Source organism: Phoxinus phoxinus, assembly GCF_949152265.1.
Source record: "Phoxinus phoxinus genome assembly, chromosome: 17".
NCBI lineage: Eukaryota > Metazoa > Chordata > Actinopteri > Cypriniformes > Leuciscidae > Phoxinus > Phoxinus phoxinus.
This window is the reverse complement of record NC_136892.1, coordinates 14,326,813-14,548,555: the sequence shown is the minus strand read 5'-3', so window position 1 is coordinate 14,548,555 and position 221,743 is coordinate 14,326,813. Positions and strand designations below refer to the sequence as shown.

Sequence of the window (221,743 nt, the reverse complement as noted above, 5' to 3'; positions counted from 1 at the left end):
TTTTCAGGAATATGCTAAGGTCAATCTCAATCTCACTTTACATGATGGCGAGACAATAACATGAAGAAAACAAAGAAATTAACTGGATGCCTAACAATATATCAATAAGATCAGTGAGTCACTGCTCACTGAATTTGTTTAGCTGATGTTTTTTAAATTTTTTTTTTTTAATTATGTTACTGTAATTTTATCCAACAGGATGGAATGTTTTTAAAAACTAACTAATAAAACAAAACGTTACATAATTTATCGAATTCATTAGTAATGTCTCTTCTCTGCCTAATTAAGGAACTGGCTTTTGTTGGTTAAAAGGATCTTGCAAAAGACCGACAACAGGACTGTGAAATTGAGGACATTAGTAATTTATGATTTACTTGAAACTGGAAACATTTACAGTATTTATATGTAAATACAATAATAATGAGTCAGGGTTATTAGCATAGTACTTTTAAAGCCACAATATCTTGAGGCTGTGCTTCTGGAACAAACTAGTGTAATGTTTGTAGCTTCTGTGGTTATCCAAGTGTGTGTAGCCTTATCTATTCATAAATAACACTCCTGTATATGGGCAAAAAACTTTTAATCGTCAAGAAAGAAGGGATCATTTTTAGCTTCCTGATACTTAATTTATTAATTCTCTATACCTCAAATAAATGTCTGTTTATTATTATTATTATTTTTATATACCGGTATATATATATAAAAGAGGGAACAGCAGAAATTGAGCATATCATATGTTCCTTTTATCAAACATTCTTGTCTTCAACTTGTCATTTACATGAACTAATACAATTTAGCAAAGAAACACAAGGTACAGTTGAGGACTCATTATCATATAGTGCAATTCACACAAAAACACAAAGGTGAAATACCTGTTGGCTATAACAAAAGTATACTTCCACATCAAACAAAGCAGCTGGACTTGTGAAGAGCGAGGATCTGTTTTATTTCAGGATCATTGTTTCTGTGAAATATTTAAATGCTAAACATTTAAAGAATGTGGTCCAATTTCCTTCTGGAGTTTGGGATATAGTCGTTGCTTTAATGAAAGACGGTCTGCCTCCATCGTTTGTCATGCTGGAAGGGCCATAGGCTGTCCTTTATGGCGGTCTTGAAAGGAGTGGACTCCACACTCAGGCCGAGGAGCTCCAGGCGTGAGCACTCTAACTGGGCGTTTTGTGGCCTCTGAGCCCCTGCTCCAGCAGGCTGCTCTGTCAACTACACACACACGCACACAGGTTAATGATAAAAACAGATTATCACATTAAACAACTAAACAGATCATTCATACTGAACAAAAAGATTGGAGTCAAGGAGTGGAGTCATATTTTTCACTATATGTACATTCCCACATATAGCTATAATATGCATGTTGCATGCAAGACAAGAGTGTATACAGACAGTACCAGGGTCGGAAACTAACTTTTCTATTAAGGGGCAATATTTGCCTCCTGCCCTGGGAAATGCCATCTTTACATTATCAAATTAGTAGCACATCATAGGCTACACAGACAAACCAAGCTAAGAGGCGTTTATTAATCAGTTTATCGCTTTTTACACATTAATTAAAACTTCACATTGGTTATAGCATGAAAAACAAAACGGTTATTCAAATTGGGATTAAATTATGTACAGAACTTGAGCAAAGAACGTCTCCCATCACTGACACTTTTCCATCATTTTCACATCTTACTTTAATCGCGACAGCCGATCATTTTTTGTAAAATTATTATTATACAGGGGTATTTTGGTCCTCTTTATCATTAATTTTGGGGGGCATTTTATGAATTTTTGCCCTAAGCCTCTGTTCATTTCCGACCCTGGACTGTACACTGTAGGAAGGATAGAATATGTGATGATGGTATCTTTTCAGCACACAACTTTTTTCTTCTTTGTACTCACTGGTATTAGATGACTGCTAGGCAAGTTGAAAGCGTCTGCTATTGCACAGGCAATCTCATATTTGGTCATCTGCTCTTTGGCAGAGTAATGGAAGATTCCACGCAATGATGGATCCTGAGGGCAACAGGAAAATGTTGAAGATAAATCAATGGTTAAGTTGATTCTGGACTGGAACGTGCATTGTGCATGCATTCTCTCCATGTGGACACCAACGTGACTTTTAGTTCAATCCAGCCCTTGACCTAAACTGAGCTTGACACCCCTGGGGCTCACCTGAAGGGCTCGCTCGGCCATGTTCCGACAGACACGTGCCACATCTTTAGTGAAGGTGGGGAAGCGTTGCTGACAATGTTCTATGGTGCAGCTCTCGGCACCCTCCTGAACTCGGTCCCACAAAACGGTCACTGCGCTCTCTTCAACCTTCTCCACCTCTCCAAAGAGAATGGGCACTCGCAGTATAGCTGCCCCTGCTCAGAGCAAATACAGACAGAGAACTGTTTTTAAAGGGAACAAACATGTTATGCTCTCCTAATATTATTGTGGCAGGGCTCTCACGTCTCAATCTAGCTTAAATGTATTTTTATTTTGTAATGAAGAAAAAACTAGCAGATCCTTTCATATGTGTTTGAAAAACAGAACATACCTGGGCAATGTCTGAGAATCTCCCTCTCACCCTCTAGCTTGGACTTCCCATACAAATTCAAAGGATTGGGGGCATCGTTTTCTCCATAGGGAGGATTACGTCCATCAAAAACGTAATCTGTGCTGATGTATATGAGGAAGATGCTACCTGTGGGAAGGGATTATGGAGAACTTTAACAAGAAGTTTTGCATTTATAATAACCATATCTAACAGTTCTGTCAGGACCACTATCAATTGACAATTAGCATACAGAATCTCCTGAGAGCTCGACTAGCATGATCTGCCAGAACTGACGCTACGCTCGATGTGTGTCACTTTACTGACCTGCTTCTTTGGCCAGAGTAGTGCATGCATGCACATTCAGGTTCATGGCTGCTTCAGTATGACGCTCCACCACGTCTGGCCTCCTCTCAGCAGCACAGTGCACAATGACGTGAGGCTGACATTCACAAAATGGAGAAAAACACTTTTGACACATCACGCATGTACTGTATAATGTGTTGGTGGAAAGAGAGTAGCAGTGGGTGATCTTACTAGGGTTAGGGCAATAATGTGATAGAGCGTCAGTTACCTGAAAGCCCTGAATGACCCCTCGCACTGCGTCTTCATCTAAGAGATTACACTTCAGGAAACATGGCCGGGCACGGTTGTAGCCGCATCCCAAAGAATCCCAGTCATTGTTCCTAAACTCTTTATAAACAGCACGGCCCAGTAGCCCTGTTGCACCAGTCACAAGCACACGCCGGTACGGTGTGTAGACATCATCCTAAATTGAATAGCATACACACGCATAGCAGAGGTGTATGGTTGATGTAGGATGCAAGTATTTTTCAGAGCTTTTGCTCATCTGCAATACGCCTTTAAAATGTTTCCTGTCAGATGTTAAAATGACTTAAAGATTTAGAATGTAGGCTATGTAAAACTGTTGTAAAAGAAAACAGATGAACAGATGAAGCACATAGACCTATGTGAAACGTTTCCATAATTATTCATAATTTGAAGAATGTCAATACATGGGGAAACATTTTATAAAACAAAAGATCGTTGTGTCTATTAGATGTTTTTATAATAGTTATACACATACTGAGTAGAACGATATCATGTCCGAGATTTGATCGACACAACTGAAAACTAATGAGAGCCGCCCATCACCGAATCTGAACACGCCCCTACAACTTCATTGGCAGATGATATACATTCGTCGTGTAATGACAACTGATGGGAAAAGCCAGTGTCGATAAGTAATTGGTGTGTTTTTTTTGCTGTGCCACTAAGTCTGACCATTCTCAAAACAGCAAAACAAACGAAGACAGGTAAGATATTACACTATTCTTGAGAAGTTTATCTGAATTAGCTATCGTCGTCGTGTTGATGAACTAACGTGAACTGTTACTAAAGTTAGTTAAGTGGCGTACGATCAATACAATTTACCTCAAATGTTGTCCGTGAACGTCGCTTGTTTTATTATGAGGTAAATTGTTCTTTATATTTTGATTTTTTAAAGATGTCATGTTGTTAATTATTTTGTTAAATGACTATTTAGTCTAACGTTAGGCCTACTTTTTCAGTCCAATTAAGAGGATTTAAGATCCAATTTAGAACTGAAAGGAATGATGTCTTATATTAGGCTATGATTGTTGTAGTACACATATTCTGCACTGAGTTTATGGTAATACAGAGGATGGTGACACTTGGAAATTGCCTTTAAAAATACATCGCTGTGAAACTAGCATCGCTTTCAGCCTCGTGCGTGACGACACTTAAACATAACGTTAAGTTAAAGTAAAAGGCCACAACCTTTTTTAATAGGCTACCATTTTTGCATTTGTAAGTTAGCCTGTATGATGAGTAAACGTTTGTTTCAAACAGCCTCACAAGCTGAAACTAATGTTCTCGATGCTGTTGTGCAGTCGATGCTGAGGAGCTCAGGTGTCTATCAGTCGCTATTAGCGCCACCCTCAGGAGATTTAGTGTAACTAAATGGCGTTTTGGATGTTTTGGATGTTTTGGCGTTTTGGTTGGAGAAAGTTATCTCGTTCCAGTATGTTCACACAGTCCATTTCTGTTAACGTTATTGCCATACATATTTTTATTTATGGCATTAAAAGTTCTTTAAATTACATTGATTTTACAGACTTCAGGTTGTAACGTTACAGATTAAATGAGTTTTCCGTTGTTTTATGCTCTCAGGCACGTTGTAGTTCAACTTTAAATCTGACTTGCATCTAGAAGAGGAAACTGGTTAATGGGATTAACCAACCGAGGCTTTAAATGCAGACAACACATCATTGTCGCGCCGCGTTTTTAATATACCAATGAAAAACATCCCAATAAGCACTGTATGTCTAATTTCTTAGGAAGGCACTCGTATGCCTTCTAGTTTAAAGTGCTGCCACATTATAAAATAATTCAAACATCATATGCATTCTGTCACAACTGAAACTAAACTACGCGATAACAATTGGATGATTTGGATTTCTTTTTAAGTATTAAAATTACCACAGAACAGATCTCCCTGGATTATAAAGCAGTCATTTGATATAAAGTTACTTTGGCTTGTATACCATGAAGGCTTTCTTAAATGGTCAACAGTCTTACCTGAACAACCTCAACGTGCCCGGGTTTGAAATGTATATTAAGCTCTTTATTTCTGAAACTCATTTCAGTGTGGGTACAGTTATCATATCCTGGAGGAGAGACCTCTATTTGTAATGCGCCACTCAATCCTTAACCTCTTGGAACGGTTGGATCGTGCTGTCAAATTAGGCCCGCATTCGATATGATCTATAGAACATACGCACGTAACGCTGACGTGTGTTTGTGTTCTACAGATTAGTGAATCTAAACCTATCCGTGGAGTGTAAACAGCGGCTTTTGAACCATACAAAGACAAGTGTTCTAGCGCATCATAGCTGCGCAGTTTTTATGCGGCTGAGTTTCGCGTCAGCTGTTTTGTCTGCCAGTATCTATCTATATATAATATATCAGAATATTCACATGTGAATGTTTAATATGAATAACAAAATACTGAAACACTCTTTAGGCGTAAAACTTTAAAATAGACTAATGGCAAAATTGACTAAACCTAAGCCATCGATACTAAGCTAATGGCCATTAAACGTTTCCAAACAGCTTGAACTTGCTCAGATTTGGTTTTCTTTCTGGAACGTGGATTTCTATCAAATACAATTCAGTTAAATAAACATTTGAGCAAATAATTATTAATATGACTTGTTTTATTAGCTCCGTACAGAGATGCGGTTTACATCTCTAAAGAGCATATACGTTACTTACTAAGGCTACTTAAAATCACATACATGCCATTTAAATGCATCTGAAATTTACCTGATCATCCCCGTAGTTAAAACCAGGCATATTTGGAGTATATGCAGTAGTGTGAAGCCTTCAGCATCTATCTGAAAATGTCATTTCAAGTCGTTTTTCTGCAGCCACGGTGTCGATTTCAGAATAAAAGTCTGTCCATGTTTGTAAAAAAGTCCTATCTATGAATGTATTTTCTTGCGTGTTTTATTTGTCTATTGATTATAACGAGAAAACAACAGTTGGGTAATTAGAAATCCTGATTTGTTGTGTGTGTTTTTTGCTGTTGTTCGTGTATTTAACTGGACGTTTGAATGTGAGTGGTTTTATGAAAGAAAATAGTTGTTTCCGCCCGGTTTCGAACCGGGGACCTTTCGCGTGTTAGGCGAACGTGATAACCACTACACTACGGAAACCTTGTGCTATGACTTCTGGGTAATTTTTTTGTAACGCTGTGTCTGTCTTTACAGTATATTAAGTCTATAAAACGTATATTATCCAAAGCGTAGCACACAAGAAAATAACGATCATCAATTATAATTTTTCGGTCTAATACAATACTGTTTTGAATAATTATGTTTACATCTTGGTAAGTGGTGTTACATATCTGCTGTGATCTGCATTTTCTTGATTCTTGTTCCTTCTAGTCATGTGTAATTTTTTTTAATTATTCACTCAAAACTTGATTGTTGTTTGTCTTCCTTCCTTCTATATCCCTTAGTCCACCATCTGATTTCAATTGCTGACAATTGTGTGTTGGGTGCTCATTTTATAATAATAATATTTTACATGTTTAATTTGCCTCAATTGATATAGTACTTTTAAATATACTATTTTAAAGATGTTTGAATGTGAGTGGTTTTATGAAAGAAAATAGTTGTTTCCGCCCGGTTTCGAACCGGGGACCTTTCGCGTGTGAGGCGAACGTGATAACCACTACACTACGGAAACTACATGTGCACATAGGAATGCATATGGGGTCATGTTCATGATTGATAATAATCAATCAATTTATTAAACATAATGGAGTAAACCATTTATTTAACTGCATTGGTGTAAAGTCTAGTTTGATGTATGTTGGTTTTTCAAATGCACGTTATGCCAGGCAGACAATAACTATCATATTTGTACGATAATTTTGACCTCTGTACGATGTATGATCAATAACGAAAAAAAACACACAATTTACTATAATTTCAGAATTTTATGACACTTCAAATTATGGTAGTTGTAAACATAGGGCTTCTATACTCATTGATCTAGCTGTAAATCCTACGTCTACCGTCATGATTGTGAGAAATACGTGGTATTACTGTCACAGTCTTCGTCTGTCTTAGTCTGCACTACACTTCCCAGAATCCCTTGTGTCTCCACACCTGAACTCACTCCCTCAATTATCCACCCGTTCAGCGTCATCATCTGTGTCACCTGTCTTCACCTGTGTTTCCTTGTCTGTTTCCCGCCACCTATCTGTTACCATGGACACTGATCACTTCCTCACAGCTGCCTGTCATTTGTGTTCATCATCACTGTGTATTTGAGTTCCTGGCTGTTATCTGTTCAGTGTCCGGTATTGTTTGTGTTTGTGTATTATGTTGCACGCTGTTACACTCTGTTACACCTGCTATTGGAATAAACCTCGTTTACACTCCTATCCACGTTCGTCTGCTTGCTTCATCTGCCTAGTCGTGACAGAATACCGGACCAACAAATATGGATTTCCCCGCTGTCCGCCTCCTATGTATGGACCAGGAGGATCAATCGTTGGAGGACCACACCCAGAGTTTTCTGGAGACCGCGTATCTCACCCATTACCCAGACAGCTGCCTCAGCACATTCTACCGGGTGAGTCTGAATGGCTCGTGCAAAGAGCAGTTGTCTGGAGAAGGCCCGTTGGATGATTTCGCCGCCTTTGTGGAATGGGTGCTGGTGAGTTGCAATTCTTCCTTTACGGTATTCTCCGGAGAAGAGGATCTCACCAGTACCCTTCCAGGGGAACTTCCCGTCCAGCCTGCACCGCTGGTTCCGTCCAGCCCAGCGCTTCCTGCACCGCTGGTTCCGTCCAGCCCAGAGCTTCCTGCACCGCTGGTCCCGTCCAGCCCAGAGCTTCCTGCACCGCTGGTCCCGTCCAGCCCAGAGCTTCCTGCACCGCTGGTCCCGTCCAGCCCAGAGCTTCCTGCACCGCTGGTCCCGTCCAGCCCAGAGCTTCCTGCACCGCTGGTCCCGTCCAGCCCAGAGCTTCCTGCACCGCTGGTCCCGTCCAGCCCAGAGCTTCCTGCACCGCTGGTCCCGTCCAGCCCAGAGCTTCCTGCACCGCTGGTCCCGTCCAGCCCAGAGCTTCCTGCACCGCTGGTCCCGTCCAGCCCAGAGAAGCCTTCGCCGCTGGTCCCGTCCAGCCCAGAGCCTTCGCCGCTGGTCCCGTCCAGCCCAGAGAAGCCTTCGCCGCTGGTCCCGTCCAGCCCAGAGCCACCTTCGCCGCTGGTCCCGTCCAGCCCAGAGAAACCTTCGCCGCTGGTCCCGTCCAGCCCGCAGCCACCTTCGCCGCTGGTCCCGTCCAGCCCGCAGCCACCTTCGCCGCTGGTCCCGTCCAGCCCAGAGCCACCTTCGCCGCTGGTCCCGTCCAGCCCAGAGCCACCTTCGCCGCTGGTCCCATCCAGCCCACAGCCACCTTCGCCGCTGGTCCCATCCAGCCCAGGACCGCCTTCGCCGCTGGCCCCGGTCAGCTCAGAGCCTTCTTCGCCGCTGGTCCCGTCCAGTCCAGACCCATCTTTGCTGCTGGTCCTGTCCAGTGCTGACCTCCCCAAGAAAATTTTGGGGGGGGGCAATAAGTCCTCTGAGGGTATCGTGGAGGCCCTTCCGACAGGGTCCACACCGCCATGGCCGCCCGAAGGGTCCACACCGCCATGGCCGCCCGAAGGGTCCACACCGCCATGGCCGCCCGAAGGGTCCACACCGCCATGGCCGCCCGAAGGGTCCACACCGCCATGGCCGCCCGAAGGGTCCACACCGCCATGGCCGCCCGAAGGGTCCACACCGCCATGGCCGCCCGAAGGGTCCACACCGCCATGGCCGCCCGAAGGGTCCTGGCCGCCTGCACGTCCTGCTCCGCCCTGGCCGCCTGCTCGTCCTGCTCCGCCCTGGCCGCCTGCACGTCCTGCTCCGCCCTGGCCGCCTGCACGTCCTGCTCCGCCCTGGCCGCCTGCACGTCCTGCTCCGCCCTGGCCGCCTGCACGTCCTGCTCCGCCCTGGAGGCTTCCTGCTCCAGATCGGCCACCCCTTCATCAGCCTCCAGGGCGCCCACCCCCCCACCCCTTTGTTGTTCTACGGCGCGAGGTCGCGCCTTGTTGAAGGGGGGCGTTATGTCACAGTCTTCGTCTGTCTTAGTCTGCACTACACTTCCCAGAATCCCTTGTGTCTCCACACCTGAACTCACTCCCTCAATTATCCACCCGTTCAGCGTCATCATCTGTGTCACCTGTCTTCACCTGTGTTTCCTTGTCTGTTTCCCGCCACCTATCTGTTACCATGGACACTGATCACTTCCTCACAGCTGCCTGTCATTTGTGTTCATCATCACTGTGTATTTGAGTTCCTGGCTGTTATCTGTTCAGTGTCCGGTATTGTTTGTGTTTGTGTATTATGTTGCACGCTGTTACACTCTGTTACACCTGCTATTGGAATAAACCTTGTTTACACTCCTATCCACGTTCGTCTGCTTGCTTCATCTGCCTAGTCGTGACAATTACATAGAGGTCGACCGATTAATCGGTTTTGCAGAATATATCGGTACCGATAGTGGATTGGTGGAACTATCGTTATCGGCACAATTCCATACCGATAGTTTTTCCGGGTAGCGTCCGTTGCTGGAGCGGCTGAGAAGAGTGTGCTGTCATTACAAGAGACTACTGGAATTATACAGAGCGAGAGCAGCCTCTAGAGGCCAAGTAAAAACTATCACTGGCGACTCGAGTTGTTTATTGTAACCAGAGGTGGGAAGTAACGAAGTACAAATACTTTGTTACTGTACTCAAGTAGATTTATTTTTGTGCCGACTTTTTACTTCTAGGCTACTCCTTACATTTTTAACACAAATATCGGTACTTTCTACTCCTTACATTTTACAAAATTGGCTCGTTACTTAAAGGTGCATAGCGCAAGATTCTGAGTTTTTGCAGAACTATGCCACCTCTGGCGGCAAGCCAAAACTGCAGCCAGAGATGTGCACGCTCATGGACCACACGCACACGCACGCTTGCACGAGCAAGAGCTGTTCATAACCAAAGGAGCATCAGCCGCAAATCTTTTGTTTACAATCATAATGTCTTCAGAGGTAATAAAGTTATAAATCTGCAAGTCATTTTAAATATGTGAAAGGAAAGGCAATTGAGTAAATTACACACTTATGTGTGAGGGAAAAACGGGGGTAGTAGAAAACTTCGTTTTTTATTTCCATCTATCTCCATTTTGAACTGTGTTATGCGTTTACTGTATCCACTTATGATTTTATTATTATGGAAATACGTTCATTAACAATATAAGTTGTTACTTTGTAAAAGCTCAAAGCTACACAGTCGGTCAAAAAAGTACACTCAATTGTCTCAAGGTAATAAACAATTAAATGGCACTATGACGTTACCATAAAAACCAAACAGGCTAATCCGCCGAAGATATCCGGGGGTTTAGCCTGTGTTATTGATCTGCTAAGTAGCATATTCCAATAGCAATACATCCTAATTAAGCAGTAATTTGCTCAAAATTTGTGTCTAATTATCTAACTTATATATCAGCATTTTATATCACACTCAAGATATTTTAACTGTTTTAATCGAATAGCAAAAGCAGACCGGAGATCTCTCCATTTGTTGAAAGCCTTCCCTATGTTTACTCTTGTCTTATTCCGACGCCTGTCTGAGTCCAATTTGGCCCTTTTGGTTGCACTAGACAAAAGTTTTCTTTTTTTATCTTACGTGGAGTTTGCGTTGGTGTTTGAAATGAACTACAAGCAGGTCTCTTACAATCCGTCTTCTACGGAGAATGCCGGCGAATACACAAACCTGCCAGACATAGCTATGTGAGCGTGCCGTGAACGCGCATGACGTCTCGCCCAGTCTGAAATTCCGGCCCGAATCCCTCTTATTTATTTTACTTTACAGGATTATAGAGACAATCTCAGTGATCAGAGAAGGGCTCATTCAGCCCATCGGGCAATTGTTTAACCATGTATGGGTTAGAAAACGGGTATTTTTAACATGAAAAGTTGCTTAATGCACCTTTAAGTTTCAAATAATTTCAGTGTTACTGTTATTATTTTTCGCATCATCAATACCGAATTCAATCTAATTGGATTGGAATATACGTTGCACTTGACGCACCACTACAAGACGACTCGACAGATTCGGCGGCATTCATTCACGGCAAATCATTGCGGCTTGATGGCAGTAACGTTAGCACATAGTAGTATGGACGGCGACATTATTGAAAATGAAGAAAATGGAGATCCCAGAGATTCGGCAGACAAGCAGCAAGACATTCCCAATCATCCTTGGCCTTATCTGAGAGAGATGTTTGAGATAGGCATCAAGAATGATTCCTGGCGAATTTGCTGCAAATTGTGCCAACCGAAACACCACGAACTGCTGGCTTTCAAGAATTCAACATCGAATTTTAAAAAACATATAAAGATAAATGCATCTTTTTGTTATCAAAAGCTATTTGCTGTTTGTTTCAGTAACTTTATTAAGTTTACGTTAATGGTCAGTTACATTTGTAATTGTGCTAGCAATGACAATGCCTTGGTTTGCTAGCATTTAGTTAAAGTAACCCAAGTAACGTTTGGGTTAGCGTGCATTCAGTTTATTTGAAAATAATCAAATACTAGCTGATACAATATATGCATGTATAACTTTATATTAAAAAACAAATTCAGTAACTTGATTTAGTGTAACTGTGCTGTAGTAACGTTACTCAAGGCTATTCTTGTTTTCGAGACCATCTTTAAGCATAGCAGACTCTTTGGATTTATATGAAATGGTAAAACTTTACAATAAGATTACATTTTTAGCATTAGGTTAATAAATGTTGTAGTATAGTCTGTTGTTAGTTTGTTAATATCAACATTTACTAATACATTTTAAATTGACATTTAATTTGCATTTTATCTAATACTAGTATGAACTAACATGAATGATCAAGTTACAATTGTCTTGCTCAAATATTAATAAAAAAAATGTATATTGCATAATGCATATAGTTCATGAAAGCTAGCTAATACATCCTTGTTAAAAAATGGGACTTGAAAAGTGTTACCTATGATATTTACCTATGTTTCTAGGTTATAGAATGAATGAAACCTTTATTGCCCCGAGGGGAATTTGTTTTGCACTCAATGGGAGCCACATTAAACATTTAGCACAGATGAAAAAAACACCAAACATCCAACAACATTGTAGACATAGAGGATACAGAAAACAAAACAAAAACAACAAACGCAGCAATGGTGGTGACATGCAATCATCAGTCCAATAGCTAAGATGAATCAATACATAATTAAATAAATAATCAATAGTCCACATTATAGAATGCCTATGTGCCTGCCTGTGTCTGATCTGTTCAGTAACTGAATGCTCCTCGGCATAAATGATGTAATGGCACTTTTTGCATTTGTTGGGGGCATTCGAAATCTACGTCCAGACGGGAAGGGGGAAAACTTTGAGCAAAGTGGATGGATAATCCAGTATCCTCAGAGCCAGATTGAGGCTATACTGATCTGTGAGGTTGGAGATGCTTTTAACAACGGATCCAGTAATTCCCCCACACCAATATTTTTTTTTATCCAGTATCCATTTTACAAATATTGGTTGATTAATTGGTTATCGGCACGTACGGTCAAACCTAAACATTGGTATCAGTAAAATCTTTTTAAAATCCATCACTATCGGTCGACCTCTAGTGTTACACATATATCTTCCATCTCATCTCACGTTACGCCAATCATTGTGGAGAATGACGGTCTCTCACGAGCACAAGTTAAAGGAGTAGTTAGCTTATAAATGAAAATTTCGTCATCATTTACTCACCCTCAAGTTGTTTCAAACCTGTATGAATTTCTTTCTTCTGCTGAACACAAAAGGAGATATTTTGAAGAATGTCGGTAACCATACAGTTAATGGATCCCATTGACTTCTATAGTATTTTTTTTTTACTACATCAACTGTCTGGTTACCGGTTAAATTGTTTGGCATTTGTCTTGAAACCATGTACAGATTCTGCAAAAAGAGGAAGATGTTAGAAGAGAACTTCCGAATGTAGGCTACCACAGTGAAAATAAGGTCTTCGCTGATGAACAAGAGAATATCTGATGAGGGCAGCTGAGGCACTTTATGGATGGTGTCCATGTGATGTAAGTAGGATAAACAGTATTAAAGACAAGAGAGGATAAAGTTAGGAGAGAACTATCAATTTATAGTGGTGCCAGTGCAAAACATGAAGATGGGGAAAATATTGAAAACACACACACGCTTTTCTGTTTTATTATTATGATGCTAATGTAACACAAAAATATTGTTCAATTGTTAAAGCGGGTGCACATTTACTCATTTTATAATTTTATATCCTAGGGTGTTACAACTAACCCGGACTTTGGTGTGAATTGTAACATTTCACACCAAAGGTGTGATGTTTGTAACATCTCCTTGTGTTTAAAAACGAAAACCATGCATTTTCTGTTTGTGCTGCAAAGATAACCTCTGTTATTTAATAGCAGACACTTGTAACTAGTTTGAATCACATTTTGAACACAATGCTTAAAAAAGAACTTCAAGATACAGACAGAAATGTAAAAAAATTTTTACAACCATCCCTGGTTTCTACCTTATTTCCTTTTAAGAAAGATTCTCCCTTAAAAGAGTCACCTAAGCCTTAGGGGTTCCCCTAAAACAGAATGAGGGAAAAACAATTGATCACAAAACAATTCACAGTAAAACGTTATTCACACAATAAGTCATACTAGCCTTTAAATGTAAAAATTATCCATTTTATTTACACAAACTTTATATAATGCTCATTGAGGATGCAAACAACCCCTCACAAAAACAATGAATAAAAGACTAAAAGTAGTTTTATTCAGTGAGGCTTCTTATAAACAGACAAGACTTTTACTTGATATCAGTTATTATACTTTTTCCCCCACCCCCCACTGGTGTATTTTAGTGAGCAATGGAACAAAAGATAGTATGCGGTTTCCTATTGACCAAGTGAAAAGAGTTTCCTGAGTACAGATTTGTCCATATGTACACCAGTACAAATCCAGTGCAATATCCACATCACGTTCCTCCCTGTAGTACAGACGAGCCCTTTCATTTGAAACATCCAGTTGAACTTTGGCAAAGCATTCTCACTCCATTTAGCGTCCTTTAGGCCTTGGACGATTGCTTGTCCTTGCCAACATGCTCTGAAGCCTCTTCCTTTCAAGCAAATATTTAATGAAGAATGCATGGGGTTGGTTCAAATGGCACCCAGAAAAGTAAGACAGCCAGTGAAGAAGTCATCATTTGAAGTCATATATGTAGATGCATTGGTCAGTCTGTTAGAAAGTTCCGGGTTATATTGGTTTAAGACCCATTCTCTCCTTAAGGACATCAGCAGCATTCGCTTGGCATCCACAAGCATTGAGTTCACGTCTCTTCTCAATATCAGTACAGTCTCAGCACCTATAGTACTCTCTTCGTTGCTTTTCTACACTTGTTATTGTGGCAGTAGAGACCCCCTCTTTTGTTAATGCAGCGATACAGACATTATTTTTGCAGGGGCTCCTGTATGAAAACCCAATTTATTAAAAAAGAGATTACTAAAAAAAAATTTGGGAGAAAAAAAGCAAACGTTACTTGCAAAATATATATCAATATGTACAAATTCCATGCTCCAGGTTAGTCATTACTGCAAGAAAGCAATAGGAGAAAACTGTTAGGAGACACACACAAGAAGCAGTCATAATGCAATGTCCTCATTTTTATGTCAAGGATGTTGGGAAAACTAGCAGGACTCATAGTTTCCCCGGATGACATATATAATTATACCTTATGCCAGCATCCTGGTATGGGCAGGCCATCTCGCCCCTGTCAATAAAGAAGAAAAGAAAATCAATGATTTGTTTCAAAGTTCTTACTGATGGGGCATGAAGGAATGGCGAATGACATATGAAGACTGCCACCAATGATTATGTGAGACTAAAGGAAGCACACTACCCCACAGAGGAACAACTTTGGGAGTAAATCTGAAAGTGAAACGCAGCACACATCATGCTCGCATCATCACTACAGCTCAGATGGACAAAATCATAAACCCAGGTGGGTGCAGTTATTTCTCTCATGTGATCTATATTTGTACAGGGCAAGGCATAGGTTTGATATGAACACTTACAATGGAGTTAGAATTGGGGATCAGATAGGATGGTCAAATAGTTGTCCATGAACCAACTAGTCTGTAATTTGTGAGGTTGTTAAATCCAATTAAACTTAAAAATATATATATTTTAGCTTTATTTTTCATATTTAGGACAAAGTGTTAACATTGTTGAAAGTAAGGTAATTTGATTTTGTCAATTGGTTGAGAACATTCTTACACAATTAGTGTCTGGTTGAAAAGATTCTTCCTTGGCACTGACTAGATGTTTAAATGCTCCACATAGTTGTTGGTTCTGAAGATGTGCAGTTGTGCATGTCCCTAATCAGAATTTTATTCTGTATATGGGGGAACACTGCTTTGCAAATTGAGAGACTATAAGATAACTTGTGATAAAGTAGTTCAGAAGCTATGGTCTATGCCAAGCCACCTGAATTAGATCTCATGGTTGAGGACAGGGGAACCCACAGCACCAGGATGAAACATGTGAGCACAAACACAAGTTTAAAAATACTGTACCAAAGGCCAAGGGGCATCTGATGAAACCCTTGCCTCCCCACCATTCTCTCAAACCCCATTTGGTGTCCTGTCAGTAAAACCCATTCATGTCAAATCCTAGCTGTTGTAAACTCATTCACACAGATCTGAATTTGCTATTCACATGCATAAAAGGGACAGAAAAGAGCATTGCATTTATTTTTTCCAAACAACATGCACAGGGTTTCATTACATACCACAGGACAAGGCTGATCAAGCCCTGGAGGTCCATGCTCTCCCTTCTGTCCTTTCAGACCTTTCTTTCCTATTGAGCCTCTCTCACCCTGCATGGAGAAATTAAGAATAGTTTGCTTTGTCAGATTGTACTCGAACAGCATACACCAGGCTTGAGATTTGATTTTATAACAATATACCATATATACAGTATTACCCACATACAAACAGTAATTCTTGAAAATAAAGTATTTGTTTCTCTAACCTTCTCTCCCCTGTCTCCTCTCTCCCCCTTTTCTCCTTGAAGCCCTGGGAAACCCTGTCACATGAGAGCCATGTTCAGTAAGTAATTACTTAATATACTCGAGTGTGTAACCACTAGCACAATAATCACTTACATCTAATCCTGGTTCACCTTGTTTTCCCTTGAAAACAAACCATGAGAGAAGAATTAGCATTATATGCAGGCCTAGTTCTGTCATGACAACTCTCAAAGTGTTTGGCATGGTAATAGGTAAGACAATGTTGATGTGTTTGGTCTTGGCGGAATAGATCTGCTACGCTGCTGCTTTTGGTTTTATTCCTGCTGCTGTAGGTTATTGCTGCTACTGCAGAGCAAGTACAGGACTTGTTACTGCTAATACACGACACACTGCTATGAGAAGACATGCTGCTTCTGCTGTACAATATAGAGTTCATTAATTACCCGTAGCAGATCTATACAGGTGGAGCTGGGGAAGGTGGAGGGCTTCTGAAAGCACTCTGCACTACTAAGGCAAATGCTACCCAAATATTTGAAGGTTGAGCACGCAAGCTAATTGTCTACTGATACAGCAGGAACCAATCAGCTGTGCCCTATAGAGAATGATGTGATTACGAGCAGGTTGAGTTAAAGGACCTATTAGGCTACACCATCTAGAGTTTCATGACAGAACTTATTGTTATTTTCAGACTTATTGTCTTGTCTTTTTAAGGTGTATAAAACACTGACCTTTTCACCTTTTGCACCTGGCAGGCCTACTAAGCCATTAGACCCTGGAAAGCCTTGAGGACCCTGTGCACAACAAGCAGAATTGTATCTGTCCAGGCTTCTCACATCTATACAAGTCTTGGAATGGTTTCTGCATATTGGCTTTTTAACAAAACTTACTCGTTGCCCAGATGGACCTTTCTCTCCAGCATCTCCCTTTTCTCCGTTGACTGCCTCACCAGGCTCTCCCTGTGTTACATTTTAAATTCATTAAAAAATATATATTTGCCATGACCACAAAATGCACCAGAAAGGGTAATTCCTTTACAACAATACATCACAGTCTCACCTTGGGTCCAGGCAATCCATGATATCCCTGGAAAAAAAAATGGTTAGTCTTCTTAGCTTTCCTTAACAAAAAAACTTATGAACTATTAGTAAACTGTATTCCTCCTTACGGCATGCCCAGGGGGTCCAGGAGGCCCTGGTGGGCCAGGCAAAGAGATAATCTGGGCCTACAAGAGAGTTATCAAGATCAGTCCAATTAAGATACATCTGAATTAGGTTCTTCATATTTTAAATGTGTAGAGTGTGCGTTAAACTCACCAAATTGTCCTCAAGCCTAGAGTCTCCTTTATCTCCTTTTTGCCCTGCTGCTCCCTAAAACACGATGATACAATAACATAATCCTTGTAGTAAACAAACATCAGTAAACGTCACATGCTATATGTTGTAAATACTCACTGAAGGCCCTGTCAGTCCAATATCCCCTTTTTCTCCAGCTGCTCCAGGCTCTCCTGCATCACCTCTATCTCCCTTGTGGCCCTGGATGAGACATCACCTTATATAATGCAGTATACTTGCACGACTAAAACCAGGTTTGCACTGTACGATTTTGGCCAGGATTTGGCCGTCTGAGGCAAATTTTGTGAACCCCAAAAGATTACTTGGATCCTAGACCAAAATCTGAAGTCTTTGATTGTTAGTTTGACATGTTCGGCGATGGCTGGTTAATGACCATCGCGATCAAATTTGACCTCAGACAAAATTCTGGCAGTGTATGAAGATTTGACGCACAGTCCTGTAGTGTGACTTCTACCACAACCGTCAAATTAAAAACCAAATAAGAGTGCTAAACCTGATGATGCAATTGACCTATCGGTAAGCCCCTCCCCTTAAACGCAGATGAGCCAATGGCAGTTGAGTATCAGTTGCACGAGGACCGGAACTCGGACATCTTTAGGTTTCAGCGCCATAGAGAAACATTGGAAGATCTGAAGCTCTCATCGGTTTTCTGGTGTTTATGCTACAAAAATGCTAAAACTATGTGCCTGGGGTACTACCACGAATTCCAGGCATCCTGAAAGAATTGGCATGGGTATTTATGTATTGAATCACCGTACTGTGCGTGCATTCACCAGCGTTTTTTTCAAAAGTGTGATAAGATTTGCGCGAACGGACCAATTATCTGCACAAATGAACAACTGAAGCCCGGTTAATTTATTATATCAATGATGTGAGCGCAGTAACCTGGTTCCCTAAGGATTCAACCCCAATCTCAATGAAGGCGAAAACATAAATTTTCTGGTTGGCATACCCTCATTAAGTTTAATAAACAATTAAAGTTAGTGAGTCCATGCTAACGTACAAACCTAAATAGCTAACTGTTCTCACATCATGTACAGTAGGTAAAAAACAGCCATCTGCGATCGTGACGACCATAACATGAGGCTTCTCCCACTTGCATAGTGATCTGCATAAATCCGATAGTGATCGGAATAAAATATCCGATAGATTAATTAGTGAGGTAATTACCACCCCTTGCTCCATACACACTGTCTTCGTTTTTTCCCAGTTTTCTTTTCAAGATCAAATTTAACCCAAGAGATTGTTGTTTGCTAGCCACCATTCCTATCCAGGGCCGGCACCACGAGGCATTGCGCCCTCAGTTTTAATTTAGGGGAAAGAGTCTCTTTTGCGGCTTAATGGCCTTTTAATAACAATTTTGTTTAATATCAAAAATTGTCTAGCAGTTTAGCAAACAGATGACTTCATTTTACATCACTCACTTATTCGGCTGATTCGGATGTTAAGATTGGAGGAACGAAAGAGTTCTCTATTCATCTCCCAGTTCACTTTTATATTTCAGGAGAAATTGATGAATTTACTTGCTGTAAATCCAACACATCTGATTCTCTGAATTGTGGCCATCATGCGTTATAGATCAACTAACATGATCATTATAAAGGCGACAAAACACATTCACTTCCACATATTTGACAATCGTAGTATATCATATGGTTCATGATATAATTAACAAATTTGCGAATGTTTTGAATAAAATAAAATAAAAGCGATACATCTGTCATTTAGTGTAGCTGCATGGAATTAAAACGTTTTAAAATAACGTTCTAAAATAAAATTCACACTGGTAGCTCAGCTAGAATATAGAGACCCTAGAATATATAATATATATCCCCAAAAAATAACTTTGCCCCTTCAAGAATTATGAATGCCCGTCCAGTTCATGTGTCCTGGGTTGGCGCCAGCTCTGTTTCTATCCAGCATGTAAATACAGCACAGTCACCAAATGTCACGGATTGGTTGAGACAGCTTAAGTATAATCAGATTGTGTAGAAACCAACCTGCTTTCCTTCAGGTCCTTGCGCTCCATGTAATCCCATTTCTCCCTGTTACAAATACATATTTGAAATAAATGTAGTAATATTCCAGCAATGGAAACTGCTGAATGTCCATGCAATTCAGTGAAAATATATCACTCACTTTTGGCCCTTGCTCTCCAGGAGGGCCTGGAGGCCCCTATTGATACAAAGAAAATATGAATACAAAAAGGTAATAGAGGGATTTTCACACAGGATTTTACTTTTTTTTTCTGACTAAAATATACCTGCAGTGCTTTGAGTCTAGCAGCCAGATCAGCATTTTCTGTGAAGCCAGTAGCTCCTTTCTCTCCAGGCAAACCCTGAGGGAGAGACAGTTGGAAATGACTGTCAAGAATCTGAGATGTTAAAAGAGAACAGATTTATGTAATGGGGGGAAAGACTTCAATAAACACTCACCTGGGGTCCTGGATCCCCAACATCTCCCTTTTCACCCAAAGGAAGAGGATCATGATTACTGTATTATCTTAGTATCTGCATTTACCCAGTAAACTGACCTGAATACAACTATATCTCATAAACACAACTACATCTACTTTTACAATTACCATCTTCTCAACTGACAGCTCACCTTCAAGCCAGGGGATCCATCAATCCCCTTTTTCCCCTCAGTACCTGGAGCACCCTGATCCCCCTATATGCAAAAACAATTCCTGCATGAAATTATGGTTGTCTTTGTGTTTATGAGAAAAGAAAAAAAGTTGGAGGGGGTAAAAAAAATCTAACCTTTGGCCCTAAAGGGCCCTGTGGTCCAGAAATGCCATTGACACCATTTGTACCCTTAATGAGAAAACAATTGATATTGATTTTGTAACCAAATAATGTGTTAAATATTCTTATTTTCGAATAGTATATCTATCAATTTACATTTTGAAATATAAGAAACGTGCATGTTCTGCTTTAAGCGTGTAATTGTGCTGTATTTATTCAAAATAAATGCCATTTGGTGCATGCAACATTCATTTTTAATTGTGTCTGAAGTGTCCAAATACTTTAGGGACCACTGTATGTGATTCACATATGTTTGTAGACACACACAGGCATATTACCTGCATGCCAGGTGGTCCTCTTGGTCCCTGTAGGGGGAATATATATATATATATATTACAGTAGCTAGTATGTAAAGTCACCCTCATTTATGCATAATCTCTTTGAATTACATGAAGTTGTAGATTCAAGATTCAAAATATGAGTATATCTAAGTAAACAAAAATACATATATAAAGTTCTACCTCGTTTCCATCTTTTCCAGGAGGACCCTGTTTTTTTAGAAAGCAAACACAAGGAATGAGTCATATTTAAAGAAACAGGCATAGGCTTGCTCTGTTGACTGTCCACTAGATGTGAGGCCTCTTGTTTAACATATTGTAACTACTTCAAAAAAATGTTTTCAAACATATGTGAACAAAAAAGTTAAGATGATCCAAATGCCATCTGTATCAATACTGTCTGTATCAAAATTATTTGATACAGACAACAGCTCTGAAGTGTAGCAGGGCTATTCAGCCAATAGGCGTAATTTGGGAACACACCAAAACAACAGTCACAGCAGCAGACAACAGTCAATTTCTGGCAGACATCCTGTAAGCTTCCAAGGACATATTCAAGCCAGCTAGGGATTCAAAATTGAAGAAATGTTGCATAACACCTGCTTAAAATCAGATTAATTTGTAAGACATGTATCCCTACAGGCACTCGATAAGTTCTGCAGCGCAATGTCTGTCATGCTCCACGGCACTTCTGAGAAGGACAAAGGCATGGCATCAGGCCTAATGAGGTGGTTTCACTTAAGCATATATAAACACAATTTGAGACACAATAACAGGAAATGGCCTTTGAGCTTCTTGACCCAAAAACATCTGCTCCCAATATGAGGCAGAGTGCAGGGTGAGAATTGTTGCCCTTCAACACTGCACTATTCTTTGTTTGGTTTAGATGGTAGCCTGAAAAGGAAACAAAGTGCATAACATGTTGGGATAAACTGGCTGAGGAAAACAGGGAATTTACTACAAATGCAGAAAGCATCAGAGTTACATACTCTGGAGCTGAACATAATGCATTACTGAAAACAGCATGTTGAGGCTTCATTCAGGGGCGCAGGAAGTAGGGGTGCTGTGTTTTCACAGGATTCTAAATGCAATGCAAATTTTTGTTTACTTACATTTGGTCATTTTTAGCATTTAGTAATTTATTTGAAATATACACTTTCAGTGGGTTTTTAAAAAGTGTTATTTATATGTTAAATTAAAGGGGTGGTATAATGCCCCTTTTTACAATATGTAAAATAAGTCTCTGTTGTCCCCAGAGTGTGTATGTGAAGTTTTAGCTCAAAATACCCCCACAGAATTGTTTTTAAGTATTTTAAAATTGTCCCTTTTTGAGGGTCAGTAAAAACTTGTTGTTTCGTGTGTGTCCCTTTAAATGCAAATGAGCTGCAAAACAGAGGGCGGAGCTTCAAGAGCTTGTGTGTGCTAGCAGCTCCGATTACCTCATAGAGACATGCATTAAAATGTCAGAAACTGTTCTGCCTTTTATGTTTAAACTCAAGTCATATCATACTGATGTCATATTGTGACTGTAGCAGTGCGCGTAGAAAGTACTCGTCTGCTCTTCTCCTGAGCGCAAGTCCACCTTCGGTGTTTTGTAAGCAGGCAGGCTTTTTATTCGTTTGTTATTCCTTGTTGCTGTGCAGGCTGTTTTATTGTATATGGCAGTGTAAACAGTCAAATTACCCTTTTATTTAAAGGCTTATGTCCCTATGGAACGTAAAACAACTGCTGTTCTGTATTCTAAAAACAAGCATCACTATTAATATTGCTCAAATTTGTTGTAAAATATTTTAATAAACCCCTAACCCTAAGTTAAACTTGTCCCACATCTCAGAACTGCCATAAATGATACCGAAAGTTGTGCATAAAGATTTTTTTTGTGTGAAAATAACAATAATAATACTTTATATTTATACAGCACTTTTCTTGAAATGTACACCCAAATCCATAGTGTGTCAAAGATGAGGCCTATTCAGAGACGGTGCCAACGGTGTGAAACCCACTGCAAATACTGGGCCAATAACTGCTTAACGATGGCCCAACATTGGCTGACGGCCGACCATTGGCTTGGTGTGTCACATCATTTACACCATAGAAACCACATAGCGACTCAGAATGCATAGCAACCATTGCACTTGTAGAATTGTATTCTACAGCTACCTGTCCTACACAATTTGTGCATTTTTAAACCAAGTCACTTTGATTTGGGAGCATCTGCCAAGAACGCAAGTGTAGAAGGAAATGCAGTGTGTCTGAACCCAACACTGAGCACAGGGTTCAGCTCAGTGAGAAGCTGCACCTGGTCTTCTGAGCAGGGGTTGTCGGCACAGTGTGACTCATAAATGAGACGCAACAGCTGTTGAATGAGTGAGCTCAGTAAAGAAACAGGCACAAGAGTCCATGTGAGATAGAAAGCAAGTGTCTCACCGGCTCTCCTGGGTGGCCCTGTGGCCCATCTTTGCCTGTGTTTCCTGGAGGCCCTCTGGGACCAGGTGTTCCTGGAGGACCTGGGGGACCAGCCTGACCTTGATCACCCTGCAGAATGAGAGACAGAACAAGTATTTTTGAATATTGTCTTTGAAAAGAGTTTCATTGTTGCTTCTGATCTCCGTAGTCTTGAGGTTACTCAAATAGGTAATTTAGGCCTGTAGACTAATTATGTTTCATACCGAAAGATTGGTTTCAGTATTCAGATGCAGCATGTAAAATGCTTCTGGGGCCAAACCTTCAAAGAGATATCTATAAAGAAATGTATTTTGTTCCTCACAAAAATCTCGTTTAACGTACTAAGATAATGCAAGACACTAGTGCTAAAGAAATGCAAAAAGCTATTTTGGCTTGATTATTTGCTGTGGTCTAGCAAACATGTTTTCGTCACTATTGTCAATAAACACAACAATTACCCTCTGTTTGAAATTCAAAGCAGGAATGCAACACAACATTGTAAACTGCCAGATTTGCTAATTGGAGACAAGGACACAGAAGAAATGGAGAAAATTAGAAAAACAGCAAGGCATGCTCAAGTCTAGCTCTACCTTTAGAAGGCGCCTGTGAAAAGTGTGATGGTCAGCTGTAGCTGAGAAAGCCATGCTCATAGCGATGGAAGACCATCTGACAGCAGAGGACGGATAATGAGAAAGATGGACAGAGTGCATAAGAAACAAAGCCAGTAATCACAGCTGGAGAAACATACATTCAGCCTTTGCAGTCTTCTCTCAGCATAAGGGGTTGTGGGAACAAAGGAGAAGTGGAAAAACAATTGTGAAATAGAGTAAGGTATGAAGGCACAGATGTTTGTGAACATGGATGGCCACATGTGTCAGGAGATGCAGGGATGATAGGCTGAGAGGGACAAACCTTAACCGTGAGAATCTGATTACTGAGCAGGCCTGCAGAGGCAGCGTAGGCCGGTGGTCCCTGGGAGGTCAGAGGTCATATAGAAGAAAACGGAGGCAGGAAATGGCGTAAGGGGGAAAGAGGAGATGATTCGGAGAATGACACTGTTAGGATACATATAATGGAGGGTGATGACATCTCACATTGTAATTCTGAGCTTCAACTTGAAATTGAATCCTGTGAAAGTTATTCTGGCTATTCTTCTGTTTTAAGAAACCAAGCCCATACACCTTCTGGATATGATTAACTTTCAATGGGTGCACATGGTGATGAGGTTTATGTTTAGAGTTGTGGTTAGATAGGTCTGCAATGCATTCATGAAGAAAGGCTACTTTTTCCCTGGAGAAACTTTTTCATGATTTTCCTTTCTCACAGATTGTCAAGGTACGTACTCTGCAGGAACTGTACTGAAATGGTGTCGAGAACAACCACAGCATGCCTAGATTTCTGCACTGTAAGCAGAAAACAGGTACTTGCCCATGAACAACTTGCCGCCATGATGCTAAGTTGATTTTCATGGTTTCTGAGATATTACTATGCAGTTTCTAAGTAGTTTATAGTTCTGAACTTTTTCTATGTTGTTTTTAGAGATTTTCTGGGTGGCAAGTCTATGCTATGATCTCAATATATCAGTAAGGTCTTGACTATAAAACTTTTTTTTATAAAACTCAGACTTTTCCCCAGAACTTTCAAATACGTCTTTGTCAAGTCAACATTCAAAGTTTCTTAGACGAACTTGGCTTTTCCAATTAAAATGTGTTATGTGAATTTCTTTAAATTTAAATTCATTGCAATTTATCTGCATCCTGTTTGCAACCTCAATTCAAATTCAGGAACCGAACTGGAATGTAAACAGTATTCTCAGTTCAATTCTGAATGGTGCACAACACAACCCTAGACAGGACTTAGCAGGACATTCTTCTCAGCTACCTCAGATGACACAAAGACTACTTTGTGAGTCTGATCTGTTTCTTCTGTCTGGGCATAGGGCAAAAGTCACAAGTCAAGAGTAAGCATAAGGTCAACTATCCACCTGCACTACAAACCCTAGTCCTGCCATCTGGAAGGAAACACGGCTTTAATCGACTTCCAGGTCAAGGGGCCATCGTCCCATGAGAGCTTTAATGGATTCCAAGGGGTCATACTTCTCCTGCTTAACTGGAGTTGAAAAAGCGCTAATTTGACTCTTACATCCACACAAAAAGAGGAACACGGCCCATGGGAGATGCTGTTTTCCTTTTCCTGACTGCTCATGTCGCCACTTCAAGTGATTTGGTAATTTCTTTACTGTCAGACTTTGCTTTGCTTTTTTGTAAAGAAAAAAACAATGTAGTGCATACAACACATGTTCTTAACATAAAGAAAGAAAGCAGCCAAAGCACATGTTTCTAATTGTGCTGAATGGTCATGAGGTATGGTGGAAAAGAAGCACGGGGAGCCAAATGATTTAAATGATAGCTTGAGTAGATATAGATAGAGAAGTGGTACGATCTTCACTGACGGATTCCTGATTTGTCAAGGCTAACTTTTTTTCCCTGTGGATGAGGCGAAAACAGGCTTGGTGGAGGCATACAGGCAGTGACTGATACCATATTGAGGTTGTAATATGAATTAGTTTAACAGATTAAGATCTAACTTCTATTAACATCAGAATGTAAAACTGATAGCAACCAAGCCCTGCAATCTGAAAGGAAGAGGTTTAAATTGATTCCAGGTCAAGAGGCATCCTTAGATCAGTGTGACCTGTGTAAACTCAGACTTCTGAAGAAACTGAGCAAAAAAATGAGATGTGACACTCACCCTGGGTCCCACGTCTCCCTGGTCACCCTGTGGAGAGAGCAACCCTTAGCACTTATACGTTTTTTTTTTTTGTATCTCATTGGGTAACAAGCTCGAAATGCTTCAGTTAGAGCAATATTATCATTGTTTTGCTTTGATGGCTCCAATAAATTGTACATTTATCATGCTGGAATGTGTTGTAGGGTGAGTATACCTTATCTCCTTTTGGTCCTGGCATTCCCTGGCAAAAGAATAGAAAGATTCAAAGTGACAGATTAGAAATTGTTCTCAACAACGCAAGATATTTCCATTGCAAACCACAAGTCACACCACTTACACCTTCAAAAATGACTGGCAGATGTTTTAGAGGTTGAATCTGAGTGTTTGAATGAACTACTAGCTAAATGAAAAACAATCATTTATCACGAAATTTGAAGAGAGGGATTTAGAAGAGTGAAGATAAAACAATGAGATGACATTTCATTCTTGATGACAGCAAATATTTCTACATATCATTTTACATAAGAGCTTTTATTTTATGAGTGGGCGGCTGGTTTGAGGGAATGGATGATATTATTCTGGTTTTATTCTGCACAGTGGTCCATGCAGGACTTCCAGCGTCTTCTCAGAAGTCAGTGTAGTGTTGTCTTGGTATTGTTCAAAGTATGTTAAAAATGAGATTCTTGTCCTAAGTGCACTTAATGTTAACTTGAGCTCAAAGCATGAATTTGTGGACAGTTACAAAATGGTACAGCAGGAATCTTGGGAGAGTTTTTGTCACCTTTGATCTTTTTAAAGCGGACTGGAGTTTTATCAGGATATGCTGTAAAATATGGACGGGATTGGAGGTTGTTAATGTTGGACCCAACAATGATGACACTTAATAATTCACTTGATTTCATCCTCTGATGCTATGATTGTGATGGAGAAGCTACATTAGATGATTCTGACTTCACACATGGAGAACATTTACATAAGGTTGAGATGTTGTACATCTCTCATGTTATGTAAAGTGGTTTATGCAGACCCTCTTCTTCATGTGTGCCCAGTCAAAAACACACCCCTCTTTTCTTTAATCTTCAATGGTCCTTCAAGTAAACACTCGACTAAAGTGCCCTTCTGCTTTTAGCAAGAAAACATCCATCCTCTTGAGTGTGATTTTAAACCACTGACTCTAAACTTGGACGTAATAGGCGAAAGCTGTTGGTGTTTCACTGATGTGCTTCACCCAACTTGTGTGCAGTTCTGAGCAATTAATTGCTCCAATGTTTACCCGTTGAATGGGTTTTAAAAGAGGCCTTTGGCCACTTCATTTCTCCAACAACCGTGACACTGAGGCCCTGCCTGGCCTCCCCCATGTAAACATATGAGTATAAGAGGAGGACGAGAGAACTGGGTATGATTGCACTAGCCATTCGTAAAGTCAATTCAATTTGATAAGTAAAGACCACAAGTGGGTTCTTAGTACCTACTAGTTAGTTTGTAAACACTGACCTATATGTCAGCTAACTCTCATTAGAGTATCAGTTGATTAATAGACTTTTAGGGGTAGGGTTACGGTTAGTAGAATAAGGGGTGAGGGTCAATAAATTGACATGTACTTGCAAAGTTCCTTACAGTTAGGATGGGGGACCTTCACAATAAAGTGTTAGCAGATATTATGCAGACTGTTTACTAATATAATACATGAGAGTTAGTTGACATGTAGGTGCAACGTTACTTATAGTCAACAGAATGTCTAAAGGGGACCATCAAAATAAAGTGTTAATTTTAAGAACTGTTTCCAAAATTAATGAGTAATAAATACTAATACAACAAACCTGATAATGAACATTTAAATCTTTCATTGGGCTTTCATAAATTATTTTATAAGTGGGGTTACATTTCTAATATTCAGCATAAATCGTTAACTTAGTACACATTTGCGCCACAACTATAGGGTAAGTTTTACCTTACCAGTTGGAGTAACCAGAGGAATGCTTCTGTTGAATGCTCTTGATTGCTGATCGTTCACTCAGCACGTGTTATTTGAATTAAAACTAAATCGTATATTTGAGTAAAACATGAACTGTTGCCTGATTTATGTATAACGAGTGATTCTCTACATTATTACAGGACGTGTATCCTATTCTTCGTTGTTGTTTTTTACTGCGCCCTCTACTGTACATGTGTTAATTTGCATTTATTTCAGTCTGAGGCTCATTCATTTCACATTTGGTGTGAAAGGGTATTTATATTTGCCAACAAACAAGCAAGCCCAGCCCAGGTGAGAAAAAAATGTAACGCTAAAGTAAAGTAACGCATTACTTTCCATAAAAAGTAACTAAAAAACACAATTAGTTACCGTTTAGGGAGTAACGCAATATTGTAATGCATTACTTTTTAAAAGTAACTCTCCACAACACTGCTGGCAACACACAGACTGAAATGATAAAGAACCTAACCTGACTGCCTTTTTGTCCTGGAGGTCCCTATGAGGAGAGAGAAGTTAATTTTCTGCAGTATAATGAGCAGTGTATGCAATATAGCAATACATATACACCCCTACAAGCAGTATACGTGGAATTAAACCAATGATGTTAAAAACTGATCTGATGCAGTATGATCTGGTTTTAAAAAAACTGAGAGAAGATAGTACTTACAGGCTTGCCATCCATACCCAATGGACCCTTAAAGAGACAGAGAGAGAAAAGGACATTGAGTTATTACAGTTATTTCATGGCAATCATAAACTTGTGCATTAGATTAACATTTTCTCTTTCGTTTATTTCTTCCATATTGTGACGTATATCCGAGTGAAATGAATGATCAAAAGGGGGTGGGGGAGGTCTAGGGCAGGGACTTTGTTTGAACAAATCGGTTGTTGATTGGATGGAGGCAGATCTTAATGTGAGCCTGCAGTTGATTGTAAGAAAGGGGCGGAGTTTAAGCTGACTAAATGATTGGAGTAGTCCAGCATACATCACTGGAAGATTGAGTTTTGACATTTTGATGAAAAATTATGCATGTATGAATCGTTTAGAATACGTTCAGCGACATGCATTTAGAAAATAGATTGGCTGAATTTTGATTTCATGACGACTTTAACCTAATTAACATTTTAATGTGGAAAGGACAATGAAATAATTAGCAAAAATATGGCTTCTTAACTTTATCTCTGGTGGATTCTTAACTAAATATTATATAATAATTATTTGACCCCTGTTATAATTGATTAGAGCAAGGAAAAGTTGAGTCCATCATCACCACTGGCTTCAGTAAGCTCAGACTAGAGGACGGGAGGTCGCTGTCCACGGCCCTGAAGGTGCTGAAAGGGGTCTGTGCACGGAGCTCTTTGACCTGTGAAACATACTTAACTAAACGAAATATGAACACTTTCTGATTGAAGACCTTTAAAGCAAAAGGTCATGATAAATGTAAAACAAGCTTGGTAGCTCTAAACGCAATAGCTATTACAAGAATGTGTCAACATAACATTGTATGCACACTGTAAAATTAGACCAAACAAACAAAAATATATAATGATAAACAGATTTCTGATCATTCTTTCCCTGTGTGTCTTTATTCAGACCAACACAGCCAGAAACCACAGACAATAGAGCTGTCTGTCTTGGTCTAATAGTGTGTGCTTGTGCTTTCAGAACGGACAAGTGACAAGAGAGCATGCAGTCGGTCAATTCGGCGTGAGCAAAAAGAAACGGATGACTTGTGTGCTGATGGTTCTGAGTGCAGTTGGAAATCCGGTAAGGGCCACATGTGGTGCAGTCCTGCACACGGTTCAGTTTGGAGCAGCTCTCTTGTTATGCTTGGAGGGACTTCACACAGGGCTAAATTTCCCAGTTGATCTTTATGCGGAGTGGAGGCTGCCAACGCATGCAACTGATCGCATCTGGATTGCGATGGCCTGTCAGGGAGGCTTCATGCAACTAATGCCTCTTTTAAAAGCAAAACTATTGGAAAGAACAATAGTTCTCTGTTCTGTAAGATTTGTGTAGGCGTAGAGGTTAATAACTTCATTTGAGAATAACTAGTTATGTAATAATAACTTTATTCAAATAAGATTTGATGTGATTCAATTAGCTATTAATTATTTGATATTACTAAGTAAAATTCATTTGAATTAATCTTTCTGAAGTTTGAGGTACATGTTTATTATGTAAGTTATGCATATAGATGGTAGTAATACATTGTATATGCATACAATTATATAAGTCCCATTATATATACCATATGAAAACCTTATAAAATATCTTGATGTATTTTGCCCCATCTAACCCCAACAAAACCCGTTTTACTCAAAATGTAAGCCAAGGACAAGCTTCTTGGCATCAACAGGTTTATGCATGCGATAAATCAGATGTTTAATTTCATTTGATGAATATTATTGACCTTTAAACTAAAAAACCTTGTTTGGATATTTTTTATATGTCCAGCAGGTGGTGCACTACGACACTTAACACTGCCTATCAGCTGAGGTCTGAACGAGTCCTCAAGTACTGTGTGTGCCTGTGGTTAGAGCAGATGTGATCAGTGTATAACCAGAGTGACAATTACCGGGTAGCCATCTCGTCCTGGGGTGCCCTGTTAGGAATTATTGAAGAAAAAAAACATTACAATTAAAACATAAAAAAAAAATCGGAATGAATAATAATAATAATTATTTGTACAAAATTGAAAAAATTCACATCCCAAACCCCCAAATATGCTCCAGTACAAAGTACAAAGTGCTCCATACTGCATGGTTGTCTTTAACAGTGTGTTTGCAACACATAAACACTACTTATGTGACAAATAGCTAATAAAAAAATGGAACGTGTTTGGGGCAACCATGCATATTTACTCTCTCTTCTCCTTTATTACTGTGGCTTTCTGCTCATGTTGAGAAGTATGATGCAACCAAAGCAATAAAAGATTGTTGTGCTGCTACAGTGTTAGTATGATAGGGAGGATTGCACACATGCACACTTGAACATGTACTAGTGTTTACTATGCATTCTGTGCGAAGGCACGTAGAGATTTGTATCGGCTGTTGGATTTTTAAAGGCACGTCTGGTTATTAGGATACCGGCGGTCAGGATGGATGCCAGACAGTGAAAAATGGAGTGTGATCGCTTCAGAAACTGTCTCCTGGAGAATATATCCTCCCTTCCCTCTTATCTCACCTCATTTTGCAGTCTATATCAAGGTTGCAAAGCCAACACGGATCATGCCATGCTGTATCTGCCCAACTCCAACTCACATTTGTTCTGAATTAAAGCCTCAGTGATAACAGGGTACTTACTGGAGTTCCTGAAACAGAGAAAGACAAACAGTTGTATGTAAGTCACAACTATTTGTTGCGCTGAAGAGTAGGCGTCATGCAATACTGTGTGCAGGACATTAATCCTATAGTAATAAATGATACAATGATTAATATGTTGTCTCATTTCTGTCGACATGAAGAAGTAAAACTATGTCAATGTGCATATCTCTTTAGATGCCAGAGTCAGTGAGGTCAGTGCGCACAAACAAGCACAACACATTTATACGGTATATCTGCACACACAGAAACCTGGTTCTGGCTCATAGCATTGATCAATCAAAGGATGGCGGCACAGATATAAATAGACCCTTGTTTCCTTTCCACTTTAGAGCAACTCCAGATTTGGCAAAAGTCTGTGTGTGATTAAAAAAAAGTGAATGGGTGGACAGCTCTGAGCCTTGGTAGAGAACTTAACCTTGGTGGCACATTTAAAGGGATAGTTCACCCAAACATTTAAATTCTGTCATAATGCCTGTATACTCACCCTCAAGTTGTACCAAACCTATATAAGTTTATTTTTTCTGCTTCAAAAAATATATATTTTGTGTTCAGCAGAAGAATGAAAATCATACAGGTTTGGGCAAAATTTGAGGGTGAGAGCATTTTCATCTTTTGGGTGAACCCTTTAAATCAGTCAAATTCAAAACAATAGCGTTCAATACTTCATCTCAGACGAGTCTTTAGTTCCATAAGAGGTATAAACAATGTCTTAAATCATGCCCAGGTTTGCAAAATACCAAAGTCTGCGATATAAAGTCTTAGTTTTCAATATTAACTCAAGCTTTATTCAATAAATTCTTCTAAGATCCAATTTTCAGAGCAGCTCATTTTATAGCTCTTTACTCCTGCCGTATGTGAACGGTTGTCTCATTTGTGTCAAACTTTATTTTTGCAAAGGAATTTTATGAGAAACATCTAAGACAAAGTTGACACTAAAATGAAACATAGCCGAGAACTCCATTAAGTCTTCTGAGCTGTAAAAGAATAACTGCACATAGTGGGAGGCTCTGCGTTACCAGATAGTTGCACTTAGAAGGCCAAAATGCCTACAGAAATACATGTTTAATGGCACTCATTCGGAGCAAGATTTCAACAGTCTGTGAATCTGGAGAATCCTTAATGATTTCAGGCAAGAAAGAAATCCAAAACATTCCAGTAGTGTGGGAATGATCCTGGTGTCCAAAAAACATTCTTGTGTAATAAGTTCACATTTATTTGCACATCTATGGTTTTGATTTAATGGCGAATCATTTCAGCTATGCAAAATCATGCGGTATACCAGTGAAAGCTGAATCATGCTCTCAATGGAAAATGTGCAGGGGGTCGTGAATAGGTCAAGCTCCTGCAGTAACCCTTTATGAAGTGTCAAAACAAAGCATCATAAGGAGACATCTGGGTTGCTATTTGCTCTGCTGCACATCTTTCCTCGCTTTTGGTCAGCACAATGAACATAATGCACAAGACAGTCATTGGCACGTCTCTCTGCTCTGATGCCTGAGGGATGTGATAGGGAGTGGAATGTGACACCGAATAGATCCGGAGACACAAACGGTTCAGGGAGGATCCAGATCTGCCCCGGAGAGGATCAGAGAGCCAAGTAAACGAGCGAGAACTCCTACAAATGGCTGTGGTGATAAGAGTGCTTTCAGTCACATGGCCATGTGGGAGATTTGACCCGTCTGTCATGGTGAACAGAGGAAAGGAGATTCCCACTGTGTCAAGTTTAGGTCACCCAGAGTCCTGCGGCAAGAAAGGAGCTTTTTATGGACACCAGGCTGTGTGTTTTGGAGGTTGTCAGTCCTCCCATCAACCGCCAAAGTCATCACACTCAGAACAAAGACACAGTTAGCGCATGATCATATCTGCTTTGAGATCACTTCCAGGGTCCGCATGCTGAGCATGATGTGATGAATTTGGTCCATTAGCAGTCGTCTTGCACGATAATTTACATGGACACGACAATAAAACTGAAGACGAACATATTGAGCCTGCCACCGAATATACTGGACCACCAGAGCAGTAGCCCCACGGCAGAGAAAAAAACATCTCCCTTATTTACTGCCACCACCCACCCAAGAATTAATCCGAAATGGGTCGTTGCACTACGCATAAGATTTCCAGATACAGGACAATTCACTTTATATTGCATACGAGGGACTATAAAAGCTGTTTAATTGACCAGAGCTGTCGGTAAAGAGACCTGCACAATACATTTTGTCAGTGTAAAGGAGTGTTCAAGCCAGGTTTGCAAGACACTTATGTCCTGAATTCGATTATATGTTCGATATAACTCCAGGTAGGAGCAGAACAGGACCTCCCAGAAGGGAAGAACTTCAGGAAGCCTTTTTTTTCTTGGATGGCTATTTATACTTGGCTACTTCATAAAACAAGGCTGATTATTTATCTATCATAAATAAGCTCAACTTAAATTCACCAAGATAGTTGTTTAGCTTACCAAGCAGCATGATATAATAATAATGAAAATAATAGACCAAAAATAGATTTGATTAACATGATGCCATGTTATTTTAACCGGCCACTTTATTAGGTACACCTGTTCAACTGTTAAATATCTAATCAGCCAATCACATGGCAACTCAATGCATTTAGGCACGTAGACATGGTCAAAAAAGGAGACTGGCCAGACTGGTTCGAGCTGATAGAAATGCAACAGTAATTTAAATAACAACTTGTTACAACCAAGGTCTGCAGAAGAGCATCTCTGAACACACAACATGTCGAACCTTGAAGCAGATTGGCTACAGCAGCAGAAGACACACTGGGTGCCACTCCTGTCAGATAAGAAAACTGAGGCTACAATTCACACGGGCTCACCAAAATTGGACAATAGAAGATTGGAAAAAAAAGTTTCCTGGTCTGATGAGTCTTGACATCTTCTGTGACATTCAGATGGTAGGGTCAGAATTTGGCAAAAACAACATGAAAGCATGGATCTATCCTGTCTTGTATCAAGGCTGCTGCTGGTGCTGTAATGTGTGGGGTGTTTTGTTTTTTTGCCCCCCTTTGGGCCACCACAGCCAACTTGAGTATTGTTGCTGACCATGTCTATCCCTTTATAACCACAGTGTACCCATCTTCTGATGGCTCCTTCAGCAGGATAACGTGACATGTCACAAAGCTCAAATCATCTCAAACTGGTTTCTTGAACATGACAATGAGTTCAATTTACTCAAATGGCCTCCACAGTCACCAGATCTCAACCCAATTAAGTATATTTGGGATGTGGTGAAACATCCCAAATATACTTCATCATCATTGATTTGCAGCCGACAAATCTGCAGCAACTGTGTAATGCAATCATGTCAATATGGACCAAAATCTCTGAATGTTTCAAGCACTTTGTTGAATCTATGCCATGAAGAATTAGGGCAGTACTTAAGGCAAAAGGAGGTCCGACCCGGTAATAGCAAGGTGCACCTAATAAAGTGGCCAGTGAGTGTATATGTGTCACAAGATGTATATTGAGTGCAGGGCTGCTCCTAAATAGATTTACTTGATAAGTATCTATTTTATGGCTCTATTATCATGGGAATGATACTTCCACAGTACAGAAAGCTACACAAAGAGCTGCTATGAAAAATGTCAGGTCAAAAACTATATTTATCAACATCAGGGTCCATTGCCACTGCAAATGTGGGTAATCTTTGCACAAGTACTGGGATTATTTAAAACACTTAAAGGATTAGTTAACTTTTAAAGTGAAAATTCTGTCATCATATACTCACCCTTAAGTTGTTTCAAACCTGTATGAATTTCTTTCCTCTGCTGAACACAAAGGAAGATATTTAGAAGAATGTCAGTAACCAGACAGTTTTTGGTTCCCATTGACTTCCATAGTATATTTTTTTCCTACTATGGAAGTCAATGGGAACCAAAAACTGTCTGGTTACTGACATTCTTCTAAATATCTTCCTTTGTGTTCAGCAGAGGAAAGAAATTCAGACAGGTTTGAAACAACTTAAGGGTGAGTATATGATGACAGAATTTTCACTTTAAAAGTGAACTAATCCTTTAAGTGATTTTTCTTTCTTTTTTCTGGGGAGTCTTTTTCTGGGTACACAGCCTTGACTACTAATACCAAATTGGGCTGCAGGCTGACTGAAAGGCATTGATTTCTGTTGGGGTTAAGCACTACATATGCAGCTACATCATAATTGTAATAATTTTTGCCTGCTGTAACATGGTGTTATCAACTTCAAAGCACTTTTAGGTTTCTGAGGTTAAGAGATCAGCAGTAAAACAAACAGCATGCTGGGAAAATGACTGATGACAAGAAGAACGTCTCTCTTCAACCCCCACTGATCAATATGATAGAAACGTCACCTAGACTACCAAAGAAAAAATATATTTTTCAAACCGCATAATATGAACGGGCATTTCCATCTGTTCAATGGTTCCTCAAAGAAACACAAATCAAACATGACACGAAGAATGAAAGGTCTGGAACACATGAGAGGATCCTGATCCTTTCTCCTGGAGAACAGCTGAAAATCGCTTAACATTTGTTTTTCTGTAATGTTTTTAAACTATGAGATGTGTACAAATGTGTGTGTAATGTACAGGTACTCACCAGGGTTTCCTTTTCTTCCCCGTTTTCCTGGAGGACCTGTGAACAGAGGGTAACAAAGTGTGAAATGTGGCACTGGGCAACTCAGACTGACGGAAAGAAGAAAAATCCTGCATAATGACAATATTCACTCAAATACATGAACATAAGAACTAGGTTACTTGCATTTGTAAACATGTAAAAAAATAAGTAAGAAGTAATATGATCCTAGTGGATGAGCGCTGATCTTCCAGTTGTGCACTACTATTCTATGGCGAATGGTAAACACAAGGGGCCCTATCTTGCACCCAGCGCAGTTGACTTTGAACACCGCATGTATCATTCCTATTTTGCACCCGCGCACAGCGGACTTTTCCCTCCACAGACGCACGTCGGTAAATTAGGGAATGAACTTGCGCTCGCGGGGGCATCATTGTTGTGTCCGTGAAAATGTGAAAAAGATCTATCTAGATTAAAAAAAATAAAAATCTAGATTAGGCTACACATTTACCCAAAATATACGCCTGTTTAACCGAAGCTAATTTGGGTGGGTTTCTCCCATCATCCCCATTGTCACTTCTCTCTGTCTTTTAAATGACCGGGATCCGCCCACAAAGTTACTTGCGCTTTGCGCTTTGACACTTGCGTTTCAGATCGTTAAAATAGGGCCCAAGAACTGTCAATCTGAGTGATCAATCCATATCAAGCGCGCCACCGCTGTAACACAGTCCCCGATTCGTTGACCCTTTCCGACGGGGTCAAATGACGTTGCAAAACACTGCATCATCAGATCCCGGATGTCATTCAGCTTTAGCAAAACAGCATGTAATGCCACTTTAATGGATTATCTCAACAAATATTACTAGTACCAATGTATGGCGATGTATGAAGTACAGCTCACACAGAAGTCTGACTGGATTTTGCTCGCGAGATTTCGCAGAGCAACGGAAAATGTGACTGCACCTTAGGCTGTATATGTGATATAAACTCTTCTTCTTAACAACAGGCTGTGCAGATATCACGGATCCCCTCCCCAATGTGAGAGGAACACATCCTTTTCCACAAGCTGGGGTGATAATTTTGGTGGAAACTTCCCCAGGAGTGTCCACCCCCCAGATAAGAGAGGTGGGAAAAGTAGCTTTGCGACAGACAAGGAAAGACAATCTTTGCAGTCGCATTCTGCAGCACAATAGCTGCCAAAAATGACTTCACATGGGTCCAATCAAACAAACACAGTGACTTCTCACAAAGTAGACTTGCAGATACAAGAGAAGAGGAGGAAGGTTGAAGTTGGCAAAAGAAGCTTGAAGTTTCTAAAGTACAACTAGACAAGCTCTAGATAATTTAAATTCATAATTTAAGATGCCACCTCTAGAACACAATGATTAGCTAGATAATTTGCTTTGATTAATTTTGCTTTTAGAATTTGTTTTGCTTAATTCGAGATAATTTAATAATAATACAAATATTAATCAGAAGCTGAAGTCCTCATAATGCTCTTTTCAAGAAAGCAACAGCATTAAAGGTAGAGTCTATCATATTTGAAGTTGTTCTAATTAATATTGTGTAGCTTAGTTTCATTGTAAATTCTGAAGTGAATATTCTGTGAGGATCAATTGTGTCTAGGGGATACAGTTGAGATAATTAAATAAATGAAATCACTTGACAAGTAAAGTTTCCTGTCCTATGCTGCTGTATTTGCTATTGAAAAAGTAAGTTTGTGCAATACATTTTGTACCACAGCTGTGAATCATGATTTCCTAAATTCAAAAACCAGCATAGAGTCCATATTTTTGGTCATTTTAGTTCTATTCCACAATTTTAGTTAAATTACCTAGTTCTGGCATGACACTCTAGATGTTGCAGGCTGATATGTATTTAACTCATTTGGTAGCAATCGTTTCATCATCTACATAGCTGATTGGTTGCTGTTGCATCAGCGGCCAATAAGCTGCGGCTCAACATTCAAACAATTACCGGTAGTTCCTTCCCCAGCTCCACCTGTATAGAACTGCTAAGGGGGGTTCTTTCATGCATGTTACATGTGCAGAGGCAGCAACATGTCTTGCATGCTCACAACAATGTCAGAAGCAGCAGCAGCGTAGCAGATGTATTCTGCAAATACCAAATAGTTGAACATTTCCATAACCATTCCCATGCCAATCTGTCCGAGAGCTATCATGACAGAACTAATGTAAGTCAAAAAAACTTTAAACATGCTGAAAATTAAAGATTCAGTACGTGTGTGTGTGTGTGTGTGTGTGTGTGTGTGTGTGTGTGTGTGTGTGTGTTTGTGAGTGTGTGTTATTATTGGCCTTTTCATAGATGCGATGTGTCTCATTTACATGGCCAGGGCTCTTCTGGGACCTTCTGGTTTAATTTTCTCCACTGGCATCAAATTGATCAAGTTAGTGTTAAGTGAAGTTCGGCATTTCTCGACTTGCCAAACAACTGGGTGCAATAAACATGTTGTCCCCTAGATGATACTGTACACATTGTTTCTTGCACACATGCTTTTATTTGTAGGAAAAAGACATACTTCCACCCCAAACTTTTGCAACAGGCCCTGTGTTAAAAGTTGAGGCATATGAGCTTAATTTATCATTTATTACTTGCCTAACAATTGATTGTATTACTCTATTAAAGTCTGAAAGTTTGCAACCATGCAAACTCGTGCTAGTAATTATTTGAGGGGCTCACACAAAAATGGAAATGGAGGTTCGTGTGAAAATTTTCATGAGCTGAATGATTGACAGACATAATGTCTGGTTTAGAATATGTGGATATCATATGGAAGACATTTTGCACACCCTGCTCTACGATCTGTAGTAATCTATACCAACACCCTTATAATGTCTCGCATAAACATCGGCTCCCCTCCACAGGGCATGAGCTGGGCGTGGGAGATTTATCACAGGGAAAAGCTGGCTCAGGCACTTTTTAGCTTATGCATCTTTAACTGTTGACATTACCCTGGCCAAATGCTTGGAGGTAGAGTTTACTTCCTGTTTTCCTAATTGAAACCACCAAAATGCCTATCTACAAGTTTGCATTAAAACTCACAAACTGCAGTAACAAAACAAAGTAAAAATATAAACATCTCAAAAAAACAATAATAGCTTACATGGTCAATTATAGCTTACAAATTCCAATTCAATGCTGTTGAGGTAAATCATTCAGTATGCTCTTATCTAAAGAAGTGTGATAAAATACTTGAGAGTCCGTAAAAATTTGGAGAAAATGAAAGATTTTAATGTAAAATTTGAGGTTTGCCCCAAAAGCCCTTCTGATACTGTACTATGAATAGCTCTTCAGAGATGCATTACAAACGCTTATGTTCATCCTCAAGGCTTCAGCGTACTCCTGAAAAGCCTCCTCACGCTTCTGCCACAGAGGCAAGCTCGTGACAGGCCCATGTATTAGCAACCAAATGGTGCTTTATCTAAACCCAGACTACATCAAGATATATGTTAGGGTTTATCTAAGCAACATCACACTTCCAAGAATGGTTCTGTTCTGAATTGAAACCAAATGGTATATGCTGCATTTTATAAAACATTTCAATAAACAAACAAATAAATCAAGAAACTTGCATTTTATACGCATGCAATATTGCCAGGTTTGTACCAACCTGGAAGTGTAACACGCAGTAGTGGTGTTTCATTCCTATAATGAGTCAGCGTTGTTGAACAAATTGGTTGAGTGAATTAATCAAATGCTGTGTTTGAAATCGCCTCCTATACCCTTAGTGCATGTGAGAGGGCAGCCATTTGTATCGGTCTCCAAAACCATAGTAGACATTATCGAGTAAACTTGAGTGTTTCAGTTGAAATCGATTGAGTGAATGATTCAAAGATGGACCCATAAAGACGATGGCTGCATCAGAGTTTCCTTGCTGCCCTAACCGGCAATGACTTTGCAGGCAGCATTTGCACACAAACGTCCTAGATGAAACTGATTTCGGACAGACTTCTGAGGCAGCATAACGGTTTTAATGATCTACAACAAAATAGAGCTTTGGTGATAAGTAACTAAACAAATATGTATTTACTGCAATAGAAAAGTGGAAAAAGTTGTCCAAAAACATTCAAAAAAAAAAAAAACTGACCACAAACTGCACCTTTCAGACATCATATTTATTATTTAGATCAAATGTCACGAAATGAAGTGCACAGGATTTTGGAATATAGGCAGCAACGGATACATCTATGCTGCCTTATTAAAAATCGATGAGAGATCATCGATCATTGGATTCAGGCGGGCCTTGTTGCCTTCCTACCTCCGTATTTTTCAGGTTTCGGATGCAGCCAAATTTGTTTACTGTAATTTCTACATTTTCTATTTCATTAAGTGAAATAATAACAATGAACCTGAATTGGATCTTTAGCGTTAATATTTAACGGTGGATCTCATCACACACACAATAGGGTCATTCACATATCCTTCAGCGACAACTATTTTAAAAGCAGCAAGTTAATGAAATCCGGAACGTTCATGGAAGACATTTCCTTTAAAAAATGCTTTTAGACCAACATGAATGTACTTAAAAAGGAACGAGCCCTTGATAACATTTACACCTAGCTTTCAAAAAGACCTAACGTTAATTCATTCCTTAACACTTTGATTGCAAAGTATTGTCAGGTGCTTGGATAAGGGCTCCGGCCCTCCATCGGTGTTGTATTAGGAGCGGCCTGAGAGTGTGTAATTAATGGGGTCTTTTATTCTGAATTCCTTGGGCATTAATTGAACAGGTGTTATATGTTAAAACTTTAATTTTTAACACCAGAGAACAGGCTAATTTGGCAGAAAGGGTGTGAAAAGAGGGAGGAAAAGCTGTTAATTGCCCCCTCGTTACTCACCCACCCACCTGAGATCAAATTCAGACCAGACTGAGATGAAGACGGCTGATCCACATCTTAGGATATCAAGGCTCCGCTTCAGACCCTGCCGCCAACACCAACCGAGTCTCAATCGCTACAGCATAATATGTTTGTTCTTTCCTTGAACCATAGATGTGCTTTTAACACTTAAATATTAAACTATTTGTGTACACTAGTAAAACAAACAAACAGCTACAGAAAAGGTACATGCTTTGAACAGTATGCAAGTCCTACTATATATTGAAACATTTGTGAGAATAGTACAGTACACTTTTCCAAACATGCTATTCCTGGCCTACTAGGAACAAAGATCGCAGCAACTGATTCAAAAGCATATTTCTCAAAAAATAAAGTTAAACAAAGATCAAAGACTGGAATGAAAACCGTGACTAAATTAACCGCTAGGCCTATCTGCAAAGAATAGAAGACTTAAGATTTATACAACAGCAATGGCAGATGTTCAAAGCACCTACCTAGCAGAAATAATATACTGTATATCCCTTTCATAAGATCTGCCTATGGAATATGACTACGGAATTATGATGTCTTTAAAAGCTTTAGAACATATGAAATAGTGAGCATGATTTGGCTGTCAATTGGAAATATTCAAGATGCGATGTTTTCTTCGGATAACCAAATACTCAGGAATCTTAGTCATTTGTTTGCTATCTGTGTCCCCATGATTTATTACTGATATTGGATACCGAATTTGGACACATTATTTGACAAGCAAAAGTATTTAATTTTAAAATAAAAAATCTATTTTTATATTTCATTTTATATGAAAACGATATTTTTGTAATGTTTTTCAGTGGAATATCACTCAATGTGCATGCCTCGTTCATCACCACTATTTCAGTATTTTAGAGATACTGACTGTGGTGTGATGTATTGGTTTTTGTTAGGTTTTTATGATGAATTTCAGAACTGATCTTCAAGTCTTTCACCCCATGTTGAACCCCCATAACCCAGAGATCTGCTTTATCTCTGCTGTATGGAAGAACTTTAGTGCAGATATCTGTCTCCACGGCCCTCTCTTCCTGCTACTGTCTACAGGGCAGCCATCTCTCAAGATGAAAGACAATAAATCAAGTCTCTGCCTAGACTCTTACTTATGGAGGTAATAAATGGATATCAAATGCTCAGATGTTTTGCATGGAGCACGTCCTAGGGAAAAACCAGTATAACAAAACAGCCATGGTCCTGACTTTGATTTAATATGATCCATATAAGCTATTCAGCTGTAGTTACACATAGTTAAAGAGCTGAAACAATGAATCAGTCAAGTGATTATAGTGTGCAGTCTTTCCTGAGCTCCTCTAAGAAATGATTTAAAAAATGCTTTTTAACAACTCTGAGCAAATCTAATCAAGCACAATTAGGTTCAAACTAGATTTTTGCATGTTATGAAGAAAATGTCAGTTGCATTCACCATTGCTTCAGGACAGTGCTATGCGGTCTCCTGGGAGTTTTTAGCACAATTGTGGTAGTTTTTTTATACAAAAGAGCCCAAAAATACCATAGACCTTCAATCTAAGTCTGATATATTTTTTTGTCTTGGGTTTGCCTGCTGAAAATTGCATGTTGAATTCTGGAACACAGTCTACAGTCTTCACCAACTCATGTAAAACAATACTTCAAATCAATTTGCCTTCCAAAAATGCCTCTTGAAGCAGTGTATTATTGAAAAACTAGATGCAGGTAAACTGAAATGGCACCTTATCCTTAACAGCCGTCTCTTACAATTTAAACCCAGAAACAAGAGAGATTGATGGGCAGAATATCCAACTACAGAAAAACACACTGCTGTTCTCTCTCTGTCTCGATTGGCTTTGAATAACAGCACGCTGTATTTTCTGCTCGTTGTTTCAAATAACCGACGTGGTTGCAAGGAGTCCGGGCCGTTATAATCTTATCATAATCGTTAGCGTATGGCCCCGAGAGGTGAGCGGCAAACGGCTTTACAACCTGATCTTTTGAGTCACGCTTGGCTAGTAAATTCTAATGACAGACTGGAACACACAACCCAACTTATTCTGTATGAGAAGATGTTTGCATGGCTAAACTTGCACGCAGAATATGAAGTTTAATATAAAATAATGATCCGCAGACATGATCATACCACAAAATCTGCTTCGTTATTTACAAGTATGGTCTTACTTTACTGATAATAACGTAACCTGAGTGTCAAAATATGTAGTAATCTGTACGGCATGCAATGTGTTGGTTTCTGGCACTAAGTCTATTTATAATATGTTGCCAAAATACCACAATGGTATCTGTATTACAGAATACATTATGTTTGGCTTAAATAACTGATTTGGACCGAGGTTGGATTCAAATTAAGCTTTATGGCATTGGATTGGAATAAACCGCTCATTTGAGCTGATGAGCAACAGGATTTGATTTTGACACCCCGGTGTTTCACTTCAAAGAGCCCCTACAAAGGTTGAGCAGGAAGTTATGAGCGTCTCTGGGTTTACAGTAAATGCGCTTGATTTAGTGACCATAAAGCTCTGATGGGGTGAAAACTTCATTATGAAACTCACACATAATAATTCAGAAGAGAACTACAACATAAGGCTGAGATCAACAGGTGAACTGATGTACAAATGTAATCAAATACATTGCATTGGAAAGAGGTTTAATCGTGTTATTTAGATTCAAACCAAAGAAGGTAATAATAAGACTTCTGAGAAAAGCATGACCTAGTTCTTTCAGAAAATTATATTTAATATCCCTTTATTAAAACAATCCATGGCAGCATAGTTATCCTTGGAGATTGTTTAAATCAAAGGCATATTTATTGGGACATTTATTAGGCATGTGTGTGTTTGCAGACTTTAGGGTTTGTCTAGGTGTAAACAGCTGTAGGGTTTACAATAAGGGAATAAGCAAATTTTCTGTTTATTATGGTCACGTACTGGAAGTTCTAATAAGTCTGATAAGTCATTATGCATCAAATTATATTCCATAAGTTCATTAATGAAGCTCCAAATCTTTTTTGGCTGAAGCTGAAGGCAGCCGAAGGCATCAAAACAAGTTGTCAAATAAAATGAGAGAGATGGAGGTGGAGGAGGAATAGACTGATCTTTTTCTCCCCGATTTCTTTAGTGAGAGGATCATAGCCTCAAATAAATTACGAATGGCACCTCTTTGGCAAAGGAGAACACAAAGTTTTGTTGAGCTTGATATCATGAAAAGCACACCTATGATGGATGAGCTGTGCTTGGCCAAATGTTCTCATAAATTTATACAGACACACATACAGGAGGAAAATCCATTTATTTTATATATGGAGTGATAATATTTACCTCTGGCCTCTCCTGTCACTAATGAGTTCAATAATGAGGGAATCAATGAATGTTAACACACCTTAAAGGGTTAGTTCACCCAAAAAGGAAAAGTCTGTCATTAATTACTCACCGTCATGTCGTTCCAAACCCATAAGACCTTCGTTCATCTTCGGGAACACAAGATCTTTTTTTTAATGAAATTTATGACATTTGAAGGCCCAGAAGGGTAGGAAAAATAGTTAAAATACGCGCATGTGACTACAGTGGTTCAACCATAATTTTATGAACCGACGAGAATAGTTTTTGTGCGCCAAAAAAACTAAATATTGATTTTATTCAGTCATTTCTTCTCTTCTGTATCAGTTTCAGTATCAGAAGATAGCGTTCACGAGAACATCCTCGTGACCTCGCGTGCGTCTTCCTCATAGATTGCGTGTAGGTCATATGTCAGAACGCCAGCTCCTGCGTCATCAACGTGCATGCGTCGTGGTGATCTCGTGAACTTCATAAAATTAAGGTTGAACCACTATAGTCACATGGACTATTTTAACTATGTTTTTCCTACCCTTCTGGGCCTTCAAAGTGTTAATTAAATAGCTGTTAATGGAGCCCCTCCTGAGCCATCGGATTTCATCAAAAATATCTTAATTTGTGTTCCGAAGATTAACGAAGGACCTACGGGTTTGGAATGGCATGAGACGAGAGTAATTAATGACAGACTTTTCATTTTTCGGTGAACTAACCCTTTAACATGTTAACATGCAACTTAAATTTAGTCAAAATCAATTTAGTTTAAAATCAGTTCATATCATGCATTCACTGCGAATCAAACCCATGACTTTAACAGTACCATTCGTGACATGCAGCATTAAGCGGAAAGTATACTTCTTTTTTGTATGTGTACGTGAGCATACGCGCAGTCGAACGCACAGCCTTGCAAAGTATACTTCATTTGACCCGTATGCGTGCACAGGTGTTCGACACGAGTCTCGCCACGAGTTACAGTAGCCAAATATCTTTGTATTCTTCCGAGCTAGAGTTGTACAAATGAGGGTACTTTCTAACCTCTTCGCACAATCTCTAGCTTGTAGCTTGCATGCTTTCCGGTCTGTTCTGTTTTTCTTTGACTACCTTGTGAATCTATGCCCCAAGGGCAAGGTTGCCACCTTGTGGATAAACTAATTACTGCAAAAAAAATGAATGTGCATGTGCGACCTGCACGTACAAAGTACATGTGGTTACAAAAACTGACCGTGTAAAAAGTGAAGCATACTTTGGCTTTCTCACACAGTAGAGCATGAAGATAGCAACACCACGGTCATGGGTTTGATTCCCAGGGAATGTATACTGTATGTAACTGTCTGAGCTACAGGAATCAAACAAAAATACAGATATAACATACACTAAAGGCCCGATATACTCAAAACAAAGTTGTTTTTCATTCTTCACTTAGGGGTAAAAACGAAGTTCAAAAGCGATATACTGTTAGCGAACATCTGACGCTGCCCACACTGCTGAGAACAGTGTTTAGATGAATATATAAATATGTGCTGTGCGCTATCCTCTCAATAACAAAATAAACACAACAAAACTGAAAAAACAGCAAGCATTTTTTTAAATAAAGCTTCAGAAAAGCATCTGATCATAGCAAGTCACATCAGGTGTATTTATATTGCACTTTATACAATAGATTGCTTAAAATCAAGCAGCTTCTTCTATTACGTAATCACCACTGACCAATGGTAGTACAAAGGTGTTTATCAGCCAGAGAGAAATTTTATGGGAAGTAAAACCTTTTTTTTCCCCCTTTTTTTCAAGCTGTTTCGAACTCCTAAAATGAACACCAAATGAACTTAGTTCCGGCCTGATTTTGTTCGAAATGAAGGAAACCTTAAAGAAAAGAAGAATGAAACTTTAAAGTTGCATTATGAGAGCAGCTTCAAAACGTTCTACTTAGGAAAAATAGTAGCATATGGATTTGGAAAGAGGGTGAGTAAATGATGACATAATTTGTTTATCCCTTTAAGAATGAGATGCAATTCTTCAAGAGGCCAACAGCATTCAGCACATAATGATGCTTGATTGCTCTCTGATACCAGTGGCAACTGCATGCTGGTACCCCAGACTCCCACCTGATTTATCTATTCATTATCATAAGGACCCCCTTTTCTTTGACTGCCCTGTAAATCTCCCATAGCTCTCTGCTTTTCCTTAACAATTCAGACCCCTGCAGCATGACACAGTAAAGACATTGAACATGATATCATATAGCTCTTATCTTACCAATCTTTTCCGGGACTCTATAAAGCCTGCATTCTTTCTGAAAACCAACTTTAATGGCAGAGCCGAGGAAATGCAGGGACAGCGTTTGTATTTACTAATGTGGTTTGTGAGTTCCTTAGAGGCAGCTTGTTATTCTGAAAATAATGCTGTTGTATATAAGAAAGCCTCTAGTGAGGGTAAATGCACACCAGTTGTGAAAACATTCCCTCTGTTCATTATGCTGGCCACTGGCCGACAGACTTTCCTGCAAACCTGCGCTCGAGGCATGAAGAGAAAGAGAGAAGGAATGACAGCAGGCCTCACCAGAGTCCCAACCAGGGGTTTGTTCACCAATATAATGGTTATCAGCCTATTTACATGAAGCTAAATAATTATTATAAAACAAAAAAAATTAATTTGCCCTTTTCTAATGCTCACTTTTAGTTAATAAAGTTGATAAATAGAGTGGTGCAGCAATGACATCACTTTGTAGGCCAATACGCGGAAACGATTTAGCATTTTAGCACTTCCATCGTCCCGAAGTCAATGGGTTTTTTGAATGGTATTTTGGTTAAATGGCTGAAATAAGGTCTGTAGTTAACACACTTTCACGTTTTATTCTACGACATAAAAAATACCTCAGTATTACCCCACTCGTGATTTTTTTTTAAGCTGTTACGTGTCTTGAAAAAACAGGTAAACTCAGTTCGCTTTTACAGCCTTGTTATGCTTATAATTGTGCTCTTATAAATGATTCTAAGAAAAATGTCATTAGGTAAAAACTGAAAAGTTGTCAGAAGCTTAGTGATGGTGACTTTGAAGTAAGGGAACTGTGGTGTAGTTCATTTGTAGCATACCTTTAGCTTTTACTTCGGGTGACTGCATTTAGGCTTCAAAATTCATAAAAATTGTGATCAAAATCTTGATGGACAAAATGGGCAAGTATCATAAACTTTTGTTGATCACAGAGCTTGTTTTTTGCGATAATCCGAAAGCCTATGGGAAAATCCTATCGGGTTTTTTAGTCAATGGAACCAGTGTGATGCTAAAGCCATGTGTCCACCAAAGCGTTTTTTCACGCGGCTGGCATATTTTTTCAATTGTTTTCAATGGGAGCGGCACGTTTTTAAAACGCCATGAGCGTAACGAGGCACTGAGCGTTTTTTTTTTTTCACACTGAAGCACTGAGCGTTCTGCGTTTTTTACAGGTCGCCGAGAGTTGAAGAATGTTCAACTTTGGGTAAAACGCTCATCACTGTCACTTTTTACTAGGGGTGGTTAATCTGTCTGATTTCCCGATTCGATTCGATTACGATTATTGAAGTCCCGATTCGATTACAGTCGATTTTCGATTATTAACGATTCTCGATTATTGATTTTCCATTTCACAACAGTAAATTCACTACAGTAAAAATCACAACAATAACAAATTATAACAAACTTCAACATATTCTGAATCTCTATTAACATAAAATGCGGATGTCCACGCATCACATGTTACAGCTATCCTACCCGCTTTCTTCAGTGATTCCATGACTTCAGTTTTGGTCTTGTTGTAGAGTGTGGGGATCGCTGTGTCTGTAAAATATCTCCGAGATGGGACGTCCCTGGTTCTCAACGACTGGATGCAAATCCTTGGCAATAAAAGTTGCGATTGATTGTGTAATGCGCTTTGCCCTTTCCGAGCCGGGTGGAAGCTTTGACAATATTGTTTCCACGCTTCAGAGTTCCATCTTTTGCGTTCCGTCAATATTACGTTATTATCGATTCAATTTTTTTTTTTTTTGCCATTTGTGAATCGATTCAGAATCGTCCACGTCCGCATCGCGATGCATCTAAGAATAAAAAATTTTCCCCACCCCTACTTTTTACCCAACCGTCTAATACCTCACTGACCAACCGCCACATTCTGCTTGTACAACTTCAACAGACGACAACAACAAAGCATAATAGCGTAACAAAATAATTTAAAACAAGACCCGGAGAAAATATGTTACATTGTATCGACATTTTAATATAGAATCAACACAGAAACAAAATATGTGTGAAATGAGATACTAGTAACACTTTCGCGGATATTCCGTATCATAACAAACAAATAGTCTCAACTGAAAAAAATGCTGCGCTGCCAAAATGCTCCCAAGCGCCCATAGCTAGGCGTTTTCAGCAGAGTGCGGTGGACACACGGCTTAACTGCCAATTGGCCTACAAAGTGATGTCATACCTGCACCACTCCATTATAGGTGTAAATCATTTTCAAAAATAAAACATGTTGGTGTCATTTACTCACTCTACCCCCAACTGTTTTAGTTCGTACAATGAGTCACTGGGATCCAAAACTACATTGGACACTATTTGTTTTAACTGTATGGACAAAAAAACACTGAATATCTTCTTTTGTGGAACACATGAGGGTGAGAAAATTATGACAGAATTTAATTTGTGGATGAACTACTCCTTTAAGGCTAGCTGTGAGGGCTGTGTGGGGGAAGATTGTAGAACAACTGTAAGGTCTGCATGTATCCTCTTGACCTCTAGAGAAGACAGACACTGTGCATATGTAGACAGACTGGGGGAGATCTCCAGGTTGGGGGGTTCCAGATGGCTCCAGATGTGGCGACCTGGTGTTTTCACAATCTGTAAACAGCACTCCCATTGGATGGCCCCAGAGTCTGAGACATTTCTGTCACCCAGCTGAACAGACACAGCTAACGCTGATATGAAAGCTGCCCACAGGAGATCTCAGCAGGGAGGTTGTCATTGTTTAGAAGAGCAGAGACGGTGGAGAATGAGTCGGTGAAGACAGATCTCTGGCCCACAGAGGAAAATGAAAACTGGATATCCTGTTTCTGTGGTCTTCTGCTTTAGCACCCCTGGAGTTCTAGACAATATCGAGACTTCAGACAATACATGTAATGTAAATACTCCTTCTTTTGTGGACTGTTTAAAGTGGACACATGTAGATATTCAGCACAGAAGAAGGTTATATTATACGGCTTGATGTGTATTTGATGCATGCCGAGAAGTGAACGTGCACACATTAATATGGTATGTGATGTGTGCATGTGTTTTGTGTTCTCAAAGACTGTCCTTAAGAGGTCAAAAGACCCCAAGTGCTCATAACTTTGAGAATAATACCCGCTGACAGCTCAATAATTCTTCCCCTTCCATTAGGAATGAAAGATTGTTATTGTTATACCACTATAAAGAGGGTTAATATATGACAACATCATAAATCTTAAAATGATGATATTAAGCAACACAAGGACGAAAGGCTACAAAGAAGACATAAACAATAAAGGCTATAAAGAAGACATAAACAAAGCTTCTGGGTTGTACGTCAGAGCGTAGGCTCACTATTGGCCGACGCTGGTCATGTGTGTGATGAGTGTGATGCTGGCCAATAGTGAGTCTATGTTCTGACGTACAACCCAGAAGCGCTGCGCTGTAACATTACGTGAACTCACTCAGAGGCCCACACAGAAGAAAATGAATAAAGTTGTTATTTTTGTTTTGCGCACAAAAGGTATTCTCGACGCTTGATAAACTTAAGGTTGAGCCACTATAGTCACTTGGACTATTTTAACAATGTCTTTACCAACTTTTCTGGGATGGCAGATATCGATTACCTATAGCAGCCTATGAAGGAGTGAGACTTCATCAAAAATATCTTAATTTGTGTTCCGAAGATGAACGAAACGGGGCTGGAATAACATGAGTGTAAGTAATTAGGCTACTGACAGCATTTTCATTTTTGGGTGAACTAACCCTTTAAGCAAAACTCTAAAAAATATATATCCCTTTTAGAAACTACATTTTAATATTGTTATGTCTAAATTCACTTGAAGCATTTAAAATTACTGATTTTATTTTTAATGTATTCAGATGAAATTGTAATATATGCCATTTATTACGGCTTATTTTCAGCCTGAGTTATAATATTGTAGCACACCTAATTATGACTTAACTGTATTTCATTGTATTGTATAACATGTTTATTTAAGGATATTGGGATATTTTTACTTGAAAAAAGACTACCGGTAAATAAAATGTTGTCTTAAACCAAAAACCAAGGCACATAATTTATGCTTCTCTGTTTTTAATAAGACCCTGTTTATGATTAATCTCTGTGAGTGGCTGTTTTGAGAACATTTTGTTCAAGCACTTCAGCCATGCGAGAGCAGCTCAAACAGTAAGTGAGCGCAGCCTTCTATTAGTCAACAGCAAAATAGCCACTTTCAGTAGAAGTGCCCTGATTCTCTTCTCCTGTGCTTGGTCATATACCGCAACATGTTTGCTTTGGCACCATAGAGCACAGTTAAGTTTGGAAGTGCATCATTATAGTATTAGTGAAAAATTTGATCTGTATGAGTTACTCGGTTAAGAAAGGCATGGGGTGTTGGCATCTTTCCTGGCATTTCATAACTGTATACTTAAAAATATTTCTAAGATTGATCTCCAGATTCAATCTGGGCAGAAAAAGAGAATTATTTAAAGAGAAGTTCAGGCCAGAAAAAGTTTTGGGTCGGTAAGATTTTTTTTTTTTGAAAGATGTCTCTCACCAAGCTCACCAAATACATTTGTTCAAAAATACAGTAAAGACAGTGATATGGTGAAATAGTATTACAATATAAAATAATGCTGCCTGTCTAGAATGTGCAGAGATAAGCAGAGTGATACAAACGGTGAACAGTCCCAGTGCTGCTGATACTGGTGAGGCATCATCACTCCAGATTTTAGGACCTGAAGTAACTGGTGCATATATAATAAATAATATGTTCAGATGAAAAAAAAAAAAAAAAAGCTTTTTGGGCAGCAAACACAGGTCCAGGACATCTTGTTCAGATACATGGAATCATGGATTCGATCAAATACCAACAAATTAAAAATCAAAACCTGACAACCTCTACTAGAAATCGTATAATGGGCCATGTTTGGATCTTCCAACAGGACAGTGATCCAAAAACAAACATCAAAATCAAAACAAAAATGGGTCACTGAGCACAAAACCAAGAACCTGCAATGGCCATCCCAGTCCCTGACCTGAACCCTATAGAAAATGAGTGGGCTGAACTAAAGAGAAGAAGCGCCAACATGGATCTGGGAATCTGAAGGATCTGGAGAGATTCTGTATGGAGGAATGCTCTCTGATCTCTTGTCAGGTGTTGAAACTCATCGGGCATTATAGGAGAAGACTCAGAGCTGTTATTTAGGAAAAAGGAGGTTACAAAAAGTAACATAACATATTTAGTTGATCTTGGAACAGCATTCGAGTCTGAAAATGTAGTCCTAACCCTACCCCTACCCATAAGCTATCCCTAAAATCAGAGGGAAAAGACAAGTGAATAACACTGATGTTGAAGCACCCATCCCTGGTTGTAAGCTTAAACTTGACATAAACTGTAAACTTGTCCCTCAAATCGAATTGGTTAATTGGAATTTTGCTCCACGTGAAACATGTTTTACTTTGGTGAAATCAGGTTCGGCTGCCATTTATATGAAAGGGGGCAAATTAGTGTGGGCAGTTATCTTCATCTTTCTGATGTCAGATTAAATAAATGTTTACATTTTTCACTCAGGAGTTCTAAGGCTTTCATTGTACATTGAACTATTTTATCCAAAAGGAATCAAGGACAACTGTATGACCCCCTTTATCTGAAGTCATTAGGATGGATGTAAAATCTACAAATCTACTGACATAACGTATGTGAAGAGGCCTTTGTCGTTTTTGAGGCAGAGAGTTGAAATAAAAAGACTGAAGCATATCAGGATTCACACAAGCTGCCAAGACACATCAAAATGCACCATCACGTCTTGTGGAGAAAATGACGACATATAGTAAATAGTGTGATGTTTTCTGTAAAGCGGTAGTACTACACAGGAAATTTGCTCTATACCACAACAATGTTGTCTTTGGAATACTGTAGCCAGTATCTCTTTTCTTCTCCTGCTCAATCTCTTCCTTGTGTGTGCACACAAACACTAATACAGCAGTGGAAAAATATGCCTGACCATATGCAAACTAGATCTGGGATGAGTTGTCCACAGATTCCAAGACAGCCATCTGATCTTCCTGTCTCCTCCAGACACCCCGCTAAGAAATGACAGGCTTTATAATTCAACAACAAATACTGAACGCCCCATAAAAGGCTGGAGCGTTTTCTCCATCTTCTGATTTATTTGGATCTCCGACATCCAGCAAAGCATGAATGAAGCCACATAATGAAGTTTTAGAGGTATGTTTATCTTTCTGAACAATGCCATCCATTGTGTCCTCAAAGACATACTTGAGAATACTGTCTGTAATTGTGAAGTATGTTTTCGTCTGTGTGCACATAATTGATTTCATTCCTCCGTGGCTCCAGATGGGGGACAATGGGGTTTGCACCTATCATGTGATCGCATCAAACTGTTGGTCTCTGGAGAAATGATGGGCTGTAAAGTCGACTCCTTCATCTGACTTAAGGGGTGGGGGGTATTCACACGCATATCAAAAGAAGACGCTCCATGTGTATTGGCGATGAGTGAGGCGGACGAATCCAGACTGATTTTGTAACATTTTACCATATAACATGCTTTGAACTGACTGTCGATGGCTGTGGCATCAACATATTTTAGCAAACAGTGTTGCTATGAAGAGGCCCCTGTTAAAGGAAAGTTATTCTGGACTCCAGATGGACCAACAAAATGTGTAATTCACACACCGAAGCAGAAATTACACCCATTCGAGTTATGTTAACAGAATCTTAATGCTCCAGTTTGTGCTATCAATCTTACCATGTGGTTTATTTGTAATTGCATAATTGTAGAACCTAAAATATACACCCTGAGAGCTCAGTGTGGTAGTCATGTGTGTGTGAAATGATTCATCAACCTATGGTATACGAGTATCTGCGGTAGGTATGACAGAGCCGTGCAAAGAGAACAAACATCGGAGGACCACGGCGCTTGGTATTGTATATACAGTATGGGTCTCAAGCAGTGCTAGCAACAAATGTTATCATTTCACATTTTGTATTTGCATTGCATGAGAAAAAAAGAAAGATGTGGGGATGGCTGTAATATTTTGTCATTCAACCAATCTCATGTTACTCTATTCTTGCCACACAACAATAGTTCATAGTGACCAGAGACTATCGAGTTTCAAAACAGACGAAAAAGCATCATAAAAGTTTCATTAAAAAAGTTGTTTAAAGCAACACTTAAGAACTTTTCCTCTTCGGTCGCCCTACAGGTTGGAAGCAGAATTGTCCATTACCGCTGTCGTAAATAATTTAGCCTACCGCAGCCGTAGGTTGTTTATATGTTTATAAACATCCAGTTTACACGCTGTAAACATAAACATGCTGTTTATCCAGCACCGACTTTGGAATGAACGATATCCACAGACAAGATAGAGTATGTTGCATGATTTTATGAAAGTATGATGTATTGGGACATCAGAAACGAATAAAAACTAAATAATGACTATTGTAACGCTTGACGTAAAGCAAGCCAAATTTGTAGTTTTCTTATGTCTCATTCGAACTACAGAAACGCGACCCGATCTGGCAAACTTACATAGTGTGGTTATAGCAGATATAGGACCGCAAAGCGAAGGCAGAAGTGCCTTTCACCCTGTTACGACTTGATGAACCGCTGAAACGATTTTAGAAATACAAAATAAAAGTACAAACAAACAAAGAACATGTAACAGAGTCATGAATGTGCATGCAGAGTTTCAAATGTGTTATGGAAAGGATGCACAAATTTTGTGCCAACAATGATGTTAGAGGTCCAATTGACATCCATTGGTTTCCATGCAACCCGCCAAAAATCCGCACATTTAAAAACACCAAAGCATCAGGAAAAAATTATAATAATAGTAGTAGTGATGTTTATGTTCCGTTTTTGTTTTGACATATCATGGACATATATACATTTTGGGTCAATTTGACTCCAACACAAACGGAGGACCTATTTTATTAACACAGCAGGAGGGCTGAGCCAAAATTCTCATGAAGTGAAGATACATGGCTAATAGCGACTTGACAAAGGGAGTTTTTATTATTTTTAGTCTGTCTTATTTATGTCAGTGCTCTAAGTGTAGTTTTTACACCCAAGAATACATTATTTCAGAAATCCAGAGATATAAGGGCTGAGATAAGAGGAACTAAGATAGTGAGCATAAAAATAAATAGCCTGACTAATGATTTGATATATTACCCAACTGTACAATATCTGTGATTCAACTACAGATATTCTGACAATCAAAACATTTGAAGTTAGGTTTCAGGAAAAACAACATACTTCACCAGAATAAAGCACTCCTTTCTGGCAAAACTTAAGAGAATCGAGACCAAAACAACAGAGGCAGGGTGAGGACAAACAACATCCAGAATAAAAGTGAAACAAGCTTCTTCTTTTTCATAGAGTACAAACATTGATTAGTCACAGTTATGAAGTGAACTGTGTTTGTTGAAAGTGTAACGTGCTCATTGTTGAAAGGTGCCCCACATCGAGCCTGTCAGGCTGACATATAATCCTAACCACAAAACTACTCCTAACTTTAACCATATTGAGCCTGTAAGGCTGATCAGAGGGGCAACTTGCGTATATTGTGGCTCAATGAATTGCTTCCAACATTACTATATCAACATGATATATTCAGGAATATATTACAAATGAAACATATAGCCATTGTAAATAATTACTCCATAGAAAAATGAAACTCATTACTCCTGATTACTCTAAAATTGACCTGACAAAACCTTTTGACAAAACCCCCCCAAAAAACTGATTTTCCTGTGCATTAATTTAGGTACAAGTCAAAAAATCAGTTCAGAAGTTCTAACCTCATCAGGGCGCAAAGGAAAGTGGCCCCCAAAGAAAATGTGAAAACAGAATAACACAAGACTACCAAATTAGATTTCCCAGAAGTCAAATTATAATCAGACATGCTGTAGCACAAAAAAATAACTTAATACAGTCCAGACATACATTAAAATTTGGGTGCTGGTATAGAGACAGAGCGTAACGCGTCATAATCTGAAGACCACGCCCACCGGGGGGGAAAACAATCCAACCGTCTCCATTGACTTTGCATTGTGAGAGGCTGCCTCCTTGTCATTTCTTGCTTCTAACAAAAGTTAGATGAAAAATGCCTAAAAGCTGCTGTGTGACAACAAGGTGTACAGCAAACAAGCTAAGAACCCCAGAAATAAGTTTTTATAAGCTGTCGACCCCAAAAAACGGTCTTTTAAAGGTGCTCTAAGCTATGTCACGCATTTTTTAGGCCAAACATTTTTTTGTCACATACAGCAAATATCTCTATTTTAGCTAACTATCCGCTAGCTGTCTGTCTCCTGAACACACTCTAAAAAAACGCGATCTCTGTAGACACCCCAGGCTCCACAAACAGCAACAAAAACAAACTGGACTAACCCGCACCACGAAACATAACAAACTGTTCCAGCCAATAACCGACAAGAATGATGTGGGGTGGGGTTTGGGGGGTTATTGCGCGGATGAGGAGGAGGGAGGGTCTAGCTAGCCTCCGCTTTGTTTGACAATAGTTCGAACGTCAACAAGAAGTGACGTCACCCAGGATCGCTTAGAGAACCTTTAAGGACTTAAAAGTGGATACAGGCTGGAACGAATGGGTAAATTGTGGGATCCTGACACTCAGTATGCACTAAAAATACAGTTACGTGTGCAGTAAGTTAAACATTTGGTCACTGGGGAGTCAAATATCCAAATGTCAGTTTTATATATTATATTTCTGTAAGATAAACTATCCTGTGTTGCCGATTACGTTCTCCTCCAGCGGGCGTACGTTAGTTCTCAGAGTAATGAGACACGTTACGCTCTGTCTCAACTGCCTGTATCCACTTTTATGTCCTTAAACACTCGTTTTTTGGTAAGTATTGAAAAGTTGTGAACATTACTCGATCTAGGACCTTTACACAGCACATGCCATTGTAAAGGTTGTAAAGTCCATCCTTCACAGCCTCTTTTTTATCTAAGTTAAAATCAATATGGCATCTAACCTAACTAAGGTCTATCCTGGTTAATCGCAACCATCTTTGAATAGACGTCAAGTGGTGCTTCTCGCTGAGGTCTGGGGTGAATGTTTTCATCAAGTCAAACAAGTCAAATACTTTCTGTGGTAACCCAGAACATTCCTTTAAAACAACCCCTATTAACAGTATGTCACAATAGTGTAAGTCCATCTCTGATCTTCGAGTCGCCTGATTTTGACAATTCTCACGAGGGTGGCCCAGGTTGACTCCCTCAGTGAGAGAGGGCACAGGTTTATGATAAGTGCCTATCTTCTCCTGGCCAGCCGTCATCACCCTGATCCACTGGGCCCCAAAGCATGGAGGAACTCTGCAAGGGGTTTGAGCCACAGGTCATCGCTGGTGTAACGAGGAACAGCATTTTGTGCTTACAGGGTCGATAATGATGCGGTCAGTTAAGTAGTTTACCAACTCACATGGGGATTTGTGTGGATAAAGACAATTGAACTATTCAAATCCAGTTGAAATGACTGACTAAAAGATGAAAAACATGTGTTTGATCATTTGATGGGCTACATCTGAGCTCTTTAATATGGAAATATCACAATGAAAACAACATGCATCCATTCCTCCGCTCACAAAATAGCTGTGAAATGCTGAGCCAGTTCAACCACACAGGTCATGTGGGAATTTTCTCTCTGTGATAAAGCTCTCTAGAGCCATGGCTGTATCCCTATGAGCGAAGCTATGTGAATGCCGCTATGATCCATGTGAAACTGGTCAAATCTGTGGCTGATTATGGAAAGATACTCCAGGACCCTTTAAAGGCGTAATGCTAGGAGATACTTTCATACAGAACAAGAGGAAGGTCAAGAGGTGCAATACTTCAATAAAACATTAGGGAAACAAACGACAAAAATTTGAACAATTCATCCTATGGACATGAAAATGAATACTCAAATCATGTGGATTGTTGAGGAGATGTGCTATTACTTTCTAAATGATAAATAATAATGTTTGCCTGGAGAAAGCAAGACCATTGACTTACATTGGGATCCAAACCATATCTATACAGATTTCAGAGAAAAAGTTTGTAAAAATGCTACAGTAAAAATTGTAAATTTGTTAACTCTAAGTTACCTTACAATACACTTTACAGTGAAAAATTATAAATAGTTTAACATTGTATTATGCTGTGTAAAATATGTGTAAAATACCCTAACAATTGTTTTTCTTCAATTGTTCAAATTTGTAAGTATTAATTACTACATAATTTACAGTTTAAATCTATAAAATTCTCATAACTAAAATGGACATAGATAAGTCATGGCCGTCCACACTATGGTCTCTAGCCATCGTGGCCGCCACGCCACAGTCCCGAAACACCATGGCCGCTCAAGTTTCCCTAGGAGTCGCTCAAGTTTCCCCAGGATTTTGTTGGTCCCAAGTCCAGTGGTCTCAGTGCTTCTGAGTCCGGTTGTTCAGAGTCCGTTGGTCTCAGAGGCCCTTCCACCTTCAGCGGAGCTTCCTGTGATGGCTACCGCCATCTTGTGTGTTTGGGCTGCACACACTGCCCGCAGCACCACCTCCCGTCACAACCAGTGAGGTCGTTCCTAACACCCTCGTATTGAACAATGCCTCATATCAGTTCCATGCCCCGCCTACTCCACTTTGGGGGTCTCTTGCTCTGCCGTGAGTGTCTTCAGTCTCATCTGCTCTGCTGTGGTGGTCTTCTAATCCACCTGCTCCGCCATGGTGGTCTCCTGCTCCGCTGTGGATGTCTTCTGTCCCATCTGCTCTGCTGTGGTGGTCTTCTGCTCTGCCTTGGGGGTCTTCTGCTCCGCTCTGGACACTTGCTCTGCCGGCTCCGCCCTGGTTTCCTGCCCTGCCGGCTCCATCTTGGCTACCTGAACTGCTGGCACTGCCTTGGTCTCTAGGCTCACTTTCACCACATGGGTCAGGCCTCCATCCCCCTAGCCCTGTTCTGCCTCCACTCCACCACCTGAACTCTTGTGTCAGTTTGGGAACATCTGGGATCTGCTCTTTAAGGGGGGGGGGGGGGGGGGGTTCCTGTGTTTAGTTCCTGTTTCTATAGTTACCCTTGTTAGTGTCCATGGTTACTAATGTCCCACACCTGTTCCTCATTATCCCTCTTGTTACTCAGTGTATTTCTACCCTTGTGTTTCAGTCTGTAGTTTTCAGTCATTGTCTTAACATCTGTTGTAAAGCTGTTGCATCTCCTGTGTTCCCTTTGTCCTCATGTTTGGATTATTGCCATCGGCTCTTGGTTTGGATTATCTTTGTTTATGTGTTAATGGAATAAAGACTGTTTGCTAAAGATCATCACCTCTCCTCATCCCTGCTACACCTGTGGCATATACTTTCACAGTAAATGATTGTTAAAATTATGGTTTTTTAAGTAAAAGTAAAAATATGAGCCAGCTTAAATGTGAAAACCCATAAAATTGACACAATATGAAGAAACACTTTCACCATATTTTTTTACAGTGAATTTATGCCAACCACAGTTGCCATTATTTACTATAAATTTAACAGGACATTTTTCACTGTGTAGGAAACAGAATATCATAAGGATTTCAAACTGGGCTCGTTTCACCTGGACCAGTAAGCAACCCCATAGTAAGTAAGCATTTGCGCAAAAGCCTCTGTTTATCTTTCTTCTCTGCTCGCAGTGGTAAGGCCTTACATCTCCATGGGACCTCTGCACAGATGTGCCGTAGCACCAATGAACTGTATACATTCCAATCTACACTGATATAACACTGCTAACAGCATCGCAACTGAGTAACCAGCACCAGCTTGTGTAAATAAATCACCCGAAAACAGCTCTAATATCCCTTTTATCCAGCTTTAATCCAGGAAGACTTTACAAGTAGGTCAACCACATGAACGCTCCGCCTGCAGCCCTACCATCCGACTGTATGTCAACAGCATATGCATTCGGCCCACTGCTGTCTGACCAAGTAAGTCATGATAGCTGTCTGTCTGCATCACACTTTCTTTAGCGGACAGGTCAGGTTTAGAAACCTGAAAATGTTTAAAAACATGATACACATTCCATTGTCTGGACTTCATGGGTCTCTAAACGCATTCATCTTTGCACACCTGGAGTGCCAAGACATGCTTCACCTTGACCGAAGAGAGAGTGAGACATAAAACACGATAAACACATAGAGAAACAGAAATGTTTCACTGTATTTTAACCTCTCAAATAACATTATAAAAATGTATAAACTCATAACAGTAAGACTTCCAGAACTATAAAAAACAATAACATATGTATGTAAGACTTCCAGAATATATATATATATATATATATATATATATATATATATATATATATATATATATATATATATATATAGTACATGACTGTATCTTACCACACTTAAGTACACTTAAAAAAAGTGCATTTTGTCAAATTAAAAGTTTTAAATCAATATTATTACTACACCTTACATAATTTGTTACATAACTTATCTTTTGTCATGCTGATTTTTGATGTGTTGATTAAAATACCAACTAATTAAAATTGTAACCAAGCATGATGGAAGAAAAAACTTCTGTCTTCAGTGAATGCAAATGCTGTGCAGAAAAAGAAACCTTAAAAAAAAGGTAGTTCATTAAAGATGTTTTGGACAAAAATGTTTATTTGCATGGAAGAGATTTTAGCACATGTAGAATTGGACACAGTGTCAGACAGTAGATTGAAAAAAACTTGATTAAAGCAAAAAGAGATGCAATAAAATATGAATAATCTGACATTGCGTAATAAAAGTCAGAAAATGAACATCACATTTCTTTGTGAACCAAAGATGTTGTGGTAGATGTTAACAAGCTGAGAGGGGAGAGTTTTTGAAGCGTCTATTAAACTCTGGGCTGAGTAATTGAGAGCAGATTGTGTCAAAAACAGAACTCAGTGTAGCTGAAATCACCAGAGATTCCTCTGAGAATTCAAAACAATTATATACAAGTATCTAGTATAATTTTCACTGCGCGCCTTAGTGCTCAATTCTGATTTATTGCTCAGATCTGATTTTTTTGTATATCTGTTCACATTGTTGTTTTAAATGTGGCCAATATCAGATACCAGTGAGAACAGATCATGGTCATGTACTGACCTGCATGCATAATGTCAACATGGAGAACATTAAAGCAAGCGATTTAAAAAAAAAAAAAAAACGAAAACGCACTAGGGTAAAAAAAAATCAGATTTAGGCCACATATACCAGCAGTCTGAACACGAGCATACAATGATTGTGGCTGAATGACACAAAAATATTCAAAATGATTTGTAATGTACACTTTTTGAATCTGAGCAATTAAAGAATCAACAAAGCCTCTGAATAACAATAAAATGACAGCTCATCACAGTATGATATTGTGGACAGTGTGTCATAGGTTCATTACTGCATTTGGACTCTTGATGATATTTAGCTATCATCTATTGTGGCCTTTTTTACGTAGGTCATGTCTCGTGTGTTGAACTACTATCTGAAGTCCGCCTTTAATTTGTCAGAATTCATTTCAGTAAATAACCATCAAGCTCTTCCTGTTTGTGTTTGTATGTGTCAGAGCTTTAAGGCCCTGGATACGTCTGTCAGTCATCGGCCCTGATATCCTCTCACCTCTGCTGACACAAAGACCTTCTCCCAGCACCCATTCCAGGCAGGGTCATGACCTCTGTACCTCCTGACCTGAGATCTGAGAGGTTGGATGACAGAGATGCTCCTTGGGAGAGCAAAAAGATCACTGGTGCTCCACTAACTAGCCATAGCGAATCACTCAAAGTAGTACCCACATCTGTTGGGTCTTATAAATGTGCATATGTATTATAACTATTGTCTATTTTAAAGGGCACCTATTATGACATTTAAAATGTTCCTAATGTTGTTTAGGGAGTCCCCAACAACAGTTTTACATGCATGCAATGACAAAAAACACTTTTGTTGTCGTAAAATATGCATTTATTTTTACCTGATTTGCTCACCGACTCCCAAATGATTCGTTTAACGACTCGTTTTTCAAACCCCTCCTTTGCGCGACGCTAATCTGCGTTGATTGGTCAGATGACCCAGCAGTGTTTACAGAGATAATACTTATTTTTAACACGGAGTACAATGATGCTTTTATCAATTAAATTGTATTATAATAATGATTATAGTCCACTGCTTTATAGTTTGTAGTAAAAAACGAAAAATAAGATAAATAATTTAATGTTATGTTAGCGAGCATAGCCCAGAGTTCATATTGTAAAAGCACAATCAGTCTTTGTTTGCGTTAGCCCGATGCATATACATAACGTTTTTACAAAAAAAAAAATGCAGTTACGTTACAGTTATTACTCTATTCTTTAGACAACTCCGAAAACAACGACTAACACTTCACATATCTCATTACAATTGTCATTGAAGACCTAGAAGCTACGGTGCTTACACAACAAACAAAATAATTATTAAGCATGCTACATAAAATATAAAAGCAAAAATTATTAATAACACTTACAGGTTGTGATACGGAGGAGGAAGCTGATGCAAATACACTTGGAACTGAACCTTCCTTCAATATCAGCCAGCTCGCGAATCCAAGTTTGATTGCATTTAAAAAGCAATCGTCTTCAAAATGACGCGAACAAAGCACAAGGCTCGGACTAATACTTCTGTGGTATAGTGAATTGTAGCCACTTAGTCTTCAAATGCTCCTCCTTGGGCAGATGAAAAAAGTTTGCTTTTGAGCCGCACTTCAGAACACAGCGTCTCGTCGCCATGATATTTTCCCCTGGCCTTGGAGAGCAATTAGTGGGCGTATCGTATTCAAATAACTTGACAAGTTGACGTCATCTAGTCAGAGAAAAAGCTTCGGTCTTCTAACGATTCATAAAAATGACTCAGAGTCGACTCTCACTTTTGAAAGACAATAACTTTATATACGGTGCACTTTCATATTTCAAACTTTGCAGGATGTTTTTGTTCACTTAGATCTATGTTACACACTACATGAAAGGTAAATTTCAAAATTCCATAATAGGTGCCCTTTAATATATATGTAATTTTTCCTGTGATGTCAAAGCTGAATTTTCAGCATCATTACTCCAGTCTTGAGTATCACATGATCCTTCAGAAATCATTCTAATATGCTGCTTTGCTGCTTAACAAACTTCTCTTATTGTTATTATGTTGAAAACAGTTGCTCTGCAGTTGTGCAGAATAACAATTGTGACTATTTTTGTGGAAACTATTTTTGTATAAACATTTTTGCTTTGATGAATAGAAAGTTTAAAAGAACAGCATTTATTTGAAACAGATTTTTGTCATGTAAAAGTCTTTACTGACACTTTTGATGAATTGAATGCATCTTTGCTGAATGAAAGTATTTAAAAAAACAACTCACCCCAAACTTTTGATTGATGGTGTACATTATAATATTGTGATGCTTAAATTAACTTAGAATATTATATTCTGTATATTCTACAATTTTACTATCTACCATTTATCATTATTGTCCATAATAATTATCAGCATCAGCCAGAATTTTAATATCCCTGGTTTTGCTCATAATGCAGAAATTTGTGTCATAACAAGTCACAAATATCAACCTTCACTAAATCTCAGAATCAATCGGTAAATCTCCTTCCTCATAACTTTCTTAACCAGATTGTAAACCCTCAGGTCAGAGGTGAGACCCAGGTCTGCCATCTTCAGTGACGTTAAGTGTCCAGCAAGTGCAGGTGATTTATATGGCCAGAATTTAGTAGCAAAACGTTCAGCTGCACTGGTCTTCGTCAGGGTCATTCATGGCTGACCTCTGCTCTCTAGTTGTACCTCCACCCAAAAAAACCCACCGCTGGCTTCACTCACCACCCTGCCGGCCGGCCGGCCGGCCACACATGAGGCTCTGCAGGCTCAACAATGAGCATTAGCAGAAAGTGCAGCTTCACACACATTCCCCAGTCAGCCAGTCAGTACTGGGCTCCAGCGGGGTATCAAACACGGGGAGAAAAATCAGCACATTCTGAAGTGGGGAATTCAAGATTAAAAATAGATGTGTTTGGTTTCTCAGAGCCCATTGAATTGTAGATCACAACTAAAATGGTCTGTTCCCCAGATCGCTTATCATAACAGAAAGCAGGGCCCGTTTTTCTTTACAGCGTATCATTATTACATAAGCACATGGTCAGACTATTAGAAGAGATGAATCTTGTGGTGCCTGTGGTCCGTGATGAATCTTGACAAGGCGACTCACTGGTAGAAAAACTTTGAAAATAATAAGTCTTAGTGACTAACAGCATATATTTATCTTCGAGTGTTCATCAGGGTTGACTGCAGTGAGGGAGGGAAGCTATGAAGAGTTTGGCCAGGCAATAATAGATGCATTCTTCTCTACTATTTTTCATGTTGCATTCTGAAAAGGTCAATGTTTCTAAAAAGCCTGAAGGTTAGTACAAGTCACTCAAAGTAAGAGAAAGAGACCACAAAATGAGTCTGATATCAAACAGACAGTGTGGTGAATGGTTTAAACTCAGAGATGGTTATGGATACGAAGAAGTGAGTCATGAACAGACCCCACATGGAGTCCACAACTGCCGAAAGCACAGCAAATTTCTCTAGAACTGTAACTCCTGTTAGCTATTGATTGACTGATTGATGAATACTTCATTCATCCCTTTTGAGAAATTCAAGCATCCAGTAGCTCACACAACACATAACAATTGACCGTTCGCAAATAACGTGCCCCTTTAGTTACTGTTGCTGCTATCCGACAAGCCATGCCACTCTCAAGCCACACCATGTTCTAACGCAGTGAAAAATACATCACGGCGCAGAGGAAACTGACAACATGCTGACAAACAGGGCAGAGCAGGTTACTTTTGATATGAAACAAAGTCTCAACTTTCAAATTTGGTCCTTTTTTAGGAAATAAAAACAATAAATACCGTTTTGTGGCTATTTAATATGTTGTGACAGATCGCTGTTAGCGCCACAGTTAAAGCTGCTTGTGAACTGATCATCTCTTCTAGTTCATTTATAGCATCAAATATGAATCAACATCAGAAGGAATTTTGTATCAACCATGGAAAGACGTCAGTACACACCGTCTTTCAAGTTCAAACCCACCGACGTTAATCTATTAACTCTCCTGACTGCTTTGTCGGACAAAATGGCGGATTCGGTGGATAGCGGAATCTGAAGTTACAATCAAACTCCCTGCGAAGGGTGAATAACAAACAGGAAAATCACACAAACACCCGATTCTAATAATAAATAATAAGCCACAACAACCAAAAAAGCTGTTCAAGGAGCATATGTTTAAAAAGGCACATAGTCCAAAGAATAATTAACTCAAATTACTATACAGACAAAAATATTGTACATGATCCCTAAAAATCCAATAATTAATTAAATTAAATAATCCAGTCATTTCAATAAACATCTACACAATCTGGAATTTCACTTAAGGAAGAAAGAATTTGCAATGGATTCAAGTGGATGAATCGGATTTGTCACGTTGAGAAACAGATACCTACTCTGTTTAAATGTGCTTTCTGTGTGAGTTGTGCTAGACCTTATTTGATAATAACCCTTTTTTTACTTGCAATATTTATAAAGTGTCACCAAATGGGCATTATAACTGAATTGTACGTCAACAAATTGAATCGAATCAAATCAAAATGGAACACAATCAAATCTTTCTGTACTGAGAGTCGAATTGGAAAATCTGTATTGATTCCCAGATCTAGTGAGTTGCTAGGCCAATTCCAAACCATCACTGTTTTCTTTCTGTATTATTTCGCAGAGGATGAAAGAGTCTCCTAAATACTCCTCACTTATTCAAATGATCAAGGCTTATTTAAATAGGTGTGCCGTAATTCACGCTTGTGTTACGACCCATGTTTCGCAGTTCCAGTTCGGTTGAGAGACCACAGGAACTCTGTGTTTGCTCTCAACTGCACTGCACTGAGTCACAAAAGGGGAAGAGGAGTCAGAAGTCAGGAAAACAAAGTTCTCCCCCATTGATGGATGGCGGTGTACCAATAACTGTAAGCATCACCTCATTCAACGGCTGCACCTCAGGAGATCAATTCATCTAAAAAACAGCTTGTGTATTTTCCTACAGCAATAACACATGAGCTGTTTTAAGTAATAGCCGTGTAAATCCCATCTCCACTGGAATGAGATCTAATGGGAAAAAGTAACCCTTATCACTCATTCGGTCAGGAGGCATGCCAAATAACATCTTTCATCCTCGACGTGCCGGGAAGAAGGGAGAGCCTCGCTCACTGGGTTGGACATGTAATAAAGGATTGTCTTTTTTATTTTGGATTTCATGATTTCCCACTGGACCGAGTCAATGTTGACAGAGACAGCAGCCAGGACTGATGCCACAGGGTCCGTGGAGGAAATTGCAGAGAATCCCTGGGAGATTAACTCGTGCTCAGTCCCAGGGAGTCCTGGAGAGGAGCTGTGTCACAGCCTTCCAGACGGAAAAACACACTATATGAAAAATGGACACGACAGTGTATAAATGAAGCTTTCCACATCACTCAGCTCGGCTGACACAGGCTCCCCAGGTCACCTGTTTTCTCACGTAATGTGTCTTATCACGTAAACCGTGAGGATTGTCGGAGGTGACGTCTGATCATGTTTATGCTGCCTTCTTTCCCATTAAAACAGACTTTTACACCAAATACAACAGGACATAGCTATAAATCTAAAGGATTACAGAGTGCTTGGCTCTAGTTTGTGACCTCTGATGTGTTTTTGCACTGTTCTAATCTGTCTTTCTCTCTCTCCTTTCTCCGTTTACATCACAGCAGAGAACACTTCTGTGCATTGGGAAACTGTGAAGAGATGGAGTGCAGGAAATTCTCAGTTTCACAAGACCAAAGTTTAACGTCTTTATGTACAACATAAAGTCCAAAAGCACGCCATCAGCATTTCCTAAAGTAATGTGCAAAACAAGGCACAACATTATATTGTAGTCCAGGGGTGCAAAACACACAGCCTGCAGGCGTACATTACAGCCCGCCTGGTCATTCCATGTGGCCTACAGCCAAGTAGATGAAATCGAACGCAGTTGCAGAATGAAAAAAAGGAAATTATCCCATAATTTGATCACCCTCAAGCCATCCTAAGTGTATATGACTTTATTCTTTCAACCAAACACAATCGGAGTTACATAAAAAAACAATATCATGGCTCTTCCAAGCTTTATAATGGCAGTGAATAGAGCCTGAGATTTTGAAGTTCCAAAAAGCACATCCATCCATCATAAAAGTAATCCATACGCCTCCAGGGGGTTAATAAAGACCGTTAAAGGTGTTCTGTCACAATCACGTTAGTTTGGACTTGTTGTGTTTGGTCTTAGGCTGCGTTTACACTTGGCATTAACATGCGATCATAAGCCAATCAGGAAACGGTGCGTTTACACCTGTCCACATCAAGTGGCTTCTGTATCTGGATAACAGATCGGATCTCGCATTCCCACTGAAAAAAAAGAAAAGAAAAAAAAGGATGGCTCCGGTGCAAAGTCGACCTGAAGTGGTGGGTTTTCTTTAAAAAAACTGTTTTCACATTTTACAAATATCACAAAATGAGGAGGATGAAGAGGCTGCAAGTACTAATAATGTGGATAGATGCCGTAATGGGAACGGTACAGAGAAACGTATGGGTCCAAGAACGTTGCCAGCTGTGGGGGGGAAAATGCGCATTCTTTAGAGAAAAAAATGGTTCTGCAACTTTCGGGTGCGAAAGCAAACATTTCAGTGTATTTGTGATGAACTTAGCACTCGACTGTATCAAAACCCCACAGCTACGTGCAGAAATTCCTGGAGAGAGGAGGGGGAATAATGACAGTGGGCGGGGCTTTGTGTGACGTCCACTTGTGAATGCAGACCCGGTGCATTTACAATACATTACAATAAGATAACATTCCGATTGTAATCATTTTTTTCTTTTTTTTAATTGCAGTGTTTTATTTGGGATTTATTTAGACAAAAGAGTTGAATTTTAATATCAGACATAACATGAAAATAATTATCAGCTTACGGGTATTGGACAACATTTTAGTATTGTAATATCTCTAAAAATGTTTGTTCCTGATTCTGTTACTGGCTTTGCACACCACTTAATATCCAATGTAAAATCTGGCTAAAGCACAGCCAGGCTAATCTAAACCAAACTGTTTCCAAATTGTGGTGGAGCATTTGTAAACTTTAGGGTCAAACTACTAAGCTTCTTCAGAGCCATCAAACACACCACGGTCGATGTAGTACATGTATAATCATCTGGCCGTTCAGTGTGAGATTCCTTTCCAGTGTGTCTCAGCCACACACAACACACTCTTCTCCACTCTGTTTGGTGTATCATTTGTCATCTCTTATGAGCCGTTAGATAACCTAAGCACTGTTTAGACGTAGATGATCAACAATGGTCAAGTGTCAAATGCTGTGTTAATACAGGCTTAATGGAGATGTTCTCAAATAAATGTTTCTAACTAGGATGACCTTCGTGTGTATGTATTAGTCTAAATTTGTGCATGTGTTTGTGTGTAAGTGAAAAACTGTAGGCCTATGTACACTACTGTTCAAATGTTTTGAAAAAAGTCTCTTCTGCTAACCAAGGCTGCATTTATTTAAACAAGAATATAGTAAAAACAGTAATAATGGGAAATATTATTACAATTTAAAATAACTTTTTCCTATTTTAATATATGTTATGTTATGGACTTTCAGTATCAGCAGTCTTCAGTGTCACGTGATCCTTCAAAAAATCATTCTAATTTGCTGCTCAAGGAAGATTTCTTATTATTATCATGTTGAAAACAGTTGTGCTGCTTAATATTTTTGAGGAATTCTTTTTAGGATTCTCCGATGAAAACAAAATTCAGAACAGCATTTTTTCAAAATAGATTTGTTTTGTCTTTACCGTGACAATTTCATGCGTTTTTGCTGAATAAAACTATTAATTTCAAAAACTAATTACTAAAATCGTACTGACTCTGCAGTTGGATGAACACTATGTAGATTGTTGCTTTGTCCATGAAAATGTTATGTATATAGGCCTATGCTCATTTTGACACATTATTACCACATTTCCGATAGGAAAAAATCAGCTGTGGATCATTTAGCTAGACAGTGTCACTAGACAACTACAATCCACAGTGACTGATTTCTGATTCATAAAACAAAACGCTGAAAAGCAACAACATATGTTCATCCTTAAAAAAACATGACGTAGCAATTTACAGAAAAAAATATTATGCTAAAATGAGTTATGGAGGAAGTAACGACAAACTGTTTGCATGTTTGGGACACACACACACACACACACACACATTTAGGACATAGTATCGATTAATGTCTGATACAAACGATTTTATCATCTGATGTCAATCGGCAGCACTAGCTGACGCTAATGGAAGATAGTAAAAGCCTCTGGTGTGTCACGATGTTGGAATAGACCTCTTCTCAGCAGATACTTTCCCACAGTGTGCAGTGCCATCATTTCAAGAGGAACTTTCACAGCTGGAGCACTGCTCATTTTTAGGTATGCCCTTGTTTAGCAGCTCGAGCCAAGAAGCCATCTCCTAAATAAAAGTGTTGACTGACTCACTGACGCTGTGTGACAGGATGCGTGATTAATTGGAATGAGATCAAGGCCATGTTGTAACATCCCTGCCAAATTGTTTTCCCAACAGCAAATGAAATATGATCAGGACGACATGTTTGCGCTAACTATGACAACATTCTCCAAGGGACGTTTAGTGTGTTGTGAATGCGGAGACACAAACATGTACCGACTGATTTTCTGATTATTAACGTTCTGTTAAAGGTACATTTTCATCACAACTAGGGAAGCTGTCCATGTGTCTGCCTATAAAAACAATTAAAGGTTCTGTGACACAAATGCCACTGAACAATTTTCCTCCAGAAGTAACTTTCAATTTTGTTTCAGCCAAAGTCAATAGTTTTTTTAAAATATATTATTCCTTTTATTCTTTAAGGATGCATTACATCAATCAAAAGTGACAGGTTTCACAAAAAATATTAAGCAGCACAACTGTTTTCAACATTAATAAGAAATGTTTGTTGAGCAGTAAATCAGCATATTAGGCCTATAGTGATTTCTGAAGGATCATGTGACACTGAAGACTGGAGTAATGATGCTGAAAATTCAGCTTTGCTTTTACAGGAATAAATTATATTTTATATATATATATATGTATATTAAAATAGAAAATAGATTTTAAATTGTAGTTTTTTAACTGGATTTTTGATTAAATAAACTAGTAGACACCGATGCTGAATTTGTCGAAACAGGTTTGAATCTACTTTTTTGATCTGTGAAATGTTTAAATTGTTCAAAAATGTACCAGTATGAATTGTTTAGCATCTGAAAGATAAAATGAAGTCAAACCAAACTATAGGCTAAATTAAAAAAAAATATATATGGAATAGTGTGAATATGGAATATGGAATGAAGACCTGACTGGTTCAATCCTTATTTGAAAGCGTAACACAGGCAAATTTGAAAAACGTACCTGTGGCAAAATGTTTGCAATACGCAAAATACTTACCAATATGTACATATCACTGCCGTTTTCCAACAGAAATGAACACTAGTGGCAAAACAGGAAGCCCTTTTAATTGTTTTCATATTGAAAATATTTCATATTTCACCATTATGATTACAGGGGCAGATTATGGATTAATAAAGACTTGTTTAACAAAGACATAATGTTATGTCATGATCTCAAAACACTTTTTACCATAGTGCATGTAAACAAATTTGTAAACAAATACATTTTGGATTTTGTATCACTTAAACCGCTCCATATGTTCGGCTTTTCTGACGTACTAAGCTTGCTCGGTAGCTTGGCTGCTACAGCATTGTATACTTGTGATGCGGAGAGCTCGAGTATGAATCCCGTGAAAGACGAGTCACATTAAAAGAGCTAAAATGACATGGTTACAACTTGCTTTTGTTAACACTATCAGGTAGGTTTAGGGTTTAGAGTAGATGTATGTTATTTTAAAACGCATTAAGCTTTTAGCGTCACTCACCAGGACATTTCAATTCAGAACTGTGGTGGTACGTTCAAACACCAACGAAGGAAAACGTTGCATATTCACGTTCATCTGTTCCAGAAATAAGCTAAACATGCTTTTAGCGCCCCTCACTGGACGTATCACTTTGAAAATCTTGCGGAACGTGGACGACGCAACGAATTCATGCGTTTTGCAAAAATGTTGCCAAAGGTACGTTTTTCCATTGAGCCTGGGCTTAAACCTCTCTGATGACAAATCTCTGCTCATCTGGTGGTAAATATTTTCACAGTTAAAGTTGCGGTCAAAAATTACTTTTGTTTTTGAAGTGTATAGCAATCCTCTTTATGCTTTGATATTTACCCTCAAGTCTAAAACTAAAAACAATTTGCTTTGCTTCAAAGAAGATCCAAAGCCATGCTAATGGTCCCTCCTCCAGCTTTTCCCAAGCAATCAATGCCTTGCCCATGATCTTTTATAAAAGTTTTGAATTATTACAGACAAGGACCCCTGGTGCATCATACCGCTTTGTTTCCTCTCGCACTGATTCGTACCACATGTCTTCCAGGGAAAAGACAGAGATGGAGGATAAGAGTCAGCATCCACAGGACCTCCTGCCCTCCAACTTCTCGTCTCGGACATCTCTATTTGCCACGTCAAACGCAGATAAAAGTCTGGCCTCCTAGTGGGTTTAAAGCTGAAAAGATGAATTATGTAGCTTCGGACAATTGCCGCAAACGAAACCTCTTCAGTGTAGCTTTGAATGCAGAGCTAATTAAAAAAACATCAAGAGTGTAGAATTTAAAATTGGGCTGAAATGAAAAGCACACTACAAAAGGTGCAATCATTTTTCAAATTACTCCTCAGATGACAACACCTCATTTCACCCTTTCCCCCTTCTGTGACCCGTCAAGAAAAGCGAAAGGTCAGAAGTTTTACAGACGTCTAACCACATCCATCTGGACTGACGCTGCCATATCCAGTGATATATGAATGGACACCGTAGACTTCACCTGAAGAGTATGGACAATTCAGCATCGCAGACACAGCGAGGGGCATTCCTGCCTGTCTGTCTGCATTTCTCTCTCTTTAGATTGTCTTGTCATCCTTCACACTCTTTCTAACGGTTTCTTCATGTTTGTGAATGAGCGATGCACCACAATGATTCTGAGATGCAATGTGCAAAATGATCTTTAATCCAATCATACAGTAGAGCTAAGATCACACAACACTAAACACACTCAAATCATACCTGATTCACCCTGAGGACAGATACACAGCTGACCTGTAAGAGAATAAATTAAAAACACATGCTCCACTGAGCATCCATGCAGGAATAAGGAGGCAAGTCAAATCTAATTCATACTACGCTTGTTATAGGGTCAATTATGTGATGCTCATTTTAAAGCTACACTGTGTAGGATTTTCTCGCATCTAGCGGTGAATTTGTATATGACTACGGTGGCCGTATTATCTGCCGGCAGTCGTGAGTAATCTCCCCCTTGCATTCGTCACAGTGCCACTGAGTGTAAAATCGCGAAAGGCGAAGCTTGAATTTCCAGGTATGTCCCTCTATGGCTAATGTATTTTCAAGATGGAGGGGCAACATGGCTTCCGCTATTCGAGCGACTCACTCGTATGTATTATAAATGGCAGATTCTACGCTTATGAGAATACTTGATTAGTTGGTAGAAGTAATTATACATTAATGATGAGCACATATAATTTTGAAAGAACAAAGTGTTTTTTGCTAAGAATAATCAGTGTAGCTTTAATTTATTAAAAAATACATGAATACACATTTTTATGATGAGCATGTTTTTAATTTCTGTATTAAAATTACTTTTTGCATAAAGTGAAACATAGAGTGATGACTTTTAAGTAACTTCTGTTAAACAAAATAAGAAAATAAGAAAAATCTTCATCCGGTTTAAAAGTTTTCTACATATAGTTAACATAACCTAACAATGAAAAACAATTTGAAATATTTTAAATATCAAACTGAAGAAAAAGCCTAATTTACAGAATGAAAAAATGTATTTGTTTGGCATAATATTTGTTATTATTATTTATTTTCTTTTTTTTTAACAAAACTACTTCACCTTTATTACTTTTTATATTATATACTATATTACATTTGAGTTATTAAATTACAACTTTTCTTGAAAATGGTATAAAAGTTGATCAAAACCATATGAAAGCAACAACATTTCTTCTTTATCATGGACACTATCCAACCACTGCAGTTTAGTCAGAAAGAAATTTCCTGCTTTTTCATAAAGAATGTGTTTTGGTTGTTTATTTAAGGATTGTGCCTTGTTTACACTCACCATCAATATCTTAGGGGTATGTTGGCTTCCATTGCTCAGTTAAACGTTTAACCTTCTCAGTCAGGGTTTATGGTGGATATGTGCGGGAAGGGCGCATATGGCGATAGTTATTTGTTTTCTTTCTTTCTCTCAATCCTCTGATGGGCAGAAAGCCACTGTGTTAATGTTTATTCTGCCTGAGTTCTCTTAACTAAGAAAACATTTGGGCTGTGGCTGCTGTGGGTGTGGATGTCTATAATGAGGGACAGACGCATACAGGACAGCGAAGACTGAGGCTCTCCTGCAGGATCTGTTGTGTCTGTTGATTTCTAATGTCCTAAACACAGAGTGAAAATCCATTACAGTGAGGGTCAGTGCATATGCATGCACCATAAATCCTGAGCCACTGCTTTCCAAATCCTAAGCCCATCCCGCCCTCTCAAGAAAGACCAATCATCTGCAGTAGATCTTGAGGTAACCTCCCGACCGCCTCTTTGGTTTAGGCCGAGCCCTGAGTGCCCAGTCAGACGTCCCTTTGGGGGCTGTGTTCGAAAACCACTGCCGTTTTACCAGTTCCAAACCTACGGTAATCCACAGCTATTAGAGAGCCATTAGACACGGAGGAAATGCTTCCCATAATTGTGCTGTACTTCCCAGCCCGACTCCACCAGCCTCATTCCCCTCTGTAATCATAATGAATGAGCGCTAATTAATGAGCGCTAGCAAGAGCGTGCAGCTGCTGAAAAGCCCACTCAGTAATGAAATTGTGTTTATTCCCCACCACAACTGTCTTATTTAGATCTTTTGCAACCAAAGACGGAAACTGGACACGTGTTGTGTATAAACAAATGTACACTTAGTGGACATGGACCTTAAAGTCTTTGTGGAGTAATCAGCAGAGGTAATGATTCAAAGAGTGCTGCTAAATGCTTTGGGTTAACTGGGCATGCTGGACTTCTCTCTGTTCCCCAGGCTGTAGGAAGGCTGGGGTCAGAGGGTTCAGTGCCCTGATCTGAGGCAGGACAGGAGCCAAACCTTGACCCACAAAGCGCCCCTGATGCCACTAACAACAATTCAGCTAAACCTAACTTAGGCACTTTAAATGAATGCTGTAGAAAATAAATTATAGTTTACCTCAGATTTTTTCCCCCATAATAAATACTATTTAAAAAAGTTTATAACTTTACAAGTTTGGAAACATTACTATTTTTTATGTTTTTGAAAGAAGTCTCTTATGCATTTATGATATATTAAAAAAGTGTAATAGTGTCAAATATTATTACAATTTCAAATAATAGTTTTCTATTTTAATATACTTTAAAATATAATTTATTTCTGTAATGCAAAGCTAAATTTACAACATTATTACTCCAGTTTTCGGTGTCACATGATTCTTCAGAAATCATTCTAATATGCTGATTTATTATCAATGTTGGAAACAGTTGTGCTGGTTAATATTTTCTTATAACCTGTAAAACAAATGTCAGGATTCTTTGATGAATAAAAAGTAAAAACAAAAACAAACAAAAAACAGCATTTATTTAAAATAGAACTATTTTACCACATGCACTACAGTTAAAAAAAATTTGGGTCAGTTATTTTTATTTTTTTATTTTGTGAACATATTTTCACAAAATATGTGTGTATGTACAATACAGGATTTTCATAAAAAGAAAGAAAAAACACACCCTCCCTACCCCAACAAGAGAGCCATAAAGGTATATTCACACCCATTAAAAAAACAAAAAAAAACACCAATATCACATAGTAATTTGTTTTTTTAAAGAAATTTACTCAACAAGGATGTGTTAAATTGATACACAGTGATAGTAAAGATTTATATTGTTAAAAAAAAATACTTCTATTTTTAATAAATGTTGATCCTTTTAACCTTTTATTCTTCAATGAATCCTGAAAAAAGTATCATAGGTTCCAAAAAAAACAAAAACAGCACAAATGTTTCCAACATTGATAATTAACTGAGTGTCAAATCATTATATCGGAATGATTTCTGAAGGATCGTGTGACACTGAAGACTGGAGTAATGATGCTGAAAATTCAGCTTTGCATCAATTTAATAATATTTCATAATATCCGTTTACATTTTTTATCAAATAAATGCAGGCTTTATGAGCATAAAATACTTTTGTTTAAAAATATTAAAAAACAATATTAAAAAATTTTGACCGGTACTGTAACAACTTTTAATAATACATTATTAAAATCAAGAGTTAATATTGTTATTATTATTTCATGGAGCTGAGCTAACATTCATAATATTTTGATATGATAATAAATGTAATTAAATATATGACATAATTTAGTTTGGCTTAAAACCATGAAAATGAAAAGCACTGTTCTGTCTTTAGTAATTTTTCAACCAGAAAAAAGCATCAGTCTATGTCCCAGCTGTACAGCATCACTAAATGTGTCAGTATTATCCAGTATTATCCAGGAAGCACTGTGGTTAAAAGAAAAAAGATTCACAAAGACTCAAAAGCTTAAAGACCCAAGTGCCACAAGCCTCAAAGAGAGAATTACACAAGATGTGAATTAAACGTGGCCCTAAGAACGTTATGCAAACTGACATTCTCGTAAGGTTACATCTTCCAAGGCCAGTGCACAACAGATGGGCAATAGATCTGGTCAGATTCATAAAATGATGATCAGATTTTCACTCTTAAATAGAACAAGTAAAATTAGCTCTGAATTCATATTCAATGCTACCAAAATGCATTCAAAAAACAGGTCACTGATGCTGCCTAATGGATAACAGGTGTTTCTCATTTAAAACATGTGCTTTATTGGGGGGGGGTCATGAATTACTATCGGGAAATGAGAAACAAATAGCTTCTTAAAATGACTTAATGACATCATCATGTTTGAAGGTATTTTGGGACATTTAGAGTGATTAAAACTCTCCAATTATTTTTATTTGTGCAGTTAGGGTCATTTGTTTTGCTTGGAGATTTAGAGTAAGAAAGTGAGATACTTTAATGGGTCGCCCCTAGCAATGTAGTGATGGTGCAGCAGGTGCTGTGCTGCACTCCTGCAGTGAATAAACAGCACGCTGGGCAGGGCGTTGATCTATTGGCCATGCCAGGACTTTATACCAGAGCTGGCCAGTTGCAGCTGCTGTCCAAAGCAACAAATGGCCCACATTCCAGACATACTGCGGTTGGTAGGTTTGTCTTTCGTCATGCAGGTGGAGGGCCACATTCCTCCTCAGTCTTCACTTCTTCGGGAAAGGTCAGGGCCATTTACTCCCTTCCGACAATCCCTCTTCTGTGCCAACACACTCTCATGGCAATGCGTAACTATTTTACATTTTTGTGAATTGTTAGCCATTTCATATGATATCGTAATATCCCATGCATACGTTTTCATAGCATCGGCTTACATTTCCGTATTCCGAAACCATACGAAATAGACACATTATAAGATCAGGTTGATTTACACACATTAACTCCAACTAAGCAGCCTTAAAGTCAACATGAAATGGCAGATTCCGAGTCTTTTCATCCATATTGTGACATATATTTAAGTGAAATGGCTTCTTGAAAAAATGTAGGGCGGGACTTGATTTTGTCCTTGGGAATTGATTGGATGGTTGTGGTTTGCTATTGGTTGAGTTCATGTGAGTGACAGGTTGTCCCGCCCTCGTGCCAGTAAACAGGTCATCAGAGACGAGACCAGATGTAAATGCTCTCCGAAACGAATTTGAGGCTGATTTAAATCACTTAAACCACTTCAGGAGGTGGTTTGAGATGCATTCCAGATGAAATTAGCCAAGTGTGGTTGTTGAAGCCACATATGTAAATTTTACTCCTCCCAAAATGGTAAAATTAAATACATAAATAAACATGTGAGAGCGTGTTACCAGCTCCCGATAGCCACATATGACAGTCCCATAGATGCTAAGTGGAGCTCCAGGATATCGGACATGCATTCACCCAAAAAATATGCGCTAAATAACTGTTGATTGGCCTGAACCAGCATAGTCCTTACAAAAAATGGTGACCTATGGATTATGCATAATAACAGGACGATTTGAAGTCTGACAGTAATTGCCTTGAAATTGATTGTCAGTGGATTTGTTACAAAAGTGGTGCTTTGATGGTTGTAGCGGCGGTGCTTTAAAGCAGCACTAGGTTACTTTTCTTTTTTTTGCTCTCGGGGTCCCCCTACAGTTGGGAAACAGTATTGTCCTCTACTACTGTCGTAAACTCTGTCATACATGCACGTCCATTTGTTGACAACCATGATAGCCCAGAACACTGTAGGAGGAGTTCACATGCAGGTGTTCTGCTTGTGTCGCGTGTGAAATGTCTTCATCCAGGTACAGTGGCATATATTTCAGCATGTCATATGAATATATTTTCATGGGTTTTATTTTTTTTCAAACGACAAATGATCGTGATGCTTACGTTTACAAGCCAGCGTCATTATAGTAGCCTAGTCTATTGGTTACCGTTTTACTGAATCTATATGATACTTCAATGCAATGTTTGATATAATAACCATATATCGTCAATATTATAATATCAAGCTACCATAGATGAATCTGCAAATTTTACAAATCGATTTATTATAGCTTGAGGCAAGACAAATAAACAAATATCACAGACATGTTAGGTATCCTAAAATATTATTTTGTGCATCTTATATATTTACTTGAAAGAATGTAGCCCCTACCAAACTTGTACACGCCCTTTAGACATAGGCTTTCATTTGATATTTGAAAGTCCGCATCGGTCGAGCATAGGGTTGCCACCTTTGAAGTGTGAAAAACCGGGACACAGATTATTATTATTTTTTGTGGTCTGAGTCTGAGTTGTAGGTTGTAAATAGTATTTTCTTTGACACTGGTGGCTCATCCGACTTTGTTGTGTTATCCTCATAGACAGTTTATCCTCCTCGACCGTCTCTCTCCCCATTTCACACAATAGATGTAAATAGACATATTTTAAAAAGCTATCTAGCAACTAAACTCACACTGTATCATCTTGGATGTGTGTTGATGCGCGCGCGCGACCGACCGACAGCACAGGCAGTTGCTAGGCGATAAGTTGAGCTTCCAATCAAATAAAAGTAAACGCCTGGCATTTGCCAATCCACTGTTTTACCCGTTTTTACCATGTTTTTTACCCGTTTACGGACACAGGATTGGATGTACTGTACACAACTATGAAGAAAACACAGTAACAGTAGACGGAAACGGTTTAATTTGAAACCAGGAAATTCTACTTTAGAAGTACATTTTCACAAAAAAACGGGACAATTCGTGTCCCGGGAAAGAATATGAATTTTCTGGGACTGTCGCTCAAAAAAGAGAATAATCCCTGGAAAACCGGGACGGGTGGCATCGGGCACCCCTCCTCCTCCTTCAGCTCACGCCAGCGAGGAAACGCTGGCCCAATGTTGATCCTCGTTCTGCCTTTAATACGATCACTTTCTCGTTTCCTCTTTTTGCTTTCCTCCGACAAAACCTTTGCTTTCTTGCTTTTCTGTGCTGCTTCGGCCATGACTATAACATTTGGCAAACAAACGCTAGTTTGGCTCGCACGTCCGATTTTAAGGAAGTGGGGGTGGTGGTGGAAGTGACGTATATGCCGTAAAGCAGTCGAATTTTGTAGTTCTCTTTGTTCGCCGGTTACTACCCGAAACCCGAAGTTTAAAAGTACGATTAAAAACGCTACAGACCCCGTCAGGCTATGGCAGACGTGTCATTCAACCTAGTGTAAGTCGATGTACCATCACAAGAGACTTGGAAATATATTATTAAGGTTGAAAAGTTACCTGGTGCTGCTTTAAAGTGGATGAAATTAGAGACAACTTTCTGTAGAGGGTTTTTAGTGTGCTGACAGTCTCACTTAAGGATGTTCAAACTTTATTATGCCAAGGACCCTTAAATAAGTTGCAAAGGATTCCCTTCTTAAATATAAGGACATACATGTTCATGTACAAAAGAAAATAATACGCAATTGGACTGTCAGCAGAAATGTCAGACTGTCAGCATAGACTGTCCCTTTGTTTCTGCACTCATTCGCTTTAAAACACATTTATTAAAGATATTAATGTTTAAAAAATCAATAGTCAACCTAGCTGGACAGTCAACGGCCCACCCCAAATTCCTATCAAGCAAAAATAGTTCTAACCTTTGTAAAATATAGAAATAAAAAGAAAGTTATTCAAGCCCCTAACTCTACTGCTAAAATATGATTAGTTGATAAAATGTTGATCTAGGAAGTTAGGAATATGTTGTACTTGAGTAAATCATGCTAGGCATGTGAAGTGTATGAGGAGACCATCCCAAGATCACTAGCTTTTATAAAAATCACCAAACCTTCTCAAACCAATCTGATTATTTAAACAACTGGACGATGACATCACAGTTTCCTCCAGCGGCAATAAATGAACTAATAACTTTTATTACAACAAAACCGAACAATCACTGAACTTACTTAAGCTGGACTATGATGCAATTTTCTTCTAGAATCAAAATGTTTTCCTGTTTTCACTGTAAAGCTGCTTTGAAACAATCTGTATTGTAAAAAGCGCTATGTAAATAAAAGTGACTTGACTTGACTATGTGTATCCCATCTATCTGATCTAAATCTGATCTAAATAATATGTTGTGTATTGCAACTGTATGCGATTTGTGATTTGTGTGTCCCGTTGCAACTTTCGTTTTATGGAATGCATTGGTTTCTATGGTTTCTATGGTTCCATGGCAATGACGGTTATGTTGGTAGGCATAATGCCAAAAACAACAACAACAACAACAGCAGCAACGTGGAGTGGTTGCTATACAGATGTTGTCTTATTTACATCATGACAATATATTAGCCACAGCGTTGGACTAGCCTACTCTTCTGAGACATCAGCAGAAACGAAGGAAGGATGCATGCTCCGCCGTTTTTAAAACATTTCTCCATTGTATTGCAATTTTCAGCTTAACCGGCTCAACAACACAACTTTGTGTCAGCAGCAACTTTCAGCATGTGTACAACGGCTGACATTTACATTTTTTACATGGCGTGAGAAAAAGACATAAACCATGACATGACCAAAGACCATGACAAACCATGACCAAAACAGATTTGTAAAAATCACACACTTACTTGCGAAATATGATCAGATTCCAATCAGATATGCACAAATATCAGATTTGGACTGACAGTCTAAACCAGGCTATAGTGACCCTCCACTAACCCTTACAGTCTTGACCGAGGATCATCTGAAGAGAAGTCAATCAAACTCCAACCAAACCAGCTGTCACTGCCTCTAACTGGCAGCATAATGATGTGAAAGGTCTGCTAAACCTCAAAAGCTGAGACCGAAACATGTGAGTGCTTTCACACAGCTGTCACTGCTTTTGAATGTGATGCACAGGAGGAGTTAGTCACATTCACCCAAATGACAGATCGTGTGTTACCAGGCCGTGTTTGACTACTAAAGCTAATTTAAATGTCCTGTCTGCAGCCATGTTCTATGAGCCTGGACTGTCCCTGCATCTATCACAAATACTAGGTCCTTTTCCACATCAGTTTGACATACTCCTCACATCAGGGGTGCTGACACCGGACCGGCCTCTATCTGCGGGGTGGCGTAACCAGACCATTCATCTAAGCCATCACTCACAGGGTGACAATTCTTCTCTTCTACACTGAGTCTTTAACCCATCGTGTATTTCTGGGCTCAGCTTACAGCCGCTTTTGCTTTTCACCTGGAATCAAATTCTTTACCACGAAACCTAAAGTAGAAAAACTCCAGCAAAACACTTTCCATTGATGTTTTTTTTTTTTTTTATCTATGTTGCAATGACTTACAAAACACTGAGTTCCTGTTTAGATGTGTAATGCAGCAATGTTAGTCTTTCTTATATTGAATTGTCGTTGGCTGCATGCAATAACAAAATGCCACCAGTGTAGTCTGATTCATGAACTAATGACTGGTATGCGTCGGTCCTCCTCTTCATGAATCAGTACAAATTGTCAAACTTTCACTGAATGAACCTGCGTGACAGAATATTTTAATAAAACACTTAAATACATTTCACTTTCATTTACCGGTACACAGTATTTGAATACACTCCGATTCAAATACTGTGAAATTTTAAATAGTTTATTTCTTTCTATTTGAATATACAGCAGTGGCCAAAAGTAATGTCCGGCCTAGGAAAATTGACATGCTTACCTTTTTTTTTTTTCAAATACTATAAAAAACGTGTTACACATTTTGTTAGCATATTGTGTAGTTCTGCTTGGAGTAAATGTTTTATTTGTGATAACGCAATGGAACATGCCAAATGGAGTGGAGTGGAGTCATTTAAGAAATTCTGAAGACATGCAAAAACAAGAGATAACCAACAAAATATTAATAACTGATTATGTTGTAGTCAATTTATGCTTTTTCATGTGAGCTTGTTGTCTGTTTTTTTTTGGGGGGGGGGGGGGGGGGGGGGGGGGGGGTTTGCATAGTAAAATAAAACCTGTAGCTGAATTATAACCCCTTTTATTGCCAAATAATTTTGTCAGATAAAAACCTTAACTTAATGTTTTGATGGTTTAACCGAAACCGGAAAAAGAAAAATCCACTCTGGACATCACTTCTGCCTACAACTGTTTTTAAAATGTAATTTATTCCTGTGATGTCAAAGCTGAATTTACAGCATCATTACTCCAGTCTTCAGTGTCACATGATCCTTCAGAAATCATTCTAATATGCTGATTTAGTGCTCAAGAAACATTTCTTATAATTTTCAATTTTGAAAACAGTTGTTCTGCTTACGGTAATTGTTTTGTGGAAGACATTATATATTGGTTTCAGGATTCTATTCTTAATCGAAAGTTTAGAAAGAATTTTAAAATCGTTTGTAACATTATAAATGCCTTTCACTTTGATCAATTCAATGCTACCCTTGCTAAATAAAAGTATTTTGGTTAATGAAGATTTTATAGATGAACTCGTGGCTTGATTGAATTGTTGTATGAAAAGTGATACGATTTTTCAGTTTTAGGGACGTTGCCATCTTTGATATACTTTGCACTACTTATATGGTTACTGGTAAGAGAATACAGGATTGCCTCCCATTGCACGTTTATAAAGACAGAACTCGAGACGCTACTACAAGTTGCTGTTTGAACGGCACTTCAACGGCACTTTCGAGACTCACACCTGTAAGTAAATGCGGTTGTAAATCCCACAAACTGGCAGTCTGAACGTAGCCAAAATGAATAAAAAAAGTAACCAAATCAAATCAAGAGTTTGTGAGTAATTGAATCAAATTGGGAAATCTAACAATACCCAGTCCTTCTGTACTTTCTTAAAGTATAAATTGACCCTATTTCCTTTCTTAATACATGTTTCTGGTCATTTTGTGGATGAAACATCTGTACATTTGTCTTAAAAATTTTTTTAACAATCTTTCATAAACATAGCCTGATAACATGTTCTACCTGAAATCAATTTCCTTTTTAGCTGACGTCAACTATCTAATGTGGAGACCACAGACCGTTCTATAATCTGGTATGAACTGGTTCTGGTGTGCAATGCCCACTTTTTAGTGTACTTTTTACTGGTCAATGGCATTTACTCTAAAGCCTATAAATAATTATGTCAAATAACTTAAAGTGAAGCAGACTCAAAAATTTACACATCTCAGATAGTTTGAGCTGAATTACATCTTAAAGACAGAAGCCTCTAAAACATTCAAGTGGTGTCAGTCTATCTTGTATGGGGTTCAGAGCAGGTGTGTGTTGTAAAAAGAAACACATTGACAACGGATCAATGAGTGTCAATGCCCCTGACCTGATCTTCAAAGGTGGGCCAGATCTGCGAACAGAGTGTGTCCTGATGTTAACTGTCCAACAATAAATGCACAGGAAGGATTCGGTTCTACTGGGTTTACTTTTACTACCTGTACTCCCAGTCATTCCTCATTAACTGAACAGAGTAACGACAATAACATATGTAGGCCAGAAGCCCTGTCAGTCTCCTGAGTTTCCTCCTGTATCTCTGCTGTGCGCAGATCTCACACTCTTTCCATTAGAAGCGAAGGAGGGAAGACGCCACTCCAGAAAGCTTAAATCTCGATGCGTGGTAATGAGAAACACAGGTCTGAAGTCTGGACCATATTTCATCAGAAGTGCTGTGCTACTGGAGTACACCTGCACTGCCCGTGATCTTTGAGGCTCTGGGAAAGCCGGGTGCTAAGTATCTGTTTAGATTCATAGTTAATACGAGCCTTTCAAACATTTCACAGGTCGGTCATCTAAACAGGCTCTTAAAAACAAGAAGTAATAATAAAAAGACAGCGGAGCAACACTTACTGGGCTTCGCTCGGTTCTCATGCACCAAGCAAACACTGAGGATATGTATACTCAAAATCTCTTACGTCTGAACCAGGCTTTAACCTTTTTCAGACTGTTAAGCCAGAAAAAAGTACTTGCCATAAAAATTTATTTACATACTTTGTTGTGATGCTTACATTGCAAAGGCACTAAAATAATCATTAATAAGTCATCCATTTTAGAATGTCTATGGCCCGAGGCGCTGGGATAAATAGCATCCCCGCAACCATTAAACATTTGGCTGAACTTTAGCTTTGTAACAGTAATGATAAAATGACCAAAATATTGAAGGGCTAGTTCACCCAAAATTAAAAATTCTGTCATCAATTACTCACTCTCACCCATAAGACTTTCGTTCATCTTAGGAATACAAATGAAGATCTTTTTGATGAAATTGAGGGATTTCTGTCCCTCCATAGACAGCTACACAACTACCACTTTGATGCATCAAAAAGTAAAAAAAAAAGAGATCGTAAAATGAATCCATATGAATCGAGAATATGAATGCAGCATGTTTGTGCTTCAGCAAGAACCAATGAGGTTTGTTCTCAAGCGTCAAACAAGTTCGGTTGAGCTTCTGTTTATCTTTATCTTATATATATATATATATATATATATATATATATATATATATATATATATATATATATATATATGCGGAACGGAATATACAAACAGTGCTGGTCAGAATTATTCTGTGCTGGGGGGGAATCACATTATGAAATAAATAGTTTTCTCCAAAACACATTGGGGACAATTATTTGCCCCCTTTTATTAAATATGTTTGTAACCTCCTTTTCCCAAGATAACAGCTCTGAGTCTTCTCCTATAATGCGTGATGAGTTTGGAGAACACCTGACCAGAGATCAGAGAGCATTCCTCCATACAGAATCTCTCCAGATCCTTCAGATTCCCAGATCCATGTTGGCGCTTCTTCTCTAGTTCAGCCCACTCATTTTCTATAGGGTTCAGGTCAGGGACTGGGATGGCCATTGCAGGTTCTTGGTTTTGTGCTCAGTGGCCCATTTTTGTTTTGATTTTGATATTTGTTTTTAGATCACGGTCCTGTTGGAAGATCCGAACATGGCCCATTATACGATTTCTAGCCCCGGCTGTTAGGTTTAGATTTTTTATCTGTTTGTATTTGATCAAATCCATGATGCCATGTATCTGAACAAGATGTCCAGGACCTCTGGCTGAAAATTAGGCCCACAGCAGTAAAGATACAGCAGAGTATTTTATTTTACACATGGGGTACTTTTTTATCCCTGTGTGCACCAAACCCATCTTAAGTATTTGCTGCCAAAAAAAGCTATTTTTTGTTTTGTTTCATCTGACCATAGTTTCATACAACCCGTCCCGTTTGAAGTTCCAGTAGTGTCAGGTACTCTCAGTCTCACATGAAGTGTCAGGTACTCAAACGTTCTATGAACAGATGAAACAAACAAAAAAAAGCTTCTTTGGCAGCAAACACTTAAGATGGGTTTGATAAAAAAAGTATTTCAATGCCATGAACTTCAGAGTTCCATGATATAAGTGATGCAGATCAGATACAGTTAACTGAACTTTAGCGTCCACAGTAGTGGTATAAAACAAGGCTCAGTAAACTCAATGAAGATTCACTGAAATTACTATAATCACATTAGCAGATGGCTAAATGAAATGCTCCCAGTCTTGGATGAAAATTAATAGAAATCCAAGCCAAACTGAGACAGATGCGCTGTATTACTAAGTGGAGGAGACAGAATAATCAAAAGTGAAAGAAGGTTCAGTAGGAATCATTTCCTGGGCAGTGGATTAACTGTAAACAGACAGTTTGTGTGTATAGTTGCAGATGAGTCACTATCTACATTGTCTGGTGAGTAATGCATGATTGTGTGCAAGCTGACAGGAGCAGATGTGCTACTGAGTGAATGGCCAGAATTGATGTCAAACTGAGCAAAGCAGAAACACCTGAAGGCTCAATGAAACCGGGGAATACAAAGATAAAAACAACACTGTATTTTCATAACCATTCCTGTCAATAATCAGCATGATATCTGAGCCGCAGTAGACCAAGACTATTTGTAATATTTAATAACAGAATGATACAATGTTTGCATGTTACGCACATTGTAGATAAAGCATTATTCTTACAGTACATTCCTGTGGTCATCTACCGGTATTTAGCATCTTTATCATCATTTTACATTTTTATCATCTGGTGTTTTTAGGTTGCAAAACTGTTAATATTGTTATCTGGATAATATAATGTAATAATGTACAAAATAATATAATTTAATTTAACACATTTCTAATTAAAAAAGTATCATATAATAATAAAATAAAATAAAATGTCTGTTCTTGCACCCCAGTGATGCATGTTGTTTAGATGACATCACATTTTTTAGTTGTGGTCTGACCTTTAGTTGACTTTGTGTGGTCTGTGTCCAAGCTGACAGGGGAGCCGTCGGTCTAGATAACAGTCGAAGGTCTCACTAATACACACGATCTATCCTGGTTTAACACGTTGTAGTAAACATTACTCCCTTCACATTGTTATACTTAATCTGTTGATTTCCATCACTCACTTAAAGTATTCATTCAAGCCAAAACACAAAACCAGACTCACATTGTTTAGGCAAACCTCTAATCCAGCCCAACACCTCAATGACCTCTCAGGCACGGGATGTTTCTCTGTAAACCAGACTCAACGTTTGTAGCGTTCAACAAAAGACGTGCAAGAAAGGGAAAAACAAATAGAGGGTATTTATTCCAGCTCATTTCATTTTCCGGAACCTGTCTTGTTGTTCCACTAGAACAGCATAAACAAACAGAGGACAACAATGACCCGCACTTTTCATTTTCTAAGTAGGCGGGGGAAACAGACCCACCTCTGTTCTCTAACTACACATACTGACATTCTCACCACGGCATGAACGCTAGGGGGACGTCCGGAAGTTTGTGTTTCTCTGATGAGAGGGGTACGAATGTCTGTGATGCGAGTCACCAAAATGTCTACATAGACACAAAAAAGCACATGCACAACACTACCTGAGGAGACACCCTTAACAAGCATATTTTGCATTTGAATCTCTAACATAATCAATACCAAGAGATCAAACTGAAAGCAATGTCAAGTTTAACTGAGTTATACAGAAAAAAATGTGGCCAATACTTTTATTTAACAAGGGCACATTACATTGATAAAAAAAAAATTATATTTCAAATTGATGCTGTTATTTTGAACTTTCTATTCAAAGAATACTGATAAAAATAATAACAAATGAACACAGTTTCCACAAAAATATTAAGCAGCACAACTGTTTTAACATAAATAATAAGAAATGTTTCTTGAGCAGCAAATCAGCATATTAGAATGATTTCTGAAGGATCATGTGACACTGAAGACTGGAGTAATGATGTTGAAAATTCAGCTTTGCCATCACAGGAATAAATTACATTTTAAAATATGTTAAAATAGAAAACAGTGATTTTAAATTGTAACAATCCACAATACTGCCGTTTTGACTGTATTTTTTATCCAATTAATACAGCCCCGGTGAGCATAATAAGAGATAATAAGAGATAATTTTTTTTTTTTTACAAATTTACATGTTTAAACAGTACTGCTAAACAGCCATGCTCACTATTAACTAACTATTAACTATGACTTTTGCCTCAATAAACTCCTTATTACTGCTTATTAAAGGTAGTTGTTAAGTTCAGGTATTTGGGTAGAGATGTAGAATATGAACATACAGAATAAGGCATTAATATGTGCTTTATAAGTTCTAATAAACAGCCAATATAGTAATAATATGCATGCTAATAAATATAAATAAATAATAAAAAGTTAATAGTGAGAATTTGACCCTAAACTAAAGTGTTACCGAATTTTTATAAATATATCTTGAGATGCCACAATGTAGTTTATAAACACTTAAACACATTATTTGTCTAATAGAATGTTTGAAATGTGCTTTACAACTGAGTGTAATCATCAGTTGCAGTCCAAAACAGGATCATGTTTATTTGACACAGCTGAAGCTCAAGCAGCAGACAAAGTCTGACTTAGACTATCAGAGGGATGCCAGACGTTCAATATACAACCCCCGCCAACAAGTGCTAGAGGCCTACACATTCACTCAGACTCAAAAAACACAAACACAAACTGGCCTGCCAGAGCCAAAACACACATATAAACAAGTATACGCTTAATAGAAAATGCAGGAAAAACTTTCACAACAAGAGTCTGTTTATCCTGGGAGAATTTATCATAAATTTCAACAGGTCAGCACAGTACACTTATAAAATATAGTGTGTGTTTTTCCTCCAGTGAAGAAAAGTAAAAATATAAATGACATCTGTTGAATTGCTCTTCAATTGAGTCTGGTTGAAGGAGGAAGGCAAAGTATCTTATCTCTCAGTCAATCAAAACAGGCTACAATAACACACACAATTAGGAGATTACCATCATCCAAAATCCAACAACTGCACGCAATTCGGATTTAGTCTGCAAAATAGTCTTCACACGGATTTGAATTCTTTCTCTTCGGATAACTGACTGCAGCTGCACCAAGGCCATGTCTCGCTGAGGCGTCCCAGAATGAATCAGTCACTGGAGGTCCACATGTAGTGTTATGAAGCTGCATTCAAACTCTACTACAGCAGCTTTTTAACCTTTTTGACTCAAAGGCATGGTATTTCTGTTGTAATAATGGCAAAGCTACTTGTTTTAACAGAAAACAGAAACTGGGATTGTCAATATCCCAAATTAATTAACCTCAATTCTGTTTGTGATTACAGAAATGTCAAGAACTGTTTCTTTTTTTAATAAATTAAGTCGTTATGGGGGAAATAATAAAAGGAATATTCAGTTCACATCTTGATTTTGTACTTTTTAGCATTTTAGTCAAGTTTAACTGTTTCCCCGACATTGACGAAAATGTCTGCTTTCCGTGTTTTCACTGTTATACAGTAGGGGGTGCTATTACACATCTTCTGAAAGAGCACTGAATCTCCTGATCAAAACACTTGCGAAGATGAAGCAGAAACAAGCGATAGCATATGTAGGCAGATGTATGTGTAAAATAACACGATCATCAACATGTAAATCAAAACTGCCTAATGTTACTGAATGAAATGTCGACCCAGGACGAGCTATGTGCAAGCATTAGGGGTGTTGATAAACGTGATCTACTCCATCTATGTTTTGATCATCGTTCTGAATCTGATCTGAATAGTCTTTGACGGAAACACGTTTTTCTCAGCTTTTTGCTCAAAATTTTGCTTTTTTATTAAACTTACCCACATTCAAGTGTTGATATACAAAGAATACACTAAGCTAGAATACATTTATTTATTCATATTTACATGTATTACATGTTCAGTCTATGGAGCGTAGTGTTTCTTTACATAGTGACATCGCCTACTACTGGCTTGGCATGAATAATAATACATTTTTAGTCGTGCTTGCGGATCAATGTGAACGGGGACCGTTTTAACAACGTTATCCTCTGTACGATAAACTTTTCAAAATGACAAAGGCAAAAAAACGTTTCCTTTTTTTGCTACATCATTGTACCCTGATTTTACATTTGTAATCATTTTCCTGAGACCCTTAGATGTTTGCTGAGGCTCCCTGGTTGAAAACCATAAGCTTTGTGCTTGCTAAGGCTAGTACTGTAGCTCATACAGCGTAAAAATGGTTGTAATTTTGATGGTAAATGACTGTAAAAAAGCTATGGTCAAAAACGGTAAAGTTGCTTGATTGATAACTGGGAATGATGAGGAATCATTACTGTCTTTCCATGGTTTTACATTAAGTTAAGCAACATCTAAACTAAATAGTCCGACTCTTTTTCCTTTTTTAATCACTCAAGACCAGTTTCCAGAAAACCCTGAGGTGAAAACGATGCAAAACAAACCTCACAGCTTGACAGTAAAAAACGTTTTAGGAAAATGGCAAGATCTCCCCATGGCACTGAAAAAAAGTGCAACCCTGTTCAAAATCCCAGTCTAGGAAACAAGGCTCCACAGCTCCAAGTTTCTGCCGTGAACCATGCAACCCAAAAGTTGGGAGTACAGTTAGGGGAGAAGTTTAAAATGTGAAGAGACATGGAACGCTGCCACACAGATGGGGGATACAACAGAGGGAGAAAATAAATTCTCTGGCTCACTGGAGGCATTTGGGAGATTTGCAATTAAGATTAGGCCTGACGACGCTAGGACAAGGACAAGGACCAGGCTGCTTTAGTACACACAATTATGCAAACAGACAGCATGATGTGCGGCATGTGTGACTAAACCGGCGACGGGACCCATTGAAAGACCAAGAATAACTGGGAGGAAATGGGATATGTGAATGAGATAATAAAGAATGGATCAGTGGAGACACTAGAGTAAATAAAGATAAATTCTCTCTTCTGGCGCTCTGTGTCCAATACAAATTGTCTAATTTGATTCTGATTCACAAGCACTGATTTGATTCAGAATTATTAAAGGTACATTTCATTGTCCAGTTTGCTGAGAAAAAATATATCTCTCAGCTAATGCTGTAAAATATACATGGCATGGCAGTGTTTCAAAATTAAAATGAATAGTCTTTCTATTTATTTTAAATTTTTTTAATTTATTTTTATTTATTTTGTGAATAGGACTACACTGCTTATGATTCACTAAAAGAACCTAATAATAAGAGTCATTTGTTCATGAATCTGACAACACTTTTTAATCATATTCAAAACAGACTTCACTCCCACAATCACAATTCCGATAAAAATGATTGTATATGATACGGATTGACGTGAAGATAAATGAATGATGACAGAATCCAGTAGGCTGTTATGAGAACACTGAATTACCGGCTTACTTATATTTCAGAGAGCCTGGGAATTGGCTCTGTTCTGCCAACTGCAAGTGCTTAACAAGCATTTTAACACTTGTTTAACAAATTAGGAGACAAATTAAAACAGCAACAGCCCTGCCAACTCTTCTGTGCATGCAGACCGAAACAAACAAACAGCTGAGCCAAGATCTGATGAGTAAAAACTCTTAACCACTAAAAAAAAAAAAAAAAAAAGGGTCTTAACAGGCATGAAATTCAGGACTGCACCACAAAGAGAGCACGGCACTCTTATCATTTCTCAATCGGCATCATCTTTGAGATTAAACAGAAAAGATCAAGTTGATTACTTTGGACAAAGAGGAAAAACATTGGATGTGCTTTCATGGCAGTTATCAAATAGTTAACCCTGGTTTTATTTTACTGTAATTGGAGATTTTTTTAAATCATGGATTGAGCAAGGAGGCATAAATGTTCTCCAAATGTATAAAATCTTGTGAGGTGTGAGATGACGGGGAGAAAAAGCGAGAGTCTTCCATATGATCAACAAATCACCTATTTTTCTTCAAATCAGACCTAACATGCCATAATTGCTTCCATATCTCCCCTCTATTTTCAGTGGGTACATGGCCTCACATTTCATTCAAATGAAACTGGGAAATATTGCAGCCAAACAGGGAGGGAGTTTTTACAGTGATGTTGAGAGTATGGCAAAATGCCCTCCCACAAACTACAGACAGATGCTTTCAATAAGCCGAGAGTACAGAACCCATACCGCTATTGCCTTTATTTTCTATTTATTTAGCTAGATCCTGATGGAGATACATTCTGACTACCTATTTCGCAAAACCAAGCAGCAACAGACTCATGTCAATTAAAAGTAATAAGAAAAGTTTGTGCCACATATGTGCTCGTAGGCTGCACTTAAAGAATAGTTCATCAGTTACCCATCCTAGTGTCGCTTCAAACCTGTATGACTTTCTTCTGTGAAACATTAAAGAATATATTTTGAAGAATGGGATATATTTGATATATTTAATCAAACTATTTGGTTATTATTGATTTCCAGTATATGAACAAAAAAAAGAGATATCTTCTTTTATGTTCCACAGAAGAAAGAACGATATCAGAACCACATGAGTTTGGGTAAATTATGAAAGAATTTTCATTTTTGGGCGAACTGTCCTTTCAAAATAGTTTCTGCATTATTATTTTAGAGTCACCTTGACAAAGCAATGCGATATGTGTGCTGGAGATTCAATTGCTAAAGTTGGCCAGTCGGTTCTGGCGAGAAATATTTATTAATTTTCCAGAGCATCTCAGCAATGTAACCTTCTAACACGGTGTGAAGAAACACATAAGCACCCAGGGTGCACCGAAAGGGCTAGATTTTCACATTACCTTGCTTCATGCCTACTTAAATCAACGTGAAGGTATAGCATATGACTACACTTATGCACAGAGGGGAAAGCTTAACGTAGATCAGACATGAAAAAGTTCAAAACCAACACAGAGGCCAACAGATAATCTGTACCCCTCCATCTCACCCACAGCGAAACCCTTACAGCCCTAGACAGCTTTTGGAGGAAGCATTAAAGCTTACAGCCGTCTCAATGGGTAGGCCAATAAAACAAGGGCGGATTACATTCTTAAGAGGGACGTTTATCCAAGCACGTCGTGCTGTTTCCAGAACAACCTCCCAACCTGGGAGAGGAGACTAGGTGTCCGGATCCGTGACGGGTTAGGATCTACATTGCCCTCAGGTTCAGAGTATACGGTCACACAGTTATGTGAAACATTCAGATCTTTCCTGCTGTAGCTTTTCACAGTCATGCTCGGATTTTGGCTTTAAAATAATGTATTTGTCTGTGGCGACAATAACAGTGGTTTTCAAAACACTGGCCAGTATAGCTTCAGGCTTAATTGTGAAAAGAAAAAAAACATAGATGTATTATTGAACTCAGCTCTGAATGTGGTGTATAGAGACAATGAATGCAAACATCTGTATCCTGGTGATGTGGCTGTGTCACAATATGTGTAGAGTATAGGGCTCTTTAAAATGATGATTTTTCATCCTTAAGACAATAGGACAAATAAACAGTAATAATAATTATGACAAGGTCACAAACATTCACAGGAAATATGAAGAAAATTCATTGTCTCTAGATACCATAGGTTTTCTACTGTGTAGATACACAGAAATGTACGTTAAACCAAAAGTAGAGGGTTTTAAAACTCAGAAAAACTGTATTTTAGTAGATTTTTAAAGCAAAAGTATCTAGAAGACATTATAATTTATTGTTAAAACGTTTTAACATTGGTAAAGACCATACTGATGTGTTATCTTACAGTTTGTGAATTACTGGTAGCAGCACTGTAAAAAGTGAAAAAAGGGTGAGGAAACCTGTGGCCTTTAAATTATTAAGTAAATAAACTTCATGTGTACTTGAAAAAAATAAGTTGTGGATTTATTGAGTTTGCAAAACTTGATTTTTTCAATTACGCATTAAGTTTACTTCATAATTTTAAGGCAATGGGTTTCCTTACTTTTTTAAGTTAAGTCAACTGATCACTTTTTACAGTAGCTAGAATGAATTCAACTGTCTTTGGGAAGTGTCTGAGCGGCTAGTTGTTTCAATATCTCATTCATCTTGAGCTCTGAGTGACCAGTGTCGTCATTTCAGGTTGAGAGGAAAGTCTGAGTGGATTCAGCTTTGACAATGCCTTAGTCAATTGATTGCTTTGTTGAGCTCATTATAGTCCACAGGTAGTCCTTTTGTGTCAATAGTTCAAGTGTTTTTTCTGATGTTTGCCATGAAAGGAAGCCCTTTAAAGGCAAAGGAAGGAACAGCAAATTGCACAGATGGATGACTCAGGTTTACCATTCAGCTCAAGAAAACATTTCGATTCACCAAAAGCACCTTTAGTCTTTAATTGGAGACAGGAAGTGCAACATAAGTGAGAGAGACAAAAGGTCTATTCACTGTAGAAAACCTATAAGAAACTAGACTTACTTCCTGGCCACTTCAATTATATTCTTCATGCATGTTTGGTCCCCAACCATGAATAATAACAAATAGCACTCGACTAAAGAGAATAATATTATATCACAGTAGATAACATGATTAAATGTCAATGTTATACTAGCAGTGGGTGTGTAAATTATAGACATCCTTATAACATTACAGTTAAACAAATCAACTATAGTTTGTGAGCCAATAAAAGCTCCCATGAGGGAGGCACGTTGATACACGGTTGATAGTGATGGCCCACATTAAAAAGTGCCCACTATGATTCTGGTCCCTAGTTGCAGCTCCTTTAGTGTAAGTATATGGACTTTTTTTCTGTTACATCATTCTCCAGGTGTAAATCATACACCTTTGACCTGACAATGATTGCTTTGAAAAGTAATAGAACATCTGTTGGGTTTAACACTAGTGATGGTTGCCTTACCAAGCACCGCTTAAAAGAACATCACAGAAGTATCAAGTGTCTGATGAATAATGTTATTGGGATCTACATGTATCAGAGGCCAGCTAATAAGAGCTGTGAGAGTAAACCTCACTCCTCTGGCCTAAAGAGGCGCACTAGCGACTGACGCTAGATGCTGTGGGCCTCCCATGCCGGTTCGAATCCCGCTCAGAGCAGTGCGAGTAGAGCAAGAGGGGTTACATACCCAAAACTTGACATGGAGAGATGGTTCATCCAAAGATATCTTAAAACATCTGTCTGCCATATAGGCAATGTTGGGGGTAACGCATTACAAGTAACGCGAGTTATGTAATCGTGTACTTAATGAACAAGTAAAGCAATGCATTGCTTTTAAATTTACAACAAAATTTCTGAGTTATTAGTTATTAAAAAACAAACAGGCAAGCCCAGCCCAGGTGAGAAAAGGTAACACATAATTAGTTTGTTTTTTAGGGAGTAACGCAATATAACACACTGCTTGTAAAAGTAACTTTCCCCAACGGTGTACATAGAAACTAGAACAAATCTCTTACAGACAATTGAAGATATGAGATAAGGTCCTTTTTAAAGTTATCAGTGTTCACTGATCTTACAAGGCGACTTTTGATGTATTTCCTGTTCTTCCTTTTATTCTTAAGGATTTTGTGCTCTTTGATATTTCAATATCAGGGATAAACTGAATTTCTAATATGCTCTTTGCTCATGGCAAAGTTAAGCATGGAACGAGAACAGAGTGCACGATAAGGTTATATGAATAGATATGAAACCAGTCCTTGGGAAAAGAATACAGAGAAAAAAAGATAAAAGAACTTTAAAGTTGAGTTGAGCTTAAATAAAACTGTAGTGTCCAATGGGACAGGGCTAAAAGTTAAATTACACCCACATTTTAGCAACAACATCAGAGGGTATATGGGAGGCCCTTTTTTGCTAGGCACCGCTACCATGAAATCTCCATAGGCTAGTAAATTTCTCCATGCATAATTCCACAATGCCCTGGGAGCTTATGTCTCTTTAACAGCACTGGTGTAAACCTGTCATTTTCTTTCAGGCAACGTGAAACTTGAAAACAGAGCAACAAATTCATGCAAGGTCAAGTATCCTGTCTATCCCCTACATTGCACCGATAGCTGGTAAATGAATTTTAATGTCTCATAGCTGAGCTTACACAATAAATCTGTGGCATCCACTGGCCTCTGTGGACAGAGGAGCGCCACTCTCATCTTTATAACTTCCACATGTGAGTTATTTAATTCAGCATGAAGTATATAAGCTGTGGTTCTGCCTGTGGTCACACAGAAAAGTCAGAACACTGTCACTTATCCACGCTGTAAAAATGTTTTTTTCATCATTATAACATCTCTGCATCCATCTATTTAACCTGTCACAATAATGTCTGTTACTCCGTCTCAATTATGAGTTTTCAGAGTTTGAACTTGATTTTTTTTTATCAGTAATTCAATTCATACTGCAGGTTATAACTTTGGTACCATTTAACTTTACAGCAGCAATTAAACTTAAGTTTGAAATTTTAACATTTCTTTCAAAATACCCACCAAATACAGAAATGTATACAACATGTGTTGGTGGGATAAAGTACAACAAAAGACAGATGTATAAGACAAGTCCCTATTGAGCTGAACACTTATCAACATGCTAGCAGGAAGTCACCTGCTGCATCATTTATTGAACCAATTAAAAGGCATTGTTCAGATTTTGAGATAAAAATAGAGTGAAGGTGGCTCAGTAGTTTTAGAGAAAGAAAGATAAACAAAACTTAAAAGTGTCTCTGGGACATGCAGAAGAACAAACCTGGAGGACACGAGCACTCTTGCGCTGCTTCCCGAGCTGTGCGAATTTTCGACACCCCCTCTTTGAGTCTCTGAAGAAAACAGATGTATATGATATGCATACATTGTTAGTCATTTAAAATAACACTGTATGGGGATTAAATCCGTGGAAAAAAGGTACACTGTAAAAATTATTTTCATTATTTATCCAAAAACTTTTTTTTATCAAATCACCTTAAGATGAGATAAGATAATTTATGTGGTTCTGATAACATAATATTTTGAGTTTCTGTTGATTAAACCAATCCCCTTCATTGTATTAACTCAATTTTTTTTATTTCAATAATTTTTTAACTGTGTAGCTACAGGCAATTGATAATTTTCCGCCAGGACATGTTTTGTTAAATTTAAAGATTTTATTTAACCCCAGAACACAGCAATGCGTAATTCAAAATATGGGGGAAACACCAGAGAAAAATCAAAATGGAAGTTTATAGTAGCCTATGAACAGCTATTCTATTAATTTCACTTTGAAGCACGTTAGTCGCATAATAAATGTGTTCTAAATACATAATACAATCCAATACCAAATTGAAAGCCAGATAAATTGCCTCATTTTCATTCAATGTTCATAAAAGAAGGCAAGAAATGTTTTTTTTTTAAAGTCGCCTCACTCACCTCTTGCACAAGTTTCTCTATGGCATCCCAAAGAGTCGCGTGCGCATCCAGTGTCGCGTGCACAGGTTGAATCACAGACAGCCTCTCCATCTCCAGAAGCTCAACTTTACGCTCAAGATGAGAAGTTTTGACGTTCATAAACAGACAAACTGCCACCGAAAACGCCGACAGCATAAAACATACGAGGGTTGTTAAGCAATGAAATAGATGTGATGTGTGATGTCCATTGGCGTTTGATGTCTTTGACACATCTTTTGAATCCCCAGTTGAAACCATTTTTGGCATTATGGTTATCAGACAAAATAGTATCCTTGTTCTTGAATCCTTTTTTGAAACAAGTAGCTGTTAATTTCAGTAAAGTGGAGTTTTGTGGCTTCAGCGTAACTGCGGCTGCCAGGAGACACGACGATGTGACGCACACTAGAAGAGAGAGCGTGTCCTACTGAAAGTCTGCTGCGCGAGACGAGCTGATGGTCGCGCGCTTCTCTCCGTCTCGAGCGCAGGTTAAGTTGTTTCCCTCTGAAGTGTCTCTCTCTAGTCAGCCCCTTTCGCTGCTCAACTACCATACACAAATCAATGTAAACGACAGTTGAGCGAATTGTGTGTGCGCGCAAGTGTCTTCTCCTCTCCCCTCCCCTCCCCGACCCAAAGGTCAAAAGTCAAAACAAAAGATTGACGGTGGGTTTTGAGAGTTTGATTTCTATTCTTTTACTATGCAAGTATATGATTCAACAGATTTTCCTAAAGTTTCAGTAACCACAAGAGAGTGATTAGGCTATAAGTCAGGTTGCGCGTTGATGAAGTATATTTATCACTTTATTACCACACATCACAAATATAAACAAAAACACAAATAAACAAAAAACGGCTACTGTTTAAAAACAAATCACCATGGAATTGAAATCGACTATTCTTTTTTATGGGATGTTGCATCTTTTTTATTATTATTAATGAGCAAGTAGGCTATATCAAAATCCTTTAGTCTTTACGTCATATCCTAAAATAAAGAAGTTCCGACAAACACTTTTCTTTATATTTACATCGTCATCCTCCAACATAGGGAAAATTTATAACCAAATTTGACGTAGATTTTCCAGATATGCTATCCAGCTTTCTCTTTCTTATATTTTTTTTCTGTTATTTGTTTGTGATGTCATGAAAGCTCATGCAGGCACTAAACTATTGTTCTTCCTCAAGTAACTTGTAAGTTTATGCTTCAACCACTAGAGGTCCAAAAGATGTTATCTCACTATACAAAATACAATTTGGCTTGTGCAAAACGTACTTCAAAAGGAAACTGCCGATAAATATGAAATACTTATGATGCGTTGTCCAAAACTCAGTCTATTGAACGCAAGGGTCAAAGAAAGACAACCTTTTTTGTGCATACAATACATGACCCTGTAAATGTCAAATTATTATTGCACAAGGTATTGTTTTTATCCGTCTGTAATAAAGAACACATATCAGAGTTGCAGCCAAGATAATTTGCTTTACATATTGCGAAATGTCAAGATTTTCCCCACATGATGTCCATATGCTGTCCAACAGTAAACATTAACAAAAAGACTTCAGAACTACAAGAGCTTATGGTGCCATCTGCAGGAGAGACACTGTATTACCGGTCCGTTTTCCTGTTGCCTAATGACGGATGAATTTTAATAATAAAAATGCCTAATGCACTCCAATACACTAATTGATCTGAAGCTCAGTCCACTATCATCAATAAGAATGACAAAATAAATAGACAACAATGGTGTGCATTCAAATCATTCAAGTTTAATTTGTCAAAAGTACAGAGGAATTTGGCCCCTATAAACAAATAAATACGGACAGAGGTAATGAAGCAGGCAGTCTTAAAGCAGACTGATACAGTCAGCATTAGTCTCCCTGGGAGCAGTAATGTTCATTCGGTGTCGCCTTCGAGTCACTTTCTCTCTTTTCTTAACGGATTGAAAAAGGGATGTCCGAAGGCCTGCTCCAGGGTGATTCGTTTGGATGAGTCGTACTCCATCATCTTCTGCAGCAGGTCAAAAAGCAGCTCGTGCTCCGGGCTTTTAGAGGACATGTATTGCTGCGTACGGAGCAAAGATTCAACTGTATTATTTTCATCTAGGCAACCCAAACAGCAGTATGTCTCAGTTACATACTGGCTTTAATGCATCTTCAAAAGTAGTAGTCCACAAGACTTTAAGTGTTAAACATGCAGAGCAATTACTGGGGGGAATTAAATACAACTGGAATTTATCAACAGAAAACCACCATCAATTCAGAGAAAAACATGCAGTGTTTTCATTCCCAAAAGCTCTAACATTTTGTACTTGTGCATATAAATAGAACAAATCGATCAAAAACAATTCTGAGACAATAGATATTACACAAAATGATTTACAGGAATAAAAAAAGTCATTAGCATAGCAGCATAACATAGGGCTGCCCCGACTAAATCTTTTTTTTTTTACAATGATCTTTACCTTTAAAGGTTTACAGTGTTTCCTCACGTATCTCCCTGCTGAGCTGTGCTCGTCCCAGTCCAGTTTGTCGTGATGCACATAGCGCCGCTTCCTGATAATGAAGCGCAGTCATGCATGAGTCAAAGAGAGATCGCATGAATCCCAAAACATCTCATATCTTCAAATCACATGATGAACTTGCAATTAGAAACAAGCAATGTAAGCTAGTCTCATGTTACAATACTGCACCTAGTTTTCTGGAGTAGGTGTGTAGGGATGGGGCCTAGAACCTTCTCCATCATGGCCAGATGCTCCTTACTGTCATGAGTCTGAAAAGAGCAAGTTTCTGTAAGTACGCTGCATTTAGAATCATGCTACGAGGCATTTGGTAACGCTTGTGTGCAAAACGTCATACCTGAAATAATGTTAATCCCAGATAGAACTCAATCAGGATGCAGCCCAAACTCCACACGTCACACGCCTGGTTCCAGCCCAGTTCTGCCAGAAGAGATCAACATTTAACAATTTATAAAAAATATCTAGTGGAAAATGAGAATGTTACACCCTTGTCTGTGAAACTGGCGGATAGAATAGTACAAATAGTTCACCCAAAATAACTTCCGGAGCTCTGTAGTGGCGGGTTGACACCAAAGAGGTGTGATGCTCATGGTCATAGGTAGCATTGCCAAAGTCCACCACTTTCACATCCAACCTCTTCAAGGTCCTCTCATCTCGCTTCTGTAACATAATGAACATTACGGTCAGCATCCCCTCCTCAATATAAATCAACACTTATCTTCTGAACAGACTTAACACTACTGTTCAAAAGTTCAGGGTTAGTAAGAATTTGTAATGAGACTTTTTTACAATGTCATTTGTAATGAGACTTTTTTTGAAGAAAAAAACTACAACTGAAAATTGCATTTATTTGAATGCAGAAAAATATATAAAAAATTTGACAAAAATACGGTAAAACAGTAGCTTCATTTATATGTTATTACATTTCATATATTTTAAATGATATATATTAATACATATAAATTGCATTTTTTATTTATTCCTGTAATGGCAAAGCTGAATTTTCAGCATCGATACTCCAGTCTTCAGTTTCACATGATCCTTCAGAAATCATTCTAATATGCTGATACTCATTTCTTACTATTATCAATATGGAAAACAGTTGTGCTGCTTTACGTTCTTGAGAAAACGTGATACATTTTTTTCAAGATTCTTTAATATATAAACTTCAAAAGATCAGCATTTAATTGAAATAGAAATCTTTTGTAACATTATAAATGCATTTACTTTCACTGTTCATCAATTTAATACACGCTTGCTGAACCAATGAAAGTATTCATTTCTTTCAAAAACAGTTACAAATCTTACTGACCCCAAACTTTTATCTGTACTGACGTTTTATCATGTACTTTTACTCACCATCTTGAAGTTATATTTAATGTCATAGTTGGAGTCCACAAAGAGAATGTTTTCAGGCTTAAGGTCAGTGTGCGTCAACTTATTTCGATGCAGAACTGATGGAAAGAAGGTGTATAATAAAGTGATTTATCCCTATTACGAAATTGATTTAGTGATTTTCTATCAAATGGTGCTTAACAAGGACCTGTATCAGTGATGCATTGATGCATGTACTCACAGTGCACGGCTCTAAAGATCTGATCTGCCATGAGTCTGATCTGGTTCAGTGAGAAGGGCATGAACCCATTCTCCTTCAGGAAGTCGTATGTGCTCAGTCCCAGCAGCTCAAACACTATGCAGACGTGGCCGTGGTGATCGAACCAGTCTAGCATCCGGACACAAGCACTGCAAAGACACAGAGGTAAGTTATTATATTGCTCCGCCTCAAAACTTCTATTTCCAAAGTATTTCTACCTTGGAGTCAAATACTCACAATCTTTTTTCACCATCAAGCGAATTAATCCGCTCAAGAACATCAACTTCTGACATGGCTGCCTCACGGTAGCGCTCAATATTTTTGATGATCTTCAACGCCACTCGTGCACTACCTCTGCACACAAAAAGCACACCAGGTATGCTTACATGCATTTTTGTTCATCCGAATCACTCCAATCTGATTTCAGATTCTGAAAGTTCTCTTTATATGAAGCCTATACTTCGCATTTATGGTTTACATGTGCGTTAATGCATTATGAAGAAACTTCCGTACATGCACAGATCTCCGGCCACTACATTCAGAGCTGGAGAAAGCCACCGTGAGTATAATTAACATTTTTGTCTCGATGACATACCTAAAAGTTGTATGAAAAAAATCACTATCGGTTATTACTTTGTCCTTTTGAACTCTATTTGTATGTTGTGCAGTTTGCAAATGCCTGTATTTTTGTTCACCTGGTTCGAAATGTGTCATTGCTTTTCTATGTAAAACCGCTAGACTATTGTCTAACCAATTATGTGCAATCTCTAAGCCTGCGTCTCATGTTTGTAACCGCAAACACACATCCGTTTTGCCGCTGCAATAGTTTGACAGGTCTTGCAAATTACCTGGCTCTGTGATAGATCATCTCTCCTATATCCAAAATATTCCAAACCATGAATGTTGAAGTCCTCATCCTGCCCTCAATTCACCTTCCCTGTTTCTGTACTTTCTTCCATGTCGTAACGGTAAACTTGCTCTGATCTGTTCTCATGCTCGATTTAATTTGGGTTCACACGTTACGTTTTTAGGCTTTTTTTTCTTTTCTGTCTGAGACCATTTTTGAGAATGCTTAAAGATTCCACTGATCCTGGGCCAAATTCTGAAGTCTTTGATCGCTAGTTTGACATGTGCGATCAAATTTGACTTCCGACGAATTCAGGCAGTGTCAGAAGTTTTGAGGCGCAGTCCTGAAGTTTTGAAGTGCAGTCCTGCAGTGCGAATTCTACCACAGCCGTCAAGTCAAAAACCAATAGGAGATGATGCAAATAGTGAGACAACAACACCACAGCTTGCTCTACAGCCACATATATTAAGTTTTTTTTCTATTCAAAGAAAAAGCCATGATCAAAATTAATGCTAAAGATTGTTTTTGTTTGCTAGCCACCATTTCTATCCCGCATGTAATTGCAGCTCACGTCACTGACCATGTCACGGATTTATGATGTAAAACTCTGGACGAGTCTTCTTGCGTGCATCTGTTTTTAATGAGTCTTGACTGCCATACAGTCTGACATTAAATGAACACTGAGATCCTACAGTGCATGGCTTGACATTAACACTGGTCAGGGACAAGTGGATTTTTTTTTTTTAAGTAAAATAATTGTACTTGCCTGACCGGACAATTAGCCTGATCAAAATGTCAGTAAAAAAAACAAAAACAAAAAAACACTATATATAAAATGTACTGACAGTAACAATGTTGCGCTGTTGAGGCTCACGCAGCCTCGAGGAGAAATCGAAACAAATGAGAGCAGCACACACAAAGAAACATTTTTTATATTATAGCATATGACAGTTAAGCAACATAAGCATCACGATTGAAAACGTGACAGATATAATATAACAGTTCAATTAAAAAGTAGTTAAAACATCTTACATCTTAGACAGCAGAACCATAGCAGAAACTGTGCATGCTCACATTAAGATTTTATTATAATTTAATGGAACAGCCCTAATCAGAAGAGCTTTTTTAAGCAAATATTTTGCAAATGTTCAGTCTCCTCTACTGGCTGGTTTGTAAGACATAAATAAACACGTTTTATTTTTTACAAACATGCGCATGTAAACATAGAATTATAAAAAGACTCAGGTAAACATGCCTTCAAGGATTTTTGTTATTTATATAATCAAGTATTTACATACTTGACTAATTATTTTGGTGCATGTAAACATAGCAAATGTTAAAAGTAAAAATATATATGAAAAAGAAGTCACAGAATCTAGCTTACTTTGAGTGATCGAGGCACTGCACCACTTTTCCAAAGGCTCCTTCGCCCAAAGTCCCTACAATCTCATCTACAAACAGGGTAAAGAAGCAATCATAAGTAAGGCTTTGTGACTGGATGATGCAACATACAAAAGCATAGATTTTACATTACTAACTGGTACTTAAAGAGATAGTTCACTCAAAAATGAAAATTCTATCATTAATTAGCCTGTTGTCATTCCAAACCCGTAAGACTTTCATTTATCTTCAGAACACATATGAAGTCTCTTCAGAAAATTTTAAATAAACCGCTCAATTCATATGGATTAGTTTCACGATCCCTTTATGAACTTTTTGAGGTGTCAAAGTTGTAGTCGCGTAGCTGTCAATGGAGGGACAAAAAGCTCTCGGATTTCAAAGATCTTCATTTGTGTTTTGAAGATGAACGAAAGTCTTACAAGTTTAGAACAACATGAGGGTGAGAAATCAATGACAGAATTTAAATTTTTTGGGTGAACTATCCCTTTAAATCATATTCATTGAATATAAAATTCTGTGCCAAATTAAAGTTTCACACATGAAAGTTAAATTCTAAGTGGTTAATATTAGAAGTCTTCAAAGGTCCCCTTATAACCCCCAAGTGTAGGCTGAATTGTCCCACTAATAGACACAGAACAGACAGTTATATAGAGAAAGGTTTGTGTTCTATACATCTTGCTCTTAACATGTCTCCATTGTGATAGACCAGGTGACCCTCCTCATCATCCTCAATACTCTTGGTTCTTTTCCTGCGATGACTTCTCTGGGGTACATCATCACCACCATCAAACACCAGTCAGAATCAGGCCCGTACGCATCATTCATTCATTCAGCGAGGGGGGGTTGGATGTAGGGGAGGGAGTGATTCGGACCCCCACGCCAGGCCACGGCGGCAGCAGCAAATTCAAATTCATCGCCAAGCAACGGCACAGGGCCACCATAGTGTGTGTTACAGAAGAAAGACATGGCAACACATTTTCAGACAAGAAACAACTTTCTTTGAAGTGCAGCTAATTCTGTTCATGACCCTCAACCAATCAACAAATAGCCATTTCTGCAACCAATGAGTGTAGATCAAGTGAAAATCAACTGATTCCTTGACCACCTTACTGCAAGTATACAGTGGATGGTTACTACGGTAAATCTGGATTTTTAGAAACATTAACAAATGCATCAGCTAAGTAAAAAATAATGACAAATGGTTTACCGAGTTTGACGAGGGACTGAGGTGGCGTAAACGTTGGTGCTCTCTGCTGCTGCGTCGACTGCGCCCGCTGCGTGCGGACGACTGGCTGTAATGCTTGCCTTCTTTCTCCCTCTCCGTCACGCTGACCGGGTCTACCTGACCCTTATAATCGCCATGCTCCGGACTGGCCTCCCTGGCCCTGCGCTCTCGGCACTCCAGCCTCTTGGAGCTAATGTGACACCTAACAAAAACAAACATCAGTGAGGAAGATGACACAGCTCTACATCTAATGACAAAGAGATTTTGACAGCTAAATTTATAAGTGGCTTTCACTTTGCTGCAATTTATCAACCCTTTCAGCAGGGGATAAGGAATGCTGAATCGTGATCTGCTGGGTGCTGAAAGCATCAAGTGTCTTCTCGAAAGAGTGGAGTTCAAGAACAAGCTATACTTAGAAAGAGCCACAGAAACTAACTCTGAGAGAGCAGTTATGAGTGAAAGCGATGCTTTAACCTGTCAATGTCGAAGCAGTAAATCTGTTAGGAGGATGCCTGAGTGTTGTGTTTGATTTAAACAACTTGTGATCCAAGTCACAGCTGTCAGCCTGTAGCATAGTAGAGCAGCAGAACGTTCTGTGACAACTTGAAGCCTTCCTGACCAGTGAGATTTTAGAGGGTTAGTTCACCCAAAAATGAAAATTCTGTCATTAATTACTCACCGTCATGTCTTAACCTGTTAACCTTCACCAGAGCGAGGACGCTCTGAAGCATTTTTTTTTTTAAAATAGTTCAAAGTTACTATCAGATTTAATGTTATTACCTTGACAAACTATACATCATTAAAAATATATAAGTCTCACGTTTCAGTATTTGACCACTATTGTATTCTGAGAAACTTATAGTGACAGTTATGTCTTAATTTGTGTCAGGATTTATGTAATGAAAAAATGAGTCGATACCTTTAATATGAATTATGAGCGTCAGCTGCTCCATTCAGAAAAAAACTCCGGTGCTGTTGTCTTGAGAACGCGAGACAAAACAACGTTCCTCAGGGCTTTTGGCTCAAAAATGTGCAGATTTGGAGAAATATTGATATATTATCATAGGTTTACATCATATTTCTATAGACAGGAATAATATTTATTGAATTTATATCCAAATGCGTCGATGTATACATAAAGAGCGCTGGATACTCTGATGTACTGTGTTTTCAATCCATACAGCAGGCTGAGGGCGCCATTTGCACAGTTTTTTCCAAATATGAAAGCTCACGAAGAAGAAATAACCTGTGACCTTCCAGGACGTCACTGACATAAACACAGCTAACGTTAGCTTTCAGAGATCGCTATAACATGCAGATAAAGATGTTTTGAAGACAATAAACATGATTGCAATGATATTTGATTTACCTGTGTTCTTCGAGCCATGTCAGGTATTTTTATAATAATAGATTATATGTATAATGTAATGCTAATCGGTATAGACTTTACAATAGTGCAGAATAATATCAAATCATATATTTTCTGTCTGATTTTCTTTTCTGAAGCCAAATAAGCTCATAGAAGATTATTTAAAACACTCGACTTGCACTATAAAGTAAGTTTGGAGCACACACAGGGTTTTAATCTCATAAATTGTCGTGTATTGATGGTGTGCTAAGCTAACATGCTAGCTAGCTCTCTAGTTGCACCTGCCATCTAGCTGTTATTTTTTATGATTTTTTTTCTAAATCGGAATGCTTACTGAAATATTTCTTTATTTAAGAAAGGCATTTGATACAGTTTCAAATGTGAAGTGAAGATTATGAAAGAAATTAGGGGGTGAAACACCGTGATTAGCCAGTCGTTAGCGATTATAATGGAGACAAAGGAAAATAATATTTATGGCCATAAGCCGGCTGGAAAGGTGTAAATGTGTGCAGGAGAGAGTGACACTGAATGGGGCTCGTTTGCACCACAAAACAATAGAGACAATAGACTGAATAGATGCTTAATAGATGACAATAAACACAAGTTTGCATTTTAGAGTCAATTCAAAATAAAGTCATTTGAGATGATCTTGAAAAACATTTAACAAAATACAGAGTTTTAGACTTATCACCTTCAAATTTTAAATATAACATGGTCAGACATGTGTCTTTAGCTGGAGTGCATTTCTAGAGTGCTGACGGGCCAACTTCAATTTAATTTTCATGAAGATGTTTCATAAAAATAAATTTCTAATAACTTACACAACTTTGAAGCTATTCATAATTTTTTTTTCATTATGACAATAATTCATTCTACATTTCCAATAAAGTGGCAGGTGTCAGCTTTCAAATGAGACCATACTTGAGCTTTTAGGACAAAGGGTCAATTAATTGAATCTTTTTTAGGTTGGGTATGCTATTTCTGGGGATTTTTCAAAAGTGGCGCTGAAGGCTAACAGGTTAAACCCATAAGACTTTCGTTCATCTTCGGAACACAAATTAAGATCTTTTTGATGAACATCCTTTTATGACGAGCAGATCAAATTTAGGCTTTTATTAAACATTCATCGACTCGCACATCAGTTGTGGTCAACGGAAGCTCAAGCATAATCTTGATATGCGAGAACCAATGAGGTTCATTCTCATATTATGCAGCAAGTTTAAAGAATAATTCCGGTATTTAACACCTTGAGTCTATATTGTAGTTTGTTTTGGATGAACAAGAGTGGTGGACAACATTTTTTTGACAATGGTTCCTCTCTCGAGTTTTTGACTATAATAGAATTGGGCCATGGACCCATTTAACATTGGAGTCAATGGCCATGTCCGAAAATGTCATTAAAACAACCTTTAACATTAGTTTTCAAAACTGTGCGACTCACCGAGTGATTAGTGATGTTAGTTGATGTTCCAGAAACAAAAAGTGTTGCGAAATACAGTTTCTGTCGTGTTTTATTCGTCATTTTGTAAAATCCCATTGAATTCTGTTGAAGGACTGAGTGCTCGTTAATATAAATGCGCTACCGGAAACGGAAAGGGGGCTGTTTACATTTGCTCGATGTAGTCTTTTTGCTCGCTTCCGTTTCTCATAAGGCTAGCGAGCAGAGCAACTGTGCTCCGGGAGAGTAAGCGAAATAAACAAACAAAACCTTGAAAATATTGAAAGACGTGACCACTGACCAGTGCAATATGAAGTTGAACTCGACTGTGACCGTGAGTGTCCCGCGAGACATAAACATCGGTTATCGCCATCAAGTGGTCGGGAGTGCTCTAACACTTCAGATTCAAATATTGAGCGGAAGTTACACGGTTGTGAAGTGTCTGAAAAAATAGTTCTACAATAGCAAAATAAACGGATTGGAATCATATATTGCGACGATATATTGTTTATAATCATCAACGAACACCACTAACCACTCTGTGAGTTTAACAGTTTTGTAAACGAACATTATTGGCTGTTTTAATGACATTTTCGGACATGGCCATTGACTCCAATGTTAAATGGGTCCATGGCCAATTCTTTTATAGTCAAAAACTCGAGAGAGGAACCATTGTCAAAAAAATGTTGTCCACCACTCTTGTTCATCCAAAACAAACTACAATATAGACTCAAGGTGTTAAATACCGGAATTATCCTTTAAGCTTCTGCAAGAACCAATGAGGTTTGTTCTCGTGCGCCAAGCAGGTTCGTCTGAGCTGTTTAGGTTCGCTGATCAATGTTTAAATGTGATAAAGCCTAAATTCAATCTGTTCATCATATAATTTTTGGGTGAATATCCCTTTAACAGACCATAACATCCTTTTTTAAAGAATATCAGATGCAGTCTGCATATTTTCTGCATTAGAAAAATAAGTGCAGATTTAAGGCCTGTTCACAACAAGGACGATGATTATAACGCTAACGAAAAGTTTGAACAATTATTCAAATTCTTTGAAAATAAATGCATCCATACACCACAGCTAGAAAAATAACGACAGAGGCATAGGCTAGCTTTAATACGTCTATTTGTTATATAACAAATATGTCTGGAATAGCTTTCAGAACTATTTTTTTTCCCACCCAGTGATAAAAAACATTGACAGCCAAATTAGAATCTAGCTCAAGCTTTTAAAGTCGGGATGAAACGATAGTAGCGACAAATACTTTCTTCCGTATTTTGATGTATATCTGAGTGCAAGGGCTTACAAATTTTTTTTTTTAAATTATATATGTAACGCAGGCACTTGGTTCGATGCATTGTTTGTTGACTGGATTTTACCACAGATGAATGCAAACTTGCAGGGGCATGGTTTAAGCGGACTAAATGATTAGAGAAGTCCAGGATACGTCACCAGAGGAGTCATTTTCAATAGAAGATCCAGTTATGACATTTTGACCAAATTAAACAAACACATTCGTTCACAGTAAGATAGCCTATATAACATGCATTTAACATTTAATGTATTTCATTCCAACTTTAAAGTGTTGGATGACATAACAGAGACATTTACAGAATGGTGTGGTGCTAATATAGTTATCATTCTTGGAGTTTACAAGCTCTCAGTTTGCACTTCAAATTGCCTGGGTGGGTCAAAAGAAAGCTAATGAAATGGCTTTTAACTTCCTACCGTATAACAAAGAATACACACAAAAAAATCATTTCTGAGTAGGGGTGGGCGTTCTGACGATTTTATATCGTGAACGATCTTGAAGACATCCGCGATCTACTTTTCAAGTGAATCGTAGAGATTGTGATCTTTTATGTCCTCATAATAAAGTTAAAATACTGCAATGACTGCCTACTAGATGGCTGTGCTGACTGGCCAAATTAAATCGTCTCTCTATCATTTTTCTTTAAAGCTAGGGTTGGTAATCCTGTTCAGAAACATTTTTTTTTATATACTGGGTGAAATGGTCCTTCCATTCTGATAGTAGTCAATACATTATGTGTTCAGAAAAAGGAATGAAAAAAATCTGACCTCTGTAGCAGCTGTAGGACAGTAAAAACTCTGACCAATCACTGCCATTCGGTGCGAATGTAAAGAACCAATCAGATGCCTTCATGTCTCGTGCCCGAGCACTGATGCGCGGGTCAATGTATAAACAACCCGCACCCGACCGACGTTTTCAACTAACCCGCCCGCAACTCGGACCGCAAAAAAAAAGAAAGAAAATATTGTACCCGACCCGCGTTTTTTAAAGTAGCTATAGTAAATGCTCATCGCGTCATGGGCCATAGACGGAGGAACTAGGGGTGCGCATTTTTCAGAATGCTGTATGATATAGCCTAGTGTTTTGTAATAAAGGCTTGATTTTTTCATTTATTTAGTTTCATTTTCTTAACAATTAAGATGCTGCATGTGTTTATCCAGTCTAATCGATGTGTGCATCTCTCCCCTGACTTTCCCAACAAAAATCCCACCACCTCTCAGCAAATAGGCTACATAAAACTGACATTACTATATGCGTTTAAAAGTAGCCTATTAAAATGGCACAATGGCATTGCTCAGTTCAACGCATTGGGAAATCGGGCATTTTGTCCCGCGTCAGCTTTTATTCAAAAGTTAATAACGCGCTCAACATTCAAAAGGTAAATAAGGATTTCCCACTTTCATCTGCAGACTGCTCGTGCGTCATCCTCGCGCATTCAGCCAATAAAGTGTAGACCTATGTATTTCATAGAACATTGTGTCTAGTACTATATAAATTACAAAGGTAAACGACCCGATCGACCGCGACCCAAATATCTTTAAAAATATTTTTGGATGACTCGTAACCGCGGGTAACCGCAGGCACCCGCTCATTTTGGATCAACCCGCGCATCACTGGTAGGTACATGCAGCTGACTCCAAATGTGGATGCGCGTTCATGTTTGTGGGGGGGGGGGGCGTAGCTTTGGACGGAGCACTGACAGGAGGGGGCGGAGCTTAGAAGAGGTGCCACTTTCAAATCTGGCTAGCTCTCCAACATTACCGACCCTAGCTTTAATGCGTGTTGACGCATTTGAAAAATAATTCAACAGCAGTAACTTCAGTAATTTTAATAATCATGAATTTTTTATTCATACAGTGAAGACTATGCTGCAGTGTTTTAACGTTTAAAATTGATTGTACAACTGATTGTTTAATGCAACACTGTGTTTTAAATTATACAAATAGATAAGTCCATAGGCTTGTTCCAGTCTGGATATTTTCGAAATTGGGAAGATCGCGATTTGAAATTTTGGAAAGATCACCCTCCCATATTTCTGGGTTATTGTAGTTGTTTTGACTTGTTAAAAGGTGAGCTGAACCAAATATTACAAGCAATGAAACATCACCAATTAGCTTTAGTGTCAGCACTATGGTCAGACATTGAAAACTTCATAATCTCACAACATAAATTTTGTAACAAGTCCCACTTGCAGTCCTAATGACAGAAGGATTATACATCATCAGGATTCTCTGAATTGCAAGTGCAGATCAGGAGCCTCTGACGGGCACGATTACAGCACTCATCACCCTGACAGCTTGTCTTTGAATCCAAGAACATGCTACACTACATCTTGCAAGGCACTGCAAACATGCAGGATGAGTCAACAACAAATCTATCCAATAAAGTCCATTCTAACTGAAAGAAAATGAAAATACACAGCAAGTTCATTAATATCTTTACAGTGAATGAGTCAGTCTTACCTCTCGTATGTTTTATAGTGATGTGTTCGCCCGGGCTGCCGGTCTCGTTCCCCGCTGGGCGAGCTGCGCTTCGGTCTCTTGTGCACCTCCACTCTCTCCTCCCAGCTGTACTCCGCGATCCAGCCATCCGGAGACCGCATCCGCTTAGATCGCCGCATCTAACCACACCAGAATAGATAAAAAGGGCCCAGTCATAAAAAGGATGACAGGGAAACACTATCCCAGGACATTCCCTACACCCCGCTGGGTTGTAAAATTCAAGACAGCCGAGGTGATGCCAGCTCTCCGCTTCAGATCGAGTTGCAGTTGTTTTGACTTGTTAAAATTGAGCTGAGCAGTTTACCATGCAGTAAATCCGGATATTACATAACTTATTTACAAGCGATTAAACATCACCGATTAGGTTTAGTTACTCTAAATTAAGGTTCAACACTCATCCCGGCACATTGAACGCAATGTTCTGCAGTAAATGCAGGAATATATTTGATCATGACGTCTATAAAATCAAACGGTTGTTTGTTTACAGTCGCAGTCTAACTTTCATTTTAAGGTTGCCTGGTGACAAAGAGCTAATATCACTCGCGCTTTAGCCGCCACCGCCCTTCTAACGTTACCTCTAATATAAACAAACCTACTCACGATACAATGCCAGGCTAATGTGCACTAACTGGATTATGTAATTATTAAAGTTAGTGACCAGAACGCAGAAATGTCTAATTATTCATCAAAAACAACGCTTCAAGTCTGAGTGTTTTTCTTGGGTGGCTAGCCAGTTAGCATCCATGCAGAGGCAAGGCACTTACACTAACTGTTAGTCACCACCGCAGCCTCGAGGTAAGTTAATTAATGCACTTGTAAAATACAGTCTTATATTACATATTCGAACTTAAATGCATTTACCTTTCACCTGTTATTTTCAAATCGTGAAATAAGACACTTTGCTTTTCAGACAGAACTCCGCAGCCGTTTATTATATGACTTCCGCTTTACATTCAAAGACCGCTTCCGGTGGCGAGGATTTCTGGGTAAACACTCAACAAAGCACAAGTCTTCTTGAGTGATGAGTATGACATTATTAGAATTGAAAGATTTCCCCTGCTTTCACAGCCTAGTCAGACCTTCACAGACTAAAATGCATGTTTGAGTTGTCTTAACTGAAAGCAACTTGCTCTAAAACGTGCCTTAGAAAAAAAACACTAACGTTTACTGTTGGCCATCTTGAGACAAAACAATGGCTGTGACATATTTTAAGATAATATGTCAGACTCTTGTTTTTTTTTCTAAGGCACGTTTTAGAAAGCTACTTAAATGCCCTAGTTGATCTAAGGCCTTTCTGTGAAACCAGGCCTTTCTTTATTATTATCCGAGAAGTTGTCTCAAATAAATAAATCAAAGTTCAAAGATGATTATTAGCCTATATAAAACAATCCCAGAGCAGAGTGTCTCCTCCTCTGCAAACTCTTCTACATCTTTAAATTTATACACAAAACAAGATTGATGAATACAACTTTTTATTCTAATTATTATTATTGATACATCTTAATAATTATTCTGTATTCACCAGTGAAAGGACATAATCAGTTAAATGTTTTATAATTATATTGTTACTCTTCACTTGACAGAAACACTAATGAACTCAGTATTGTAAATATTTATCTTATCATCATATGTTCATATTCAAATTTTCCCATTTCAGGGTTCTGAATTTCAGGATTCTGTAGACCTCTAGGGGTCCATGAAGGAACTGCAGTGGGTCTGATGAGAAGATGTATACCGGCAGGCAAAAATAAAAACCCTGAGATTTTGCTTTAAAGATTGTAATGACATTTCCAAATATAAAACAAATGATCTTGTATTCAACATGTTATTTAATGTATATAATTGAAGTGTTAAATTTACCTTTTTGTAGTGTGTCCCTGTGATGACTGAGAGTCTGGGTCTTTTAAACCCCTGGATTAAAGAAATACTTGATTCTGTTGAGAATAATTAGAAAATGTCTTTCTACTTTGTCACCATATAGATGACTTGCTTTGTGCCTGATTTATCACCCCGCCACTGGCCACAACTCTTTCTCTGATTGGTCCCTGTGGAATTATAAATCTGTAAAGCATGGTAATAAAAAAAAACTTAAAACTCCCCACAACACTTCCTTTAATGTGGAAGTCAATGTTTTAACATAGTGATCATTTCGTTAGGAATGAACTAATGAAGACTGATCTAAAATTAAAATCCCTGTTTTCTACGGTAAAAGGGTCCTCTTTTTTAGTGTCAGATGACATCACCTTGTCATGTCCTTAGGGAATCATTTTAAGGAATTGTTCACCCAAAAATGAAATTTCTGTCAACATTTACTCGCCCTCATGTCGTTCCAAACCCCGTATGTCTTTCATTCATCTTCTGAACACAAATAAATAACTTTTTCTACAACTACCTCTTGATGCTTTAAAAACTTAATAATGAAGAGATTGTAAAACTAATCCATATGAATTGAGCGGTTTAGTCCAAATTTTCTAAAGAGACTCAATCACTTTATATGATCAACAGATTGAATTTGGGCTTTTATCACATTTGATCAGCGAACATAAAGAGAAGCTCAACCGAACCTGCTTGACGCACGAGAACAAACCTCATTGGTTCTTGTAGAAGCTCAAACGTGCCGCGTAACACAAGAATGAACTTCATTGGTTCTCGCACATCAAACAAACATGCTTGAGCTTCCGTTTAACACAACTGATGTGTGAGTTGATGAATGTTTCTATGTGAATAAAAGCCTACATTTTGTCTTTTCAGCATATAAAGCGATCGATTCATGAGTTTTACAATCTCTTTATGAACTTTTTGAAGCGTCAAAGTGTTAGTTGCGTGGCTGTCAACAGATAGACAAAAAGCTCTCAGATTTCATTAAAAATATCTCCATTTGTGTTCTGAAGATGAATGAAAGTCATACGGGTTTGAAACAACATGAGGGTGAGTAATTAATGACATGAATCAGTTTTGGGTGAACTATCCCTTTAATTGTTAAGTTCCACCTTTCCTGTTCACAGTCACCTTGACTGAACAATAAAAAAAGAACAAAAAAGACACGTTCCACTATCATAAACATTTCTCTTCCTCAAATATCTAGTTGACACTGCAGTATTTACTTATTTACAGTATTTACAGTAATACTTAACCACCTGACTTTTAACCTCAAGTTGCTCCAGATGAATCGTCACTGATTGTATGGCAGGGTAAGATGCCTTGTTTTTATTTCCTCATGATTAAGTTACACAAATCTTATCTCAACACTTTAATTAATGGTTATGTACTTATTTAGTAATTTCATCTGAATATCAACATTTTGTGTCTCTGAACAATATTGATCTGTGACATTGTATTATGTTGAATTATGTATCAAAGGTTTTTGCGTCTATTTGTTAATGAGGGATTTATGGACCCAAATGATTGTTTTTAGGCTAATTGAGTAAAATCATTCAAATCAAATTCATAGTGTAGCTATTGTGAGGACATATCCTCAATTAAGATGTTGGCAATTAAATATGTATTGCTACAATATATAAATCATAGAATATCACTTACTGGATTTCTATTTTCTGGATGTCATCCTTTACATGCTAAACTTGTATATTACAATTTAAAAGTAAATGCACATTGTTATTTCATTCTTAAGACTGTAGAAAGCAGTTTTGTTTTCTAATGAAAGGAAATATAATAAACTGTGTTAAGAAAACTGTGTACAGTTATACAACTGTACTAAATTTATCTGATTTAGCACAGTTTCAGGTTGCATTTTGTTATCTTGTGTCACATGAAGTGATTGGCAGATTTATGTTTGTATCTTATCAGTGATTATTTAAGTAAAGCAAAAGCTTCTATGTAGATTAAAAACGAGGGCTGTTCCATTCTCACAATTTAAGTTCCCTACTGCCTTCCATTTCAATTCCAGTAAAAAGATGAACCTGTCATGAGATGAATTGTGTGTGTGCATGCGAAGGAGTCCTAGTGTGTAACTTGTGTGTCTGACAAGTTTCATTTTCAGAAGAGCCTTTGCTCAGCACAAAACCGTGTATCGTGCATATTGACAAAAGAGGAGCGAAAAGCTCTTAGTGATAATTGGAACTGCCCAGCAACTGTGCAGCAGGGGTCAGAGCGGAGAAACCAGAGGGCCCAATTCAAAATGTGTGATTCAGAATACTTTCACACATTCCAATAGATTTGCAGCAGTCAGATAATCATTTCTAACAAGACTCATTCATGGTATTGAATAGAGTGCTGCAGGAATGAGTCCTAAAACCTGGAATTAAGTTAGCATTTTTTGCACTTCTCGTTCCATTTTCCCAAAGTTAGTGGGGTTTTTGAATGGGGGTTTAGTTAAATGCCTAAAATAAACTCTGTGGTTAACAAAAGCTCAATATATTTTCATGGTTTATTTATACAGCACAAAATACATCAGTAAAATTGACTAGAGGTTGTCAGGGACATTAAACGCCATCACTGCAAACATCTCTGGTCTGCTTTTACAGCCTTGTGTTCATAATCGCGCTCTTGCTAACTATTCTAACTCTAACTTTCCAACTTGTAGATTTTAAATAAAGACTGTTGGAGTAAAGAGTTGTTGGAAGCTTAATGGTGGTGATGTTGAAGTCATACAACCGTGGTGTAGTTCGTTTATAGCCTACGTTTAGCTTTTTACTCCTGGTGATTGTATTTAGGCTTCAAAATTCAGTTTAACATTTAAGAAAACATTTAAGAATCACAAACTTTTGTTGGTTACAGAGCTTATTTACTGCAATAATCCAAAAGCCAATGGAAAAATCCTATTGTGTTTTTGGTCAAGGGAACCAGGGTGATGCTATCTTCCGGGTTGGCCTACAAAAATACGCCATCACTCTATAGGGGACCAAAGGTTGTGACAACACCAAGAGCACTGGCATTAACAGTGGTCCATATGTCAAACAATGCCCACTGAATAGCATCTACAGAATATGTACACTTGGCAAACTTACCAAATAGCTACATTTTGAAGAAATCATTTAGTGAAAATGTACAAAGGTACATCACTGGATTGTGTATTCTCTGTGCCTGAGAATTCATGACAAGTCAGTGAGAAAGCACGTCAGTACAGCTCCGACTCCTTGATGGGATGTGTAAAGTCTACTGAAAAGACCCATTCCTCTTGCCAAATGAAGTGAACCTCTTTCATCAGGATCAATATATGCCTGAGATCCTGCCAGGCCGGGAATCATAAATCTGGCTTGCAGTGAGAAGGAAAGCGAGCGAGAAGGAGAGAGAGGGCAGATGGGGAAAGGAGGATGAGAGAGACGACGGCTCCTCTTAGTCTAATGGAGGACGGTTCAAAAGTTTAACGTGCCGGCCACCCGCTCCCGTCTTTATAACCTCTTTGAGTCATTGTGTGCGGGTGAGGGCCGATCACATCGATGGCCATTAAACCAAATGCGGGGGGCTGGTCTGGAGGGGGGTGGTGGATGCATTAGGGAAATTGGCCCTGGCTGCCTGAGACGGCATACTGTACTGAAGTAATTATAGTTGCTGGAGGGATGCTGAGGCCAGATAGTGTGTATGTGTGTGTGTTTGTATGCATGCGTGTCCGGAATAGTCTGCCGCAGAGGGTCCATGCCCCGCCCTTCCATCTCCCCCAGCAAAGCGGCTGCCAACGGGATTGGGCTGGGGCTTTATTGATGAGATGGATGAGAAGGGAGATAGGGGTAGAGAGACAGATGGGGCTTGTGTCCAGGCCATGGCAGTGCTGGGGAGCCTGCGCTCAGGGATGCCGCCAGCGTGGCCAGCCTCCACCGAACAGGAGCCGCTAGAGCCCCAGCGCTGATGATGATGATGATGATGATGCTGCGCACCCATAGAGGATCCGAGCTCGGCTGAGGCATCTCAAGAGACACCCACCTGCAGGATGGGACTCGCCTGCTTCAAGTCCTGGAAGTACAACAGTGCTGCACAGAAAGGTGAGCAAGTGCTTCACTACTTCCCACTGGAGTGTCAGTCTTTCTGGCTCGCCATATGCGATGACCCGAGTGTGAACTTGATGTAGATGTAGCATGCACTAATATAAGACATGACCTGCTGATCTGGACTCAACACTACATTAGTATGTAATCGGATAGAGAGATGTTGAACAAAATTAAGATGTATTCACACTTCACAGTATGATTAAAACTAGCAGTTCAACCTCAAAGACATAGTTTATTTGGAGTTTCTGGGTCAGGCGATTATTTCAAGTGCTGGAAGGGAAGCAGAACATGAAGGACGGACCCCATGCCGTGTTGACCGAGATTTCACTTACGAATACATTAAAACAAAGAAGCGACAGGTATAGCCAGTTTGGCTTTATGTGTGGGAGGGGCACTAAAATAATTCAAATAATGAGCTTGAAAAGACTCAGATGAGACAAGCAAGCAGAGTGACTGAAAATGTTTGGGACGGACTCCGAATCGATGTAATTTGCAGAGAAACTAAGGAGACAAAAGATAGATAACCTCCCTTTAAATACTGGGGTTAAAACCTTAGAATGAGGAACAGCTCTGCTACTATGTTTACCTGTTGCATGATACACTAGGTACAGGTAATCGTATTTACAGCCACTTCTTAGAAGAATGCTAATTATTCGATTTGTTTGTTTTTAACGCCATATCAGGGCCATTTGCAAACACAAGGTCAATATCACAATCCATAACATTTTTATTAGTATATAAAACATTTAAACTTGACATAAGATAGAACTTTTAAAATATATTCAGTTTATACATTCTAAAATATTGAATGTAAACATGTTTCTGAATAAAAGCGTTTTCTAGCAGTATCATCAGAATTACAGTTCAAGAGAATATGTTTAACAGTCAAAGGAACTTGACACTTTGCCAATCATTAGAAACCCATGTGTACGTCTTGAGTGCAAACTATTAGGCAAGTCATGACCACGAGTGAAAAATGTCCGTCAAATTCATGAAAACACGGAGAAAGACTGCTGTTGTTTTCTGCCGTATAACCACTTAAGGAAACACTTACCATTCTTTCAATTACTGAGTTGTCAAAACAGTGTACCAACCCCCCCTGCCACTCTTTATTACAACATTTCTATCTATTAAACATATGTCAGTTAACCAACTACTTCTTATATTTCTCTCCAAGTACTTTGAGCCTGTTAAATTAATATACACAAAAAGAAAATTCTTTCATATTTACTCTCACTCTCTACTTCTTTCACTTACGTGGAACACAAAATGAGATGTAAATCAGAATGTTAATGCAGCTCTTTTCCATATGCTCACAGTGAATGGGAAAGGACAATGCTCAACTCGAAAAAGCACAATATGACACAACTTTGCACTATATTCCAGGTCTTCTAAAGACATACGGTTGCTTTGCATGAGAAACAGACACAACTTTAAGTTATGGATCACTGAAAGTTGTCCCCACCATTTGAGATATAAGAGCTGTAATATCACAGTTCAGATCAGGTTTAGAAGACGAGAAATATAGCACACTACTTTTATGGTACTTTTAAGGTGCTTTATTGTCATTTCTGGAGCTTGAAAACATCATACTTAAGAGAAAAATGGGAACATCTCCCTTTGTGTTCCATGAAAAAAAAAGAGTGTCATATAAGACATGATATGAGTGATCCAACCCTTTAGCTGTGGTGGTCACTGCTCTTTTATGGCATATCAATGCTCTCCTTTTAATATCATTATTGCTCAGGCCAGATTCGACGAGCGCTCGGTATTGATAAACCACTTAAGCTGGATTTTTACAGCTCTGTCTTGTTACGGAAAGTGTCCTCTTTGGAATTAATTACTGCACTCTACCGGCAAATGTGAGTGGGATCTGGGGCATACTTTAATTGTGACTGAGACCCATCCTGTGATTAATATGGTCTTTGAGAAATACATGAAGGAGAAAAAATGGCAAGAGTTTTTAATTAAATTATGAAAATCAATGCGCTCCTTTCCCCCGTTGAACTCTTGCGGTGCTTAAAGATAAGAAATGGTCATCTGATTCATCTTGGGCTGTCTTCCAGTTAGCTCACATATATAAACTTGAAGGACACAGTGACCATTAAGGGCAGAGAGAGATTTTTACATAGTAAAGAGCAATACATACCACTTAACATTAGCCTTACTGCACTCAGAAAACAAGTTTTTTTATTGTAATCATTAAAAACACTTTGAAGGGATAGTTCACCCAAAAATGAAAATTCTGTCATTAATTACTCACCCTCATGTTGTTCCAAACCCGTGAAACCTCCTTTCATCTTTGGAACACAAATGAGCTTTAGCAAGAACCAATGAGGTTCATTCTTGTGTTACGCAGCACGTTTGACCTTCAGTAAGAACCAATGAGGTTCATTCTTGTGTTACGCAGCACGTTTGACCTTCAGTAAGAACCAATGAGGTTCATTCTTGTGTTACGCAGCACGTTTGACCTTCAGTAAGAACCAATGAGGTTCATTCTTGTGTTACGCAGCACGTTTGACCTTCAGTAAGAACCAATGAGGTTCATTCTCGTGTTACGCAGCACGTTTGACCTTCAGTAAGAACCAATGAGGTTCATTCTCGTGTTACGCAGCACGTTTGACCTTCAGTAAGAACCAATGAGGTTTGTTCTCAGGCATCCAAGCAGGTTCGGTTGAGCTTCTGTATATGTTCGCTGATTCATGTTTATATGTGAATAAAAGATATATGTGAATCATATAAAGTGATTGAGTCTCTTCAGAAATTTGGACTAAACCGCTTAATTCATATGGATTAGTTTTACAATCTCTTTATGAACTTGAAGCGTCAAAATGGTAGTTGCGTAGCTGTCAATGGAGGGACAGAAAGCTCTCAGATTTCATTAAAAATATCTGTTTATTTGTGTTCCGAAGATGAATGAAAGTCTTATGGGTTTGGAACGAGATGAGGGTGAGTAATTAATTTAATAATTTTCATGTTTTTATGAACTATCCCTTTAACATACAACATAAATTCACTTATAAACATGCTGTGTTTGGTTGCTGACAAAACCAAGAGGAACAATCTTAGATCTGGAGGCACATGTCCATTTACATGCAGTGGAACAATCAAAACCAATTCATATTGTATTGGCAAGAAGGAGGCCTATATGAAAAAGTCTTTGGTCATGTACACACTGTAAAGTTTCGGACACAGTGGTAACCATAGTAACATTCTGGCGCCACTATTTTGAACAAATTAATATTACAGTGGCCAAAGACTCATTGTGTTCTGCAATTTTAACTAAACCATTGACAGAGCCATTATGTTTTGTCCTGTTTCTACAGTGTTGCCATGTCCACATATTTATAATATGTGGACATGGCAACACTGTAGAAACAGGACATTTCGGGTTTGGCACATAAATCGATCAATATTATTGAGTTATTTTCAATATAAAGCATTTGAATTTATTTTGGTTTATTATGGGCTTGTTCTTGTTTTCTGTTTGTGTTTTTCCTAGCAAGATCTGGCAACACGAATGAGTTTAGGCTTGTACCTCTTTCCCTGTCATTTTCTTTCACAGCCACATATATGATGCGTGTTTAAATACGCATCATATATAATTTCAAAAAACTCAAAACAACGAAACGGTTCAGTTTACATAAAATATATCAGTTCTGTGAACTTGAAAGAAAAAAAGTGCTAAATACTCATACAAGTTAATTTGACTGAACTAATTAATTGAATTTAAATTTGTCCTACTTAAACCAATTAATTATTTAGAGCATTAGGGTTTACAGCAGTCGGTTCCGTTCATGCGGAATATAATTTTTGTGCATTAATGAACTCTGCGTGTACAGAACAAGATTAAGCACTAAAAGATGGATTGACAACTAAATTTGGTTGAGTGACAAAGTGGCCTTTGTGACCGGTAGATGAGCTTTGCTTAGTTAATAACGTCTTTGTCATAACAACTTTGTTCATAACATATTAGGGCTGATATTTTATTCATGCATGTGTGCATCAGGCTATAGGTCAAGATTATGTTGCTAATTTTGTTTGGAATTCTAAATTAAGTTACTTTTGAGTATTTGGATGATGTGGGATAAACAAACTAACTTTTTCCATGTATTTTCCCTCCGTCTCTCAATTAGGAGGAAACAGGGACGTATTGGTTAGTCCTGGCTCATATTTCTTCCTGTCAAACAGCTGTGGTCAGGGGGAGGAGTGGCTGAAGAGCCTAAATAAGGGCATTTGGATACCTTTTACAGGTACACACACACACACTCGAATATCTGACTAATTTTGTTTCTACATTCTGTGGTCTCTGGAAAATCCAGGCCTGTGCGAGTCATTGTCATGATAAAAACATTCAGTGTGACTGCCTGAATACGATGAAACAGCAGATCCAATCAGTCTTTAGGGCTCCAGCCATAGACATAACAACACACTCACACATATTCCAGTCATTTCCAAATCATGGGCAATGCATTACACACTCTAATGACTAGTCTCATCACAGACTACGCTTTGTCTACCATCACAAATCTCACAAAATGCTGAAAAACACATGCCGCAAGAGCTGATGTCATTCGAAACAGCAAATATCGAGAATTTTTTCTAATTTTAGCTAAAAAAAACCCCATCACAAACAAGGTTGGCAAGTGTTTTTTCAGCCAGTGTCATTAGTTCAAGCACCTTCTCAAGAACTTCTCAGTGGTCCATCCATCAGTCTTTTCCTCTATTACTTGCAGCATTACTTGGAGTGAGAGCGTGAGGGGTTGTGGGCGGCAGCTGTGTCTCCATCTTGGCAGTGTGCCTGGGAATAATAATGTTACAATACACCTTGTTTTTTCTCATGAGAGCCATCAACCCCCATCACACCCATACAATGAAGTAGTTTTGGGAGTGCAAGACACTAAAACAAATATACACGTTACAAATATATATTTTCATAAAGGAAAAAATGTATGCATTAAGGTAGGACAAAAAATATGGAACAATCCCGATCTTCATTCAAATAATCGGGAAACTCAATCTTTTACTCTATTCCAGTATGGCGCACTTCTCCTGCTAAATGCTAAATGTCATGATTTACAGTCCAAATTGAATGTGATAAGATAAAAAGGTTCCAGGCAGCGTGCAAAAACACAATGCGACCAGTACAATCAATGACTTATGAATTTAGTGAATCAAAAACAGATGCAACCAGTGAGGTTTGATTCATGAACAAATGACTCTCACAAACAGGTACTTTGGTAAATCAGAAACCCATACCACAGTGTAATCCCATTTACAAACATACGCCCCTTTTAATAAGTCAAACAAAAAGACTTGAACACTTTATAACTGAAGCGTCAAATCAGTTTTAATTTGACTTCAGCTGGTATCCAAGTGTTTTGTGCTTCTTATATCTGTTTAATAAATTATATTGAAATATACCCAAATTAATCAAAGATTAATAAAATTTACCGGTAATTGTAATTGACAGGCAATCTAACCAATCATAATGCCGATGTTATGTTGCTATCCGCCATTTTGTCAAACAGACCAGACAGTAGAGTTGATTAACGACGGTGGACTTGAACTTGAAAAATGGTGTGTATTGATGTCTTTCCGCGATTTAAATAACATACCTTCTGATGTTCATACGCATTTATTTTGTGCTATAACTAGTAAAGAGGAAGAGATGCTCAGTTCAGTTGCCACTTGAACTGAGGCGCTACAGTGATTTGTCATGACACATTAAAGTGCTACAAAATGGTATTTATTTATTAAATTTCTTAAAGATAAAATTTCTTTAAAAAAAATAAAGAATCTTGTCTGTCGGCACATTGTCAGTGTCCTCTTTGCTCTGTGATGTATTCACTCACTGCGTGAGAACATTTACTACGTTTACAGTAAAATTGTAATTATTCTGATTATTTGCTATGGTGAGGTTATTTTTATTGCCACTTTTCGCATACTCCACAGCAACGAAGGTACAGACGTGTTACTGGCCACTGTTTAAATGAAAATGGAATTTTTGGAAGGTTATTTTGCATCGTGGTGAACATTGCAATGCCGCTGTAATTGGGTTTGCCTACACTACACCGCTTTCTTCGCCCCGTCTCTGCATGGAGATACAGAGCAGAGACTGCACTGCGAGTTGTGTTGACAGTTTACTAATTGGGAGTGAAGGGAAAACTGAACAATGTCACAGAGTTCAATCATGAAGTTGAACAACATCTGTATATAGGCTCGAGCACATGGTCAGCAGTGTTGGGGAAAGTTACTTTTGAAAGTAATGCATTACAATATTGCGTTACTCCCTAAAAAGTAACCAATTACATTACTTGGCTACTTTTTATGGAAAGTAATGTGATGCGTTACTTTTGCGTTACTTTTCCTAATCTAAGATGGGCTTGCTTGTTTGTTTTTTAATAACAGAAAAGTGATATTTTTGGCAAATGAAAATAACTCCTATTTAAAATTTAAAAGTAAATGTTACTTTACTAGTTACTTGAAAAAAAGTAATCTGATTACGCAACTTGTGTTACTTGTAATGCGTTACCCCCAACACTGATGGCCAGAGTGGTAATAATGTGATTAAGGTGTTTACATGACTGTTATTGCAATTAAAATAGGCGTACGCCACAGTTTATTTGTGATAGTTTATTATAAGCTTAATCACATTGAAAGTATTGTGTTTACGTGGGGTATTATGAGGGTGCATGTAAACGTATAATGATATCTGGCGTGAAAGCGCCGTGGCTGGTAGTACTGGCCTGGTCCCAAAAACTTGTAGGACGTAGCAACAGTAACTAAGGGGGATGGGTCTTGTGAAGGGTAAATTGAATAGAGAGCTAGCCCTAGCATGCATTAGGCAATATTATTTATAAAATTACATTGTTTTATAAATATAACCCAAACACCCAGTAGAGTTATTTTGCAAAGATATTGTGTGAGGAAACGTCTGATACTATCCCTGTTAAAACATGCAAATCTGAGCTGAAGGCGAAACTTGAACTGCAGAGTCCATGTTGATGCTTATTTCCCAGGAGAGATTAACATTCCCAATGAATTCCCTACATTACCTCTCCAACATAACTCAACACAGCTCTGGGGCTCCTAAAAGGTGAGAGATGCCCTTCCAGATAACACACAGCCACATTCACATGCACTGCACACTCACTGGGCCAATGTCTAAGGATCCATTTTAGACTGGGAATCTCATCAGGGGCCAAGTTACCGGGCACAAATGTATAAAAAGGGTTGGAGGGGTGTGTTCAGCTGTGTCCAATGGAAATTTCTTGGAAGCAGGCCATGTGAGGTACACAGGGACAGAGAGAAAGAAAGGGAGATATAACAGAAAGTAACCCGCAGAAAGTTCTAGCTCATTTATTTTTAGTCAATTTCGTGTTTTGTGGTGTTAATGATTCATGGTGAGGGGGCAGAAAAAGGAAAAACAGACTCCAGTAACCCTCTAGCTTAATACAGACAAGACGTTTGGAAAAAGGCAGACAGAAAACTGACATAGAAAGAGTAAGGGAAAGATAGTATAAACTATCAACAGCAGTGAATGACACAGCAAGAGAGAAAGTGTAAAAATGTTTGTAATTCCTCCCTTGTAATTAAGGCGGCAGACTTAATTTGACAGTAAACCAAGGAGGTGCTGACTCACGTCACTGGAAACTTTGGACAATTAAGTACAGACAAACATAACCTCCCCTTCAGAGGCGAACACAGACTTGTCTCGGTTGATGTCACTGTCAACAGTGGGACATGACTGAGATGTCCACTTCCTGAGGCGGCGTCAAAGGGAACATCTACTTTATACCAGATTTCTACCCATTTTATTGAAAAGCACCAGGTGGTACATCGGTGAGCTCACGCAGGAAGCAACCATCACGGTAGAAGAGGTCGAGCACTAAATGGACAACAGTGTGGAGGAAGTATTTCCATAACTATCTCTCAGGAAGTATATTGAACTGGGACAAATTAAACCGGTTGTCTCTTTTTGCCCTGGACTGAGGACACCAAATTGTTTTTGACAAAACACTGTTGTGATTAAAACCTTTGCTAAGCTTCTGTCCTTCAACTTTGGAACTTTCAGAATTGAAACTTTGAACACTTGAACACTTTTTACAGAAATGTGCTGAAAATGAGAGGTGTGCACTTGAACAATGCCTCCTCTTTCAGAATGAGGACTGTCATCTGATTTGGAATGCTGATATATCCGATAAGCACGCATATCTGAGCTGGAGGGTCACTGTTGCACATCAGCGAGAGAGAAAGAGAGAGAGAGGGAGAGAGAGAGGGAGCCTCTCTTCTGTGCACTAAGCCTTACCTGCAGACAGGAGAGCGAGAGAGAGAGAGGGAGGAGGAAGAGCAAAAGGGAAAGGAACATCCAGTCCTAGACTAAACAAGTTTGTAAAACATGAGCAAAAGGGATTTAGGTTCATTGAGGACATTCGTTCGGTGCCAGTTTCAGGATTGCTACTGAGGTCAGGATAGAGGAAGTGTGTCCCCAAAAAAGACAGACGGATAAAAGAAAAGATGCCTGAAAACAAGCAGACAATCCAGCGGACTGGAAGCTATCTGTCTCACTCTGCTTACAGGAAGATAAAAAGGGTGCTGAGCTTCAGAAGACGTGAGTATTAAATATTAGGCAGGGAGAGGGCACACCATCACACACAGAGCTAGATTTTGGTGCAGTGCAGCAGCAGCGTGCATTAATCCTAAAGGCACTTTTTAGCAGAAAATTATTATTGTTTGATGCATTTTGTCCTTTTTCTGCGGACTCAACAGGATCTTTGTTTTCGCTTTTGAGGTTAACTGCATTTATAGTGAGTCCTCTCACTATTTCAGCACATATCCATTGACAAAATTAGGTGAAAAGCTAAAGGGGTCTGTCATTGATAACTCTATACCTGTATTTTATCATCACAGGTGTGTTTGGTCAAAGGTTGGAGGAGACAGTCCTGTATGAGAGGAGGTATGGGGATCACATGGCTCCTCTGGTGGTAGAGCAATGTGTCGATTTTATCCGAGAGCATGGGCTCACAGAGGTGGGACTCTTCAGGCAGCCCGGCCAGGCTACGCTGGTTAAAGAGCTGCAGGAAGCTTTTGATGCTGGGGAGAAACCATCTTTTGACAGGTAAGAGATTGAGTAGAGATAATGTGTAAATCATCATAATGTACATCTTGAATAAGTCTTGAATTTTGAAAGTTTTATAGGCCTTAAAGACAGATATATCTGTATGAAATGTCATCTAGACATTTGTACTCCAATGTATAGTGCAAAATACAGAGGAAATTTCCAAAATTTATTTTAATTGTAATTCAGTGAATTGCACTGCCTACAATTATAATTTAACTTCATGTAGGACATGGTCAATTTAATTCAACTTATGAATTAAATTGCGCTGCTAAACTCAAAAAAGTCCTCTTACTTTCAACAGGTTTTAGGTTTAGAGGTAGGGTTAGGATTAGGGGATAGAAAAATCATTATGTCCATGGAGTCCCCACAAATATATCAAAACCTAACATAGGTGAATTTACTCTTGTAGTGAATACATGTTTGCTCTCTCAGCAGCACAGATGTCCACACAGTGGCATCTTTGCTGAAGCTATACCTCAGGGAGCTGCCTGAACCTCTGGTGCCATTTTCCCGCTATGAAGAGTTTCTTATATGTGGCAAAAGAATCCCCTCAGACAGAGAAAAGGTATAGTCAACTATATCACTCACTTCAAAGAAGAGCACGATGCTATTTGATCAATTTAAACAAGTCAATACGATTACATTCTGGACATTTAAGGGCAGACAAGAATTTTGTTTCTTATAATTTCATCCTGAACTTCAGGGTTTGCAAGATTTGAAGAGTCTCCTTTATGAGCTGCCTGTAGCAAACTTCAACCTCCTGAAATACATCTGCCAGTAAGATCATTTTGTTTCATCCAAAGTTCTAAAGATTTGGTTTTCAATATCTAGATATTGGCATTGGGAGATTTAACCTAATTTGCCATGAAGTGTCTAGTCTTTAGTCATGGCTCACGTTTCAATGTTTTAGTAACACTGCTATGACAAATCTTTGTTCCAGATTCTTAAATGATGTCCAATCATACTCCAATGTCAACAAGATGAGTATCCAGAACTTGGCAACTGTTTTCGGGCCAAATATTCTCCGGCCTAAAGCAGAGGACCCAGAAAGTATCATTGGAGGTGAGCAATATTTAGATGTCGATAAAAATGGTCTGAGGCAAAGGGTTAATGACTTTTCTGAGATTTAGATACATCTTAAAGGTGCATTGTGTAATATTTAGGAGGATCTGTTAACAGAAATGCAATATCATATACATAGCTATGTTTTCAGTGGTGTATAACGACCTTACATAATAAACTGTTATGTTTTTATTACCTCAGAATAAGCCATTTCTATCTACATACACTGCGGGTGCCCTTACATTGAAATATCCATTTTGCGCCAACATGTTTCTACATAACCCTAAACGGACAAATGCGGTTCGGCTCACTTTGTGGCGCTTTTCCACAGCATGGTACGGTACGCTTTAAATGATACGGTACTAAAATATGACGTGAAAACACTGCAGATCACTGATTGGTCAGACAGAATCGTCGGCCTCATTGTATTTGCGCGACACGAGACACCAAACCCGCTAGATTTAAATAGCCAGTAACAGCCACCGCTGTAGAACCTGTTTTTAAACTACTTGCTTGAAGAACTTCCAAAAAAGAAATTGCTGAATCGTGGTCAGTGGACGAAGTGCAGACGTTCCTCTCGTTGGTTGCCGAGGAGCGGATAAACTATCCGACGATCGGTCTAATCCCACCCACTTTGAAGCGGTACTAAACTGCAGTGGAAAAGCAAACCGAGCTAAAGCGAACCGCGCCGCGCCGAACCATACTGAGTCGTACCGAGCCGTACCATGCAGTGGAAAAGCGCCATATGTTGTTCTTCGTGCAAAGTAGCAAGCTAAAGTCAGCGAATAAAACACTGACACAATGATGAACAAGTACCAATAATATTCGCAATAACATATAGTTTTACTTAATTAAGTAAACATAATTTCTTAATTTATGTTTGTAAAGAAACCTCATTGCTTAGCTGGCTCTGCTGGCTCAGACGACGACATCTTTTCCTGTCAGCCACTGTAACTTCTGTTGGTTGCAATTCACAACCTCACCACTAGACGTCGCTAGAAATCACACACTGCACCTTTAAGTTAGTGTATGTGCTCATTTGCTTGTGAGGTCAAATACGTGACTGTTTGCCACATGGCTGTGGACCACACACTTAAACGTCTCTCTCTCCTACACTAGGGACAGCAGTTGTGCAACATCTAATGTCTGAACTGATCCGTGAGCACAGCTTGCTCTTCTCCAGAGAGAACTGCAGCCCTCCTGAAACATCTTTGAAAGCAATCCACCAAAAACAAAGACACAGTAACCTTGTGGAATGGGTGCATGAACCACCTTCACACCTGAGGGAGCCTCTGCTTGGCAAAGATCATGTGACCCTTCCAGATCAAACTGTTGCATGTCCACGTGCAACTTCTCTACCACTGACCACAGAGAGGAGAGGGTCTTTTCAAAGCCCTTGTGAGAAAAACATTAACCATCATCTATCAGACACAGAGAGACATCTTCAAGAGGACTCTTCGCCAACCAGCTCTACTCTGATTTATGACAACCACAGTCAACACAGCTCAGCACAAGACTGTCTCCATAAAATACATGTACCTCCACCCTCCACCCCACCAACTGCCTGCCCTTCTATGACCAAAGTGCTGGAAGCTGGGGTTGAAATTTGTGTGCAGTCAAGGAGCTGGCCTGACATAGAAGAACCCAGCTGGAGTCCAGAGAGAGCGTTAAGGGAGAGTGGAGGCAGCAGTGAAGTCCAGGATAGTACCTTATCTGTCTATGACAACATAGTTACTGAGGAGCGATATACAGAAGACAAGGAGGCCAAAGGTACTGCCAGCATGGCTGAGAGCAGCAGCTCTTGGTCCTCCTGTGAGATTGCACCTTTGGAAGGGGGCAGTGGAAACGGTGGAGCTGCAAGCCCATGCCATGGTTCTCCAGTACAGTTCTCCTCATTCAGAATGGACTCTGTTGAAGAAGACCTTCGCCCTAACTCCCCTGCCTCATCATCTGCTCCCACAGATGCCCCTTTAAGCACCGGCAGCAGTGAAGTCTTTTTGCCAAGTGCTCCCCAAGAGCCCTTAGGTTTTCCAGCCTCCCATGCTATGCAGTGCCTCGTTGCAGGGCTTCATCAACAGATGACCAGGCAAAAGGCAGAGTATGAAGCAAAAATGAACAGGTAAGATCACATCATCAATTGTCATTGTACCACAATTGTTTTGTAAAGGAAAATTGCAAATCTCTGGCACTGTCATTACATTAACACAGAGGCAGACACCCTGCTTTACTCTAATAATAAAGAACTACTGTCCTGAAAAGTTTAGCTGTAATCCTTATCAAACACACCGGAACCAGCTAAATGAAGGTGTTTGGGATGACTTAAAAAATGACATGCAGGTGTGTTGGAACAGGGTTGGGTCTGAACAGTGCAGGAAGGTAGCTCTCCAAGAGCAAGGTTGGATTTGAATGGTGCAGGAAAGTAGCTCTCCAGACCCTTCCATTTTAGGTCTCTGAGTCTCTACTAACAAGCTGATGAGTTGAATCAGGTGTATTTGATTATGGAAGATTTGAAAATGTGCCGTGTTGGTGTGCCTCCAGGAACACGGTTGAGAAACACTAGATTAATGAATGAGTGTGAATGAGCACAGTAAGTTTACCCCATTCTCTTCTGTCATCAGGCTGGAGCAGAGGAACAAGGTACTTCAGGGGGAAGTTGCAGGGCTCCGCTCAACTCTGGAGCAGCAGCGACGCTGGGTCAGTGTGGCTGAGATCAAGATGCGAAATGTAGAGCGAGCCCGTGCAGATGCTGACAGACGGAACACCACTCTGCAACAGGAGATGGAGCAGTTCTTTGAAACATTCGGCGAGCTTAAAGCAGAGGCCCGGAAAACCAGTCGCATTGTTCAGAGTTTTTGAATTCACGTGCTGTTTGTGACTCACATGCTGTGCAACAAATCTTAGCTTAGCAGCATATGAAAGGTTTCAATGTTTTAGGGCAGTGTTTTCCAACTGTGGTCCTGGAGTACCCCTAATATATTACATAATTTGGATATCTTCCTCTGATACCCCCATTTCAGAAAGTTGTCAGGGAGTTTCGCAAACCAGCTGCTGAGTTTAATTAGGGAGACATACAAAATATGTAATGTTGGAAGTACTCCAAGATCTGGGGCCTCATTTATAACCGTTGCGTACGCACAAAACAGGCCCTGAAAGAGGCGTACACCACTTCCGGTTTATAAAAACAAACTTGACGGGAAAATTTGCGCACCTGCACGCAAACTCTGACCCATGCGTATGAACATTTTGGAGATGGAGCAGTTTGGCGACATCGATGGTGGGCTGGAGTTAAATGTCTTTTTGGTCACTTTTAGACAGAAAATCTTTAGAAAATTATACATATACAGAAAGATAATACAAATTAAATTTCACTCACCAAGCCGATCACTTGAAGCAAATATCCATCCCATCTTAAATGTCCACGCCAGTGAGCGTATTGGGCCGTTTTTGCGCACGCCATTTTTAGCTTTCGGGCACCCGTACACTTTTAGTAAGGATCCTACGCAGTTTTATAAATGAGACCCCAGGGCTGTGAAACACCAGTTTCAGAGTAATAACAGTGTTAAAAACAGGAGTCTATTTCAGGGCTGTAAAAATGAGGATGCATTCCTGAGGGAAACCATTGCCCCACTTTTAAGTACAGTTCTGTTGCCTGAACGACTGTATGGACCAGCATGTTCAAAATAATATTAAAGTAATTTTTTTTGCCATTTAAGTGTTCAAAGACAATGGAATGGACCCAAAAGTAGGATAGAGTTTCATGATGTAGGCATCATGGTCTGAGCATGGATGCCATATTTGAGAAGAGATTCTAATACAAACTTGTCCCTAGGGATGCTCTGCGATTAATGAGCTCAGACTTAAAAAGTCTCTGCCCTGGCTTGGGGGTTACTGTACATTGTGTAATTGTTGAGTACCGTGTAGACACTCATACCTTGTACAAAAAAAATTCTTCACACAATGAATGTATTTGTACCATATGAAATAAAATGAAAAAATAAAATAAAAGACATCAAACATTACTTTAGATTGAGATTTTTATTTGGACAGTCGTAACATATGGTTCTTTTTTCTTTTCGTAGAGAAAAAAAAAATCTCATTCTATTATTGTAGACAGAGAATCCCATTTACCGTAAGTTTTGCATATGCTTCAGACAGGTTTGTGATTTGGGTAACTCCCATCATAGCCCACTGAGAGGGCACCCATATGTAGCACAACAATACAAAACACATGAAAACTAAACAGACATTACTAGCACAGAGCAGTTAGATATTCATTCCTTTTACAGGATTTGATTGATAAGAGTGATGACAATCATGAGAACTGTTTTCTTAGGAAGATAGTCTGAGAAGTCAATATCTAAGAAGTCAATAATTCTTCAAGTCATTACAGATTCTACATCTAGTGATAGATTGTCAGTGACAAAACGCACCGTTTTTCAAAGACACACATCCCTCCCACAAGGGTAACGGACACCTAAAAGAAGAGCCCTTGAGAATGTGTGAGCCAGCTTTGTTCATTGTCTTGGAGGTCTAAATGACACGGAGCTCCATCACTAGTATTCATTAGAGGAATCAATGAGTCCACAACAGCGAAACAAATGTGCATGAGGCTCCGAAATGAAAATGGAACAATGCACTATTGCGTTGTTGTAATACATTATCACTTTAAGGTGAAGTTAGGTGATGCACCAAATGAGATCTCACAAGCTCAAAGAGGTTGTGGCATGGTAGCAAACATTCCAGCCTGCTGAAAAAGAAACAAAACTTGATTGCAGGCACATTACTGTCAATCATTTTGTGATCTCCAGGCCAAGCTGTAGTGGTGGTGTTAGTGAGATGCTTAAGGCATGATTGTTATGGTGAAGCGAAGTTCATCCTCCAGGTCTGTCCATCAGTGAAAATTCTACATTCATATTCAGTCCATCAGAAGAGCTTGGAGGACCAAAAACTCAACAATACACTCAAAATGTCCTTCCGAGGCTCTCGATTTAGTCTTCTACAACAAAAGGACAGGTTTCTGCAATGTCCACAAGTTGAAGATGAAGAGGGCTCATGTTTTCATGCATAACAATGAATTTAGGGTACAGGACACATCATACAGTCAACAACATTTGAACTGAACACTGGATGAAAAAGGAAGCAGAAAGGTTGACAAAACTGATGAGTGGCTGGGTCTCCATCATGATACCAGTGTTAAAGAACAACACAGTCCAAAACGGGTCTCTAAGTGCATGGTTAGCCACTGTATGTCACTGAATTGCAAGTCTGCACACAGTAAACGAAGGCTGAATAGACATATATATAAAAGAAATTAAATTATATGGCCTTACAAACATGAAAACTCCTCAGTGTTTCACTGAAAAGAAATCTTCAAGAGAGTGAAGAAATAAAAACCTGCTGACAAGCCTCTTCTTTTTTTTTTTTAAAGGAAAGAAACCATAAATTTGCTTTGTACATTCTTATGGGCTTTTCAAGTTTGAAGAAATTAAAAAAGGCAATGGTTTGCATTAGCTCATGCAATTAAACGTACAATCTTACGAGATATGTTATGAACTTGCCAGCAGTTATTAGTTACTCTTGGAATGATTAGGATATTGCATCCACAGTTTGCCATCTCAGATCTAGATGCAAGTTTTTGAAACCTCACTTTGAAACCTCTGTGCAATTTTCTTTTAAAATCGATTTCAAATTCCATACTGTACATAGTTTGTTTTACAGTACATATGCAAAATCATATTCAGACGCTGTAAAAATGTTTCCACAGCACAAAGAAAGAACATTTACACAAAATCTATGTACGTATATATACACACATGACTACACCCTAACCAACAGAAATGCATCATTAGGTTCTCTTTTTAAAATGGGTGTATGGTGATTATGTACAGAGGCAGGCACTATTGTTCCATTTCTAGATGCGTTTAGGCATATTTCAGTGATCTGTAGTCAATGGTCTGGCTATTAAAACCCTCAGACGGTCTTCGGTCATTTTTGACCGAAAAATTTTCTGTTTTGAATTTCTAAAAATCACAGCTTCATCAGAATGTTATGAAACTTGGTGACTTATGGCATTAGGTATGTGAATACAAAAAATGCTAAGTGGTCGTAAAAAAAAAAGTCACACTTGTGGTCTTCGGTCAAATATGACCGACCCATAGGTTATTAAGTGTTCTTTGTTATCATGCAGCAATACTTTTAAGAGGAACTTGTTCCAGTTGGGATGACTAGCTATACATTTGTCAGAGAATTTATACCTGTGCTTCTTTTAGGTTATGAAATGAACAGTGATAAAAGCTACATCGCACAGAGAGAGGGGACATAAATGACAAGGATAGATCCAGATATCACACATGCTTCTGCAATAATAATAACTCCACTAGATGGATAAGAGAGTAATTAATATTAGTTTATATGAAGTAAAATGTAAATGCATTAATGCATAAACCTATTACCCATCTACCCATTTTTAAACAGTTATTTTTAAAATCTAAAAGTAAAAGTGTGAAGATGCAGTTAAACAAGATTTTTTTGATTAATCGCGACAGAATTAAGAATATTACATGAATGTTGGTATACGTGAGATGGGACAGAGGAAAAAAGCGTAAACAATTACGAGTGTAAACCTGCAGCTGTGTGAACGTGCAGCCACAGTTCTCTTCAGTCAAGACCACGGCATGGGCCACACTGGCGAGGGAGAGGGACGTGACGAGATGATGTCACTTGATTCACTCCTCTAGCGGTCCCGTGAGGGTGTCGATGCAGGAGCTGTCAGTGTCTGAGGCCAGTGTCTGCTCCGTTGACATGGACGAGATGTCATTAATAGAGGACGACTGCGATGCAGTGGCGCTGCTGTTCACCGTACCTTCTACAACACACACAGAGCAACGCATCAAATGTCTAACATTGTTATATTTATTGAATGCAGAATGCAAATCTTTCATTGCGTTTCAAAATTGTTTTTCAGTAACTGACAGCAATTCAGTAGTCACTTAGCTAGCATTAGCATTGCTGTTCTTTGTGTATTTAAGTACTAAATCCTCAATGGTGTTAGATGCTACATTGCCATTTATCGACGTGGATCAGCATGATCGTCTCTTGAGTTTTACGTAAATTACACTGATAATAGTGAGTTTTAGACAGTGACAATTCATTCTCTTAACTGTCCAACACAAAAGAAGAATCTAGGACATCACTACTTGGTCATGAAATCTTTCCATCCTGCAGGGTTTGATGGTTACTTTTTTCCCCAAGGAGCACAAGCGCTCCTAAGTTGAAAAATTTAGGAGCGCATAAAAAAAACAATAAAAAAACCCCGTAAGCATTAGGGCTGTAACGATTAATCGTGATTAATCGAAATCCAAAATAAAAGTTTGTGTTTACATAATATATGTGTGTGTATTGTGTATAATTATTTTGTATATATAAATACACACACATGCATGTATATATTTGAAAAATATTTTCATTTATATACTCCATATATATTTTTATATGATTTATATTATATATAAATATAACTATTTTATATATAAATAACACATTTTTATTCAATATATACATGCATGTGTGTGTATTTATATATACAAAATAATTATACACAATACACACACATATATTATGTAAACACAAACTTTTATTTTGGATTTCGATTAATCGTGATTAATCGTTACAGCCCTAGTAAGCATTAAATAATAAAAGCACAACGTTTTTAAATATTTCTGCTTCTAAATATAATAATTAAGTAAAATAGTTCATTTATTTAACTGTAATAAACTGATTATTGTGCTAATACCAGTCAAATCTATATTTTGAACGTGTTAAATAAATGTTTTTAGTCTTTCCTTCCTGTGACGGGGCAACCCAGACAGAAGCTACAAGAGTTTAAGGAGTGTTGAATTAAATGCTAGATGGTTTTGTACGACCAAAATGCCAATAATAACCAGGTGAAAAAATCTTTGCATAATGAGGGACTTTTAATTATGAACAAGCCCGAAATGCACCAGGACTCTTATTTTGGAATTTGTACGCTTTACTATTGCTCATTCAAAAAGGTGATGGAGATGAAACGCACACTCTTACAACAATCTTAAAAAATATTACAATATAAGCACCATCAAGTACACATTGTCATAATTTATCAACAGTAATCATAAGCAATCAATTGGTATAATGGTGCTCAATTCATTGACACTGAACTGCTCTAAAACCACAAGCCTGTAAACGTGCAACAGTGCTGTCTTTGTACTTTGAAACGTGCAGCGCTGATATTTATTTAATAAAATCATAGTCTTTGGAAGTTTAATAATAATAACAACATTAGTCTGTAATCGCAATTTCAGTTTTTCCATCCTCTAATTAACTCTTGATCATTATGACGTTTGTTTACCATTTAAGATTTTTTATGACTTTCATGTCATTCCAGAAACCTTTTACAGTTCTCACACATCTATTTTTAGTCAAAAACGTGAGTGAAATGCTCAAAATGTCTGGCGTAAGGATGTTTACGCTGATTTTTTGACATTGTCAGTCTTTCTGGCTTCAGATCAATTCTGCTCGTCTTGTTTGAACGTACAGGTACTGATTCTCCCGTTGTCTCTGCTGGTACAGTATGATAATTTGCCACATTTTCAATATTCACCAAACTACAGTAGACCACACAATACCACACGGGTATCTATAGAGGCGGCAGCCACTGAGCATGAGGATTCTCTCAGGCGTTTAGTTAAACAGTGGTTACATCATATTATCATGGAGAAATACATTGAGGGGGTGATCTGCACCATAATTAAAACGCTTTTAATAGAAAATTATCATGAGTGTACACCATTCAAGTTGACTTCACAAAAACACGATTTATTTATTAATGTGTCAAACTTTTTAAATTAGCACCAAACTACTGAATGCACCTTAAATCACACATTTTATTTGAAATAAATGGGACTTATAGGTGACTAATAAATCTCTATATATATATATATCCTCTGCTCAGTAAAATTCATCAAATTTATTTAGAATTATTATTTTCATCTGTTTACAGTCCAGAGTCAAAATTCAACCCAATTTTTTTTATCAGTTTCAGCATTAATCATTGTCAACTAGACAGAGACAGCTGGATGAATACACAGATTTCACATTTGTACAAGTGACTCACCTAAACGCTCCTCTTTCAGGACTCCATTCTTGTTCCTCTCCTCCCAGTCCATTACTTCTTTATAAATCAGCTCTGTAGAGAGAGAAAACCCCAAAGAAAGCATAAGCAGAGTTTGTCCATTTCCATCTTTTTACAAATCACAAATAAAGCCAACTCAACCCTTCAGCATACATTAACTTATAAGGTCAAAACTGAAAAAACTACCCATTACTGTAGAATAAATGAGAATGCAAAAGATCTTCAGTGATCATTTCTGCTGTAGGCAGTCATTTTCCACAAGAAGCTTATAACTCAACAGGGAGTAGTGACAGCAGAGGGCATTTGTACCTTTCCACTGCTCAATGCTGTGTTCCCGCTCTTCCAACTGCTTGTCTGAAATCTGTGGAGGTGGCTGAACAAACAAAACAATCATTACAAGTCCTTCTCTCAAGGGAGAAGCTCCTTGGCATTGTACAAATGTCCCCTGTAAAACAGGTTCAGCTTGACAGGACAAAGTGACATGAAAGGATAAGAGTGCACTGACCGCATCGGCCTCGGCTGGGTCGTACCACACGTGGATGTAAGGGTGACTGAGGGCCTCCTGCACAGAGATGCGGCTTTCGGGGTCGATTACCAGCATCTTGGACAGCAGGTCTCGTGCTTGACTAGCTACATTAGGAACGATGTAAAAAGTAATTGTTTAGTACACCCTTAAGACTGTACTCAGACAGACAGCAAAGTAAGATAACAAAAAAAGTTACAGACATGGAAGATTTAGGATGTCTTACTTTTGATCTTGTCATGCTCGGTCTCTGATGGGAAGGCCCAGTCTGGAAAAAGCTCATTCAAACTGACTCCGGGAAACTGAGGTTTGTTCATCACGTAGTTCCTTACAGTCTCCATCAAGCGGTTCATGAACTCCAGCGACGGGGTTCCCAGTATCTCAATTACCTTATTCCACTGGTCAATATCTGAGATTGACTCAATTAAGGAGGTCAAGGGGAAAGATTCACATGGCATTGAAACCGAGAACAGCTTATTTTTCAACGACTAGGACAGACACAGATGGACAAAAAATAAAGTGAATATTTAATGAGACAAAGTATGATGAACTTTGCTAAAACAAAACCAGACAGGAAACATCAAGCATGTAACAATCACGAGTGAACGATACTTTGTAACAAGGACACATTAAAATAAAGTGTAACCTAGTTCTGCAGTGTATTATAAACATTTAAGTACAGAGTAGTATAAATAAACTCTTTCTACAGGGTTGGGGAAGTATTATGGTTTGGTTTAGTGTTAGTTGCATGTAATCATGTATAATTTATAGTCATTACTATAGTAACTACATGTAATGTGTACCAAGGAGGACACTGTAAAATAAAGTGTTACCTAAAACTATTTAGAGACAAGCAGTATGATGTCTAATCCATCACACCAGGGTTTCACACACTCAGAGTTTCATGATAAAACTGCAGGCAGTTTGTGAAAAAATTTAATAAAATTATACATGCATATATACACACACACACAATATACACTGCCGTTCAAAAGTTTTGGATCGGTAAGATTTTTTAAAATGTTTTTAAAAGAAGTCTCTCATGCTCACCAAGTGAGTTTATTTTTAAATAACTGTTTTCTATTTAAATATATTGTAAAATGCAATTTATTCCTATGATGGCAAAGCTGAATTTTCATCATCAATACTCCAGTCAGCAGAAATCATTCTAATATGCTGACTAATGCTCAAGAAACATTTAAAATTGTCATCAATTGTTGAAAATTGTTGTAACAATTTTGATGAATATAAAGTTCAAAAGAACAGCATTTAGCATTTATTTTAAATAAAATCGTTTGTAACATTATAAAGCTCTTTACTGTCACCTGTCACTTTTGATCAATTTAATGCATCCTTGCTGAATAAAACTATCCATTTCTTTCCAAAAAAACTGAACCCAAACTTTTGAACGGCAGCTTGTTACAAAAGCTTTCTATTTTTTATTTTCTATGCTTTAATGTGCTATATAAATGCATATTTTCACAGGTGATTATGGACAAGCTATTGAACCAGGATCAAGAGGATACGATCAGTGCCCTGGAATACGACGCTCCCTTTGACCATCTCACCCATGATGCAGCCCACCGACCAGATATCCACTGGCAAAACACAATCAAATAACAATTTTATTTGTATCTCTCCAATGGCTTTCAAAAATATTACTGACAAAAAATTAAATAAAAAAATAGCATTACCATTCTCCTTGTACTTCATGCCCAGGATGACCTCTGGCGCTCTGTAATATCTGGTCACTACGTAGGGTGTCATCATGAAGTTAGTGCAGGCGGTTCTGGCCAGCCCAAAGTCTAAAATCTTTAAAGTGCAGTCGGACATCACTACTATGTTACTGGGCTTCAGATCCTGCGGGGCAGAGGTGATACAGTCTCATACAGTCATGCTGAAAGACAATCTCACACGTTGGTATACTGTATGTCAAAAGGACATTAGAACACAGCTGGTGATGTGTCATGTTGGATTCGGTCTTTACTTATTGGAAGACAAAAATTTCATTATTTAAACCTGAGCTTGAAGCCGTTTAGTAGGTTACAAATTATACGAATGATCTGAATTTGTAAAACCATCTGAAAGAAAGTCCCCAAACACTCTTTTATAGCGGTGGCAGAGAGAATATTGAATGGAATTAAAGGGGTGGTTCAGGATTTTGGACATCAGACCTCATTTTCAAGTTAGCCTGGTTGTTATTCATCAGTGGAGACAGTTTTCAAAAAATTTCATCCAGTCCTTCCAGTTGCATAGTTCGCCGATGCTAGGCTAGCGCGAGTCAACAGTATCTGCTAGCCTGCCATTAAAAACAGTTTTACCCACTCCAAAGTACACCAAAAGCAAATAAATTATAACGGCAGACTGTCGATGTAAATGTCTGTTGAGAGAATAATGTTAGAAATCAAACTACCCTTTCATTGCATTGCAATAGTTACACTTTCCTCACTGTATTTATTAGCACAGTCTGCAGCAGCGGCGGAGTGATATTAAGTTACCTAGGCAACCGAGAGAGTCTCCACATGACGCAAGTGTATTTACCTGCCGCTGACACTCATCACTACAGAAGCAGAGTATATTTCACTAAGAAATCAACATAGGACTATGGCCACGTTTGAAAGCCATGCCAATGTTTCAGACTTTGGAGACGAGGAATGTGTTTTATTCAACGAACCGTACATGTATGAGCCGGAATACACTGACGAAGAACTAATCGAGATAGATACTAAAAGGGCAGAAATTGAACTGTAACGTTATCTCCACTAACGCTGTCATTGTCATTCTATAAGTTATGAAAAGGGACTAGCTTCATAGATAGCTATAGTAGCCTAACAAAAGTTATTACCTGTTCATCTGCTGTTGGTGCATCTGGAAAGACGGCTGGAACTGCATTCCTTGTCAGTGACTTATGAACGTTTCGATTATGGGGTTTTTCAAAGTCGTCTGGTCTAAAATAATCACTACAAATTCGCAACTTTAATAGTCTCTGCCGGTGTCTCGTTGTCAGTGTTGGGTGTAACTAATTACTAAGTAATTAGTTACTGTAATTTAATTACTTTTACCTCTAAAAAGTAAAGTAAGGGATTACTCTTAATTTTTCTGTAATTTAATTACAGTTACTTCTAATGTAATTGAGCTAAATACTGTGTATAGATCAATCCGATCTCACGGCAATTTGTATGCATTTTATGAGGTGGCTAAATCCTACGACCTCACTCGTACAAATTCGTATGAATTGGCCACCTTGTAAAATAAGTATAAAATGTCATGAGATCAGACTGGTATTAACTAGAACAATTCTATATAAAACAATAGTGGGTTAAACATCAATTTATTGTCTGATGTTAAAAAGTATATGTTTATTATTTAACCTTGGTCAGTTTAAGGATAATTCATGCAATTGTATAGAATTTATTTGGAAGAATTAAAACCGTTTCATGTCTATCCTTGTATTATTCAGATGGTTGAAGTTGATATGGGATTTAGAAAGTAATTAGTAATTAAAAGTAATTAAATACTTTTTAGAGTGAGTAATTAGTACAGTAATCTAATTACACTGTTGCAGAGGTAATTAGTAACTAGTAATTAATTACTTTTTTAGAGTAACTTACCCAACACTGCTCGTTGTCCAAGCATGGCCATCTATTTGGTTTATTTTTACAATTTCGAAATGCACAACGAATCACCATGTTGCCAATTCCTTAGTTTACAATCGAATGTTTTTCAATATCGTTGTTCAAGGCTACTACTAGCTAGCTAGACGTCCCGTCTGTAGTGCGCGCGCTTCTGTTCTGTGTTTACTTTTCGGCGCAGTACTACTAACCGGAGCAAAGTAAAATTCCGCCGCTGCTGAGAAACTAGTTCCTGTAAATGTAATGCGATCATTGAGATGTAAGAGTACCGGACCGGTACTTTGATTTCTAACATTATTCTCTCAATAGACATTTACATCGACAGTCTGGCGTTATAATTTATTTGCTTTTGGTGTACTTTGGAGTGGGTAAAACTGCTTTTAATGGCAGGCTAGCACAGATACCGTTGACTCGCGCTAGCCTAGCATCGGCGAACTATGCAACTGGAAGGACTGGATGAATTTTTTTGAAAACGGTCTCCACGGATGAATAACAACCAGGCTAACTTGAAAATGAGGTCCGATGTCCAAAATCCTGAACCACCCCTTTAAGTAAGGGTAAGAAGCATCGTTCGTGTGAGAAAGATTACTTTTATTGGGTGGTTGTTTTGAATTTGTTGAATGATCATTGTTTGTGTCTTAAATGTGTACAACATTTTTGTTTTTATAAGAAGGAACATTTTCATATTTGATGGAAAATTAAGTTCAATAAATCCATCCATCCATACAAGGTTATTATAGTTTAGAATTTTTCATTTCGTTTCAGTTAAAGGATAACTCTCGAAAATTGAACCTAGGCTCTTTTTGTTAATCTACCCGAGATAAACATTTGTGTAAAAGCATAATTAGAATGGAAACTCCAGTTTAAGTGTGACCGTATTTTCGTTTTCGGGTCAAAATGCCTTTTGAATGGGAGTGCATGGGGCACTACAATGAGAGCTATTTTTAAAACACTAAGGAGGCTCAACACAACATGAAACTTTGTTTGAAGTATCACCAGGGGCTCTACACATGAACTCGAGCATTGACAACATTGTTAGTGTACACAGAGTTTACCAAAAATAAAGATTTTGAACAGCTCACTGTGTTTCCGTCCACCGGCATTTTGTCAGTTAAAAAGTAGTCGATCTCCAAATGCAGCGTAATGAACTGACTCCATATGAGGAAAAAAATTTCATGAACTTGTAATTCCAATGAAAAGCATGATAACTTGGACACCTAGCTCATGGCAATATGTCATGGAAACAAGCTCTAGGAGGTTTCCATCTTTACTATCCTCATGTTACGTTGCATTCGGAGATCGACTACTTTTGACTGAAAAAATTCCAGCCACCGGAAACACTAACTGATAAAGTGAGTCGTACAAAACCTTTCTTTTTTAGTAAACTTTGTGTACACAAACAATGTTGTCAATGCTCAAGTTCATGTGTAGAGCCCCTGGTGATACTTCAAGCACACTTTCATGTTGTGTCGAGCCTCCTTAGTGTTTTAAAAAAAGGCAATTTTGATGCTATCATTGTAGTGCCCCTTGCACTCCCATTCAAAAGGCATTTTGACCGAAAACGAAAAAAATACAGTCAAACTTAAAAGTGGAGTTTCCATTCTAATTATGCTTTTACACAAATGTTTGACTCGGGTAGATTAACAAAAAAAGCCTAGGTTCAATTGTGGCGAGAGTTATACTTTACATATTCAGTTTAGTTTAACAACCATTAATTCCCACATCAGTTTTTGCTTAGTATTTGATGAAGTTAGTTTTTAGGTGTAGTTTTAGACATTTTTAGAGTAAAAGAAAACCCAATCACTTTATAAGCTCTATGAAATACTTAAATATGATTGGTCAATGGCAGCAGTCTGTGTTCACATATTTTTGCATAACGACCGCTGAACTGTACAATCAGACGTTTTTAGTGAAGTGGTACAAAGTCTTTCATATCACTTTGTAGACCGTTTCTTAGAAACTAAAGAAATTTCACTCAAATCCTTTATTACTTTTACATGTATTTATTAAGCAGCCATGTCAATAAGTGGGATCATTTTTATTCAAGGTGCAAAATTTTATAATGTTCAGTGTACCAAAAAATTTAACAGATATGTTTAGGTAACATGGTTATTTTAGTTTTATTAAGTTAAGTTTGAGGCTTACAGTTTTTCTAATTATTTTAGTTTTATTCTTAGTGAACTGCCACACGAGTTGTAGTTACATCTCACCCTGTGAATGATGCCAGCTGAGTGTAAATGTCTGATGCCACACAGGATCTGGTAGAGCAGGTAAGACATCCTCTCATGGTCCAGGTCCATGTGGATCACCTGACAAAGGCTAGCATCCATCAGCTCCATCACCAAGTACCTGAGGAGAGAAACCAGATTCATCAGGGTTTTCTGTGCTCATGTACAGCTCATGCATAGTACTGGCTAGCATAAAACAAGCCAAGGTCCCAAACTTAATACATTGAGTCAGCAACACTTTTATGAAACAGCAATAGAAGTGCTGTTGTCAGGAGTTGTAATTAATCTTGATTTAATAACATATCATTTTCTATCCTAAAGCTGTAATTATCACATGCAGGAGTAGGACAGTGCAATTCATCAGTTCCTCTAGCGATTGCATTGTGGTTTCACCAAAACTATGAATATTAATAATCACACGAGGGCCAAAGCACCAATAGACCCTGCGGCTATACAAACTCTGCTTGTACTAAATTACAAGGTAAACGCATAAACTCAAAACTTACAAATCCTGGAACTCTTCTAATGACTTCTGAGGCGTGAAGACGTTAAGCAAACAGATGATCTAAAAAAAAAGAGAAAAAAAAAAAAGTGAAACATGATACAACAAATCTGTAATAATCTACCCATAAGAATCAACCTGACAAGTTCAACAAAGGCCAGGGTCTCACAGCCTGATTTTCAATGATAAGCATCGTAGTGCCTGGAGAATTGGCCGCTATCAAATGAATAATTTAATCAAATATGCTTACTGGTTGCAGATTAATCAATATGAGTATATCATGTACTAGATTCAATATACTTATCAATCCAAAATTGAAAGAAATGTTTAAATTATTTTATTTGAGTATTTTCCATTATTATTAACAGTAATTACGGTACCGCTAAATTAAATTTAAGTTCATATTGAACAGTCTAAATGTTTTAAAATACAGATGACTGAACAATTATTTAGAAAATACCAACTGCAGGCCACCATTTACATGTATTCAAAGCCCTCCACAAAGTCATTAATGTAAAAAAAAATGTCTCGTGTCTCAGGCAACATTCGCGCTTTTGTTTTTTATGAAACCCATTAAAATCCCATTCTGACTATACAACAACAACAATAATAATAATTATTACCATTAAATTAAGTGACTATCTTGATGAATGGGTCACTGAATCATTCCTTCAACCGTTTTGTTCAAAAATGCTATTTATTCAGGAACAAAACAGTAGTGCGTTTCTGAGATGTGCTGCAAAAAATATTTAAATAAAAAAAATAAAAAAAAATTATGGAGCAATAGTAAAATTGCAATACCAATATTCATGGCTGTCGTAATTTCGTGAAATTGATAAATAAAAAATTCTAACTCTATGTTAATCCAAGAATTACATCTGAATTCAGGTTATGCCAATTTTGTGTTTATGTGGTACTCCTGTTCTTATTTCTTAACTTCACATTGTTTTCTTAAGAGTGACAGGCAATTGGAGAGAGAAATATCAGAGGTAGTTGTTTAGGCCATTACTCCTCTGACATTTTTAACCTGTGAGTGTGACAAAAGTCTGACATTCCAGCAAAAAAAGTCTGTAGGAGCGACAGCCCTGACCAAAATAGAGTCGCTTGAGTCAGTTCAAATTGTACCTACAAGAGGAAGAGTGCACTGTTAAGGGGACGTACGTTCTTGTGATTAACACACTTGAGCAGAACCAGCTCCCTGTAGGCCCTCTTCGCATGGGTCTGGTTCTGAAAGGGCCGGCTCAGTTTCTTCACAGCAACTGGAATTTTAAGTACGGTGTCCAGAGCGGAGCTTAATGGGGCAGAAAAACAGGCACACTGAAATAATCACAATCATCACTGTAGTTTGTTTGTTTTTTAACGCCATGCCAGCTTCTGTGGCTATTTTAATGGTGAGAAATATCTATGGTAAAACTATATCAGGTTTTTACCATTTATTTATTTAAAATATATATATAAAAATATATATAAAAAACGATATTAACTAATATAATAACTATATATTACTATATTTGGTTTATAATAATAAGAATCTTAAAGTAATAATATACAAAAATAATAATAACAAAAGAGAAGTACAAAAAAGAAATGCATTCATTAAAGAGAAGTACATTCAGATATAAAATACAAAAATAAAAACTTATCAAAACAATTCAATAAGTTAATACTAAATAGAATAGAAAAAATATTTAGAAGTGATCAAATAAAGCTACCCTAAAAATGTAGTTGAGGGAAGACTTCAAAACACTGGTAAACTTCAAAAGAATTAACTCCGGTATCTCACAGGGTTAACCAGCGCAATCTAATAAAACATGCTTCTATAATAAAGAGCATGATTCATCATTGTAGTAACCATCATCAGTGGTTCAAACATGATTAATATCCATATTTGTGCATGGGCAATGTCCTATTGTACCTCAATCCCCTTTTAAATGTCATTACTGTATCGTACGGTTTAGTGTCCATCTCCTGCACTTGGATAAACAATTTAGACATGCAGCTGGCTGTAAAATCCCCCTTATTATTACTGCAGCTATAAACCAGGGATCCAAATCTCTAATGAGACATTCAGGGTCAATGACAAAATCACATCTGCTGCGTTCATGACAAATGGAGACAGGCGATGCCTAATGGGATGTGTGATGATGACATCATTAGTATGGAGGCAGATAAAACTCTGCTAATTCCAGCCGCCCACTCACCAGACGATACCCTGGGCGCCGGATCCGATGGCGCGGAGCTGCTGGTACCTCCTGAGCACCGTAAAGGTGGAGTCCCCCACCTGCACGCTGTAAAACTGTCCCTCCCCCTCGGTCATGGCTCCTCCCAGTGACTACCGTGAGACAAATTAAACCTGAGAGAGAAGGAGCGCAGTGGATGAGAGAGATGAAGAGAGATGATGCGAGACGTGACAGCGATGATCGCATACTGAGCTCACTCCCCCGTGTTTACTGCACCGTGTGGGGGGATGACATTGCCGATGACTCATCCAAGGAGAATCAGATATAATGCATAGCCATACTGAATGACACAGGATACCTATAGGATGCCATTAGAGAGTCAAGCCAGAGATAGAGCACAGAGATAAAAGCATTGGTCCACTGAAAGGCCATTCTTGATGCATTTAAACAAACATAAAAACTACAAACAAGTGATATCTATCCTTCATACACGTCCCTGACCTTACCAATCAAAGCTTACATCCTTCTCTAATTAGCTACAGTTAGGGATTTGAACAAACAACTAGGGGTGTAACAATACACAATAACGGTTCAGTATACATTGAAGTCTCGGTTCTGTGTTTTCGGGTACAAAAGGGGGAAAAACAGAATTGCTTATTTTTTCTTTGTCATTAAACACTGGTCACTGAATTTTAAAGCGCTGAAGCGCAATAAGCAGCAAAAGAGAACTAATTTTGCTATATGCGCGTGCGGTCAATGAGACTGTTTCTCAATCTCAGCACTGCCTGAGAAGCCAATGTTTATAAAGCGTGCGAGAACTTAACTAGGTGCTTTTTGCCGACTAATTGGGCTTGAGCGGTTATATACACATACTTGAGTCAAAGTGACCATGTCTTTGCAAGTAAACAGTAATTTGTGTCTTAATTTAACGTAAACGGTTGAGAAAGAATACACACAAGTATAATGGATCCATGCAGTCGGCCTTAAAATGGCAATCCAAAGTTACCTGCTGTTGTTATTAATGATAATCAATCAACAAAAAAAAGTGAAAATCTCACTGCTCTTGACTGAAACACTTTTGTAACGTTAATAATAAATGTATATTTCATTTACACAGTGAAGACTATCCAGTGGTTTTTTTTATACATTTGATTACTGTTACATACAATTTATGTAGGCTAGTATTTCTTATTTCTAGTGCTTGAAGTTTTCAGGTAGGTCTATTTAATTTGTTTCTTTGTTCTAGTACTTTGTTTTCCTATATGCTTGAAATTAGTTTCTTTCTTTATCACTGTTTACCAGTAAGATTGAGTTTTATTTACTTTACTTAGGCTTGTAGTCTATTAGTTTTGTGATATTAAATGGTGACCAGAATTATGAAATTCATCATCGAAATCATCAAAAATAACTATATTGTGATATATATAGTTTTCGTGAAATAAAATGACTCATATCGTGATATAAGATTTTGGTCATATCGCCCACTCTACCAGCATGTGGCAGTAGTCTGTATTTATCATTCAAAAATGGAAGCCTAAAGAGCAAACAAGGCAAAACAAAGCTGTGCTTGCTTACCATTTTGCCCTCTTTGTCGTTTGCATGCTTACATCGCTTTCTTTTTTCTTCTCCTGCACTGGCTCACTAAGCTGAAGTCAATCAGAGTGATCTCTCACAGACGTTTTTGCCAAAAAGCAGCTGGAAAAACTAGGCCGACAGAAACTCGATGAGACTCCATGCTTTTGCGAAAAGGTGTGATATTACTCAATGGACGGCGTGCCCATGGTAGACATGGCGTAACAATGTTTTGAGAAACTACGAATCTAGTTGCTTCTACTCTTTATATCCTGTCAAATGCACTGATGCAAACAACTTTTTCTTTTTCTTTTTGTGTCATCTGACAAACTCACTGTGGGAGTCTGAATCTTAAGCTTGTCTTTCATGTCCTCTTTCTCTTCTGAGATCAAGAGCAAAAACTACATCACAGCAAACACTGACTGAACCTTTTGTCTTTTTAGAGGAAATGCCTTCAAATATCAGAAATATCATGCTACCTGATAAACAGGTTCTCCTGTGGGATTCAGTGTTTCTGAGGGATCCTCTTTCTGCTTTTTCCAGTCATTTTTTATGCAACAAAGAAAAATCCCAAAGTGATTTGAAACTTCCATTTTAACATGTTCAACATCCTTCAGTGACTCATCAGTAAACCAAACCAAGATGAAGTGCTATGGTTAGATAACTTTCACGCCAATAATAGACAAAGCTGGCACGGATATACTAAAAACAAAAAAGATTCAACAGTGAGCTGGGACTTAAATGTTAAGCTGTTCCTTAAAGCCATTAGATCCAATTTCACCATGGATAAACAATATCCATTTTTAAAGCAAGCCCAATAATCCAATATTGTAATGGAGCCGAGATAAAGCATCACAGTGTTTGATGTGTAAATCCAGACTACAGGAACTGATACAGGAATCAGTCACTGAAACATCACGGTTTGAAGCACGTTTACAATCTTAACCCATATGTTCCTACAACTAGATACAACTCTTCATTAGTGAAAGAAAATTAAAAATCCGACCGATATCTGGTTTAAATGTATTTATATTTATAATTATTTTAATCAATATTTTTAATCTATAATATGCATTTAATATTTATATAACAATGTCAAATCAGTTGTGATGCTTACCGGTAAGTGAATTTAGCATCACAACTGTGTAATATAGCATAAAGATATAGGCTACACATACGAATAAAAGTAATAATTTAGATAAATATTTAAATAAATAAACGATTTTAAACAACACAGCACTTTAATAAATCTTTGCAATAATCTAGTGCGATCTCTAAGTTAGTGCTAGATGACATCAAAATGAATATAAAACAACAGGCTGCAACAAGGATCCACTGATAAATACCTTTACGATATATATCACTGTCAATCATAGAAATTTCAGGAGCGACTCGCGGAACAATGTAGCAACAATTTTTTTTCTTAGCAATTTGCCGTGCAGTTTTTATACTCTACTACGCTTTACCCACCCTGTTTTATAAAAGGCCCACCCACTTAAATATTTCTGGCGTCGCCTCTGGCAATGAGAGGTATGTCTCAATCTCCGTCCGGCGTGGGTAAAATATTTTTCAATGAAATTCAGGCACTGAATTAATGTCTGTAAAAATCCTGATTGGAGCATCCCTATAATTCTACATAATAAAACGAAGGCTTCAAATAGATCACCAGTATCGGCAGATACTGCTACCCGTGATCGGCTCCAAAACTCCTGATCGGTGCACCATTATCTTCAGCATGTGCAATCGCCGATACACAATACTATACGTTTACAATTACAACTTTTTATATGCATACTTTTATTATCGCAGGAAATGGCGCATACCAATTTTTTTCCATTTTGCAAGAAAAGACAGAGTTGGTGATAAAGAAAAATCTCACGTCTCAATATTGGAAATATTTCAGTTTTAAACCAAGGCAAGCCATTGGACATAACACAAGCAATATGCAAACTTTGCACAAGAGTTATGGCAGTGAACGAGTTAAGAAGTTTCAAATCACAGTCAACTATTCACTACAGTAAGTGAAAGAACTAGAGACTGACCAGCTTTTGACATCTGATGCTGCAATAACGGCACATATTCTCTCAGAATATACATCAACACATGCTGGTAACAGTAAATGCCTTCATTTAATTACTTAATTCTCTTGTGGCCAATCCGCAGCGAAAAATATTAGAAGATAGGTATTTTGTTTTAAAGGGGTCATGACATGTTTTTTTTTATTTATTATTATGTTTCCTTAGGTGCAATTATAGTATTACTATAGTTTTTTTTACAAAAAACTTTTAAAATGTAGTGATTTATGACCTTTTCCCACCCTGTTTCTCATCCTCTGATTCAAACAGTCTGTTTTGGGGGTGTTTCCCCTTTAAGAGTTCAGTGTTAACGCCCACTGTTATGATTGGCTAACGTCAGTGCCTATGCATCAATTATTAACGCCCCCAGCCAGAACATTTGCGCATTCAGCGTATTTAAAAAGTAGTTTAAAGTTTTAAATACATTACTTACAGTTTGCGTCGTCGATGTTGAGCCCAGAATAGTCGGCACGGACTTATCTTTGAGCAACAGTTTTCTGGCAAAGCCAGCATCATTTTGGGATTTGTTCTCAAAACAGTCATCCATCAAATGTATAGAACAAACGCTTAAACTAACACTGCCGTGACTGAGACGTCCGCAAAAAATAAAGTGCATCCATTTTTCCCTGACGACTAGATCTTTCGCAGCGTGTTCAAAGATGTTGTTTGTCCACAGCCAGGAACAGCACATCTGCGTGGCATCGTAATTTCCCTGTACACAGACCCACTCGCTGTCCGTCGACTGAACACTTGTGAGGCGCGCAGCGCGCGGGCGCGACAATGATACGAAATAAGCGTAGTTGCCTTGCGCTTTAAGCAGGGATGGAAATTAGCACCAGCCACCAGCCAAATGCTGGTGATTTTGTGTTGTGGCTGGTAAACTCGCTTCACCTACCAGCCACTGTAGCATGCGGTTTCACCCGGACACTTTTAGAGGAGGCACATCTTGAGATTTTACCCTATGGAATAAACGGTAGATCTTGTAGTATTAATTTTCACATGCAGTTACACATTGTCGGTTAAAAACAAGAAAGTGGCTGGTAGATTTTGGAATCCACCAGCCACAGTGGCAGGTGGACAAAAAAGTTAATTTCCATCCCTGGCTTTAAGCGTAGTTGTCTTGTGCTGGAGGCGGTCTATATGCAAACGCTGGTACGTCACTTTGTACCGTGACGTCACTTCTTACCATGGATCCAGAACGAGCTGTATTTAGAGCTTGATTAAATAAATGATTCGTTTATAATGGGGAGGAAGTCTTAAGCTATGAAACTTGCAGGACGTTTTAATGGTACAAAGACCTCTTATATACCAAAAGATCAAGGCAAATTTGGTTTCTCATGTCATGACCCCTTTAAACAAGTTCTTTTTGAAATTTGTGTTTAAAATAAAGCTGCTCTTAATTTTCATTGAAGACTGATTAATGCAGTGTTCGGACCCATTACAGACTGTCACTGCTATAATATTTGAATTACATAATCAGGGCTTGACATTAACTTTTTTTGCTCACCAGCCACTGTGGCTAGTGGTTTAACAAAGTTACTAGTCACTGAACATTTTCGCTGGCCACAATTCTGACATTGATATCATGGGAAATAACATGGCCATATAGATATTTTAATATCATCTCATAATTTGGCAGCAGGAATATTAGGCTGCTGTTACACTGATCCATAATACTGTTAACTTACACGTGTTTACGTTCACTTAAAACATAACTGACTGGGTTTACGTGAATACTTGCCAAGACCGGTATTTTGTAATTATTTTGCATGTAACACCAACAATATTCATCAGGTGAAAATAAAACGAGTGAGGAGGTTTGTGTGTCAACTCGCTAACGGAGAGCGCAGCTGCGGAAAATGAGCATTGGAAGCGTTTCAGATATTTCAGTATCTATATGTATCGAAAAATCTATATTAATATTGGAATATTAATTTAATAATAATAGTAGCCTAATAATAATATTTAATACATTAATTGGAAATGCCAAATCCTCTTGATAATCGCATATCATTGTCTATCGGCACAACCTAATCTCTGCTCAAGCAAAAGTATTCGGCTGATCTTGTGGTGTACAACAAGAAAAAGCTTGAGCAACATGATGCTAGAACACTCTCCCTCCGCACAGACTCCACGGCCGTATGAGTGGTACATGAGTCAGCTTATGCCCAGCCTGAATAACAGTCATGCAGCGCTAAAATCACAGTCAAAACGGCCTGCCCTGTTTTAGCATGCTGCCGCCAACAGGACCGCTAGCCTGAATTTTATTTTCCGTTTCAGGGCCATGTTTCCACATACGGGAGAAAAAGAGCATTTTGTCAATGCATCCCTGACCATTACAACTAAACTATAATCCTGACAAACATGGCAAATGGGAGGACAGCTGTGGAGAGATATGATCCAGACAAAATGAGTTGGATGTTGATAAGATGAGACTAAGTATTAGTATCTCATAAGCAATGTAACTAATTCTCTAACTAGGTTGCTGTTAAAATGCATGAACATTAGGGCAGTGCTGCCAGGCTCTCTGAGATGACTTCATTGTTACAAAATAACAAATGCATATGTCAGTCAAATTAGATACAATAAGATGCATATTCTCTCTAACGGTGGTGACTGGTGGGCCGTGACCTGAAAACGGGCCACAGCAGGTCTATTATCACAGGGCCACAGACTGCAGAGAAAAACAACCCTACAGTACAAATAATAAAATGCTCTATATTTGCACATTATTAAGATAAAAAAGGCATATCAACATTTAAGCAGATATGTTTCCTATATATCAAACTCAACAGTATTTAGGCACAAATGCATCTGTCAGTTGGTTGAAAGCTAGTCAAACACGGACAGGTTGTGTGACTCTCACGCTTATCTTCAACAACAATGAACAAATCTACAGGTATAAAAAAGTTAAAAGAACATTCAAACAAGGAAATACAGGTTCACTTGCAGAATAAATATGCCGACCGCAATTTGTTTTGTGCAATGAAATAACCCTTTTACTATCATGTTATAACTGCGATGAAAAAGTAGTTGCGACAGATCTTTTCTTCTTTACTGTGGCAACCGAGTATAACAGATTATCGAGGAAAAAAAGTAGCGTAGGGTTCTATTCATCTGTGATTGGATTTTGAGATAAGCGTACTAAATGAATGGAGAAGCCTGGCATTCGTCATCACAACAAAGACTGACGTTTTCACCAGAAGATTGAGGTATGACATTTCGATTAAAAATTACGAGGTCAAATTTAAAATCAATAAATACACATGGACAATTGGACACATGGACAATAATTCACAATAAAATCAATAACATGCATAGCTTATTTCACTTCATGGCAACTTAATTTTGAATACATACTGTTGTGTACTCAGTTCATGGTTATATTAACATGTTAGATTGTAAAGACAGTAAAATCTAGAACCTGAAACAAAAACCAGAGTTAATAACTAGACCTACTTGTTGTCAACAAAAAGACATTTCATTGAAAATTTCAATGAGCACAAGTAGTTATCCTCAGGCCTGTCACAATAACAAGTATACTAAAAAAAACTATGAATAAAAAGCATGCGGGTCATTGACAAATAAAGCTTAAAAAATTGTTTATAAATTATACAATTTTGTTTATATGAAAGGTTTTGAACCTAAAATTATACCATATATGACACCATTTTAATTACTGTAGTTTTCTTAGTCTGTTCATCTGTTTGAACGGTTGCACCACCTGACATTTTTGGAAAATGAAGTGTTATAGGTCATGAATTTTTTGAAAAAATTTAAAATGAAATGCACTTGGACAAACAAATATGCACGTCATGTCATTGACCTATGTGCTAAATGAAAGCTTGCTAAATCACTAAACATTTAACATGTCATCATATACAAGCCCTAAATGGAAAAAGAGAACATCTGCTGAGACATGTGAACTAGGGGGATTCATACAAAACTTTTTATTTTAATTTGGTCAGTTACACTGGACTTAACGGACGCCACATAAATGAATTGCGAGGTTAAAATGAATGTCTTACTCTTGACTGGCAGTATGTCAACACATTCCAACTGTTCTTGCATCACAACACTTCTACTGCCCTCATTCAGATCCCTGACCTCTTCTTAAGATTATATATACGGAGTTCTATGAAAAATTATGAATACTAAATACAAACCCAGAGATTATTAAGTGTAGTTTCAATGTAGCACAGTGCAGTGCACCACCACGTTATAAAGTCAGGTCAGGCTCCTGCCAGGTTGCACTCGCTCCATCACAGCAAGCTAGCGTTAGTCCTCCAATAGCAGCTAGCTACACATCCAAGCAAAAGATACACCACACCAGTTAATCACTCACGCATAAAAGAAAATGCATTTACAGTAACAAACGCTCGTCCTAGGCTCGTTCACGTGTCTGCGAGTCACACTTGATTCGGCCTGATCCAGCGCGAGGCCAGAGCTCTGCTGCTGCAGATGTGTCGCGCGCTCAGTCCTGCCAAACTCCCGGCGAACTGCCACTTCGAGACAACACTATCGCACAAACACGCGCGTTCAAGACGCTCGTTTGTAAAAACATGAAAGCACGTGTTCTTGTTCGCTAACAGAAATAGACGACTGTCTGAGGTGGATGAATTCTCGCTAGCTCGCTGTGTGCTTACCTCCTCTTCTTCTTCTCCTCGCTTTCTCCAGTTCACTCCCATGCATACATACACACGCAGGCACGCCAGCAAACAGATCCCCTGGACCGCGGAAGTGTCGGCGTTTATCGCTTCCACATTAAACACCGTCAGCCGAGATGATGGTTAAATCAGATTTTCCCCTATTTTAAGAGGCTTGGCAGTGAAGTCCAGAGCGTGGCATGACTGCAGGGGCGGAGGTTGGTGGTGGGACAGTTATTTTTCGACGCCTCTCTCTCTCTCTCTCTCTCTCTCTCTCTCGAGCGCGCGCTGGGCAGGGATGACGTAATGGCGCGCTCGTCAGGTCAAGTTGTAACTTTTGATGCAGCCTGTTGTAGGAAGACATTCATTATTGATATGATATCATGTAAGGTGTAACTATAACTTTTAAAGATAATAATTTAGGACACTACGAATCTGATTCTTTTTTCAATGCTTGTTTTGTTTTAAACGTATCGTCCCTGCAAATATTATATTTAAGTTCACACACAACAAATCATTATTCTTGTTTTTAAAATAATTTAAACAGTTTTTCAACACCATTTCATCTTCAGTAGGCTAAATAAGAAAGCAAGAAGAAATGTGCTCTGTTCAGAGTAGTGTGTTTATTATAAATCATTACAACTTTCATTTGCAATGCATTTAATTTGTATTGATGCAGGTGCAGGCTATACATTTTCTTTTTTCTTTTCCCTCCTATCTTTATTTATCTTTTTCTGTCATTAGCAAATTATTGTTGACAATTTTTTTCTATAGTCTGTTGACAAGGGGTGTATTACTGTTAAATGTTGGTTATTATAGCTATACACACAAATTGTGTATCATAAACATGTCAACTTTTTATTTTTTTTGTATTAATAAAAAAGTTATGTGCAGAATCAGATGGATTAAGGACGTGCAGATGGATTAAAGTGCATCATATCCAGTCAATTTGAGATTGTGTCTCAAAGACAATTGACTCGCTGTCTAAACGTCATCCTGACTATAATGTACTGTATGCAGTGCTCACTCAGACCTCAGCCTGCACTCCAGCTTTGATGTAAAAAAAAAAAAAAACTTTAAAATATAAATCCTTTAGTTTAAGTTAAGTTTTTTTATTTTATTATTCACTGTAGCTTTGTGCAGGGCCTAATAATTCTCAGAGCCTTGGAGAACATTTATGCTCTATACGCCTGGTTCAGAGTAAAACATCTCTGTAAAACTAATAAAAAGCCTAGAGGGCCTTTCATTGGAAAAAGAGAAAGAAATTTAGCTGAAAAACATTCTGTAGGTATGGCTCTTATGGTGTATTCTGTAAATAGAGTTCACTTTGGTCTCCAATGATGGTATGGCTCTTATGGTGTATTCTGTAAATAGAGTTCACTTTGGTCTCCAATGGTTTGTTTTAAGCATCCAACACACAAATCCATTGGTGCTTTTCCACTGCATGGTACGGCACACTTTTGGGGGGTTTTCCACTGTGTACAGTATAAAGTACCTGGTACTTTTTTAGTACCACCCCGGTTGAGCGAGCCGTACCGATCTAACATGTAAAAACACTACAGATCACTGATTGGTCAGAGAAAATCGTCACTACCAGCGTCATTGGGTTTGCGACACGAGACACCAAACCTGCTAGATTTAATTAGTCAGCAACAGCCACCGGAGTATAATTTGTTCCCACAACTTTTTAAACAACTTGCTTAAACTACTGTCGCACGCAACTTGAAAAAATAAATGGCTGTATCGTGGTCAGTAGACGAGGTGCAAACGTTCCTCTTATTGGTAGCCAAAGAGCGACAGTAGAGGCAGTGCAACTAATGATCCGTCTATAATCCCACCCACTTTGAAGAGGTACTAAACTGCTGTGGAAAAGCAAAACGAGCCAAAGTAAAGTGAGTCGGGCCGAGTTGTACTACGCACTGGAAAAGTGGCTCATGTGTTGCTGTGAGATCTATCAGTTCCCTTTCGAAAGGGAACTTGCAGTGCATCCCCTAGTCTGAATCATGAGTCTAAACAAGACAATAAACTTGACATTGGCAGGCGGCAGCCTAAGACGCCACCACTGGTGCATTCGTAAGTATAAAAGGGCACCTGTGAAATACGTCATCCTCTTTCTTGACTTCAGGATACCTGTTTGTTTGATCGTGTGTCTAAAACAAGACAATTATGGCTATCACTAGTGCTAAGTTCTTTAAGAAGTGTGTGCATCCGTGTCAGCGTTTTCTGACACCTGATGACACACAATGGGCCCTATCTTGCACCCAGCGCAATTGACTTTGAACACCGACGCATGTATCATTCCTATTCTGCACCCGCGCACAGCGGACTTTCCCCTCCACAGACGCACGTCGGTAAATTAGGAAATTAACTTGCGCTCGCGGGGGCGGTTCAGCGCAAAGAGGAGGCGTGTTCCGGCGCAAAACTCCCCTGGTGCTATTTTCCAGGTTTAGAAAGCAATTGCGCAACTGACCAGGAAAAAAACAGTCTAAAGACAGTGGCGCGTTGCGCGTTAGTGATATGGTATTTTAAGGGCGCGTGCTTGGCCATAATGTAGCGTGTTACTGTTAACGTGCATCCACTTTGATTCTCTAATAATTGTAAACAGACAGTTTTCATTTTTGCAAATCATACATTATTACAAGGAAAAATATTAACACACGAGGGAAATCTTTGTTGTGCCCGTGAAGATGTGAAAAAGATCTATCTAGATTAAAAAAAAAAATATATATATAGATTAGGCTACACATTTACCCAAATTATACGCCTGTTTAACCGAAGCTAATTTGGGTGGGTTTCTCCCATCATCCACAATGTCACTTCTCTGTGTTTTACGGCCCTGACGAGAACGTCGGTCTCCTCGGCTGTGAACTGCTCCTGGCGTGCGCTGGCAAATCCGCCGTTATAATAGCAATCCGCCGTGGAACAAGCGCGCCGGCTCTTAAAGGGAATGTGAGAGGACGCTCTGATTGGTTTATTTCACGTTACGCCCAAACCACACCTATGAATAATGAAGCTACTTCAGACCAACCCCTTTTAGATTTGCGCCAGGCGCAAAAGTCGTTTATCCCGCCGGGAAAATATAGCAACAGCGCCAGGATCCGCCCACAAAGTTACTTGCGCTTTGCGCTTTGACACTTGCGTTTCAGATCGTTAAAATAGGGCCCATTATGTGCATCATTTGCATGGTCGAGGAGCATGCACGCTCAGTCTGTGACGGCCGGGGCTGTGTTCGTGCATTGTGAGCGCTGCTCTATGAAGAAACTTCGCTCTCGTCTGTCCCTTTTCTTTACGGAATTGGGACAGCCATCTGTGACTCACGGTTCAGGACCTGCTGAGGCGAGTAGTTGGAGCTCACGGATGAGTTTGAGAAAGGTATTAATATATTTCTCATTCATCTGCGGCTGACGAGAGCGAGCTGCCGTATTATGATGATGTGTTGTCTCTTACGTCATCTGATCTGGCAACGAGCACTCTCCTGGCTTAGAGCCAAAAAACGAGCAGGACAAGGCTGATGAGATCGACAATACTTCTGAGCGCTCTCAGCCCGCCTGCTCCGCTATGATGAGTTACAGGAAGTTTAGCCTCCACTCTTTTGAGCTTCACAAGCATACGGTCAAGTTCCAGAGGAGGCTTAATGGAGCTGTTTTGGGCTCTCTGAGCCCCCTAAGCTATTGCTTAGGTCTGGAGCATTGTTAGGCTTCTTCTCATTTTTAGTGGGCATGTGTTGTCAAGTCGTTAGGATCCCTTTGAGCCTCCTTGGCTACTGCTTTTATAGAAACTGCTCCTCAGTGCACTGCTTGGGGCTGCATCGAGTTGTTAGGCGCACTATGTGGCTCCTTGATGGGAGCTTGACTTAGAATGCTGAGTTGCTAGGCTCACTTGATCCTCCTTGGCTGCTCTTTTGATAAAGAGTTGCTAGTAGGGCTGTCACTTTTGTGAAAAAAGTATTCATTGAATCGATTGTAAAATCGATTTTCCATGTCTAAAGACGTTTCCATTTTCAACGTCAAATATAGGCAGATCCACGGACAACCAACAGGCTTTAGGACGAACGTAAAGAGGGCGCTTGAGACGAGCACAAGTCAGCAATATTTCTGATGATTCATTGCCGTGAAATTTCGTGCACAATGACAAACAGGAGTAGGCTACAACATTCTCGAAAAACAATAAGCAGAGTGGACTGCCATAACATCAATGAAAAACATTACTGCAGGCTTCAACATGACTGTGTTTACGATTAGAAATGTCAAACAAATTTCGCCTACGTAGGCGATTGTAGCCCGTAGCCCGAATCTGTATCTGTATGAGACTGTCTGAATACCGGCAGAATTCACATTTTTGTTGTAAAAAGAGAGACATTATGCAGAAGTATAATTTGCTGTTATTGTAACGTCTGTCAGAGAGTTTGAAGTCTGCCCAGATGAAGAATAGATAGTTCTGAACTGGTAGAACTGTAGTTCCACAATTCTTTTATAGATGTTTCCTCTCAGTTAAGCACTCTTCACATACATGTCAAAGAGCAAATGTTAACAGGGAAAAGAAAACACTCTCCAACACACTACAAATCAAAGTGTAAGTAAACACATTATAATAAAACAGCAGTTAACATAGACCGGTCATCTTTGTGCGAGCATTCTCACTCTCTCACTGTGCGTGCGCGCTCACATAAGAACAGCACGCATACAATAACGTACGCCATAGAAGTCGTCATCTTAAAGGCATATCAACATTCATGTCATGAACACTACTTAACACTAGGTGGCCGTTACATTATGTGTGTTTGTCAGAGCCTGCAGTTGCTGAGTAACGCGCTTTCGCTGCGGTCGTATCGTGACGAGCTGGACGCGCTCCGAGAGAATGCCGTTAAAATCGATTCCCTATTTTCATTTTCGTAACTTGTGTTGGTTGGTCCGAATCGATTGTGCAACCGTTTTTTTTTTTTTACGTAAAGTGACAGCCCTAATTGCTAGGCCTTCTCTTTTCTAAGGGAATTGTACAACCCTTTATGCAATTCCGAGTTGTAGGCTCTCTTTGAGCCTCCTAGATGAGAGTACTTTTTACTATTGTTTGTTTGCTCCCCTGGGTCTAAGTTGTTCTCTCTGAGCCTCCTTGGTCACTGCTCTTGAACTAGAGTTAGGCCTCCTCTCACTATAGAGAGTCGTTCTGTTAGAGGCCTCTGCTCCTCTGAGCTCCGCTTATTATTGTGTCAGGTGGCTAGCACTGTTATGTGGCTTCCTTCACAGAGACGTAGGTCACAGTGTATTCATCCTATGAGTTCAGCCATAGGCTAAGTGGTTAGGCTAACTGTGAGCCTTCTTGGCTACTGCGAGCGTTGCTAGGCCTGCTCTTGCTACAGAGAGATATCTTACTGAGGCCTCTGCTCCTCAGAGGTCCGCTATGATAGCAATTGCAAGTTGTAGGCTCTCTGTGAGTCTCTTTGCAAGATGTCCTGAGCATGGCGCATTGTTAGGTCTCTTCTCGATTTAGAAAGTCGTTGTATTAGTCTAGCAGGAGAAATAGGTTCCCATGCACTCGTTTGCTAATTTTTTTGTAACCTGTTTTTTGGCACCCTAATGGTGTCTAGTTAAGAATTTTTTATGTTGCAGAGGTCAACTAATGTCCCATGGGGTTGTTTGGCGGCCATCTTGAAGTGATGTCAGCGCTACGGGCGAAAAAGGCCGATTTTCATATCTCTTGAACCCCACAACATACAAAGACAAATGAACCCACTTTTTCATATAATTCTGACACCAGAACTCAAATGGAACGTTTATTGACATGGTACAGCCACTCTTTATTGGTGAGAAATAGGCAAATAATACATTTTAGGCTCAATGATGTAACTTTTGTTATTTTATTTTTGCAATAGTTTCCTGCATTAGTCCTGTTTGTCATATGCCCATGAATGAGGCGTCAAATCATGCGGATTTATTGAGGAGATGTGTGTTATATCTTATATAAGCGATCTGGCGTACGATGTTCACCCAGCGGGCAAAAAATCCAATAGACTTAACATTGCAACGGACTTTGGCGAGCCATAGCTCTGAGCGAGGATTTCGTAGAAACATATGTGTTTTTTCACATTTGAAGAGGCTGGCAGGCTCTGTAAGAACATACCTCACAATGGGGTGTAATATGTACCCCTAGGGGGCAGCAGCTGCCCAAAGTTGCCCCATAGACATACTATGGCGAAGGGACGGCCCATGAAACAGGGATTGCGCATACGTGTTTATCCTACTATGTAACTTACAAAGGAATTTTGTATTTAACATAACTCTGGATCACAGTGTCATAGAGACAGGGGATGGTCTATCAGGATCACCATGAAGCCATCAAGCCACGTCCTAGCAACCATTTAGAGCACCCTAGCAACTAGTTTCATAGATTTCCACTGTAAGAGGTCAAATGGATATCTTTGGATATAAGTGTCATAGAAACATGAGGGTGGGCTCATTCAACTCAACACTTCCTAGCCATGTCATAGCAACCATTTTTGAGCACCCCAGCAACCCAAACTCAAAGATTGATATATTCAAATCCAAATGTCATAGAGGGATTGCAGTTGGTTTATGTCATTCATACTGACAAACAGCCTTTGGAGTGGCAGCTTTCAAGCCACTCCCAATCAACCACACAGTACCCTAGCAACGGTTTAGCAAGACCTGTATCTCTGCATCAGAACATCGTAGAGACAGGATGGTTGGCTCCTTTGACTAATGCTAGTAAACAGGACTTTTGAGGACTACAGAAGATTAGGACAGTCTGGGGAGGCTACAGCTGAGGTCGGTCAGAAGTACACCATCAACTCCTTCGATCTGGGCGTGTGCATGAAGGTTCTGCCACTTGTCTGGAAGTTCAGGGAGAAGTACAAATACAACCTAGTCCTCCCAGGGCAGGTCCATACTGCCATGAACTACCTCAGCATGATCACTAACCATAAGTGCCATGGTTCAGGCTATGTTGAGATCATTCTTGAGGCTCAGCTGGTCACGGGTGGCCGCCTGAAGATTGTGCTCCAAGGCCCATTTCTGCCTCAAGACCATCACTGAAGCACTGGAGTTGCTGCTGCTGGAGCTTTTTATTGAAGAGGAGAGTGTCCAGTTCATTCCTGAGGATCTGCTCAACCGCACCAAGTTGTGTGACCGACAGATCCTCGACCTTGCTCTTCTAGATGACAAGGTCCGCAATGGCTTGGAACCTGTTTCAAGGTTTGCATTCTTGAGCCACTAAACAATGTTGTTGTGTGAATGAGCCTCCGGAGCACGTTAAGGGTTTTCTGTTAGAACGGTGTCGTGTTAGCGGTCCCTAAGTTAATAACTAATGATCTTTGCAACGGCAGTGAATCATCAAAACTAACTTTAGCTGGACAATAACTTTATTTTGAGCTGCTGTAAAGCCAAAACAATCGCTGTTACTTTCATTTCCTACCTAGTATCACTGTAAAGCTGCTTTGGAACAATCTATATTGTTAAAAGCGCTATATAAATGAAGGTGACTTGAATTGACTTGACTTATATGACAAACAGAACTAATGCTGGAAACTTTTGCAAAAACAAAATAGCAAAAGTTACATTCCGTTATTTTTCACCAATAACAAGTGGTTGTAACATGTCAATGTAATTTCCATTTGAGTCCCCATGGGACATTGAACCCCATGGGACATTAGTTGACCTCTGCAACATTCAAAATTCTTCACTAGACACCATTAGGGTCCCAAAAAAACAGGTTACAAAAAAAATGCCAAACAGGTGCATGGGAACCTATTTCTCCTGCTAGACTATATTGAGGCTTCCACTCTGCGGAGCTTCGTGGGCCAGTTAGACTTAGTTTTAGCTCTTTCTGAGCTTTACCAGTCCTGCCCTTGGGTTAGAGTTATGCTAGGCCTCTTGTTTCAGGCCTCCACTTTTCAGGGCTGTCTGGACATAAGTTCTGAGTATTAGGCTCTCTGTGAGCCTCCTTGGATGTTGGCCTGAATATGACCGAGTCATGCAGACGAGTCATCCTGTTGAGGCCTCCTTTCTTGAGAAACCCCGGTCTATGATCGCGTTGCTGGTGTGTACCTTAGGGATGAGGACTCCATTGAGTCCTTCGACTTAGCTCCGCCAGTAGGGCACTAATCACTTCAGCATGGCAGCGTGGGTATGCCGTTCCCCATAGCACCCTCTAGGGGACACATCGTGTGTTCGCTTTCGAAAGGTAACGTCTCAGGTTACGCATGTAACCATGGTTCCCTGAGAAGGGGAATGAGACGCTGTGTCCCTTTGCCATTGCTTCCTGTATTCCTGCACACATCTCCATTAGACAAGAAGTGGATGATGTATTTCACAACCCTTTTATACTCACGGTCGCACCAGTGGTGACGTCATAGGCTGCCGCTTGCCAATGCTAAATATTTATTATGATTATGTTGTAGTCGATGTATGTTTTTTTCGTGTGAGCTTTTTTTTCCTGTTTTTTCCCCCCATCATTGTAAAATAAAACCTGTATCTGTAGTTTTTACCTTTTTTTGACAAAAAAAAAAATGTCTGATAAACATAACCAAGCTTAGTGTTTTGTTCTTCCCTACATATAATATATATATATATATATATATATATATATATATATATATATATATATTGTATATGAGGGAAGAACAAAACACACACACATACACTTTAATAAGACTTGGAGGATCATATGTTATATAATATAAAATTCAATTATAAGGTTTATTCATTGACAGGCCTTGTTTGTGGAAAGTGCTATATAACGTTTATGCAATTATTTTTTCAAAGTATAATATACCTGTTTTTGAACATAATAAGGCAAATGAAAATGAAGTTGAAATGCACTTTCGTGTTACTCAACTTAGGAGGATGATATGTACAGTATACTATGAATTTAAATTTCTGTTGGGCCATATTAAAATACATTCAATTATCATTTTTGTGTAATCTAATTACATACTGATATAAAGATTTTTGAATTTCATGTTATATTCATCCAGTCATATGAATTTACTTGCGGAGATGAAGTCTGTCAACCACAAATGGCACAATAAAACATACAGATGTTAACAACAAATTAAAATGAAAGTTGAAGTTTTCAAACCTTAACCTGCCCAAAACTTACTAAACCTGTAAAACTACAAAAAATGTAGCGACAGTTTACTAAATAGGATTGCATTGATACACCAGGAAAAGGTTGACAACTGTCATCTAATGTTTATTACTGCTGGATTGATAAGAACGTTGGTTGTCATCTAAAGAAGATGGATGAAAATGAACTATTTGCTACACCCTTACAGTATGTGTATATATCTCTTGTAATTACATGGATTGTGCAACACTGGGATATGTCTGTTATTTGTTTCGCCCTGATGTAAAGATCATATGAGTACGAATTAGTTTTGAGATAAGAAAGCCACCCACTGAGGTTGAGATTGAGTCAAGTGAACCCACTGGTCTTGATATTTCATCATGGAAGAGGTACAACTTCATGAATGAGCTAATAGGTGGGGGTCCATCCATCCGTCCCCCACCCTAATTGTCTCATCAGAGGAACAGTTCTCACTCAATCCCAGTGGAAACTGAAAAAAGACATGACGGAATGCAATGGGAATGGAGAAATCCTGGGCCTCAGTCAGAAAAGAAAGTCTAAAAATGCCTTATTTAGAATGAACAATTGGCATACATTTAAATGAATTAATTTCAATTAACAATGAAACTTAATTTTTAATTGATTTAATGTATTTTTAGTAAGTAAAGTGCTCAAAATTCTATTTTAAATTAAGAATATTAATCATTAAATTTACAGTACGTAATAACTTTTATTTTGTAAACATTTTTATATTGATGGTGTCAGAGATAGTCATCTGGGTTTTGTTGTGTTTCCTTTGAATCCATAACATCCCGGTTTGTGATGCAGATATTGACTTCAACAAGCAATGACCTCGACTGAGAAGCATGGATTTACGCTTTTAAAGAGGGAACGTGGCTATACTGCCAAATGACCTTTCTATGCTCGTTGACCTTCTGAGTGATGATAATGAACACACTGTTGAATTGGATTTGTAAGTGGCTCTTCTGTGCTGCGTGATAAGGGAGATTGAGGAGCTTAACCACCATCCCCAATGGTGTGGTTTTCCTCTGGTGGTTACAATCCTTTTAAATAGACTCAGCTCTTCAAGTACTCTTGAATCATAACTGAAACCATGATAACTAGGAGAAATGTCCATGTATCCAAAAAAATTGGTGGATTTTGTTAAACACGATAAAATCAAGATTTTGATGGCTGCAACACACTCCAAAAAAGTTGGGACAGAGGCTAAATAAATGTGAAAAGACTATAGAATATCGTAGTAAAACTGTTGAAACTCCACAATTAGCAGGTGAACTGGTAATACGTGAGGGGATCATGTTTGGGTATAAAATGAGCATCCACCGAAAACTAGGTCGTGGCTCACCACTTCGTGCCAAATGGCATGAGAGAATTGTCAAACAATTCAACAATCTCAGTCTGTGTAGAGCAAGGCAGGAGACCTCTGTTGAATGTGCATGACCTTTGAGGCCTGAGAAACCATCATGCTACTCTGTTAAATACAGCCACGTGTGCTCAGGAGTACTTTGGAAAACCATTGCCACTTAACACAGTCTGACGCTGCATCAAGAAATGCAGCTTGTATCTCTAACAGAAAGCTATACATCTGCTCAATGCAGAGATGCTGCCGAGTTCTCAGGCCCGAGCTCATCTCAGATGGTCTAAAAGACAGTGGAAATGTGTGCTGTGGTCAGACGAATCCATGGTTCAGCAAAGGTACAGTATGTCTCACAAAGAAGATGAGAGATGAGAGCTGACTGGAGATTTACAGAGAAGTTAAAAAGACCACAATTCCCACCACAACTGGTAAGACGTTTGATAAGTTGTGTGCCAAATTAGACTGGGATGTTTTAAAGGGTAATTATTAGGGCCCGAGCACCGATGGTGCATGGCCCTTTTCATCGCTGCTTGCAGCTTTAATTCTGTATTATTATTGTGTATCAGGACACTGTTCTTTTTATTATAAATACAAGACTGTATTTATATGATTATATGAATAAATGCATACAAAATGAATATACTATATAAACTAGCTATATTTATTCTGGGATCTATACAACTATACAAATTCATTTCAGTTATCAACTAATTGCTCCAATCTGCCAAATAGCAGTCCTTTAACTAGTACAACCCCAGAAAGAAACAGCTGAGCTCATTTTAACAAGCAGATGGCAGTATGACGTTGAGCTGGTGAGGAAGGAAGATAAAGCCAGTGCGCACTTCACTCTAGAGACGGGCTTAAGCAGACTAGAGAAACATGATCACAGAAAAGCCAAGCATTAATACAAGCCAATTTCAAATGGACACAGTGTTTCTGTAACTTTAAGTGACTGTATAACTTTTTGTATAGAACTATTAGACAATTATTCCATTAAATGTATTCAAATGTTTGTTTTTTATCTTTCAGGCACCCTACAGATCTATATGCCCAAGATAACATTACTGCACTCTTAGAAGAAAAGGTTCTATATAAAACCCTAAAGGGTTCTTTCAGGCACCTCATACCATACCATGGAACCTTTTATGGGTTCCCATCATGGGATTATTTTATAGATTTGGTTTCATTTAATACATTTTGTTTTAATTAGTTTAATTGTAATTACATTTTATGAATTAAATAGTTCGTAAACATACTTTATCACTAGACGAAAAATGTAAATAACCTGTTAAACAAGCAATATGCAACCAATTCAGACATTTCTCCTTTTTGGCATCAGGGGTTCTTTAAAATTGAGTCAAGAACCCTGGGGTTTTATATAGACCTCCACTGAACCTTTACTTCCAGAAATGTATCTGTAGGAAAATGAATGAGTAAATAAATAAACAAAAGACAATACAATTACAAGGAATGATAGAAGTAACTGACACTGTTCCTGGTTGTACTTCATTTGATTTATTTCATTATTTTATTTATTAGCGATCACTGTAATATAAAGCCCTTTTTGTCACAGCTGCTCCTCATGTTACAACCCTCAACCCATAACTTTAAAAATATAAAACGGATTTAAAATAGACATATATGACAACTATGTATACCAGGGAAATTATGTTTAAACCATACATGTTTAAAACTTGACAGGGACAATCACAAAGGACTTTGTCCCAGCAAGGCTGTAAAAGAAAAAAAAGTTACACTGAGGGTTTGAAATCTCATTTCGGCACAACATATATAGATCATATAAAAATCACTGTAATCATTCATAATAAAAAAAACAAAAACAAAAACATAAAATGTCTAATAACACAATGATTGTTCCCACAATGAGTGCTTCACAGTCAAAGTAAACTCAAACAGTACAGTAAATCTTCCAGTGGAACCCAGTTATTAATATGATTTTTTTTTCTGTCTAAAGCGATTGAATGCTGTATGTCAGTTCATGTGATTAACACTTATTTGCTCCATCTGAATATTTGACATAATTTTCTGTAGTACAGACAAATGTGTGCAATGTAATAATAAGGACAAATAGTGTTTCCTGGAATTGAAAATGATACTTCATTTAAAAACAATTCACACTTGGCTTGCACATTCAGGCACTTCCACATCTACGCATCACTTCCTTCCCCAATCAACACAGCTAAGATCTTTGGTTCCTGCGATTGGTGGCACATTTCTTAAACGCACAGATTAAGTGTGCAGATAAAGGTATTGCACTTTGGTTTGTCAGAGGCAGGGGCGGTTCTAGGCTCTTTTTAGGGAGGCTCAAGCCAACCTATCTGTGTTCTCAGCCCATCTGAATGATCGGGCCAGTGGAGCTTCCTCTAGAAAGTTGATCATTTTCTTGTCAGTTTAAACAAGTGATTTTAAGCCATTCTAGCGCAAGATGCTGCAAAACAGAAATCGGTGCGGTACTGGCGTCCTGTGATCGTTTCTGTAGCAAATCGAGTTACACACACAATTATGTCAAAATGACCGTTTTGGCGAGTATCCACATAAACATAGTCTTTAGTAAACGTAAACAGTTAAGAAATAACTTAAACTGAACATCATATGCAAATGTTGAATATAAGTCATGCAACAGTCTGGTGAAGGAGAGTTTCTAACTCAGTTAGAAGTTACTAACTTCAGTTTCTATGCCAAAGCCATATCGGTTATAAATACTACAATAACTTAAACTGAACATTATGTGCAACGTTGAATATGAGTCGTGCAACTGTCTGCTGAATGCGGGATGGATATGATGTGTTATTTATTAGTTATTTCATTTAGATTTATTTGATCAGATTATGCACCCAAAGGATTGCATTTCAATTTCGTTGTACTAGTACAATGACAATAAATACATTTATTAATTCAAAATTGACACATCCGATATGTGTCAATATAAGGTGACATCATTAGGTGTTAAAGTGAAAGCAGAATCTTTGATAATCTGTTTTTCTTTTGTTGTTCGATTAACATTATTAAAACACAAGGTCGCACTGCTCTCAACTAAATCACTTCTGTATATTTACTTCATACCGTAATACAGTTTTCACAAGTAGGCCTACTGTAAAGTGTTTCATTTGTATCTTTGTTCTCTTGTTTATTGCTTATTCTTTCTTATTTTATTATTGACTGTTTACTTGTCTTTAATGTTTGAACTTTATATTAGTTAGGCTAGTATGATTTCTTGCTGCGATCGTAAATTGGAAACGAGAATTGTGAAATTTCACTGGTATCTAAAATGTTGGTATCATACGTTTACATAAGTCAAAATCAGTGAAAGCGATAACTTTATTTATTAATTTAGGCAAGTGAATGTTTTGGCAGGGCAAATAAATATCTAATTACTGTTTGGCTAATTTAATTTAACCATTTTCTGTCAGTCAAACAGTGAACTGATTTGAACTTTACAAAAAGCAAAAAGACTGGTATCATTATATCATTGAAAACATTTAGTATTGACTTAGTACCGATTTAAGTTCCGGTAGGCTACTTCTGACTTACTATATAGTAATATAGTGGTGTCGATTTAAAGATGCACCACTTAGGCAATGGTCTCTTGCTACAGATTCTCCCCGACGGCTTAAACCCCCCCCTTAGGATGAAATCCTAGAACCGCCCCTGGTCAGAGGTAAACATTAGACAGTTGTGGTCCTTCAGGCTCAACTAAAAGCTGAGAGAAAAGAGTGTAAGGCACAGTTTAGGGGTTCCCTTCATTTGCACTTGGATGCTGAGGCACTTAAGGAGCAAACGCTACTACGTCTCACTATCTCACTAGAATAAAATACCCCCCCTCCCCCCTCACCGGATCCATTCAGGTCTTGTGGCCTTTAGGGATTTGATCATAATTCATAAATACCCACACTTCCACATTCACACACATTCACACACAAACACACACAATGGTAATTGCACTTCGGTGGTCAGTATTCTCCTCTTCTACCTTGATTAGTTCACATTTCCTGTGAGGAGCTACTCCACTGTCACAGATTTGGCCAGGTTCCTTGGGCAGTCCACCTGATGGGAACCAAACAAATAATAATATGTAATAAATATACACAAACAATATTCATCCATTTGCCTTAGTTAAGTGTAAATAGTACTGCAAAGTGACAATATTTTTAAAAAGTGCATGCGTGTTTCACATCATCCAGTGGTTTTTTGACAGCTCCAGCTGTTTGTGAAAACTACAGATTGTACTTGTGCATTTTTGTAGCCCTTTTTCTCTGTTTTCTCTAGTCATGTAGCACAGATAAAAAAACAAACAATAAAAAAACCTTTCTACTGCATGTTTGCTTAAAAGTCCATCTTGCCAGCAGTGATACCCCTTTAATAGTTTTGTTAAGAGTGTAACATGTCACATCACATGGAAATTTAGCATACGCTTTTATCCAAAGCGACTTACAACAGAGGAAATCAGTAAGCATGATACTCTTTCCAAAATCGAGACAGTTAGTGGGATGCCGCCTTTTTTAATAACACTTTTAATAAATGAATAATGTAAATGTAAACGTACATCATATCCTCTGAGAACTGCCAGATGGAAAGACATGAGCTGCAGTGGAATGACACTGAGGATGCCCTGCAGACAGTCCACCGTTTGAGGAAGTTCAATAGTCTTATATGCCATTTTACTGATCTCTGGGTCGTCCTGGCAGCATATGATGATGGGGCGGCCCTAAAAGATATTCACAAGATATTAGTCTAAGTGTTGGATGATTGGTGATATTTCAGAAGATGTACACTACCGTTCAAAATTTTGGGGTCAGTAAGATTTTTTTTTAATTCAGATTTTTTTTCAGCAAGGATTTGATCAAAAGTGACAGTAAAGACATTTATACATATTACAAAAGTTTGCAAATAAATGCTGTTATTTTGAACTTTCTGTTCATCAAATTTCAAGCACCAAATCAGAACATTAGAATGATTTCTGAAGGATCATGTGACACTGAAGACTGGAGTAATGATGCTAAAAATTCAGCTTTGCCATCACAGGAATAAATTACATTTGAAAATATATTCAAATAGAAAAAGGTTATTTTAAATTGTAATAATATTTCACAATATTACTCTTTTTATTGTATTTTTGATCAAATAAATGCAGACTTTGTGAGCAAAAGAGATATATTTAAATAAAAATATATATAAATAAATTAAACCCCAAACTTTTAAACAGTAGATTATATTACTAGTGAACTGTTTACTCACATCATCTCTATATCTATATCATTATCTCTATGATTTCTCATGATCTAGAGTCGGATGATTGTTACCTGTCTAGCCGTGACCTGCTGCAAGGCATTGTGGCACTTTTGGTAGCAGGCATCTTTCATAATGATCATGATGACTGGCATATGCTTGTCGATCAACGCCAAAGGGCCGTGCTTCAACTCTCCAGACATAATGCCCTCTGAGTGCATGTACGTGATCTCTTTAATTTTCTACAGTGAACAAAGACCAAAAAAGTGTGCTTTACTTCATCACTCTTCTGATTATATGCTTGGTTATAATGCTTTTCTCGGTCTATATATTGCATGGTACTCACCAGCGCCCCCTCTAGGCAGGTGGCATAGTTATAGCCTCGACCCATGACCAAAAGAGACTTCTGATGGTGGAGCTCATCTGCAAGGCTTTTGATGATGTCATCAAGAGCCAGAACTTCCTTGATCAACTCTAAATGGAAGACAATGTCAAAGTTAATGTTATCTCAAAGCACTAATGAACTACTGCAATATACCGGCCATTACGACAAATATGTAACACACACACACACACACACACACACGCACGCACGCACGCACGCACACGCACACGCACACGCACACACACACACACACACACGCACACACACGCACACACGCACGTCCGGTTTACTATAATTGTGGGGAATCTCCATTAACGTAATGTTTTTTTATACTGTACAAACTGCATATTCTATCTGCATACCCATCACAGAAGTCCCCACCAGGATAGAAAAAACATGAACACACACACACACCTGGCAGTTTTTTGAGGCCGTTGATGATCTCCAGTCTTCTCTGCTGCATTGAGAGCCTGTCTTCACTCATCATCAGACCAAACATGATCAGAGACACAAACTGACTGGTGTAAGCCTGCAGATGATTAAAACACAAACTTGATTCATAAGCAATTTGTTGTACCAAAAAAACAATATAATATAATATTGAACCAGCGTTCAAAAATGAGGGGTACCGGTAAGTACAATTGTTTTGAAAGAAATGAATACTTTTATTCAGAAAGACTGCATTAAATCGATGCTTTTAAGACTTTAAAATTGGTACAAAGGATTTCTATTTCAAATAAATGCTGTTCTTTTGAACTTTCTATTATTAAAAAAAAAAAAAATCCTAATTATAATATAAATGATAATAATATGTTTCTTGAGCAGCAAATCAGCATATTAGAATGAAAAATCACGTGACACTGAAGACTGACAATTCAAAATTCATTTTTAAATATATTGAAATAGGAAACACAAATTTTAATTTGTAATAATAGCTCACAATATTTCAACCCTAAACCCTGCACTATAATATAATACAATATCTATATGTTCTATACTACATATGGTTTATTTATTATTAGTCTAAGATGCTAATTCAGTACCTTAGTGCTGGCGACTCCAACCTCAGGCCCAGCATTGATGTGAACTCCACAGTCGGTCTCTCTGCAGATGGAGCTGCCCACGGTGTTGGTGACGCCCACAGTCAGTGCCCCGCGCTTCTTACAGTAGCGTAGCGCCATCAGAGTGTCCGCTGTTTCACCTAACCAAAATCATATCACCAATATCATCAAACTGATATCTTTATCAGCAGCATTGACATGCATGTGTTAGTGTCATCAACACGAAACCTACAGCATTAACAGTATTATACAGCATTAATATAATATATAACAGTAACATTGATAGTATTTTACTTTGCTCAATATACCGGTAGTTTTAATATAATGAGTTTTAGTAATGTGCCACAACTAGAAGAATATTTTACTGCAGCAAGAGTACATATCAGTTCAAAGGTCATTATTATCATCAACCCTTTCTGGAATATAAATCATGAGATTGACGGTTGTGATCTGCACTTTACCCGACTGGCTGATGAAAAAACAGACATCGTCTCTGAAAACTGGCGTGATGCGGTCTAGGAAATCGCTGGCCAACTCGACCATAACAGGAAGCTCAGTCAACTCCTCAAGGATCTGACGTGTCTGCAGAGAGAATCAGAGATTATGCGGTGATGTGATCATGTGCTCAAGTAAGGGAAATGGACAGCCAGCTGGTCATTGAAATAAAGCTCTTAAAGAAGTCCTTCAATTTGAAATCAGACAGCAGTCAAAAATACAGTTTAACGTTCAGTTTTTTTTTTTTTTTTGGAATGGACGCATTTGAAAATATTGTTTTATGCAGTGTAGCATGGACTATAAAAGTGTATGTGTAACGCATGTTTAATCAGGTGACTCATATGGACTAGGCTACTTGCACAACTACTTTTGCGTTCTACTTATTAAAACTCATGAGTTTCCGGTAACAGCGTTCAGCGCACATACATTACTCAAGAGAACGCAGATTATTACAATGTTTTATGGCTGTCAATTGATTAAAACAATGAATCATGTTCTCTGCGTTAACATGAATTATTTTGAAAATGTTCCTATAAATACATTTTCTTTCCAACTGTGCATTCTGAATAATAAATAAATATAATCGGTAGCAGCATTTTGAACCGAAACTCGTTTTTAAAAATAATTCAAAAAAAATGTAGTGTTCATCGGAGAGGTCCAAGAACCCTTTTTTTCGCACTTGAACCACAAATAAAATAATTGACTAGATTCGAGGAGTTTTGTGGTTGAAATTTTAAAAAGTAACAAATCCTTCTCTCGCAAGTCAATTTGACCCCCTTAGAAATGAATGGAATGCAAGGAATGCTGTAGTACACATAGAAAAACCTAAAAATGATCAAAATTAAAAATAAAAATGCTAAAGCTTTACCAAAAAATGATTTTATAATGTCTACATGAGTATCTGAATGCATACTGAAGGAAAAACTAAATTTAGGACCCAGCGGAAAAGCTAATTAGCTACATATAGAGCTAAAAGGCCATCTAGTAGTCATGAAATATCATGTTATATTATTTTTTTTCCCACAAAAGGTCAGCAAAGACACCAAATGTAAGATATTTTGAGCTGAAGATATTTGAAAGTTGAAAGAATGTGAAGAATGTGCTTACATTTATTTATTGATCAAATCTAGTCATTTAAAGGTAAATAACATAAAAGATCTGCACAAAAGTATACAAGAGTATAATTTTCGGGCTTCGAGTTATTTTGAGCGTGGCATAAACATGTAAATTACATACAGTGAAATGATTGACAATGAAAAATGACAAATAAATAAGGTTTCAAACGGATCTTTTTCATTGCGGTCACTAGTTTAGACAAGCGCTGACGTCCTGCGGAGAAATAATCGCGTATGTTTAACAGCCGCTGCTTTATCAGATCGGCTTGGGTTGGATTCATTAAAACATCATGTTCCGTTGAGTTTGGAAAATTCTTTACACAGTAATCATCAGAACATCTCTTCTCCTGTCTCTGAAAATCCCCAGATTTTTTAATCTTCTTGGGGACACTCATTTTAAGTGGTGTTTAGTCAAATAATTGTCTACAGCACTTTGAAAATATACATAACCGGAAATAAAAGAGTTGTACTATTTCAAAAAGGAATTGCGTCACAAAGCTCTGTGCAAGAAGTCCATTGTGCCCATTGATATTTATGGTTATACAGGCATTGTTGTGCCTTCTATTTATTTTCATAGTTTTGTTCAAAATAAATCTATATTAAAAATAAATGTTTTTCTGTGGCAAGACATGAGGGCAACTGTGTTTTAGACCATACATGGAATAGCGATTTGTAAGAGTTAGTGGGGGGATATTTTGCTAATTAAATGATTGTGCAAGAAGAATAACTTTATTACTGTATGTCTGGTCTCTAGGTATCATCACAGTGAGTTTTTATTACATTTTACGCATGTGCAGTAAGATGATTTACATGGTTTACAACATTTCAGTGTGGATGATCAACTTTTGGAAAAAGATAGTGTGGACAGAGAACATTTTGAAATGAAAGCAAAGAGCCTTGTAATGAAAATGGATAACTATATTAGCAAGTATACAAAAAACAATCTCATTCTTTCAATAAAATCTCAATAAAATATCTATCTGTTATGCTCAAAAACTCACTGCTACTCCCGCATGGTAACTGGTGCCACAGCCGATAAGGATCAAGCGTCTGCATCTCTTGATCTCCTTCAGATGGTCGGACAGTCCACCAAGAAGAACTGTGCACAAAAAAAGACATGCTAACTGATCCAAAACACAAAGAAAATCAGGCTCAAATTCTCTGGTTATAAGATTCTTGGCAACCAAACACACATGGCTGCATTATTAGTTAAATAACTATTAGTTAAAGGTGAAATATAAAATTTCCTATTCATAGGCTGATTTCCAGGAAAAGTGTAACCATTAGGCAACATTGACTAAATCAATGTCGTATGATGTAGTTTCCATTTGATGATGTTAATGGTGCAGAAATTACACATTTAACCTTTCAGATTGGCTGTAATTCTACGATATCAAATCAGGCAGCACTTTCAGGGAAGTGCTACAAGAAGTAGCCCAATTTAATTTGACATGGATATTCTGGCAAAGTGGAAGGTCATGTCGTACCTATGTTGCTGTCAAAGCAGATTCTGCCTCTCATGGTGTTAAAGACAGATTCAGGCTGCTCAAAGATCTCCTTCTGCATGAAAGCCTCGAAGTTACCTAAAAGTATGAAACGGTGTTAGCTCAAAACCAAAGTGCGGCTTGCCATTCAAGTCACTGTTATCAAACTGTTGCTGTTAGTTTTGCAGTGGAACAAAAAGGAAATGCATTTGCTATGATATTTGGTACATAATGACCAAATACATTTTTAGATGAACAAAAGCAATTTGCCAAAATGTTCTGAAATGTAGAGCATGGTCTGATAGAAATGTATGAAACATAAGTCACTTTGGATAAAAGCGAATGCCAAATGCATATATCTGTTGCATCATGCCTAGTTAAGATGTGTTAGAATTACGGAGTTATGGTCATATTTTCACCTGTTTGTTATTGTATTTGATGCATTATTTCTTTATTAATTTTTAATTCACAAATAATTTTTTTAATTATCAGTGGTAGGGTGTTTTAACCATTGTTTTCGACAGTGTTAGTGTGATCTGGGACCTTTCATGATCTGCTGGAGCTCCACCTGTAGGGTCTGAATGACACGGACATGGTCTTCCCCAACTTTGCGCTTAACACGGTGCACAGACAACTTCCCCTCCACCACCACGGCGACGTCATCGTCTTCCAGATAAACCACCTTGTTGGTGTGCTCAATGATGGCACTGACAGAGAAAAATAAAAGTAAATCACCCTTTACGTTACTTTTACTACCACAATCACATTTGTAATGAGGTTTTGTGGTCAGCAGGGTGCGTTGCTGAACTGCAATCATCAATGTTTTCACCAGATCACTTAGCAACTGGTATGACCTGTTTAACCAGGACGTCTGGAGTCTTTAGGCTTCGTAATGTCAATATTATGTTAATGCTCTAGATTCAACAGTGTAATATGTGCGTGTATGTCACCTAGCATCAGAGGCAAAGTAAAACTCCACCGCCAATCTGTCATGGACTGAGTGCAAGGCATTGGTGCTGCCCACTTGGTTCAGTAAATTTTTCTCCTGTTTATCTCTCCTGGAATCACCTTAAGGAAGAAGGAAATAGCAATCACACTTATTAACATCTAAAAGTACATTCGGTAAAAAATAAACAGAGATTAAACAGATTAAAGTCATGTGATTTAATACACAATTATTTTATAATTTCTGTTAGCATACAGTTAAAATATGAATCAAAAAATATCTTAAAATGAAATAGAAAAATAGATGTTTTTTTAAATGTTTAAAACACAATTTAAATATTCACTATACAACAGTTTGTTTTATACTTCCACTATATAATCATATCACATGCTCACATAAAAAGATAATATCTGAGCATTACGGTTATTGCAAATAGATGATGACGACTGTCATCATAAAAGACCATATTTCGAAACCAGGCTTGGGCAGGATGCCACACGCATTTCCAATAACTCGGCCCAAAATATGCTAGAGGACAAAAATGACGGCAATGCTGTCTTTTTCTAAAGCGCATACTTTGTTTTTGTGACAAAACTTTGTGGCCTAAAGTATGTGAGACCCCCCCCCCCCCCCTTTCAGTCCCTCTGTTGAAATCTACACAACTACCATTTTGACGCTTCAAAAAGTTAATAAAGAGATTGTAAAACTAATCCATGTGAATTGAGCGGTTTAGTCCAAATTTTCTGAAGAGATATGATCACTTTATATGATGAACAGATTGAATTTAGGCTTTTATTCACATTTAAACATTGATCATAACATAACATAAAAACAGAAGCTTAACCGAACCAGTTTGATGCGCAAGAACAAACCTCATGCAGGAGCTCAAACGTACTGCATAACACGGGAATGAACCTTATTGGTTCTCACACGTACATGCTTGAGCCTCCATTTACCACAACTGATGTGCGAGTTGATGAATATGTGAATAAAAGCCTAAAATAAATCTGTTCATATGATGTGATTCAGTCTCTTCTGAATATTTGGCCTAAACCGCTCAATTTATATGGATTAGTTTTACGATCTCTTTATTAACTTTTTGAAGCGTCAAAATAGCGTAGCTGTCTATAAAGTTTCTATTTTATTGTATTTAAAATGTTATTTATTCCTGTGATGTCAAAGCTGAATTTTCAGCATCCTTACTCATTGTCACATGATCCTTCAGAAATCATTCTAATATGCTGATTTGTCGCTCAAGAAACATTTCTTCTTCTTATTATTATTATTATTATTATTGTCGAAAACTGTTGTGCTGCTTAATATTTTTGTGGAAACCTATTTGTTTTCAGGATTATTTGATGAATACAAATTTGAAACAAACAGCATTAATTTGATATAGAAATATTTTGTAACAGTATGAATGTCGTTACTGTCAATTTCGACAGTGATATGGTGAAAATTGTATGCACCCTTGCTATTACTTCCTTTAAAACAACAACAACAACAACAACAACAACGTACAGTCCTCAAACGTTTGATTAGTAGTGCATGTTTCCAACATACAGTACAAAACCCGTCTTAGAAGAGTGCGAAGATGTTAGGGAGGACCAACTCACTATTTATGCAAATAGTTTTGGAATTAAACATTTAACAAGCACATAAAAGAAGTATGGGTGTGGTGTCTTGGTGTTCACAAATGTATTTTAATGAAGAGAACTGGTTTGAGCAGATGAGAAGAAAGGTTTATGTGGGCTGGTCTTACCAGAGTTGTACTGGACGGGGATCTCCTTGGTAGAAAGCTCATACTGACTGCGCACGCCAATAAGCAGCGGGCTGCCTCTCCTGTTTGAAACAAGATGAGACAGAGGGGTAAATTTACTATCGACTGCTTACGGAAAGCATACTTTGTGTGTGTGTAAGAAAGGGCAAAGACATTTCATCTCCTCTTTTTTCCCCTCACATTAAAAAAAGATTCTTTCGTTTCTATGGCACAACAGCACACCTGCAGGACTTTGCCCTAGTTTCAATGTACAGTCAATGGACGGTGTTAGCGTAGCCCTGCTGTAAACAAGATCCCTGTGTTCACTCTCTTCCTACTTCATCATATCCTTGTTTAGGTCCGCCCTCAACACTGTTTGAGGAAATATTTCAGACTTGTCCTTTACATGCACCACCTATCTTACTTGGCGCAGCCCACAGTCTCTTATGCTGACGTGCCAAAAGGGTCCACGCTGGAGCAGTTTCTCAGTGCTTGCTTTGTTTGAACTGGTTGGGCAGATGCATTTCAGTGTGCATAGCAAGCCAAATATTCACTATCCCAATGAAGTTTATTTTGGATTCTAACTCCACACCGGATGGAAGTTTCCTGAATGAACCGTGAACAACAAAATGCTGAAGCTTTTGAGATTACTTAGCTTTGGTGACACGTGTAATCAAATGATAATCAAATGAAGGTGAGACAGGAAGTATGAGAATTTGGAAGTGATGTGCTAATGTAAATCCGTTGGAATGGATTCTTTGGGATGGACAGAGCAATAAACTTGGTATTTAGAACTTAAGACTAATTACATAGTTGTAGTTTTATTATTTATACACTATAAAGTATTTATTAAAATTAGCTATTATTTTGTATATTTTCAGTATTCAATGTAATTTGAGTTAAAAAAAAAAACTTACAAAATTACTTTTTAACTCAAATTAAATTGAATACTGAAAATATTTTCACAAAAATGTCATGACCCCCAGAATATTTTGTTGTATGAATATCTGGACATGCAATATTGCAATATATATACCGGTATATATAAAATAAAGAACAGAGCCTCTAATTAAAAACATTTTAATTTTTATGCTGTTTTAAATGCCCCCATTTTAAGTACCTCCTACCATATAATGATGAAAACTAAATAAGCTGGAAAATTCCATCAATGGTGGGAAAAGAGTTAATATTTACATTTAGCTTTAATTGATTTTATTTCAGTTAGTTAGCAAAGTAACATTTCTATTATTTTAATTTAAGGTTTCATGTAATATTTATATTTCATTTTATTTCAGCTTTATTTAAAATGAATGAAAATGTTTTGTTTTTTTTGTTACCAATAATAACAATAATAGACTGAATGTGAGTGGTTCTTGCTAAAGTTACCACTACAAATTCAAATTTGCTGCCAGCTTGCATTATTTCATCTTATTTCTTTTTAATAACCGTGTTTAACCGTGTCAGTAGAGTTCTTGGTGAAAAACTACATTACCCATAATGCTATACAGAAAATTACACCAATAAGGAAACAAAGATTTAAATAAAAAAAAGGAACACATTCAAAATGAGCTCTTTAGCTCCGCCCACTCCCATGAAGCACTGCCAATGACTTAATCGAGTAGGTCTCTCTGTGCTCTCAAAATACTGAAATGTTTGTATGTATATGCATATTTTTTTGCAATGAACTTAAAATATATTGTTTTTATACATATAATCAACATTTGTAAACGAGTAGTTTTATATTTCTCCATCGTTCGATTTAATTCGATTGTAGTTCTTTCCCTCAATATAGACGTCCAAAGACGTATAAAATCTATATAGATATATAGACGTTCAAATCAAAGTTTGTAGTGTTTTGATTCACCTTTTAGCTGCTTATCTTGTTTCATGGGTTATAACTCTTTAACACAGACTATTTTAAAATACATATGGGAAAAACTAATAAAAAATAAATAAATAAACTTCCAGAACTTTACAAATGTTTTTTAGGGCTATCAAAGTTAGAAATGTGTTGTTTTTTTTAGTCCAAACAATAAAAGTCAATGGGGTCCTTGGCATCAAAGAGTTTGAAGAAACACCGCTCACAAATATTCCTCCCTTCCCTAAAAGGTTCCATGAATAACCTTTCCAAAAAGTCTCTTACTTGTAGATGGCGCAAAAACAACAACATAATTTTAGTGTCTATGCAGAAACCCGCACTGATGGGTCTTGCAACATGGCCTGTCTTAAAATGTTCCCTTCACAGCAGGACAGAATTGACCAAAACCAACAACACATTTGTCACAATCAGCGATGGGCAGATGGGAATAATTAACTTTGGTCTTGGCCTCAGTCGACTCCCAATTATATATACAGGGTCAGAGTACCAACCAAACATGGTGAAATAACCCTTAATAAACACCTTTGTTACATCCCTGATTCCTTTACAGGCACAGCTTTTTAAGGACCCTAGTTCCTTGTTTTTAAATGCTAAAGTGAATATCATAAATCTTTTCTGGCGACAACGAATTGTAACCTTCTGGCTCCTGTTCACTGACACGAAGGAAAATAATGGGAAGGAGTTCATCTCAGAAGATGAAAAGAGCAAGAAAGGAATGAGGAAACCTGAGTGTGTTACAGTTCAGAGAAACCATAGCTCTTGCTGACCTGGTGGCAACAGCCTCTCCTGGGAAATGAATGCTTTTGAAAACCAGAGCAAATGCCCCTTCCTGCGGGAAGATAGAGAGAGAGAGAAAAAAAACAGTGAATGAGACAAATGTTCATTGGCGAGGCAGAGGAATAGCTATGATACAGATCTAAATGGAAACATCGTCATTCTGTTGAACAGGCAACAGAAATCTCGCGTTTCTCTGTAGCCCAGCTGAGGATCAGGCCTGAAGCGGAGGCCCAGTGAGGTGGAGGGGCATCGGGGAGCTGGGAGGAACAGAGCCCCACAGTGAGGGTTAAACTAAGGGGAATAGGGGCCCTCTATGTGTGCTGAGGGAACTTATTTTTGCCCCTTCCTCCTCAATGAGCCTCTCCTGACTCGCTGCCCAAAGGAACCACACGCACTCCAGCACACACATATATAACACAGACACACCGATACACAACTCACGTTGTAGACATTTTATGTCTACGTGCCTAAGCACATGCAGCCTTTACTAAATTGCTCTATACACACAGTTTGTTCCCACAAGACACATTTTATCTATGTGTCACATTTTAGATCACATTTTATCTATCAGTCATTATTATTATTATACTACGTGGGAGTTTAATGCTTGAATATGATTGGTTGACCAACGTTTTAAGGTGGGCAATTTTATAAATGTATTGACGTACTCAATGAATTAGCAACAAAGTATTGGGATTAGAGGCGTAAGAAATTAGTCCTACACACAAGAGCATTTTAATGACAAAAACCTGACAAATCTAAACAATGTTTTGAGGTTTGGTAACCGTAGTATAAGTGGAATAATTTACCCTGGGCCGTTGAATTATTGAAAAATAATAATATTTTTTTCTAATAATTCAGCGGCCTGTTGTCAATTATTCCTTATTTAAACAACACCTCAACGTTATCATTATTTTATCTCCCAGCCATCCATCGCTAAGATGGCTGCCAAAAGCTGTTTAGATAGAGAGCAATCAAAATTTAGTGTAATCAATTTACAGAAGATGCCATAAAACAGGCAGGGTACTATAGAGATGGTAAAAACGGGGAATGTCATGCTGATAGGAAAAGAGGGTTGTTTTATAAACCAATGATAAAGACTAGATTCCTGTCAAGAATATCTCAAAGGGCACCTCCCTCGCTCATACAACGTCACGGAACAATGTTTGGATAGAGCTGAACTTCCCAGCAGAGAATATTATGGTTATGAGAGTCGTCCAAAGGTACTGACAATGACTCATAAAACAAAGGTCCAGGTGTCCACATTTGAAAATCTAGGTAATATCAGTCACCTAGAGACGAGGAAGAGTTGTTCGATTATGTGCTGATAAATGTTACTATTGGTTATATAACTGACAGTGAAGAAGACCAAACTTTGACTGCGTGATCAATTATTTGAAGATGAAGATGCTTACAAAAATAAAAAAATAAAACACAGTTAGCCAGTCCTTATTCATATGCCTTACTTGATTTATCAGTGCAAATTTGACTACAAATATTATGGTGGTGAAAAAAACATGTACCGTAACTACCCCTCAACCAGAGTAGAACTTCTGATCTTCTTTTGCTTGTTTTTAAGAGGGCTGAAAATGAGCAAGAACTGGCTTTTCACTTTCACAATCCGAGCAAGGGGTTCCCAGAGGCATGAGTAAGACCACCCCCTCACCCCAAACACACACACACACACACACACTTGTGATGCTTACCAGCTGCCGAATGACGCGCTCCACTAGGGTGGAGAAGGACACATAATCGTTCTCGCGGTTGTCATAGAGATACTTGGTCAACTTAGGGATGACCTCTGTGTCTGTGTCCGACTCAAACTCATAGCCTTTGGAAACCTATCAATGGGTTGGGATGTAAAAGCCATGGTTACAGACACAAGCAGCGGCAAAACAAAACATGTTTTTCTTTTGTGGAATAGGGGCAGAAAGAAGGAATCAAAGATAAATGAAAGTGAAAGAAAAAAAGAGAGACAGGGTGGAATACTAAACTTGTACTGGTTTTGAATGTTTCCTCATTGCTTTGAATTTTTTTCTGTGGGATACCGTGCAACTAACTACTAGAAAATAAATGACGTGATGTGATGTGTGCCACTAAAATGATAAAGACACAATTTGTGACATGTCATGAGCCTAATAAGCATCTCGACTTAAGGTACACGCCTAAAAATGATGATCAAGTTATGATAAGACCAGGCTTGCGACATTTTCTCTTTATATCTCGACCAATCAATCGCACTTCAGGTGCAGTCACATTTAACGCAGTTATGCAAATTTTAATCTGCGAAATCCAGTCACTCCAGTAGGAATCTGCGCGATTGGGAATTTCGCTTGAGGGCGAACAATTTTCCCACACAGATTTTGGAACAGGTTCAAGTTGGTTCACGGATTCGCTGCGTTGACCAAAGGAAAGCTGCTTGGCTTGAGAGCGGAACATTATTGACAATCAAAATCTTTATGAAACCAAAACATTTTCCTGGTCTTAATTTGAACACACTCAAATTCTTCTGTGCATGTTATTTCAAAAGAAAAAAAGAATTGTTCATAATAGCTTCCTTTTTGTCTGAAACGACTTTCCTTTTCCTTGTCAAAGTAGGCTGTGTGGGTTACTATCTTTTGGCATTGTTTCAGCAAACTGGTTCTATTCTGGATCTTTTGTGGTATGTAGCGCCTTCTTTTTACATTCAAAATGATCCCCGCCCTGCATTATTTTCTGAACGGATGGCACAGCAATGGCTCCGGTAAAGACTAAAGAGGTATTTAAAAAGACTGCTCACCAGGTACTTTTTCAGCTCCTTGTAATTTGTGATGATGCCGTTGTGGATGACAACAAACTCTGGAGAGAGACGTAAAGAGAAGGATGAATACATACACAGCAAAATTATTTTAATTACTTTTGTTAAAATACATGAGAGAAAAAAAATGATACAGGGGTGTCCAATCCCTGGAGTCAAGTTCCTAGAGTGCAACATTCCAACATGATAATCCTGAAAGCCTTGATTAGCTGGTTCAGGTGTGCTTAGTTAAAAGTGTGTCATTTGGGCAAAACTCTTGCTGGAAGGCCCTCCACATAAATTACAAAATTAGAAAGCCATCTGTGCATTTTTTTTAAACGTACTAATGTAACAGCAGCAAGTAGGACCACGTTTCACTTTTTGACATCCTCACCTAAAACATGCCTTCTGTCAGATCCAACATACAGCAAATAATAGCTGATACACAACAATGGCTGTCAATGACTTACATTCGAAGTCATTCATGAATGTAAGCACATGCCTTCTAATTCAATGTGAAATACACTTGAAGAATGGCTGTTTGACAAACTGTTGATGATCTATGTGTGGTGTAGTAATTTTATATAGGTAGGTATTGTTGTTCATTACAATTTGTCCTCATTGAAAGCACAATACTAGTCGAAAGTTCAGATACACCCTCATTTTTTCTCACGATCTTAAAGACCTACAGGATTATACTTTAATGCTACACAGCAGTGTAATCGTTTAGCAGTTTATAGTTAGCTTTTTTTTAAATTGATAAATTGGAACAAAGAGTAACGAAAAAGCATCCGACATGCTTAGCGTACATGTGAACTCATTCAATAATATTGGAAAAGCATCCCAGGATGCACCTAATGAAGTTGGTTGAGAAAATGGCCGGAGTGTAAAAGCTATAAAATAAAATCGTTTTGATCTGAGAGAGAGAGAGATTTGACGGCTTGGACAAATATTTATAAATATGTACAGGTGCCGGATTCATGAAAATATTCTTAAGAATGAAGTTAAGAAAATTCTTAAGATAAATTCTAAGATTGTTCCTAAGTGCAATTCTTGAAAAGGTCTCAAATACTTAAATTTCTTAAGAACATCTTGCTTTGTTTTGTTTCTTAAGAAGAAAATTATAGGCTTTCTTGTTACTTGATTGTAAAGCGGAAATTTCTGTTAACTCGTTGAATGAAAAACACCTCAAACAAAGCCAGTCTTTTTCCACTGCCTGTAGATTACCGTAGTTATCATAATAAGTGCTCAGGCTATTTTCGTCGCGACTGGCTTACCGGGAGTTAATCACTCAGCATTGTGCGCCGTGTCACGTTAAAATTGTGCTCTCTCTAGAGTGAATGCTTCCTTTATCTTTGCGTGCTGCCTCAATCTGTGTCACCTCAGAGGACCTGTCCACATTCCTGGTAGTAATTTATCATTGAACATCTTACCTTTGGGGTTTTAAAACAGGTTGGAGGTTATCCTAAGTTTAAGAACTTATTTAAGATGATTTTTAAGAACATTATTTTGGGGAAAATGAATACTGGTTATAGGGTTAGTTCACCCAAACATGAATATTATCCCTTTAATTACTCACCCTCAAGCCATCCTAGGTGTATATGACTTTCTTCTTTGAGCCAAACACAATGGGAGTTATATTAAGAAAATGTCCTGGCTCTTCCAAGCCTCATAATAGGAGTGAATGGTACTCTAGATTTTGATGCCCAAAAGAGGTCAGAGGTCATTGCGTACGGCCGTAACCGGAAACCAATGATTATATAGTATATAAAGTTTTTTTTTAAATCGTACAAAAATTAATCAGAAGGCCTTTATTAACCCCCATGGAGTCGTATAGATTATTTTTATGATGGATGGATGCACTTTTTTAGGATTCAAAATCTAGGGTATCATTCACTCCCATTATAAAATAAATTTGAGTAAATTAATTTCATTTTAATTTTTTGGTGAACTAACCCTTTGCATTTTATCTTAAGAACAATCTTAAGAAAAAGGATAAGAACATTATTAAGAAAAGTTTTTGGAAATGCAAAATATTCTTAACTTTATTCTTAAGTTAGAAAATAAAAAGAAATTGGCAGTTTTTTATTCTTAAGAATGATTAGTGAATCCAAATTTTTGACTAGTACTTTAAATCCTGAAGAATAATTGTAAAGAATTTAATAAGTTTTAAAATAAAAGTTAAATAAAAGTGGAATTCACTAATTCTGTCACAAATTGAATGAAGGTAACTTTCTGACAATGATCATCTGCACTGCTTTGTACAGATGCGCATGTCCATCGATCCTAAGATGCCCATTGGATCATTCTCAAATCAAATTGGGTAATATGCTCATCAGGTAAAATATAAAAGAAAAAAAAGAAAAAACTTTTGAACCTCACTGAATATACCTGTATGAATTACAGGAGAAAGCATATCCAGAATCAGTAGCACAGCAAACTGTGTGGCGAGAGGAACCTCCTGCTGTCTGTTTCTACCCCCTACTTAGGCGTTTATTTTCTGAGGTGAACTTTCACATCTGAACCATTATTGACAGTATTACAGCTTTCACTAGCCTTTCATTAACAAACAAAACCTAATGGCTTTAAAGCCTGTTTCAGCCAAGTCCTGTCTTTCCTGGACAAAGAACGCATAAACTGACGGCAACCACAGCTGGTTTACTAATGACTGGATATAAACCAGATGACCATCACGAGGTCAGTTCATTTGCGTTGTCTCTCATCCCGCTCGACATCTTACCATTGTTTTTGTCGGATCGCTGAGGGTGGCTGTTGAGCGAACTGGGCTCTCCATGCGTGGCCCAGCGAGTGTGTGCAATGCCAAAGTGTGTGTCCAGTTCTGCCTCAAGATCGATGGAGTTGTTCTCTGATGATACAAATGAGAATTTGTTTGAGAAAATGCATCATTATGGAAGCACTTTAAAGATAAAAGATAAGATTGACAATAAAGTGGTTTAACATACTGTAGATTTCTTCATCAAGAGCTTTCACTTTCCCTGTCTTCTTATAGAGACTGATATTAGCTGTGTGATCTTTTCCTGGACCATCTACTGCAACACCTGACCAGAAAAATATACACACAAGAAACCAGATAAATGATACACAACATAATTTATTGTCACAATCTTAAAGTCTTGATAAAAACAAAATGAGTGCATAAGATGAGGCCTGAGAATTAAAAAAAACAAGATTAATTGCACAATAATCCCTTTCACACAAATATCAACTGACTGCTTCAGCTGGAGGAACTGACACTCCAGGCCCTCTGCGCTGCCAACATACAAGAAACGAGGATACTGTTCAGTTCTTGTGCCGTATCTGTTACCTGCGGAACACACTGACATTACCTTCACAGAGGTGGGAGTGGCAGTCTTACCTGCAGAGTCATAACCCCTGTACTCCAGCCTTAGAAGTCCCTTTATGAGGGTCTGAATGATATCCCCCCTCGTCCGTGGCACTCTGTAATTCAGGTAGGCGAAAATTCCTGCCAGATACAAGATAACAAGTTTCATTAAGATTCACATTCACATTAAGATGATAAACATAACATTAACATAGTGAAGGATTCAGAGAAACCAATTTACTAAAGGATGTATAGACAAATGGATAGATCGATAGATCGATAGATAGATAGATCGATAGATAGATAGATAGATAGATAGATAGATAGATAGATAGATAGATAGATGATTGTGACTCTATGATGATGATGATAAATATGACATTACTGAGAACAGGCGCGCTCAACTCCCAAACCGTTTTTGGGTGCGACTGCGAGTATTAAAAAAATTATCAAATAAAGATGACCGTGACATTTATACCATGTCCATATGTGGACATGGTATAAATAAATATATGAGATATAACTAGAGAGTGCGGTTTTTCATCTTTATTTGATAAATATGACATTAACATAGTGAAGGATTCAGATAAACCAATTTACTAAAAGATAGCCAAATGGATAGATGGATAGATAGATAGGTGATTTGGAACATATCAACTTTAAATTTTTAGAAATACTTTACATGTGATTTAGTATTGCTGACGTCAGCACATCAAAATAACTACAGGTACAGCACAGCAACACAATTATTAAAACAGGCTAATGAATCAAAATGTACTTTAGTCAAGTTAAACTTAATTTGACGTTGTTACAAAGTTGATCAGTGTCATACAATCATGAAAAAACACGAAAGTGTTCTTTTATTGCCTAACTTGCCTTTTATTTAATTAATTTTAAATTAACAGCAAGTACAGTTTTATTTTATATAAGTTAGGACTCTAACTTATTTGTTGTTTTTAATAATAGTAGACAAAGTGATAAAGTTCATTCAACATATCACTAGATCAGCCACGTCGAGTGTTAAGTTAACTTAACGTTATGCGTCTTAAAACGCAGTTTGAGCTGCTACGACGTTGACAGGATTCTTCTGCGTCATATGAATATCACTCACAAACCGAAATACCAGGCAGGCAACATACTTGTAGTTGCGTTTGATGTCCAGAAATGCTACCTAGGTAGGTCGTTCACTAGGTTTTGAGTCACGACCGCTGTCGCACTGCAAACCGGATCTGTCACTTCAACTGTCAACTCCAGTGAATGATGACCAGACCAACCAAATATTTACATTTATCTGGTGACGCTGGCATTCGACTCTTCACGTTCACACACTGGGACTAATAATTTAATAGAGACAATAATAACCTGAAAACTAGCAGTATGAGAAGATATTCTTATCATACGCAGGCAGCATTCCTTTTCCTGTACGTTACAGTAACAAGCTGAACTTACCGCACATCGTTCAAGTGTATTCTTTGAAGCTGAAGGTAGTTTGGAGGGTCTGGTGGTGAAGCGGAGCAGAGCAAGACGCAATATGATCCAAAGACTCCGAGGAGGAATTACTAACAGCCGCCTGGACTTAAAACTTATAACCTGCTCCACCTCTCTGGTTCCCAAGACAACGTCAGCCCCGCCCACCACTGGCTGACTAAAACGACTGAGTGCTTGGATTCCTGTTTTTGATCACGTTTTTGTTTGTAACGCTAGTTTTCCTCATATTTATTTCATTCTATTGACTGTGCACACGCTCAACACAGGCTATGTGTTGTGCGCCACGTATAAATTTGCTTATTCAAATTATGCCTTTAAAATGGAGGAACGAAGCAAAGATTTAAAGGGGTCATGACTGCATATTTTTTATAATGTTCTCTGAGGTCAACTTATAATGCTTTCAAGATTCTTTACATTAAAAAATGACTAGTTTAGAAGAAATAAGCTATTTTCTATACTGTTTTTGACCCTCTCTTTCGAACACTGCGTTTTGATGGGCGTCGCATTCAAGACTTGGAAGGCCCCCACTGCTATGTAAAATATGTAAAATATTTGCATATTAAAATTATTTTTTGTGTCCCCGCCATTACACTTGTGGAATTGTTTTGAAAACTTCTGATGAAGAAAATTATCTTGTTACATAGATGAAACACATGCCAACAATGTGAAACATGTATCTTGGCTGTCGGAAATAAAGTTGAAGTATTTGGAGTTACCACAATTATTAACCATCAATTAACTGACAAAGGATGACTTGCGGCGTTTCGTGTAAAAGGAATTATGAATAAATGTACCATTTGTCACAGGCTATTCATAGTTCATCCTTTTCAATAAAAAGTGAAAAGCGTATGCATTGTCATTGGCAGTGCCCCAATAAAATGTGTTGTAATGTCTTTTTACTGATGACAACACAGAAGATGTCGCTCACTGAAGCTTTCATTCAGGATTACATTGAAAGGCAGGCCTAGATTTAAAAAAATAAAATAAGAAACAGCTTTTCCCTTCGAGATAGTCTCTCGACGTTGCGTACAGCTGACGCTATGCAGAAACAACTTTCTCCTAGAAATACTGAAGCCTGATATTTCTGCTCCAGGCTTCAGTATTTCTAAGAAAGGTGTTATAGCATCAGCTAGCTGTACGCAAAGTCAGTAAATGGAGACGTTCTCCACATGCTCTCTTCCATATCCGATAATACAACGCATTAAACAGAAATGACGAAGCAAAGGAAAGAACAGTAAATCTATTTGACTGCGGCGCTACAGTAATACTCATATCAAACTCTCTGTATCAGACAAAGCAATAGTGACACATGGTAAAAACACTGTTACTCAGACGCAATCTGACAGAAACTTCGTTAAAAATAAAGTTTCTTAATTTTAGGATCACATTGATGGCAATGCAAAGACTAGTTTCCCACAACTTGGCACTTCAAAACACCTTGTATTCCTTAGAGGCAATTCTAACGTTTTGTTTGCTGGAGTAATAGCGAATGTATTTACTTCTACATGCATGCGTGAATCGGTGGGCGGGGCACTTTCGCTGCACTATGATGTAATAATATGACAAAATCTGAAACGAGTCGTTTACTGAGCTTTCTGTTTTTTGGACTAACAAGATAGTTTTGAGTTCTGAAACTTACAGGATATTTTTATAGGACAATGACCTCTTCTTTGTCAAAAGATCAAGGACAATTTGATTTCTCACTTCATGACCCCTTAAAAAATGGTATACTATACTATAGAATGGTAATTCTAAAGTAACAACCTTAACTTAATATAATAAATTAGTGAAAAATAGATAAGCCTATGCATATATTTACACACTCCTGTGTAAATGATGACTAACCACAGGCTAAAGTGTTTTTGAATATAGCAAACAAACTTCAGGATTTGATCCCATTTAAACACAAAAGCGTCATTAAGTTTTAGGTATACCTTGTGAAAAAAAGTGTGCTTAATTATATTGATTGTACTTCAAATCTTAGAAGTATATTTTTTAAAAAAACTGTACATACAGATAATACACTACACTACACTATATAATACAAAAGAGAGTACACTTTCATGACTATGGGCCCTATCTTGCACCCAGCGCAATTGACTTTGAACACCGTTCATTACCGTTCAATATCATTCCTATTTTGCACCCGCACAAAGCGGACTTTTCCCGGCGGTAAATTAGGGAATGAACTTGCGCTCGCGGGGGCGGTTCAGCGCAAAGAGGCGGCGTGTTCCGGCGCAAAACGATTTTATTCTCGCTGAAAGGCAGTCTGGAAACCATGGACCTGATTTTCGCCTCGTTTAGGGAACCAATCACAGAACGGGGAGGGAGCAGCAAGACGATGACGACATCTTTGCGACACAACTAAGCAGTTTGTTTATATATCTATGGAGTCAACATGGCAGCAGACGCGAAGCTACCTTTTGATGCAGCCTTAGATATTGTTCTAAGTAGTTTAGATCGCAATTTTATTTAGAAAAAAGAGCAGCGTTTGGCGTTAAACCATTTCTCTACATACGTCATCTGGTATAATGGAAACGATTGGCTATGAGCTACGTACAGGCGCATTTGATAGACATTCTTAGCACCCAATAAACGTTGCCGGCGCATTCGTAAACCACGCCTCAAATACGAGAAAATGAACATGTGGTTCCCAGACCCAAGTCTCAACGAGAATTGGGTCTGGCGTTAGCCAGGCTAGCGCAAAACTCCCCATGTGCTATTTTCCAGGTTTAGAAAGCAATTGCGCCACTGACCAGGAAAAAAACAGTCTAAAGACAGTGGCGCGTTGCGCGTTAGTGATGGTAGCCTATTTTAAGGGCGCGTGCTTGGCCATAATGTAGCGTGTTAACGCGCATCCACTTTGATTCTCTAATAATTATAAACAGACGCAGCAGTTTTCATTTTTGCAAATCATACATTATTACAAGGAAAAATATTAACACACGAGGGAAATCATTGTTGTGTCCGTGAAGATGTGAAAAAGATCTATCTAGATTTTTTTTTAAAATCTAGATTAGGCTACACATTTACCCAAATTATACGCCTGTTTAACCGAAGCTAATTTGGGTGGGTTTCTCGGAGAAACTTTCTCCCCTCATCCCCAATGTCACTTCTCTGTGTTTTACGGCCCTGACGAGAACGTCGGCCTCCTCGGCTGTGAACCGCTTCTGGCGTGCGCTGGCAAATCCGCCGTTATAATAGCAATCCGCCATGGAACAAGCGCGCCGGCTCTTAAAGGGAATGTGAGAGGACGCTCTGATTGGTTTATTTCACGTTACGCCCAAACCACACCTATGAATAATGAAGCTACTTCAGACCAACCCCTTTTAGATTTGCGCCAGGCGCAAGAGCCATTTATCCCGCCGGGAAAATAGCAACAGCGCCGGGATCCGCCCACAAAGTTACTTGGCTTTGCGCGTTGACACTTGCGTTTCAGATCGTTAAAACAGGGCCCAAAGTATCTTAACACACTTAAGTAGTATAGTTTATATCACTTTTGATGTGTTTCCAAACATTTTAAAGCACATGTAAAGGCTACTTGATTTTAATTTAAACTGTAGAGTGATTTTTCAATATTACATTAAGTAAATATAATTTAAAATGTACTACATTTTAAGTTCATCAAAACAAATATAAAATTACAAATATATTTAAACGAAATAGTTTCAATAGAAAGGACATTACATTTTAGTTGACCATAAATTGTCAATAAATTCAGTAGTAGGCCTACATTTTCATAAGTCAAGTTAAGTCACCTTAATTTATATAGTGCTTTAGACAACACTGATTGTTTCAAAGCAGCTTTACAGTGATAACAGAAAAATGATGCATTCCGGCTGTTGTTCAGAAGATAATAGAGGTAATTATGAAATTACATATAAAGATGTAGCCTACTTAAGTCCCAAAATTAAACTATAATACATTTTCAGTATAATACATTTTCATGTAATTGCAATTAAACAGCATTACATTCAATTCACCCTTAATGGGAGAGTTCACCCTTAAATTCTGTCATCATTTACTCACCCATGTCGTTCCAAACCTGTATGACTTTCTTCCTTGTTCCTTCAGTGGAACATAAAAGAAAACATTGTCCCGCTGCAATAGAAAACGAGCCTCGCCAAACTTTTGTTACGAATTTGGAAGCACAGAATTCCCTATAATGTCTTAGTATGTCATAGAATTAAGGCTTCACTGGAAGTGAGCATTATTTAGGAACTGAATTGTGTTTATTAGAAATGGTTGTAATTGCCATGATTGTATAACAAAACAAAACAAAACTCTTGAAAAGGACTTTTTTTAACCTGCAGCCACACTGGACAAAACAAAACAAAGCACTGGGAAACAAATTGTGACGGGAGTACATGTCGTTCATTTTAGCATTAAAGTTGCTGGCTTCTAGTGCTAAAATGCATTTGAAACAATGTCTTTGTTTTTTCATTCTTTTTTGAGGATATGAAGTTTACTTCAGGACATTAAGAACCTATTATAGAGAACTAACATTTCAGTGTTTATGTTTCCACTTTTTAACAATTGGTCCTGCTGCAGCTATAACACTGTAAAGTCTCTGTTGTCTAGGCATCTGTGTCATGTTAAGCTGAATAAGACACGGGCCCTGTGTGGTCACCCTGCGGGGGGGCTATTGTAAAGATTTGTGGATCCGTCCCCACCACAGTGACTCCCAAGGGACCATAGGAATTTCCTCAAGCCATACAAGGTGAGCAGAACTGAGGTGAGATATCTACAGACAGAAGTGGAAAGATTTCTAGATTATTTTGGTTTCAGGCCAAATATGACTCATATTCAAATTCGAATTAGGCAACCTCAGGTAAAAAGATACTGGGAAACACCCCTTCTAAATAATGGGTTTTAATTTTTCACTTAATTCCAGTGAAAACGATCTGCTACGTCATACAGTGACGTTCTAGGGAATTGTGTGCTTCCGACTTTGTTGCAAACGTTTTCTGTTCCAGCACAACTGTCCCATATAGAATCCCCACTGTTTTCGGGGGAATTGAAACCAGACCTCTATTCTCTATTATTTAACATTTCGAGGAAGAGTGGACGCTGTAAAGGAGGACCAACTCGCCATTTGTGCTTATTGATATCCACTAATATGTGCTGTATCATCCACAATGATGTAAAGTGATTCATACACTGAACCAGCTTGCAAAGTTGTAAATTACAAACAGATCTATTTACTGGAAGTAACAATAGATATTTCTCTCACGTAAAAAAAAAATGAGGTCCACTATTGCATAGTTGTAGTTTTAAGCTGCGTCAGAATCCTATAATTTATCAAATCAAAACAAAAAAAACAAGATCTTCAATATTTGAATATGTGGTGTGAATGACTGTAAATGCTTTATTTGTGTACATGATGTCAGAGATACCCAGTGTCATGAGTGGGCAGTCAGTGACCACTAACGGTCACACCCTCAAATATCTCTCTAACTGAGACAAAGTGCAGTTCCAGTGGCGGCTGTGTTGCAATGTGTATTCCTTTTTAGCACCCAACTCACTGTTATCAGTTCATTCTTATCTCACTATCTTGTTTTACTTTTTATTATCTTCTACTGTATATCAAGCTGGCGTCACTTCAGAAGATACAAAATAATGCATTAAATGGGGAAAAAGGTTATGAAAACTCTTTATATAATGTTTAACAGATTAGTAGTTCGTGGACTATGTGAAATGAAAAGAGTGATGTGTTAAGCTTGATATAATATTGAATTACTTCATAAAGAACATTGTGAACGTTTTTAAGCAGCACTACCATCAAATACACAAAAAGTCTTAAAAAGCCAAAGGAATTTTTGAAAATATGGTCATTAATGTTCCATGGCACACTGAAACCCTGTGGGAGATAGATTTTTCCATCACTTCAAACCTTTGAGGTAAATGGTGTCGTGCAAAGCAGCACAGCGGTTGAGATCATTTAGACTTTCTAGTCCAGCCAAATAGACTTTGACTTGATGCCATCACTAATATACCAATGTTTAGAAAGATTGCCAGATGTATTTTTCTACTTTGAGTGGTATAATATAATATAATATAATATAATTCCCCGATAGCAACACAGTGTCGGCCCAGATCCGGCCCACATGGATACCACTATGTTGCTGTCTGGGAATTATTGACGGTTATTTTCGTCAGTTACGGCTTGCTAGATCTAGCATTCTGCCCGGTTTGAATCAGACGCAGAGATAAAATAGTGCGGTAAGATTACATTTATTTGAATGAATGAATTATAACATTAAAGATTTCCTGCTTGATTTACCTCAAATGTAAGAGCCAGAGGCAAATTCCCGAAGGGCTGGCCGAGATGACCCTGTTCTCTGACGCTGTTCTCAGCTGAACGGCTGGTCACGGCCTGGGGCACAATCTCCAAAAACTTCTGAACAAATTGTAAAAATAACTTAGACACTATGCTATATGAGTCACATACAGGTAAAACTCGAAAAATTCGAATATTGTGAAAAGGTTTTCATAAGCTGTAAGCCATAATCATTCAAATGATAACAAATAAAGGCAGTGAGATATTTCAAGGCTTGAAATATCTCACTTTGCATGCAATGAGTCTATATAATATATTAGTTTCACCTTTTAAGTTGAATTACTGAAATAAACTTTTGCACAATATTAAAATTTTTCGAGTTTCACCTGTATTTGAGGTCTAACTACATTCTCGCCTAAAAAAAAACTGTTAAAACTACATTCCATGATATAGTAGTATTTGTAAAAAAATATATATATATGGTGGATTTGCTCGACCGCCATGACAATGATTTAATCGGTGAAATGGCTCCAATCCTGATACTGGTGGAGTACACAGAGACATAATTTTTGATCACTCATTTATAGCAATATTTTAATGTCATTATATGGAGGTTTTCCCCCGCTCTATGTATTTCCTGAATACAGAACCCTGGATTTAATAGTTCACTGCTCACAAACTTGGATTGGCATCATTATTACATTCGGCCGATGCGGTGCAAAAGATAAAATCAAGAGCTGTGGTAGCGGACCTCTGAGTTCAGATTGGACTTTTCTTGCTCGGTGCCAATCAAACTGAACGGCTCAATGCTCAGAGCGTCTGCATGTGACATTGGAATGCATGTCAAGTGATTTAACTTCACAAGATCCTCTCATTAATGCATATTATGATCTCGCCCTTCTGCCGCAAGTCACCTCCAATTATAGCACACGCTGAGCGCTCATTAATGGAAATTACTATTAGTCCCATTTCCCACAAGTCGATCAGGTTGATGATCAAAGGTGCTCACTAATGTGAGTTCGTGCAAACAGCAGATGATTTTTAAATATGTAATCCTAATAAAAGTCACTTCCTTGTGCAAAAGGACAAACTTAATTCGCAGAAAAACCGCTTATAAACAAAACCATAACTAGTACAAAAAGTTACATACACTGCCCGGCCACAAAAAAATAAGTTTTGAATTTAAATATGCAAATGCTTAAGAGTCTATGATTGGAACATTATTGCTGTGACTATTATGTTTCTAGCATGTTATGCGTTTAGCAACAGTTCTTCTAACACTGATTGACGGAGTGTGTAGCTTTTCATTTCTTAGAGTGTTTGAGAACCCCAGTGATTTGAGGTTTAACCAACCATGAAGGAAGACACACCACAGCCACATTTCAGGATGACGAAGCCATGATTCTCAGGCTCAAATTGTGAAAGAATGGAAAGAAGAAATGAAGAATCATGTTCACACATGAATTGGCACCTCTGAGTCTTAAAGGAGAACTCCGGTCAATTTTAACATTGAGCTTAATTTTTAGTAAATTTGGAGTGCTGTCAATACAGAGAACAACGACAAAAATCGGTGTTGCCTACACCGTGTTATCCTCTTTTTAAAATTTACACCCTATTGACTTGAATGGGGCAAGTTTTAAACTTAACCAGTTCTTAGTCTTATCATCCTTGATGTGTCATACAAGTGCCCAGCCACGTTGAGTGATTCCTTCAGAGTGAACACGAGTGAATCTGACTGCAGTAGATGTGAAAGATATGAATAAAAATGATGTTATTTCAGCCAGCGCAAATACCTGTATTTAGTTCCTGTTTTCGGTCGAAGTCCAAAGTAGTCGATTGTCGAGTTCATGCGCATTGGTTTAGTTACTATGATCACGCGCGTGAACTCGACAATCGACTACTTTGGACTTCCACCGAAAACAGGAACTAAATACAGGTATTTGCGCTGGCTGATATAACATAATTTTTATTAATATCTTTCACATCTACTGCAGTCAGATTCACTCGTGTTCACTCTGAAGGAATCATCTAACATGGCTGGGCACTTGTAATGAAACATCAAGGATGATAAGAGAAATAAAAGCAGGTTTAAAACTTGCCCCATTGAAGTCAACAGGGTGCACATTTTTTAAATAGGATAACACGGTGTAGGCAACACCGATTTTTGTCGTTGTTCTCAGTATTGACAGCACTCCAAATTTACTAAAAATTGAGCTCAATGTTAAAATTGACCGGAGTTCTCCTTTAAATTCATTGGAAGTCTTTGGGAATGTGCTGGAGGAGACTTTACAGAGTGCTGGACTTTTGCATTCTCAATACACGATCTTGACCAAAAAAGTATGCACCTCTTGATGGAAATAATTGTGAGGTTATTTCCATCAAGAGGTCATCAAGAAATGCAAGTGTCACAATAAAGAGGTGATCTTCCAACATAAGTGATCAATACTCTTTAATGTCAGTATCCTTCACACAATACCACTACTAAAATCCAACATTAGCTTCATCCTTCAGTGTTTTCTCTGTTTCTCTGCTGCCTCATTGGCAGTCTCCTCACATCTGATGCTGCCATGGTAAACACAGGCTTTCCTGGAAGTCCAGCCCCCACCCCACCCAATAACACTCTCTCTCTCACACACACACTCACACACACATACAGATTCTCACCTCCTCCCAGAGCCCTCCCTATTGTAATCCCTCTGTGACGTTGTACTTTTACACGCCGACAAATCGTAGGTCATTTCCTACGTTTTCAGTCCCACTGGGATGTCTGGATTTAATACGAGGCCTGGCGGTCCACCCAGCTCAGAGTGTGAGGGCCTCTGTTGCATGTGAGTCACTGTGATAGAGCTATGAGATCACAGTCTGACCACAACATGTGGACACGGCTTCAGAGCTCACGGATGGCGGTGTCTGTGCTGTGCACGTATAAAGTTTGATTATTCCTGATATTACTCATATAAACAGCCAAAGTCTGCCATGCTGTGTGATTCAAGAGCACAATCATGATTATGATTACATACCCTTATGATGAGATCAGAATGACTTTTTGAATTGGGTCAGTGAGTATTTGGAAAAAAAAGTTACATTTATTTTAAAGTTATTAAACTAGAAAGCAGAAATTACAATGATAATGTTAAGCTATAACAATCTTAATACTTAATAATGGTCCAAAGATTACCAAAATTAATGCCAATCTATCCTGTTTTGTTAGTATTTTGATAATTAATCCCAATGGTAACATTTGTGGCCAGATTTAACTTTTGAAATGTACTTAATTTGTTCATTTACTTTGTAAGATGATGTCTGTGTCCAAACTCCAATAAGGAAGCATGTAAAACATGTCATAATACAGATGATACTCTACAGATTCTCTATCTCATAATATATATATATAAATAAAACACACACACACACACACTAATGACGTATATATACACAAAGGTGAAACTCGAAAAATTAGTCATGTTGATGATTATGGCTTACAGCTTATGAAAACCCCAAATTCAAAATTAGAATATTGTGAAAATGTTTTCATAAGCTGTAAGCCATAATCATCAAAAAAAATTAACAGATAAAGGCTTGAAATATCTCACGTTGCATGTAATGAGTCTATATAATATATTAGTTTCACCTTTTAAGTTGAATTACTGAAAAAAATGTAACTTTAGCACGATATTCAATTTTTTGGAGTTTCACCTGTGTGTGTGTATATATATATATATATATATATATATATATATATATATATATATATATATATATATATATATATATATATATATATATATATATATATAAACATGTCAGAGGTTACAACTATTCCATATGGGATGATTAAATGTTTTGCAAAGTGCAGTAAATGTGCATTTATGCCTCCATAATTTTTTTTTTAATTATTATTAAATAAAACATTTAGCTAACCTTTTTAGGAAAGGGGGTTAAACTGTGTCTTTACCATGTACTTACATTAAATCATTGTTATCTACAATGTACTTATTTGTGTTCATGTTGTATTGCAAAACACTTTAGCTCAGGGTAGGGGTAAGATTAGGGACAGGTGTGGTGCTATGGGTAAAGGTCTAAGGGTGGGTTAAGGGAAGGGTAAACCATTGTTATGACCCAGACATGTTTCCCCGTCTTGTGTTGGACTCTTATTTTGAAGTGTTTGTGTTCAGTTCCTGTTTCCCTTGTCTTGCCTGCTACCATATTTATCCTGATTGTTCCCAGGTCTTGTTTGCCAGACACCCCTTGTGTATAAATACCCCTGGGTTTCTCATGTTCTTTGTCTGGTGTTGTCCTTCTATACATGTTTGTGCTTGCTGTCAGTTTTGTTTGCTTTCCTTGCCCATGTCTGGATTTATCAGTTTTGCTTGTATTTACTTTATGTATGTTTAAATAAAATGTTTGCTGCATCTGAATTTTACTCTCTCTCGTTCCTCTGAGACAGCCATCGTTACAACCATCTACTTATAGGTGACATTATTATTAGACACATGCAGGTGTTTTTTTAATGCAATGTACAAAGTACAATGTAAAAAAACATGTACACAATAAGTGCATTGTATTATTAATTGCAATGTCAGTACAAAGTAGTTAAAGACACTTAATATAGAGTGGGGTCAAAAAGGCGTGCAGATGGTTTTATTGGACTATCCAAAGAGTAAAATACAAGTGCTCACATATCTGAGAATGACTTGAGAAAGACAAATCTCAGTTTACCCACTGACTGTTTATTTCTATGATAATAGAGTTGCTACACTAAAAGACAACACCTTTGGGAGGCCACTGCCACTTAGTGGCAGATCGAGAATATTACACGTGGGAGGGAATATATCACATGACTAGTAAAACAAATTATTCTGGGGTCTCGTTTGTTTCACTATATTAGTGAGGCCATTGCATAGACTTCCATTGATTTTATATTAGTTTAATGAGATTTATCACGTTTCCCAACCCCTTCCCATCACATGAACTTATAAAACTAGTTTTTTTAACAAGTGAGGACTCACTAGTCAGTTGCCACAATATTTCACCATATAAGCGAGGACACTTGGCTCTCACAAGTGTAGCCAAACCCCACATACACACTCGCTTTTTACTATCACTATAGATTTCACTATCTTTGTTGGGACTCTCCATTGGTGTAATGGTTTTTATACTGTACAAACAGTTTATTCTATCCCCTTACACTAACACAAACAGCCACAGAAAACATTCTGCATTTTTACATTTAAAAAACAACAACAACATAATTTAGTATGTTTATTAATCCATTTCCCTCATGGGGAACGCTGACTGGTCCTCACAAAGTAGGTGATGTCAGGTTTTTCTAGCCTTGTGTGGGGACATTTGGTCTTTTAAAATGGGACATATTCTACTGTTTTTGAAAGGCAAGTTTGCATCATTTTAAACAAAGAATAATTGTTTTTTTTTACTTTTGAATGATTACAAAAGAAAACCGTGTCTACAAAATAAAAGCCCATGTGTAATAACTTGCCTGTGACCGTATAATATTTGTTTGAACGTATTGTCCTGTATCATTAGCAAAAAAAAAAAAGGTAAACAGGGAATTGCAGGAAAGAAATTCTAAAAAGCAAAAATCATTTATGTCCATTTATTTATTCATGTATTAACATGTATAATAAAATGAAACGATTTTAAACTTGTAACAAAAATATAAGAAATTCTCCATCCAGAGCTGTTACATTAAATACAATTTTAGCCAAAGTTCTTTTATTCTTCAGTCAATTTAGTGCTCTCGTCATTTGTCACACCGCCCTCGACACAACCGTATAAACAATGCTTTAGTTTAAACGTCATAATACACACAGCAAAGACTTAAAGAATTAAGTTATCACTGAACCTATTGTGTGCATTGATGATGTTACACAGGAAATCACAACATCATTACTGAATATATAACAATTGCTCTAGGCAGACAAAAAAACTTTTTTTTTTTCCTAACCTGTTGCTACTGTATGTGATGGAACGAAAAATCCAACACATAAAAAAACACTGCTTTTGTTCATCATAGTCAGCGTTAAAGTAAGCCATGAGTAATTACACCACAGTACATCCAAAAACATCAAGGCACGCACACTCACACACATACTAACTTAAAGTAACACTTTAAAAGGCAAAGTGGAGGATAACAAAAGACAATTGCACCAACAAAAGTGCTCATACACACTCGCACGACGTCTGAGGATGACCACTTACTTTAGACACTAACAAAAAGATGCGCCTGTGAAGGGAAAAGCACTACTACTGCAGTGACCCAACAGCAAGACAGCACAAGGGAAAGAGAGAGGGTAGACCAGCTACAGGTTCACTATGTGTACAGCTGAGGTGAATGTAGGGAGTTCTCTCAGAATCCAGAGGGTGTAAGGACGTTCATGTCCCGGTGTTTGAGTTTGTGAGGTCGGGTCACCTGTCTCTTCCCCTCCATGGTGGGGATCTCCATCTTGGGGGGAGCTTTGAAGTTGGGGTCCTCGGCCATGCGGGTGGCCTGAGCCTTCATCACTTCCATAGGGGTGGGTTTCTGAGCTCCCTTATAGGACTGCAGGGCAAAGCCCCCTGTGAACACACGGGAATAACGTTGGGTGTGTTGACACGGATTAGAGGGTGAAGTCCGATGAACTTCCAACAACTGAAGCACTGCATGTGTAAAAAGACGCCTGCAGAGCTTTAAACCGTTTTATACAGTGGCTAGTTCTGGTCCTTGAATTTGATTGGTCGAGCAGTGTTTAAGTAGTAGAACAGAGTTGGTCTCTGCAGTGGTTAATACATATAGATGAAAGGACTTGGATAAACATAAGAAGCTGGCTGGTCTGAATGACGTAAAATGGCACAGAAATTATGTGAATGATATACACTACAGTTCAAAACTTTGGGGTTGGTAAGACTTTTTCTGTTTTGAAAGAAGTCTCTAATGCTCATTTAATCAGAAATAACAATTATACTGTGAAATAATATTTAAAATAACTTTTTTCTATTTAAAGATGTTAGAAAATGTAATTTATTCCTGTGTTGGCAAAGCTGAATTTTCAGCTTCATTACTCATGATCCTTCAGAAATCATTATGTTATGCCGATTTGCTGCTCAAGAAACTTTTCTTATTATCAGTCTTTAGTAACACCAAAAACGTCTTTACCGTCAGTTTTGATTCATTTATAGCATCTTTGCTAAATAAAAGAAAAGAAAAACTTTTGAACGGCAGTGTTATACCCTCACATCTCACCAGAATATATAGCTGGTTCCTCTTAATAAAAAATGCAAACAAAGCCCAGCAATGTTCAATGAATAGTTAAATCATTAAAGGGGTCATGACATGAGAAACCAAATTTGCCTTGATCTTTTGGTATATAAGAGGTCTTTGTACCATTAAAACGTCCTGCAAGTTTCATAGCTTAAGACGTCCTCCCCATTATAAACGAATCATTTATTTAATCAAGCTCTAAATACAGCTCGTTCTGTATCCATGGTAAGAAGTGACGTCACGGTACGAAGTGACGTACCAGCGTTTGCATATAGACCGCCTCCAGCACAAGACAACTACGCTTTAAGCGCAAGACAACTACGCTCATTTCGTATCGTTGTCGCGCCCGCGCGCCGCGCGCCTCAGTCGACGGACGGACAGCGAGAGGGTCTACTCTGTGTACAGGGAAAGTACGATGCCGCAGATGTGCTGTTCCTGGCTGTGGACAAACAACATCTTTGAATACGCTGCGAAAGATCCAGTCGTCAGGGAAAAATGGATGCACTTTATTTTTTACGGACGTCTCAGTCACGGCAGTGTTCGTTTAAGCGTTTGTTCTGTACATTTTAAGGATGACTGTTTTGAGCTTTGCCAGAAAACTGTTGCTCAAAGATAAGTCCGTGCCGACTATTCTGGGCTTAACATCGACGACGCAAACTGTAAGTAATGTATTTAAAACTTTAAACTACTTTTTAAATACGCTGAAAGATCCAGTCGTCAGGGAAAAATGGATGCACTTTATTTTTTGCGGACGTCCCAGTCACGGCAGTGTTCTATACATTTGAGGATGACTGTTTTGAGGAAAAAATCCCAATATGATGCTTGGCTTTGCCAGAAAACTGTTGCTCAAAGATAAGTCCGTGCTGACTATTCTGGGCTCAATAACGACGACGCAAACTTACTTTTTACCATGGCTAATATAAACACATTTGTATAAGAGAATCTTGAAAATATGTCGCCTTTCTAGTAGGCCTACATGTGATAGAAAATTAAAAATGTTGCCTTTATCAATGCTGCATCTTCAAAGATGGCCTGTCTGTGCATGCATTTTTGTCCGTGGTACACCCTATCATTTCATTGGAATTAGTTAAATAATGTTAAACTCTTAGCAAATTAAGCTATAGGATAATTATGCAACAATAATCCGTTTTCAAGTGTCTCGGGTTAATTTTTTTTTATTAATTTAAAATAGTTTCACTTTCCATGTGGACACGGGCTGATCCAGTCTTCGTTGTTGTGGTGATGGTTCATTTTCCGCTGATTCCTCCTCTGATTCCGGCTCAAACATAATAAGGTTTTATCATTGCAAGAGCCATCGCTTCGCATGCATCACCCGCTATTAAACAGTTGCGCCGAATCCGCAAATGTTCTGGCTGGGGGCGTTAATAATTGATGCATAGGCACTGATGTTAGCCAATCATAACAGTGGGCGTTAACACTGAACTCTTAAAGGGGAAACACCCCCAAAACAGACTGTTTGAATCAGAGGATGAGAAACAGGGTGGGAAAAGGTCATAAATCACTACATTTTAAAAGTTTTTTGTAAAAAAAACTATAGTAATACTATAATTGCACCTAAGGGAACATAATAATAAAATAAAAAAAACCCATGTCATGACCCCTTTAATAGTAATCAACGCACACATAAATAATTCTTATGGAAAGTATATATATATTTCACAAACTTAACTGTAAGCTATTTTGAGCTAACAAACAACCTGGCAAATTAATACTGATTTGAGATTATGTATGTATATCAACTATATTACAAAGGTTTCAAATATGACTTAATCGGTTTTTAAATGAGCTTGATTTTTTTTTCCAGGTTTTTCCATGGTTGTTTTCAATCAGTCTTTGAGGAGAGTGAAAACTCAAATGAGTAAACTGGATTGCAATGTGAATAACAGATTTATTCTCATTCTTAGTAAAAACCTGCCTGATAATAAAATTAAGATTTTACTGTAAATACTTCAAATTATGAGTGTAGATACATGTTGGGAGCAATGTGCTGGATTGACAGAAATCACCAAAATCTAGCCTACTGTTATTATATTATGATAACATGAGCATATCTGATCGACTCATGCTGTTAGAATGGATTATTTGAACGCAAATGGGGGTCATCTTTATATTTAAAGAGTATGCAGAAAGGTTTCTCTACATGTAAAGTGCACCGTGTGGTTTACCTGTCATGGCCGAATCTGTACCTGGGTCAGTGGTGGACTTGCTGACTTGAGGCCGAGGTCCAAAAACACCCCAGCGCTCCACAGGTCCGTCACCTGAAGCCAGATCTATACTGGAGCTAGAGCTGGTGCTCATCTCAGAGCCTGTGAGAGATGCTGTGGAGCCCTGACTACTGAACCAGCCCCTGACAAACACACACACACACACACACACACACACACACTCAAAGTTACAACCCACAAAATGATTAATGCAAAACAAAGGATGTGAAGCTGCTGACTCATTCAGGCACCTGCGCTTCTGCTTGGGTGAGGATTGAGGGGTCCCGGAAGGCGTTGACTGATTAGATGAAGGCTGTTTCTCTTCTTTGGCATCCACACTTTGCACTTGAAGCTTCTACAACATCCAAAACACACAATTTATGCTTTTAAAAAAAGACCTGTATTGGAGATGTCAGACCAAAATCTATCCTATATAACATTTGGAGCTGATGTAAAGAGGATCTCTGCCTACATGCATTGACTCTGCCAGACGATGGTATCGGGTCTCCTCTGCATTCAGGCCTTTGTGTGGAGTGTAGCCTGTATCGGTCAGTCCTGCCTGCTTCTCGAACTTGTGCATGCTCTCCTGGGTCTGCTCTGTTACGGAACACAACAGGTCCAATTAGGACTAAACTAAACAGCAGTTAACACTGTGAAATATGATGCATGAGGCAGTCATCGTAACATTCTTACTGATGATGAGGGAGTTCATGACAGACGAAGCTTTGGCTTTCACCACTGGGCCTAGAGGTTTAGTGGATTCAAAAGTAGCACTTTGTTTTACCCCTCCTTCTGACTCATCCTCCTAAATGTATACAGGAAATACCAGAAGAATTGTTAGCATTAGTCTAACTGTGGTATTAGTCTTAAATTGTGGTATGGAGAATATATACAGTCATGTGAAAAAGAAAGTACACCCTTTTGAATGTATGGTTTATGTATCAGGACAAGGGCTGTGCGATTAATCAATGAATTGATTTTTTATCAATTCATCGAAAAAACTATTATTGTGCCGCTGCCATATTCAGAATTGCATTTTCATTCCTTCCTAAGACACTAAACTTATCTAAATCAGCCGAAACAGTGAGTGTTGTAAAACTACACACACATGGTGCTTGTTCACGTTTAGAGCAGTAGAGTATATGAAATATGTCCATAACTTGAAACGCGCTTGTTCTGGTCCGTATATGAACGTTATGATCGGCGTTGCAAGCGTTCGTGAACTCATTACAGCGGTTCGCGCAGAAATCACACATGGCACACCGATGTTTTTTTTTTATTCTCTGCTGTGATGCGATCTCATGCATAATACAGAGCAGTGATTGGATTGAACGAGCTCTTTCTCATGAATAAATGCAGTTTAGTTCGGGGGTAGCTGACGTAGAATCGTGCCTGCAGCCAGTCACACACTCCGAGGGGGTGCTTCTACCTCACATTACTGTACGTGACGTTGCCTAGACTTTGCTTTTCAACCAGGAAAACACAAAAATAGCCAATTTCCACTTATTGTTAACATTTATGAGTGCTTTTAGTGTTTTCAGTGATGTGTACATATCCCTTCACATCTAAAAAAAAAATTGTTTTGAGGTTTCATGACCCTTTAAGGTCCTGCCACAGCATTTCAATCGGGTTGAGGTCTGCACTTTGACTGGGCAAGTGCAAGACCTTGATTTTTTTCTTTTTCAGCTATTCTGGTGTAGATTTGCTGGTTTGCTTAGGATCATTGTCCTATTGCATGACCCAATTGACCTATTGGTAAGTCCCTCCCCTCAAACGCAGATGAGCCAATGGCAGCTGAGAACCAGCTGCACCGGAACTCGGACATCTTTAGGTTTCAGCGCCATAGAGAAACATTGGAAGATCCGAAGCTCTTGTAATGGCATTTTTAATCTTTCCTAATGATTTAACAGATTAATGCTGTATGTTCTCTGTCTGTATTCTGAGTTTCCTGATGTAACGTTGGTTCAGCTGGGGGGGAGGTGTGAGCCCGAGAATGATCTGTGTTTTAAGTTCCCATGCTGGGGGAAGCTGTTCCTGCTTGTATAAACGATGGGGGTGATGGTTTCCCCTTGCATTATAAAGTAGCAGGCCAAGCTCTCTTGAGGAGGAGTGCCAGTATCTGTCTGTCTCTGACTCTGGCCTGCAGCCTGGCTGCAAGGCTGGGGTCAGAGAACCATTTTTCTTGCATGAATAAATTACTTTTCTTTTTAAATACAATTTGGATCTTGACGTCTCTTTGCCTGGGAATGCTGAGTTTAGTAATTGTTTTTGCCACAACAATTTGGTGTCAGAAGTGAGGATTCCGTGAGGAAAATTCTTCTCCTGGTCCTGAGACGGAGTTGACGGAGTGAATCGCCCCGGTACCAGGTACTGGTCTCATACCTCGACGGTTTGAGAAATAGAGCTCAACAGGTTACGAGAGAGAGAGACAACTCCTGATTTCAGGGCCAGAGAAGAATCCTCACCGGGATCAGAAAGAATCCGTGGCAGTGCATCTCAGCTCAGGTAAAAAAGACAGCCAAATTATTATTTTTCTTCTCTTTTGTTGGGTGTAGATTGATATAGGCTAACTGTGAGTGAACCATATTGGCTGAGACTGTCTCTTTGGTTGCGAGCAGAGTTTTTAAGCGGAAAATTGACATGAGGAAGTCAGGTCAGTTTTCTGAAAACTAGCTCGTAGGTGGACGGAAGAGCCACACCGTGGACGAAAGAGCCACAGCTGATTAAGTAAGTGAACGGAAGAGTCACAGCTGAATACAGAGCATATTTGCTAAAAACCCGTCTGATTTTGGGTTAAGAAGTCAGATCTGTTCGAAGACGTTTGGACAGATTAATAAGACGCGCGTCGAAAATAAAAATCCAAGAGAGGAGATTCAGCCAAAGATGGGATCATCTGACAGTGAGCTAGATCATTTTTACACACCAGTTTTTGTTAAAAAGAAGAAATTATGGCCAGAAAATGTATGCAAGAAATTGGGAGAACGGATAATTGTAACAAAAGGGTTTTTGTGATCGTGTTCAGCATGTGTAAAACTGTGAACAGACAGAATTGTTGAACTGAAGAAGCAGGTAGAATAAAAGAAGAATTGTTGAATTGAAGATTGAAAATAGAAGGAACATGGAATGTAGGGATTGATAGAATTCATGGAACTATTTATGAACGCCTGTTAAGTCAAATTAAGTTGAAATGGTATGAAAAGTGAGTTTTAGATAAAAATAAGGCATTGAGTATGATTAACAGGGATTAACATGAGGAATGTTTCATTAAGCAGAATGGGAAAAGTCTATATGTCAGTGTTATGATGTGAATGTGCATTATTGTATTAATGTTATGAAAACAAGGGAATTGAAGAATAGACTTCTATATGTTTATAACAGAGTTTATAAAAGATTTGAAGGTGCAAGCGGCTATGGTAAGCTGTCTGTAATTTAGGGACTGAGGAATAATGATGATAAATTGAACAGTCTGTAGATTAACCATTTGATAGAAGAATAAGCTTTCAAACAGTGTTAATGAAATTGATGACATGCTAAATGTCTTTATACTGTATGAACAGTCCTGATAAATAATAGTGAGACAGAAGAGAGCAAATGCTGTAAGCAGCTGAAGCTCTAACTGATTTGCAAATGATGCTCTTGTAAAAGTTTGGTTCTGATTGGAAAGAAATAATAAACATAGATTGAATTAGTAGCTCTGTTTGCATTAGTGAATGGGGGATGTTTTTGAAGGCAGATAGTGAACAGAACAGTATGAAACTCAAACAGTAAAAACAAATGGTCAGAAAGAGCCTTTTGAACTCTTTAGTATGGTTAACTTGTAAAGAAAAGACCATTGTCCTTAGGAAGACAGATGGGTTATTTAGCATTTGAACTTTTAGTGTAGGTAATTATCTTCAGGAAAGATAGAGATCATTTACCCACAAACAAAGAATTTTCGAGTGAGGACAGTAAAACCCCCGAGGGAAGGGGGAATTTAGAAAACTCAGGGGAATTTAGAATTTTATTCTATTTCATTCCAGTTAGATCTAGTTTACGGGAACTGAGATTGTAAAAGAATACAGAGAATGCTATTTTGATTGAATTTGCAACTGAGAGATTGTATTGTTGTTTGCTTTCCTGAATGGGACAGAACTGCAAGTGGGGTGAATTCGGAGGCTGGCCGTGATCAAACAGTAAAGTGTTTTATTGTGGTCATTTAGCAGTAGGTTACATCCAAATGATGTGAGAGTGACGTGTATTAATGTAGTGTTAATGAAACGAAAAACTTTTCTTAAACTTCTTCAGACATTGTGTGGTGTTAAGCATGTTTATCTTCTGGAGTGTATGTCTGTTTTCTTAAGGCTCGCTCATAGCAAAAACACATGCTACTGGGGAACTTCTAACACCTTAAGCCACGGGAAACTTTTCAGTCAGGAAGGCACGGAAGGTCATTTAACCATAAATGAAGACCCCTAGGTGTGAAAGACAATTTGGCCTAGGAGGGTTAGATAGAATCTATTACAGTTAGAAATGGTCGTATTAGAATAAACAGAAAAATTACAGAGAGAAGATCTGAAGAAGGCTATAAAATGATTGTCTTTTAATGAAACGCTTAAAAAAGGTTCTAGATGATCATAATTGCAGATTGATAAACTCATAGAAGAGAAAATATGGAAGTAAGATATTAAAACTATGGTAATTTGAGAACATGACAACTAAAATTTAGATGAAATTTGAAATGTTATTGAGACTCAATAATAATAATTTGTTCTCTAAAGAATAAAATAAGCTAAACAGAAGCAGTGTTGAGGAAGTAACAGTTGCTAAAAGCAAAATGCGTAAAAGGCATTTGATTAAACAAAAGTTTGTTAGTGTTGACTATGAAAGACCTACAAGCTGATGTGCTATTTGTAAATAAGATAAAGTTTATGATTTGGTTGAAAAACAATTTGATTATCTGAATTTGATGTGTGCTGAAACAGTTTCAGTGCAACATAGACTCATTCTGAGTAGGAATTTATAATGTCTAAATTCCCTATAGGGGCAAAAAGAAACTATAAAAATTATGCTTGAATTGAAAATGCATTTAATTTATGGAAAAGATAACTCAAACTATAGGCTAGAGTTAACAAGATGATAGATGAAGTCTTAAGTTAGTTTATGAAAGTGAAAATATTAGTCAGGAATGGCTCAAAAGTCTCTTCTCATTCAAAATGTCAGCTAAAAGCTGTTATCTGAGCCTGCGTTGTAAATGCTAATGAGCTATTTAAAGCACAGTGTTTCAGTTGAAAATCATAGACACAGAGATGTTAAAAGAAACAATGTTACAGGATCTTATAAATTTAGAGGTCAATTTGTAAATGTTTTAGAAGTAAAACTGAATGACTTTAAAGAAAACTTTAAAATAATACTGTTTTGATTTGTTTATTTTAGAACCAGTGACTTCTTTGTCTGATTTTAGTTGCCTTAAGGGCAAGGAATTTTAGGTCATTGGACATGACAAAGGGCCATTAGTACATGATGGTGGCTAAAAATGGAGACATATTTTGTAGATTCAAGAAAAAGATTGAGTAACGAAGGAACTAATACATAAAATAAGTTATTGTAATGTATTTATTGTTACATTTTGTCCAAATTACAGTCTTAGAAGGCTGTTGAAAAGAGCAGTTGTTTAGAGAAAAAGAGAGAGACTGCTTGAGGAAGGATTTATATTTTGTCTTTCTGTATTCGGCCAGTAAAGGAAAAGCTAAAACAAATTAATGATAATGAACAAAAAACAACACAGCTGACTTTTGTAAAAAAAACAAATTAATAGACATGTTTTGAAAAAGGTTAAGAGGCCATGTAAATTAGGTAAAAGCTACAGAAAATTTAAGTTTTAAAATCTGATTTAAAATGTAATTTTTTTTTTTAGAGAAAAGATATGAATACGAAATATGAACGGTTAATAGTCAGATGTGTGTGTTTGATGATGACTGCAGTTTTATGTCTTGATAAGTGTGAGTTTAGGTATTAGGCAGTGGAAAACATTATGTCTGAATAGTGTGCATAGATGTGTCGTTAAATTTGAGAGAAGTTGATAATTCTGAATCGATTTGGTCATTTATGATATACAGTAGATTTGAATGAATTTCTAGATCAATTTTGGATATCTTTGGTCCATCATAGATTGAAATAAAATAGGTTATAGATTTGAAAATGTTTGTAGATGACTAAGGGCCATTTGCATTTTCAGGGTATGTATGAATGTTTGTGAAACAATTAACATTTGTTGAAACACGGGAAACCTGTCAGGCAGGGAGGCCAGAGGGGCCATTTGACCATAAATAAATACCTTTGATCTTACAGATGCAAGGGACAGTGAAGCCCACGGAGGAGGGCAAATAGAGTGACAATTGTATTCAGTTTTGCAGATGACTGAGAATTGAGATTGAGTTGAGAGACAAACTATTGAGAGCAGTCCTGAAAAGCAGGATACGCAAAGAGTGCATTTGCATTTCAAATAATTTGATAAGAAGATGAGATTGTGGCTTAGAGTGAAGAATATAACATTTTGGTTAAGAGACAGAGAAAGATGTCTGGAGGACAGTGTTTAGTTTAGTGAATCAAAACCCAATTATGTTAATTTGATGCACAAGTAAGATGGTGCATCAAAAATGGGGAATATAGTTTGTGATGGTTTGGGATTTCCCAAAGCCATCTGTGTTCCCAAAGCCATTGCACAGGTGGAGCAATGGATGTTGAGATTGAGTAAATCTCAGAATGGTTTAATTGAGTAAAGCCCTGCAAGAAGCCATTCTTCTCCCTAACAAAAGTCTGTAAAGTGTGCTAATAACAAGAAATGTTTCAACAGGAAACGCCTAGGGCGGATACAGCAGCACAGCGGACACACAGAACACATGTGACAATAACCTTAACATTTGTTTTTTCTTTACAGAGAATGCAGACTTTTGGGCACATGGCATGAGCAAAGAAACACACACACACACACACACACAAACAAATGATCAGATAAGAGCCTTTCAAAACCCAGGGGGGTCAGGGGGGTCAGAAGGACCATTTGTTTTAAAACCAGCTTGATCTTGTCATACAGGAGTGAACGAACAGGGCAGACTGTGCCCAATGAAATAATGGCTATGGATGAATTTGGCTAGCTATCCTGGCTTATTATTGTGACAGAAAGGTGAGACACCTGCGCAGCGAATAACTTCAACATTTTTCTTTTGCAGGATGTCAGGATGGATTGGATCAAACAGAATTGATTCTGTTCCAAATGTATAAATGTTATTTTGTTAACATGAGCAAAGTGGGTTGAGTGTGTTTCAGGGGAAAAGGACTCTGAGTGCAAGAAATCATCTGGTGATAATGTTTCAGGTTGATGATTTCACAGGTCACATCAAGAGGGACGACCGACTAGACAAGCAGTTACTAACAAAATCACTTAAGGTCTTCGTTCGCAGGTGACAGCAGAAAGTAAATGTTTTAATCCAGTGGGGGTACGGTCATGATCTAAGGGAAAATCTTGTAAGAATCAGAAAATGATTGGAGAGTGTGAGACCTGAGTCCAAACTTCTCACCTTAGACTAAACGAACAAACACATGCCAACGCGAAGAATAAAGTGAGGGATCAAAGGCTTGTGCTAGTAACAGCTTCCCTTACCTACGAGGGAAAAGACCATTGCAACTGCGTGCAAAACGTCAAAAATGGTGAAGACGGAACGTCAACGCATCTGGAGAAAGATGATTAGACCAACTAATGGTTTAGCAGAAGAATCTGTTTTTTTTTTGTGATGATGTTGATGATTTTATTTAATTGAATCAAACTAGGTATTGATTTTTATTGGTGAAAATGTAGAAAATCTATTAATTGATGTGTAATAAGCAAAAAAAGGTCCGTAATGGAAATATTAGAGTTAATTTTGAAAAACTACATTGGTTAGAAAAATGAACAAATTTATGCAGACGATTCGAGTAGCGGAAGTTACAGTGAAATGTATTAATTGAGTTAAATTCTGTTTTGTTTTGTTTTGTTTTCATTTCTTTCCTTTTGTTTTGTTTTGTTTTGTTCTGTTTTCTTTTCTTTTCTTTCTGAAGACGATGAAATGTAAAAAGGGTAAAAAACAGCAGTCATGCGTGTTACGAGACAGGATTTGAAAGGACAGGATTTGAAATGAGGGGTTTTGTTATAATTTTTACTATTTGTATGTTTATTCAAATCAACCAGGGGTGTTGAATTGATATGGTTTTCATACTATGAAAAAGCGGTGACAGTGCATATCCATTTTAACCCTGATTCAGTTTAAATATTTACTTGCTTGTTCCTTCAACAAGGTTCAAGGGATGCGTTTATTTGTAGTTATCAGAGAATGATAAAAAGGGAGAATTTGTAATGGCATTTTTAATCTTTCCTAATGATTTAACAGATTAATGCTGTATGTTCTCTGTCTGTATTCTGAGTTTCCTGATGTAACGTTGGTTCAGCTGGGGGGGAGGTGTGAGCCCGAGAATGATCTGTGTTTTAAGTTCCCATGCTGGGGGAAGCTGTTCCTGCTTGTATAAACGATGGGGGTGATGGTTTCCCCTTGCATTATAAAGTAGCAGGCCAAGCTCTCTTGAGGAGGAGTGCCAGTATCTGTCTGTCTCTGACTCTGGCCTGCAGCCTGGCTGCAAGGCTGGGGTCAGAGAACCATTTTTCTTGCATGAATAAATTACTTTTCTTTTTAAATACAATTTGGATCTTGACGTCTCTTTGCCTGGGAATGCTGAGTTTAGTAATTGTTTTTGCCACAACACTCTCATCAGTTTGATGGCGTTTATGCTACAAAAATGGTAAAATTATGTGCCTGGAGTACTTGTAACACTGATTCCAGGCATCCTAAGAGGATGGGCAATGGAACTTATTTTATTACATTTCCTTAACCCAAACAAGACAGAGCAAAATGTCTGCTTTGGATTAAGCTGTGTATTAATCCAATGACGTGGTCACAGTAACCAGGTTCCCTGAGCATTCAACCCCAATGAAGATGAAAACGTTAATTTGCTGGTTGTACATACTCTGATTAAAGTTACAATTAATGTCAGTGAGTCCATGCTAAAGTACAAACCTAAATAGCTAACTGTTCTCATGCCATGTACAGTGTAGGTCAAAAACACATAAACGAAGGTCTGCATTTGCGTGCCTCTCCATATTAAACTGGTTAAATGTAAATTAATTTAATCTTGCCCTGCGGTACATGAACAGTGTTGATCCTGGATGTTGTAATCTGCGATCGTGACGACAGTAACATGAGGCTTCTGCCGCTTGCAATGTGATCTGTAAACCCTTGCTTCCAAATTAATCTTGATGCCCACCATATTTATTTTTAAATCTTTTATATATCCCTCCATGGCATATTTAAGTACCACTCCTCGACGAGAGGTGGTCCTTCTGTGTCCAAAATTGATCAAAAACATCTTGGGACAAGGATGACACTGACAGCTGTCATTGTAAGATTTGTCTAAAGTTGAGTTAGCAACAGTAACTAAGGGGGGCGGGGCATACCGATAGGTCAATTTTGGGCAAGCTTTAGCTGCAGGACAGATGGCCTCACATTTGACTCTAGAATACTCTGGTATGCAGATGAGTTCATGGTCGACTGCAAGGTGCCGAAGTCCTGTGGCTGCAAAACAAGCCAAATCATCAGCTCTCCACCACCATGCTTGACAGTTGGTATGAGGTGTTTGTGCTGATATGTTGTGTTTGGTATTTGCACATAAAAGGCACATAAAACATGGGCTTTATGGCAAAACATCTCCACTTTGGTCTTGTCTGTCTAAAGGACATCGTTCCATTAGTCTTGTGGGTTGTTCAGATGCTACTTTGCAAACATAAGCTCTGCTGCCATGTTCTTTTTTTAGAGAGAAGGGGCTTTCTCCTGGCAACCCTTCAAAACATGCCATACAGGTTCAGTCTTATTGTACTGTCATGAACTTTAACATGCTAATAACTAAGGCCTGAAGTATGGAAGCATGTATCCACCACATACCACCAATCTCACAATTCCGACTTTTCTCACAATTGGGAGTTTACATTTGCGTGATATAGTCGCAATTGTAAGCTATAAAGTCAGAAATGCGAGATATAGCCTAAACTCACTATTGCGCGTTATAAAGTCAGAATTGACCGTTCGCAAAAGCCACGCCCCTTAGTTATTGTTACTACGCCCGTCAAACAATTGAGAACCAGACACATGGCTGGGTTGAGCTCCATACATTAAGTGATTGGTTTTGGAGTAATTCAGCAGACATATCCTCCAGGGCACGACAGAAAGTATAGACAGAATAGCGCACGGGAGCACATGCACAAAACAGTTTTGTAAAATTATATATCAATCATTTTTATTTGATCATTACAAAACTGTTTTGCGCATGTGCTCCCGCTATTTCAGTCACAACACTGCAATCAGAGGACGCTCTGAAACCATCAACTCTCGATGCTGTTCTCTTCATTCATAACTCGCCTACTGAGAAGGATATATTTGTGTAAATAGTTGTGCAACAGCGCAAACTTTGTTTTGAAGTTTAATGTTTGAGTTCCAGAGGAATGTGTGACTGTGTAGCCTACCTGTTCAACCACATCAAAGTTTCGTAATTAGTAAGTCAGTGCTTTTCCTCTTTTCTCTTGTTTGCTGACTGATGAGGGGCCCGCAGTGAAACGGTGTTTGTACATGTAGCCTATTTTTTAATTATAGTTGCAAGCAATCATAAAATACAGCATATGAAAAAAAAAAAGGTGAGAAACGGACCTCGGGTCGGCCTTAAAATATAACCGTAATGTTCGGGTCGGGTCAGGTTCAATTATTTCGGGTACGGGCCGGGTTCGGGCTTAAGTTTTAAGCCCGTGCAGACTTCACTGCCATAGGCGCATCGTTTCACTATCTTGCTGAAATCGCAATGTTTGACGGAGGTCCTTCCCCTTAGTTACAGTTGCTGAGCTAGGATTGGACGAGAACCGTTCGAGGGCGGGGTTTTGCGAACGGTCAATTGTGAGTAGGGATGTTAACGATTAATCGACGATCGATTATTTGTCGATAATACATTTAATCGATACAACTTATCGATCATCGATTAAGCAGGTGCATGCGCGTACGCGCTGTTCAACCACGAAACAAAGCGAGCGCGTTTGGTTTAGGACCCTTTTACACCTTCGTTATGACTATAAGTTTGCGTGTTCATTTGCAGCCTTTTGTTTTGTGCAAATGTAAATTGTAATATTGTGTTTATTTTTGTGTATACCTATCTATATCTGATTTATCTTATATTGGATGTATTTGTACCCCTTGAATTAATGCTGTAGTAAAGCGTGATCAGCTTCCGCGCGCGCAGCTCAAACGGCACTGCACGACTATGACTATTGGAGGAGGACTGTCATATTAAATAACATTATAAAGAGAACCATATTGTATTAAAACATTGTGCATTATTTGAGTTTATTTGCCGTGTCGCGTTGCTCCAGGAAGAGCGCGTCCACAACATGAGTCATTCTGAATGAATGGTAACTTAGTTCAAGTTCACTTGTGCATTCGTGTCAATTTGTGCAGATATAATTTGTAATATGTTTATTTTGAATATATCGGATTAATCTCATATATGATGCGTTTCTTTGAGTTAAATAACGCGCTAGCAAACTAAGTGCTCCAGTTTAACGGTAGCCTATTCATTCAGCACGCGCAGTTCAAACAGAAATGCACGACTAATAATAACGATGGGACCAAATTAAATTTGGGACTGACATATTACATAACATGAGGACACTATTGTATTAAATCGTTGTGAATGCATTGAGTTTAGTTGCCGTCTTCAGTGCGTTGTTCCAGGGAGAGCACGTCCACAAGTCACGCATCTGAGGCGGCGTTGGTGACACGTTGTATTAGTCATTATTAAATAATTAATTTAATTCAATTATCAATCACATCGAAACATTTTACAATCCTACTAGCCCTTTATTTAGATTAAAAACCATTCTCATTCATTTGGTGAGGAACATAGCGTTTTGAGCAGGATTTGCAGACCCTGTCATGCTGTTGGCCATGCCGCTGCAGCAGATGCATATTGCAGTATTAAGGTTAACGATTAATCGATCGTTAATTTAAACGACGATCGATCATGGGAATTTGTGAAAATTGACATCCCTAATTGTGAGATATAAACTAGCCATTCTAAAAAAATTCAGTCTTTTTTTCCTCAGAATGGGACTTTACTTTATAACTGGCAAATGTGAATTTATATATCACAATTCTGAGAAAAGAAGTCAGAATTGCGAGATAAAACCGTAGAGAATTTTTTGAATTTTCAGATTTTAGTTGATTTCTCACAACTGAGTTTATAATTCGCAATTCTGACTAGATCACGAAATTGTGCTATAAAAAGTCGCTATTATCTTTTAAAGCTTCCATACTGTAGAGTGAGATGTAGCTCTTGTTTTTTTTTTTGCATTTTCTCTGAGCATTGCACGGCCTGTCCTTGGGGTGAATTTGCTGGGGCATCCACTCCTGGGAAGATTGGCAACTGTCTTGAATGTTTTCCACTAGTGAATAATCTTCGTCAATGTAGAATCAAGGACTTCAAATTGTTTAGAAAACAACCTTGTAACCCTTCATAGATTGATGGGCAGCAACAATTGCAATATTGCTGACGTCTTTCCTCCTTGGCATTGTTAATACACACCTGAATGCTCCAGACCAGCAAACTGACAAAACTTCTGCTTTTATAGAGTTGGTCACGCTTGCTGATGATCAATTAATCCAAGGCATTTGATTAGCAGTGCCTGACTCCTACTTACTCTCTTAATTCCTATGGAAGCAGTACGGGTCTACTTGTACTTGGTGTACGGGTGTCACAAATGGTTTCTCCATTCTGGCTTAGTTTTTGTTAAATAAACCATGACATAGTGTAATATGCGTCACGGTGTCATGTGTTCTAGTTCATCTGAGGTTGTATTTACCTAATTTTAAGACCTGCCAAGGGCCAGAGGATTTTTTATTATGTCAGATAGCCTACATAATACCATAGAATTCAGAAGGGTGTACTTTCTTTTTCCACATGACTCTATAACATGTGTGTGTGTGTGTGTTGTATTTGCATGTTCCTGCAAATCGGTCAAAGAATAAGCAATGCACACAAACCTCAGCAAGTCGTGCAAACTTTCTCTCCGGTATAACAGGTCGCCTCCACAAGTTGTTAATATTAATGTCAGTTGGAGGTGGAGACATAGGCCGCTCAAGATTATCATCATAGCTGAAAGCTCGACGGGTCATCCCGATTGGAATGGACATCCCTCCGAGGAGTCCCTCTGAGGAACCTGGACCTGCTTCCAGGGCTGAGGTGAAAGAGCAAAACAACAACATCTGAACAAACACATTATTTGATGCATTTAAAAGTAGAAACTGGTGTGATATAACTATCAACAATCTATTAAACATATTGAAAATGTAGGTTAATGTTTAATACCCTAGACGAGCATTTAAAAAAAAAATAGAAGTTAACTATGCACTGCAATGGACATAAACAGATCTAAATCTCTCCTTTACCTGGAAGGTCTCCAGGTCTTGACATGGCTACTGAATGAAGTGTTTCTGTTAGACAAAAAACTGAAGACAGCCTGGACAACCCCAATCAAAGCAGACTGGATCAAAACTACAGATGAAATCAAAAGAAAGGAACAAGTTACACATTAACCAAGCAATATTTGATTTTAAGGCCAAAGAACCCTCCAACAGCCTCAGATTAATCATTAAGAGACACAGTACTGAAATCCTTTGGTACAGTGTTCAATTGACCCTCTGCATCATTGTGCAAGTGACCACACAACATCATTACCAAATGAATGAGTGGCTGAAATTCCCAAATCCCAGATATTATACAATTTATTACAACATTACATTTATTATCATTGTATAAGGAATATCATGCAACCTTTACATTTTTCATCCATGTTTTAATTTATATAGCAAGTATACAGATTATATTGTGCGGCACCTGATTTAACAAAAATAAAAATGCAATGTTTTGTTGTAAATTACTTTTTAAAAGTTTTATGAATTCATTTCATACAAATAAACAAACAAGTAATGGTTACATTCATTCATGACGTCTGACATACACATGAAATTCATTAAGACCATTAATGGTGTGAACCAAATTGTGTTATAAATACTGATATTGAATGACATGGAAAAAATACGGTCATAATATTTTTGGCCATATCGCCCAAACCTATTCACACAATTTCCAAAACATGTGCTGTCCACTATTTAACACTTACCATGTCCAAGACAATGACACTTTAAGACCCCATTTAAATATATTTATCATGCCTTCTTCAAAAACATATGATTGCCTTTGCATAAATAAATAAAGGTCATGTGGAAGTACTCTAAAGTAACTATGTATATCCAAGACAATATGCCTTTGATTTAGCATTATAAACATGACATTATTTCCTAGCTGAGTGAAGAATTGTCAACGCATTTATGTTTAGATATCAAAAGCATATTTGTTCGTCTCTTACCTGTTAAAGGCGGCTGGATCACCACTGCTAAAGCACAGGTTGATCTTGCTGACAAGCTGAAGTTTGCTCAGTCAGCATTGTGGGACGCCAGGACTAGCACAGCCAGTATGAGACAGAAAAAGCTGGAGAAACACGAGGAACTTATGACTGACTGCTAGACAAACCATTTGTCTGAGAATATACCACGTGTGATAAGAAATGCATCTGAACACGGTCTATAATAAGACTAAACACCGTTATTGAAGTGATAACGCAATGCTGTTAAAGGGATCACACCAGCTGTCTGTCCGGATGATGTTATGTAAAGCGGTTCACTTTCCCAGTAACGTTAACGTTACTGATTTCCGCTAACGTTACGTCAAAAGCCAACGCAGTAGCGTTAAACACAACACGCTTCTTTTATCAAAACATTATTTCAGCTAAGTTTGAAATTAGAAAAGGAACAATAACTGAAATACTGAATAATACCTCACATTTTACCGAATACGATGTTATGTAAATGAGCCTACTAACGTTAGCTGTTCAATCCAGTTTCGGCGACCTGAAACCGGTTTGAGGGATGCGCTGGCGAGCTCAAGTCTTCCCGCACCTCCTCTACAGCAGCTAACAGTCCAGCCGAGGTACTGAGGACACGTTTAACCGAATGGTTGAATTACACATCACATATGTTTGACAAGAGTTGGCCTTTATATCTGCCATAACTTCAACTTCCTTTAGGTCGTCTCTGACAATAAGCCAACCACGACAACACAACTGGGGCTGCAGCAGTCCCCCAATCTCGCGATACTTTGATTTCATTTGTTATTATCATCATCACAGCAACTGCTGCAGTACTTAAACTAGCCACATGAGGCAGTAAAAGACCTCAAATAAATACACAGCAGCTACCAGAATCAGAAAGAGATTTATTGGCAACTGGCAAGTATGTTTACACACACACACACACACACATTGCATAGCTAATGATTACTCGGTGATTACTTATAGCTAATTATCTTAGCTATGCAAGTTAATTCACCCAAACATAAAAATTAGATAAATTAAGATAACTGCAAGTACCTCAATGGACAACCAGCTGTCTGGTAGTTAAGATTTATTCCACCATTTTACCTCGTTCTCATTGCATCAACATTATTGCATTTCTACAATCTTTCTGGTAGGCTATATTGTAGCATATTGTTATATGCATTGTAATGTTTCTGCTGTTTTCTTTTTCTTGTCTTTCCTCTTTTTTTAACTTTTTCTTTCCTCTCTTTTTGCTTTTAAGGAATTAGAAGATTATTACTGTATGGGCATACACCTCCACCATCACAATTCAGTAATGGCACCAAACTAACAAACTGTGTGTGCTTCTTCAGTGATTAGTAAGAAGCTTTTGTTTCCATTGGCGCCCTCTGGAAATGTAGGGCCCCATGTACTCACATAAGGACTCCCAAGGAACCACATGAAGCCACAAGTAAGTAGGCTATAGTTCCCCCTGCCAGGGCTGCAGTGGGTGGTGCAGGGGACACTATAGCACCTTAAAGGAGAGTGTTGTGTAGTGTGTTGGTGGGGGATGTGGCACAGGGATTAACACAAGGGGGCTGAGGTGGTTATTATCACTAAACAAATGAGCTTGAATTGTTTATAGCACCCCACCAAATCCCAACACACATACAAAATAGCAAAGAACATACATTTTGGAAAATTAAGCATAGTAAAACAGTTCAGTAATTTACAAAGCACATTAAAAACTCCAAATATATTTAATTGTGTAATAAACTAATAGAACTGATATGGGACGATCCGTGTGTTGTTGCCTTACCTGTTATCTGAGTGAGCTTCACTGTACATTTTGGCGATTTTTCATCTTTTTCAGCTCCTTTACATATGGGGTTCCTCAGGGGTCTGTTCTATCACTATTGCTGTTCCCTCTTTATATGCTTCCTCTGAGCTCATTTTTCAGAAATGTAATATCTCCTATCAGTGCTAAGCTGATGATACCCAATTTTATTTACCTATAAACTCAAACTGGTATGTTGGAGTGCTTTGAGGTATAACCTAAATGGCTATAACTTCTCGCAGCTTAGTAAATTCAAAACCAAAATGCTGGTCCTAGGTTCTCATATAGCTCTGCCTCAGCTTTTTTAAGATCCCTCTCATCTAATGCTCAGTCCCATGTAAAAAAAAAACCTTAGTGTCTTGTTCAACACATCCTAATAGACCTTATTTACAGCAGCACCATCTTTGTGAATCTTTCAGAATGAAAGCGAGGCTGTGAGGGATAGACAAATAATGTAGCCTACTATTATTTAATGCTCTGCAGACGAAACACTGCAAAAATATCTTTCCAAGAAATTTCAGGAGACAAAAAAACTACAGACAACACGAGTTATGGAAAATTATAAGTGATCTAGCAGTTTTATACAGCGGATGCCATTAAAAACACGGTAAGTCTATCCCTCAAAGCATCATTTTCATGGCGCTGCTCTGAATAAGGTCTATTATTTTTATAAGCAAATCAGTGTAGTGCTTAGGGGGAGCTTTTTCCATCTTAAGGCTATCACTTTCTTATTCCAGGAAGGACTTGGAAATAGTGATTCACTCTGTCATGTATGATGTGTACTTGTTGTAATAATGGAGTGAACGCTGTGAGGCGCTATTTATTACATCAAGGCTTGCCTACTGCAACACACTTTTTGTCGGTCTACCACAATTGTCTTTGGCCGGTTATGGTGCAAAATGCTGTTGCTAGGGTCCTAACAGGGAAATATAAAAGTAATAAAAAAGAGGGAGCACATTACTCCAGTTCTTGTCTCTCTTCACCGGTTGCCAGTGAAGTTTTGTATTGATTTTAAGGCTTTGTTTGGGCTTGGCTCATCTTCTGTTAGTTGTCCCCTGTTCTAAATACAAATCTTAGGGGGATTGAGCTTTTGCGGTCACAGCCCCAAGTCTCCTGTAACACATTAGGTCTGTTCCTTCTCTGTCTTGTTTTAAATCAGCTTTTAAAATGCACGTTTATTCTTAAATTTTATCATTGATTGAGATTGTGTGGATTTGTTTGGTTTATTGAATCTGTGCTGCTGTAATGAATTCCTAAATTCTGGTTTGTTTTGTCACATGTGGTCTTGCCTGTGTTCCTTTTGTATTGGTTTTGCTCATGTTCTAATTCTGTTTCCTGGGTTTGTATTTTGGTTGTTTGAGCTGGCTGATAGTTTGCCAGCTCAGCCCTGGAGTTTCGACCCTATTGCTCCTCCCAGACCCTACAAGCAAGCCTGTTGACTAGTCAGCTCCATCTTAGCTCCTCGCCCCCTACGGCTCCACTGGGCTTCTTTGTCCCTCCAGCTCCACCTTGGTCAGTCGTCACTCTGCCATCACCATGGAATTACAGGCCTCCGTCTGTGACTCACCCCTCCACCCCTTTTGGCTCCGCCTTAGTCTTTGGGCACACCAGCTCTGTCTCATTCCTCTGGCAGGTCTAGTTTGTTTTGTCACGTGTAATCTTGTCTGTGTTCCTTTTGTATTGGTTTTGCTCTATGTCGGTTTCCTGAGATTGTGTTTGTTTTTGGCCGTTTTTAGATTGTTTGTGTGTCCAGTATCAGCCAGGAAGGCCATTTTGTAACCCCGCCCACACTGCCCAGTCCTTTAGCCCTCTCTTCACTGACTCACATCAGCCCTTCGACACCACCTATCCTCCCTGTTCAGTACATCGTGGATCCGCCTTGGGCTGATAGTTTACCAGCTTCTCGTCCCTCTGGCTCCGACTTGGTCAGTCGTCACTCTTCCGTAACCATGGACTTACAGGCTTTCGTCTGTGACTCGTCCCTCCACCACTTTGGCTCTGCCTTCCCTCCGGTTCCACCTCAGTCCTCAGGCAACCTGGCTTCGCCTCAACTGCTCGTCCCAGTGTCTCCGCCTTACACTTCAGACCCTTCTGCGTCCCCTGGTCTCTTCAGCTTCGCCTGGGTTTCCACCTCCGCCAGCTCCGTTTCGGACAGTCTTTCCCCTCGTTCCGCCTGCCAAGTCTCCACTATGTCTCCCCCCACCGTCAACCCTGTGTCCTGGTCGTCCTGTTGAGGGTTCTGCCCTGGCTCTTCCCACCTTTGTCTCTGCCCTCTATCCAGTCTGCCCAGTGTCTTCCACCTAAGCCTCCACCCACCCTCTGTGGAAATGTAAGGGATTCCTGAGTTCTGGTTTGTTTTGTCAAGTGTTATCTTGCCTGAGTTTGTTTTGTATTGGTTTTGCACGTTTTCTAGTTGTTTACTGGGTTTGTATTTGTTTCTATGGGTTTTCTTTGATTTGATCATCATGTGCACCTGTTGTTCATTTCATTGATTAGTTTGCCTGGCTATTTAAGCCCTGCTCTTTCGTTCAATGTCAGTTCTCATCTGGTTTACCAGTTGTTCTGTTCCAATTGAGTCTAATCTTATTATCTTGTGTGTTTTGTTTGGAGTTTCTGGTCAATAAAATAAAAACTGCTGCATTTAGAACCGTTTTATCACCTTTATTGCAACCAAAGCTGACAGCAGCACTTAGACAACATGTGTTGTATTTAAATTTGCTTTAAAAAATAAATGTATTGCTCCAGTAAGGACAATTTTGCCACAGCATTGTCATACTATCTAGTATAAGAAACAACTCACTGCTGTCTGTGTTTTAGCATTTTACAATAAGTTACTTAAAAATACTAATAAAAATAATTCGTGTTAAAGGTTCACCCAAAAATGAAAATTATTTCTTACACGAATGCATCGCTTCACTTCAGAAGACCTTTATTAACCCGCCAGATCTATTTCGAGCATTTTTATTATGAACGGATGCGCTTTGATGGACTTCCGAAAAATATATACCCATTGACTCCCATTATAAAGTTTGGAAGAGCCAGGAAATGTTTTAATATAAGTCCAATTGTATTCGTCTGAAAGAAGAATGTCATTTACACCGAGGATGGCTTCAGGGTGAGTAAATCATGGGCTAATTTTCATTTTTGGATGAACTATCCCTTTAAACTCAATAGTAATGTGTAGTCACATTATGGAAAGGCTGTTTGGTAGCTAAACACCCCCCCCCCCTCCCCGAACCCCACCCCACCCCACCCCAACCCCACCCCACACCACACCACACCACACACACACAAAACAAAAATCAGAACATAAAACACAGACATTTTATTAATTTAAAAAAAGTGGGGTGGGGGGAGTACAAGGTTGCTGAAAATGTAAAACAGGTTTTCTTTTTCATATAGTGTAATATACAGTTTCTCTCAAATCATTACATCCATAATAATTCAAAGATATTTATTATGCATGAATACAAAATAATTTACAAATTCACATGCAACCGTACTAATTAATCTTTTAACAGTAAGACAATCTCAAAATACTGAAACACCAAGTCAATGCAGAGAAAACCAGATTTTCTGGGTGTGTACAAACAGTCTTACAGGATAACAGTGCAGTTCTACATTGGCCTTTTGCCGTACATGTGAATATCAAAATTATGTAGGTCAGATTTTTCATTTTATTTTCTGTTGTTGAAAAAAGGTGATTCCTAACCAGTACATTTAATCATTATCCTCTTACCAGACTACTCAGTTCATTCTACAGCTGTCACACCATGTTCCATTTTTAAACTGCAAAACAAGGGCCCGAAAACAAACCAATGGCCGTTTTCAACATGATCTCATGTCATTTGTCCTTTGTTGTCAGAAGATGGAATTATCATAACTTGTTGTGC

At 38.3% G+C, this 221,743-nt stretch overlaps 8 protein-coding genes and 1 long non-coding RNA gene across 27 annotated transcripts in view; 2 read left to right on the top strand and 7 right to left on the bottom strand.

Moving 5' to 3' along the window:
- Nucleotides 1-726: 726 nt before the first annotated feature.
- mat2b (methionine adenosyltransferase 2 non-catalytic beta subunit methionine) lies at nucleotides 727-6,303 on the bottom strand. 4 transcript variants are annotated; one of them, XM_079584933.1, is made up of 7 exons: nucleotides 5,891-6,303; nucleotides 3,117-3,311; nucleotides 2,870-2,984; nucleotides 2,546-2,692; nucleotides 2,176-2,369; nucleotides 1,903-2,016; nucleotides 727-1,218 (listed from the first exon to the last, which is right to left on the bottom strand). In XM_079584933.1, exons 1-7 carry the CDS (start codon nucleotides 5,918-5,920, stop codon nucleotides 1,042-1,044), a joined length of 972 nt encoding a protein of 323 aa, XP_079441059.1. In that variant the 5' UTR covers nucleotides 5,921-6,303; the 3' UTR covers nucleotides 727-1,041. The 4 variants fall into 4 exon arrangements, with proteins under 4 accessions (XP_079441059.1, XP_079441058.1, XP_079441057.1 ...); XM_079584932.1 differs by having other exon boundaries at nucleotides 2,176-2,372; nucleotides 5,891-6,035; XM_079584931.1 differs by having other exon boundaries at nucleotides 5,144-5,896.
- Nucleotides 6,304-13,385: 7,082 nt separating this feature from the next.
- Nucleotides 13,386-96,278, bottom strand: col23a1b (collagen type XXIII alpha 1 chain b). The gene is given in 30 exon segments (XM_079585279.1): nucleotides 13,386-14,800; nucleotides 14,941-14,979; nucleotides 16,000-16,086; nucleotides 16,242-16,295; nucleotides 16,375-16,401; nucleotides 16,968-17,030; nucleotides 17,127-17,195; nucleotides 17,296-17,322; nucleotides 17,405-17,461; nucleotides 17,553-17,606; nucleotides 17,691-17,771; nucleotides 19,592-19,636; nucleotides 19,731-19,766; nucleotides 19,855-19,929; nucleotides 20,027-20,053; nucleotides 20,199-20,261; nucleotides 20,354-20,407; nucleotides 20,677-20,703; nucleotides 20,860-20,886; nucleotides 23,104-23,211; nucleotides 24,034-24,093; nucleotides 25,873-25,899; nucleotides 26,066-26,092; nucleotides 28,296-28,322; nucleotides 28,494-28,520; nucleotides 30,406-30,432; nucleotides 35,735-35,740; nucleotides 35,743-35,780; nucleotides 94,992-95,061; nucleotides 95,648-96,278. Coding segments are annotated over 30 exon segments (1,617 nt in total). The 5' UTR covers nucleotides 95,933-96,278; the 3' UTR covers nucleotides 13,386-14,797.
- A 1,128-nt stretch (nucleotides 96,279-97,406) lies between these two features.
- Nucleotides 97,407-110,932, bottom strand: clk4b (CDC-like kinase 4b). 2 transcript variants are annotated; one of them, XM_079587035.1, is made up of 13 exons: nucleotides 110,728-110,932; nucleotides 109,828-109,985; nucleotides 103,228-103,447; nucleotides 102,693-102,783; nucleotides 102,004-102,070; nucleotides 100,010-100,126; nucleotides 99,755-99,921; nucleotides 99,538-99,632; nucleotides 98,709-98,838; nucleotides 98,516-98,598; nucleotides 98,350-98,429; nucleotides 98,122-98,212; nucleotides 97,407-97,721 (listed from the first exon to the last, which is right to left on the bottom strand). In XM_079587035.1, exons 2-13 carry the CDS (start codon nucleotides 109,983-109,985, stop codon nucleotides 97,575-97,577), a joined length of 1,446 nt encoding a protein of 481 aa, XP_079443161.1. In that variant the 5' UTR covers nucleotides 110,728-110,932; the 3' UTR covers nucleotides 97,407-97,574. The 2 variants fall into 2 exon arrangements, with proteins under 2 accessions (XP_079443161.1, XP_079443162.1); XM_079587036.1 differs by lacking the exon at nucleotides 102,693-102,783 and having other exon boundaries at nucleotides 110,728-110,924.
- LOC306985116 lies at nucleotides 110,525-111,667 on the top strand. Its single transcript, XR_013794745.1, has 3 exons — nucleotides 110,525-110,661; nucleotides 110,777-110,852; nucleotides 111,539-111,667. It is a non-coding gene; the product is annotated as an uncharacterized lncRNA (long non-coding RNA).
- An 11,417-nt stretch (nucleotides 111,668-123,084) lies between these two features.
- On the top strand, nucleotides 123,085-129,997 carry LOC306984178 (rho GTPase-activating protein 24). 4 transcript variants are annotated; one of them, XM_079585278.1, is made up of 7 exons: nucleotides 123,085-123,105; nucleotides 124,725-124,932; nucleotides 125,368-125,500; nucleotides 125,639-125,712; nucleotides 125,876-125,997; nucleotides 127,117-128,116; nucleotides 128,616-129,997. In XM_079585278.1, exons 2-7 carry the CDS (start codon nucleotides 124,784-124,786, stop codon nucleotides 128,851-128,853), a joined length of 1,716 nt encoding a protein of 571 aa, XP_079441404.1. In that variant the 5' UTR covers nucleotides 123,085-123,105; nucleotides 124,725-124,783; the 3' UTR covers nucleotides 128,854-129,997. The 4 variants fall into 4 exon arrangements, with proteins under 4 accessions (XP_079441404.1, XP_079441402.1, XP_079441401.1 ...); XM_079585276.1 differs by lacking the exon at nucleotides 123,085-123,105 and adding an exon at nucleotides 123,137-124,425 and having other exon boundaries at nucleotides 125,371-125,500; XM_079585275.1 differs by lacking the exon at nucleotides 123,085-123,105 and adding an exon at nucleotides 123,137-124,425.
- Nucleotides 129,998-130,015: 18 nt separating this feature from the next.
- Nucleotides 130,016-152,803, bottom strand: mapk9 (mitogen-activated protein kinase 9). Of its 2 annotated transcripts, none has more exons than XM_079585280.1 (12): nucleotides 152,525-152,803; nucleotides 144,253-144,404; nucleotides 143,213-143,342; nucleotides 142,056-142,114; nucleotides 141,532-141,670; nucleotides 137,384-137,549; nucleotides 137,216-137,287; nucleotides 135,916-136,098; nucleotides 135,672-135,796; nucleotides 135,476-135,539; nucleotides 135,149-135,220; nucleotides 130,016-132,862 (listed from the first exon to the last, which is right to left on the bottom strand). In XM_079585280.1, exons 2-12 carry the CDS (start codon nucleotides 144,366-144,368, stop codon nucleotides 132,723-132,725), a joined length of 1,266 nt encoding a protein of 421 aa, XP_079441406.1. In that variant the 5' UTR covers nucleotides 144,369-144,404; nucleotides 152,525-152,803; the 3' UTR covers nucleotides 130,016-132,722. The 2 variants fall into 2 exon arrangements, with proteins under 2 accessions (XP_079441406.1, XP_079441407.1); XM_079585281.1 differs by having other exon boundaries at nucleotides 135,476-135,527; nucleotides 152,525-152,801.
- Nucleotides 152,804-164,479: 11,676 nt separating this feature from the next.
- On the bottom strand, nucleotides 164,480-185,846 carry gfpt2 (glutamine-fructose-6-phosphate transaminase 2). Its single transcript, XM_079585395.1, has 19 exons — nucleotides 185,700-185,846; nucleotides 184,284-184,391; nucleotides 183,871-183,966; nucleotides 183,648-183,773; nucleotides 180,911-180,969; nucleotides 179,838-179,972; nucleotides 178,122-178,183; nucleotides 175,479-175,558; nucleotides 173,721-173,838; nucleotides 173,314-173,477; nucleotides 172,774-172,869; nucleotides 172,288-172,385; nucleotides 170,138-170,258; nucleotides 169,659-169,816; nucleotides 169,030-169,144; nucleotides 168,577-168,704; nucleotides 168,305-168,472; nucleotides 167,548-167,709; nucleotides 164,480-167,048 (listed from the first exon to the last, which is right to left on the bottom strand). The coding sequence occupies exons 1-19, from the start codon at nucleotides 185,704-185,706 to the stop codon at nucleotides 167,004-167,006; spliced, it is 2,046 nt and encodes a 681-aa protein (XP_079441521.1). The 5' UTR covers nucleotides 185,707-185,846; the 3' UTR covers nucleotides 164,480-167,003.
- An 11,771-nt stretch (nucleotides 185,847-197,617) lies between these two features.
- Nucleotides 197,618-216,813, bottom strand: kiaa1191 (KIAA1191 ortholog). 6 transcript variants are annotated; one of them, XM_079585397.1, is made up of 9 exons: nucleotides 216,497-216,813; nucleotides 216,029-216,150; nucleotides 215,049-215,154; nucleotides 214,644-214,837; nucleotides 202,195-202,306; nucleotides 201,974-202,098; nucleotides 201,753-201,856; nucleotides 201,463-201,644; nucleotides 197,618-198,594 (listed from the first exon to the last, which is right to left on the bottom strand). In XM_079585397.1, exons 3-9 carry the CDS (start codon nucleotides 215,071-215,073, stop codon nucleotides 198,386-198,388), a joined length of 951 nt encoding a protein of 316 aa, XP_079441523.1. In that variant the 5' UTR covers nucleotides 215,074-215,154; nucleotides 216,029-216,150; nucleotides 216,497-216,813; the 3' UTR covers nucleotides 197,618-198,385. The 6 variants fall into 6 exon arrangements, with proteins under 6 accessions (XP_079441523.1, XP_079441522.1, XP_079441525.1 ...); XM_079585396.1 differs by having other exon boundaries at nucleotides 216,542-216,813; XM_079585399.1 differs by having other exon boundaries at nucleotides 201,484-201,644; nucleotides 216,542-216,813.
- A 4,340-nt stretch (nucleotides 216,814-221,153) lies between these two features.
- Nucleotides 221,154-221,743, bottom strand: part of LOC306984231 (uncharacterized protein) — a 6,593-nt gene continuing 6,003 nt past the window's right edge. For 5 of the 6 annotated variants that reach the window (XM_079585402.1, XM_079585405.1, XM_079585404.1 and 2 more), the window contains one exon: nucleotides 221,160-221,743. This exon is cut by the window's right edge and continues 1,452 nt beyond it. The gene's annotated coding sequence lies outside the window, so the exon portion shown is untranslated. The other variant, XM_079585403.1, reaches the window with a different exon arrangement.

What these genes read in the sequence shown, in the direction of transcription:
- gfpt2 (XM_079585395.1), bottom strand. An exon ending in AGGAGCTGAAAAAGTACCTG is followed by an intron (nt 179,973 to 180,910) that starts GTGAGCAGTCTT and finishes ACCCATTGATAG; the next exon opens with GTTTCCAAAGGCTATGAGTT. An exon ending in GGAGAGGCTGTTGCCACCAG is followed by an intron (nt 175,559 to 178,121) that starts GTCAGCAAGAGC and finishes TGTTTCAAACAG; the next exon opens with GAGAGGCAGCCCGCTGCTTA.
- kiaa1191 (XM_079585397.1), bottom strand. Translation starts at nt 215,073, where the DNA reads ATGTCAAGACCTGGAGACCTTCCAG. An exon ending in AAGACCTGGAGACCTTCCAG is followed by an intron (nt 214,838 to 215,048) that starts GTAAAGGAGAGA and finishes CTTTCACCTCAG; the next exon opens with CCCTGGAAGCAGGTCCAGGT. An exon ending in AGTTTGCACGACTTGCTGAG is followed by an intron (nt 202,307 to 214,643) that starts GTTTGTGTGCAT and finishes GTATACATTTAG; the next exon opens with GAGGATGAGTCAGAAGGAGG.
- mapk9 (XM_079585280.1), bottom strand. Translation starts at nt 144,368, where the DNA reads ATGACCGAGGGGGAGGGACAGTTTTACAGCGTGCAGGTGGGGGACTCC. An exon ending in TTAGAAGAGTTCCAGGATTT is followed by an intron (nt 141,671 to 142,055) that starts GTAAGTTTTGAG and finishes TTCTCTCCTCAG; the next exon opens with GTACTTGGTGATGGAGCTGA. An exon ending in CAGCTGGCATCATTCACAGG is followed by an intron (nt 137,550 to 141,531) that starts GTGAGATGTAAC and finishes TCTGCCCCGCAG; the next exon opens with GATCTGAAGCCCAGTAACAT.
- mat2b (XM_079584930.1), bottom strand. Translation starts at nt 5,206, where the DNA reads ATGAGTTTCAGAAATAAAGAGCTTAATATACATTTCAAACCCGGGCAC. An exon ending in TGGCCGAGCGAGCCCTTCAG is followed by an intron (nt 2,017 to 2,175) that starts GTGAGCCCCAGG and finishes TGTTGCCCTCAG; the next exon opens with GATCCATCATTGCGTGGAAT. An exon ending in CTAGCAGTCATCTAATACCA is followed by an intron (nt 1,219 to 1,902) that starts GTGAGTACAAAG and finishes GTGTGTGTGTAG; the next exon opens with TTGACAGAGCAGCCTGCTGG.
- clk4b (XM_079587035.1), bottom strand. Translation starts at nt 109,985, where the DNA reads ATGCGGCGATCTAAGCGGATGCGGTCTCCGGATGGCTGGATCGCGGAG. An exon ending in CACTATAAAACATACGAGAG is followed by an intron (nt 103,448 to 109,827) that starts GTAAGACTGACT and finishes TGTTTTTGTTAG; the next exon opens with GTGTCACATTAGCTCCAAGA. An exon ending in AGACATGTTAAGAGCAAGAT is followed by an intron (nt 102,071 to 102,692) that starts GTATAGAACACA and finishes CCCTGTTTGTAG; the next exon opens with ATGAGATTGTAGGGACTTTG.
- LOC306984178 (XM_079585275.1), top strand. Translation starts at nt 124,332, where the DNA reads ATGCCTGAAAACAAGCAGACAATCCAGCGGACTGGAAGCTATCTGTCT. An exon ending in TCCCCTCAGACAGAGAAAAG is followed by an intron (nt 125,501 to 125,638) that starts GTATAGTCAACT and finishes CCTGAACTTCAG; the next exon opens with GGTTTGCAAGATTTGAAGAG. An exon ending in CCCAGAAAGTATCATTGGAG is followed by an intron (nt 125,998 to 127,116) that starts GTGAGCAATATT and finishes CTCCTACACTAG; the next exon opens with GGACAGCAGTTGTGCAACAT.